Genomic DNA, 276903 nt, shown 5'->3' with positions numbered 1-276903 from the left:
TGGCTAGAACCAAACAGACAGCACGTAAATCTACCGGTGGCAAAGCGCCTAGGAAACAGCTTGCCACTAAGGCTGCACGTAAGAGCGCGCCAGCAACAGGCGGTGTGAAGAAACCTCATCGTTACAGGCCTGGTACTGTAGCACTGCGAGAAATCCGCCGTTATCAGAAGTCTACTGAGCTTTTGATTCGCAAGCTGCCCTTCCAGCGCCTTGTGCGTGAGATCGCTCAGGATTTCAAGACCGATCTCCGCTTCCAAAGCTCCGCTGTAATGGCTCTGCAGGAGGCCAGTGAGGCTTATCTGGTTGGTCTGTTCGAGGACACCAACCTGTGCGCCATTCATGCTAAGCGAGTGACGATCATGCCCAAGGATATCCAGCTGGCTCGCCGCATTCGTGGAGAGCGCGCTTAGGACCGTTGGAAACTTAGTCTAAAAAGCCAAAGGCTCTTTTAAGAGCCACTTAAATCCTGATTGGAGCAATATTTTCCGTCTATGTGTAGCGGGTTATACTTTTCTTTCTTTTTTTCTCCCTTCCTGCTGCTGTCAGTGTTTGGTATAATTGTAGACTATTTATCGGCGTCACTGATGGGGATAAGGCGTGAATTGTTTTAATTAAAAAAAAAAAAAATGTTTTACGCCCTCTACCATGGAACGCCAAAAGGGTCACAATTATCAATTCGCCTTTAACTGGGCGTGTCTATATGTAATGTATTTATAACGTTTATAATAGTATTTTTCCACAAAACTGCGTATATTACGGATTTGTCATGCCAATAAAAGGCGTGTTTTATGGCCTTATGCCAATAAAGCGCCGCATTTCCCGCCATATTCACATAATGGCATATTTGACTAGCCAACAAAAAGCTGTATTTTACGTCACTATACTGGCTCCAAAACGTGACCCTCTATAGCACAGGTGTCAAACTCCCGTCCTGGAGGGCCGCAGTGTCTGCTGGTTTTCGGGTTGTTCCCGGCACCTGTGGTTGATTTAAGTTTTTAATTGGCTAAAGAATCCACACACCTTGTTCCCAAGGCCTTAATTGACAGCTGATTGAAAGGCAACCACAAAAACCCGCAGACACTGCGGCCCCCTAGGAATTCAGTTTGACACCCCTGCTCTATAGTATCATGAACTGCGCCCAGCTTATTTAACAGACCAGTTAAGTCCTACAGCTCTTATCTGTTGCTAAATGATCGTGCTTATAAATTGGCTCCAAATTTGTCATGTGCTTTCACCACTTTATCTAATTTAATACCGCATTACCTAAACAATGTAAAAGCTAGGTTAGTTGCAATAACACGTCTATAGGGTTTTTTCCATTATTGTTAGTTTGAAGCTATAAGATAACTGTACTTCTATGTTGTTTGGTTCCCTGCAGGTGTTGTTATGTTGTATGCGATCATCAGTAGACGTGCAAAATTAACTGGCGGCAAATAGAAGACAGTTAGCTATCTTTATTTATTTCGGCCTATTTATTAATTTAACAACAGAACAACAGGTGCTTGCGCTGGGAACCAGCCTCATCTAGTGAAAAATAGTATAATATCTCTTAGTGTCTTTTTCTGTCTTCAAAAGACTTGAGTTATTGCAGGCTAGGTGAGAATTTCAGAGCTTGACGCCTCTATCTATTTGGAAGATAAATTAGCCGGCCTATATTTGTACTATGGCGCATAGGAAGGTGTAAATGATTGGATTGTCTGGTTGGATATTTATGAAACTAAGCCAATAATCTGACAGGCCAGCATCCTGATATTTCATTTTGTACAATAAAAAAACATTAGCAAAATATTGATTTTGTGGAAAGATTGCGTTTTGGGAGGGGTTGGTTGAGTCCAGAGAATAGCCATTCAAACAAACCTTTTTTTGAAGTAGGCCTAAATTACAAGTAGGCATAACTTTTCAAGATATGGTTGATACGAAGGCTACTGGCCCACACAATATTACACAATACATATTTCTCTATAGGCTGCATTTAATTGATTAATTCATAATGGGAGGCTATTTGTTTCGTTTTTGCACATGTGTAGGGCTTATAACAATATCGGAGTGTAGGATTCATGAAAATATGAATCTACTTAAAGCCATATTTCTCACAAGGCTAGCAAATGAAAAGCTGAGACATTAATATCAAGCTTTTGTTGATGAAAAATAACATTTTAACAGTCTCGTATGAAGTGTCTTTTAATAATCTTCACAAAAATTAAATATTGTATCAAGTGGAATGAACAACATAATGATTCCATAGAATGTGTATATATATATATATATGTGTATATAATGCGTGTGTGTGTGTGTGTGTGTGTGTGTGTGTGTGTGTGTGTGTGTGTTTGTGTGTATGTATATAGGCTTCAGTGATATTTTGTCTGGAGTGCAATTTGGGATGCTACACGCAAACAATCAGAATAAGCCCCCATACCATTGGCTGTGGCAATTAGAACCATTTTTCAACCAATGAGCTTGAATTATTGTAAAGCTGTGCAATGTTTTGGTACAGTGACGGCCTGTCAACTCTATATTTTGAAATCAGAATTTAAGGACTATAAACACAGGCAGAGGGTGAGTCAACATGTCAGTGAGCCTTTTTCAACAATAGGAAGGGATTAAAATGGTCCTATAACAATGTGTTAACAAGAAAATCTTACCTATTGTACCTTTGAGGACTAATATTGGCGGCCTGTAGCCTAGTGGTTAAGGGACATGACTGGGACTGGCCGGGCGGTGATGGGATGCTCAGCTCGTGCGTCGTTTGACTGTCTTGTTTGCTTTACTCCGGAAGCTGCAGGCACTGGCGGGAAGCACATAAACACGTTTGTACTATGATGTTGATATGATTAATGGTGTTATTCACATTTAAAATGAATTGTACTCTATTTTATGGATCACGGTTAATAAAGCTCTTTAAAAATCCAAGCAATTGTGGTTTCATGTTAACACCCGCACCTCGTACTAAAAAAAGTAACACCACACCAGTTGACCGTCAATTAAAGTCGCTGTATTACTCGCTTCTTTGTATCCATCGACGTGCTGGTAACATGATTTGAAATGATACGCAGGGGTGTATGAAGTCGTGGCGCTCACATACACCAAACATAAACGCTTGTAGAAAACCACCTTTTTGGATTAATTTGTGTAGCCTATTGCTTTGGCGGCACAGGCATGACGAACAAATGTTCACGTTTTTACATGTTTAACATGGTTTAAAGCAAATTATTACTGAGAGAGTGTGTAATAGACTTTGCTTAGAATGTAGCTAACAGCAAAGTAGCCTACGTTAAGAATTAATAAAAATTAAGAAGTGGAAGAATTTATCACAAGCGGATTAAAAGAAAGTGTTTCCTCCTTTGTTCAAATTGAGTAAGACCGTTCGTTTTGCATACCCGCCGTATTGAACCAATACATTTTCTAAATAGCACGGTGGACAAACAGCTTCCAATGAGAACTGGTCTGACGTCATTGGTAAAAGGGCCATGCAAATTTGCATAGATCCCTGGGCAAACACTTTAATTACGGGACGGGATCACGTTCTCGTCACATGAACGTGCGAAATGCCTGAGCAAGCAAAAGCCGCGCCCAAGAAGGGCTCAAAGAAAGCCGCCTCCAAGACTACTGCGAAGGGAGGAAAGAAGCGTAGAAAGCCCAGGAAGGAGAGCTATGCTATCTACGTGTACAAGGTGTTGAAGCAAGTGCATCCTGATACCGGCATTTCATCCAAGGCTATGGGCATCATGAACTCCTTTGTGAACGACATTTTTGAGCGCATTGCTGGTGAGTCTTCCCGTTTGGCTCATTACAACAAGCGTTCTACCATCAGCTCGAGGGAGATCCAGACTGCAGTGCGCCTTCTGCTGCCAGGAGAGCTGGCCAAACATGCAGTGTCTGAGGGCACCAAGGCCGTCACCAAGTACACCAGCTCCAAATAATCTTATTCAACAAATCAAACCAAAGGCTCTTTTGAGAGCCACCCACATTTTCTATTGAAAGAGCCACGAACTCATTTCCTAGTTGAACTAATGCGCGTCCAAATGAAAGTCAGTTGAAGTTATGCTTAAGGTTTTAGAGGTTGCCAGCCAGCTTTTCGGCGCATTGATGCCACCAATTGGAAAAAAATGCATTGTCACCTCAGACCAGTAATACTATAACTCCCATCAGGAGACACCCGAAAAAACACAAGCACGCACCAAAAGAACATGGAACACAATTTGCTGCTCTAAAAGATGGTTTGTGAGCGCGCGCTCTCCACGAATGCGGTGAGCCAATTGGATATCATTGAACATGAGTCACTCGCTTGGCGTGAATGGCGCACATATTAGTGTTCTTGAACAGAACAACCTTGCTGGCCTCCTGCAGAGCCATAACAGCTGAGCTTTGGAAGCGAAGATGAGCGATTTCTCGATCTATACTTCTGATTGCGGCGGATTTCTCGCAAAGCTGCAGTAACAGGCCTGTAACGGTTAGATTTTTTTACGTCGCTGGCACACTGTTACGTGCTGCTTCCTGGGAGCTTTGCCCCCTGGTAGCTCATCCCAGATTGATGATTGGGTAGGCTTTTGTGGATCCTCATTGGCTCTGAACCTGCCTTCATTCTCCCTGCCTATTGGATCGTTTCTTTAGCCGCCAGAAATTTAAACTTTATCATCAGCCTTTCACAATTTCACGCGTGACAAGAGTGGTTACGAACCATTTAATTTAGAGACCAGTAAGCTTATTTGAACACATCGTGCCAGTATAATCTACACACTCACCTAGCTGGAGTGGTGCCTGAGTGGAACCATCTAAAATTTAACTTCATGCTCATAGATGACTTTCTTTGGGCTCTTGTTCACCTTAGGTCCTCGGCAACTTTTTCGCTACACCTTTTTAGCCGCAGCGGGCTTCTCGAACTTAGGGGCTACTTTCTTGGCTGCTTCTTGTTGCGCTTAAACGAGCCTTAGTCTGAACCATCGGTCAAAAAGTCTCCACACGAGACGGCATCCTTCTACCCACTAAACTTTCCACACATCACATCTGACCAATAATCATGCACATGCGCAGTAAACAATTCGACACTTCAAGAAACCAAACTAAATAGCATGCAAAGCTAAAACAGTGACCATTTAGATACTAAATGATTACTTAGTACTGATTATTATTATATTACATGAGATAATGGCTGACTCTTTTATCCAAAGTAACTTACAGTTCATTAGACTAAGCAGGAGGCAATCCTCCCCTGGAGCAATGCGGGGTTAAGGGCCTTTCTCAAGGGCCCAACAGCTGTACGGAACGTATTGTGGCTACTCCGGGGATCAAATCACCGACCTTGCAGGTCCCAGAATGATTATTTTGTGTTAATCAGTGTTTTAAAAAAATAAATAAATAATTTTAAAATGTAAAGAAATGTAAAAACGAATAAAACTACCTTGCAGGTCCCAGTCATGTCCTTTAACCACTATGGTAGGCCGCCGGTGTATCATGTATGAATACAAAATAATCAATAGAAAAATGGAAACATTCATAATCAAAATATTATTATACAAACTACAACAGTAATCAGATTAATTTGGCTCCTACAGTCTGGGTTAAAACAGTCTAACTCAGTTGTTGGGTAAAATCAACCCAGCATGTGTTCAAAAACTATGAACTATAGTTCAACCCAGCCATTTTTAGAGTGTAGTGTCTTGTCCTAGTTTAGTTTTATTAATTTGTATCTACTCTAATTTAAGAATCTGGGAATCATACGTTATGATTTCTGTTTATTAGAAGATGTTTTGTTCAAGCGGCTTGTTTGGTATTCAGTTAAATCCCCAATACAAGGCTTGGCGTGCTGGAGGCGGGCTTTAGGTAGAACCGCCTCTTCGCTGATCCTGGCTTCAATCAGGTCGTCTTTGTGCAGATATATGTGTACGCATGCTGTTCTGGGTGCTAGTATCGTATTTTCTGTGTTATTGGTTAGAAGAATGTCTGGTCGCGGTAAAGGTGGAAAAGGTCTTGGGAAAGGAGGTGCTAAGCGCCATCGCAAAGTTCTCCGTGATAACATCCAGGGCATTACTAAGCCGGCGATTCGTCGTTTGGCTCGCCGTGGAGGCGTAAAGCGTATATCCGGTCTCATCTACGAAGAGACTCGTGGAGTCCTGAAGGTGTTTTTGGAGAATGTGATCCGCGATGCCGTCACCTACACTGAGCACGCCAAGCGAAAGACCGTCACCGCTATGGATGTAGTTTATGCTCTGAAACGTCAGGGTCGCACTCTGTACGGCTTCGGTGGGTAAACCATTTTTACCATAACTCCGTTCTGGAACAACCCAAAGGCTCTTTTTAGAGCCGCCCACATTTTCTATGAAAAGCAGCCATTTCTTGTTTCTGACGTTCGTTTATGGCAGGGGTCGGCAACTCTGGTCTTGAAGAGCCGCAGGGTGTGCTGTCTTGTCGTTACTCAGCACTTAATTGATCGATTAAAGCCGTGGATTACACAGTTAACTCGCCTCACCTGGTTTCTTGGGTATGAATCAGTTGCTGGTATTAAGGCGAAAACAAAAACCAGCACACCCTGCGGCTCTCCAGGACCAGGGTTGCCGTCCCATGGTTTATGGATTTATAACTGGTCATGTTCGCGTTTTAAAGGCAGTGCGCTCTACTAACATTGCTTTATGGAAAGGGCAGTACGCACGTGTAGGTAATCCCTTTGCGATTGTATGTATGTTAAACCGGTCTACACAAGCAAAGTTGTAGGTTTGAAATTCTGAGATGGAGGATTACATTGACAATTTTATGTTTTACAATTGCTGATAAAACCCTATTCACTTGCATTCATGTTCTCCGGAAGCACAGCGCTAATAAATGATTTTTTTTGTTTAAATGCATAATCCACTCTTTCCAATTGGTGACGTCAATGTTCGCTGGCTTACCATAAAGTGAAGCATAACTTGAGGACTGACTTTCATTTAGATACTCTTCTTACGACTGGTCAAACTCGTCCGTATGTGCATCTTTAATAGTGTGGATGGCTTTTAAGAGGCTTTGCTTTGCTGCATCACAGCTGGTGTACTTTGTGACGGTCTTTGTACCCTCAGACACTGCGTGTTTGTCCAGTTCTCCTGGCAGCAAAAGGCCCACTAGTCTGGATCTCCCTTGAGCTGATGGTAGAACGCTTGTTGTAATGAGCTAAACCGGAAGACATACCAGCAATACGCTCGAAAATGTCGTTAATAAACGAGTTCATGATACCCATGGCTTTGGAAGAGATACCTTGCACACGGACGCAGCGTAGCACTCCTTCCTGTTTGAACCCTTCTTGGGCGCGGTCTTAGCTCGTTCACGCATTTTGCACGCTCATATTAGAAGAACGCGATCCTGTCTCGTAATTCATGTGTATGGCCAGGGATCTATGCAAATTCGTATTCCCTTTTTACCGATAACGTCAGGTCAATTCTCATTGTAAACTGTTTGTTCACGATATTATTTACACTACGCCTATTGGTTTAATCCGGCGGGTATGCAAAAATAACCCTCTTCTTTCTTTTGAACAATGGATACGCTCGTATTTTTTTTTGTTGTCAGAAATTCTCATTTGACATTTGTATCAATTCTTAACTTAGGCTACTTTTATGTTTTTGGTTTAGGTGTATCGTTAGCGCCATGGCTTCATACTATTTCGTATTATTTAAAATCATGTTACCAATACATAGATGAATACAAAGGAGCGAGTAATACAGTGAACCGGTGTAATTCGATTACTTCCGCGAAGAAACTTAGTACTGATTTAAATTGAAATAACGTTGATTCATATCAACATATTACATCCTAGTACATTTACTATGTAATTTGATAACAATGCATTTTATTTACACATTCAAGTGCTGATGATCAGCATATTAACAAAGACTTGCATAAGTTTAATTAATATTTTTAAATATGCTTGTAGTCTACTTGTTTCTACCATTTAATATTCAAGTTATTGCATTCATGTATAACATCTCCATACACCAACGTATATTGGCTCTACCCTGCCTTCCCACCCACAATAAAGAAACCCAAGCCCAAAGATCACCTCTTGATTCAATCGAAGATCAATCAATCAATCAATTTTTATTTGTATAGCGCTTTTAACAACGGGCTCTGTCACAAAGCAGTTATGCAGAGAACCGGCCCCCAAGAGTATGCATAGGGTAACAGTGGCAAGGAAAACCTCCCTGGCTAACAGGAAGAACCCTTTAGTACAACTGTAGGCTATGGCAGAATAGGTAAGGGAAACAGAGGCAGGGGTTAACTCAATCACCTGCCTGCAGGAATTTGCACATCCAGACAAAATAGCATTGCAGCAATCTAATCTTGAGGTAACAAGAAGCTTGTCTACATCATGTAAGGGCAGTATTTTCTGAATTTAAAAATATTCTGCAAGTGATGAAAAAAGCAACCTGTGAGGCGTTTTTAATGTGTATCAAATGCAAAAGTAACACCAAGATCTTTGATGACAGCACTTGAAGTGATGGAAATTCCATCAATGTTAGGCACACAGTCAGACAATTTGCATCTTATGGACTTGGGTCCCACTACCATTATCTCAGTCTTATCAAAGTTTAGAAAAAGGAAGTTGTGGGTCATTCATTCCTCTATGTTTATAAGACAAGTCTCCATATTTCACAGCTAGACAGCTTCTTCAGGTTTGACTGATAGATACAACTGGGTGCCCTTTTTGCAAATGACTTGTTCCAGGGGAAGCATATATAGAGAGAAGAGCAAGAGCCCAAGCACAGATCCTTGTGGGATTCCATATCTAACCCGAAATAGATATTGGTCTGATAGGTTATTATATATAAACTGATATCGGTCTGATAGGTATGATCTAAACCAAGAGAGAGCCTGTCCACGGAGGCCTACAAGATTTTCAAGTCTCTCCAACAGGATCAGGTGATCAACTGTGAAAGAAATTCATGAAGTCATTGCTACTAAATGATATTCAAACACAGGGATCAGCATGATTCTTATTAGTTCTTAGTATTAAGCAGGTGCTGAGGATTGTTTTTATCGTTGTTTATTAAGCTAGAGAAATATGTTGGCATGAAGCTTGCTTGAGAGCACGAGTATGGTCATTGTACCAAGGTGCTAATTTCTTACGGGAGACATTCCTCTTCTTAAGAGGTACGATAGTATCCTGGGTTCTGTACTGTATGTAATTTATGTTGTCGGTCAGCTGATCAATTGAGTTAATGCTAACTGTGTATGCATTTTGGCTGGATCCAAGAAAACCCCACAGTGCACAAATTAGCCTGGGAGCTCATTAATAAAATCATTTGCAGTCCTGGAGGAAAGCTTACGGCTAAAGTAAAAAGTAGGATCTGGTGATACATGACAGACTTGTGAAAGTTAGAAAGTAATTCAATAATGGTCTGACAACACAAGCTCTTTAGTAGAGGTGGGTGGAACGATATCAAAGTATCTATACTGCCAATACTGTGAGTTTTTGGTATTGATCTCATGAAATATTGATACCTATGTTCACAAAAATCTATATCTTTTTTGTCTTTGCTAACCTGAAGCTGGGCTGAGCCAGTGCACTGCTTTCACTAAGTTAAATGTTTATTTCTCAAACTCGCGAGTACACTAGTTGTATGCAGGGTCATCCATTTTGACGCTGCCTGCACAAATGTATCTTCATTCTTTGTACAGGCATTCCTGCGCATCGTTTACGCAGCGTGAATGCTCATGAACTACCTGCGATTGCTCCTGATTGATTCCTCACCTCACAGAACATTGCGGGAGCAGGAGACTGAAATGTGAATTGGCTGAAAAGAAGCATTCCATAGTAATACAAATCTGTTTAATATTTCAACTTCTATTAAAAATCACACCACCTACTGTCTGAGCCAATGTCGCCCCTGTTATATGTTGATCAAAGCCAATATGTTGACATTGAAACATAAGAATAATGCTGATCTGAGAGGGTCGCCTTCACTATACATGTGAATATGTAAATACCCTACAATTACTACCCCAAGCAAAGATCAGATTTGCCTGGGGACCTCCTGCATGTGCTTATGACCCGCCCACCAAATAATGCTAAAAAGGAAAGAAAAATAAAGCAGTTGCCGTGCTGCCTTTACAATAGCTACCAATATGTAAGCAACATTATAAAACCGACACATTAAAGAAACTAGGAAACTCATACAAAACGTGGGTGGCTCTTAAACGATGCACTTGCTTCAAGACCTTGTACACGTAGATAGCGTTGCTCTCCTTCCTGGACTTTCTATGCTTCTTTCCATCTTTCTTCGAACCCTTCTTGGGCGCAGACTTCACGGTCATTTTTTCCAGAGACGGAGAAACAAATAGTCCTGCAGCACTTGTGTGTCTGCATTACAAAAGGTATGTACGCAAATATTCAGGCCCTTCTTTGCGAGCGACAGACCGATTCTCATTGGAGGCCGCTAGTAGACAAAATTTTGTAGTAGACTCTATGGGCTGATTTTCCCGGAGAACACCCAAAAGCCTGAACCCACACCCTTTTTAAGACTGCGTCTCCTAATTCCTTACATTTCTTAAATTTCTTGAATTCTAAATGTTAAGTATACAAATTTATCGCCTTTCTGTTTTACATATCAGTTCGCCTACAGCAGTTAAATCTCAGCAAACTCCCAGCCAGCCTCCAAATCCAGCAATAATCTACCATTAATTTAACACAAAAAGACACACAACACAGTTAAACACACAAATATCTCAAAATACACAATCTACAGACAGGCCTAATCCCCTTCCCCACTAAACCATTTCCACTACCAGTTCACCAGGAAAAAAACCTGCAAAAAATACCTTCACTTTTCTCCCTCCCTTCAGGATGAGCTAGCCCCTGGTCCAGACTCTGGTAAAGGGTCTGCAACATCTTCCTCATCAACATCTTCTGCAACATCTTCCTCCTCCCAGGCAGTCAGGAGGGGAGGCCTATGGGTGTACATGGTCAGGGGGTGAGTAGGCGCCACAATTACCTGGACACAGTATTCACAAAAATAGACCAGATATGCCAGAATATAGCAAACGATAACACCAGGTTCACTAGACACACAAACAAAAAAATCTATCATGACATATAATTATACAATCACAACACCCAATACTCACAGCATAAAGCAAACGGACACTAGTCTTCTCAATTATTTCCCAGATCCCCTTGAACGTCGTCCTGCTCCAGGAATGTGGTATTCCGTTCCGGGAGTTGGATGGCGCTCTGAGGGGGGAATGGGGATTTGGGAGCCTCTCTCTGGTCTGGATCCAAAATTACCAGAGCTGATGGAGTAGGCATGTTGATAAAACAAATCCTTTGTTAAAATAACAGCACACTGAGACTGGAGAGTGGGCGAATCCTTGTTACCAAGCTCGAGGTTGGGGGTTATGAATGTGTATGGCCCCACCATTGTGGCCGAGAGAGTCTCCCTTTTCACTCAACTTTCACCATTGTCATGCTGCACAATGCCCGGCGTCGTGGGGGGAGATTTGAACTGTGCTTTAAGAGATGAGGGAGTGGGAGTGTTCCAGCACTCTGCTGCGGTCCCTCATAGAGGATTTCTCCCTCTGCAAACCTATATGAACGAATGAACACCAGCTATCTCCAAGACCCCCAGGTGCGTCTCTCCTTCTCGAGAAGATACCTGGAGTGGGTGAGTCTGAAACATCTCTTTGACTCCCCGGTGGAGTGGTGGGAGATGGTGAAGGAGCGAGTGCGGGGCTACTTCCGGGCAGTTGGGCGGAGGAAGGCGAGAGAAAGGAGGGCAGTGTTTGAACACCACAATGCTGCCCTCCAAAGACTAAGCCTCCTCCAGTCCCGAGGCCTGGATGTTAGCAGCGAAATCGCACAAGCTCGGCAGAGCCTCACCACCCTCTACCGGGAAGAGCGGAAGAAACAGACCTTCTCCTCCAAACTCCAGGGCCTGGAGGAAGATGAGAAGTGCACACAGTTCTTCTTCCGCAGGGCACGGACCAAGACAAATAACATCTTGTCTCTCTTTAACAGCAGGGGTGTGGTGGTGTCTGAAGAGGCAGAGGTCCGGGAGGTGGCCAGGGAGTTCTACGAGGGCCTTTACAGTGAGAGGCCCTCAGACAGGGCTCTCATGGACACCTTCCTGGGCTGCCTGGACAGACGCCTGGGAGATGAGCAGATGGAAGCGGCGTTGAGCACTGAGGAGCTCACCAGGGCCGTGCACTCCCTGAATACACACAAAGCTCCGGGCCCTGACGGAATCCCAGCTGAGTTTTACCAGGCTCACTGGGATCTCCTGAAGGAGGACGTGGCGGAAGTGTTCAGGGCTGCGTACAGGGAGGGGCGGTTAGGTGCCTCACTGAGACAGAGCTCAGTAGCTCTTGTCCCAAAGAAGGGGGACCTGAAGGACATCTGCAACTGGGGGCCGATCAACCTCCTCTCAGTCGATTATAAGATCACGGCGAAGGTGCTGATGGGGAGGTTCCAAGGCCTGATAACATCGGTGATCGGACCGGACCAGACCTGCAGCGTGCAGGGGAGGTCCATAAATGACAACCTGCTCCTCGCGAGGGATCTAATCATCCACTCTGGGGAGCGGAGGTCCCCCTTGTGCCTTCTCAGCCTCGATCAAGAGAAGGCATTTGACCGGGTGAGTCATGTGTGCTTGGAGAGAGTGCTAGAGAAAATGAACATTCCTGGCCCCCTCCTGCGCTGGACAAAAATCTGTCTGACAGACATAACGGGCAGAGTGGTTGTCAATCTCAGCCAGTTTTTGGAAAACTGTAAAATCACTTAAATCTGGATCCACCTCTACTCTCCCACCTCAAATTAGCTATGAGAATGATGTAATTTCAGACAAATCAATAATGTGCGACGCATTTAACCAACATTTTGTAGCTTCTGGCCTTCTATTCGATAGGCTATCAGCCAATACGGTCTCGCCGGGACACGTCCATGACCCGTCATTGGCCGAAAACCTCTCGGTCCCCCCCCCTCCTGCTAATAGATTCTCTTTTAGACCGGTTAGTGACTATGAAGTTTTCATGGCACTCTCCCATCTGAATATTAAAAAGTCTAAGGGTGAGGATGACATAGCCCCTTATCTTTTGCGTCTCAGTGCTCACCTGGTTGCCTCCCCGCTTGCTCACATTTTTAATCTAACTTTTATCTCCGGTGAAATCCCAACGGTCTGGAAGTCCGCGCAGGTCGTGCCCCTGCTTAAAGGGGGTGACACCAGTGACCTAAACAATTATCGTCCCATCTCTAGACTGTGCTGCCTAGCTAAGGTTTTAGAAACCCTGGCAATTGAACAGCTGCAGGCTTTTTTAGACGCATACAATATCCTACACTCACACCAATCAGGATTCAGACCCGGTCATAGCACTGTTACTGCCACTTCCCTCGTCATTAATGATATTGTGAATGGTCTTGATAATCGCCAACATTGTGCTGCCCTCTTTGTCGACCTGTCTAAGGCCTTCGACACTGTTGATCATGGTATTTTGTTAAGTATGTTAGCTTCCATTGGTCTGGATGACCTTTCTCTTAGTTGGTTCTCTAACTACTTGTCTGGGAGAAAGCAGTCAGTTGTTGCTGGCAATCTTAGATCCAGCTCTTTATCTGTTGTTAAGGGTGTCCCACAAGGGTCCATTACTGGTCCAATTTTATTCACTCTTTATATAAATAATATTCTTTTCCCTTCTGTACACACTAATGTCCATTATTATGCGGACGATACAATAATTTATTGCTTTGGTCCCACCCCAGCTCAGGCAGCTGCAAGCCTGCAGTCAGCCTTCGACACATTCCAACGATCTCTGCATGATCTCAAATTAGTCTTAAACTCAAACAAAACTAAATGGATGTTTTTCTCTCGATCGTCAATTGTTAACAATAGCCTTTCTCTCCACTCTCTGCAGGGAGAACTAATTGATTGTGTCGACTCATTTAAATATCTGGGTATTTGGCTGGATACCAAGCTCTCTTTTCGCACACATATTGAACATCTTATAAAGAAGCTGAGGGTTAAAATTGGCTTTCTTTACAGGAATAAATCCTGTTTTTCTCTTCAAACCAGGAAATCCATTGTTCAGTCCCAAATTATGTCTGTTTTTGATTATGGTGATATTGTTTATATGCATGCTTCTCCAGCCATTTTGAAGCTGCTTGATGCTGTGTATCATAGTGCTCTGCGCTTTGTAACGGGTGATGGTTTTCTTACTCACCGATGTGTTTTGTACGAAAAATTGGGTTGGTCGTCCCTAACTGCACGAAGAGAGCTACATTCGCTTCTATTCATCTATAAAGCTCTAATTGGTAAACTCCCATCATATTTATCCTCGCTCCTCATTCACAACTCTATGAGTTGCCGAACACGCTCGCAGTCACACATCAGATTGCTCATTCCGCGCGTGAGGACAGAATATGGAAAGTCTGCTTTTTCTCACTATGCTCCGGATAAGTGGAATAGGCTCCAGGACACTCTAAAATTGGATCGTTTTGTTTCTCTAGACTCTTTTAGAGTGCTCCTCGTGGGTACCATGATTGAGAACTGCTCGTGTTTTACCTGATTTTTAGTGTCTTATCACTTATTATCTGTTTGTTTATAACTTATTTTTTGTCTGCTCTTATCTTGTCTGTTGCAACCTGTATCTTTTATATACGTTTTTTGTAAACAGGGCACCCTTGAAAATGAGAGCTTGCTCTCAAGGGACTTCCCTGTATAAATAAAGGTCAAATAAAATCGACAGCCCTCTGCCCCGTTCGATGTCAGGTCTGGCGTCAGGCAGGGGTGCCCTCTAGCATCTCTCAGGTACGTCATCTACCTGGAACCGTTCCTCCAGGCCATCAGGGCCAATCCAGGGGTGGTGGGCTATCCACTCCCTGGAGTGGGGGGGGAACGGCTAAAGGTGATGGCGTACATGGACGACATTGCTATCGTTGCCACAGATAGTCGTTCTATCGCTTGTGCCACCAAGGTGTTGGACGACTTCTGTGTGGCCACTGGCACCCTGGTCAACAGGGACAAGAGTGAACTGTTTCTGTCTCCACATTGGAGTGAGGAGCTGACCGTTTCCTTTCCTGTGCGTAGGAATACCATCAAGCTCCTGGGGGTGACCTTCCAGGCTGACGGAAGAGGGAGAACCAGCTGGGAGGGAGCCCTCCGCCACGTCCAAAATAAAATCAGGAGCTGGAGTGCACGGCCCTTGACCATGGTGGGTAAGATCCTCGTCCTGAAGGCAATTGTCCTACCCATTCTGCTCTATGTGGGGAGGGTGTTTCCCCCAGACAAAGCCACCGGGAAGCTAATTACCCGGATGGCTTTCCGCTTTGTCTGGGGGAGCACTATGGAAAAGCTTAAACGCGTCACCCTCCTCAAGGAGGAGCGGAATGAGGGGCGGGGGGTCCCAGACATTGTTAACATAATCATGGTGCAGGGTCTGGCCACCCTTGTCCAGAATGCAGGGAAGGTGGGTAAGGCCTCTGGTACCTTTGCCAGGTACTATGCCACCCCCTTCCTCAGAGCAATGGGCTTGGGTGTGCTGGACCTCACCATACCCTACAGCTGGGACCCCCCCTACGTCTACCGAGCCCTGAAGGACTTTGCCTACAGGACGGATCTGCCCAGGGCTGGCCTAACCTCATGGAGCTATAAAATGATTGTGGCTCATTTAAGATCTGGCCAAATTGTAACGCTCCCGAGGGGGGGGCCAGACCTGGACCCGCAAGTCATCTGGGCAAATGTGACACATAAGTGTCTTACAAACAAACAAAAAGACATTGCCTGGATGACAGCCCATAGGTGTCTCCCCACCAGAACATTTATGTATCGCCGGCACTTAGCCCTGACTGAACGCTGCCCCCACGGATGCACTGACTCAGAACACATCCACCACCTGTTCTGGGAGTGCTCCGTGGCCAGGCGGGTCTGGGGCCTTGTTTGTTCCTCTGTCTCCCTGAGCAGGTTCCTGCCGAGGTCCTCCCTGATGGCTGAGGGCATCCTCTACGGTCCGCCGGGGGGATTCAAGACCACCAAGCTCCAGCATCAGTGGAGGATCATAAATACCGTGAAGCAGGTCCTGTGGGAGAAGAGGAACATCAAGGTCTACCAGAAAACATCCGTAGACCTGGTCACTCTGACTCTCACTCTCACTTTAAAATTGTTAAAAGAAATTTAAAAACCAATAAAACTACCTTGGGGAATGAGTGCAACTCAGGGCCAATAGGGGTTCGTAAAAATCTTATCGAATCAGCTCCTCTATGATATGGTTTAATTCCATGTGCAGACACTCATTCTGAATACTAGAAGCAGAGTAAAGAGCTATGGCTAGAACCAAACAGACAGCACGTAAATCTACCGGTGGCAAAGCGCCCAGGAAACAGCTCGCCACTAAGGCTGCACGTAAGAGCGCGCCAGCCACAGGCAGCGTGAAGAAGCATCATCGTTACAGGCCTGGTACTGTAGCAGTCTGAGAAATCCGCCGCTATCAGAAATCTACTGAACTTTTGATTCGCAAGCTGCCCTTCCAGCGCCTTGTGCGAGAGATCGCTCAGGATTTCAAGACCGATCTCCGCTTCCAAAGCTTTGCTGTGACGGCTCTGCAGGAGGCCAGTGAGGCATATCTGGTTGGTCTGTTCGAGGACACCAACCTGTGCGCCATTCACGCCAAGCGAGTGACGATCATGCCCAAGGATATCCAGCTGGCCCGCCGCATTCGCGGAGAGCGCGCTTAGGACCGTTGGAAACTTAGTCTAAAAAGCCAAAGGCTCTTTTAAGAGCCACTTAAATCCTGTTTGGAGCAATATTTTCCGTCTATGTGTAGCGGGTTATACTTTTCTTTCTTTTTTTCCCCCTTCCTGCTGCTGTCAGTGTTTGGTATAATTGTAGACTATTTATCGGCGTCACTGATGGGGATAAGGCGTGAATTGTTTTAATTTAAAAAAAAAAATGTTTTACGCCCTCTACCATGGAACGCCAAAAGGGTCACAATTATCAATTCGCCTTTAACTGGGCGTGTCTATATGTAATGTATTTATAACGTTTATAATAGTATTTTTCCACAAAACTGCGTATATTACGGATTTGTCATGCCAATAAAAGGCGTGTTTTATGGCCTTATGCCAATAAAGCGCCGCATTTCCCGCCATATTCACATAATGGCATATTTGACTAGCCAACAAAAAGCTGTATTTTACGTCACTATACTGGCTCCAAAACGTGACCCTCTATAGCACAGGTGTCAAACTCCCGTCCTGGAGGGCCGCAGTGTCTGCTGGTTTTCGGGTTGTTCCCGGCACTTGTGGTTGATTTAAGTTTTTAATTGGCTAAAGAATCCACACACCTTGTTCCCAAGGCCTTAATTGACAGCTGATTGAAAGGCAATCACAAAAACCCGCAGACATTGCGGCCCCCTGGGAATTCAGTTTGACACCCCTGCTCTATAGCCCAGCTTATTTAACAGACCTGTTAAGTCCTACTCTTATCTGTTGCTAAATGATCGTGCTTATAAATTGGCTCCAAATTTGTCATGTGCTTTCACCACTTTATCTAATTTAATACCGCATTACCTAAACAATGTAAAAGCTAGGTTAGTTGCAATTAGCACGTCTATAGGGTTTTTTCTATTATTGTTAGTTTGAAGCTATAAGATAACTGTACTTCTATGTTGTTTGGTTCCCTGCAGGTGTTGTTATGTTGTATGCGATCATCAGTAGACGTGCAAAATTAACTGGCGGCAAATAGAAGACAGTTAGCTATCTTTATTTATTTCGGCCTATTTATTAATTTAACAACAGAACAACAGGTGCTTGCGCTGGGAACCAGCCTCATCTAGTGAAAAATAGTATAATATCTCTTAGTGTCTTTTTCTGTCTTCAAAAGACTTGAGTTATTGCAGGCTAGGTGAGAATTTCAGAGCTTGACGCCTCTATCTATTTGGAAGATAAATTAGCCGGCCTATATTTGTACTATGGCGCATAGGAAGGTGTAAATGATTGGATTGTCTGGTTGGATATTTATGAAACTAAGCCAATAATCTGACAGGCCAGCATCCTGATATTTCATTTTGTACAATAAAAAAACATTAGCAAAATATTGATTTTGTGGAAAGATTGCGTTTTGGGAGGGGTTGGTTGAGTCCAGAGAATAGCCATTCAAACAAACCTTTTTTTGAAGTAGGCCTAAATTACAAGTAGGCATAACTTTTCAAGATATGGTTGATACGAAGGCTACTGGCCCACACAATATTATACAATACATATTTCTCTATAGGCTGCATTTAATTGATTAATTCATAATGGGAGGCGATTTGTTTCGTTTTTGCACATGTGTAGGGCTTATAACAATATCGGAGTGTAGGATTCATGAAAATATGAATCTACTTAAAGCCATATTTCTCACAAGGCTAGCAAATGAAAAGCTGAGACATTAATATCAAGCTTTTGTTGATGAAAAATAACATTTTAACAGTCTCGTATGAAGTGTCTTTTAATAATCTTCACAAAAATTAAATATTGTATCAAGTGGAATGAACAACATAATGATTCCATAGAATGTGTATATATATATATATATATGTATATAATGCGTGTGTGTGTGTGTGTGTGCGTGTGCATGTGTGTGTGTGTGTGTGTTTGTGTGTATGTATATAGGCTTCAGTGATATTTTGTCTGGAGTGCAATTTGGGATGCTACACGCAAACAATCAGAATAAGCCCCCATACCATTGGCTGTGGCAATTAGAACCATTTTTCAACCAATGAGCTTGAATTATTGTAAAGCTGTGCAATGTTTTGGTACAGTGACGGCCTGTCAACTCTATATTTTGAAATCAGAATTTAAGGACTATAAACACAGGCAGAGGGTGAGTCAACATGTGAGTGAGCCTTTTTCAACAATAGGAAGGGATTACAATGGTCCTATAACAATGTGTTAACAAGAAAATCTTTCCTATTGTACCTTTAAGGACTAATATTGGCAGCCTGTAGCGTAGTGGTTTAGGTCAGATAGTGTGAGAGGGAGAGAGAGAGCGATAGACAGATAGTGTGAGAGGGAGAGAGAGAGAGCGATAGACAGATAGTGTGAGAGGGAGAGAAAGAGAGCGATAGACAGAGTGTGAGGGAGAGAAAGAGAGCGATAGACAGATAGTGTGAGAGGGAGAGAAAGAGAGCGATAGACAGATAGTTTGAGAGGGAGAGAGAGAGCGATAGACAGATAGTGTGAGAGGGAGAGAGAGAGAGCGATCGACAGATAGTGTGAGAGGGAGAGAGAGAGTGATAGTGTGAGAGGACTGGCCGGGCGGTGATGGGATGCTCAGCTCGTGCGTCGTTTGACTGTCTTGTTTGCTTTACTCCGGAAGCTGCAGGCACTGGCGGGAAGCACATAAACACGTTTGTACTATGATGTTGATATGATTAATGGTGTTATTCACATTTAAAATGAATTGTACTCTTTTTTATGGATCACGGTTAATAAAGCTCTTTAAAAATCCAAGCAATTGTGGTTTCATGTTTTAACACCCGCACCTCGTACTAAAAAAAGTAACACCACACCAGTTCACCGTCAATTAAAGTCGCTGTATTACTCGCTTCTTTGTATCCATCGACGTGCTGGTAACATGATTTGAAATGATACGCAGGGGTGTATGAAGTCGTGGCGCTCACATACACCAAACATAAACGCTTGTAGAAAACCACCTTTTTGGATTAATTTGTGTAGCCTATTGCTTTGGCGACACAGGCATGACGACCAAATGTTCACGTTTTTACATGTTTAACATGGTTTAAAACAAATTATTACTGAGAGAGTGTGTAATAGACTTTGCTTAGAATGTAGCTAACAGCAAAGTAGCCTACGTTAAGAATGAATAAAAATTAAGAAGTGGAAGAATTTATCACAAGCGGATTAAAACCAAGTGTTTCCTTTGTTCAAATTGAGTAAGACCGTTCGTTTTGCATACCCGCCGTATTGAACCAATACATTTTGTAAATAGCATGGTGGACAAACAGCTTCCAATGAGAACTGGTCTGACGTCATTGGTAAAAGGGCCATGCAAATTTGCATAGATCCCTGGGCAAACACTTTAATTACGGGACGGGATCACGTTCTCGTCACATGAACGTGCGAAATGCCTGAGCAAGCAAAAGCCGCGCCCAAGAAGGGCTCAAAGAAAGCCGCCTCTAAGACAACTGCGAAGGGAGGAAAGAAGCGTAGAAAGCCCAGGAAGGAGAGCTATGCTATCTACGTGTACAAGGTGTTGAAGCAAGTGCATCCTGATACCGGCATTTCATCCAAGGCCATGGGCATCATGAACTCCTTTGTGAACGACATTTTTGAGCGTATTGCTGGTGAGTCTTCACGTTTGGCTCACTACAACAAGCGTTCTACCATCAGCTCGAGGGAGATCCAGACTGCAGTGCGCCTTCTGCTGCCAGGAGAGCTGGCCAAACATGCAGTGTCTGAGGGCACCAAGGCCGTCACCAAGTACACCAGCTCCAAATAATCTTATTCAACAAATCAAACCAAAGGCTCTTTTGAGAGCCACCCACATTTTCTATTGAAAGAGCCACGAACTCATTTCCTAGTTGAACTAATGCGCGTCCAAATGAAAGTCAGTTGAAGTTATGCTTAAGGTTTTAGAGGTTGCCAGCCAGCTTTTTGGAGCATTGATGCCACCAATTGGAAAAAAATGCATTGTCACCTCAGACCAGTAATACTAACTCCCATCAGGAGACACCCGAAAAAACACAAGCACGCACCAAAAGAACATGGAACACAATTTGCTGCTCTAAAAGATGGTTTTTGAGCGCGCGCTCTCCACGAATGCGGTGAGCCAATTGGATATCATTGAACATGAGTCACTCGCTTGGCGTGAATGGCGCACATATTAGTGTTCTTGAACAGAACAACCTTGCTGGCCTCCTGCAGAGCCATAACAGCTGAGCTTTGGAAGCGAAGATGAGCGATTTCTCGATCTATACTTCTGATTGCGGCGGATTTCTCGCAAAGCTGCAGTAACAGGCCTGTAACGGTTAGATTTTTTTACGTCGCTGGCACACTGTTACGTGCTGCTTCCTGGGAGCTTTGCCCCCTGGTAGCTCATCCCAGATTGATGATTGGGTAGGCTTTTGTGGATCCTCATTGGCTCTGAACCTGCCTTCATTCTCCCTGCCTATTGGATCGTTTCTTTAGCCGCCAGAAATTTAAACTTTATCATCAGCCTTTCACAATTTCACGCGTGACAAGAGTGGTTACGAACCATTTAATTTAGAGACCAGTAAGCTTATTTGAACACATCGTGCCAGTATAATCTACACACTCACCTAGCTGGAGTGGTGCCTGAGTGGAACCATCTAAAATTTAACTTCATGCTCATAGATGACTTTCTTTGGGCTCTTGTTCACCTTAGGTCCTCGGCAACTTTTTCGCAACACCTTTTTAGCCGCAGCGGGCTTCTCGAACTTAGGGGCTACTTTCTTGGCTGCTTCTTGTTGCGCTTAAACGAGCCTTAGTCTGAACCATCGGTCAAAAAGTCTCCACACGAGACGGCATCCTTCTACCCACTAAACTTTCCACACATCACATCTGACCAATAATCATGCACATGCGCAGTAAACAATTCGACACTTCAAGAAACCAAACTAAATAGCATGCAAAGCTAAAACAGTGACCATTTAGATACTAAATGATTACTTAGTACTGATTATTATTATATTACATGAGATAATGGCTGACTCTTTTATCCAAAGTAACTTACAGTTCATTAGACTAAGCAGGAGGCAATCCTCCCCTGAAGCAATGCGGGGTTAAGGGCCTTTCTCAAGGGCCCAACAGCTGTACGGAACGTATTGTGGCTACTCCGGGGATCAAATCACCGACCTTGCAGGTCCCAGAATGATTATTTTGTGTTAATCAGTGTTTTAAAAAAATAAATAAATAATTTTAAAATGTAAAGAAATGTAAAAACGAATAAAACTACCTTGCAGGTCCCAGTCATGTCCTTTAACCACTATGGTAGGCCGCCGGTGTATCATGTATGAATACAAAATAATCAATAGAAAAATGGAAACATTCATAATCAAAATATTATTATACAAACTACAACAGTAATCAGATTAATTTGGCTCCTACAGTCTGGGTTAAAACAGTCTAACTCAGTTGTTGGGTAAAATCAACCCAGCATGTGTTCAAAAACTATGAACTATAGTTCAACCCAGCCATTTTTAGAGTGTAGTGTCTTGTCCTAGTTTAGTTTTATTAATTTGTATCTACTCTAATTTAAGAATCTGGGAATCATACGTTATGATTTCTGTTTATTAGAAGATGTTTTGTTCAAGCGGCTTGTTTGGTATTCAGTTAAATCCCCAATACAAGGCTTGGCGTGCTGGAGGCGGGCTTTAGGTAGAACCGCCTCTTCGCTGATCCTGACTTCAATCAGGTCGTCTTTGTGCAGATATATGTGTACGCATGCTGTTCTGGGTGCTAGTATCGTATTTTCTGTGTTATTGGTTAGAAGAATGTCTGGTCGCGGTAAAGGTGGAAAAGGTCTTGGGAAAGGAGGTGCTAAGCGCCATCGCAAAGTTCTCCGTGATAACATCCAGGGCATTACTAAGCCAGCGATTCGTCGTTTGGCTCGCCGTGGAGGCGTAAAGCGTATATCCGGTCTCATCTACGAAGAGACTCGTGGAGTCCTGAAGGTGTTTTTGGAGAATGTGATCCGCGATGCCGTCACCTACACTGAGCACGCCAAGCGAAAGACCGTCACCGCTATGGATGTAGTTTATGCTCTGAAACGTCAGGGTCGCACTCTGTACGGCTTCGGTGGGTAAACCATTTTTACCATAACTCCGTTCTGGAACAACCCAAAGGCTCTTTTTAGAGCCGCCCACATTTTCTATGAAAAGCAGCCATTTCTTGTTTCTGACGTTCGTTTATGGATTTATAACTGGTCATGTTCGCGTTTTGAAGGCAGTGCGCTCTAGTAACATTGCTTTATGGAAAGGGCACTACGCACGTGTAGGTAATCCCTTTGCGATTGTATGTATGTTAAACCGGTCTACACAAGCAAAGTTGTAGGTTTGAAATTCTGAGATGGAGGATTACATTGACAATTTTATGTTTTACAATTGCTGATAAAACCCTATTCACTTGCATTCATGTTCTCCGGAAGCACAGCGCTAATAAATGATTTTTTTTGTTTAAATGCATAATCCACTCTTTCCAATTGGTGACGTCAATGTTCGCTGGCTGCTAATTACCATAAAGTGAAGCATAATTTGAGGACTGACTTTCATTTAGATACTCTTCTTACGACTGGTCAAACTCGTCCGTATGTGCATCTTTAATAGTGTGGATGGTTTTTAAGAGGCTTTGCTTTGCTGCATCACAGCTGGTGTACTTTGTGACGGTCTTTGTACCCTCAGACACTGCGTGTTTGTCCAGTTCTCCTGGCAGCAAAAGGCCCACTAGTCTGGATCTCCCTTGAGCGGATGGTAGAACGCTTGTTGTAATGAGCTAAACCGGAAGACATACCAGCAATACGCTCGAAAATGTCGTTAATAAACGAGTTCATGATACCCATGGCTTTGGAAGAGATACCTTGCACACGGACGCAGCGTAGCACTCCTTCCTGTTTGAACCCTTCTTGGGCGCGGTCTTAGCTCGCTCACGCATTTTGCACGCTCATATTAGAAGAACGCGATCCTGTCTCGTAATTCGTGTGTATGGCCAGGGATCTATGCAAATTCGTATTCCCTTTTTACCGATAACGTCAGGTCAATTCTCATTGTAAACTGTTTGTTCACGATATTATTTACACTACGCCTATTGGTTTAATCCGGCGGGTATGCAAAAATAACCCTCTTCTTTCTTTTGAACAATGGATACGCTCGTATTTTTTTTTTTTGTCAGAAATTCTCATTTGACATTTGTATCAATTCTTAACTTAGGCTACTTTTATGTTTGGTTTAGGTGTATCGTTAGCGCCATGGCTTCATACTATTTCGTATTATTTAAAATCATGCTACCAATACATAGATGAATACAAAGGAGCGAGTAATACAGTGAACCGGTGTAATTCGATTACTTCCGCGAAGAAACTTAGTACTGATTTAAATTGAAATAACATTGATTCATATCAACATATTACATTTACTATGTAATTTGATAACAATGCATTTTATTTACACATTCAAGTGCTGATGATCAGCATATTAACAAAGACTTGCATAAGTTTAATTAATATTTTTAAATATGCTTGTAGTCTACTTGTTTCTTCCATTTAATATTCAAGTTATTGCATTCATGTATAACATCTCCATACACCAACGTATATTGGCTCTACCCTGCCTTCCCACCCACAATAAAGAAACCCAAGCCCAAAGAACACCTCTTGATTCAATCGAAAATCAATCAATCAATTTTTATTTGTATAGCGCTTTTAACAACGGGCTCTGTCACAAAGCAGTTATGCAGAGAACCGGCCCCCAAGAGTATGCATAGGGTAACAGTGGCAAGGAAAACCTCCCTGGCTAACAGGAAGAAACCTTTAGTACAACTGTAGGCTACGGCAGAATAGGTAAGGGAAACAGAGGCAGGGGTTAACTCAATCACCTGCCTGCAGGAATTTGCACATCCAGACAAAATAGCATTGCAGCAATCTAATCTTGAGGTAACAAGAAGCTTGTCTACATCATGTAAGGGCAGTATTTTCTGAATTTAAAAATATTCTGCAAGTGATGAAAAAAGCAACCTGTGAGGCGTTTTTAATGTGTATCAAATGCAAAAGTAACACCAAGATCTTTGATGACAGCACTTGAAGTGATTGAAATTCCATCAATGTTAGGCACACAGTCAGACAATTTGCATCTTATGGACTTGGGTCCCACTACCATTATCTCAGTCTTATCAAAGTTTAGAAAAAGGAAGTTGTGGGTCATTAATTCCTCTATGTTTATAAGACAAGTCTCCATATTTCACAGCTAGACAGCTTCTTCAGGTTTGACTGATAGATACAACTGGGTGCCCTTTTTGCAAATGACTTGTTCCAGGGGAAGCATATATAGAGAGAAGAGCAAGAGCCCAAGCACAGATCCTTGTGGGACTCCGTATCTAACCCGAAATAGATATTGGTCTGATAGGTTATTATATATAAACTGATATCGGTCTGATAGGTATGATCTAAACCAAGAGAGAGCCTGTCCACGGAGGCCTACAAGATTTTCAAGTCTCTCCAACAGGATCAGGTGATCAACTGTGAAAGAAATTCATAAAGTCATTGCTACTAAATGATATTCAAACACAGGGATCAGCATGATTCTTATTAGTTCTTAGTATTAAGCAGGTGCTGAGGATTGTTTCTATAGTTGTTTATTAAGCTAGAGAAATATGTTGGCATGAAGCTTGCTTGAGAGCACGAGTATGGTCATTGTACCAAGGTGCTAATTTCTTACGGGAGACATTCCTCTTCTTAAGAGGTGCGATAGTATCCTGGGTTCTGCACTGTATGTAATTTATGTTGTCGGTCAGCTGATCAATTGAGTTAATGCTAACTGTGTATGCATTTTGGCTGGATCCAAGAAAACCCCACAGTGCACAAATTAGCCTGGGAGCTCATTAATAAAATCATTTGCAGTCCTGGAGGAAAGCTTACGGCTAAAGTAAAAAGTAGGATCTGGTGATACATGACAGACTTGTGAAAGTTAGAAAGTAATTCAATAATGGTCTGACAACACAAGCTCTTTAGTAGAGGTGGGTGGAACGATATCAAAGTATCTATACTGCCAATACTGTGAGTTTTTGGTATTGATCTCATGAAATATTGATACCTATGTTCACAAAAATCTATATCTTTTTTGTCTTTGCTAACCTGAAGCTGGGCTGAGCCAGTGCACTGCTTTCACTAAGTTAAATGTTTATTTCTCAAACTCGCAAGTACACTAGTTGTATGCAGGGTCATCCATTTTGACGCTGCCTGCACAAATGTATCTTCATTCTTTGTACAGGCATTCCTGCGCATCGTTTACGCAGCGTGAATGCTCATGAACTACCTGCGATTGCTCCTGATTGATTCCTCACCTCACAGAACATTGCGGGAGCAGGAGACTGAAATGTGAATTGGCTGAAAAGAAGCATTCCATAGTAATACAAATCTGTTTAATATTTCAACTTCTATTAAAAATCACACCACCTACTGCCTGAGCCAATGTCGCCCCTGTTATATGTTGATCAAAGCCAATATGTTGACATTGAAACATAAGAATAATGCTGATCTGAGAGGGTCGCCTTCACTATACATGTGAATATGTAAATACCCTACAATTACTACCCCAAGCAAAGATCAGATTTGCTTGGGGACCTCCTGCATGTGCTTATGACCCGCCCACCAAATAATGCTAAAAAGGAAAGAAAAATAAAGCAGTTGCCGTGCTGCTTTTACAATAGCTACCAATATGTAAGCAACATTATAAAACCGACACATTAAAGAAACTAGGAAACTCATACAAAACGTGGGTGGCTCTTAAACGATGCACTTGCTTCAAGACCTTGTACACGTAGATAGCGTTGCTCTCCTTCCTGGACTTTCTATGCTTCTTTCCATCTTTCTTCGAACCCTTCTTGGGCGCAGACTTCACGGTCATTTTTTCCAGAGACGGAGAAACAAATAGTCCTGCAGCACTTGTGTGTCTGCATTACAAAAGGTATGTACGCAAATATTCAGGCCCTTCTTTGCGAGCGACAGACCGATTCTCATTGGAGGCCGCTAGTAGACAAAATTTTGTAGTAGACTCTATGGGCTGATTTTCCCGGAGAAGACCAAAAAGCCTGTTCCCCTTCAGAAAACCCACACCCCGTCTTCTTTTTAAGACTGCGTCTCCTAATTCCTTACATTTCTTAAATTTCTTGAATTCTAAATGTTAAGTATACAACATTTATCGCCTTTCTATTTTACATATCAGTTCGCCTACAGCAGTTAAATCCCAGCCAGCCTCCAAATCCAGCAATATACCATTAACTTAACACAAAAAGACACACAACACAGTTAAACACACAAATATCTCAAAATACACAATCTACAGACAGGCCTAATCCCCTTCCCCGCTAAACTATTTCCACTACCAATTCACCATGGAAAAAACCTGCAAAAAATACCTTCACTTTTCTCCCTCCCTTCAGGATGAGCCAGCCCCTGGTCCAGACTCTGGTAAAGGGTCTGCAACATCTTCCTCCTCAACATCTTCTGCAACATCTTCCTCCTCCCAGGCAGTCAGGAGGGGAGGCCTATGGGTGTACATGGTCAGGGGGTGAGTAGGCGCCACAATTACCTGGACACAGTATTCACAAAAATAGACCAGATATGCCAGAATATAGCAAACGATAACACCAGGTTCACTAGACACACAAACAAAAAAATCTATCATGACATATAATTATACAATCACAACACCCAATACTCACAGCATAAAGCAAACAGACACTAGTCTTCTCAATTATTTCCCAGATCCCCTTGAACGTCGTCCTGCTCCAGGAATGTGGTATTCCGTTCCGGGAGTTGGACGGCGCTCTGAGGGGGGAATGGAGATTTGGGAGCCTCTCTCTGGTCTGGATCTAAAATTACCAGAGCTGATGGAGTCGGCATGTTGATAAAAAAAATCCTTTGTTGAAATAACAGCACACTGAGACTGTGGAGAGTGGGCGAATCCTTGTTACCAAGCTCGAGGTTGGGGGTTATAAATGTGTATGGCCCCACCATTGTGGCCGAGAGAGTCTCCCTTTTCACTCAACTTTCACCATTGTCATGCTGCACAATGCCCGGCGTCGTGGGGGGAGATTTGAACTGTGCTTTAAGAGATGAGGGAGTGGGAGTGTTCCAGCACTCTGCTGCGGTCCCTCATAGAGGATTTCTCCCTCTGCAAACCTATATGAACGAATGAACACCAGCTATCTCCAAGACCCCCAGGTGTGTCTCTCCTTCTCGAGAAGATACCTGGAGAGGGTGAGTCTGAAACATCTCTTTGACTCCCCGGTGGAGTGGTGGGAGATGGTGAAGGAGCGAGTGCGGGGCTACTTCCGGGCAGTCGGGCGGAGGAAGGCAAGGGAAAGGAGGGCAGTTGTAGAACGCCTCAATGCTGCCCTCCAAAGACTAAGCCTCCTCCAGTCCCGAGGCCTGGATGTTAGCAGAGAAATCGCACAAGCTCGGCAGAGCCTCACCACCCTCTACCGGGAAGAGCAGAAGAAACAGACCTTCCGCTCCAAACTCCAGGGCCTCCAGGAGGATGAGAAGTGCACGCGGTTCTTCTTCCGCAGGGCACGAACCAAGACGAATAACATCTTGTCTCTCTATAACAGCAGAGGTGTGGTGGTGTCTGAAGAGGCGGAGGTCCGGGAGGTGGTCAGGGAGTTCTTTGAGGGCCTTTACAGCGAGAGGCCCTCAGATGGGGCTCTCATGGACACCTTCCTGGGCTGCCTGGACAGACGCCTGGATGTGAGCAGATGGAACTGGAATTGAGCATCGAGGAGCAGGGCTGTGCACTCCCTCAATTAACACAAAGCTCCAGGTCCTGATGGTCCATGAGCGGCGTTTTACCAGGCTTACTGGGATTTCCTAAAGGAGGACATAGCGGAAGTGTTCTGGGCTGCATACGGGGAGGAGCGGTTAGGCGCCTCAGTGAGACAGAGCTCAGTAGCTCTTGTCCCAAACAAGGGGGACCTGAAGGACCTCCGCAACTGGCGGCCGATCAACCTCCTCTCAGTCGACTATAGGATCATGGCGAAGGCGCTGATGAGGAGGTTCCAAGGCCTGATAACATCGGTGATCGGACCGGACCAGACCTGCAATGTGCAGGGTAGGTCCATAAATGACAACCTGCTCCTCGTGAGGGATTTAATTATCCACTTTGGGGAGCGGAGGTCCCCCTTGTGCCTTCTCAGCCTCGACCAGGAGAAGGCATTTGACCGGGTGAGTCACGTGTGCTTGGAGAGAGTGCTGGAGAAAATGAACATTCCTGGTCTCCTGCACTAGACAAAAATTTGTCTGACAGGAATAATGGGCAGAGTGGTTGTCAACCAGCAGCCCACTGCCCCATTTGCAGTCAGGTCTGGTGTCAGGCAGGGGTGCCCTCTAGCATCTCTTCTGTACATTGTAAGCCAGTCATAAGTAACATTTGGTGTCATGCACTGGTCAGCTTGCTGACTTCCCCCTCCCGGAGCATACATTGTTAGCCCCCACCTTTTGGCACAAATGCCTGTGGGGGAGAGCTAGAGAAGGGTTCTTAGAGGTGCCTTCTTGGGCCCTGGGGGCCCCCCTTTTCTCACATTCCTTACAGGTTAGAGCACAGGAAAACTGGAGATGGCATAAAGATGTTTCATGATAATCCCAGGTCAGAATATAGTAATATTTGGTGTTATTCTGATTGGTTCAGTGCAACTGGTGTAATGGTCTAGTTTTTGTAACAGTCTACCTTTGATATCATAACCATTCAGGAGCCAAGGGGAAACTGGGCAAAATCTGTCTCTGTAGAAGCCATGTGTTTTAGCCCTCTGACCACTGCCTGGTGGGGCTAGCTGTAAATTACAGATGGGTGACTCACTTTTAGGGTCAAGAACTAAGGCCTGGATTTCGGAGATAAAGAGAAGAAACCAAGTAATCTGGGGTTGTGTCTTTTTTCCTTTAATTCACCCAAATCAGGTTTATCCAAAAGGTATATTACCATGAGAGGCACAAATACATATTTACAGCATAATGCAGTTATAATGAAAACTCCCAACTACAGCATTCATAGATATGATGGAGCAGCCTGTAGCATAGTGGTTAAGGTCAGGAAGGGCTGCCATTTGTGAGGGGCCTGAGAGACCTGTTGGGGAGTTTCAGGCAAAGATAAGAGAAAAGATGTATGAGTGGTCCAAGGGCAGTTGGGTCATGGGAAAAGAATCCTCCAGGACATTGGTGACCCCCCTGTGACCCCATACCTGGTCACTTCCAAGAGGGAAGGCTCCGGACAATGCCACAGTGCCCTCATTTGGGCACTGCTGCCATTACACCGGTGACTGCTCTCCTAGATTAAATATTCAAAACTGCTATTAAGATAGTAAATAGACCCGGTAAAACCTTGAAAACATTGTCCATGTGATCCATGTATCATTCCATTAAGTCTTATGTAATGGTAACAGGAATTGCATGTAAAATGGATAATCAGGAGGGAAGTTTCATGATAACTGCAACATAATAAAACATAAGGGTAATCTGTTTGGTATGGATGTGATCTGGTAAAATCAAGGAATCGGATGAGATACATTTCATACCAAATGGAGTTTAATAAACCATAGTTTCAGTAACTCAAGGGAAAACCTACATGTCCTCTCCTGGTAATCATCTCATTTTCCCTACTTAACAACCCCCAAGGGTGGGGGTCTAAATTCCAGATTTGACCACCCCTCCAGGTTGATTTATGGCACTGCCGCCTGGTTCCAAATGTATGATTTGGCATAAAAGCAAGGGAGACAGACCAATCTGGGAAGATCGTATTTGACTTCCCACACAGCAGATTGTATGTGTATGTAAGTATCAGGAAGGTCGTATTCGACCTCCCACACAACATGTCTTGTGTATGTATGTATGTATGTGTGTATGTGTAGCAGCGGAAGACCGTATTCGACTTTCCACACAACATATTCTATACTCTGTGTTTGTGTGTAGTCCAAGCAGGCTAGGTATGATTATTTACTCTATCTCTATTCTTAATTTGTGTATTTTGTAATTGATTGTGATATTCTAAAGCTAATAACCTACCTGTCTGCGAATAAACTATTTTGTTTGTAACTTGCGTGATCTCCATGACTCTAATTCATCTAGTACCTTTTCAGCCTAAATTACAACTGAATACTTAGGGGGAAATGGTGGCTAGAGATCGACCGATCGGCGGTACACCTGTGGTAGTTCTAAGCTGTGAGGCCATCAATTTCTGTCCATTAAAGGGTCGGGTAACGCACGGCTCTTGTGATTTGGTGCGAAGGGAACCCATGGGCGTTACGGCGCTGGTTCCTGCCAAATTAGCTCTAAGGAGCCCAGACAATGCTACCCCGACCTGGGCTCGCAACTATCATGGCAGGTATTGTGTTGACTGGACCCTCAGCCTCTGAGTTCTCCACCAAACTGAGATTTCAGCAGTAATGCTAATCCCGGGAGCATATATTGAGTAATGGTGGCGCAGGTACGAGTCGAGTGTAATCACTCCCGAGGTCCGGGTAAGTTACAAACCCAAATTTCTCAATTATATTTTAAATGGAGTCAGATAAACGATTAAAACTATAGTAACCACTAAGCGTACAATACGGCCCCGTTTGAGAACGGAGAATATTAAGAATTGTACTGATCCGTTTCTGGCCAGCTGTAAGCGGGATATGGGGCAGGTCAATCCATATTAGACCCATGGCAACGGACCCAGTATATTCTTAAACATAATTGTGCTCTGTTCTTGTACGGAGGATAATAATTAACCCGACTAATGTTCTCCCAGCAACGCCAGAAGGACAAGCACGCAAAACCCCCTTCGGCCCCCGCTAAATTCCGTCATTGGGTTAGCGTGGGGTTTTACAACATCATCTACCTGGAACCATTCCTCCAGGCCATCAGGGCCAACACAGGCGTGGCGGGCTACTCACTGCCAGGGGCTGAGGGGGAGCGGCTAAAGGTGATGCTGTACATGGATGACATTACCATCTTCGCCACAGATAGTCATTCCATATGGAGTGAGCCGCTAACCGTTTCCTTCCCTGGGCCTCATTTATCAAACGTGAGCGAAACAAAATTCACCGTAAATACATTGGAAATTCATTTCCACAAATAATGTCAGATTTATCATAGTTTTTGGATGTCAGTTTTTTCATAGGAGCCACTACGTGGTCTCAGCTGTTCGTGTTGTGTGCGGAAAAGAAAGTGCACGGTTGCAAAGCCTGCTTTGTGCATTTATTATTCATCCATCCATCCATCCATCACCACCCGCTTATCCGGAGTCGGGTCGCGGGAGCAGTAGGCAAAGCCGGGTATTCCAGGCGTCCCTCTCCCCAGCAACGCATTCTAGCTCCTCCTGGGGGATCCCGAGGCGTTCCCTGGCCAGGAGAGATATATAATCTCTCCAGCGGGCTCTGGGTCTCCCTCGGGGTCTCCGCCCAGTTGGACGAGCCCGGAAAACCTCCAAAGGGAGGCGCCCGGGAGGCATCCTGATCAGATGCCCGAACCACCTCAATTGGCTCCTTTCGACGCGAAGGAGCAGCGGCTCTACTCCGAGCTCCTTCCGGATGTCCGAGCTCCTCACCCTATCTCTAAGGCTGAGCCCGGCCACCCTACGGAGGAAGCTCATTTCGGCCGCCTGTATACGCGATCTCGTTCTTTCGGTCACTACCCAAAGCTTGTGACCATAGGTGAGGGTTGGGATGTAGATCGACCAGTAAATCGAGAGCTTCGCCTTCCGGCTCAGCTCCCTCTTCACCACAACGGTCCGGTGCAACGCCCGCATTACAGCTGATGCTGCACCGATCCGCCTGTCGATCTCACACTCCCTTCTACCCTCACTCGTGAACAAGACCCCGAGATACTTGAACTCCTTCACTTGGGGCAAAGACTCGTTCCCAACCCGGAGGGAGCAATCCACCGTTTTCCGGCAAAGAACCATGGCCTCGGACTTGGAGGTGCTGACTCTCATCCCGGCCGCTTCACACTCGGCTGCAAACCGCTCCAGTGCGTGCTGAAGGTCACGGTCCGATGAAGCCAGCAGAACCACATCATCCGCAAAAAGCAGAGATGCGATTCTGAGGTCACCAAACCGGACACTCTCCTCACCTCGGCTGCGCCTTGAGATCCTGTCCATGAATACCACAAACAGGACTGGTGACAAGGGGCAACCTTGGCGGAGTCCAACACCCACCGGAAACGTGCTTGACTTTGTGCCGAGAATGCGGACACAGCTCTCACTTTGGTTATACAGGGACCTGATGGCTCGTAACAACGGCCCCGGTACCCCATACTCCCGCAGTACACCCCACAGGGTTCCCCGGGGGACACGGTCGAAAGCCTTCTCCAAGTCCACAAAGCACATGTGGACTGGATGGGCAAACTCCCATGACCCCGCCAGCAACCCTGCCAAGGTAAAGAGCTGGTCCACCGTTCCACGGCCAGGACGGAAGCCACATTGCTCCTCCTGAATCCGAGGTTCGACCGTCGGTCGGAGCCTCCTTTCCAGTACCCTAGAGTAAGCTTTCCCAGGGAGGCTGAGGAGTGTGATACCCCGGTAATTGGAGCACACCCTCCGGTCCCCCTTCTCTACAGGTACTGTCCCGACCTCCACGCGACACTGAAGAGGCGTGTCAGCCAAGACAGCCCAACAATGTCCAGAGCCTTCAGCATCTCAGGGCGAATCTCATCTACACCCGGCGACTTGCCACTGAGGAGCTTTTTGACTACCTCAGCAACTTCCGCCAGGGATATAGGTGCAGCTTCAGGCTCTGCCTCTTCCACAGAGGACGTGTTGATCGGGTTCAGGAGCTCCTCGAAGTGCTCTTTCCACCGCCCGACAATATCCCCAATCCGGGTCAGCAGTTCTCCTCCCCTGCTGAAAACAGCCTGAGACAAGCCCTGCTTTCCCTTTCTGAGTCGTCGGATGGTTTGCCAGAACTTCCACGAGGCCAACCGAAAGTCCTTCTCCATAGCCTCCCCGAACTCCTCCCATACCCTTATTATTCAATTTATTTCTATTTTATTTTGAAAAATTATTTTACGAAGCCAATTGAATGTTATAATTATTCATATCATATGAAAACGCAACAGGATTCAACATGAAAATGGATGATGTTTCAATCCGGTAATACTGATTAATTAATGCTTAAGTGGGGTTTAATATAAATTCCATAAAACACGTAATTAGGCGTAGCCTGCTTAGGGCGTCATTTATATGTCTGGCCTCTCTTTACATTACTTTAGCCTATTAAAAGATTTTGGGCATGGTGTAGCCTACTTCGGAAAAAGCGCATATACCGAGCCGATTAGTAGGTTCACAGAAGAAACAACAAACAATAACGGTGAGTTCACGTTCAAACATCATGGTATAGAAGTGGCATGGCATGTGAGTGCTTCATTTGTTAGTGAATTTAGTTTTTTGCCTCGCGTTTAATTTCCGAGGTTGATGTAAACTGTTTTTCCCAAATGGAAGGTGGTAATTCGGTCATTCCGATATTATGTAAAGGCAGCATTAGACCCTCTTTACATATGTTTAAATGTATTGCTTTAATAGAAGATTAAAGCATGGCTTACTTCCAGAAAATGGTCAGGTGCTTTCCATCCTCAGCTTCTTGTGGACTGGCACAGGATAGTGAAAATATATCCTGCTTGATAATCCCAGGCAGTAACATCTCTCCTATAATTGTATAACTTTGCATTACTTTACACTACATTACATTACATTACTGCCATTTGGCAGACGCTCTTATCCAGAGCGACATACAGTTGATTGGACTAAGCAGGAGACAATCCTCCCCTGGAGCAATGCAGGTTAAGGGCCTTGCTCAAGGGCTGTGCGGATCTTATTGTGGCTACACCAGGATTAGAACCACCAACCTTGCGTGTCCCAGCCATTTACCACTATGCTACAGGCCACCCCTTTGCCTCCAGTTTTATGTCAAACCATTTTTGTTTTACCTGTTACACATTTTACACTGTTTTTATTCCAGTCCTATGTGGCGCATACATAGTTTATGTAGCCTTTATAAACAAAAGTAGGCTGATTATTAATATTTAGACGTTAGTTTGGATGAAAAGAAGCAAGCCTGCACACTGATATGCTCCTTACACACCTTTATTTTAGACAACGTTTCAATCTCAGTGGATCTTTGTCAGTTTGGGCACATCACTTTATGTTTCTCCACCAGGACAATCAGCTTAATTTCCTTGTGCATCTTTGAACAGAACGGACAATAACGGTTAGTTCAAGTTCAAGTTCAAGTTTATTATAAGAAAACATCATGGCATAGAAGTTAAGTCCGAAATAAGTTTTCATATATATTTTCATGTCACATATCACAAAAGACAAGTTACAATGTAGCTGTAGCACACACAGTCATATAATGATTTGTAAAAAAATCTGATCATGTGTAGCAAGTTTTTTCATCTTTAAATGACCTGGAATTGATTTCCGTGGTCCTTATAAGGTATTTTTTGGGCGTCAGTTTATGCTAATTATACATTTTGTGCGCACACTTTTTGTTTACGATTGATTGGCATTTATCAACATACACACATGGAGATGAAAAAATGTGTCTACTCCTGTTTCATGAAACCTGCGCAAATCTTTAGCTCGTTCGTACATTCACGTGTACATTTTCACACAGTTTTCCGAAAATATTGATAAATGAGGCCCCCAGTGCATAGGAATACCATCAAGCTCCTGGGGGTGACCTTCCAGGCTGATGGAGAATGAGGAGCCCTTTGCAACGTCCAAAACAAAACCGGGAGCTGGAGTGCGTGGCCCTTGACCATAGCAGGTAAGATTCTCGTCCTAAAGGCAATTGTCCTACCCATTCTGCCTTATGTGGGGAGGGTGTAACCCCCGGACAAAGCCACCGGTAAGCTAATTAATTGGTTGACTTTCCGCTTTGTCTGGGGAAGCAATATGGAGAAGCTGAAATGGGTCACCCTCCTCCTACATCTATGATCCCTGGTATACGAACCCTACACCGTAGTATGAAAAACATCCCCATACCATGATTTTTGCGCCACCATGCTTCACTGTCTTCACAGTGTACTGTGGCTTGAATTTAGTACCCGGGGGTCGTCTGACGTATTGTCAACAACCACTAGACCCGAAAAGAGCTATTTTATTCTCATCAGTCGACAGGATGTTACACCATTTCTCTTTGGGCCAATCAATGTGTTCCTGGGCAAATTTTAACCGATTCTGCACACGCCATTTGTTCCACAATGGTGCTTTATGGGGGCTTCTTGCTCATAGCTTAGCTTTGATCAAATGTCTTCTGACTGCGACAGCACTTACAGGTATTTGTAGATCATCTTCGATCTTTCTGGAGCTGATGAATGGCTGAATCTTTGCCATTCTGACTATTCTTTAATCCGTTTTAACAGTAGTTGCTTGTTTTCTTCCGCATGTTTCGGGTTTTTGTTGCCATTTTAAAGCATTTGAGATCATTTTAACTGAGCATCCTATAATTTGCTACACTTCTTTATACGTGTTCCCCTCTCCAATCAACTTTTTAATCAAATGACGTTGTTCCTCTGAACAATGTTTGGAACGGCCCATTTTACTTAGCAACTCAGAAGGAAATATATTTTATAACAATGTGTGAAACATTTGTGTCCCTTCTTCCTTAATAAAGGGCAATTAATGACACCAGTTTTTTCACAGAATGAATGAATTCTCTAATTAAACTCCACACTGCTATTATTTTGAAAATGCCCCTTTCAATGAATGAATCAGTTACTCAGAACAAGCAGCATGCATGTCATGACAGTTGGGTCAGTTGTTTTTCTATTACACTTCTACATCTACAAGTAAATTATTTGCCATGCAGAAATATCACTTGTACTATACAATTCTTTTGAACAAAACTGTAAGTGTAAATTTACCCATTGTTACAGTTGAAGCAATATGGACTGCTGTTTTAGCTTTTTCATGTCCTGTAAGCTTATTGAAAAGATTCTCTCACAAGGGAGATGGGCTTTTCATGTCCTGTGTTTTGGCAGGGCTCTATGATATTTAAATGTTTTTTTTATTTGAATAAAGACTGCTTGGGTACCTTTGAACATTTGTAATATTCTTTGAATATAAGATTCAAAAGCAAATGCAGAATGTACCAGAGTGGTGCCAATTTCGCACACTTGTAACAAGATGTAGGCACAAGTGGATGTTCATTGTTAAATTAAATTCCTCATCATAAAGACTCTCAAAGCCAGATAGGGGGCCTCATTTATCAATATTTTCAGAAATCCATGTGCAAATGTATGTGTTATCGGAAACAAACTAACATCTTGCACCAGACCACCAAATTACCCCGGGCCTTCCCCCCCCAGTCCTTGGCTTTCTGTTGCTCTACAAGCTGTCCGAACCAAACTGCGGATAGCGGAGAGAAAATGGAAAAGGGTCCTGTCTCCCCAGTGATATAGCTTCCTTCCATTCCCTCCTGTCATCTTTCTATTCCTCTGTCTCTCCAGCTAAATCTTCCTTCTTTCACTCTAAAATTAATGCAGCCGTCTCTAATCCTTGTAAACTGTTTTCAACCTTCTCCTCTCTATCTTCTCTATTGCTTTGCAATAAATTAATTCCATCATACAGAATTCCAGGTATTCCTCAATGAACTTGTTTTTGATCATCAAATCAAATCTTATTAAAATTTTTCCTTTCTTACTTTTTGAATAAAAATCATTTTTGTATTGCTACCCTTCTAAGGCACAACATTGGTCCAAAATGACCCGTATTCATTTCCTATGATATTTCATGCATGCAAGAACTATTTGAATATAATAATGCCATGCATGAAATTACATCATAGGTCAATAGAGGTCATTTTTGACCCATGTTGTACCTTTGCTTGGTTTGCAAAGACTTGATTTTCACACCTTGGTGGTGCTGGTACAAGGGGATAAACTCTTACAGATCCACAACCTTTCGGTACATGTTTGCCATTGTGTAAGCAATATCCACACCCAAACAAATCATTAAACTGTGTCATCTTTTCAAATATGGGGTTATAAGAATGCGCTTGGTTGACAATATTTTAGACTCCTGTTATGTCCCCCTGCATGTGGCTGGCTCCTTCTGGTTCAGCCAGTTGATGAATTAACTGATTTATGTTCAGCTGCCCCCAAAAGAATAAAAGGTAGAAGTTTCTGCAGTTGAAAGGAGACTTTTGAAATGTCACACTATTCACTAATCCATAACTAGTCAATGTTCATATAGTGCGCTATATAGTTGACTAAATAAACTGTGAATTCAGACAGCAGACGTCGTCTTGTGCAATCGAACAGCGTCATCACGGAGGCTACGCACTGCTGCATATAGCCACAAAACCATTCACAAATATATGACATTGCCGGTTCTTGAAACATTACTCCAGAGATATTAAACCCATTTGTTATCTTGCAATGCTTAGTCAAGATGCAGCTCACTTAACCCTTCGACATTCAATTTGCAATTAACATTATTATTTTTACAAAAAAAAAATTTCAACATGAAACTACATGGCATTGGCTTATTTTATGTGTGGGACTTGTAAAAGAACACATTTTCACTGCGTAAACATGTACAACAGATCCCTCCTACACATTTATATCCGAAAATTGAACAGACCATGCTCATTCATTAGAAATAACAACCAGTGCCACTTACTGGGCGAACAGGGTTATGAATTATTGAATAATGAATACAGTAGCTCCTTGACTGTGCCATCATCTCTCACAACTTAGAATGAGAATGAAAACAGGTTTGTACATAATGAAATTATGGAAAATGCTGGTCACAAAGCATTGTGGCCACCTTTCTCTTGACCATGGTTGTTCACAAGATGTCATGGTGCATTGTGGAATATTTCTCAAATATTTTACTCAAATTGTGAGTAAAATTTGATTTTTGAATTCGGACACTAGAACAAGATGGCTGACGGCCAATCAAATGTACTAGTTAGTGAATAGTGAGCCATTTCTGTGTTTTTGAGACTGGTGTATTTTATAGTTTCAGCCAAGTGTTTTGTACCATATGTTGTTTGCAGTTTTTCCTTTTTTGACTTTGACTTTGGATTAGTAGTCATTTGTTTTAGGTTGGTTTTGTGGTAATTTGTTTTCGGTTGGTTTAGTGGTCATTGTGCTTTCATGGTCCATGGGAGAGGGTGAGCCGTAACACTCCTCAATGGTCAAAGAAAGGCTTTAGACTTCATTTTTTAACTCCTTCACTTGGGGCAATGGCTCATTCCCAACCCGGAGGTAGCAATACACCGTTTTCCAGCAGAGAACCATGGCCTCGGATTTGGAGGTGCTGACTCTCATCCCAGCCGCTTCACACACAGCTGCAAACCGCTCCAGTGCGTGCTGAAGGTCACGGTCCGATGAAGCCAGCAGAACCGCGTCGTCCGCAAAAACCAGAGACGCACCAAACCGGACACTCTCCTCACCTCGGCTGCGCCTTGAGATCCTGTCCATGAATATCACAAACAGGACCGGTGACAAGGGGCAACCTTGGCGGAGTCCCACACCCACTGGAAACGTGCTTGACTTTGTGCTGAGGATGCGGACACAGCTCTCACTTTGGTTATACAGGGACCGGATGGCTCGTAACAACAGCCCCGGTACCCCATACTCCCGCAGTAACCCCCACAGGGTTCCCCAGGGGACATGGTCGAAAGCCTTCTCAAAGTCCACAAAGCACATGTGGACTGGATGGGCAAACTCCCATGACCCCGCCAGCAACCCCACCAAGGTAAAGAGCTGATCCACTGTTCCACGACCAGGACGGAAGCCACATTGCTCCTCCTGAATCCGAGGTTCGACTGTTGGTCAGAGCCTCCTTTCCAGCACCCTAGAGTAAACTTTTCCAGGGAGGCTGAGGAGTATGATTCCCCGATAATTGGAACACACCCTCCGGTCCCCCTTCTTGAAAATGGGGACCACCACCCCGGTCTGCCAGTTGGCAAGTACTGTCCCCAACCTCCACGCGACACTGAAGAGGTGTGTCAGCCAAGACAGCCCAACAATGTCCAGAGCCTTCAGCATCTCAGGGCGAATCTCATCCACACCCGGCGACTTGCCACTGAGGAACTTTTTGACTACTTCAGCAACTTCAGCCAGGGATATTGGTGCAGATTCCCCCGAGTCTTCGGGCTCTGCCTCTTCCACAGAGGACGTCTTGTTTGGATTCAGGAGCTCCTCAAAGTTCTCTTTCCACCGCCCGACAACATCCCCAGTCCGGGTCAGCAGTTCTCCTCCCCTGCTGAAAACAGCCTGAGACAAGCCCTGCTTTCTCTTTCTGAGTCGTCAGATGGTTTGCCAGAACTTCCTCGAGGCCAACAGAAAGTCCTTCTCCATAGCCTCCCCGAACTCCTTCCATACCCGGGTTTATGCTTCAGCGACTGCCGAAGCCACAGCCCTTCTGGCCACCCAGTACCTGTCTGCTGCTTCAGGGGACCCCCAGGCCAGCCAAGCCCGAAAGGCCTCTTTCTTCAGTTTGATGGCATCTCTCACTGCTGGGGTCCACCAGTGGGTTCTTGGGTTGGCGCCTCTGCAATGGAGGCTTTGAACATGGCCCACAGCCTCCCACAGATGCGTGAGAAGTTCCTCCGGAGGTGGGAGTTGAAGACCTCGCGGACAGGGGCCTCCGCCAGACGTTCCCAGTTCACCCTCACTACACGTTTGGGTTTACCGGGTCTGTCTGGCAGCCTCCCCGGCCACTTGATCCAACTCATACAACAACAAAGTCAATCATCGATCTTTGGCCTAAGGTGCTCTGGTACCAAGTACACTTATGAGCTACCCTATGCTCGAACATGGTGTTCATTATGGACAATCCATGACCAGCACAGAAGTCCAATAACAAGACACCACTCGGGTTAAGATCAGGCAGGCCATTCCTCCCAGTCACCCCCTTCCAGATTTCTCTGTCGTTGCCCACATGAGCATTGAAGTTGCCCAGCAGAACTATGGAGTCTCCGGGCGGCACCCTTTCCAGGATGCCGCCCAGTGACTCCAAGAAGGCCGGATACTCTGAACTGCCGTTTGGTGCATAAGCACAAACGACAGTCAGAGCTTCCCCCCAGCGACATGTAGTCGCAAAGAGGCAACCCTCTCCCCTGGGTGAAACTCCAACACAGTGGCACTAAGCCGGTGGCTTGTGAGTATCCCCACACCCGCCCGGCACCTCTCACCCTGAGCAACTCCAGAAAAGAACAGAGTCCAGCCCCTCTCCAGGAGTTTGGTTCCGGAACCAGTGCTGTACGTAGAGGTGAGCCCAACTATATCTAGTTGGTACCGCTCCGCCTCCCACACTAGCTCCAGTTCCTTCCCCACCAGAGAGGTGACGTTCCACTTCCCCAGAACCAGTCTGCGATGCTTAGGATAAGCGCGCCTGGATCCCCACCTTTGCCGGGGATCCGGGCAAAGATATAGCATCCTCCATTGAACAATTTTTTCTATATTACGAAGATGTAAGAATTTGACCAATCCATCAGTATTTAAAGATATGTAAGAGTTAGGTCCCTACTAGCTAGCTAGTACTAACATGTCTATTTATTTCTCTGTTGAGGAAGAGACATCAATTCAAAGACATCCTTTATCTCTGATAGGCATGTCTCTAGTTTTGAAAGTTGAGAGGTGTTGTGGCTTAGGAGGGACTCCTAAAATGGATTAATTGTGAGGTACAATTACAACTACTTTTTAAATATATTTTTTATCATTCATATTTTGCTAAAGACCTTGCATTTTTTTGTTGAACAGAATCTGCATCCAAAGGAATCTAGCTTTTCTTGTTATTATTGAGTAAGAAGACTGATTTAAGTTTGTAACCTGTAGGGGTTGTGGTTACTTCTTTTCACATGGAGATTCAACAAAACATTCAATTTAGAGAGAGATGCTGAGAGATATTTCTGATGACACTTAAATATGCTAAATTTCTTTTAAGATACCAACCATTTGATACCATTTTTACAAATGTGCAATTGTTTTTCACAATTCAACAAGATTACCCTCTTAATGTCACATTTCAATACATGATCTAAAGTAACATCCCTCGGGCATTGCATTGACATTAACTTCTAGATGACAAATATTCTATTTTTGTAATGTACTGTGGAAACCGGTTATGTTTTACATTTGTAAACAGAGACCAGTGGTCTCTGCTGCTCTGGGGCCCGTGGTTTAGGAGGGCCCATGTTTCTCCGTGTCTTATATCAGTATGTCCATACTTTTACTATATACTTTTATATTTTAACCACTCACCGGAAAATTACACACAGACTACATTTGTTTCAACAGTCGTGTCAGTTTATATATTCTTAAATAAGCAAACTAGTCTCGGTCATGGTTATTACACTTTTTTACACAATAGTCTGTCATCATGCTAAATTTAGACCATGTGTCTGTTATACAAAAAGAGGTTATATCGTATAATCTATTCAATTAAATAACTTCTGGCAGGCTAATTAATTTGGTATTGGTATTATTTTCTGATATGCAAAGAGTGCTGAAATATATCTGTTGTTTTCCAAGGCAAAGTGTTGATAGCTAGTCTAATGTGTAAAATATTGAGCGCCATTTAGCCACCTGGTGTGAAAATGCCATCCGTAAATGTACTTCACTGTACATTGGATTCAAATTTGCCAAGCTGCCAATTCTCTCCCAGCAGTTGCCGTGAATTGTTTTTTTTCAATTGCTGGTTTTCTGCTGTAAACTCAGTGTTCCACCAATGTTAAATCAGGGGGCTGTTTTTAAAAACCTTATGATATAGAAAGTATAATATCACTTAACAAAGAGTGAGTGACCAAATAGGTGTGTGGACATTTCATTGGTAAGGGCAGTGTTTCTAATCCTGGTGTAGCCACAATAAGATCTGCACAGCTGCTGTGCCCTTGAGCAAGGCCCTTATCTCTCCCTTATCCCTGCTTAGTCAACTGTACGTCGCTCTGGATAAGAGCGTCTGCCAAATGCCAATAATGTAATGCAATGTACTCAACTGCAGGAGGAGGTACGTCCATAATAAGAATAAGACTAATGTGTACCTGCATAAAATATAAATATACTGTTCTTTAAAAAAAAAAAAAAAAAAATGGAGAATACAAGTTGAATGATAAAACAAAAGCAAATAAATTAACAGATTTTTAATACATTAATTAATATTGTATTGTTAAAAAAAAAAAGATTCAATGAATTAGGCATAAAAACACAGTGAACAATACATTCAGTGAATTTATTGTGTTGTGCTTTTCCTCTGATACTGACACATGAGTGCCATATAGGCCTAAGCTTTAGTTATGTAAACATCCCATTTAACGTTAGTTGATTTGTTGACTTGTTGACTTGATTTGATTCTTTGACCATCTACCTTGGTCCATGGTTCTCTCTTGATTTATACAAATATTCTAAAGTGCCATAATCAATGTAGCCTGTCTCAATAATCTAAGTAACTCATGAGCCAAATTAAATCCAAAGTATTGTCCGTCTAATGGTGCTGTGTGTGTGTGTGCGTGTGCGTGTGCGTGTGCGTGTGCGTGTGCGTGTGCGTGTGCGTGTGCGTGTGCGTATGCGTATGTGCGTGCGTGCGTGCGTGCGTGCGTGCGTGTGTGCGTGTGCGTGTGCGCGTGTGTGTGTGTGTGTGCATAGGTTATATGTGTTTGCTTGCCTGCGTGCGCGTGCCTGAGTCTTAGGGTGAGGAAGGGCCCATAAAAACATCTTGCACCGGGGCCAATCCTACCTTTCTGAGACCACCAGTTGAAATCAGTGAATTACGAAATGCTGAAAGTAGTCATTATTGTGTCAAAATGAAGACTGCAAAGACAAAGGCCTGTATATATGTGTCAACAAGTTTGATGACATTTTCTCACATATCACTTCCCTGTGTTATTTGAATTTGATTGCTGAACTCACCAGATCATGGCTTTGAGAGAAAAGGAGACATTCTTGCTTTTGATCGTCAGAATGAGCAAATGGTAAATTAACTTGTATTCTTTTTGAATTGGTTACAGCACAAAATTATTGAATTTTAATTCATGCTTTCTATAACCTTGGTTGGAGTATAAAGATGGAAAGACATCCAACAGTTCCAACTCTTGTTCACACAAACTTTTAGTATGATTATACTTTTCTTTTTTTTCCCACAAAGGCATTACATTTCTTATGATATGGCTGCAAGGGAGGGTTCAACACACTGTTACAAAAACAAATCATCAAAGGGGGAGACGAGGCGTCAGACAATACATTCAGCTACTGCTTGGGCATTTTATACGCGGAAGAGCGAACCCAGTAACATCGCAATATATTTTTAGTTGGTTTAATACGGGTTTCAGAACCATATTGGCTGGTTTAGCAAACATTGACATGCAACTTTGACGTGCAAAGTTGACATGCAACTCAGCATCCACGTGCGCTGTGCTTTACAGTGAAAAATGGAAGTCCTGCTTTAAAGCCGTACTTGGGTATGTACGTCTTTTAATCTTTTCTGTTTCCACACGGGGCTTCTGCCATTTATTAACGAACAATTTAAAAGTGCGTGACATGTATGATCGTTTTAAAAGGCTAATTGAATGCGATAAGCACATTTAACGACTACTTATCCATGGCAAGTTGCGATATTTTGGACAAGATGGAAAAAATACGGCAATTTTGCTCATGACACAGAAGTTAATTTCTTGGCAGAAGGGCCTTTTATTGCCATTCCTCTTGTTTTTCTGCTTGTAAAATGACTGCACATTGTGTTATTTTACCGATATCGGCGAGGAGAAAACACAAGCGAGTTGAGTTTTCAGGAGCTGAGAGACGCTATGGCCGGCTGGTTGAGTCTGCACGGTCCGCATTTTGTATTTAAGTCCAGCCCCCTGACGCGTATGGAGCAGAAACGAAACAGTGTTGTTCATTCTAAGTGTGAAAAGAGAGAATCTACGAAAAGAGAAATGGCAGAAGATGCGCCAGCTCCCGCCGCAGCCGCTCCGGCTAAGACCACCAAGAAGAAAACGGCAATCAAGCCCAAGAGTACAGGGCCTAGCCTTAAAGATTTGATCCTGAAGGAAGTGTCTGCCTCCAAGGAGAGAAGCGGAGTGTCCCTGCCTGCGTTGAAGAAAGGGCTGGTCGCCGGTGGCTACAACCTAGATAAAAATAACTATCGGGTAAAGGTGGCAGTTAAGGCTATGGTGGCAAATGGGACCCTGCTTCAGATTAAGGGAAAAGGTGCTTCTGGTTCTTTTAAGGTCAACAAGAAGACCGTTGAAGAGAAGAAGCCAGCCACGAAGAAGCCGGCCACGAAAGCAGCCCTTAAAGTTAAGACTGTTGCGACTAAAAAGGTGGTAGCAAAGAAGCCTGCGGCGAAAAAGTCACCGAAGAAGTCCGCTCCACCTAAGCTGAAGAAGAGCCCGAAGAAGAGCCCAAAGAAGGCCAAGAAGACGACTATTGCGAAGAAGCCGGTCGCTGCGAAGAAGTCGGCCAAGAAAAGCGAGAAGCCAGTGGCAAAGAAGGTAACCAAAAGCCCTAAGAAAACGAAGGCAATCAATTCAAAAGTTGCCAAACCCAGGAGCGTCAAGAAAGCTGCTCCCAAGAAGAAGTGAACACATGTACTGTTGCATTATTTCACAAGTATAAAAGGCTCTTTTAAGAGCCATCCAGACTTTCTTGAAAGCGCGAGGTCTCCATTTGTCTCGGCTAGGTTTTACATTTGACTTGGTCATAAGCTAAAGGTCCTTGGTGACAAGGTGGTTAACCCGCTGTGTGAATTGATCATAGCCTTGTATATGACCATGAAGTTACATTTCAGTTTGTTCAATTAACAGGCCGTCTAGCGAGTTAAATATATAGCCTATATTGGTACCATGTGTTCAAACAAGCGGACTGGTCTCTAAATTCAACGGAGATGAGTTGCCATTTATAGTAAATGCCCAACCACGACTCCGTTTAGCAGTTTATTACTTTATTTGTATTCTGTTAAACCTTGACAGTCGTATCCGAAATACAGTATGGCTCGTTTAACAACTTAAAACGTTTTAAAACGACTTCTTGGGCAACGCAATTCGGGTAGCTTAGCATTCAAAAGGTTCATGTGCTGGACTACTGCTTTAGTGCCTTTGGGCCAATCGTCAATAACAGCATAAACTCCGTGAGAAGCGGGTTTATTGGGTGTGGCCTTTTCTTTTGTGCCAGGTTTCAATGAAGTCGTCTTAGCTTGGCGAGATTTTTGGGAGTTGGGTTGAAACATTTGTTATGTAATATGTTGTATGCCTGCTTGAATCACAGCCTCTGAACCGCTGCCTCTGTACTATAGGCTCAGAACTTTAAAGGCAAGACAACCAATTCTTGGAAAAATAAGCCGAATACGATCCCTACCTTGCAAAAGCTGTGGCAGAAACAAAATGGATGACAGAAACCAGTGTCAACCATGCTCCAGACGTCAAATATCCTCAAAACACCACGTCCAATCTCAAGACTAATGCAGTCTGCAGGCTTAACTGACATTCATATCATATTATTTTTAACTCACATTACAGTAATCCGGTCACAATAACGATAACTGTGATTTATTCTGTGTTTCTATTGCAAATAATATATATTTTAAATCCAAAGCGGAGACCTTGAGCTTGTGATAGTAAAATAATTATCATCGATTGTTTCATATGAAGGAAAGTAAAGCACTGATAATGTTTGATGCCGCAGGACACTTGGTCTGACAAGACTAAACATTTTTCTTTTAATATGGATGATGGATACATTGTACATACATACTAGTAATACATGGCCGTATGTTCATCGTATATCTTGATTTGCGTGTGATTTTTTGTCTTGTAGTTTTCCAGTATTTCAGGTTTATGAAGAAAAATAAATTTTCAACTTTGTAGAAAGTACTGAGGAGGTTTTGATTCAATTCAGTTGGTCTGTGCTGCAAGCAAAGTCGAAAAACTGTCTTCCAATTTGATTGGACGAAATCTCATCAACGCTGAAGCCAATAGGTGAACAGAGTCTTGCTATAAGGAAGACGCTGACCAGAAACTGGCATTATTCTTAAATCTGACAAGACGTTGAAAATGAGTGGCAGGGGCAAGACTGGTGGTAAAACGAGGGCAAAGGCTAAAACTCGCTCATCGAGGGCTGGGCTCCAGTTCCCGGTTGGTCGCGTTCACCGACTGCTCCGTAAAGGCAACTATGCCGAACGTGTTGGTGCCGGTGCTCCAGTTTATCTGGCTGCTGTGCTCGAATATCTGACCGCTGAGATCCTGGAGTTGGCTGGTAACGCTGCCCGAGATAACAAGAAAACCCGCATCATTCCCAGACATCTGCAGCTGGCAGTACGGAACGACGAAGAGTTGAATAAGCTCCTTGGAGGCGTCACAATTGCTCAGGGAGGAGTTCTGCCCAACATCCAAGCTGTGCTGCTCCCCAAAAAGACCGAAAAGGCAGTGAAGAAGTAATTCATGCATCCCCACGAGGACGATTCACCCAAAGGCTCTTTTCAGAGCCACCCACACCCGTACGAAGCGCGAAAAGCTGCCATTTGAACCGATTTAACTTGTCTTCAGTGTCTTTGTTTTGTTTCGCTTTAACGTGGAATTGGGCTTTTACCGTGCTTGAAACTATTTTCCATCTACTCTTACTGCTGAAGTACACTTGGATTCACACACAGCTCTAGGTAATAAAGTTTGGGTAATAGTACTACAGTCGTGCTCCAGTTTCTAGGTTGCTGAGTATTAGGGGGAGAGGTGGTGGAAATTGCGTTAAAAGCCGAAATCCCGGCACAAAGATTAGTTGGGCAATACGCCTACACGTAATCATAGTCTCAGAGGTGATTACAATTTGTTACAACTGTAACGAGATTCCTAAATTATACAAACGAATCGAATTATTCAAAATGGATGATAAATAACTATCATATACCAGACACGGCAAAATAAGCAGGTAACTTACTAAATAACCCGGCACGACACAACATACTTAAACATCAGGTACGGTCAATGATACCGTTCAGTCACAAAATAAGCCACGTTTTAAATTTAAATTAAGTCCAAAACAAAACGAAGTTCTTCCGTTCTTCGGGCATTAACGTGTCCCCAGTAATGAGTGATGTCTTTCTTGTTATCTGAATATGACACACCTAAAGGCGGGATATGTGTCTCCGTCTTTAAACAATATCAAATGTATACGCATTATATCACCGCCACATCTTACTCTTTGTACTTCATTTAGACTGTATCCTAGTCACGCGTGAAATTGTGAAAGGCATTATTTATCAGGCTATTATTATTATAATTCAAGGCGGTAAGGAGAAAAGTTTAAATTTTTGGCGGCAGAGGAAGCTGAAGAAACGATCCAATAGGCTCGGGGAATGAAGGCAGGGTCAGGGCCAATGAGGATCCGTAAAAGCCTATCCAATCAGCTCCGAGATGGTATGCTTTAAAGGCGCATGTCGGGACAGAACGGAATTCCGAAAAACAGCCCTCGAGTGAGAAGCAATGGCTAGAACCAAGCAGACAGCACGTAAATCTACCGGTGGGAAAGCTCCTAGGAAGCAGCTCGCCACTAAGGCTGCACGTAAGAGCGCGCCAGCCACAGGTGGCGTGAAGAAACCTCATCGTTACAGGCCAGGAACTGTAGCTTTGCGAGAAATCCGTCGCTATCAGAAGTCTACTGAACTTTTGATTCGCAAGCTGCCCTTCCAGCGCCTTGTACGAGAGATCGCTCAGGATTTCAAGACCGATCTCCGCTTCCAAAGCTCCGCTGTTATGGCTTTGCAGGAGGCAAGTGAGGCATATCTGGTTGGTCTGTTCGAGGACACCAACCTGTGTGCCATTCACGCCAAGCGAGTGACAATCATGCCTAAGGATATCCAGCTGGCCCGCCGCATTCGCGGAGAGCGCGCTTAAGATGGTTTGAACATATAATCCGAACAACAAGGGCTCTTTTAAGAGCCACCTCAGTACTTGTTAGAGCAGCAAATGTCTCCATGTTCTTTTGGTGTCTGTGTGACCATAGGTTATGGAATCATTAGCCTGAACCGGAAGTCTTGTTCCTGGACTCAAGCAGATCCTGCGTGTTCTACATTTTCTTTTCGACGTCAATCGATAAACCGAATGCAGCTGCACAAACTAATGTTGAACCAATAAACAAAATATAATTTGAGATCACGAACATGAACCAGATAGATGGGGAGCACATATTCCACTGATGGGTCTGCTGTTACTGTAACGATTGAATGATGGTCACAGAAATTTAATGCGGGATCGAGCAGAGCAAATGATCAAATAAGTTGGGCAAGTTAAGTTACGTTGAGGTTAAACTAGCTGCTAAAATAATCCAAAGCGTACAAATGCATCAATATTCAGCGAGGAGGGAGATGCATCTCGGCTTTAACCAGAAGAGGGATGCGGCTGGAGCAGCCTGTGACCTCAGGTGGGGAAAGGGTCAGAAGGCCCAAGGAAGATTACAATTGTGTCAAAAATAAATAATTCGCCTTTCTTTATCGTTTTTAACGTCGCATGTATAATTTCACATTTGGCATATTCACTGATTAATCAAGAATTCATTTGACGAAAGCCCCTGACATCTTCGCAAGTCTTCTGACGGAGGGCTCATCCAGTCAGAACTGTCGCAGCCGGATCGGATTTATATACAAATGTAGTTGCCTACAGTGCAACGCTGTGGATTACAAATCAAAATGTATATGTATAGATTTGCATATGCATTTAGGCCATGTTCACATGCCTTGTATTTTTTTCCCCAAGGTAGTAATATGAAAATGTATTGGAAATCAGGAACTAACGTACATCTGAAATGATGTAGATGACATTACCGCACCAGGTTCAAACAATCCACTACAATTTATCATGGGGCAAAGAAAATACAATATAAACTCAGCAATTTGGTTAACGTAAAAACAGGTTAAATTAAGCATCTCGGCCAAAATATAATTGAGTAATGCAACGAATTTTCACAATTAAATAGAGAAATGCCATTCAGTTCCATTTCAACTTTTCAGAAAAGCAGCGTTTAATTTTAGTTGGATACTCACGAGCTTTACTAGGGGAACGCAGTCGTAAGAGCTTTTGCCTCTTTACTAGTGTGGTTGGCTCTTAAAAGAGCCTTTGGGTAAAGCATCATTTCGCTAGTTTACTTGGAGCTGGTGTACTTGGTGACGGCCTTGGTGCCCTCAGAAACTGCGTGTTTAGCCAGCTCTCCAGGCAGGAGAAGGCGCACTGCAGTCTGGATCTCCCTTGAGCTGATGGTAGAACGCTTATTGTAGTGAGCCAAGCGGGAAGACTCGCCAGCGATACGTTCAAAGATGTCGCTCACAAACGAGTTCATGATGCCCATGGCCTTGGATGAAATGCCGGTGTCAGGATGCACTTGCTTCAAGACCTTGTACACGTAGATCGCATAGCTCTCCTTCCTGGACTTTCTGCGCTTCTTCCCTCCTTTCCCAGTGGTCTTCGCGACGGCCTTCTTCGAACCCTTCTTGGGCGCAGACTTCGCAGGCTCAGGCATGTTTACAGAGACGGAAACACGAATAATACCGCACTACGCGCGCGTCTGCGTTATAAAAGGTCTGTATGCAAATATCCAGGCACTTCTTTGCGAGCGACGCTAGACTGAATCTCATTGGAGGCCGCTACTAGACCAAACGTTGTAGTTGACTCTATTGGCTGATCTTCACGAAGAAGAAGTTCTTAAGGTCCCGTCATTTTTGCAACTTGCCTGTGCCGTCCAAACAATATTAATTAAATGATTCCAAAAAAAGTTGTTCGACAAACGTTAAAGGTATGTTTAGTATACAACATATTTCGCATCTGATCGAATTCTTACAGTCTTTGCGGATTATGTCGACAAAGTGCGATTATTGCAGCGACTTCTATTGACCTTGGTGTATCTCGGCTACTTCCCTAATAAGCACAGCGAGATAAATAAAGACCTTGCGGCAGGTTACCGTGACAAACGCCCTCAGGTTCAACAGAACATGTCACCATTAAAGGCTAATGGCGACATCGCCCTTATTTGATGGGAATTCTCCATTAATGAATTGGAAACGCGTTCATCTTTGGGAGAGTTTTGGTTGGTAAACTATAAAGCATAGATTGGGGAGTTTCGATTTTTTCATTTTATTTTAGTTTTTGACTTCTGCCCTTGGCAAGCCGGCCACCAAGTCAGATTCATTTTGGGCAACACATTTCTTGAGGAATTGGGCAGGGGTTTATCATCTGGCCTAATCTGCATACTTACAAATCCTGCTCTTCTGTGAAATCAAGCATTCTTATTCAATAATAACCAGAAAACTAGATTCCTTTGAATGCAGATTCAGTTCAACAAAGCAATGCACGGCCTTTTGCAAAATATTAATGATAACAAAATATATTTAAAAGCTGTGACCTCACAATGTAAATATTTACATTATGACCTCATAATGTATGAGCTCATCAATAAATTACAATACATTACATTACATTACATTATTGGCATTTGGCAGACGCTCTTATCCAGAGCGACGTACAACAAAGTGCATACCCATAACCAGGGATAAGTTCGCTGAAAGACCCTAGAGGTAAGTACAATTTCAACTGCTACCTGTACAACAAAGATAAGGACAAGGGCCATTTTTTTTTTTTTTTTTTTTTTTTTACTTTTTTTGAACAATAAATACATTTTCATTGGTAGGCTGACTACACAAAGTCTTATGTCCCTCATAAACATTTTAGAAAAAAGTTTTAAGATTCTGTTGTTACTTACACTCTCCGAGCAATTTATTAGGAATTTATTAGACTTATTTTTTAGACTTCTACTGCTGGAGCCTATCCACTTAGAGTTATGATGCATTGTGTGTTCAGAGATGCTCTTCTGCCTACCATTGTTGTAATGTGTGGTTATTTGCGTTACTGTCACCTTCCTGTCAGCTTTGACCCGTCTGGCCATTCTCCTCTGATGTCTCTCATTAACAAGTCGTTTCTGTCTGCAGAACTGCTGCTCACTGGAATTTCTTTTCTTTTTTGCACCATTCTTCGCAAACTCTTGAGACTAGTGTGCAGGAAAATTTCTCAGTTTACAGAGAAATGACATTGCCATCATTTAAACCGAAATATATCAAGCATGGTAGAGATTTAGGGGAAATCATTTTATGGTTTAGGGAAGAACTGGTAACCCGATAAAGCAAGGCCCAACACACATATGGCTAAAGGTCAAAAGGGGAATAGCCATGTGTGATGATATGTGTGCGGCCTACACTCTCCTTACTGAATCCCCTTATAATGATGAATTTTTCATTCACACCCTCCACACAGAAATCAGCCATTTCCAGGCCCAGGGATATGTGCTGTTGTGTGGAGATTTTAACGGACAGGAACAGAGCCAGACTGCATTAACAGCAATGGCAATAGGCATATATTCAGACAAACCCCACTAAATGTAATACCAACTGCAACACAGAGAAGCTATGAATGAAAATGGTAGGGAGTTCATCTCTGTTGACCCTTAGGCCTGTACATGCTTAATGGCAGGATTAGACTCTTTAGGAAGGTTCCACTTACTACTTAGCTCTTGAGACTAGTGTAGTCCACTATGCCATCACTGCTTAATGGCAGGATCAGAGGTGACTCTTTGGGAAGGTTCACTTATGCCATCACTGACATGGACCCCTCATTCATCAATGCATTCACTGTCAGACCACAAACCCCATTTTCTGACCACTTTCAAATCAATGTGCACCCAAAAAGAATTGGACATCCCAGGAACCCTGAGACACAGCTCTCTAAACTGTATAATCTCAATCAAACACACAGATGGGCTGCAGGCAGCAAGGAAGACTTCACTAAAGCAATCAGTTCCACAGAAATGACGTGTTAGCAGTTTTATTTTAACATTATTTTGATTTTCAATCAATCAGCAATGAAAGTTAACCTAAAAAAAAAAAAAAAAAGAATGAATCAGGAGCTAAAACATGAAGAAAAATAATTTGATTGAAACAAAAACTTTTAGGTTTCGTGTTTTTCTATGTATTGTAGTCTGTCTATGTCGTTAGCCTTTCCGTGTTTTTGTTATCTCTGTGCACACCGTAGCCACCCTGTCAGTGTGTTCACTCCATTCATTCGTTTCACCTGTTTCACTTCCCGTTTGTTTCCCACACCTGATTGCCATTCCCTCTTGTTACCTGTGTTATTTAAACACCTTTGTTTGTTCAGTTCCTTGCCAGATTGTTATGTGTTTATTCCATACTTTCCAGCGTTATCTAACAGACTTCTGTTATGACCTGTTTATCGCCTGTTCCGTGTTATGTTTATCCCGTCTGTCTGATTCTGAACCGCTTGTTTATCAACCTGTTTCTGTTTTTCGACTTTGTCTTCTGGATCCTGATTCTGTATGATTGACCTGTTTGTTTTCGACCCTTCATCTGTGACCACAAATACGTTTTTGATTTTCGCTATTGTACCTGTTTGCTGGAAAGTTGACCCATTGCCTGGACGACGAACTGCCTTATCCCTGCTGATTCTGTTTGCTGGCTATTGACCTCCGCCTGTCTGACCTGCCTTTATTTAAATAAAGACGAGAACTACTCCTGGTCTTCGCAACTGGGTCCTGGTGTTCTACAACCCTGATAAGGAGATCAGCAGTTTCTGAGATACTGAAACCACCCTGTCTGCCACCAACAATCATTCCATGGTCAAAGTCACTTAGAGCCACATGTGCAGATTGAACACAGGGACAAGTGTGATGAGAACCCTAGAGAACAGTATGGTTCCGAGTCCTAGCGTGACCATACAGATACAATTGGAATCCTTGAAGAATACATCAACTTAAAAACTAGCATACCACGGTTGGCAGCGAGAATACCCTGAGTAAAACAATACAATATCTAATACTATATATATATATAAGTGCCATTATATTCTATGACATGCACAAGGCTAATCATGAGATAGGGAGGGAAAGGTGCAGCCTGAAGAGATGAGTCTTCAGTAAATTACAAATTACAAATTAGTATCTAAATTAACACATTTATTTTAACTAAAGAAAATTAAGCAGTGGGGAAAAAAAGGAGAAACAAAATTTCACAAATCATTCCAATTAAGGACACCATTCAAGAACAAACAAAACAAAACAAACAAAATCAATGCAGAAGCCAAAGAATCAGAAAGTGGATTAAAATTTCCCAAATGGGCATAAATGTAAAGAAAAAGGATGCATTCTGCTCAGGTTTCAAGCAGGTGCTGAGGACCATATGTCCCTCTTGGGGGGGACTAGATGATCAGTTCTTTCCAGTGGTCCACCCCCCATTTTCTCTCGCCAGGGCCTTGTTGATGTGTAAGTCCAACATCACACTGTCTTGGAGGAGTTTTTGGATCCTCCTCTGGAGAGTGATCAGGTCTATTGTTGTTTTCTGGTAGACCTTGACGTTCCTCGTCTCCCCCAGGACCTGCTTCACGGTGTTGATGATCCTCCACTGACGCTGGAGCTGGGTGGTCTTGCATCCCCCCAGTGGACCGTAGAGGATGCCCTCAGCCATCAGGGAGGACCTTGGCAGGAACCTGTTTAGGGACAGAGGAACAAACAAGGCCCCAGACCCACCTGGCCATGGAGCACTCCCAGAACAGATGGTGGATGTGTTCTGAGTCAGTGCATCCATGGGGGCAGTGTTCAGTCAGGGCCGGCAATACATAAATGTCCTAGTGGGGAGACACCCATGGGCTGTCATCTAGGCAATGTCTTTTTGTTTGTTGGTAAGACACTTGTGTGTCACATTTGCCCAGATGACTTGCTGGTCCCAGTCCCAGTCTGCCAGCCCCCCCTTTCGGGAGCATAACAATTTGGCCAGATCTTAAATGAGCCATGATCATTTTGTCACTCCTCAAGGTTAGGCCAGCCCTGGGCAGACCCGTCCTTCAGGGCTCGGTAGACATAGGGGGGGTCCAGCTATAGGGGGTGGTGAGGTCCAGCACACCCAAGCCCATTGCTCTGAGGAAGGGGGTGGCATAGTACCAGGGGCCTTACCCACCTTCCCTACATTCTGGACAAGGGTGGCCAGACCCTGCACCATAATGATGGTTACAATGTCTGGGACCCCCCACCCCCCATTCCACTCCTCCTTGAGGAAGGTGACACATTTTAACTTCTCCATGTTACTCCCCCAGACAAAGCGGAAAGCCACTTAGGTAATTAGCTTCCCGGTGGCTTTGTCTGGAGGAAACACCCTCCCCTCATAGAGAAGAATGGGTAGGGACAATGGAATGGGAATGGAACAATTGCCTTCAGGACGAGAATCTTACCCGCCATGGTCAAGGGCCGCGCACTCCAGCTCCGGGTTTTGTTTTGGACGTGGCTTCCTCCCAGCTGGTTCTCCCTCCTCCATCAGCCTGGAAGTTCACCCTTGATGGTATTCCTACGCACAGGGAAGGAAGCGGTCAGCTCCTCCCTGAACACTTCCACCACGTCCTCCTTCATGAGATCCCAGTGAGCCTGGTAGAACTCGGCTGGGATTCCATCATGCCCCGGAGCTTCATGCAGCAATAGTATATTAATGTATTAACTAGAAAAAATTCCAGGGAAATTTTAAGTGTGCTGCTGCTGGTGCCCATCCCTCACACAAACACAGATGTAACCCACAATTTGGTCCTCACAAAAATGGAGAACCTCATCTATACACTGTGTGTGTGTGTGTGTGTGTGTGTGTGTGTGTGTGTGTGTGTGTGTGTGTGTGTGTGTGTGTGTGTGTATTTGCCCTCATGATAAGTTCATAGGCCACACACACACACACACACAGATCTAAAACAAAATTTGGTCCTCACAAAAATAGACATCCTCATCTATACACATGTTCTGGGCAGTTGCTAGGGTGTTCTGGGCGGTTGCTAAGGTGTTCTGGGCGGTTGCTAGGGTGTTCTGGGTGGTTGCTAGGGTGGTCTGGGCAGTATAAGGGTACAATTCCCAAGGTGGCGTTGTCTGGCTAAGTATGGGTTGCTCAACCACACCCACCCTCCTGTTACAGTTTGCACAACCATTAAGACATGGACATAGAAATAAAACAGTTAAAAACCTCGGTATTTTCATATAATGTGGACAGGATGGAGTCAGTCAGTTAGCTAGTTATTTAGTTAATTATTCTTATTAATTACTTAGTTAGACGTGTTAGGCAGAGGCAGAACATACATACAGTTCAACAGCATCATAAACTACAGATAACAAACAACCGAATCAACACCTCTCTAAAATAATAAAAACTTTATAGAATATTACACTGCATTAGTTTTGGTAAATATAAATTACAGTGACAGTTCACTAATCAGCTGAGCTTAGTTAGCCAGTCAGCTAGCTAGCTAGTTAGTTAGTTAGTCAGTCAGCTAACTAGTTAGCCAGTCAGCTAGCTAGTTAGTTAGTCAGTCAGTCAGCTTACTTGTTAGTTAGTCAGTTAGTAACAGTCACTTAGTTAATCAGTTAGTCAGACCGTCAGTTAGTTAGTTAAGCTAGCTAGCGCCGAAGCTAACGCTAACTAGCGCGACGAAGCTAACGCAAGCTAGCGCCGAAGCTAACGCAAGCTAGCGCCGAAGCTAACGCAAGCTAGCACCGAAGCTAACGTCAAACAAATCGCTGTATCTTGAAAACTATAACTCAAAATTTTTTTAAAATCATTTTGAGTGAACCGAGACTTCAGTGGCGAGATCGATCTATGAGGTGTGTCGGTAGGATTTAGAATGCAGGAGTTGTGGCAGTTTAAAAATCGCCATATTTTATTTATTTTACTCTGCAGTTTACCACTCAGATAACATGGGAAGCTAGCCAAGGCTAGCGCTAGCTTCGGCTACTTCCGGTTCTATTCCGGTCACAGGCTGTGAATGCTGCGGTTAAAACGAGTGATCCTACATGTATTGGGCTTATTTGTGTCAGTTTTAGACTTCATATTTATGTTGTGGTCGAAGCTAGGGCTAGCCTCGGCTAGCCTCGCCTGAACATACAAGCATGTCGCAGCCTGCTATGTGTCAGGGCCGTTGCTAAGGCAACCAGCACGCGCGTGTGTCTCTGGTGATTCGTAACCAGAGAGAGAGAGAGAGAGAGAGGGAGGGGGGGGGTTGAGTGAGCTGAGTGTGCTGGTTGCCAAGCAACCAGGGGCTCGTGCAGGTTCTGTGTGAGTGAGAGTCTCTGTCTGTTAGAGATGTAGGAACTAACTTTTTTTTCTGACATGCTCGAGTAGCGGCAGTTTGTGTGTACAATTTTGTGTAAATGTTTAACTGCTGGTGCCAAACAAATCCATCCATCCATCCATCCATTATCTGAACCCGCTTATCCTGATCAGGGTCGCAGGGGGGCTGGAGCCTATCCCAGCATACATTGGGCGAAAGGCAGGAATACACCCTGGACAGGTCGCCAGTCCATCGCAGGGCACACGCACCATTCGCTCACACACTCATGCCTACGGGCAATTTAGACTCTCCAATCGGCCTAACCGGCATGTCTTTGGACTGTGGGAGGAAACCGGAGTACCCGGAGGAAACCCACGCAGACACAGGGAGAACATGCAAACTCCGCACAGAGAGGCCCCGGCCGACAGGGATTCGAACCCAGGACCTCCTTGCTGTGAGGCGGCAGTGCTACCCACTGCACCATCCGTGCCGCCCTCGAACAAATCCATGTATCTTCAAAAGTATAAGTCAGATGTAATTTATTTTTGTATTTTGAGCGACCCAAGACTTCAATGGCGATTCCGATCTATGAGATGTGTCTGTAGGATTTAAAATGCAGGAGCGGTGACAGTTTATAAATCACCATATTGTGCCTACTTTACGCGGCAGTTGACGCTTCAAATAACATTGGAGTCAATGAGAGCTGGATCCGGTACTCTGCACTTTTGGGCGATTTATTAAAAAACCGTGAGTCCTATCTCAATGGAAGTAACGTTGAATGAGAGAGGACAAGTTTCTCTACATTTTGATGTATAAATTGTTGTCGTAGAGTAGAAGCTGTGGGAGTAAGATGAGAATGTCTTGAATATTTTTGATAAAATTTAGAAGGGCTGAATGCTAGAGTGGGTGATGTCACCGCACTCTAAAGCCATGCAATACACACCCATTATAAAATCTGAAAATCTCAAAAATTTCATAAAACATAAACTGTGATTTTGTAAAAACCGTAGAAGATATCAAAAAGTGTCCTTAGACCAACACAGTTCAAAGTCTTGTGACCCGTTTAAACCTTTAATCACGTTTTTTTTTTTTTACGAATTCTCATTCATTCCTATGGGCAAAAATCGGTCGGTTTTTCGCATTTCGTAAGAAAACGAGATGTCGCAGAATTGAGAAAAGTCTTTCCCATCGATTCCCATCTATTCCGGTCGTTTTGATATATATCTTGCCTGGGATTTCTCAAAGCTGTGGGAGGAGTAGCATGCCGAACTTTTGAAGGAAGAAAATTAAATAAATAAAATTATGAAGTATGGCTGAGAATATTAAGGTGTGTGCTTTTGCACTACAAAGCTCTGCTTTGTATTGCAATGCACAGCACACAATTATACACAAGTCACAAAAAAATATGCTGTACATGTAGTACTGTACTTATACACTTGAACACAACCGGGGATTTAAACTGCGACGGATGTATGAGTAAGAGGGTCAAAGTTCAAGGCGCAATCTTATGACTAGTAGTAGTAGTATGTCACAATTTTATGCATCCCGCATGCAATACTACATACTTTGTAGGACAGCTGCAGTACGTAGTAATGGTAAAAAGAAAAAGTATGCGATCTTATCTCTTGGACTGTAGGCGTTTTACTGGATAACACTGTGGCGAGAACATTGCCTCTGCATTTTATTAGATCACAAAAGAATTTGCAATCAGTGAAAAGATTGACTACGTAATTAGTTAGTTAGTTTCCAATATGAAATGTGCCTTTAAGGTTAAAATGCTGCAACAATCAGATGATGTGTATGATAGTGAAGATGAGTTAGACCTTGATGATGAAGATTTATGGGAGGATCTGGAGGATGAGGATGGCAGCGCAGATATCACAAGGAGTACCTTGTCATGCTTTTGTCATTCTCTGCAACTGGTAGTAGGAGATGGCTTAAAGGACACTAAGTGTCTTTCCGGTACGATTGCCAAAGCTTCAAAGCTGTCGTCTTTGTTACATTGCAGCACTTCATTTGAAGATAAGTTTGAAGTCACTTTTGGCTATGGACACTCTATCCCAGCAGCAAATGACACCCGCTGGAACTCCACTTTTAGGCAATTGAAAGCCATCACAGCATTGGGATATGGACTCAGCTGGGGGGATATGGACTCAGCTGGGTGGATATGGACTCAACTGGGTGGATATGGACTCAGCTGGGTGGATATGGACTCAGCTGGGTGGATATGGACTCAGCTGGGTGGATATGGACTCAGCTGGGGGGATACAGACTCAGCTGGGGGGATATGGACTCAGCTGGGGGGATATGGACTCGGCTGGGTGGATATGGACTCAGCTGGGTGGATATGGACTCAGCTGGGTGGATATGGACTCGGCTGGGGGGATATGGACTCGGCTGGGTGGATATGGACTCAGCTGGGGGGATATGGACTCAGCTGGGTGGATATGGACTCAGCTGGGGGGATATGGACTCAGCTGGGTGGATATGGACTCAGCTGGGGGGATATGGACTCAGCTGGGTGGATATGGACTCAGCTGGGTGGATATGGACTCAGCTGGGGGGATATGGACTCAGCTGGGTGGATATGGACTCAGCTGGGTGGATATGGACTCAGCTGGGGGGATATGGACTCAGCTGGGGGGATATGGACTCAGCTGGGTGGATATGGACTCAGCTGGGGGGATATGGACTCAGCTGGGTGGATATGGATGTTCAGTGAAAATGTCATGTCCCCCTCAGGTCAGAGATGAACTCAAGAGGTCACACAAAGGTCAGTACACACACACACACACACACACACACACACACACACACACACACACACACACAATACTTACCACTGCCTGAAACCACACATATCATCACTCACACAAAATACCATTGAAACTGCACATATCGCTACGCACACACACACACACACACAATGCTTTCACTGCCTGATGGCTCTGTGTACAGACAATGGTAGTTTAGGAACAGTTATAATGAATGAAAAATTGTATATAAAAAAAAAGTATAATTTAAGTCTTCTTTGTTTATTCTTTTCAGACACCTTGATTACAGAAGCAAGGGCCATAGGAACAGGATCCCCTCCATAGTGCACAACAATCTCAAGAGCAGTCACCTCCACTCAAGTGTCCGAGACTCTTGGCATACCAAGGTACCAATGGCATAGAACAAGACACAGTGGTCACAGAGACTCAAGCATAGCATCACAAGTACAGAAGTATTTTCAGACCATTAAAGACTTCCCTGATGAAGACACACTCAGTTTCTGGGCTAGGACTGAAGAGAAGTTCCCCAGCCTACATTCCCTGGCACTTAAAGTCTTGTCTGTGCCTGCATCCTCAGCTCCTATTGAGTGTGTATTCAGCAGAGGGCGCCTTATCTTGAGGCCTCACCGTTCCCGATTGGGGACAAAAATGTTGCCATATCTAATGTTTCTGAAGTGCAACCATGCACTACTGTCTAAGTAGTCTAAGGTGTATATAAAATGGTATATAAAGTGGTTTTACTACAGAGTAGAGCAACAGACTGTCTGTTGCTAAAACGTGTTGTAAACATGGACTGAAAAAAACCGTGTTTGTAATTGCTTTGTAGTTGAACAAAGACTGAACTTGGCTGTTCTTACATTTACATTAAATATTAGTTTTTCACAAACGTATTCTCTTCTCTTCTGATTATTAATTTTTTCATTGTTTAAGTGAAAGCATGAACTGAATCTAATTACACAACATTTTAACAAATAACCTGATTTTTAGTTGCATTGTATTGTTGCTGCACAGGCCAAATTAATGTGAAATCTTTGCTTGCCTTTAAACAGAGGGAATCTTCCCTTTTTTTTTAAGTTGGTTTTTTCAGAAAGTTATATTATCAGCCATCCTGATATACTGAGAGGTATTTTTAAAAAGACTATGCATGAGGATCAATTAAATAATGAAATAATCTTCTGACTGTGTAAGTGCTTTGTACAAAGGCTTCATTCTGAGTAGAAAATGTATAACTGCCATTATGAATAATATAGCTTTTGTAAAGGATATACAAACTATTCTATTCTCGGTCTTGGAAAATACTTGTTCCGGTCTTGGTCTTGAACTTGGTCTCGTCTAGGAAGAGTCTTGGTCTTGTCTTGGTCTCGATTGAGGTGGTCTTGACTACAACACTGCCTTAGGGACCATGGTTCAGACTGAAGGCATCGGTGCCTCTGGCTCGTTTAAGCTCAACTTGTAAAGACTTGTAAAGAAGCCCATCAGGAAAGTAGCCCCAAAGGTTGAGAAGCACACTGCGGCTAAAAAGGCGTAGCAAAAAAGTTGCCAAAGAATATATACCTATGGTGAAGAAGAAAGTCATAGGCTTTTATATGAGCAGAAAGTTAAATGTCAGATGGTTCAATAAACATACTGTAAAATTTCTGTATAATAAATAAACTTTGTTTTATAAAACTTTTTGAAATGTTTTGAAAAATTCACTTTGATAATCAGAGTTTTGTGTCTACAGTTTTGAAAAAAATAACCTCAAGGTTCTGAAATTAGTGTCAAAGTGAATTTATATATCGATGAATTGTCCATGGTTGTCTTGGGCTACCGGTCTGGACATTATCTGGCACATTTTGACAATGAAGGAAATCAAGGTTTACAATGGTTATTAACCATAATGTTATTTCCAGAAATGCTGCTTTCCGACAAAAAACTTCTGAATTAAGGATAAAAACAATATAGGCTACGCCAGAGGCTAATAAGTAAAATATTCCGTTGATAACGATGGATATTTAGAAGTAATGCGTGGCCGAATATTCATTCATCTTGATTTGTGTGTGATTTTTTCTTGTAGTTTTCCAGTATTTTAGGTTTATCAAGCCTGCAAATTAAATGTTAAACTTCGCAGAAAGTACTGCGGAGGTTCTGATTCAATTCAGTTGGTCTGTGCTGCATGTAACGTCGAATAAAATGTCTGCCGAATTCATTGGACGAAATCTCATCAATGGTGCAGCCAATAGGTGGACAGAATGTTGCTATAAGGAAGACGCTCGCCAGTAGCTAGTCCTATTCTGTTCTGACTAGGCGTTGAAAATGAGTGGTCGAGGGAAGACTGGTGGAAAAGTGAGAGCAAAGGCTAAAACTCGCTCTTCGAGGGCTGGGCTCCAGTTCCCGGTTGGTCGCGTTCACCGGCTGCTGCGTAAAGGCAACTATGCCGAACGTGTTGGTGCCGGTGCTCCAGTTTATCTGGCTGCTGTGCCCGAATATCTTGCCGCTGAAATCCTGGAGTTGACTGGTAACGCTGCCCGCGATAACAAGAACCCGCATCATTCCCAGACATCTACAGCTGGCAGTACGGAACGACGAAGAGTTGAATAAGCTCCTTGGAGGCGTCACTATCGCTCAAGGCGGAGTTCTGCCCAACATCCAAGCTGTGCTGCTCCCCAAGAAGACCGAAAAGGCCGTGAAGGGGAAGTAATTCGTGCATCACTCCCACGATGACTGTTCATCCAAAGGCTCTTTTCAGAGCCACCCTTCACTTTTTATAAGGCGCAAAAAGTTGCCGTTTAGAAAATTAAACTCCGTTTTTGTACTTTTTATTTTGCCGCACTTTAACGTAATGCACTAATGATTCACAATCACAACATGGCCTACTTTTGCGTGGTTATGTTTTGTCCGAAACAATGGAATTCTCCTTTCCTGAATTCTTCCGTTATTCGTGAATGAACGTGTTCCCCGGAAAGATTTTAACCAATGCAATCGTTTGATGTCATCCATGTGATCTAAATTTTACACGCCCACCAAGGGATATGGCGATGATATGCGTCAACGTCTATATCAAATGTATATACGCATATCATTTAAACACCAAAAAATCTGAAGAGCCACTTGGGAGCCGAAAGAGCCGGCTCTTTTTAGGTAGCCGAGCCAAAAGAACCGGCTCTCTAAAGAGAGCCGGAATTCCCATCACGAGATGATAAAGTTAATTTTTGGCGGCTGAAGAAACGACCCAATAGGCACGGAGAATGAAGGCAAGTTCAGGGGCAATGAGGATCCGCAAAAGCCTATCCAATCATCAATCTGGGATGGTATGTAAGGGATGTGACAGGATTCCGAAAACCAGCACTGGCGTAAGAGGCAATGGTTAGAACCAAGCAAACAGCACGTAGCAGTGTTCCAGCGATGTAAAGAAACCTAACCGTTACAGGCCTGTTACTGCAGCTTTGCGAGATATCTTCCGCTATCAGTAGTCTCCTGAACAAATCAGTTTAAGACAATAAGCATAAACTTAAGGGCCAAAGAATTTTACAAGCACATTAAACTGAAAACACAAAAGAAACTTAAGCAGAAAGAGTTTGTGTCTCTTTTAATAGAAAACGTGGATGGCTCTTAAAAGAGCCTTTGGTTTGATTTATTGAATCAGATTACTTGGAGCCGGTGTACTTTGTGACGGCCTCGGTGCCTTGGCCAGCTCTCCTGGCAGCAGAAGACGCACTGCTGTCTGAATCTCCCTTGAGCTGATGGTAGAATGCTTGTTGTAGTGAGCCAGACAGGAAGACTCACCAGCGATGCGCTCAAATGTCGTTCACAAAGGAGTTCATGATGCCCATGGCCTTGGATGAAATGCCAGTGTCAGGATGCACTTGCTTCTAGTGTTCAACCCCTTCTTGTGGTTTTATTGTTTTTTTTTTCAATTTCTTTACATTTTAAAATTATTTTTATTTTTTAAAACACACTCAATAACACAAACAAATCATTTAAACAGACCCTAAACTAATGAAACAAAGACATCAAAAAGAATGAAAACAAACTTTAGGAAAAAGTGATTTCAAAATGATTACAAAATAAGAAATACTTTACATAAATTAGCTAAATCAATAATCCAAAGAAACAAAGGTGGATTTAAAAGACAGAAATAGTAAAGAAAGAAGAAAGTCAATTTCACTCGGGTTTTGCTGTCCCGAGAGGCTTCTGTGTTCCTGTCCTTGGGGAGTGGACTATATGATTAATTCCTTCCAATGGTCCACCCCCCACTTCTCTCTAGCCAGGTTCTTACTGCTGTGCATGTCCACCAGAATGCCGTCCTGGAGGAGGTTTTGGATACTCCTCCGGAGAGTGACCAGGTCTACCGATGTTTTCTGGTAGACCTTGATGTTCCTCGTCTCCCACAGGACCTGGTTCACGGTATTTATGATCCTCCACTGATGCTGGAGCTCGGTGGTCTTGCATCCCCCCGGCGGACCGTAGAGGATGCCCTCAGCCATCAGGGAGGACCTCGGCAGGAACCTGCTCAGGGAGACAGAGGAACAAACAAGGCCCCAGACCCGCCTGGCCACGGAGCACTCCCAGAACAGATGGTGAATGTGTTCTGAGTCAGTGCATCCGTGGGGGCAGCATTCAGTCAGGGCTAAGTGCCGGCGGTACATAAATGTCCTCGTGGGGAGACACCTATGGGCCGTCATCCAGGCAATGTCTTTTTGTTTGTTGGTAAGGCACTTGTGTGTCATATTTGCCCAGATGACTTGCAAGTCCAGGTCTGGCCCCCCCCTCGGGAGCGTTACAATTTGGCCAGATCTTAGATGAGCCATAATCATTTTGTAGCTCCACGAGGTTAGGCCAGCCCTGGGCAGACCCGTCCTGTAGGCAAAGTCCTTCAGGGCTCGGTAGACGTAGGGGGGGTCCCAGCTGTAGGGTATGGTGAGGTCCAGCACACCCAAGCCCATTGCCCTGAGGAAGGGGGTGGCATAGTACCTGGCAAAGGTACCAGGGGCGACAATGGCTCAGGTGGTAAGGTCGTTTAGCAGTCGGAGGGTTGCCGGTTCAAATCCCACCCTGGGTGTGTCGAAGTGTTCTTGAGCAAGACACCTAACCCCCAAACGCTCCTGACATGCTGGTCGGTACCTTGCATGGCAGCCAATCGCCACTGGTGTGTGAGTGTGTGTATGAATGAGTGAATGAGATGGATCAATTGTACAGCGCTTTGGGGATAAAAGGTGCTATATAAATGCCAACCATTTACCATTTACCAGAGGCCTTACCCACCTTCCCTGCGTTCTGGACAAGGGTGGCCAGACCCTGCACCATCATGATGGTTACGATGTCTGGGACCCCCCGCCCCCCATTCCACACCTTGAGGAGGGTGACGCGTTTCAGCTTTTCCATGGTACTCCCCCAGACAAAGCGGAAAGCCATCCGGGTGATTAGCTTCCCAGTGGCTTTGTCTGGGGAAAACACCCTCCCCACATAGAGCAGAATGGGTAGGACAATTGCCTTCAGGACGAGGATTTTACCCGCCATGGTCAAGGGCCGTGCACTCCAGCTCCTCTGCGCTTGTGAGCCGTCTGAATGCATGTGGCTTTGTAAGTGACTCTGGGTGAGTGTCAGAGTGGGAAGGGGATGTGGTTTAACAGCGGCCTGCGGGCAAACAGCCATGTTCTGCTCGATACTACGAGCGACTCCGCGTTGCAGCTGCTCCAGAGGGCATATTTCAGATTAAGATTGCCGTTCCCCAACCCCCCTGGACTGAGCTGAAAAATATTAGAGTATGTTTTTATTTATTTCATTTTTCCTTTTTTCTCCCAATTTGGTAGCCAATTTGTACCCCATCTAATCCAATTAGAGCTAGTGTTAGATACACCGGCCACACCCCGTCCCTCAGCGGCCCGAAGGAGAGCGACACGCCTTCTTCAAGCAGTCTCGTCTCATGCTCCTGACCGTGATTCCGAGGCGCCCGGGGTGCTGTTGTGTGGCGATCAGCTGACTCTGCCAAGCCCCTCCCTCTGGAGCAGCGAGCCAATTATGCTGCTCCACGAGAGCCAGCCAGACTTGGCATTTGTTTTTTGTTTTGTTTTTTTGAAAGTGAGTAAAACGGCTAAAATAAAAGGAACAGAACAGCCTTGGACCCTGGCCTCCTGCATGAGACAATCACCCCAAACACAACAGCAAATCTGCTGGGAGCCAGAGCTGCCTTTTCAGCATGAGCCTGCTTTCCAAATGCCTACTCTGACCGATTAACAACACGCAGGCGCGGGATTACCCTGACACAACCGTCCCCAGGGTGCTGCTGAGGGCACGTTGTTCAAATGTCCCACGCGTGGACCAGGGATGGGCTGCCCTGCTTACCCTCGATCAGCCAGATGCACCATGACCAATTAACCTGCTAATTACACCATAATAAAATGATACAAGACAAGAATATTCAACAGCAGCCGTTTACATCAGGCTGTAAATGACAGATCATGTAAATGATTGGGCTAATTCATTCATTAAGGGCAGAAGTTGGTCTGAGATCCAGAAACCAATGTGGCCCGCCTCACCCATCCCTGTGGGGGAGAAACCCCAGCAGTACCACCTGTGAGCTGCTGATTCCCACAAACACGCCCCCCTCCCTCCCTGAACTCTGAGCTGCTGATTCCCACAAACACCCCCCCCACCCTCCCTGAACTCTGTGAGCTGCTGATTCCCAGGTAAACGTTAGCTCTTTGTGTCATATCCTAAATGTATCAATATAGGTGCCCATCGGATAACAGATTAACCGTCTTCAACTGGGCTATGGATCAAATAAACATTCAATATCAACAGTTTTCTTGGCAAATTGCCGATCGGAGCTGACAATCGCACAAATGAGAACAAGTCACAGGTTTCTTACCTGCTTTAATCGACTCGATGCTCCTCGACTTTCACGGACGCTATCGACCTTAAACTTGAAGCCGTTTTATTTGCGTTCTTACCAACTTCAGAAAAGTCGCCGTCAGACAGTGTACAAGGAGGCCAGGCTGTTTTCCCCGGTAAATGCTAGCTAATAACGTTAGATACCGGCCACCTAACACGAGCAGGAGCTGGTGCCGTGTGGTAGGCTTCCGAATTAATGGATAAATCCAGATTTACTTCTTTCTAAGAGCAACAGAAATGTAAAAGACAGCTTGGAAGCTAGTTGGCGCAGTGAATTACCTTTGATGTACGCCCTAGACCTATTTATTTAGCAGTCTCTGTCGTTCTTATCTCTCTGGAATGACTTGTTGTAACTAAACTGGGTGGTGAGACTGAGGAAAGCGTTGCCATTATAACTCCGCCCCGCTCTGTGCTCTGAGCTCCCAGTCTGTTGCGTTCGCCAATCACGACCCACATCGCGATATCTCCCCCCGGATCCGCGAGCCAATGTAACCCACTGACACCGTTTCACAGGGCACTCCCCCAAAACCACCCCCTGAAAAAATGAAATATGGGGGTGATTGGGAGCATTCTCAAAACTCACAGATGGAGACAGTGTTTAAACCAGTGCAGGTCATATAGTCTCAGATTGAGACAGTGTTTAAACCAGTGCCGGTCATATAGTCTCAGATTGAGACAGTGTTTAAACCAGTGCTGGTCATATAGTCTGAGATTGAGACAGTGTTTAAACCAGTGCCGGTCATATAGTCTCAGATTGAGACAGTGTTTAAACCAGTGCTGGTCATATAGTCTCAGATTGAGACAGTGTTTAAACCAGTGCCGGTCATATAGTCTCAGATTGAGACAGTGTTTAAACCAGTGCTGGTCATATAGTCTCAGATTGAGACAGTGTTTAAACCAGTGGCGGTCATGTAGTCTCAGATTTAGACAGTGTTTAAACCAGTGGCGGTCATATAGTCTCACATTTAGACAGCGTTTAAACCAGTGGCGGTCATATAGTCTCAAATTGAGACAGTGTTTAAACCAGTGCTGGTCATATAGTCTGAGATTGAGACAGTGTTTAAACCAGTGCTGGTCATATAGTCTCAGATTGAGACAGTGTTTAAACCAGTGGCGGTCATATAGTCTCAGATTGAGACAGTGTTTAAACCAGTGCTGGTCATATAGTCTCAGATTGAGACAGCGTTTAAACCAGTGGCGGTCATATAGTCTCAGATTGAGACAGCGTTTAAACCAGTGGCGGTCATATAGTCTCAGATTGAGACAATGTTTAAACCAGTGCAGGTCATATAGTCTCAGATTGAGACAGTGTTTAAACCAGTGCAGGTCATATAGTCTCAGATTGAGACAGTGTTTAAACCAGTGCAGGTCATATAGTCTCAGATTGAGACAGTGTTTAAACCAGTGCAGGTCATATAGTCTCAGATTGAGACAGCGTTTAAACCAGTGCAGGTCATATAGTCTCAGATTGAGACAATGTTTAAACCAGTGCAGGTCATATAGTCTCAGATTGAGACAGTGTTTAAACAAGTGCAGGTCATATAGGCGGTGCAGCAGGTGCAGTTGCACCCTTTGTTAGCCTGATCTTCCTTAACTGGTCCAAGGTTGGTGTGTGTGTGTGTGTGTGTGTGTGTATGAGTATGTGTGAGTGTGTGCATTTGGGTTTGTGTGTGTGAGTGTATGCGTGAGTTTGTGTGTACATGTGTGTGCTTGCGTGTATGTGCGTTTGTGTGTGTCTGTATGTGTGTGTGTGCGTGTGTGTGTGTGTGTGTGTGTGTGTGTGTGTGTGTTCTAGGGTTGTCAGCAGCACCTGTTCCATGGGTCCTGACTGACAGGGGCCCCTTACATATATTCAGATGGTGGGGCCCAATCTGGGATCTACTCGTGGGCTCAATCTGGGATCTATTAACAGGGCCAAATCTGGGATCTACTCATGGGCCCAGTCTGGGATCTACTCATGAGTGTAGATTGTTGGGCAAAAATGGCAATTTTATCCGTTTAAAATGAAATCTATGAAACAATAAAGTGTGCATATCGTGAAGGGGTCTGAATACTTTCTGAAGCCACTGTCTGGGAATATGCTGCTGTCCTGCTGACTAAAAATGTACTAAAACGTGTTGTGTCCTTGTCACAGGCTCTTCACAAGCTTTCCTTCAGGAGTTTGGGCATTGGACCTGATCGGATAGAGTACAGCAGGGTGATGATGACTTACTAACGTACAGGGCAAGAGGAGGGCGAAGGCAAATTCAACGCAAAAAAAGATAAAGTTCTGCAATGTGGGCAATAAAAACTATGGGTCACAGGATTTTATGGATGGTGCTAAATTTGAGTGGATTAAATAAGGTATAATCATTGACCCATATCTCTCTCTGTCTGGGTATTGTGCCAAAACAGGGCTGGGTGTGTGTATAGGGGCTGGGTGTGTGTGGAACAGGGCTGGGTGTGTGTATAGGCGCTGGGTGTGTGTGTAACAGGGCTGGGTGTGTGTGTAACAGGGCTGGGTGTGTGTATAGGAGGGGCAGGGACAGTATGTGCTGAACCAAAGGTTAAATTTTATTCATACGAAACCTGTCATAGTTCCAGCAAACAGTACAGTACTGTGTCCAGTTCTGGGCGTTACACTGCTATGAAAAAATGTATTTGCCCCCTTCCTGATCAAAAACTTTCCATCATTTGACCACTGGTGGGCACTGCAATAAGCAAAAATATAATGATCTTCGGACCATTATATTCTCTGTGTTACTGTGTACAAACAGCACTGTGTCATTCTCTGTGTTACTGTGTACAAACAGCACTGTGTCATTATTCTCTGTGTTACTGTGTAGAAATAGCACGGTGTCATTATTCTGTGTTACTGTGTAGAAACAGCACTGTCATTCTCTGTGTTACTGTGTACAAACAGCACTGTCATTATTCTCTGTGTTACTGTGTACAAACAGCACTGTGTTATTATTCTCTGTGTTACTGTGTACAAACAGCACTGTCATTATTCTCTGTGTTAATGTGTACAAACAGCAGTCATTATTCTCTGTGTTACTGTGTACAAACAGCACTGTCATTATTCTCTGTGTTACTGTGTACAAACAGCACTGTGTCATTCTCTGTTACTGTGTACAAACAGCACTGTGTCATTATTCTCTGTGTTAGTGTACAAACAGCAGTGTGTACACACAGATGCAGTCAATTAAAATGAGCATGGGATTCTGCTGGTCCTGTCGTTATAGACTTAAAAAAAAAAATCCTGCAGTTACCTGCAATGGTTGACCACAACACCAGGTGGCACAAGGAGCCACAGTCATCCATGAAAGTTTGTTTAACCCTACTATTGTGTTAGGGTCAAATCACACCCGTTTTCAGGTTAAGATGTGCAATAAATACTGTCTAGTTTTTTGTATTGGAAGAAGGCTTTGTGATATCATGTCATGTTGTATAAACACAATGAAACCAATGGTCACCATCTCATAAAATTCTGAAGGTCTCTAAAAAAATGTGTTACATCTGTAGTGTTACAAATTTGACCTGGCAGAGAATATTGACCGTCAACCTAGTAAGTGACAATCACCTGCTGCAAGTTTTGCTTAAAAGTGTTAATCAATGTAATCAATGTCTACCTGGACGATCTCCTGGTACGTCTACCTGGACGATCTCCTGGTACGTCTACCTGGACGATCTCCTGGTACGTCTACCTGGACGATCTCCTGGTACGTCTACCTGGACGATCTCCTGGTCCGTCTACCTGGACGATCTCCTGGTCCGTCTACCTGGACAATGTCCTGGTATGTGTAGCACTAAGTATTTACAGATAGATAGGACCAGAGTCTAGGTTTGGATGAGCAGTTTATAAGTGGAAATCAGGAATAACAGACCACAGCCTAAGGGATAAGTTTGAACTTCCGGCTAATTAACATAGAACAGTTAGTAGTAGACATAGTCACCTTCCTAAAAATAATGGCCAAAAAGTGACTTAGGCCATTATTTTAGGAAGGTGACGATACGCAAAAATTGGTACCAAATCACATATTTCATGCACACACACAGATCAGATTTTTGCATGCAAATCGCTTGAAACCATCCAACATAAAACCAAAGTTTATGTTATGAGCATTTCTCCCTATTTCACCTCACTTGAGTTTGATTTAAACCTGTTAGGTTCAAGAGGAAATCTTAGATTTCTTTACATTGTTATTCGCTTCTCATTTCTCTCTGAGCTGACTCAAGACTCTAGTCCCAGCTTTATCTCAGTTAGGCCTGTTTTAGACTTTAGTTCTACTTTCTCATTTGTTTACTTAATCAGTACATAAGCTAAGTTAAGAATGTACAGAAACACAACCCCTTTTTTTGCATTACCAATTTGGCACAAAATAAATTGGAAAATAAAATACACACTCAAAATTCCATATATATATATATATATATATATATATATATATATGTTCAATAAACTCAATTTTCAAACCGAGTGTAATTGTTACGCCCCTGAATAAGGGGAGAAATAATCACGAGAGTGATAAGTGGCGTTTCCTTCAGTAATGTTTTACTGTAATCACAGACAACATATATACATTCAATTACAAAATAACATTTACATTTCAATTCAGATGCGGTAGCATACAATACATATTCTTTCTTAATCACAACAAAAATATATTTCTTAGAGACATAACTCATCCAATTTCACTATCACTGGTGAACAATCTGTAATTTTAACTCAAGCTAGGAATGTTTTCTGTTCCTTTGTTCTCTTAACCAAAACTAAACATTTCCTTTTCCAAATGAAAACGCATTTCACTGTTAAACTCGATTACAAATAACGTTACATTGCTACCGTGCACATACGCGTTCACAAAATAACATATACACGCGGTCCAGCTACGGTAGAAACTTTTCTAACAACGCGGTAATTTACTCACATAAAAAAGGTCACTTTAACGATACCGTTGTTATAGCAGCACGCTCTAGTCGCTGCTTGGCTAGATGGGTTACTGCAGTTTTTTTTACAAAAAGTCAAAGCTTGCTCGACTGGCATAAAAACGGAAACATTCGGAAACGTTACCTAAAACCCTGTATTTTCCATGAACTGAACAGTCTGTGAAATAAGTCAACCTAGCCAGCATGTGTAGGCAATTTAACATTACAACGATATAAACCTAGCTAATTTCAGTGGGCATCTTGTTTAGCTAACTAGCTAAATTAGGTAGCGAAGCTAGACACTCGTTACCATACTTTGCCAAACTCTCCTTTACTTAATCAGAATTCGTATATAAACACTCAAAAACATTCTCAACACGTTAGAATAATTGTCATGACACAGTTAACAGTGAAATATCATCAACACACCTGAATAAGGGGAGAAATAATCACGAGTGATAAGAGTGCCGTTTCCTTCAGTAATGTTTTACTGTAATGAAGAAAATACCGCGAATCCCCCCTAGTATATAGGTGGAGGCTAGAGTAATCCGGTCTCAAACTAATGGATCAAGACCACATTGTCGATCACTGATAATACTGTTACATCTTAACTTTTTAACCATGAAAAATGAAATAAACAATGGATTAAATAGACTTTTTAGTGTTTTAACCCTTTGTAAACATACCATGAGTTTTTACTGTGTTTAACCCATTTTAAAACACATCTTATGAATTGTTTCCCATGACCATATGATCTTTTCTTAAACCTCATGACAACATTCTAATCTTAGTACAGACCATGACATTACAATCTTTTCACACTTGTCAGACCATAAGCATATCATCATTTTAACCTGTCACATAATCAGTCCCTTTTCTAAATCCAATCTAAGTCCGATTAAATTCCACTGCGGTTTGAAACAAAACACGGAAGGTTACGTCCTACCACGATCCAGGTGCATGAGTCAATGTCCTTATCTTTGGAGTGTAGTTCGGTCTTGCAGAAACAGACGTCTATCCAACGCAATTCCGCCCGCCATCTTGTTTTTCCAGCTTCGGTGTGCAAACACCAAGCGATCCTCACCACTGGCCAAACCTGGCCTGTTGTACAACAGTCAAATATACATACAAACATTTTAGTCTTACATATTTCGTAACAGAACTGAAGTACTCGAGGAAGACTAGCAACTAAATACAGGTAAATCGTTAAATTAATCGAAACCGCACTTTAAAATAGCGGCGCCATTCACGTCACTTTACTAACAAGGCCGGTTAAGTTAGCAAAATAAAGATAGCATGCTAATTTACGCGGGGAGAAATAGTTTCAATTCACCAAATCCTTGTTCAAACTCAAATAAAAATAACATAAACCAGCAAGGTAGATAGAAGGTGAACACAAAATTCTGCAAAATTGGGAAAATAAGTGTATATATTCTACTTGCTTCTTTTTCTCACTCACTGCAACATGCCTGCTGCTCATCTTTCTAGAAAATGGTGCTATTCATGGGTACCATGTGACGTCACTGTGTTTTACCGCCGCCATCTTTGTGTCCGGTCTCAGCTGCGCGCCACAACCAAAACGACCAGAGAAGACGAAGGAAGATCCACGATAAAGTTGATAAAATATGCCCGGGATATGTTGTGCTGTTGGCTGTGACAACAGTCGTCAGAGAAACCCCGGACTACAATTCTATTCGATCCCAAAGCAGTTAGATCGGCGAAATAAATGGTTGGCTTCAATCAGAAGGGACCACTGGCAGCCAACGTCTAACTCCAGATTGTGCAGTCAACACTTTGTCTCCGGTAAGTTTAGCTACGTTTGCCCTCAACTTAGCTAATTATTATTTTAATCTTTTAGCTCCCTTTGCCAGGAAAACGCTTACAAAAAATTTAAACATGGTTAACTTCAGTTGCCATATTATTAACGTTTGCAATGTCATGTCACTCTCACATTTACAACTAATCGGGACCTACATTATTTACACCGTACCCATGTTAGGGTCCTGTGGTTAATGAATCATCCTCACCAAAGTTGTAAAAATACAATTGAATGCTTGTACCTACCTGTCCACGGCCCTATGTGGAAAAAAGTAATGGTTAGATTTATTACACTAATATTTGTTAAAAACGAAACTGTTATTAAACCCAATAGTTGTAAACCTACCCTTACTTACCTCTGCACTTAATTAAATAGACTGTACTTACCTGCAGTATATATGTGAATATGAGAGAAAAAGATGAAAGGGAAATTACCTTGCTCAGGTTGGTCAATATCTTGATAGTAGGCACACATTTAATATTCTACCATTTTTGCCACTCTGTCTGCTTAGGAAGAAAAAATGACAACCCCATGAGCCCTGATTATGTACCAAGCCTGTTTGCACACACATCAGCTGGACAGCGACAGAAAAACATCTATGCCAGCAGTAGGTTTGAGCATACCCAGCAGATGAAACGCAAAAGGACTGAGACTTTGGCCCTGAGCAGCGATGACACTGAGCATGAGTCTGTGGCCCCAACTAGCACCAGCGATGACTCCGAGCATGACAACACTATGGAAGTACAGGCAGAATGCATGAAGGATGAGCACAATTACTCCCAAGCCATTCATAGCCCAGGCATCCTGAGACCATGCTCGAATGCAGCCTGCCAAGCTACAGTTGTGGCATTGACAAATGAGTGTGCACGACTTAGAGCAGAGGTTCATCATCTAAAGGAAAAAGTTGATGAGCTGTCTTTGAATGAAGAGACCTTTAAAGGAAATGATGACATGGTACAGGAACTCACAGGCCTTCCAAGCTATGCTAAATTAATGGTTCTCTTTACTTTCCTGTCAGGATTTCTGAAAGCTAGTCCAAGACTGACACCCTTTCATAGCTTTGTGTTAACCCTGATGAGATTGAAGCTTAATTTACCTTTATTTTTTTTGGTATATTTTTTTCATATGTCTAAGACAAGTGTTGTCAGAATATTTAATAATACATTAGATGTCATGCATGTTAGACTGTCATCACTTATATTTTGGCCATCAAAAGAACAAATTCAGATCAGTCTGCCCCTGTGTTTCATGGATAACTTTAGCAACTGCACTTCTATCATTGACTGTTTTGAAATATTCATAGAGAAGCCAAAGAACTTGAGAGCTCGTGCACAGACATACTCTCAGTACAAGCATCACAACACTGTAAAATATTTGATTTCAATAACACCACAAGGTGTTATATCCTTTGTGTCAAACGGCTGGGGTGGACGAACAAGCGACAAGCACATCACAGAAAACTGTGGATATCTTGAGAAATTATCACCAGGAGATGTCATTCTTGCAGATAGAGGCTTCACTGTCAAAGATACGGTAGACCTGTATTGTGCACAGTTGAAAATACCATCATTCACCAAAGGCAAGCAGCAACTGCATCCACTGGAACGAGAGGCAACAAAGGGACTTGCTGCCGTCAGGATCTATGTGGAAAGAGTCATCGGCCTGGTCAGGAACAAATACACCATCCTCCAGACAACTATCCCGCTGTCTCTCTGCCAAGCAGCCGCTCAAGGACAACCGACCTCCCTTGACAAGATGGTAACAGTTTGCTGTGCTCTCTGTAATATTTGCCCATCTGTGGTCCCCACAGAATAGACACAGTAGTTGCTTAGGAACAGTTATGAAAATGACAGACAAAATGTGTTTTGGTTTTTAGTTTGTGTTTTATGAACAAGTGAACATCTAAATGTGTCATATTAAGAAATGTGCATTTGAGCCTGCACTTGATACATGTAACTGTGATCTAGCTTTAGGCTCATCACATCTTCCTCAGAGACAGTCAGGCAGAACCGTGAGTCTTTGACACATTCACGTAGAGTGCAGCCTTTTGCACTGAAAGGACACTTAATTTCTAACACGCCACGCTCATGGCAAGCACAGGTCACCACACCATCGGGTGATGCACCAATCCATGGCAGCTCTGGGTTAATAAGCAGCCCTGATGCTGCAACGTTGAGGTCTGCATGGAGATCTTGCATCGCCATCAGGTACGACTCTCTGGCAGTGTCCTCGTTTTCTAGACCCCATCTGATGAAAACACAAAGGCCATGTTATTTTGAACATTTTGGAGAACTCCAGACTACATACTGTAATTAGAATGTTAACCAGTTATCAATTGTATTCATTCATGATGAAGTAGTGAACAAAAAGGCATTTTTTTTCCTGCTTCCTGAACTTTTATATTACCTGGACGCTTCAGTCGAAAACTGAGAGGAGCGAGGATAGCAAACTCTCTTAATCAGAGATGGTGATTTCTCTGTCCTGGCTGCCTCATGGAACGATGATGCAGTAACTCTTCCTGCTCTCTGATCAAACCACACTCTAGACTTTCTCTGTTCCCTGGTCTTCTCTTCAACTAACAAACACTCAAAAAAGAATTTTAACTATCAAAAGAGCTGTAATTCTCACAAATGAAGCAATTCTTAATGAACTCTGTGATGTTTATATATTGGAATTGTGACATTCTTGGCACTTGTTTTAACAAGACATTTGTTTTAACGAGAGCCATTCTCATTTATTACCTGCTCTGGTGTGAGATGCAGCTTCTCAAAGATCTTAGCACCCTCCTCCAGCAGTGCAGGCAAATCCATTTCAAGCCTGGTGCTTGCATACAGAGTGATCAGAGGTGTTGGCAGATCCAACTGTACAGTCTTGGGCATGTATCTGAGGGAATGGCCTTCGATGACTGACAGGATCGCACTTTTCTTGGGCTTTGCCTCTTGGTTTTCGCTTTGGTGGAGCTGTTCACAGAAGAACTTGAACTCATCAACATGGTCTCATGTGCTGCAAATGGTCTTGATTTGTTGCTTTTGTGTTCAGAGCCTGGGAAAGATTGACCTGTTAAGTGAAAAATGCAGCACTTTATTATAATTATAGTTAGTGGTCAGCCAGTTAGTCACAAGATAAAAAATATTTTTCCACATTTTGTTGACAAGTTACTTGGTTAAATAATGGGAGCGATGTCATTATTTTAAACAAACTCAAGGAGGCGCAATTACGTAGTAGACTAGGCTATGCCTAGTTTCAGACCCGCGGCTGGTTGTCCTGCATTTCTGATCAGAGCGACTGAGAACTGTGTAAAGTCTAACGTTAATAGCCACATGTAAATGAAACGCACGAAGCCGAAGCAATCACTATCACTCTAGACTTAACCACCACCAAAATAACACGGTTGATGATTGTTGTTGAATTACTTGGGTTAATTGGTGACTCTTCAATAAAATGGCACTTTTATTACTTTCTTAAGGCGATATTAACCTAGGTTACATATGTCTACCTGGACGATGTCCTGGTGTGTCTACCTGGACGATATCTCTCAGTCCCACGAGGAACATGTTCACCACCTCCGTCAGGTCCTACACTGGCTCCTGGAGAATAGATTATTGGTGAATAATAATAATAATAATAATAATAATAATATACCTTTTATTGAACCCCGTGGGGTAATTTGGCCTCTGCATTTGACCCATCCTAGTTATTAGGAGCAGTGGGCAGCCACAGTCACAGGCTGCCTCGCCAGGCCCCAACAAACGCTCCCTTGTGAGGGTGGATGCCTCTGTCAGAGCGGATGGCAGGACCCCCCCGTGTGCCTGGCGGTGGCTGAGAGGAGCTGCAGCATCGGGGGGGGGGGGGGAGCTGCCCGCCGTCAGGCCGCCGTTTGAGAGGTGGAGCCACTGAAATACTGCTGACTGAAATATTTACTCAAAACTGAGTATGTTACCTGAGGTGTAATCTCTGATGTCATTTATACCACACGTGTCAAACTCCAGTCCTGGAGGGCCGCAGTGTCTGCAGGTTTAACTGCAGTCTTGGAGGGCCGCAGTGTGCTGGTTTTGGGCTTGTTCTCGGCACCTGTGGTTCATTCAAGTTAAAGTTCATAATTCAGTTTGACACGCCTCATTTTGATGAACTACGGAGCAACTTGAAATATGACTAAATGTACTGAAATAAAAGTATATCGTTTTCCCATTTTTATATATACAGTACTTTTTAACAGAATAAAGATCATCTGTGTTTATTACTATTGTCTTTTTTCTTCATTGAAATTCTCATTACTGACTTGCTGACTATTTCATCTTCTATTATATGTAAGCTGAAAAGTTTGTTTTTTTAATCATGAAAAAATTACCATTTTGTCTGAAATAAATAATTTATTGTTTTTGTTTTGTTAAGATTTAAGTTTTATCTTAGATTTTGCTGCATACGGCTTCAGGCTGCTTTCATTGACTCATTGGCTCAGATGGTCAGAGCAGTTGTTTCATTGGCTCAGGAGGTCAGAGCAGTTGTCTCATTGGCTCAGGTGGTCAGAGCAGTTGTCTCATTGGCTCAGGTGGTCAGAGCAGTTGTCTCATTGGCTCAGGTGGTCAGAGCAGTTGTCTCATTGGCTCAGGTGGTCAGAGCAGTTGTCTCATTGGCTCAGGTGGTCAGAGCAGTTGTTTCATTGGCTCTGGTGGTCAGAGCAGTTGTCTCATTGTCTCAGTTGTCTGACAGTTGGAGGCTTGCCGCTTCGATCCCATCCTGGGTGTGTCAAATTGTCCCTGAGCAGGACACCTAACCTTCAAATTGCTCCTGACGAGCTGGTTGGTGCCTAGCATGGCAGCCAATCGTCATGTGTATGACGGGGTGAATGAGAAGCATCAGTTGTACAGCGCTTTGGATATAGGTGCTATGTAAATGCCAAATGTTTACCGTTAACTACCCCAACTTGAAGAGCTGCGGAGTGAAGCGTTTTACTGTGAGAAGCTCTCAAACCCACTTCCAGCCGCTGATCACAAGCCCAGCTGCAGGGCAGGAAGCTGCTTCTCATGTGTCATATCAGCTTTATTCATCTACATTTTTCCACTAGAGCCAATCAGATGACATTTTAGAACAGTTTGTTTTTTCCTGTGCTTGGCACAGGGGTGTGAGTGTGAGTATGGGGTGCCAGTCGTTCAGAAGGGGCACACATTGTAACCCTGCTCAATGTTCTCACAGGTAGCATCACCAAGAGTTAAAAAATAATATTAAATGCAGCACAATTCTGAAATGTCCTTGGTCACTCATGGCTCTGGATTCCGGCCTTCCTGTCTCTAAAGGCATGACCGTGATCCTGACTGTTGTGGACCGTTTCTCCAAGTCCGTCCACCTCATGGCCCTTCCCACGCTTCCGTCATCCAAGGAAAGGGAGCTCCTGTTCCTGCATGTTTCTGCCTCCATGGCCTCCCTCTGGAAGCCATGTTGTTGGGTCTGGGTTTAGTAAAATGTTTTCGGACCCCAAAGCAGAGACAGTGATAACGAACGAGAGGATACAACTAAAATGTATTCAAAAAGGAAACAAATAACAAAAACGCTGGCGTGTGGGGAAGGCAGCGGGCGGACCGGACTGTCGGCACCACGAACCGGGATAGCCACAACGAGGGAACCAGCGTCAGAGTCCAGAGGGTTCGAACAGTCGGTGAGGCACACGGGCTAACTGCGCACGGGTGAAAACGGAGAGACACGGGTAAGTAAAAACGTATTTGGTGAGAGAAAACATGTACTGGTATCTTCGAAACAACAGGAAAACGTGAGAGACAAACCAACGAGAGGAAACAAGCAGTTGTGATATTGACTAGCCGTAATACTGACTTGTCGTCGGAAATAATTCGGCAACGGAGTGGGGTGAAGCCAGGCTTTAATGGAGCAGGGTAATTGGATGATTGCTGCCAGGTGTGCCTCGTAGAAGAACCAACAGTCCAGCCACACCCACTGCCACACACCCACACTGCCAGGGGGGAAACAGAAAACACAAGCAACCAACACCAAAACCCAAACCATAACAGTAACCCCCCCTCAACGGCGCCCTACCCGGCTTATCCGGGAATCGTCCATAAAAGTCACGGATGAGCCTCGGGTCCAAGATCATGGAGCGGGAGACCCATTGACGTTCCTCCGGACCATACCCCTCCCAGTCTACTAGAAACTGGAACCCCCGGCCCCGGCGGCGGACATCCAGGAGCCGCCGGTCAGTGTAGGCTGGGTGGTTGTCGATGAGTCGGGGGGGCGGTGGGGGGTCGGCCGGAGGGCAGAGAGGACTGGTGGCGACAGGTAATGAGTAATGAGACATGAAAGGCAGGGTGGACATGAAGACCTGGAGGCAGCTTTAGTCTAACAACATTGGGGTTGATGATTTTAGTAATTTCAAATGGTCCAATGTACCTAGGGGCAAGTTTCCTGGACTCTACCTGTAGGGGTAGGTCCCGAGAGGAGAGCCAAACCTTCTGCCCCGGCCGATAGTCGGGCGCCGGGACACGATGTCGGTCAGCTAATTGCTGGTTACGGGCCGTGGTGCGAGCTAGGGCTGCCCTGACCTCCCTCCAGACTCGGTGGGCCCGCCGAAGGTGCTCCTGGACTGAGGGAACCGCAACACCAGACTCCTGTGTAGGGAACAGAGGTGGCTGAAATCCATTAGCAGACCTAAAAGGTGACATGCCTGTGGCAGAGCTGACCAGGGAGTTATGGGAGTACTCGATCCAGGGAACATAGGTAGACCAGGAAGCAGGATGGCGGGCTCTGACGCAGCGAAGGGCCAACTCCAGGTCTTGGTTAGCCCGCTCCGTCTGTCCGTTGGTTTGGGGGTGAAATCCCGATGAGAGGCTAGCGTTCGCCCCCAATGCCCGGCAAAACGCCGTCCATACACGGGACGAGAACTGGGGTCCACGGTCGGACACGATATCCTGGGGGATGCCGTGGAGTCGGAAGACATGTTGCACCAGTAGGTTGGCTGTCTCGAAGGCTGAGGGGAGTTTTGGTAAAGGGACAGATTTGGAGAAGCGATCCACAATGGTTAGGATGACAGTGTTACCTTCCGAGGGGGGTAGGCCAGTGACAAAGTTCACCGCGACGTGAGACCAGGGGTGTTGAGGAACCGGCAGGGGGCGTAATAGGCCGGCCGGAGGGCGGTGAGAGGCCTTGCTGCGGGCACAGACGGAGCAGGCTGCGACAAACTCCCTCGTGTCGGCGGACATGGTGGGCCACCAGAAGCGTTGTTGTATCAGGGCCGGGTGCGGTGGAAACCGGGATGGCAGGCCACCTTGGACGTGCGGCCCCACTGGAGCACCGGGGACCGGGTCGCTTCGGGGACGAACAATCTTCCCTGGGGACACTCCTCTGGTGGCGGTTGGTCTTGCTGAGCCTCCTGGACCACCCGTTCAACTTCCCACCTGGCCGCCCCGATCACACAGGCAGCAGGAAGGATAGTCCCTGCAGCCTCCTCCTTTTCCAGAGGAGCAAACTGGCATGAAAGGGCGTCAGGTTTGGTGTTGCGGGACCCTGGCCGATAGGTGAGCGTGAAGTTGAATCGGCCCAGAAACAGCGCCCACTGAGCCTGGCGAGAGTTAAGCCTGTGGGCAGAGCGGAGATAAGACAAATTTTTATGGTCAGTCCACACAATAAAAGGCCGAGAAGAGCCCTCCAGCCGGTGTCTCCACTCCTGTAATGCCAGCACCACGGCCAGCAGCTCTCTATTACCAACGTCATAATTTCTCTCGGCCGGGGACAGCCGGCAGGAGAAGAGGGCACAGGGATGGAGATTCTGGCTGTCTGAAGCACGTTGGGAGAGAACCGCCCCAACTCCAGTGTCCGAGGCGTCCACCTCCACCACAAACTGGAGAACCGGGTCCGGGTGAGAGAGAATGGGGGCAGAGGAGAACAGGCGCTTCAACCGTTCAAATGCTGCCACAGCAGCAGGAGACGAGACAAAGGGAACCTTAGGGGAGGTTAACTGGGTGAGTGAGGCTGCTACGAAGCTGTAGTTGCGAATAAACCGCCGGTAAAAATTAGCAAACCCTAAAAACCGTTGGAGCTGCTTGCGGGTAGCGGGAACGGGCCACTCCAACACAGCTTGGACTTTCTTAGGATCCGTCATGAGCCGCCCCTTCTCGATGACAAACCCCAAGAAGTTCACTGAGGAGGCATGAAACGCGCATTTCTCGGCTTTAACATATAGCCTGTTCTCAAGCAGTCTCTGGAGGACCAGGCGGACATGTTGGACGTGCTCCTCGATGTTGCGCGAAAAAATTAGGATATCGTCTAAGTATACAAAAACGAACCGGTTGAGCATATCTCGGAGCACGTCATTAATTAGAGCCTGGAAAAAGGGCGGGGCGTTGGTGAGCCCGAATGGCATGACGAGGTATTCGAACTGACCCAAGGGTGTGTTAAATGCCGTCTTCCACTCGTCCCCCTCCCTAATGCGAACCAGGTAGTATGCGTTGCGAAGGTCTAGTTTTGTGAAGATGGCCGATTGGTGCTCGAAACCGAAAGCCGAGTCTAAGAGGGGGAGCGGATATTTATTTTTTACCGTGATTTCGTTTAAGCCTCGGTAGTATATGCAGGGACGCAGACTCTTGTCCTTTTTGGACACAAAAAAAAACCCGGCTGCAAGAGGGGAAGAGGAGGGGCGAATCAAACCAGCAGCAACGGACTCATTAATGTACTGGGTCATGCTCTCCTTTTCGGGTTTGGAGAGGTGATACAAACGGCTACTGGGAAGTGGAGCCCCGGGGACTAAGTCAATGGCGCAGTCGTATGGTCTGTGAGGCGGGAGTGACAGTGCACGGTCTTTACTAAAAACCAGGTGAAGGTCGTGGTATTCGGATGGAACGGCGGACAGGTCGACGGGCGTAGAGGTAACAGGCGAGGTGACTAAGCTAATGGGGTTAGCTGAGTGCAGGCAGTGAGAGTGGCAATACACGCTCCAATTGGAGATGGTGAAGTTAGACCAGTTAATGTGGGGGTTATGTAACTTAAGCCAGGGAAGCCCGAGAACGGAAGGAGACGGAATAACAAACAGTGATATTATTTCATGGTGGTTACCGGAGAGTTGTAAGGAGAGGGGGCTGGTGCAGTGAGTAACGTGGGCCAGCAGTTTACCGTTAAGTGTAAACACGTCTTTCAGTTCAGTGAGAGCCTCTAGTGTTAAACCTAGTTGAGAGGAGAGAACAGAGTCAATAAAATTGTCATCGGTGCCAGAGTCAATCAGAACTTGCAGAGGAAAAGAGTTCAGTTGCCATTTCAGCATACCTTTCTGTGTAAGTCTGGTGGGGGGACCCGTGGAGGAAGTGGTATGGCTCATCAGCGCCCTCCCAGCCGCTGATGAGCCTGATCTTTTGGCAGCGTGGGACAAGCCGCCAGGAAATGTCCCGCCTGCCCACAGTAGACGCACAAACCCTGGCGAACTCGGCGTTGTTGCTCCGACGGGGTGAGCCGCATGCGACCCAGCTGCATGGGCTCTCCAGGGCTGTCGGACGAAGAGGGATCCAGTACTGTACAGTACTGTCTTGTTGAGAAGTCTCCAGTAAGTGTCTGACAGTCGGTTCTCTCGATGCATTCCTCTTATGGTGCCATGTTGTTGGTGTCTTTGGCCAAAAAGTTGACCATAGCACTCTCTTCCAGTCATCATTCCAATCCAGTCTCTGCAATTGTTAAACGATGATCTTTAAACATTTAAACCATGATCTTTAAATTGTTAAACCATGATCTTTAAACTGTTAAACCATGATCTTTAAACTGTTAAACCATGATCTTTAAACTGTTAAACCATGATCTTTAAACTGTTAAGCCATGATCTTTAAGCGTTTAATCCATGATCTTTAAGCGTTTAATCCATGATCTTTAAACATTTAATCCATGATCCTAGGGTTCTTTATGGCCGCCCACCATCTTCCCCCCGTCTGTGGGGACAACATGCACTTGCATCCTGTTCCTGGCAAATCTGTAATAAAACCGTTTATCATTTTTACTGTATATCATTATCATTTATTTTAATTTTTTGTGCCCATTACTTGTGACGGTCAGTTGCCATTTATCTATGTTGAATTTCACAGCTCTTAGGAAGCGATGGATTGACACTACCATAGGGCTTCAGACGGTACGAAAACTTTTAGGAAATGATCCGCTTTCTTCTTCTGTGTCTGACCGTGCAGTGAGTCATGGGGGCGGGGCCTCCTGCTGGTGGGAGGAGTCCTGGCTGACTGCAGTGACGCAGAGTTGGTATATATGGAGAAAATGTAAATGGCGGGTGCTGATTTGTCATTACGTGTGTTTGTGGTGCTGGTGCCATGTTCTAATAAGGCAGTGGTGAAGGTGATTGGTGGAGGAGAGAGTGTGCTGTCTCTAGGGGGCAGGGTCCATATGCACAGAGCTCAGTCTCACTCAGAGCTCAGAGGTGCAGGTGTGAGCACTCTGCTCTGTGGAAGGGTACGCTTGTCTGCGCTGAAGATGGAGAGATGTCTGCTGTTCCTCTCTCTCCCCTCCCTCCTCCTGCTCTCCACAGCCAGTGAGTACCAGCTTCATCCTCCTCTCCTGCTTCTCCACACCCAGTCAGGGTCAGAGACTGGGGGCCAGGGCCAAGGGGCCACTCTCTCTCGCTCCCTCTCTCCTTCTCTCTCCCCCTCTCCCTGTCTCTCTCTCAGGCAGGGAGGATGTGAGGCTGGTGAATGGTAGCAGCCCCTGTGCTGGGAGAGTGGAGGTTTACCATCGGGGAGAGTGGGGGACAGTGTGTGATCGTGGTTGGTGGGACATGAGGGATGCTGGGGTGGTGTGCAGACAGCTGGGCTGTGGATATGCTGTAGATGCACCAGGAGAGGCTCACTTTGGACCAGGGTCTGAGAGAATATGGATGGGTTTAATGTCCTGCAGTGGATCAGAATCCTCACTGAAGCAGTGTGGGTCACGAGGATGGGGTGTACATAACTGATCATGGAATGGATGCTGGAGTGATCTGCTCAGGTAGGAATCAGTGTTATTCAGTTCTTACCAATGTTCTTAACCCAACTCAGCCCTAGAGGATATAATGCTTTTTATGAATGCACAGTCCTAATAATACATAGACATGCTGCTCATGTTTGTTCAGAATGGTAACAGAATGCAGGGCTGGTAAGTGTGTGCATTGTTACACTTACTGAACCAATGAGATCAGCCAAAATGTCAGTGGAGATGTGTCTGTAGATGTTAAACCTAATGAGATCAGCCATAATTGTCAGTGGAGATGTGTCTGTAGATGTTAAACCTAATGGGATCAGCCAGAAAGTCAGTGGAGATGTGTCTGTAGATGTTAAACCTAATGAGATCAGCCATAATGTCAGTGGAGATGTGTCTGCAGATGTTAAACCTAATGAGATCAGCCATAATGTCAGTGGAGATCTGTGTGGGAGATGTTAAGTGTACTGAGGCTGCTCAGTTCATCTGTGGCTCCTGCTCTAGATCACTGGCCCCTCCGGGTGGTGGGGGGGGGGCAGGCGGGTGCTCTGGGAGGCTGGAGGTGTTCCATGGGGGCTCCTGGCGGTCGGTGTGTGGAGACTCCTGGGACATGATGGATGCCCGTGTGGTGTGCAGACAGCTGGGCTGTGTGTTAGCACAGGGGGCTCATGGTAATGCTACTTTTGGGACGGGGAATGGCGCCCTCTGGCTGACTGAGGTGAACTGCAGGGGCACTGAGCTGCACCTGTGGGACTGCCCACACTCTGTGCACAGCAGCTGCCGATCGCAGAACCAGGCTGGGGTCACCTGCACAGGTGAGCCTGCACCTCCACATCGCACCTGGTCCAGTGGCAGCTCCACATCGCACCTGGTCCAGTGGCAGCTTCTGTGAAGATGAATCACTGTGGCCTTGACAGAAACACACATCCACACGCCTAGGAGCGACTTCAAGATCCACCCCGCATCACACCTCTACGATTACTTTACTTCCACAATCACTCAGAATGCAAGCAGAAATAATGCCTTGGAGCTACATTTAACTTCTTCAGAAGCCCTTTATCAGGGGAGCTTACAGACGTGTTTGCGTACATGAAGGCAGAGAGAACACCATCGGGGTCACAACCCATACCAGTGCGCAGGAACAGTCTTTAGTGCTAACGACCACTGGTTATTCCTGTATTAGAATAGAAACCTAGAGGATTACATTCAGTCTGGTGTGGCTGTCTGAAGTCTCTGAATACTCACATCAAGCGAGCAGTTTGCTAAAATGAAATAGGCTGTTTTTTGTACAGTAAAAAAATATCTACACCGATGAGCCAACGCATTATGACCACATAAGGACCTGAGCGACCGTGACAAGGGCCAAGTTGTCAAGGCCAGATGACTGGGTTGGAGCATCTCTGAAACGGCAAAGCTTTTAGTCCGATCCAGGGCAGCTACACCTTGCACCTTACTGACTGCAAGGATCTGCTGCTAACGTCTTGGTGACAGATACCACAGCCCACCTTCAGAGGGCTCATAATGTTTTGGCTCATCGGTACAGTCTTGTACAGAAAGCACAACTTCAGCTAACATATGCATCTACCTTAACGCTAAACTTGCATCTGTTTTCTGTTATTGCACTGGGTATCTTGGGCAATGACTAATGGCAGATCGGGGCTTTGCTTTGAGGGGCAGCGAGGCTGCATCAGTAAAGTAAATGACAGGGAGTGCTCAGCTGGTGGAAGCACAGCTAGGCGGTCCTTGTGTGTCCTGGCGTGCCCATTGTAGGTGCCTGCTGATGCCCAGCACCTCGTCTTCCTCCTTTACAGCTGTGACCGCGCCCATGCCCACACCGCCCATGCCCACACCGCCCGTGTCCAAGAGTCCCATGTCCAAGAGTCCCGTGTCCGAGAGTCACGGGTCCAAGAGGGACTCCTTAGACGCTCCTTCCGTCTATCCTATCCCAGCAGTGATGGGGGCGCTGTCCTTCCTGCTGCTGGTGCTGCTGGGGGTTCTGCTGCTCCAGAACAGAGATCTGAGGAGAGGTAGGGGCTGGACGGACCCTGGGCGAGGCGGCTTAATTATCCCACCATGGGGACATTCATTTGTCTCAAAGACGCAACACAGAACAAAACTGAACACATCAACATACAGTACAGACAGGGGAAATGTATGACTGAGTTGTGCTTCATAACTCAGCTTTCAGTCGTGCACCAGACAGCCAGTCGCTCCCCAGTCTGGCTGGATAAGCTGTGCATGATGTGACCTCAGATGAGCGGTCCTACAGGGCCCTGGTTGATCCCACAGAGCTCCCTGAGAGGACACCCTGACTCTGTGCTTCTCTGTCTCTGTTCACACAGCCCTGTCTCAGTGGGACCACGCCCTTCTCCTCGAGCCCATCTACGAGGAGATCAAGTACAACCTGGAGAGCGGGGAAATGGACAGCGCCCCCCCGGTGGGGTGAGTGACCCTCACCTGTGCTCAGGCTTAAACACACTGTGGAACATGTGTGGTGTCATCCTGTCCTGTTCACAGGGAGGAGCCTATCTGAGGACCCGCCCTCCGGGTATGAAGACGTGGGGGACGGCAAGGGACACTCCCTCTCAGGTAGGAGGTGGTACTGCAGCTGTGTAGGAGGTGCTGCTGTGGTCCAGGTAAAGTAGTGGAGGTCTGTGTAGGAGGTGCTGCTGTGGTCCAGGTAAAGTAGTGGAGGTCTGTGTAGGAGGTGCTGCTGTGGTCCAGGTAAAGTAGTGGAGGTCTGTGTAGGAGGTGCTGCTGTGGTCCAGGTAAAGTAGTGGAGGTCTGTGTAGGAGGTGCTGTGGTTCAGGTAAAGTAGTGGAGGTCTATGTAGGAGGTGCTGCTGTGTGATTTTGGGAGGGGTGGAACTGCTGAGTGCTGCTCGGCGCTTCATTGGGTTACGTAGCAAAAGGGGTTACGTGGCAAAGGTTATGGGCCATTCTGACATGTGTGATAATTAGGGTGATTTGAGACAACTTGCCCCACTCTGACGTGTGTGATAACTAGGGTGATTTGGGCCAACTTGCCCCACTCTGCCATGTGTGATCATTAGGGCGATTTGAGACTACTTGCCCCACTCTGATGTGTGTGATCATTAGCGAGATTTGAGACAACTTGCCCCACTCTGACGTGTGTGATTATTAATTGTCCTGCTGTGTGAGGGTCCTGAGATTACAACACAAGTCCCCTTAACTCACCACAAGTCCCCACAAATCTCCTTGCTTTCAGGGGACCTGGTGATGGAGGAAGCCGCAGAGAGCTACGATGATGTCATCACTGCTGTGGATGCGCACCCAGACAGTGTGGCAGGTGAGTGTTTTCATTGGCCAGGGCGATCATTCACCACTTTCTCCTCCTGAATACATCTGTTTGCATTCAGTGTTCTGTATCATCCTAATGAGTGGCTTGTGTTAAGCCCGTGGAAATCTCTCAATCAAGGTTTTCATATTAATTAATGAGAACAGGCCTTTCAGCCCGGCAATGATTGCCTTTTCCTACCACTAAAGTGTACCTAATGCTTTGTCTACCTACAAACTAGTCTGTTTTGATTTGATCACATGAAACAGTTCTTGAGTGTGGTGTAATCCAGCCATGGACTTGGAAATAACTTTTAAAGTTGTTCCCTCATGATTAATGTCACCACTACAACCAGCGAAGCCCATATGACCATTATAAGGGCTCTACAGTGTTCCCAGTTTAACCAGCTCGGCTGCTGCTTCTGTCTGTTTAAGGGGAGCTGGCCGAGGGAGACGCACCAGAGTACTATGATGATGTCATCACCACCCAGCAGAGCCCGGAGGCTTTTTCAGGTTGAGTTTCTCTGGTTGCAGATGAATGTCGGAGCGAAACACAACCTGTCACCAAACTCATCGTCTTCTGCTCAGGGGGGTTGTGTGTCTGACTGCGGCCGTGTGATTTTCATTATTAATGTTACGTTTACATTCCGCGTTTTGATGCTAAGTTCATTATTCCATTTCCTCCAGCTGCCAGTGGGATGGACTATGATGATGTGGGGGAGGAGCCACCTGAAAGAGCATTCTGAGATTTTGTGGCAGGAAGTGCCCGCCCAGCAGTTTGGATCGCACAGCATACAGCACAGTGTTTGCTAAAGGAAGCTAAAGGAAAATGTTTTAATATAAATCCACATCCTCGTAGATCAGCCATTCATCAATGAGTAATTCACCTGAAATGATTGACAGCAGGTTCCTTAGCTTGCTCATGAATCCGGACATTGAAAGTGTTGGTACTTTTACACATTGGATATAGCAGCTTGCCAGATGATCATGTGATTAAATATGGGACAATGGATTGCATTTTTAGGTATGTAAGAATTAAAACAATTATCTTTAGCCTGTGTAGGCCTTTGCTTTAAATGTGTGTGTATTTCCATCAAACCCTTTCAGTTGTGGCTGCTGTGTGCATCATGTGTGGGTCAGAGCTGTCCGTGTTGGCTCTCTGATCGACACATGGATGTGTTATCAGCCAGACAGCAGTGATCCAGCATCCCAACTCTCCTTGCTCCTCTGCAAGATCACATTTTTAAAGATGATTTTATTGTACATAGCTGGTGAGTTCCTTGCACTGGCTGCCTTGTTACTATTCAAAACTATTTCATACTACTGTCATTATTATTATTTCACACTACGTTAGAACAGAACTTCTTTTCCCAATGATACAAATATTTTCAATAACAGAAATATATATTTTTACTACCTTTTTATAAATTGTTTTAGATATTTAGATTCTATATTTCTTGAAGACTTACACAGCTTTTCATGAAAATGTAATACTGTTCTCCTAAAATGCTCAATGTATTTCTTTGCCTTAAGCAATACCAGTCTTTTTGACAGCTGCACCTCAATATATTTTCAAATAAAGGCTTATAGAACGATTGATCTTTTTCTCCTGTGTATTTATTATAGCTCACTATATGACACTTACATTCAAAATATCAAATTCTGACCCTCAATATCTCACGCGTTTCAAAACCAATCTCAATGCCACCTGGGGCATTAGGACTCTTCTTGTCCTGGAGCTCTACCATCCTGAAGGTTTTCCATGAGATATGTTTTAAATTGGAGACACAGTTACACCCAATCTTTGGTCAATTGACAAAAAACTATCAGTGCTTACAGCCACACTTTTAACATGATCTGATCAAGTTGCCATGGCGACCCTGCCCTGCTGGACTGCTTGGCCGCCTTCAGCCCTGCTTGCAGGTTTAATTAACTTAATTAACTGTCTTTATATTTCAGAGTTAGGCATTGTATGTAAAGAAGGAATGAGCTAACTAGATGAGATTTCAAATTGAAATGATCTGTATGTTTGAAATATAAGTCCCAAGTTCATTTTCCTGGCAGCTTGATGTAAAATAAGAGAAGTTACCCTGCTACTCATTTCCACAGTGGATTCTGTTCAGGGGGAATGAAGCTGCAAACACTCGGCAGCACTAAATGTTCTCCAGCAATCTGCAGTGAACATAGACATGCCATCATATATCATGTACAATCTTCACAAGATAACCATTCCATTTTTTTCCAGAATCTAAGCGCCATTGCTAAACCTGAGGTGGTGGTTTGACTGCGTCTGTTGTCATGGATACTCACTTCTGATTGACAGCCAGTGGTGGTCATATAGTCTCAGATTGAGACAGTGTTTAAACCAGTGGCGGTCATATAGTCTCAGATTGAGACAGTGTTTAAACCAGTGCTGGTCATATCGTCTCAGATTGAGACAGCGTATAAACCAGTGCTGGTAATATAGTCTCAGATTGAGACAGTGTTTAAACCAGTGCCGGTCATGTAGTCTCAGATTGAGACAGTGTTTAAACCAGTGCAGGTCATATAGTCTCAGATTGAGACAGTGTTTAAACCAGTTCTGGTCATATAGTCTCAGATTGAGACAGTGTTTAAACCAGTGGAGGTCATATAGTCTCAGATTGAGACAGTGTTTAAACTAGTGCTGGTCATATAATCTCAGATTGAGACAGTGTTTAAACCAGTGCCGGTCATATAGTCTCAGATTGAGACAGTGTTTAAACCAGTGCTGGTCATATAGTCTCAGATTGAGACAGTGTTTAAACCAGTGCCGGTCATGTAGTCTCAGATTGAGACAGTGTTTAAACCAGTGCTGGTCATATAGTCTCAGATTGAGACAGTGTTTAAACCAGTGCAGGTCATATAGTCTCAGATTGAGACAGTGTTTAAACCAGTTCTGGTCATATAGTCTCAGATTGAGACAGTGTTTAAACCAGTGGAGGTCATATAGTCTCAGATTGAGACAGTGTTTAAACTAGTGCTGGTCATATAATCTCAGATTGAGACAGTGTTTAAACCAGTGCCGGTCATATAGTCTCAGATTGAGACAGTGTTTAAACCAGTGCTGGTCATATAGTCTCAGATTGAGACAGTGTTTAAACCAGTGCCGGTCATGTAGTCTCAGATTGAGACAGTGTTTAAACCAGTGCTGGTCATATAGTCTGAGATTGAGACAGTGTTTAAACCAGTGCTGGTCATATAGTCTCAGATTGAGACAGTGTTTAAACCAGTGCTGGTCATATAGTCTCAGATTGAGACAGTGTTTAAACCAGTGCTGGTCATATAGTCTCAGATTGAGACAGTGTTTAAACCAGTGCTGGTCATATAGTCTCAGATTGAGACAGTGTTTAAACCAGTGCTGGTCATATAGTCTCAGATTGAGACAGAATTTAAACCAGTGCTGGTCATATAGTCTCAGATTGAGACAGTGTTTAAACCAGTGCTGGTCATATAGTCTCAGATTGAGACAGAATTTAAACCAGTGCTGGTCATATAGTCTCAGATTGAGACAGTGTTTAAACCAGTGCCGGTCATGTAGTCTCAGATTGAGACAGTGTTTAAACCAGTGCAGGTCATATAGTCTCAGATTGAGACAGTGTTTAAACCAGTGCCGGTCATGTAGTCTCAGATTGAGACAGTGTTTAAACCAGTGGCGGTCATATAGTCTCAGATTGAGACAGTGTTTAAACCAGTGCTGGTCATATCGTCTCAGATTGAGACAGCGTATAAACCAGTGCTGGTAATATAGTCTCAGATTGAGACAGTGTTTAAACCAGTGCCAGTCATGTAGTCTCAGATTGAGACAGTGTTTAAACCAGTGCAGGTCATATAGTCTCAGATTGAGACAGTGTTTAAACCAGTGCTGGTCATATAGTCTCAGATTGAGACAGTGTTTAAACCAGTGCCGATCATGTAGTCTCAGATTGAGACAGTGTTTAAACCAGTGCAGGTCATATAGTCTCAGATTGAGACAGTGTTTAAACCAGTGCCGGTCATGTAGTCTCAGATTGAGACAGTGTTTAAACCAGTGGCGGTCATATAGTCTCAGATTGAGACAGTGTTTAAACCAGTGCTGGTCATATCGTCTCAGATTGAGACAGCGTATAAACCAGTGCTGGTAATATAGTCTCAGATTGAGACAGTGTTTAAACCAGTGCCGGTCATGTAGTCTCAGATTGAGACAGTGTTTAAACCAGTGCAGGTCATATAGTCTCAGATTGAGACAGTGTTTAAACCAGTGCTGGTCATATAGTCTCAGATTGAGACAGTGTTTAAACCAGTGCTGGTCATATAGTCTCAGATTGAGACAGAATTTAAACCAGTGCTGGTCATATAGTCTCAGATTGAGACAGAATTTAAACCAGTGCAGGTCATATAGTCTCAGATTGAGACAGTGTTTAAACCAGTGCAGGTCATATAGTCTCAGATTGAGACAGTGTTTAAACCAGTGCTGGTCATATAGTCTCAGATTGAGACAGTGTTTAAACCAGTGCAGGTCATATAGTCTCAGATTGAGACAGTGTTTAAACCAGTGCTGGTCATATAGTCTCAGATTGAGACAGTGTTTAAACCAGTGCAGGTCATATAGTCTCAGATTGAGACAGAATTTAAACCAGTGCAGGTCATGTAGTCTCAGATTGAGACAGAATTTAAACCAGTGCAGGTCATGTAGTCTCAGATTGAGACAGTGTTTAAACCAGTGCAGGTCATATAGGCGGTGCAGCAGGTGCAGTGGCACCGGGGTCCCTGGTTCAGGAGGGCCCATGTCTCTACGTGCCTCATATCAGCACATCCCTTCATTTTACAGGCCTATTTTAACCACTCACCGGAAAATAACACGACTACGTATGCCTTAACAGTGCTGTGTGTTTATATATAACAGTGCTGTGTGTTTATATTGTTGGTAACACAAAGTTTTACCAAATAATTAAAGTGACCGTTTTCTCAGGAAGCAGCAAATCCGATGTTTGTGTCTTGAGTCAGGAAAGTATTTATTGCAGGAAGCCAGCATGAAGGATTCACACAAAACTATCCATCGAACCATTGGAGTTCGGGGACTTTATACAAGTACATTTCCATGTATTCAAATTTGGGTGCTAAATACAGTGTGACCTCTGATTGGTCATTCGTTATACAGGGTTGCCCTATAGGCTGCAATTTCTACCACTGTGTTTTATTGGTTGTCTGTAAAACAATGGAAGCTTCCTGCGGACATTAACATGCAAATGTGAAGTTTTTGTAATACACAAATCTGTCTGTCTCCCAACAATATATAACAGGACTACGTATGCCTTAACAGTGCTGTGTGTTTATATATAACAGGACTACGGATGCCTTAACAGTGCTGTGTGTTTATTTATAACAGGACTACGTATGCCTTAACAGTGCTGTGTGTTTCTTGTGGTAACCCGCTGGTAGAGAGAGAGAAATGCCAAAAATTTAGGAACAACGAAAAAAGAGCCGGAATCCCCGCGGTTGCGTTGGTCCGTCTTGGTCGTTGGCAGGGCCGTCCACTCCTCGAGTTTCCCCAGCCTTGGAAGTCCTCCTTCTCCACCTAGCCAGTCAGTTCGTCTGCAGTTGGAGAGGGACAGGTTAGCTGGGGTATTTTTAGAATGACACGCTCACATGAATCCAGACTTTTGTGTCTTCCGCGAAGTCTCTTCCGCAAATCCGCCACGGCTCTCTTGAGTTGGGGGTGTGCGTTTCAATAGCCGTAGCATTCACTAGCTCCGCGTCTCTCCTCCTCTATCCTGAGCCCCGTTCTGTTCTTGACCACTTCCTTTTGTAGGGCGGCGCTCCTTCCCTTGAACTCGGCTTAGCTGCGCCTGTTTAATGGAGAAGTTTATTAGCGGCGTGTGGTCACATTCATTACATTACATTATTGGCATTTGGCAGACGCTCTTATCCAGAGCGACGTACAACAAAGTGCATACCCATAACCAGGGATAAGTGCGCTGAAAGACCCTAGAGGGAAGTACAATTTCAACTGCTACCTATACAACAAAGATAAGGACGAGGGCCAATATTTTTTTTTTTTTTTTTTTTTTTTGGAACAAAGAAACAAACAAGCAGAGCAAAAGTGACCAAAGTTAATTATCCAAACACTGCTTACCTAGCCAACTAAAAATACCGATACACAAAGCAAGTCACAGAGACAACAATTAAGGTTCACAGGGAGGTAGGGAGGGATGGGGAGAGGTGCTGCTTGAAGAGGTGTGTCTTCAGCTTGCGCTTGAAGGTGGGACTGAGCCCTGGGGAACTCCTGTGGTGTCGATACCGAACCAGCCCAGGCAACCTGGAAGGAGCGACCAGAGAGGTAGAACTCAATCCAGTCCAGGGCTGTGCCACAGATGCCTGTTGCTCACAGGGCAGACAGGAGGATGGAGTGATCCACAGTGTCGAAGGCAGCAGAGAGATCTAGAAGAATGAGGACAGAGGAGAGGGAGGCTGCTCGTGCGGCATGGAGTGACTCACTGACGGAGAGGAGCGCGGTCTCTGTCGAGTGGCCCGATCTGAAGCCAGACTGATGGGGGTCTAGCAGGTTGTTGTTAGAAAAGAAAGAAGAAAGTTGAGTAGAAGCGGCTCGTTCTATAGTTTTAGAAAGGAAAGGAAGAAGAGATACCGGGCGGTAGTTCTGGATGATGGAGGGATCCAGAGCAGGCTTTTTTAGCAGCAGAGTGATGTGGGCCCTCTTGAAGGATGCTGGAAAACAGCCGGAAGACAGGAAGGAGTTGACAAGGGAGGTGACAAATGGGAGAATGTCTGGTGTGATAGTCTGGAGAAGAGAAGAGGGGATAGGGTCAAGGGCACAGGTTGTAGGGCGGTGGCAGAGCAGGAGTTGAGAAACATCAGAGTCTGTAAGGGGGGAGAAAGTGGAAAAGGAAGGGATGGGCCTAGAGGGGGGGAAGGGCACAGTGAGGGGGGCGGTGGTTGTAAAGGATCTGTGGATGACTGTGACCTTCTCATCGAAGAAATCAGCAAAGTCATCAGCAGCGAAGGAGGACTGAGGAGGAGGAGGCAGTGCGTTGAGGAGAGAGGAGAAAATAGAGAAAAGTTTCCGGGGGTTAGAACCGGAGTTCTGAATTTGTGTTTGATAGTATTTTGCTTTGGCGGCAGTGACAGCGGAAGAGAATGCCGCCAGGAGAGACTGGTAAGTCGTGAGGTCTGAAGCCTCCCTGGATTTCCCCCACTTCCTCTCCGCTGCGCGGAGGCTGGCCCTGGAGGTACGGAGGGTGTCAGATATCCAAGGACTGGGAGGGGATGTGCGAGGTGGCTTTGAGACAGGGGGACAGAGAGAGTCAAAGGCGGAGGAGAGAGATGAAAGGAGGGTGGCAGATGCAGAGTTAGTGGGGAGTTTGAAGAAGGATTCGAGAGGGGGGAGTGAGGCGGTGACGGTGCTGGCAAAGGAAGAGGGTGAGAGGGAGTGGAGGTTACGGCGGGCTGAGGAAGTGTGGGTAGGAGGAGGGGGAGGAGGATGGGGAGGAAGAGGGAGGGAGAATGAGATGAAGTGGTGATCAGATGTATGCAGAGGGGTAACCGTGAAATCGGAGCATAAGCAGTTCCTCACAAAGACAAGGTCTAGGACATTGCCCGCCTTGTGGGTTGGAGGAGAGTGTTGCAGGGAGAGGCCGAAGGAGTGGATTAGCGGTAGGAAGGCAGCAGCCTGGGAGGCTTCTAGGTGGATGTTGAAGTCTCCAAGGAGAATCAGTGGGGTGCCATCCTCAGGGAAGGAGCTGAGAAGGGTGTCTAGCTCATCAAGGAAGTTTCCCAGGGGCCCTGGAGGACGGTAGATAACTGCAATCAAAAGGTTAGTAGGGTAGGATACTGCAGCAGAATGGAATTATGTGGATATGGACAGGTCAGAGAGGGGGAGAACAGAGAAATTCCATGAGGGGGAAATGAAAAGACCAGTACCACTGCCACGGCCGGAAGGCCGGGGAGTGTGCGAGAAGGAGAAGGAGGATGAGAGGGCAGCGGGAGTGTCGGTGTTGTCAGGTGTGATCCAGGTCTCTGTGAGGGCAAGGAATTGTAGGTACTGGAGGGAGGCATATGCAGGGATGAAGTCAGCTTTCCGAGTGGCAGACTGGCAGTTCCATAGTCCCCCTGTGACAGCAAAGTCCTCACAGGGGGTCAGCGGGGGGTAGCTGAGGTTGGAGGGGTTCCGACGCCGTGGAGGCCCACGTCTTCGAGGGAGAGAGCAGACTGGGATGGGGTGAAACAGAACATCACAAACTGGGACGGAGCGACGCTCTGACACGCCTATTTAAATCGCCTACAATTGCTCACAAGCAATATCAAATCAAAGCTAATCTACTGATAAATTCCACAGCTATTTAAGCTATTTAAGACAAATGTTCAATCACTCTACAGGTATGCAACCAGTAGAAGTGATTAACAGGTAATAGACAAACAAACTGGCTCAAGCCCTAACCCTTGCTGTTCAAATGAGCAATTTAAAAATCAACGTTACCGCGTCTAGAGGAAAGTCCACAGCGATACTAAACACCTGGTCAGAATGATGCATTGCACACGCGCCTCACCCTGGGTGGAGCTGGCCTGGGTGCTGATCCCCCCCTCCAAGGTGCCGCTCTGTTAAGTAAGAGATCGGGAAATAGACATGGTTAATAACCTTCCCCAGCTCCCGGCACCGGCGTACTGGCCGTTTCACTCCCGTGGTGTCCCAATCCCCGATTGGGCCACCACATTCTATATAACAGGACTACGTATGCCTTAACAGTGCTGTGTGTTTATATATAACAGGACTACGTATGCCTTAACAGTGCTGTGTGTTTATATATAACAGTGCTGTGTGTTTATATTACATTGCATAACATTATTGGCATTTGGAAAACGCTCTTATCCAGAGCGACATACAGTTGATTAGACTAAGCAGGAGACAATCCTCCCCTGGAGCAATGCAGCGTTAAAGGCCTTGCTCAAGGGCCCAACGGCTGTGCCGATCTTATTGTGGCTACACCAGGATTAGAACCACCAACCTTTTGTGTCCCAGTCATTTAACTTAACCACTACACTACAGGCCGCCCCCTATATATAACAGTGGTTATTTAGGTCCAGTACATCAATAATAAAGAAGAATGAGCACCTGCAATAAATATAAATATATTGTAAATTTTTTCAATAGTTAGTTTGTGTGTGTTTCTGTGTGTGAGTGCATGTGTGTGCGTGTTTGCGTGTACGTGCGTGTGTGAGTGTGTGTGTCTGTGTGCGTATGTGTGTGCATGTGGGTTTGTGTGTGTGCGTTTGTATGTGCGTGTGTACATGCGTGTGTAAGTGTATGTGTGTATGTATGTGTGTACGCTCTGCTCCCGAGTTCGCCCTTTTGTAGGATGTTGATCTCCCCTCCAACTCGGTGCAGCTGTGCCTGGTTGATTAGAGAGGTTAGTGACGTGCATTCCGCACGCGTTCCGGTGGTGTTAACCTTGGTGCTGATTCTTTCCTGCGCGGCTCTCTCCAAGGTGCCGGTCCCTTAAATACGTATGCGGGAAATATTCCCCGTGAATTACTTTCCCCAGCTCCTGGCGCCGTCTCACAGCCCGCTCTCCTTCAGTGGTGTACTGATCCTCGATCGGGCCACCACAGTGTATGTGTGTCTGTATGTACGTGAGTGTGTGTGTGTGTGTGTGTGTGTGTTATAGGGTTGTCAGCAGCACCTGTTCCAAGGGTGCTGACTGACAGGGGCCCTTGCATATATTCTACTCATGGGGCCCAATCTGGTAACTACTCAAGGGCTGAATCTGGGATCTACAAATGGGTCCCAATCTGGGATCAACTCTTGGGCCCAGTCTGGGATCTACTCTTGGGCCCAGTCTGGGATCTACTCATGGGCCCAGTCTGGGATCTACTCATGTTGCTCAATCTGTCATCGACTCATGGGCCCAGTCTGGGATCTACTCATGGGGGGCCAAAATCCCTTGGATGGCCCCTAAGGGTCGTTCAGAATGGAACACAGCAGGTTGGATCTGATGAGATAGAGTACAGTGTCTGCGGGTTTAACTCCAGTCCTGGAGGGCCGCAGTGTCTGCAGGTTTAACTCCAGTCCTGGAGGGCCGTAGTGTCTGCAGGTTTAACTCCAGTCCTGGAGGGCCGCAGCGTCTGCAGGTTTAACTCCAATCCTGGAGGGCCGCAGTGTCTGCAGGTTTAGCTCCAGTCCTGGAGGGCCGCAGCGTCTGCAGGTTTAACTCCAGTCCTGGAGGGCCGCAGTGTCTGCAGGTTTAACTCCAGTCCTGGAGGGCCGCAGTGTCTGCAGGTTTAGCTCCAGTCCTGGAGGGCCACAGTGTTCTGGTTTTGGGCTTGTTCTCAGCACCTGTGGTTCATTCAAGTTAAAGTTCATAATTCAGTTTGACACCCCTCATTTTGATGAACTTTGGAGCAACTTGAAACATGACTAAATGTACTGAAATAAAAGTATATCGTTTTCCAATTTTTATATAGACAGAACTTTTTAACATAATAAAAATCATCTGTGTTTATTACTATTGTCTTTTTTCTTCATTGAAATTCTCATTACTGACTTGCTGACTATTTCTGTCATGATGGAGGTAATGACCCTTGGTGACGACCAGAGGGCTGGGTCTCATTGGACCTCATTTGCACCAGAGGATTTCTCCTCTTAAAGGGTATTTAAGACTAGTGCGGACAGTCCTTCAACGCTTTTGTGTTCAACCGTTCGCCCTTGCACAAAGCCGGTAATGCGCAAGGTAGACTCTGCTAAATTACGAGTCGGGTACTGTGCTGGTGTGTGATTCTCAACTCGTTGTGAGATTAAAAGGTAAGAAAGGCGTTCAGCTGCTAGTGTTTCATTCACTGACGCCTTCCTCGAGAGTCTTGGTTTTCTTTTTTCTTTCGGGCTTGTGTGAGCCGGTGGTAGAGGGACGTTGTCCCCAGTAATGTATTTTGGTTTGCATTTTTTGTCCTGAGCTGCGCCTCAAGGTTTTTATTTTCGTGCCTAGTCTTTCCCACTAGGTTGTACTTTATTTTCATCCTCTGCGACCGTCAGTGCAGTTATTACCACTTATTTTGGTTGAGTGGTTCGCCCTGTTTTCAAAGGGCTGTTTTATTTTCTGTTAGCCGTTTTTGGGCTTCATTTCTGTTTGTGAAAAAAAAAAAGACTTGTTCCTGTTATTTTCTTTTCCTCCCCCTGTTCTGGGAGAAGTTCTGATTTCATGGCTGTGTATCCCTATTAGTGGCGAACACGTACAATTTCATCTTCTATTATATTTAAGCTGAAAAGTAGTTTTTTTTTTAATCATGGAAAAATTACAATTTTGTCTGAAATAAACAAAAAGTGAATGTTTTTGTAATTGAAGATTTTAGTTTTATATTAGATGTAAAGATTTTGCTGCATACGGCTTCAGACTGCTTTCATTGGCTCATTGGCTCAGGTGGTCAGAGCAGTTGTCTGGCAGTCGGAGGGTTTCCTCCTGACGAGCTGGTTGGTGCCTTGCATGGCAGCCAATCGTCATGTGTATGACTGGGTGAATGAGAAGCATCAGTTGTACAGCGCTTTGGATATAGGCGCTATGTTCATGCCAAATGTTTACCATTTAACTACCTCAACTAGAAGAGCTGCAGAGTGAAGCGTTTTACTGTGAGAAGCTTCATTATTCATCTACATTTTTCCACTAGAGCTAATCACATAACATTTTATAACAGTTTGTTTTTTCCTGTGCTTGGCACAGGGGTGTGAGTGTGAGTATGGGGTGCCAGTCGTTCAAAAGGGGCACACATTGTAACCCTGCTCAATGTTCTCACATGTAGCATCACCAAGTGTCAAAAAAGAGAATAAATGCAGCACAATTCTCAAATGTCCTTGGTCACTCGTGGCTCGGGATTCCGGCCTTCCTGTCTCTAAAGGCATGACCGTGATCCTGACCGTTATGGACCGTTTCTCCAAGTCCTCCACCTCATGGCCCTTCCCACGCTTCCGTCATCCAGGGAAAGGGAGCTCCTGTTCCTGCATGTTTCTGCCTCCACTGCCTCCCTCTGGAAGCCATGTCCCACAGGGGACCTCGCTTTTCCTGCCCGGCATTCTGTGCCCTGATGGGAGCCAAGGCCCGATCATCCTCCGGCTTTCATCCCCAAACCAATGGTCAGACCGAACAGATGAATCAGGGGTTGGATAAAAGCCTCCATTGTCTCATTGAGAAGTCTCCAGTAGGTATCTGACAGTCGGTTCTCTCTATGCATTCCTCTTATGGCGCCATGTTGATGGTGTGTTTGGCCAAGAAGGTGACCATCTCTTGCACTCTCTTCCAGTCATCATTCCAATCCAATCTCTACAACTGTTATACCATGATCTTTAAACATTTAAACCATGATCTTTACACTCTTAAACCATGATCTTTATTAAGCTGTTAAACCATGATCTTTAAGCGTTTAAGCCATGATCTTTAAACTGTTAAACCATGATCTTTAAACTGTTAAACCATGATCTTTAAGCTGTTAAACCATGATCTTTACACTCTTAAACCATGATCTTTAAACTGTTAAACCATGATCTTTAAGCTGTTAAACCATGATCTTTACACTCTTAAACCATGATCTTTAAGCTGTTAAACCATGATCTTTAAACTGTTAAACCATGATCTTTAAGCGTTTAATCCATGATCTATAAGCGTTTAATCCATGATCTTTAAGCGTTTAAACCATGATCTTTAAGCGTTTAATCCATGATCTTTAAACGGTTAAACCATGATCTTTAAGCGTTTAAACCATGATCTTTAAGCGTTTAAACCATGATCTTTAAGCGTTTAAACCATGATCTTTAAGCGTTTAATCCATGATCTTTAAACGTTTAATCCATGATCTTTAAACGTTTAATCCATGATCTTTAAACGTTTAATCCATGATCTTTAAACGTTTAATCCATGATCTTTAAACTGTTAAACCATGATCTTTAAACTGTTAAACCATGATCTTTAAGCTGTTAAACCATGATCTTTAAGCGTTTAATCCATGATCTTTAAACGTTTAATCCATGATCTTTAAACGTTTAATCCATGATCTTTAAACGTTTAATCCATGATCTTTAAGCGTTTAATCCATGATCTTTAAACTGTTAAACCATGATCTTTAAACTGTTAAACCATGATCTTTAAACTGTTAAACCATGATCTTTAAACTGTTAAGCCATGATCTTTAAGCGTTTAATCCATGATCTTTAAGCGTTTAATCCATGATCTTTAAGCGTTTAATCCATGATCTTTAAGCGTTTAATCCATGATCTTTAAGCGTTTAATCCATGATCTTTAAGCGTTTAATCCATGATCTTTAAGTGTTTAATCCATGATCTTTAAGCGTTTAATCCATGATCCTAGGGTTCTTTATGGCCGCCCACCATCTTCCCCCCCCGTCTGTGGGGACAACATGCACTTGCATCCTGTTCCTGGCAAATCTGTAATAAAACCGTTTATCATATTTATTGTTATTGTTTTATTGTATTGTTCATCATTATCATTAATCATTTATTTTTATATTTTTGTGCCCATTACCAGACTTGTGAAGGTCAGTTGCCATCTATCGATATTGAATTTCACAGCTCTTAGGAAGCGATGGATTGACACTACCATAGGGCTTCAGACGGTACGAAAACTTTTTGGAAACGATCCGCTTTCTTCTTCCGTGTCTGACCGTGCAGTGAGTCAGGGGGGCGGGGCCTCCTGCTGGTGGGAGGAGTCCTGGCTGACTGCAGTGACGCAGAGTTGGTATATATGGAGAAAATGTAAATGGCGGGTGCTGATTTGTCATTACGTGTGTTTGTGGTGCTGGTGCCGTGTTCTAATAAGGCAGCGGTGAAGGTGATTGGTGGAGGAGAGAGTGTGCTGTCTCTGGGGGGCAGGGTCCATATGCACAGAGCTCAGTCTCACTCAGAGCTCAGAGGTGCAGGTGTGAGCACTCTGCTCTGTGGAAGGGTACGCTTGTCTGCGCTGAAGATGGAGAGATGTCTGCTGTTCCTCTCTCTCTCCTCCCTCCTCCTGCTCTCCACAGCCAGTGAGTACCAGCTTCATCCTCCTCTCCTGCTTCTCCACACCCAGTCAGGGTCAGAGACTGGGGGCCAGGGCCAAGGGGTCAGAGGGTCTACTGGTCAAAGGGCTCTCCAGTAAGAGCAGGGTTACAGGCAGCCTCTAAACACCACAGATTACTGGAGGGACATTTCTCTGCATGCTTCATTAAGATTTCATAAACTAATGTTATTATGATATTTTGATTATTTATAAATATTATGTTATAAATATATATTCAAAACTGTTTCTGTATTTTATTCACTGGTTGTAAATGTATAAATTAAAAAAATCGAGCCAGGAGAAAGCAATTTGTTTGGTATTGGTATTGTGTTCTTGTTTTAGTGTACATATATAAAGTCAAAATGGTGTTTCTATAATTTTTCAGGTCTACATAAGTTGGCATCTGAAGTCTAGGGCCAGCTTGCTCTCTGAAAAATACAACCTGCAGTTTAGTGTAAGAATTGTCATAAGATGGTATTATTTTTTTAATTTGTGTAGTTGCAAGATGCTGTTTAGTTTTTTAAGTTTGTGAAAGTCTGAAGCCTCTGGCATGTTTGAATTGAACGGAAATGTGACGCACTCTCTTCACAGCGATACATTTGATTACACATTAATTATATTTATTCATGAATACACTTTATTTAATTTTATACACTTATTGAAATGTACTCATCTCCTGCGTACAGCGACTCATAAAAAAAGGTATTTGGCACATTAGTGGTAACATCTGTGGAAACCTGAACTTCAAAAGCACTGAAGCAACGTTCACCCAAAGTCAGACTTCCTGTCTAATCTCAGAAAATGACAGACTCTTATTAATATTTAACATGGGAGTTGTGTGTCTTTAGAGGAACTGTCCTTCCCCATCTGCTGGGGATCATGGCTGTATGCAGAAGATGCCTCTTCTGTGGAAATCATTTTCACTTTTCCAGTCTTTATGTCATTAGGGCGTCCTCCACTTTACTGCCATTTGCAATAATTGCAGTAGTAATACTGGAGTGATGGTAGACTAATATATTGATTGAGGTCCATTGATTTAAGTTTTTGTCAACTACCCAACCCCCAACAAGTCAAACACATCCCACCATTTCACATGCCATTGATCAAATTATTATTATTTATTATTCAAGAGCAGACCTGCTCCTTATTTATAAGAGTACAGAATAGTAATAAGAGAGAGAGAAAGAGACAGAGTGGGAGAGAGAGGGGGAGTGAGGGAGAGAGTGAGGGAAGAGTGAGGGGGTGAGAAAGAGGGAGAGAGAGAGGAGGGAGAGAGAGAGAGAGAGAGAGAGAGAGAGAGAGAGCGTGTTTTTATCTTGGTTATGTTTATCAATTAGGGTATGTACCACAACCTTTAAAGATTGGGGTTATGAGTCCTTGGGCCTCATTTATCAAATGTGAGCCAAACGCAATTCACTGTAAATCCATCGGAAATGCATTTCCACAAATCATTTATCTAAGTTTTCAGATGTCAGTTTTTTCATAGGAGCAGAACAAACTTCATGAGTCTCAGCTGTTGATATTGGGCGCTGAAATGAAAGAGCGCCGTTCTAAAGTGTGTTTTAAAATGGTTCTAAAGTGTGTTTTGTTATTTTATTATTCCAGTCATTAATATTTAATTACAAAATAAAAATTTCAGACAGATCCTGGAGCACTTGTTAAGATAGACGTGATCATGATCACCAGTACCTTCCAAGATATTGAAATAACAAAAGCAAATGCACTATATTGACAAGTTTATAGAGTTTAAAGCAAAAAACTGGTTTAAGCAGGTGGTTTTAATGTTCGGTGATCGGTGTATGTTTTTGGTGAGGGTTGTGTGTGTGTGTGAGAGGGTGTGTGTGTGTCCCTATCTCTCCGGCATAGCGTGAGGGTTGTGTGTGTGTGTGTGTGTGTATGTGTGTGAGAGGGTGTGTGTGTGTCCCTATCTCTCCGGCATGGCGTGAGGGTTGTGTGTGTGTGTGAGCGTGTGTGTGTGTGTGTGTGTGTGAGCGCGTGTGTGTGTGTGAGCGTGTGTGTGTGTGCGTGTGTGTGTGTGTGTGTGCCCGAGCCATCGGTGACGGTGGAGGAGGTTCACAAGTTGGCCACAAATATTTTACATACGTCTCTCGTATGAACAAAGAGATGTACAGATCTCTCCGCTAGCTACCCCATCCACATAAATTATAATCTCAGGCGTGCCTCCCTTTATTTCTAATTCGGCGCCAGAGCGAGAGCTTCGGCGTTTCGGGAAGTTTGCAAGCTCAATTAAAGCTGTTCCTCTTGGATGTGGAGACCCGAAACTTAAACATGTTCAGTCTCTTAGGAAGCAGGTGTTCATGTTTCTAGATTCTCCTCCACAAGAGTTCTTTCATGTCAAACATGAGGAAGGATCCTGTATGATATATGCCAGTTCCGGCAGTATTAAGTGTTTCGAGTGTGGAGACGTGGGTCATAAGCGCTTCGCTTGCCCGCGTAGGCAACAGGCTCAGGGAGACGACGCAGCTGGAGCCCAGGCTGCAGGGCCTGGGGAAGGGGAAGAGGGAGAGTCCAGCGGACAGGCGCGTTTGTTTCTGCTTTAATGAATGAACGACAATCGGGGGATGCAGAGGTTGTACCGGAGGAGACGGAGGCAGCTGAGAAGTCAGTTTGGGGTGAACGGTGTACCTGATACTGTGGAGAATGGGGTTGAGGCAATGCCCAGCTCGAGTGAGCCAAGTCAGGTAATTCGGGAGGGGGAGCTGTCTGAAGCGCTGGTGGCTGAGAAACGCAGGATTAGTGTACAGGAAGACATTGAATGTGAGTCAGAATCGGATATGTCTGTAGCATCTGATTCTTTATCTCAGGGCGGATGTATACTCTCTCGAGGAAATCAACAAATTTTCAGACGAGTCATATGGGAAACAAATTAATGTGAAAGATTTTTTCCCGGATCATGAAAAATTTATTAGAACGGTCTCAGCACTGCAGAAAATTGTGGGGTTAGATCTCCTAAGCGATCAAAAGTGCTTAAGAAAACACATAACGGCAATAAGGAAGGCGACTGAATTTGGAAGTATTGGGAAAAAAATGGAAATGATCACGCACTACAGGGTGTTTTCTCTCCTCTGTCTGTTTTCATTGACTGCTTCGCTGTCTTTTTTACTTAACCTCCATATGCAGGTTTTAAAGATTGGGTCATTAAACATCAACGGTGGGAGTGACAGTCAGAAGATGGCTTTAGTTTCGGAAATTAAACAAAAGAAGTTAAATGTTGTTTTCCTTCAGCATAGCGATGAAGCTAATGAGGTGGACTGGGGCCTGTGGTGGGGGGGTCAGTGTATCCTCAGCCATGGAACGAACTTCAGTGCTGGTGTGGCAATTCTGTTTCCCCCAAATTTAAACATTCATATTTTATCCACTGTGGAGGTGGTGAAAGGGAGGGTGGTTTTAGTTAATGCAGAAATTGAGGGGAAAATGTTTTCATTTTTGAATGTGTATGCCCCTAATCCGGGATCTGAAAGGTTAGAGGTTCTCAGGGAGGTAAGAGGGGCTCTGTTACAGTGCAGCCATGGTGGGGGCATAGTAGCAGGAGGGGACTGGAACTGTACTGTAGATTTCACAGTAGATGGGACAGGTGAAGAGCCTCACCTACAGTCATCCACATATCTGTCGAGTCTGCTTACTGAACTGGAGCTGGAAGATGTATGGAGAAACAAGCACCAAGTGGTGAGGCAGTCCCCCCTTACAGACTCTGATGTTTCTCAACTCCTGCTCTCCCACCGCCCTACAACCTGTGCCCTTGACCCTATCCCCTCTTCTTTTCTCCAGACTATCACACCTGACATTCTCCCATTTGTCACCTCCCTTGTCAACTCCTCCCTGTCTTCTGGCTGTTTTCCAGCATCCTCCAAGAGGGCTCACATCACTCCGCTGCTAAAAAAGCCTACTCTGGATCCCTCCATCATCCAGAACTACCGCCCGGTATCTCTTCTTCCTTTTCTTTCTAAAACCATAGAACAAGCCACTTCTAGTCAACTTTCTTCTTTCTTTTCTAACAACAACTGCTAGACCCCCATCAGTCTGGCTTCAGATCGGGCCACTCGACAGAGACCGCGCTCCTCTCCGTCAGTGAATCTCTCCATGCCGCAAGAGCAGCCTCCCTCTCCTCTGTCCTCATTCTTCTAGATCTCTCTGCTGCCTTCGACAATGTGGATCACTCCATCCTCCTGTCCACCCTGTCAGCAACGGGCATCTGTGGCACAGCCCTGGACTGGATTGAGTCCTACCTCTCTGGTCGCTCCTTCCAGGTTGCCTGGGCTGGTAAAGTATCGACACCTTGGCCCCTTGCCACAGGAGTTCCCCAGGGCTCAGTCCTAGGCCCGCTTCTTTTTTTTCTTTACACTCGTTCCCTTGGCCCTGTGATCACTGCACATGGGCTATCCTACCACTGCTATGCGGACGATACCCAACTCTTCATCTCGTTCCCACCATCTGATACACAGGTTTCAGCCCGTATCTCTGCTTGCCTGAGTGACATCCAGAGCTGGATGGACAACCACCATCTAAAGCTCAGCCCAGGTAAGACTGAAATGATATTCATCCCTGCTAATACCTCTCCCCATCTGGATCTCTCCATTTCCCTCGGGGATACCACACTCACGCCATCACCCAGTGCAAGGAACCTTGGCGTGGTGATGGACAGCAGACTGTCCCTTTCCGAGAACATTGCGGCGGTGACCCGGTCATGCAGGTTCTTCCTATACAACATACGGAGAATCCGCCCCTTTCTCACCCCCTACTCGACCCAGCTCCTGGTCCAAGCGATGGTTCTGTCCCCCCTGGACTACTGCAATTCCCTCTTGGCTGGCCTCCCAGCGTCCGCCATCAGACCCCTCCAACTTATCCAGAATGCAGCAGCTCATCTGGTCAACATCACCCCCTTACTTACTTCCCTCCACTGGCTGCCTGTCATGGCTCGCATCAAATTCAAAACATTGGTGCTAGCCTTCCAAGCAGTTAAGGGGTCTTCCACAGCTTACCTACAAAAAATCATCAGACCCTCCACCCCTGCCAGACCTCTTACCTGCTATTAATGTAATGTAATGTAACATGGGTTAGAATGGTAAATAATACAATTATTGCAGCCAGACTGGACAGAATATATGTGACAGCAACTCATATGGCTGGGTTACTGGGAAGCTTTATCTACCCAGTGGGGTTTACAGATCACCATCTGGTGACAGCGAATTTGCGCCTCTCTGATTCTCCAAGGGCAAAATCTTATTGGCATTTTCACAACAATCTATTGCAGAATAGTGTTTTTCGCGAGAAATTTCTATGTTTTTGGGAACTGTGGAGGAGGAAAAAAGGCGACTTAAAAAAATTAAGTCAATAGTGGGAGGTTGGGAAGGCTCAAATACGAGTCTTTAGACAGCAATATACTTCTCACTCCTCAGCAAGCATAAGGGGGGCTTATCCAGATGCTGGGAAGGCAGATGAATGCCATTGAGAGGAGTTTGCATGGCCAGGACAATCAGAACAGTGAGGAGTTGAAAGATAAAAGAAAATAACTGAGTTCTTTGCTGCAGGAGAGAGTCAAGGGAGCCATGGTGAGGGCTCGTTTCATGACTCTCAAAGAAATGGATGCACCAAGCTCTTTCTTTTTTAACCTGGAGTGATCGGTGGCACAAATAAAACAGATGGTGTGTCTCCGCCTCCCTGGTGGGAGGGTGACTACAGACCCAGTGGAGATGAGGAGACACGCGGTGGAGTTTACACTGAGCTCTACGGGGCACAGGAGTGTGACCCAGACTGCACCACAGAACTGCTGCAGGGGCTGCCGCAGCTGGGCCTGAGGAACGAGACGCCCTTGACTGTGAGCTCAGCCTGGAGGAGCTCAGCCTGGAGGAGCTCACAACAGCCGTGAAACAGCTCTCACTAGGCCGGGGGCCTGGGATAGATGGGCTGACCTCACCAGCAGTTCTGGGGATGTCTTGGTGATGATTTTTTTGAGGTCTTGAGGGAGTGTTTTCAAGGGGACTCATTACCAGTTTCCTGGCAATGCGCAACGCTCTCTCTCCTTCCAAAGAAGGGGGACTTGGCACTTCTGAAGAATTGGAGACCCGTCGCTCTTCTCTGCACAGACTACAAGATTCTTTCAAAAGTATTGTCAAACAGACTAGGGAACTATTTAGGACTACTTATTCACAGCGGCCAGTCGTACTGTGTGCCTGACCGCACAATCATGGATAATTATTTTGTTATATATGTCGTAACTACCAGCAGTTGCTATAGTGCACCGTGTTTTTTTTATTTTTTTATTATTAATTTGGGACTTCAGATCTGATCTGTTGATGTTATATGTCTGTCTCTATGTGCTGTGCCTGTTTTTATGTAACACCACCAACAATGATTTTCTACCGAAAACTAATTTCCCCACGGGGACAATAAAGTACCTCCATCCATCCATCCATCCATTATCTGAACCCGCTTATCCTGAACAGGGTCGCAGGGGGCTGGAGCCTATCCCAGCATACATTGGGCGAAAGGCAGGAATACACCCTGGACAGGTCGCCAGTCCATCGCAGGGCACACACACCATTCACTCACACACTCATACCTACGGGCAATTTAGACTCTCCAATCAGCCTAACGTGCATGTCTTTGGACTGTGGGAGGAAACCGGAGTACCCGGAGGAAACCCACGCAGACACGGGGAGAACATGCAAACTCCGCACAGAGAGGCCCCGGCCGACGGGGATTCGAACCCAGGACCTCCTTGCTGTGAGGCGGCAGTGCTACCCACTGCACCATCCGTGCCCAATAAAGTACCTACTACTACTAATTTATTTTAAATGCGTGATGTATTAGATGTGTGCAACATCTATGGACTAAACACGGGCATCCTATCTCTTGATCAGGAGAAAGCCTTTGATCGAGTGGATCATGTTTTCTTATTTTCAACGTTAAGAGCTTCTGGTTTTGGGGAGGTTTTTTTTATCATGGCTGGGGTTATTGTATGAAGGGGCAACGTGCATGATCAAGGTTGGGGGTGGGTTGAGTCGCCCAGTCCCTGTTCAAAGAGGGATCAGGCAAGGTCGCCCTATCTCTGGTCAGCTCTACAGCCTGGCGATTGAGCCATTGCTCTGCCGGCTGCGAGACAAACTTGCAGGGATCACCCTACCAGGAGCCATTCAGAGCCCCAGCCTGACAGTGTCTGCCTACACAGACATGTCATGGTTTTTATTAGAGGGCAGGGGGATGTTCAGGTTTTAACAGATTGTCTTGGTTTATATGAAAAGGCTTCAGCTAAAGTAAATTGGGGGAAATGTGAGGCATTGCAGGTGGGGCAGTGGCAGCAGGGTGGAGCACCCAGTCTCAGGTGGGGAAGAAATGGGATGAAGGTTCTGGGGGTTTATTTGGGAACAGAGGGTTTCCAGAAGCAAAACTGGGAGGGTGTAGTGGAGAAGGTGTGCGCCAGGTTGTCTTGGAAATGGTTGCTGCCTCAGCTGTCCTATAGGGGAAGAGTTCTGGTTGCCAATAATTTGGTGGCCTCGACCTTATGGCACAAACTAATAGTTTTGCAACCACCCAGGGGTCTGATCCAAGAGGTGCAGAAGCTCTTCTGGTCCGGACAACACTGGATCAGAGCAGCTGCTCTGTACTTACCCCTGCATGAGGGGGGACAAGGCCTTATGGACATCGTCTCGAGAGTAAAAGCATTCCGAGTGCGAACTGGTCAGCGGTTTCTGTACCATAGTGGATTAAGCTGGCTGGAACCTGCGTGAGTGTTGCTGAGGAAGACTGGGCGATTGGGCTACGACAAACAGCTCTTCTTGATTCAGCCTGAGGAGGCTGACCTGACTGGGCTCACTCCTTTCTACCAGTCAGTAATACAGGCTCGGAAAGTTTTTAAAGCTACCCGCGCACCTGCTGGAAAGCCGGGGATGTGCCTATTTGAGGAGCCACTGTTCTATCACAGATTCCTACTCAGTAAAACCTCAGCCAGCCTACGTTCCAGCTTGCGGGAGGCAGAGTGTACGAAGTTGGGACACCTAATAAGGTCTGCGCAAGCTTCAGTGGAAGTGCTCGGAAAGATGGCCAGCATCAGGTCCTCAAGGGTGCTGCAGAGGATAATAGAAGAGGTCTGTGCATCCCTGCCAAAACCCCTCAGAGCGTTTGTGGAAAACAATACCCAAACTGACCAATGGGATGATGAATGTGAGTATGTTTTCCCTGCTCTGACTGTCACTGCCAACACGGGGGAATGGCAGGAGGGGCAGGGGCAACTGCTGTCTTTTAGGACCCCGGAACTGGGGGAGTTTCAGGCAGTAGGAAAGAAGGCAGCATACTATGCTTGTGTGAAAGTATCTCAATTACTCTCACTGGCAGGGATGAAGGCGTAGAAGTGGGCCAAATTTTTTGGTCCAAACTTTTCCCCAAATGGCTGCTGGAGGTCCCTGTATAAGCCTCCCATTGAGAAACGGACAGCTGACCTCCAGTGGAGGATCATTCATGGGGCTATAGCCATGAACAGACATCTGGTGCACCTGGATCCTAGTGTTGGGGAGGGCTGTCCTTTTTGTCCCTAACCCACCTGTTTTTACAGTGCTCGCGATTAGCACAGGTCATTGGCTTACTGAAGAGTTTTTATCAGGGTTGGGGGGAGGAGTTTTCATGTTTGGGCCAAGATTCACAGCACAGAAGAAGCGTGTACAAACGCTCATTAATTTTTTGTCAGGGGTAGCTAAACTAGCAATATGTAAAAAACTCGGAAGAATCAAATCAGAGGGATGGGGTCAGTAGACCCTGCGAAAATGTTCAGTGGGCTGCTTGCAGCCAGGCTCAGAGTAGAGCATGCATACTACAGGCTTGTAGGAAACCTAGAAGGGTTCAGGAAAATGTGGAGGTTTGGGAGTGTCCTGTGTACTGTTGATGGAAATGGAGAGTTGTGTCTTGCTCTGTGAACCTTTTTCCTTTTCTGTTTTCTCAGTCTCCGTTGCAGTTATGTTTTGTATTTTGTGCGTTTTGTAAGTTTCCTTTTTTCGTTTTCTGTTGGCTTTTAATAGCCTGTGATGTTAAGCTTCAATTTGTTAGTGTCACAATAAAGGTGGCTTAAAACTCAAAAACTCTCTCTCTCCCCCCGCCCCCTCTCTCTCTCCCTCTCTTCCTCTCTCTCTCCCCCCTCTCTTCCTCTCTGTCTCTCTCCCCCCCCTCTCTCTCTGTCTCTCTCTCTCAGGCAGGGAGGAGGATGTGAGGCTGGTGAATGGTAGCAGCCCCTGTGCTGGGAGAGTGGAGGTTGACCGTGATGGAGAGTGGGGGACAGTGTGTCATGATGGCTGGGACATGAGTGGTGCTGGTGTGGTGTGCAGACAGCTGGGCTGTGGAGATGCTGTAGACGCACTAGGAGAGGCTCACTTTGGACCAGGTTCTGGGAGAATATGGATGGCTTATGTGTTCTGCAGTGGATCAGAATCCTCACTGATGCAGTGTAGGTCACGAGGATGGGCTGAACATAATTGTAATCATGGAGAGGATGCTGGAGTGATCTGCTCAGGTAGGACGCAGTGTTATTCAGCTCTTACCAATGTTCTCAACATTGCAGTGTACATGTGATTGGCTCATCTCACACTGCTGTACTCCATGTATAATAGCTGTGCAGGCCTGTGTTCAGAAAGCTGTGCTGAATGTTGTCTCTGGAATAAGGTTCCGGTCATTGCTGATGATTCTCTTTATTCTCTGTACAACTGCAGAGGTCAGGCTGGTGGGCGGGACTGACCTGTGCTCTGGGAGAGTAGAGGTGCATCATGGGAGCTCCTGGGGCACGGTGTGTGATGCTGACTTTGACCAGCGGGACGCAGAGGTTGTGTGCAGGGAGCTGGGCTGTGGGGCTCCTAAAGAGCTGCGTGGGGCAGCTACATTTGGCCAGGGCGAGGGCCAGGTGTGGGCAGAGGAGATTCACTGTAGAGGCAACGAATCTCAAATTAACTTCTGCTCCACAAAACCCTCACAGAATCAACCCTGCTCCCATGGAAACGATGTGGGCCTGGTGTGTTCTGGTAAGAGTCCTCTTTTTTATTATTATTGACCTTTATTTATACAGGGTAGGTTGACTGAGAACACATGCTCTTTTGCAGCAACAGCCTGTTAATGCCCCCCAAGTAGCCTAACCTGCATGTCTTTGTATGGGGCGAGGAAACCAGTGTACCTGGAGGAGACCCACACAGATTCAAAAGTTTAATTGGAGAGAGGGGGGGGGTCATTGTTTAGTTATTTTAATATCTTGGTATGTACTGGTGTTCACGATGACATCTATCTTAACAGAGGCCCCAGGACCTGTTGAATTTTTCATATTTAACAAGAAATAAAGATGACACAGACTGCCATATTTAAAGACGCACAACATCTAATTCTACATCAGTTTAGACAAAATGCAAAACAAGCTTAATAAGCTTGATAATATGAAAAAAGAGAGGGAGAGAGGGGGGAAAGAGACAGAGAGAGGGAGAGAGAGAGTGCATGTTTTTATCTTGGTTATGTTTATCAATTAGGGTTTGTAGGTGTCAATTTATCTCCACCTTTAAAGATTGGCGTTATGAGTCCTTGGGCCTCATCAGACGTGAGCCAAACGAAATTCACCGTGAATCCATCAGAAATGCATTTCCACAAATCATTTATCAAAGTTTTCAGATGTCAGTTTTTTCGTAGGAGCCGAACAAACTTCAGATCCTGGAGCACTTGTAAAGATAGACGTGATCATGATCACCAGTACCTACCAAGATACAGTGGGAGCAATAATTTTTTGATCCCTTGCTGATTTTGTAGGTTTGCCCACTTACAAAGAATGGAACTGTGTAGAATGTTAATCATATGTACATTTTAACATTGAGAGACAGAATATACTGATATCACAAAATAATCCACAATAACAACATTATATAAATTTTATAAATTTAATATCATATTTTCACCTGAAATAAGTATTTGATCCATAGAACAATAGGACTTAATACTTGGTGGAGAAACCTTTGTTGGCAAGCACAGACGTCAGACGTTTGTTGTAGTTTTTCCACCAGGTTTGCACAGATCTTGGGAGGGATTTTGGTCCACTCCTCTTTGCAGATCCTCTCCAAATCTTTAAGGTTCTGACGCTGTCGCTTGGCAACTCGAAGCTTCAGCTCCCTCCACAGATTTTCGATGGGATTTAGGTCTGGAGACTGGCTAGGCCACTCCAGGACCTTAATATGCTTCTTTTTGAGCCACTCCTTTGTTGCCTTGGCCGTATGTTTTGGATCATTGTCATGTTGGAAGTCCCATCCACGACCCATTTTCAGTGCTCTCACTGAGGGAAGGAGGTTGTCGCCCAAAATTTCCTGGTACATGGCCCCATTCATCCTCCCCTTGATACGGTGAAGTCGTCCTGTCCGCTTAGCTGAGAAACCCCCAAAGCATAAGGTTTCCACCTTCACAGTGGGGATGGTGTTCTTGGGGTTGTACTCAGCATTTATCTTCCTCCAAACACGGCGAGTCGAGTTGCTGCCAAATAGCTCTATTTTGGTCTCATCTGACCACATCACCTTCTCCCAAGCCTCCTCTGCATCATCCAGGTGTTCTTTGGCAAACTTCAGACAGGCCTGTACATGTGCCTTCTTCAGCAGAGGAACCTTGCGCGCGCAGCAGGATTTTAATCCTTCACGGTGTAGTGTGTTACTGATGGTTCTCTTCGTGACTGTGGTCCCAACTGCCTTCAGGTCATTAATAAGCTCCTCCTGTGTAGTACTGGGCTGATCCCTGACCTTTCTCATGATCATTGATATCCCACGAGGCGAGATCTTGCAGGGAGCCCCAGACCGAGGGAGATTGGCGGTGACTTTGTGTTTCTTCCATTTTCTAATAATTGCTCCAACAGTTGTTAACTTCTCACCAAGCTGCTGACTTATTTTCTTACAGCCCATCCCAGTCTTGTCCAGGTCTACAATTTTGTCCCTGATGTCCCTAGACAGCTCCTTTCTCTTGGCCATGGTGGAAAAGTTGGAATCTGATTGATTGTGTGGACAGGTGTCATTTATACAGCAACATAACGATGTAACGAGTTGACACAGGTGTTTTGGGTAATGAATTGAGATTAGGAGTGCTTCTTAATGGAAAACTAACTGGTCTGTGGGAGCCAGAATTATTGCTGATTGGGAGGGGATCAAAGACTTATTTCATGCAAAAATACGATAATAAATTTATAAAATTAATATGATGTTGTTATTGTGGATTATTTTGTGATATTCTGTCTCTCAATGTTAAAATGTACCTATGATTACAATTCTACACAGTTCCATTCTTTGTAAGTGGGCAAACCTACAAAATCAGCAAGGGATCAAATAATTATTGCTCCCACTGTATTTAAATAACAAAAACAAATGCACTATTAAGTGTTTATAGACAAGTTTATGCAGTTTAAAGCATTTTTAATTGTGAAAAAACTGGTTTAAGTAGGTGGTCTTAATGTTCTGTGATCGGTATATGTTTTTGGCTTGTTGTACTTCCATTAACAGAAATTCAATCTCCGCTTCAGAGAAGCTTTTTTTCTTTTTCAGCTATCTCTTTAAAAAGGCGAAATTCCATAAATGGTGTTTTAGGGGTGTCAATTTATGCTAATCACAAATTTTGTGCACGTGCCTTTGATTTACGATTACTTGGTATTTATCCGGTGGCCCGGATGGTGCAGTGGGTAGCACTGCCGCCTCACAGCAGGGAGGGCCTGGGTTCGAATCCCCGTCAGCCGGGGCCTCTCTCTTTGCATGTTCTCTCCGTGTTCGTGTGGGTTTCCTCTGGGTACTCCGGTTTACTCCCACAGTCCAAAGACATGCAGGTTAGGCTGATTGGAGAGTCTAAATTGCCCATAGGTTTGAATGTGTGAGGCTGTGAGTGAATGGTATGTGTGCCCTGCGATGGACTGGCGACCTGTCCAGGGTGTATTCCTGCATTTCGCCCAATGTATGCTGGGCTAGGCTCCTGCGACCCTGCTCAGGATAAGCGGGTTAAGATAATGGATTGCACTTGTAAATCGCTTTGGATTAAAAGCGTCTGCCAAATGACAAAAATGTAAATGTAAAAGAATGGTATTTATCGACACACACGTGGATACAAACAAAAGCTGTGTCAAGGCGTGTTTCATGGTCTCTCTCTCTCTCTCTCTCTCTCTCTCTCTCTCTCTCAGGCAGGGAGGATGTGAGGCTGGTGAACGGAAGCAGCCCCTGTGCTGGGAGAGTGGAGGTTTACCATCGGGGAGAGTGGGGGACAGTGTGTGATAACTGGTGGGACATGAGTGATGCTGGGGTGGTGTGCAGACAGCTGGGCTGTGGAGATGCTGCAGCTGCACAAGGACAGGGTCACTTTGGACCAGGGTCTGGGGGAATATGGATGGATTATGTGCACTGCAGTGGATCAGAATCCTCACTGAAGCAGTGTGAGTCATCAGGATGGGGTAAACATCACTGTAATCATGGAATGGATGCTGGAGTGACCTGCTCAGGTAGGACTCAGTGTTATTCAGCTCTTACCAATGTTCTTAACCCAACTCAGCCCTCTGTATTTACATGAAGATATATTGCTTTTATGAATGTACACTCATAATAATACATATAAGACATGCTGCTCATGTTTGTTCAGGATGGTAACTGAATGCTGGGCTGGTAAGTGTGTGCATTGTTACACTTATTGAACCAATCCAGAATTTACAGTTACAGAATCTCATATTTATGTTTCTCATGGTCTTTTTCCATAACTATTAGAATGTTTTTTTAAGGTGATTGGCTCATCTCACATTGCAGCATACATGTGATTGGTTCATCTCACATTGCAGTATACATGTGATTGGCTCATCTCACACTGCTGTATCCATGTGATTGGCTCATCTCACACTGCCGTATACATGTGATTGGCTCATCTCACATTGCAGTATACATGTGATTGGCTCATCTCACACTGCTGAACTCCATGTACAATAGCTGTGCAGGCCTGTGTTCAGACAGCTGTGCTGAATGTTGTCTCTGGAAGAAGGTGCCATTCATGGCTGATGATTCTCTCTTTATTCTCTGTTCAACTGCAGAGGTCAGGCTGGTGGGCGGGACTGACCTGTGCTCTGGGAGAGTAGAGGTGCATTATGGGAGCGCCTGGGGCACGGTGTGTGATGCTGACTTTGACCAGTGGGACGCAGAGGTTGTGTGCAGGGAGCTGGACTGTGGGGCTCCTAAAGAGCTGCGTGGGGCAGCTGCATTCGGCCAGGGCGAGGGCCAGGTGTGGGCAGAGGAGATTCAGTGTAGAGGCAACGAATCTCAGATTTACTTCTGCCCCACAAAACCCTCACAGAATCAACCCTGCTCCCATGGAAGCGATGTGGGCCTGGTGTGTTCTGGTAAGAGTGCTCTCTGCAGTGCATTGTGATAGTTTCAGAGATCATTTTATTATTATTGACCTTTATTTATACAGGTTAGATGACTGAGAACACATGCTCTTTTGCAGCAACAGCCTGTTAATGCCCCCGAAGTAGCCTAACCTGCATGTCTTTGTATGGGGGGAGAAACCCAGATACCCAGAGGAAACCCACACAGACACAAGGAGAACATGGAAACTTATGGAAGAGGCTAACAGTGGGGTTAGCATCTGACCAACATATGAAATAAACTTCCCACAGATTGTATACACTCATATTTAATGAAATCTTTATCTTGATCTCTTAGAGTCTTTATGAGTTCAATCTGTGGGACATTTATTTCAAACGGTGGTCCATAAGTTCCATAAGTTTCCTTCAGTATCTCAGTGCTGGGCAGATGCTAACCCCACTGTTAGCCTCTTCCATAAGTGTCCTTTAGTATCTCAGTGCTGGGCAGATGCTAACCCCACTGTTAGCCTCTTCCATAAGTGTCCTTTAGTATCTCAGTGCTGGGCAGATGCTAACCCCACTGTGCTGTGTGTAGGGTACACAGAGTCCAGGCTGGCTGGCGGCCCTGACATCTGCTCTGGTCGAGTGGAGCTGAAGTACCAGGAGTACCAGGATACCTGGTGGGCAGTGTGTGATGCATGCTGGGATAGCAGGGCCTCCAATGTCCTCTGCTGGCAGCTGGGGTGTGGGACTGCAGTGGCAGTGCCAGGACAGAGCTGGTTTGGAAATGGGAGTGGGCCAATCAGCCACGATGTGTTTGATTGCCGTGGGAACGAGACACGGCTCTCACAGTGTGCGGTTTCCTCTTGGAGCCGAGCTGCGTGCTCACGTGAACAAGAGGCTGGAGTCATCTGCAATGGTGAGTCATGTTCTCTGTGCTGTGTGCATGTGCACTGCCCACTGCATACTGCCCACTGCATACTGCCTACTGCATACACAATTTACCACACATTTACACCATACCCAGTTCACACTGCTTCTCTGTGTTCTCTCTCAGTGCTCTGTCCTCTCTCTCAGCGTTCAGTGCTCTCTCTCAGTGCTCTCTCAGTGTTCAGTGCTCTCACATTCTCTCTCTGGCAAACTGGAAAGAAAAAAACTGTAAATAATTGTAAATAAAATGTTTTAAGTTGAATGCCCTTTGATTAAACAAATCCTGCAGAGGTGCAGTCTGAAATCCTGTGCACATTGGTGTGAGTAACACACAGAGGTGCAGTCTGAAATCCTGTGCACATTAGTGTAACACACAGAGGTGCAGTCTGTAATCCTGTGCACATTAGTGTGAGTAACACACAGAGGTACAGTCTGTAATCCTGTGCACATTAGTGTGAGTAACACACTTGGGATCCTCAGGCTCTGTTCTCTCCACTCTGGACGGGACGGTTCGGCTGGCTGGAGAGAGTGAGTGTGGGGGCCCAGTGGAGGTGTACTACCAGGAGACCTGGAGCAGAGTGGGGGGGTCCTGGAGCTCCAGGGAGGCATCGGTGGCCTGCAGGCAGTTGGGCTGCGGCTCTGCGGTGCAGGTCTACAGCTCCTCTCCGTCTGGGACGGGGGCCAGTGACGTGTGTCTGACGGGGTTTGAGTGCTCCGGGAGAGAGTCTCACCTGGTCAACTGCAGCACTCCACACAATCTCACCTGCAGCTCCAGTGAACGGGTGTCCATCGTCTGCTCCAGTGAGTACAGCTTGCTGATGAAGTGTCTCTGCAGTTTAGAGTTTTCATCAGATAGGTTCAAACAAGCCTGCATTTCAATGAAATATCTCCCTCCCCCTCTCTCAGACCGCCGGTCCCTCAGGCTGGTAGGGGGAGGGGGGCGCTGTGCGGGGCGGGTGGAGGTGCTCCACGGCGGTTCTTGGGGGACGGTTTGTGATGACTCCTGGGACCTGGAGGATGCTCAGGTGGTGTGCAGGCAGCTCCAGTGTGGGACGGCCCTCAGTGCCCCGCTACCCTCCTTCTTTGGGCCAGGAAATGGACCCGTCTGGCTGGATGAGGTGGGCTGTGTGGGGAACGAGACGTCCCTGTGGGACTGTCCCACAGCCGGATGGGGACAGACTGACTGCGGACACAAGGAGGACGTGGGGGTCGTGTGTTCAGGTGTGTAACTCACCAGAGACTCTCAATACTTTGCTTTTACACTGACACTAGATGTGTGTGAATACATGAAACCTGGTGAGAGGAAATTCAGGGGTTTCAACAAAGTCTTAGTAAAGTGATGAGACCCATCGCAGGAGGGCAGTGACGAATGGAACACACAGCTTTTCATCCTGACGTATTCCTGCATTTGACTCTTTTAAGTTTGTATCCTGTCATTTATGCCAAGCTATTTCAAAGTCGCGTTTTATCCCTGATTTATTTCCAATATTGTCACTAGAATTCAAGGAGATGAGACTGAGTGAAGGCTGTTCTGGGAATTTGGAGGTTTTCTACAATGGCACCTGGGGCAATGTGTGCTGGAATGGGATGGAGGAAGACACAGCTACTCTCATATGTCAGGAGCTGAACTGTGGGAACACGAGTAAAGTGTCTAAAACAGGACCGAGAGTGGAATCTGCTCCAAACTGGCTGGATCATGTCCAATGTCGCCCACATGACTCCACTCTGTGGCAGTGCCCATCAGACTCTTGGGGTGAAAATAAGTGCGATAAAACAGTGGCTGTGCTCAACTGTACAGGTAAACCCTCTCTCCACTGAAGATAGTATTACTCCCAGTGGGAACAGGAGAATAAACCTTAATCCTGCAAACACAGTATTACTCCCAGTGGGAACAGGAGAATTAAACTCTCAAGCAGAACTGGCTCATTTTCAGATGTAGATAATGAAGAGGATATGATTTTATGAATCACATTGTTTTAGCTTAAATTGGTGTATATGTAAGGCAGATTATTAGTCTCTAACATTTGTTTTTGCATCACCCCATGGATGGATTTGGAAGCTGTTTGTTTATGATGTGGCATGGGCCTGTCTCTGTCTTTTTTAAATTTATAGTTGATTTATATTAAATTATTTTCCCCACATCAAAGCGGAAGAGGATGAGAATGTGCCATGGAGCAAGTTGTCATGTTCCTCAGCGAAAAATCAGAGATCTTGCACAAGTAAGTTTTTATCGGCTGAATCCCATGATCTGTCAACATACGATGAGGTATCAGCAGGTCAGCATGCAACTGAGTATCCTTCGTCCCAAATCTACTCCTGTGGGAACTGTCATGAATGCATGATGGTCATTGACTGTGTTGACGGTATTTCATTTAAAATAATGTAATTGTCATTTAGGAGAACAGTCTTCTTCAATGAAGGAGGGGAGATTTGTGTTCGATCACAAATGAAATATCAAAGTAAACTGAATAATTTGCTGATTTGAATGTATAAAATTGCACAATGAACATAATGCATGTGAAAATCTGAATGAATTCACTTCGGTGTAATGAGATCAGCCATAATGTCAGTGGGGATGTGTCTGTAGATGTTAAACCTAATGAGATCAGCCATAATGTCAGTGGGGATGTGTCTATAGATGTTAAACCTAATGAGATCAGCCATAATGTCAGTGGAGATGTGTCTGTACATGTTAAACCTAATGAGATCAGCCATCATGTCAGTGGAGATGTGTGTAGATGTTGTTCAGCGTATTGAGGCTGCTCAGTTCATCTGTGGCTCCTGCTCTAGATCACTGGCCCCTCCGGGTGGTGGGGGGGGCAGGCGGGTGCTCTGGGAGGCTGGAGGTGTTCCATGGGGGCTCCTGGCGGTCGGTGTGTGGAGACTCCTGGGACATGATGGATGCCCGTGTGGTGTGCAGACAGCTGGGCTGTGTGTTAGCACAGGGGGCTCATGGTAATGCTACTTTTGGGACGGGGAATGGCGCCCTCTGGCTGACTGAGGTGAACTGCAGGGGCACTGAGCTGCACCTGTGGGACTGCCCACACTCTGTGCACAGCAGCTGCCGATCGCAGAACCAGGCTGGGGTCACCTGCACAGGTGAGCCTGCACCTCCACATCGCACCTGGTCCAGTGGCAGCTTCTGTGAAGATGAATCACTGTGGCCCTGACAGAAACACACATCCACACGCCTAGGAGCGGCTTAAAGATCCACCCGCATCACACCTCTACGATTACTTTACTTCCACAATCACTCAGAATGCAAGCAGAAATAATGCCTTGGAGCTACATTTAACTTCTTCAGAAGCCCTTTATCAGGGGAGCTTACAGACGTGTTTGCGTACATAAAGGCAGAGAGAACACCATCGGGTTCACAACCCGTACCAGTGAGCAGGAACAGTGGAGTGAATAAATAATAAATCTGCTAATTTTCATTTGGCAGGTCTGTCATCTCGCTCCTGGCCCACTGCAGGTACAGACTCCTTTGGACGGTGTAGCAGATTTTGGGAGGGTGGAGCTCAGAGCCCTGTCCCAGGACTTATTTATCCAGTAAAAGATGGACCTAGTATCTCACAAACTAATTTCAGCTATTAAGATATTTTCCATTCATTTTTTGTGTTGCAATTCCACAACAGAAAGGTGATCGTTAGGTGCTAACTACCACTCCATATCTAAGTGTTCACTCCCAATGGTTATTCCTCTGTATTAGGACAGAAACCTAGAGGATTACATTCTGTCTGGTGTGGCTGTCTAAAGTCTCTGAATACTCGCATGAAGCTAGCAGTTTGCTAAAATGAAATAGGCAGTTTTTTGTACAGTAAGAAAATATCTACACCGATGAGCCAACGCATTATGACCACATAAGGGCCTGAGCGGCCGTGATAAGGGCCAAGTTGTCAAGGCCAGATGACTGGGTTGGAACATTTCTGAAACAGCAAAGCTTTTAGTCTGATCCAGGGCAGCTACACCTTGCAACTTACTGACTACAAGGATCTGGCCTCTTGGCTGGCCTCCCAGCGTCCGCCATCAGACCCCTCCAACTCATCCAGAATGCAGCAGCTCATCTGGTCTTCAACCTTCCCAAATACTCACACCTCACCCCCCTGCTTACTTCCCTCCACTGGCTGCCTGTCATGGCTCGCATCAAATTCAAAACATTGGTGCTAGCCTTCCAAGCAGTTAAGGGGTCTTCCCCAGCTTATCTACAAAAAATCATCAGACCCTACACCCCTGCCAGACCTCTTCGTTCAGCCTCCACAGGCCGCTTGGCACTCTTGGCCTCTCCGCACCTCCCCCTCTCCGAACCTCCACCTCACGCTCACGACTACTGTCTGTTCTGGCTCCACGGTGGTGGAACGAACTCCCGGTTGAGGTCAGAACTGTAGAATCTCTCCCCACTTTCAAGCGCAAGCTGAAGACACACCTCTTCAAGCAGCACCTCTCCCCATCCCTCCCTACCTCCCTGTGAACCTTAACTGTTGCCTCTGTGACTTGCTTTGTGTATCGGTATTTTTAGTTGGCTAGGTAAGCAGTGTTTGGATAGTTAACTTTGGTCACTTTTGCTCTGTTGTTTGTTTCTTTGTTCAAAAAAAAAAAAAAAAAAAAAATTGCCCCTCGTCCTTATCTTTGTTGTATAGGTAGCAGTTGACATTGTACTTCCCTGTAGGGTCTTTCAGCGAACTTATCCCTGGTTATGGGTATGCACTTTGTTTTACGTCGCTCTGGATAAGAGCGTCTGCCAAATGCCAATAATGTAATGTAATGTAATCTGCTGCTAACCTCTTGGTGACAGATACCACAGCCCACCTTCAGAGGGCTCATAATGTTTTGGCACATCGGTACAGTCTTGTATAGAAAGCACAGCTTCAGCTAACATATGTATCTACATTAATGATAAACTTACTCTTGCATCCGTTTTATGTTATTGCACTGGGTATCTTGGGGACTGACTCATGGCAGATCGGGGCTTTGCTTTGAGGGGCAGCGAGGCTGCATCAGTAAAGTAAATGACAGGGAGTGCTCAGCTGGTGGAAGCACAGCTAGGCGGTCCTTGTGTGTCCTGGCGTGCCCATTGTAGGTGCCTGCTGATGCCCAGCACCTCGTCTTCCTCCTCTACAGCTGTGACCGCACCCATGCCGCCCACGCTGCCCGTGTCCAAGAGTAACGTGTCCAAGAGTAACGTGTCCAAGCCTCCCCTGGCCTCTCCTTCCAACCGGTCTATCCCAGCAGTGGCCTTCCTGGTGATGGGGGCGCTGATCTTCCTGCTGCTGGTGCTGCTGGGGGTTCTGCTGCTCCAGAACAGAGATCTGAGGAGAGGTAGGGGCCGGAGGGACACTGGGCGAGCCGGCTTAATTATCCCACCATGGGGAAATTAATTTGTCTGAAATACGCAACAGAACAAAACTGAACACATCAACATACAGTACACACAGGGGAAATGTAGGACTGAGTTGTGCTTCATAACTCAGCTTTCAGTCGCTCACCAGACAGCCAGTCGCTCCCCAGTCTGGCTGGATAAGCTGTGCATGATGTGACCTCAGATGAGCGGTCCTACAGGGCCCTGGTTGATCCCACAGAGCTCCCTGAGAGGACACCCTGACTCTGTGCTTCTCTGTCTCTGTTCACACAGCCCTGTCTCAGTGGGACCACGCCCGTCTCCTCGAGCCCATCTACGAGGAGATCAAGTACAACCTGGACAGTGGGGGAACGGACAGCGCCCCCCGGTGGGGTGAGTGACCCTCACCTGTCCTCAGGCTTAAACACACTGTGGAACGTGCGTGGTGTGGGCGGGGCCAAGACTCACCCTGTCCTGTTCACAGGGAGGAGCCAATCTGAGGACCCGCCCTCCGGGTATGAAGACGTGGGGGATGGCAAGGGACACGCCCTCTCAGGTAGGAGGTGGTACTGCAGCTGTGTAGGAGGTGCTGCTGTGGTCCAGGTAAAGTAGTGGAGGTCTGTGTAGGAGGTGCTGTGGTCCAGGTAAAGTAGTGGAGGTCTGTGTAGGAGGTGCTGCTGTGTGATTTTGGGAGGGGTGGAACTCCTGAGTGCTGTGATCATGAGGGCGATTTGAGACAACTTGCTCCACTCTGCCGTGTGTGATCATTAGGGAGATTTGAGACAACTTGCCCCACTCTGCCATGTGTGATCATTAGGGCGATTTGAGACAACTTGCCCCACTCTGTCATGAGAAATAACTAGGGTAATTTGAGACAACTTGCCCCACCCTGATGTGTGTGATCATTAGGGAGATTTGAGACAACTTGCCCCACTCTGCCATGTGTGATCATTAGGGAGATTTGAGACAACTTGCCCCACTCTGTCTTGAGAAAGAACTAGGGTGATTTGAGACAACTTGCCTCACTCTGACGTGTGTGATAATTAATTGTCAAGTAAAAAGTCCCCACAAGTCCCCGCAGGTCCCCGCAGGTCCCCGCAGGTCCCCACAAGTCTCCGCAAGTCTCCACAAGTCTCCACAAGTCTCCTTGCTTTCAGGGGACCTGGTGATGGAGGATGCCGCAGAGAGCTACGATGATGTCATCACTGCTGTGGAAGCGCACCAAGACAGTGTGGCAGGTGAGTGTTTTCATTGGCCGGGGCGATCATTCACCACTTTCATTCAGTGTTCTGTATCGTCCTAATGAGTGGCTTGTGTTAAGCCCGTGGAAATCTCTCAATCAAGTTTTTCCAATTAACGAGAACAGGCCTTTCAGCCCGGCAATGATCGCCTTCTCCTCCCACTAAAGTGCACCTAATGCTTTGTTTACCTACAAACTAGTCTGTTTTGATTTGATCACATGAAACAGTTCTTGAGTGTGGTGTAATCCAGCCATGGACTTGGAAATAACTTTTAAAGTTGTTCCCCCAATGATGAATGTCACCACTACAACCAGCGAAGCCCATATGACCATTATAAGGGCTCTACAGTGTTCCCAGTTTAACCAGCTCGGCTGCTGCTTCTGTCTGTTTAAGGGGAGCTGGCCGAGGGAGACGCACCAGAGTACTATGATGATGTCATCACCACCCAGCAGAGCCCGGAGGCTTTTTCAGGTTGAGTTTCTCTGGTTGCAGATGAATGTCGGAGCGAAACACAACCTGTCACCAAACTCATCGTCTTCTGCTCAGGGGGGTTGTGTGTCTGACTGCGGCCGTGTGATTTTCATTATTAATGTTACGTTTACATTCCGCGTTTTGATGCTAAGTTCATTATTCCATTTCCTCCAGCTGCCAGTGAGATGGACTATGATGATGTGGGGGAGGAGCCACCTGAAACAGCGGTCTGAGATTTTGTGGGAGGAAGTGCCCGCCCAGCAGTTTGGATCGCACAGCATACAGCATACATACGGCTAATGGAAAATGTTTTAATATAAAACCACATCCTCGTAGATCAGCCATTCATCAATGAGTAATTCCTTAGCTTGCTCATGAATCAGGACATTGAAAGTGTCAGCAGCTTGCCAGATGATCATGTGATTAAATGAGACAATGGATTGTATTTTTAGGTATGTAAGAATGAAAACAATTATCTTTAGCCTGTGTAGGCCTTTGCTTTAGATGTGTGTGTGTTGCTTTTATTTCATACTACGTTAGAACAGAACTTCTTTTCCCAATGATAAAAATATTTTCAATAACAGAAATATATATTTTTACTACCTTTTCATAAAATAGTTTTAGTTTCTAGATTTCTTGAAGACTTAAACAGCTTTTGATTGACAGCATTTCATGAAAATTAAATATTGTTTTTCCTAAAATGCTCAATGTATTTCTTTGCCTTAAGCAATATCAGTCTTTTAACAGCAGCACCTCAATATATTTTCAAATAAAGGCTTCTAGAACGATTGATCTTTTTCTCCTGTGTATTTATTATAGCTCACTATATGACACTTACATTCAAAATAGCAAATTCTGACCCTCAATATCTCACGCGTTTCAAAACCAATCTCAATGCCACCTGGGGCATGAGGACTCTTCTTGTCCTGGAGCTCTGCCATCCTGAAGGTTTTCCATGAGATATGTCTTAAATTGGAGACAGTTACACCCAATCTTTGGTCAATTAACAAAAAACTATCAGTGCTTACAGCCACACTTTTAACATGATCTGATCAAGTTGCCATGGCGACTCTGCCCTGCTGGACTGCTTGGCCGCCTCCAGCCCTGCTTGCAGGTTTAATTTACTTAATTAACTTAACTCTGTCTTTATAGGCATTGTATGTAAAGAAGGAATGCGCTAACTAGATGAGATTTCATATTGAAATGATCTGTATGTTTGAAATCTAATTCCCAAGTTCATTTTCCTGGCAGCTTGATCTAAAATAAGAGAAGTTACCCTGCTCCTAATTTCCACTGTGTCGTCACAGTGGATTCTGTTCAGGGGGAATGAAGCTGCAAACACTAGGCAGCACTAAATGTTCTCCAGCAATCTGCAGTGAACATAGACATGCCACCATATATCATGTACAATCTTCACAAGATAACCATTCACTCTTTTTCCAGAATGTAAGCAGCATTGCTAACCCTGAGGTGGTGGTTTGACTGCGTCTGTTGTCATGGATACTCACTTTTGATTGACAGCTGTGATCAGTGTTAACAGCTTCCATGATGAGCAGAATTATGAATACAACAGGCTATAATACATATGTTTGGGTTCTTTTCCATTCATTAAAATTGTGATTTTGACTGTACTGGGATTTTGTGACCTTTTTAATAACCAAAATAAATGTATTTGAAACAGCAGGGATAGCAGTGCAGAGGTTGGACATCACAATTCAACATCTTATAAATACACTGGATTCATGCGACAACGCAGTTTAATATGTGTATTAACAGTAGACTACTTTCTCCAAGCACCTGTTGGCTCCCACCGCTAATTACGCACTTCCTCTGCGCTTGTGAGCCGTCTGAATGCATGTGGCTTTGTAAGTGACTCTGGGTGAGTGTCGGAGTGGGAAGGGGATGTGGTTTAACAGCGCCCTGCGGGTAAACAGCCATGTTCTGCTCGATATAACGAGCGAACGAGCGTTGCAGCTGCTCCAGAGGGCATATTTCAGATTACGATTGCCGTTCCCCAAACCCCCTTGGCCTGAGCTGAAAAATATTAGTGTATGTTTTTATTTATTTCATTTTTTCTCCCAATTTGGTAGCCAATTTGTACCCCATCTAATCCAATTAGAGCTAGTGTTAGATACACCGGCCACACCCCGTCCCTCAGCGGCCCGAAGGAGAGCGACACGCCTTCTTCAAGCCGTCTCATCTCAGGCTCATGACCATGATTCCGAGGCACCCGGGGTGTTGTTGTGTGGCGATCAGCTGACTCTGCCAAGCCCCTCCTTCTTGAGCAGCGAGCCAATTATGCCGCTCCACGAGAGCCGGCCAGACTTGGCATTTGTTTTTTGTTTTGTTTTTTTGAAAGTGAGTAAAACGGCTAAAATAAAAGGAACAGAACAGCCTTGGACCCTGGCCTCCTGCATGAGACAATCACCCCAAACAACAGCAAATCTGCTGGGAGCCAGAGCTGCCTTTTCAGCATGAGCCTGCTTCCCAAATGCCTTCCCTGACCGATTAACAAACACGGAGGCGTGGGATTACCCTGACACAACCGTCCCCAGGGTGCTGCTGAGGGCACGTTGTTCAAATGTCCCACGCGTGGACCAGGGATGGGCTGCCCTGCTTACCCTCGATCAGCCAGATGCACCATGACCAATTAACCTGCTAATTACACCCTAATACAGCACCATGACCAATTAACCTGCTAATTACACCCTAATACAATGATACAAGACAAGACTATTTAACAGCAGCCGTTTACATCAGGGACTGCGGCTGTAAATGACAGATCATGTAAATGATTGGGCTAATTCATTCATTAAGGGCAGAAGTTGGTCTGAGATCCAGAAACCAATGTGGCCCGCCTCACCCATCCCTGTGGGGGAGAAACCCCAGCAGTACCACCTGTGAGCTGCTGATTCCCACAAACACGTATTGTGCGTGCGTGCGTGCGTGCGTGCGTGCGTGCTTGCGTGCGTGCGTGCGTGCGTGCGTCTGATCCCTAAAATCACAGGATTTTATGGATGGTGCTAAATTTGAGTGGATTAAATAAGGTATAATCATTGACCCAGATCTCTCTGTGTCTGGGTATTGTGCCAAAACAGGGCTGGTTGTGTGTAACAGGGGCTGGGTGTGTGTGTGTATAGGGGCTGGGTGTGTGTGTGTAGGGGCTGGGTGTGTGTGTGTAGGGGCTGGGTGTGTGTGTGTGTGTAACAGGGCTGGGTGTGTGTGTGTGTAGGCGCTGGGTGTGTGTGTGTGTATAGGGGCTGGGCGTGTGTGTAACAGGGCTGGGTGTGTGTGTGTGTAACAGGGCTGGGTGTGTGTGTGTGTAACAGGGCTGGGTGTGTGTGTGTGTATAGGGGCTGGGTGTGTGTGTAACAGGGCTGGGTGTGTGTGTGTAACAGGGCTGGGTGTGTGTGTGTGTAACAGGGCTGGGTGTGTGTGTGTGTAACAGGGCTGGGTGTGTGTGTGTAACAGGGCTGGGTGTGTGTGTGTGTAACAGGGCTGGGTGTGTGTGTGTATAGGGGCTGGGTGTGTGTGTGTAACAGGGCTGGGTGTGTGTGTGTGTAACAGGGCTGGGTGTGTGTGTGTAACAGGGCTGGGTGTGTGTGTGTGTAACAGGGCTGGGTGTGTGTGTGTAACAGGGCTGGGTGTGTGTGTGTGTAACAAGGCTGGGTGTGTGTGTGTGTGTGTGTAACAGGGCTGGGTGTGTGTGTGTAACAGGGCTGGGTGTGTGTAACAGGGCTGGGTGTGTGTGTGTAACAGGGCTGGGTGTGCGTGTGTAACAGGGCTGGGTGTGCGTGTGTAACAGGGCTGGGTGTGTGTGTATAGGGGCTGGGTGTGTGTGTGTGTATAGGGGCTGGGTGTGTGTGTGTGTATAGGGGCTGGGTGTGTGTGTAACAGGGCTGGGTGTGTGTGTGTGTAACAGGGCTGGGTGTGTGTGTGTGTAACAGGGCTGGGTGTGTGTGTGTGTAACAGGGCTGGGTGTGTGTGTGTAACAGGGCTGGGTGTGTGTGTGTAACAGGGCTGGGTGTGTGTGTGTAACAGGGCTGGGTGTGTGTGTGTGTAACAGGGCTGGGTGTGTGTGTGTGTAACAGGGCTGGGTGTGTGTGTGTGTATAGGGGCTGGGTGTGTGTGTGTGTAACAGGGCTGGGTGTGTGTGTGTAACAGGGCTGGGTGTGTGTGTATAGGGGCTGGTTGTGTGCGTAACAAGGCTGGGTGTGCGTAACAGGGCTGGGTGTGTGTGTATAGGGGCCGGGTGTGTGTGTATAGGGGCCGGGTGTGTGTGTAGAGGGGCCGGGTGTGTGTGTATAGGGGCCGGGTGTGTGTGTGTATAGGGGCCGGGTGTGTGTGTGTATAGGGGCCGGGTGTGTGTGTGTGTATAGGGGCTGGGTGTGTGTGTGTGTATAGGGGCTGGGTGGGTGTGTGTGTGTGTATAGGGGCTGGGTGTGTGTGTGTATAGGGGCTGGGTGTGTGTGTGTATAGGGGCTGGGTGTGTGTATAGGGGCTGGGTGTGTGTGTGTGTGTGTGTATATAGGGGCTGGTTGTGTGTATAGGAGGGGCAGGGACATTATGTGCTGAACCAAACGTTAAATTTCATTCATACGAAACCTGTCACAGTTCCAGCATACAGAACAGTACTGTGTCCAGTTCTGGGTGGTACACTGCTATGAAAAAATGTATTTGCCCCCTTCCTGATCAAAAACTTTCCATCATTTGACCACTGGTGGGCACTGCAATAAGCAAAAATATGATATGAAAAATATTATATTCTCGGTGTTCCTTATTCTCTGTGTTACTGTGTACAAACAGCACCGTCTGTGTGGACACAGTGCTGTTTGTACACAGTAACACAGAATAATGACACGGTGCTGTTTGTACACAGTAACACAGAATAATGACACGGTGCCGTTTGTACACAGTAACACAGAATAATGACACTGCTGTTTGTACACAGTAACACAGAATGACAGTCATTATTCTGTGTTACTGTGTACAAACAGCACTGTGTCATTATTCTGTGTTACTGTGTACAAACAGCACTGTGTCATTATTCTCTGCGTTACTGTGTACAAACAGCACTGTGTCCACACAGATGCAGTCAATTAAAACGAGCATGGGATTCTGCTGGTCCTGTTGCTATATACTAAAAAAATAAAAGTCCTGCAGTTACCTGCAATGGTTGACCACAACACCAGGTGGCACAAGGAGCCACAGTCATCCATGGTCAGCCATTATTAACGTTTGTTTAACCCTACTATTGTGTTAGGGTCAAATCTCACCCGTTTTCAGGTTAAGATGTGAAATAAATACTGTCTTGTTTTTTGTATTGGAACAAGGCTCTGTGATATCATGTCATGTTGTATAAACACAACAAAACCAATGATCACCATCTCGTAAAATTCTGAAGGTCTCTAAAAAAATGTGTTACATCTGTAGTGTTACAAATTTGACCTGGCAGAGAATATTGACCGTCAACCTGGTAAGTGACAGTCACCTGCTGCAAGTTTTGCTTAAAAGTTTTAATCAATGTAATCAATGTCTACCGGGACGGTCTCCTGGTACGTCTACCTGGACGGTCTCCTGGTACGTCTACCTGGACGGTCTCCTGGTACGTCTACCTGGACGGTCTCCTGGTACGTCTACCTGGACGGTCTCCTGGTACGTCTACCTGGACGGTCTCCTGGTACGTCTACCTGGACGGTCTCCTGGTACGTCTACCTGGACGGTCTCCTGGTACGTCTACCTGGACGGTCTCCTGGTACGTCTACCTGGACGGCCTCCTGGTACGTCTACCTGGACGGCCTCCTGGTACGTCTACCTGGACGGTCTCCTGGTACGTCTACCTGGACGGTCTCCTGGTACGTCTACCTGGACGGTCTCCTGGTACGTCTACTTGGACAATGTCTTGGTATGTGTAGCACTAAGTATTTACAGATAGATAGGACCAGAGTCTAGGTTCGGATGAGCAGTTTATAAGTAGAAATCAGGAATAACAGACCACAGTCTAAGGGATAAGTTTGAACTTCCGGCTAATTTATATATAACAGTTAGTAGTAGACGTACCGTCACCTTCCTAAAATAATGGCCCAAGTCATTTTTTCAGTTTTTTCAAAAAACACAAAAAACTTCACTCAATTACAAAATAACATTTACATTTCAATTCATATGCAGTTGCATACAATACATATTCTTTCTTAATCACAACTAAAATATATTTCTTAGAGACATAACTCATCCAATTTCACTATCACTGGTAAACGATCTGTAATTTTAACTCAAGCTAGGAATGTTTTCTGTTCCTTTGTTCTCTTAACCAAAACTAAACATTTTCTTTTCCAAAAGAAAACGCATTTCAAGGTTAAACTCCATTACAAATAACGTTACATTGCTACCGTGCACATTGTAACGGTCAAGAAATGTGGTATGTCTCTTTAAGAGTTGACGTTTGGGCTGCGTGTGTGCGTAAGCAACGTCACTGCCCCGCGTTTGGCGCGTAAGTAAAAGTTGTTGACAGTTCGCCTACCTACAAAGAGGACAGCTATTACACATTCTATATTTTCTCTTTTATTGTTATGTTGTTATGTTTTCTAACGGTGATGTTTGACGTGTGGACACTAGTCGTATATGTAAATGTAGAATAGAAGCCGTGAGACCTGGCTCGTATGGTCGATGTGGGGAATATAGGAAATAAATACATTGTGAATACCCAGTATTTGGCTCCCCCACTCTGCTTGAGCTCCGCCATTACGGTACCAGAGAGAAGAAGCACCACAACTCTGAACGGCAGGAGGGGGTTGAGTTGACTCATCAGTAGCCCTGTGAGGATGTGGGAATGAGTGGGGGACTGACGTGCAGTTAGGGCAGGTGCGAGATGTGAAACCAGGCAGGGAGCATTTGAAGCAGTAGGGCCCGCCAGTAGGCCTATTTCTGGCCCGCACATGAGGCTGTAGTGGGCTGCTTGGGCCAAGAACAGAATGAAGTTCGTGAGCGCGTAGTAGCAGAGTCATGACTGAAGGGAGAGGAGTGCCATAAAGTGCGACTCTATATTTTTCCAGAGCATGCTTACATATGAGCTCAATCTGCTCTTGCCCTGGAGGTGGGCTTTTCAGTTTTTTGAACTCACTTAACATGTGAGCAACAAATGTAGGGAGGGGCTCCTCGGAGGCCTGATAGCAATCCAGGATGCCTCTCATTACACGTTCCTGGCTGTCTGAAGGTAGGAATACCACTTCGAAAAACTCACAGAATTCTGTCCAAGTGACGACATGTGTGCTGAGCACTCTGAACCACTTCCTTGGCTCCTTAGCTAGAAAGCGCGGCAGCTCACTGAGGATCTGGACCTCCGTCAGGCCTAAGGAGGTTCTGTAAGTATTGACAGATTGCAGCCATTCGTCTGGTTTTACTGACCCATCATTAGCGAACACTGGTGGCTCCAGTTTTGCTTGGTGCAGGGCTGCTGCCAGGACGCGAGATGTATTGTTCAGTTCGAGTGAGTTGGACTGAAAGAGAGAGGCTGCGTTTACAGCATGACTGCTACCAGAAGCTGCTACCTTAGAGGATATGGGTCTTTGGCCGGAGATAGTAGGAGACCATGGGGTTGATGTAGCCACTGGGACTGGGCCTGCAGGCTGGGCAGCTGGAGTGGCATGTTCTACCCTATTGGCTTGGCCCCAGCGATTCAGAATAGTTTTTTGTAGGCTAAGGGACTCGAGCAGACACTACAGAACTATCTCGACTTCAGCTTCTAGGTTCTGCACTTTTAGATTAAGGTCTACGGTTGTGCGTCTCCGTGCTCCCGACATAGGGAGAGATGAAAAGTCAACATCAACGTCGAGGTCAGTCTCAGTTTGCATATCAGGATGAGTTGCCATACTGTGTGGGGGGCGGATGCAGGTTATCAAATATTGTTATATATACCATAAAATATAAAATATAAGATTGACTTCTTGTTCTAACCGATATTAATAATGGGAACCTGGGTCCATACAACTTCCCCAACATACAGACTTGCACAGTAAAATGGCATTATACTCGTTAAAAGAAAATTACTGGCGAGTAATTACTGGCAATTAAGGAGAGGTGAGGGATTATTGCAAACCGATGATAGAAACGTCTACCCATGAATCCGATAGCCAACCACGTGACCCCTAACGGTTTGCAGGCTGCCCCATTTGCCAGTTGAATGGGTGGGTCTGACCAGGTGTGGGTTTTAGGTTTACTTTTTAGGGTGTTTTTATGAACAAGCTCGGCCCGCACAGCTGAAAGGGAGGCGCCAGTGTCAAGTGTTGCATCTAATGCTACAGCGTTGAGGTTCACTTTGACTTTAAAAGGGGTGCTCCATGATGACTGTGAAGTCTTGTCTTCCACATGACCCAGCTCGAGCTCACGTGAGAGAGGCGTAGTTATGACCTGGAGGGAGGATTGCCTCTGCGGAACATCCTCCCTCCCGTGGCGTTTCCCTGTTGCCTATTGAAAGGTCTGACCCCTTCCATTTCGTTCCCATCCCCAGCTCTCGCCTCATCCTGGCCGGAACCATCCTCTGCTACCAATGTAAGCATGCTCTGGAAAAATATAGAGTCGCACTTTATGGCACTCCTCTCCCTTCAGTCATGACTCTGCTACTACGCGCTCACGAACTTCATTCTGTTCTTGGCCCAAGCAGCCCACTACAGCCTCATGTGCGGGCCAGAAATAGGCCTACTGGCGGGCCCTACTGCTTCAAATGCTCCCTGCCTGGTTTCACATCTCGCACCTGCCCTAACTGCACGTCAGTCCCCCACTCATTCCCACATCCTCACAGGGCTACTGATGAGTCAACTCAACCCCCTCCTGCCGTTCAGAGTTCCGGCCAGGATGAGGCGAGAGCTGGGGATGGGAACGAAATGGAAGGGGTCAGACCTTTCAATAGGCAACAGGGAAACGCCCACTTGTGGTGCTTCTTCTCTCTGGTACCGTAATGGCGGAGCTCAAGCAGAGTGGGGGAGCCAAATACTGGGTATTCACAATGTATTTATTTCCTATATTCCCCACATCGACCATACAAGCCAGGTCTCACGGCTTCTATTCTACATTTACATATACGACTAGTGTCCACACGTCAAACATCACCGTTAGAAAACATAACAACATAACAATAAAAGAGAAAATATAGAATGTGTAATAGCTGTCCTCTTTGTAGGTAGGCGAACTGTCAACAACTTTTACTTACGCGCCAAACGCGGGGCAGTGACGTTGCTTACGCACACACGCAGCCCAAACGTCAACTCTTAAAGAGACATACCACATTTCTTGACCGTTACAACATACGCCTTCACAAAATAACATACACGCGGTCCAGCTACGGGTAGAAACTTTTCTAACAAAGCGGGAGTTTTACTCACATAAAAAAGGTCACTTTAACGTTACCGTTGTTATACCAGCACGCTCTAGTCATTGCTTGGCTAGAAACATTCGGAAACGTTACCTATAACCCAGTATTTTCCATGTACTGGGTCTGTGAAATAAGTCAACCTAGCCAGCATGTGTAGGCAATTTAACATTACAACGATATAAGAAATAATCACGAGAGTGATAAGAGTGGTGTTTCCTTCAGTAATGTTTTACTGTAATGAAGAAAATACCGCGAATCCCCCAATACAGGGGTCGGCAACCCTGGTCCTGGAGAGCCGCAGGGTGTGCTGGCTTTCGTTTCCACCTTAAAATAAGCAACCGATTCAGACCCAAGAAACCAGGTGAGGCGAGTTAACTGTGCAACGGCTTTCATTGATCAATTAATGCCAAGTAACAATGAAAGCCAGCACACCCTGCGGCTCTCCAGGACCAGGGTTGCCGACCCCTGCCCTAGTATATAGGTGGAGGCTTGAGTAATCCGGTCTCAAACTAACGGATCAAGACCACATTGTCGATCACTGATAATACGGTTACTTCTTAACTTTTTAACCATGAAAAATGAAATAAACAATGGATTAAAGAGACTTTTTAGTCTTTTAACCCCTTGTAAACATACCATGAGTTTACCGTTTTTAACCCATTTAAAAACACATCTTATGAATTGTTTCCCATGACCATATGATCTTTTCTTAAACCTCATAACAACATTCTAATCTTAGTACAGACCATGACATTACAGTCTTTTCACACTTGTCAGACCATAAGTATATCATAATTTTAACCTGTCACATAATCAGTCCCTTTGTTGAATCCTTTACAAGTCCGATTAAATTCCACTGCGGTTTGCAACAAAATACGGAAGGTTCCGTCCTACCACGATCCAGGTGCATGAGTCAATGTCCTTATCTTTGGAGTGTAGTTCGGTCTTGCAGAAAAATACGTCTATCCAACGCAATTCCGCCTATGGGTGACTTGCCATCTTGTTTTTCCAGCTTCGGTGTGCAAACACCAAGCGATCCTCACCACTGGCCAAACCTGGCCTGTTGTACAACAGTCAAATATACATACAAACATACAAGTACAACAGGTTAATTGTTAAATTAATCGAAACCACACTTTAAAATAGCGGCGCCATTCACGTCACTTTACTAACAAGGCCGGTTAAGTTAGCAAAATAAAGATAGCATGCTAATTTACGCGGGGAGAAATAGTTTTAATTCACCAAATCCTTGTTCAAACTCAAATAAAAATAACATAAACCAGCAAGATAGATAGAAGATGAATACAAAATTCAGCAAAATTGGTAAAGCGTATATATTCTACTTGCTTCATTTTCTCACTCGCTGCAACTTGCCTCCTGCTCGTCTTATCAGCTACTAATCTTTCTAGAAAACGGTGCTATAGTTACGCTGATTGGCTATTACCGCTGCACTTTTTAAAGGAACAGTACACTAAGTAAAATGGCACTTTTATTACTTGCTTAAGGTGATATTAACCTAGGTTACATTTGTCTACCTGGACGATGTCCTGGTGTGTCTACCTGGACAATATATCTCAGTCCCACGAGGAACATGTTCACCACGTCCATCAGGTCCTACACTGGCTCCTGGAGAACAGATTATTGGTGAAGGCAGAGAAAAGTGAATTTCACCGGTCAAGCGTCCAGTTCTTAGGTCTGCTGATCCCCGAAGGGGAGCCGGAGGTGAAAGTGGTATGGAGTGGCTGGAACCTGATTGCCATAAACGGCTGAAGCCAGCTTTTATTGAAGATTTATAAGAAGCTACAGCTCTGTGACCGTACCCCTCCCCTCACTTACCTCCCGCAAGAGTCCCTTCCTCTGGAGCTCTACGGCCAGTTCTGCATCCGTGCCTCAAAGACCAATTCACTGCTGCTGTCCACCTCGCCAGGCCCCAACAAACGCTCCCTTGTGAGGGTGGATGCCTCTGTCAGAGCGGATGGCAGGACCCCCCCGTGTGCCTGGCGGTGGCTGAGAGGAGCTGCAGCATCGGGGGGGGGGGGGAGCTGCCCGCCGTCAGGGCGCCATTTGAGAGGTGGAGCCACTGAAATACTGCTGACTGAAATATTTACTCAAAACTGACTATGTTACCTGAGGTGTAGTCTCTGATGTCATTTATACCACAAGTGTCAAACTCCAGTCCTGGAGGGCCTCAGTGTCTGCAGGTTTAACTCCAGTCCTGGAGGACCGCAGTGTCTATGGGTTTAACTCCAGTCCTGGAGGGCCGCAGTGTCTGCGGGTTTAACTCCAGTCCTGGAGGGCCACAGTGTCTGCGGGTTCAACTCCAGTCCTGGAGGGCCGCAGTGTCTGCGGGTTTAACTCCAGTCCTGGAGGGCCGCAGTGTCTGCGGATTTAACTCCAGTCCTGGAGGGCCGCAGTGTCTGCAGGTTTGACTCCAGTCCTGGAGGGCCACAGTGTGCTGGTTTTGGGCTTGTTCTCGGCACCTGTGGTTTATTCAAGTTAAAGTTCATAATTCAGTTTGACACGCCTCATTTTGATGAACTACGAAGAAACTTGAAACATGACTAAATGTACTGAAATAAAAGTATATTGTTTTCCCATTTTTATATATACAGTACTTTTTAACAGAATAAAGATCATCTGTGTTCATTATTATAGTCTTTTTTCTTCATTTAAATTCTCATTACTGCTTTGCTGACTATTTCATCTTCTATTATATGTAAGCTGAAATGTTTGTTTTTTTTAATCATGAAAAAAATAATTTTGTCTGAAATAAATAATAATTTATTGTTTTTGTTTTGTTAAGATTTTAGTTTTATCTTAGATGTCAAGATTTTGCTGCATACGGCTTCAGACTGCTTTCATTGACTCATTGGCTCAGGAGGTCAGAGCAGTTGTTTCATTGGCTCAGGAGGTCAGAGCAGTTGTTTCATTGGCTCAGGTGGTCAGAGCAGTTGTCTCATTGGCTCAGGTGGTCAGAGCAGTTGTCTGACAGTTGGAGGCTTGCCGCTTCGATCCCATCCTGGGTGTGTCAAATTGTCCCTGAGCAGGACACCTAACCCTCAAATTGCTCCTGACGAGCTGGTTGGTGCCTAGCATGGCAGCCAATCATCATGTGTATGACGGGGTGAATGAGAAGCATCAGTTGTACAGCGCTTTGGATAAATGCCAAATGTTTACCGTTAACTACCCCAACTTGAAGAGCTGTGGAGTGAAGCGTTTTACTGTGAGAAGCTCTCAAACCCACTTCCAGCCCCTGATCACAAGCCCAGCTGCAGGGCAGGAAGCTGCTTCTCATGTGTCATATCAGCATTATTCATCTACATTCTTCCACTAGAGCTAATCACATGACATTTTAGAACAGTTTGTTTTTTCCTGTGCTTGGCACAGGGGTGTGAGTGTGAGTATGGGGTGCCAGTCTTTCAAAAGGGGCACACATTGTAACCCTGCTCAATGTTCTCACATGTAGCATCACCAAGTGTCAAAAAAGAGAATAAATGCAGCACAATTCTCAAATGTCCTTGGTCACTCGTGGCTCGGGATTCCGGCCTTCCTGTCTCTAAAGGCATGACCGTGATCCTGACCGTTGTGGACCGTTTCTCTAAGTCCTCCACCTCATGGCCCTTCCCACGCTTCCGTCATCCAGGGAAAGGGAGCTCCTGTTCCTGCATGTTTCTGCCTCCACGGCCTCCCTCTGGAAGCCATGTCCCACAGGGGACCTCGCTTTTCCTGCCCGGCATTCTGTGCCCTGATGGGAGCCAAGGCCCGGTCATCCTCCGGCTTTCATCCCCAAACCAACGGTCAGACCGAACAGATGAATCAGGGTTTGAATAAAAGCCTCCATTGTCTCGTTGAGAAGTCTCCAGTAGGTATCTGACAGTCGGTTCTCTCTATGCATTCCTCTTATGGCGCCATGTTGATGGTGTGTTTGGCCAAAAAGTTGACCATAGCACTCTCTTCCAGTCATCATTCCAAACCAATCTCTGCAACTGTTAAACCATGATCTTTAAACTGTTAAACCATGATCTTTAAGCTGTTAAACCATGATCTTTAAGAGTTTAAACCATGATCTTTAAGTGTTTAAGCCATGATCTTTAAGTTCTTTATGACCGCCCACCACCTTCCCCCCGTCTGTGGGGACAACATGCACTTGCATCCTGTTCCTGGCAAATCTGTAATAAAACCGTTTATTATTTTTATTGTTATTGTTTTATTGTATTGTCATTGTCATTGTCATTAATCATTTATTTTTATATTTTTGCCCATTACCAGACTTGTGAAGGTCAGTTGCCATCTATCGATATTGAATTTCACAGCTCTTATGAAGTGATGGATTGACACTACCATAGGGCTTCCGACGGTACGAAAACTTTTAGGAAATGATCCGCTTTCTTCTTCCGTGTCTGACCGTGCAGTGAGTCAGGGGGGCGGGGCCTCCTGCTGGTGGGAGGAGTCCTGGCTGACTGCAGTGACGCAGAGTTGGTATATATGGAGAAAATGTAAATGGCGGGTGCTGATTTGTCATTACGTGTGTTTGTGGTGCTGGTGCCGTGTTCTAATAAGGCAGTGGTGAATGTGATTGGTGGAGGAGAGAGTGTGCTGTCTCTGGGGGGCAGGGTCCATATGCACAGAGCTCAGTCTCACTCAGAGCTCAGAGGTGCAGGTGTGAGCACTCTGCTCTGTGGAAGGGTACGCTTGTCTGCGCTGAAGATGGAGAGATGTCTGCTGTTCCTCTCTCTCTCCTCCCTCCTCCTGCTCTCCACAGCCAGTGAGTACCAGCCTCATCCTCCTCTCCTGCTTCTCCACACCCAGTCAGGGTCAGAGACTGGGGGCCAGGGCCAAGGGGTCAGAGGGTCTACTGGTCAAAGGGCTCTCCAGTAAGAGCAGGGTTACAGGCAGCCTCTAAACACCACAGATTACTGGAGGGACATTTCTCTGCATGCTTCATTAAGATTTCATAAACTAATGTTATTATGATATTTTGATTATTTGTAAATATTATGTTATAAATATATATGAGAAAATGTTTCTGTATTTTATTCACTGGTTGTAATTGTATAGATGGAAAAAATTGAGCCAGGAGAAAGCAATTTGTTAGGTATTGGTATTGTGTTCGTGTTTTAGTGTACGTATATGAAGTCAAAATGATGTTTCTATAATTTTTCTGGTCTACATAAGTTGGCATCTGATTTTCCCTTTAAGTCTAGGGCCAGCTTGCTCTCTGAAAAATACAACCTGCAGTTTAGTGTAAGAATTGTCATAAGAAGGTATTATGTTTCTTACTTTATGTAGTTGCAAGGTGCTGTTTAGTGTTTTAAGTTTGTGAAAGTTTGAAGCCTCTGGCATGTTTCAACTGAACGGAAATGTGACGCACTCTCTTCACAACTCTACATTTCCTTACACATTAATTATATTTATTAATGAAAACACTTTATTTAATTTCATACACTTATTGAAATGTACTCATCTCCTGCGTACAGCAAAAGTCAAAGATTATTTGGTACATCAGTGGTAACACCTGTGGAAACGTTAACTTCAAAAGCACTGAGGCAACGTTCACCCAAAGTCAGACTTCCTGTCTAATCTCATAAAATGACAGACTCATATTAAAATTTAATATGGGAGTTGTGTGTCTCTAGAGGAACTGTCCTTCCCCATCTGCTGGGGATCACAGCTGTGTGCAGAAGATGCCTCTTCTGTGGAAATCATTTTCACTTTTCCAGTCTTTACCCTGCTACATGTCATTAGGGTGTCTTCCACTTTACTGCCATTTGCAATAATTGCAGTAGTAATACTCCCCCTCTCTCTTTCTCACTCCCCCCCTCTCTCTCTCTCCCCCTCTCCCTCTCTCTCTCTCCCTCTCTTCCCCCTCCCCCTTCCCTCTCTCCCTCTCTCTCTCCCCATCTCTCTCTGTCTTTCTCTCTCTCTCAGGCAGGGAGGAGGATGTGAGGCTGGTGAATGGTGGCAGCCCCTGTGCTGGGAGAGTGGAGGTTTACCATCAGGGAGAGTGGGGGACAGTGTGTGATAATTACTGGGACATGAGAGATGCTGGGGTGGTGTGCAGACAGCTGGGCTGTGGAGATGCTGTAGATGCACTAAAACGTGCTCACTTTGGACCAGGGTCTGGGAGAATATTGATGGCTTATGTGGACTGCAGAGGATCAGAATCCTTACTGAAGCATTGTGGGTCACGAGGATGGGGTAAACATGGCTGTAATCATGGAATGGATGCTGGAGTGAACTGCTCAGGTAGGACTCAGCAGTGTTATTCAGCTCTTACCAATGTTCTTAACCCAACTCAGCCCTCTGTATTTACATGAGGATATAATGCTTTTTATGAATGCACAGTCATAATAATACATATAAGACATGCTGCTCATGTTTGTTCGGAATGGTAACTGAATGCTGGGCTGGTAAGTGTGTGCATTGTTACACTTACTGAACCAATCCAGAATTTACAGTTACAGAATCTCATTTTTATGTTTCTCATGGTCTTTTCCCATAACTATTAGAATGTTTTTTTAAGTCTGTCATCTCACATTGCAGTATACATGTGATTGGCTCCTCTCACATTGCAGTATACATGTGATTGGCTCATCTCACATTGCAGAATACATGTGATTGGCTCATCTCACACTGCTGTACACGACACTGTCTGTACATCTCAGACAGCTGTGCTGAATGTTGTCTCTGGGATAAGGTGCGGGTCATTGCTGATGATTCTCTCTTTGTTCCTTATTTAGCTCCAGCTCCTCAAATTATCAGGCTGGTGGGCGGGACTGACCTGTGCTCTGGGAGAGTAGAGGTGCATCATGGTAGCTCCTGGGGCACAGTGTGTGATGCTGACTTTGACCAGCGGGACGCAGAGGTTGTGTGCAGGTAGCTGGGCTGTGGGGCTCCTAAAGAACTGCGTGGGGCAGCTGCATTCGGCCAGGGCGAGGGCCAGATGTGGGCAGAGGAGATTCAGTGTAGAGGCAAAGAATCTCAGATTTACTTCTGCCCCACAAAACCCTCACAGAATCAACCCTGCTCCCATGGAAACGATGTGGGCCTGGTGTGTTCTGGTAGGAGTCCTCTCTGCAGTGCATTGTGATAGTTTCAACGATCATTTTATTATTATTGACCTTTATTTATACAGGGTAGGTTGACTGAGAACACATGCTCTTTTGCAGCAACGCCCTGTTAATGCCCCCCAAGTAGTCTAACCTGCATGTCTTTGTATGGGGGGAGGAACCCAGATACCCAGAGGAAACCCACACACACACGAGGAGAACATGGATACTTATGGAAGAGGCTAACAGTGGGGTTAGCATCTGACAAACGTAAGAAATAAACTTCCCACAGATTGTATACTCCTATATTTAATGAAATCTTTATCTTGATCTCTTAGAGTCTTTATGAGTTCAATCTGTGGGACATTTATTTCAAACGTTGGTCAGATGCTAACCCCACTGTTAGCCTCTTCCATAAGTTTTCTTTTGTATCTCAGTGCTGGTCAGATGCTAACCCCACTGTTAGCCTCTTCCATAAGTTTCCTTTAGTATCTCAGTGCTGGTCAGATGCTAACCCCACTGTTAGCCTCTTCCATAAGTTTCCTTTAGTATCTCAAGGCTGGTCAGATGCTAACCCCACTGTTAGCCTCTTCCATAAGTTTTCTTCAATATCTCAGTGCTGGGCAAATGCTTACCCCACTGTTAGCCTCTTCCATAAGTGTCCTTTAGTATCTTAGTGCTGGGCAAATGCTAACCCCACTGTTAGCCTCTTCCATAAGTTTCCTTTAGTATCTCAGCACTGGGCAAATGCTTACCCCACTGTTAGCCTCTTCCATAAGTGTCCTTTAGTATCTTAGTGCTGGGCAGATGCTAACCCCACTGTTAGCCTCTTCCATAAGTTTCCTTTAGTATCTCAGTGCTGGGCAGATGCTAACCCCACTGTTAGCCTCTTCCACAAGTGTCCTTTAGTGTTTAAGTGCTGGGCAGATGCTAACCCCACTGTTAGCCTCTTCCATAAGTTTCTTTTAGTATCTCAGTGCTGGGCAGATGCTAACCCCACTGTTTGCCTCTTCCATAAGTTTCCTTTAGTATCTCAGTGCTGGGCAGACGCTAACCCCACTGTTAGCCTCTTCCATAAGTTTCCTTTAGTATCTCAGTGCTGGGCAGATGCTAACCCCACTGTTAGCCTCTTCCATAAGTTTCCTTTAGTATCTCAGTGCTGGTCAGATGCTAACCCCACTGTTAGCCTCTTCCATAAGTTTCCTTTAGTATCTCAGTGCTGGGCAGATGCTAACCCCACTGTTAGCCTCTTCCATAAGTTTCCTTTAGTATCTCAGTGCTGGGCAGATGCTAACCCCACTGTTAGCCTCTTCCATAAGTTTCCTTTAGTATCTCAGTGCTGGTCAGATGCTAACCCCACTGTTAGTCTCTTCCATATGTTTCCTTTAGTATCTCAGTGCTGGACAGATGCTAACCCCACTGTGCTGTGTGTAGGGTACACAGAGTCCAGGCTGGCTGGTGGCCAAGATATCTGCTCTGGTCGAGTGGAGCTGAAGTACCGGGAGTACCGGGAGTACCAGGAGTACCAGGGTACCTGGGGGGCAGTGTGTGATGCATGCTGGGATAGCAGGGCCTCCAATGTCCTCTGCCGGCAGCTGGGGTGTGGGACTGCAGTGGCAGTGCCAGGACAGAGCTGGTTTAAAAATGGGAGTGGGCCAATCAGCCACGATGTGTTTGATTGCCGTGGGAACGAGACACGGCTCTCACAGTGTGCGGTTTCCTCTTGGAGCCGAGCTGCATGCTCACGTGAACAAGAGGCTGGAGTCATCTGCAGTGGTGAGTCATGGTCTCTGTGCTGTGTGCATGTGCACTGCCCACTGCCCACTGCATACTGCATACTGCATACTGCCCACTGCATATTGCATACACAATTTACCACACATTTACACCATACCCAGTTCACACTTGGGATCCTCAGGCTCTGTTCTCTCCACTCTGGACGGGACGGTTCGGCTGGCTGGAGAGAGTGAGTGTGGGGGCCCAGTGGAGGTGTACTACCAGGAGACCTGGAGGAGAGTGGGGGGGTCCTGGAGCTCCAGGGAGGCATCGGTGGCCTGCAGGCAGTTGGGCTGCGGCTCTGCGGTGCAGGTCTACAGCACCTCTCCGTCTGGGACGGGAGCCAGTGACGTGTGTCTGACGGGGTTTGAGTGCTCCGGGAGAGAGTCTCACCTGGTCAACTGCAGCACTCCACACAATCTCACCTGCAGCTCCAGGGAACGGGTGTCCATCGTCTGCTCCAGTGAGTACAGCTTGCTGATCAACTGTCTCTGCAGTTTAGAGTTTTCATCAGATAGGTTCACACAAGCCTGCATTTCAATGAAATGTCTCCCTCCCTCTCCAACCCCCTCTCTCAGACCGCCGGTCCCTCAGGCTGGTAGGGGGAGGGGGGCGCTGTGCGGGGCGGGTGGAGGTGCTCCACGACAGTTCTTGGGGGACGGTTTGTGATGACTCCTGGGACCTGGAGGATGCTCAGGTGGTGTGCAGGCAGCTCCAGTGTGGGACGGCCCTCAGTGCCCCGCTACCCTCCTTCTTTGGGCCAGGAAATGGACCCGTCTGGCTGGATGAGGTGGGCTGTGTGGGGAACGAGACGTCCCTGTGGGACTGTCCCACAGCCGGATGGGGACAGACTGACTGCGGACACAAGGAGGACGTGGGGGTCGTGTGTTCAGGTGTGTAACTCACCAGAGACTCTCAATACTTTGCTTTTACACTGACACTAGATGTGTGTGAATACATGAAACCTGGTTGGAGAGGAAATTCAGGGGTTTCAACAAAGTCTTAGTAAAGTGATGAGACCCATCGCAGGAGGGCAGTGACGAATGGAACACACAGCTTTTCATCCTGACGTATTCCTGCATTTGACTCTTTTAAGTTTGTATCCTCTGTCATTTATGCCAAGCTATTTCAAAGTCGCGTTTTATCCCTGATTTATTTCCAATATTGTCACTAGAATTCAAGGAGATGAGACTGAGTGAAGGCTGTTCTGGGAATTTGGAGGTTTTCTACAATGGCACCTGGGGCAATGTGTGCTGGAATGGGATGGAGGAAGACACAGCTACTCTCATATGTCAGGAGCTGAACTGTGGGAACACGAGTAAAGTGTCTAAAACAGGACCTAGAGAGGAATCTGCTCCAAACTGGCTGGATCATGTCCAATGTCGCCCACATGACTCCACTCTGTGGCAGTGCCCATCAGACTCTTGGGGTGAAAATAAGTGTGATAAAACAGTGGCTGTGCTCAGCTGTACAGGTAAACCCTCTCTCCACTGAAGATAGTATTACTCCCAGTGGGAACAGGAGAATAAACCTTTATCCTGCAAACACAGTATTACTCCCAGTGGGAACAAGAGAATGAACCTTAATCCTGCAAACACAGTATTACTGTGATATGATTGTATTCATCACATCTTTTTATCTTAAACTGGTGTACATATACGGTAGATTATTAGGCTGTAACATTTGGTTTTGCATAACCCCATGGATGAAATTGGATCTGAAGCTTTCAGGGGGCTGTTTGTTTATGATGTGGCATGGGCCTGTCTCTGTCTTTTTTAAATTTATAGTTGATTTATATTAAATTATTTTCCCCACATCAAAACGGAAGAGGATGAGAATGTCCCACGGAGCAAGTTGTCATGTTCCTCAGCGAAAAATCAGAGACCTTGCACAAGTAAGTTTTTACAGACTGAATCCCATGATCTGTCAACATACGATGAGGTATCAGCAGGTCAGCATGCAACTGAGTATCCTGAGTCCCAAATCTACTCCTGTGGGAACTGTCATGCATGCATGATGGTCATTGACTGTGTTGACGGTATTTCATTAAAAATAATGTCATTGTCATTTAGGAGAACAGTCTTCTTCAATGAAGGAGGGGAGATTTGTATTCGTATCACAAATGAAACATCAAAGTAAACTGAATAATTTGCTAATTTTACTGTATAAAATTGCAGAAAGAACATAAAGCATGTGAAAATCTGAATTAATTGACATCGGTGCAATGGCATCAGCCACAAAGTCAGTGAAGATGTGTGTGTAGGAGGTGTTAACCTAATGAGATCAGCCATCATGTCAGTGGATATGTGTCTGTAGATAATAAACCTAATGAGATCAGCCATAATGTCAGTGGAGATGTGTCTGAAGATGTTAAACCTAATGAGATCAGCCATAATGTCAGTGGAGATGTGTCTGAAGATGTTAAACCTAATGGGATCAGCCATAATGTCAGTGAAGATGTGTCTGTAGATGTTAAACCTAATGAGATCAGCCATAATGTCAGTGGAGATGTGTCTGTACATGTTAAACCTAATGGGATCAGCCATAATGTCAGTGGATATGTGTCTGTAGATGTTAAACCAAATAAGATCACCATAATGTCAGTGGAGATGTGTCTGTAGGTGTTAAACCTAATGTGATCAGCCACAATGTCAGTGGAGATGTGTCTGTAGGTGTTAAACCTAATGTGATCAGCCACAATGTCAGTGGAGATATGTCTGTAGATGTTAAACCTAATGAGATCAGCCATAATGTCAGTGGAGATGTGTCTGTAGATGTTAAACCTAATGGGATCAGCCATAATGTCAGTGGAGATGTGTCTGTAGATGTTAAACCAAATGAGATCAGCCATAATGTCAGTGGAGATGTGTCTGTACATGTTAAACCTAATGAGATCAGCCATAATGTCATTGGAGATGTGTCTGTACATGTTAAACCTAACGGGATCAGCTATAATATCAGTGGATATGTGTCTGTAGATGTTAAGCCAAATAAGATCACCATAATGTCAGTGGAGATGTGTCTGTAGATGTTAAACCTAATGAGATCAACCATAATGTCAGTGGAGATGTGTCTGTAGGTGTTAAACCTAATGTGATCAGCCACAATGTCAGTGGAGATGTGTCTGTAGGTGTTAAACCTAATGTGATCAGCCACAATGTCAGTGGAGATGTGTCTGTAGATGTTAAACCTAATGAGATCAGCCATAATTTCAGAGATGTGTCTGTAGATGTTTAACCTAATGAGATCAACCATAATGTCAGTGGAGATGTGTCTGTAGGTGTTAAACCTAATGTGATCAGCCACAATGTCAGTGGAGATGTGTCTGTAGGTGTTAAACCTAATGTGATCAGCCACAATGTCAGTGGAGATAGGTCTGTAGATGTTAAACCTAATGAGATCAGCCATAATGTCAGTGGAGATGTGTCTGTAGATGTTAAACCTAATGGGATCAGCCATAATGTCAGTGGAGATGTGTCTGTAGATGTTAAACCAAATGAGATCAGCCATAATGTCAGTGGAGATGTGTCTGTACATGTTAAACCTAATGAGATCAGCCATAATGTCATTGGAGATGTGTCTGTACATGTTAAACCTAACGGGATCAGCTATAATATCAGTGGATATGTGTCTGTAGATGTTAAGCCAAATAAGATCACCATAATGCCAGTGGAGATGTGTCTGTAGATGTTAAACCTAATGAGATCAACCATAATGTCAGTGGAGATGTGTCTGTAGGTGTTAAACCTAATGTGATCAGCCACAATGTCAGTGGAGATGTGTCTGTAGGTGTTAAACCTAATGTGATCAGCCACAATGTCAGTGGAGATGTGTCTGTAGATGTTAAACCTAATGAGATCAGCCATAATTTCAGAGATGTGTCTGTAGATGTTAAACCTAATGAGATCAGCCAAAATGTCACTGGAGATGTGTCTGTAGATGTTAAACCTAATGAGATCAGCCATAATATCAGCGAAGATGTGTCTGTAAATGGTAAATCTAATGAGATCAGCCACAATGTCAGTGGAGATGTGTCTGTATATGTTAAACCGAATGAGATCAGCCATAATGTCAGTGGAGATGTGTCTGTAGATGTTAAGTGTATTGAGATCAGCCATAATGTGAGTGGAGATGTGTCTGTAGATGTTAAACCTAATGAGATCAGCCATAATGTCAGTGGAGATGTGTATGTAGATGTTAAACCTTATGAGATCAGCCATAATGTCAGTGGAGATGTGTCCGTACATGTTTATCCAAATGGAATCAGCCATAATGTCAGGGAGATGTGTCTGTACATGTTAAACCTAATGAGATCAGCCATAATGTCAGTGGAGATGTGTCTGTAGGTGTTAAACCTAATGAGATCAGCCATCATGTCAGTGGAGATGTGTGTAGGAGATGTTCAGCGTATTGAGGCTGCTCAGTTCATCTGTGGCTCCTGCTCTAGATCACTGGCCCCTCCGGGTGGTGGGGGGGGCAGGCGGGTGCTCTGGGAGGCTGGAGGTGTTCCATGGGGGCTCCTGGCGGTCGGTGTGTGGAGACTCCTGGGACATGATGGATGCCCGTGTGATGTGCAGACAGCTGGGCTGTGTGTTAGCACAGGGGGCTCCTGGTAATGCTACTTTTGGGACGGGGAATGGCACCGTCTGGCTGACTGAGGTGAACTGCAGGGGCACTGAGCTGCACCTGTGGGACTGCCCACACTCTCTGCACAGCAGCTGCCGATCCCAGAACCAGGCTGGGGTCACCTGCACAGGTGAGCCTGCACCTCCACATCGCACCTGGTCCAGTGGCAGCTTCTGTGAAGATGAATCACTGTGGCCCTGGCAGAAACACACATTCACACGCCTAGGAGAGGCTTAAAGATCCACCCCGCATCACACCTCTACGATTACTTTACTTCCACAATCAATAACTTCTTCAGAAGTCCTTTATCAGGGGAGCTTACACACGTGTTTGTGTCCATAAAGGCAAAGAGAACACCATCAGGGTCACAACCCAAACCAGTGGGCAGGAACAGTCTTCAGCGCTAACTACCGTTCCATGTCTGAGTGTTCACTCTCAATGGTTATTCCTCTGTATTAGGACAGAAACCTAGAGGATTACATTTTGTCTGGTGTGGCTGTCTGAAGTCTCTGAATACTCACATCAAGCTAGCTGTTTGCTAAAATGAAATTGGCTGTTTTTTGTACAGTAAAAAAATATCTACACCGATGAGCCAACGCATTATGACCACATAAGGACCTGAGCGACCGTGACAAGGGCCAAGTTGTCAAGGCCAGATGACTGGGTTGGAGCATCTCTGAAATGGCAAAGCTTTTAGTCCGATCCAGGGCAGCTACACCTTGCACCTTACTGACTACAAGGATCTGCTGCTAACGTCTTGGTGACAGATACCACAGCCCACCTTCAGAGGGCTCAGGTGGTCATAATGCTTTGGCTTATCGGTACAGTCTTGTCCAGAAAGCACAACTTCAGCTAACATATGCATCTACCTTAACGCTAAACTTAGTCTTGCATCTGTTTTATATTATTGCACTGGGTATCTTGGGGAATGACTAATGGCAGATCGGGGCTTTGCTTTGAGGGGCAGCGAGGCTGCATCAGTAAAGTAAATGACAGGGAGTGCTCAGCTGGTGGAAGCACAGCTAGGCGGTCCTTGTGTGTCCTGGCGTGCCCATTGTAGGTGCCTGCTGATGCCCAGCACCTTGTCTTCCTCCTTTACAGCTGTGACCGCACCCATGCCACCCTTGCCCAAACCTCACGTGTCCAAGAGTCACGTGTCCAAGAGTAACGTGTCCAAGAGTCCCGTGTCCAAGAGTCCCGTGTCCAAGCCTCCCCTGGCCTCTCCTTCCGGCCTGTCTAGCCCAGCAGTGGCCTTCCTGGTGATGGGGGCGCTGTCCTTCCTGCTGCTGGTGCTGCTGGGGGTTCTGCTGCTCCAGAACAGAGATCTGAGGAGAGGTAGAGGCCGGACGGACCCTGGGCGAGCCGGCTTAATTATCCCACCATGGGGACATTCATTTGTCTCAAAGACGCAACACAGAACAAAACTGAACACATCAACATACAGTACACACAGGGGAAATGTAGGACTGAGTTGTGCTTCATAACTCAGCTTTCAGTCGCTCACCAGACAGCCAGTCGCTCCCCAGTCTGGCCGGATAAGCTGTGCATGATGTGACCTCAGATGAGCGGTCCTACAGGGCCCTGGTTGATCCCACAGAGCTCCCTGAGAGGACTCCCTGACTCTGTGCTTCTCTGTCTCTGTTCACACAGCCCTGTCTCAGTGGGACCACGCTCGTCTCCTCGAGCCCATCTACGAGGAGATCGACTACAACCTGGAGAGCGGAGGAACGGACAGCGCCCCCCGGTGGGGTGAGTGACCCTTACCTGTCCTCAGGCTTAAACGCACTGTGGAACGTGCGTGGTGTGGGCGGGGCCAGGACTCACCCTGTCCTGTTCACAGGGAGGAGCCTATCTGAGGACCCACCCTCCGGGTATGAAGACGTGGGGGATGGCAAGGGACACTCCCTCTCAGGTAGGAGGTGGTACTGCAGCTGTGTAGGAGGTGCTGCTGTGGTCCAGGGAAAGTAGAGGAGGTCTGTGCAGGAGGTGCTGCTGTGTGATATTGGGAGGGGTGGAACTCCTGAGTGCTGCTCGGAGCTTCACTGGGTTACGTAGCAAAGGTTATGGGCCACTCTTACGTGTGTGATAATTTGGGAGATTTGAGACAACTTTCCCCACTCTCACATGAGTGATAACTAGGGTGATTTGGGCCAACTTGCCAAACTCTGACGTGTGTGATAATTAGGGTGATTTGAGACAACTTGCCTCACTCTGATGTGTGTTATAACTCAGGTGATTTGTGACAACTTGCCCCCCTCTGTGATAATTAACTGTCCTGCTGTTTGAAGGTCCTGAGATTACAACACAAGTCCCCTTAACTCACCACAAGTCCCCACAAGTCTCCACAAGTCACCACAAGTCCCCACAAGTCTCCACAAGTCCCCACAAGTCTCCACAAGTCCCCACATGTCTCCTTGCTTTCAGGGGACCTGGTGATGGAGGACACCGCAGAGAGCATGCTTTGTTTACCTACAAACTAGTCTGTTTTGATTTGATCAAATAAAACAGTTCTTGAGTGTGGTGTAATCCAGCCATGGACTTGGAAATAACTTTTAAAGTTGTTCCCCCAATGATTAATGTCACCACTACAACCAGCGAAGCCCATATGACCATTATAAGGGCTCTACAGTGTTCCCAGTTTAACCAGCTCGGCTGCTGCTTCTGTCTGTTTAAGGGGAGCTGGCCGAGGGAGACGCACCAGAGTACTATGATGATGTCATCACCACCCAGCAGAGCCCGGAGGCTTTTTCAGGTTGAGTTTCTCTGGTTGCAGATGAATGTCGGAGCGAAACACAACCTGTCACCAAACTCACCGTCTTCTGCTCAGGGGGTTTGTGTGTCTGACTGCAGCCGTGTGATTTTCATTATTAATGTGACGTTTACATTCCGCGTTTTGATGCTAAGTTCATTATTCCATTTCCTCCAGCTGCCAGTGGGATGGACTATGATGATGTGGGGGAGGAGCCACCTGAAAGAGCATTCTAAGATTTTGTGGGAGGAAGTTCCCGCCCAGCAGTTTGGATCGCACAGCATACAGCATCACACAGTTAAAAGAAAATGTTTTAATATAAAACCAGATCAGCCATTCATCAATGAGTAATTCACCTGAAATGATTGACAGCAGGCTCCTTAGCTTGCTCATGAATCAGGACATTGAAAGTGTTGGTACTTTTACACATTGGCAGATGATCATGTGATTAAATATGGGGCAATGGATTGCATTTTTAGGTATGTAAGAATGAAAACAATTATCTTTAGCCTGTGTAGGCCTTTGCTTTAGATGTGTGTATATTTCCATCAAACCCTTTCAGTTGTGGCTGCTGTGTGCATCATGCATGGATCAGAGCAGCCCCTGTTTGCTCTCTGATCGACACATGGATGTGTTATCAGCCAGACAGCAGTGATCCAGCATCCCAACTCTCCTTGCTCCTCTGCAAGATCACATTTTTAAACTCTCCTTGCTCCTCTGCAAGATCACATTTTTAAACTCTCCTTGCTCCTCTGCAAGATCACATTTTTAAAGATGATTTTATTGTATATAGCTGGTGAGTTCCTTGCACTGGCTGCCTTCTTACTATTCAAAACTATTTCATACTACTGTCATTACTATTATTTCATACTACGCAATGATAAAAATATTTTCAATAACAGAAAAATATATTTTTACTACCTTTTTATAAAATAGTTTTAGATATTTAGATTCTATATTTCTTGAAGACTTATACAGCTTTTGATTGACAGCATTTCATGAAAATTAAATATTGTTTTACTAAAATGCTCAATGTATTTCTTTGCCTTTAAGCAATACTGGTCTTTTAACAGCAGCACCTCAATATGATATGTTCAAATAAAGGCTTATAGAACGATTGATCTTTCACTCACTATATGACACTTACATTCAAAATAGCAAATTCTGACCCTCAATATGTCAGGCGTTTCAAAACCATTCTCAATGCCACCTGGGGCATTAGGACTTTTCTTGTCCTGGAGCTCTACCATCCTGAAGGTTTTCCATGAGATATGTCTTAAATTGGAGACACAGTTACACCCAATCTTTGGTCAATTGACAAAAAACTATCAGTGCTTACAGCCACACTTTTAACATGATCCGATCAAGTTGCCATGGCGACCCTGTCCTGCTGGACTGCTTGGCCGCCTCCAGCCCTGCTTGCAGGTTTAATTTACTTAATTAACTTAATTAACTCTGACTTTATATTTCAGAGTTAGGCATTGTATGTAAAGAAGGAATGAGCTAACTAGATGAGATTTCATATTGAAATGATCTGTATATTTGAAATCTAATTCCCAAGTTCATTTTCCTGCCCGCTTGATGTAAAATAAGAGAAGTTACCCTGCTACTCATTTCCACAGTTGATTCTGTTCAGGGGGAATGAAGCTGCAAACACTAGGCAGCACTAAATGTTGTCCAGCAATCTGCAGTGAACACAGACATGCCACCATATATCATGTACAATCTTCACAAGATAACCATTCACTTTTTTTCCAGAATCTAAGCGCCATTGCTAAACCTGAGGTGGTGGTTTGACTGCGTCTGTTATCATGGATACTCACTTCTGATTGACAGCCCGCAGGTCAGACACACTGCTGATTGGCAAGAATGTAAATGACCATGACGCTGTTCAAACATCTGGTTTTATATAATACCCCATATTCCTGCTGTGATCAGTGTTAACAGCTTCCATGTTGAGCAGAATTATGAATACAATAGGCTATAATATATATGTTTTGGTTCTTTTCCATTCATTAAAATTGTGATTTTGACTGTACTGGGATTTTGTGACCTTTTTTTTATCACCAAAATAAATGTATTTGAAACAGCAGGGATAGCAGTGCAGAGGTTGGACATCACAATTCAACATCTTATAAATACACTGGATTCATGCGAAAACGCAGTTTAATATGTGTATTAACAGTAGACTACTTTTTCCACTTCCTCTGCGCTTGTGAGCCGTCTGAATGCATGTGGCTTTTTAAGTGACTCTGGGTGAGTGTCGGAGTGGGAAGGGGATGTGGTTTAACAGCACCCTGCGGGCAAACAGCCAAGTTCTGCTCGTAATATTACGAGCAAACTCTGCGTTGCAGCTGCTCCAGAGGGCATATTTCAGATTAAGATTGCCGTTCCCCAACCCCCCTGGACTGAGCAGAAAAATAAATTAAAACATACACTAATATTTATTTCATTTTTCCTTTTTTCTCCCAATTTGGTAGCCAATTTGTACCCCATCTAATCCAAATAGAGCTAGTGTTAGATACACCGGCCACACCCCGTCCCTCAGCGGCCCGAAGGAGAGCGACACTCCTTCTTCAAGCCGTCTCGTCTCAGGCTCATGACCATGATTCCGAGGCGCCCGGGGTGCTGTTGTGTGGCGATCAGCTGACTCTGCCAAGCCCCTCCCTCTGGAGCAGCGAGCCAATTATGCTGCTCCACGAGAGCCAGCCAGACTTGGCATTTGTTTTTTGTTTTGTTTTTTTGAAAGTGAGTAAAACAGCTAAAATAAAAGGAACAGAACAGCCTTGGACCCTGGCCTCCTGCATGAGACAATCACCCCAAACACAACAGCAAATCTGCTGGGAGCCAGAGCTGCCTTTTCAGCATGAGCCTGCTTTCCAAATGCCTTCTCTGACCGATTAACAACACGCAGGCGCGGGATTACCCTGACACAACCGTCCCCAGGGTACTGCTGAGGGCACGTTGTTCAAATGTCCCACGCGTGGACCAGGGATGGGCTGCCCTGCTTACCCTCGATCAGCCAGATGCACCATGACCAATTAACCTGCTAATTACACCATAATAAAATGATACAAGACAAGAATATTCAACAGCAGCCGTTTACATCAGGGACTGCAGCTGTAAATGACAGGTCATGTAAATGATTGGGCTAATTCATTCATTAAGGGCAGAAGTTGGTCTGAGATCCAGAAACCAATGTGGCCCGCCTCACCCATCCCTGTGGGGGAGAAACCCCAGCAGTACCACCTGTGAGCTGCTGATTCCCACAAACACGCCCCCCTCCCTCCCTGAACTCTGAGCTGCTGATTCCCACAAACACCCCCCCCCCCCCCCCCCCGCCGAACTCTGAGCTGCTGATTCCCACAATATATATAACACTGCTGTGTGTATATGTAACAGTGCTCTGTGTTTATATATAACAGTGCTGTGTGTTTATATATAACAGTGCTGTGTGTGTATATATAACACTGCTGTGTGTTTATACATAACAGTGCGGTGTTTATATATAACAGTGCTAAGCTAAGAAAGTAAATGATTTTCATATATTAATTCATATTATATATATTTTTTATACAAGAGTAGCATAGGCCTAAGCTTTAGTTATGTAAACCTCCAAACTATCGTTAGTTGATTTGTTGACTCGTTGATTTGATTCTGTGACCATCCATGTTGGTCCATGGTTCTGACTTGATTAATACAAATGTTCTAAAGTATCGCAAACCATGTAGCCTGTGTCCCATGAACAAAAGTTACTCATGAGCCAAATAAAATCCAAAGTATTATCTGTAAAATATCTGTCAAATGTTGCTGTGTGTGCGTGCGCTTGTGTGTGTGTGCGCGTGTGCGTGTGTGTGTGTGTGTGTGTGTGTGCGTGCCTGCGCGTGTGCGTGTGTGTGTGTGTGCGCATGCGTAGGTTATATGCGTTTGCGAGCGTGTGCCTGCGCGTGTCTTGGTTGGCAGTTTTTGTCAGAGGAAGGGCCCATGAACAAATCTCCCACCAGGGCCCATCCTAAATATCTGCTGCCACTGGTTTAAACTGACAGCTACAAGGCAGTGTTCACTTGATCAGTTGCAGTGTGAAAAATTGCAGTAGAAGATTTGTGCTGGGAGTTAAACAAGGACTTGCACATTTAACCCTTTGTTAGCCTGATCTTCCTGAACTGGTCCAAGAGTTGATGTGTGGGTGTGTGTGTGTGTGCGTGTGCATGTATATGTGTGTGTGTGTGTGTGAGTATGTGTGAGTGTGTGTGTGTGTGTGTGTATGTGTCTGCATTTGGGTTTGTGTGTGTGTTTGTGTGTGTGAGTGTATGCGTTTGAGTTTGTGTGTACATGTGTGTGCTTGCGTGTATGTGCGTTTGTGAGTGTGTGTGTCTGTATGTACGTGTGTGTGTGTGTGTGTGTTATAGGGTTGTCAGCAGCACCTGTTCCAAGGGACCTGACTGACAGGGGCCCTTACATATATTCAGGTGGTGGGGCCCAATCTGGGATCTACTCATGGGGCCCAATGTGGGATCTACTCATGGGCCCAATCTGGGATCTACTCATGGGGCCCAATCTGGGATCTACGGATGAGGCCCAATCTGGGATCTACTCATGGGCCCAATCTGGGATCTACTCATGGGGCCCAATCTGCGATCTACGGATGAGGCCCAATCTGGGATCTACTCATGGGGCCCAATCTGCGATCTACGGATGAGGCCCAATCTGGGATCTATTAACGGGGCCAAATCTGTGATCTACTCATGGGCCCAGTCTGGGATCTACTCATGAGTGTAGATTGTTGGGCAAAAATGGCAATTTTATCCATTTAAAATTAAATCTATGAAACAAAGTGTGCATATCGTGAAGGGGTCTGATACTTTCTGAAGCCACTGTCTGGGAATATGCTGCTGTCCTGTTGACTAAAAATGTATTAAAACATGTTGTGTCCTTGTCACAAGCTCTTCACAAGCTTTCCTTCAGGGGTTTGGGCGTTTGATCTGATGGAATAGAGTACAGCAGGGTGATAATGACTGCCCAATGTACAGGGCAAGAGGAGGGCGAAGGCAAATTCTATGCAAAAAAAGATAAAGTTCTGCAATGTGAGCAATAAAAACTATGGGTCACAGGATTATTTTATGGATGGTGCTAAATTTGAGTGCATTAAATGAGGTATAATCATTGACCCAGATCTCTCTGTGTCTGGGTATTGTGCCAAAACAGGGCTGGTTGTGTGTAACAGGGCTGGGTGTGTGTGTGTATAGGGGCTGGGTGTGTGTGTATAGGGCTGGGTGTGTGTATAGGGGCTGGGTGTGTGTGTATAGGGGCTGGGTGTGTGTAACAGGGCTGGGTGTGTGTGTAGGGGCTGGGTGTGTGTGTATAGGGGCTGGGTGTGTGTATAGGGCTGGGTGTGTGTGTATAGGGCTGGGTGTGTGTGTATAGGGCTGGGTGTGTGTATAGGGGCTGGGTGTGTGTGTATAGGGGCTGGGTGTGTGTAACAGGGCTGGGTGTGTGTATAGGGGCTGGGTGTGTGTGTATAGGGGCTGGGTGTGTGTATAGGGGCTGGGTGTGTGTGTATAGGGGCTGGGTGTGTGTGTATAGGGCTGGGTGTGTGTATAGGGGCTGGGTGTGTGTGTATAGGGGCTGGGTGTGTGTAACAGGGCTGGGTGTGTGTATAGGGGCTGGGTGTGTGTGTATAGGGGCTGGGTGTGTGTAACAGGGCTGGTTGTGTGTGTATAGGGGCTGGGTGTGTGTGTATAGGGGCTGGGTGTGTGTATAGGTGCTTGGTGTGTGTGTATAGGAGCTGGGTGTGTGTATAGGGCTGGGTGTGTGTGTATAGGGGCTGTGTGTGTGTGTGTGTATAGGGGCTGGGTGTGTGTATAGGGGGGGCGGGGACCTCATGTGCTGAATCAAAGCTTAGATTTCATTCATACGAAACATGTCACAGTTCCAGCATACTTTCTGTCATTTGACCACTGGTGGGCACTGCAATAAGCAAAAATATGATGATCTTCAGACCATCATATACTCTGTGTTCCTTATTGTCTGTGTTACTGTGTACAAACAGCACTGTGTCATTATTCTCTGTGTTACTGTGTACAAACAGCACTGTGTCATTATTCTGTGTGTTACTGTGTACAAACAGCACTGTCATTATTCTCTGTGTTACTGTACAAAATCAGGGTCAAATCTCACCCGTTTTCAGGTTAAGATGTGTAATAAATACCGTCTAGTTTTTTGTATTGGAACAAGGCTTCATGATATCATGTCATGTTGTATAAACACAACGAAAACAATGGTCACCGTCTCATAAAATGTTTTATATCTGTGGTGTTACAAACATGACCTGGCAGAGAATATTGACCGTCAACCTGACCGCAATATTGATAAGTGACAATCACTTTGTGACAATCATCTGCTGCAAGTTTTGCTTAAAAGTTTTAATCAATGTAATTTTTTGTCATCGTTCACATCTCCTGGTACGTCTACCCGGACGATCTCCTGGTACGTCTCCCTGGACGATCTCCTGGTACGTCTACCTGGACGATCTCCTGGTACGTCTACCTGGACGATCTCCTGGTACGTCTACCTGGACGATCTCCTGGTACGTCTACCTGGACGATCTCCAGGTACGTCTACTCTGGACGATCTCCTGGTATGTCTACTTAGGCCTGGTATGTGTAGCACTTTAAGTATTTACAGATAGATAGGACCAGAGTCTAGGTTCGGATGAGCAGTTTATAACTAGAAATCAGGAATAACAGACCACAGCCAAAGGGATAAGTTTGAACTTCCGGCTAATTTATATAGAACAGTTAGGAGTAGACATACGCAAAAATTGGGACCAAATCCGATATTTCCTGCATACACACAGATTTTTGCATGTAAATCGCTTGAAACCATCCAACATAAAACCAAAGTTTATGTTATGAGCATTTCTCCCTATTTCGCCTCACTTGAGTTCTACTTTCTCATTTGTTTACTTAACCAGTACATAAGCTAAGTTTAGAATGTACAGATCCCCTTTTTTTGCATTACGAATCCGGCACAAAATGAATGGGAAAATAAAATACACAAACTCAAAATTCCATATATATATATATATATATATATAGGTTCAATAAACTCAATTTTCAAACCGTGTGTAATTAGTCCCTTTGTTGAATCCTTTACAAGTCCGATTAAATTCCACTGCGGTTTGAAAAAAAATACGGAAGGTTCCGTCCTACGACGATCCAGGTGCATGAATCAATGTCCTTATCTTCGGAGTGTAGTTCGGTCTTGCAGAAACAGACAGACGTCTATCCAACGCAATTCCTCCTAAGGGTGGCCCGCCATCTTGTTTTTCCAGCTTCGGTGTGCAAACACCAAGCGATCCTCAGCACTGGCCAAACCTGGCCTGTTGTACAACAGTCAAATATACATACAAACATTTTAATTTTACATATTTCGTAACAGAACTGAAGTACTTGAGGAAGACTAAGTAAAATGGCACTTTTATTACTGGTGATATTAACCTAGGTTACATATGTCTACCTGGACGATGTCCTGGTGTGTCTACCTGGACAATATCTCTCAGTCCCACGAGGAACATGTTCACCACGTCCGTCAGGTCCTACACTGGCTCCTGGAGAACAGATTATTGGTGAAGGCAGAGAAAAGTGAATTTCACCGGTCAAGCGTCCAGTTCTTAGGTCTGCTGATCCCCGAAGGGGAGCCGGAGGTGAAAGTGGTATGGAGTGGCTGGAACCTGATTGCCATAAACGGCTGAAGCCAGCTTTTATTGAAGATTTATAAGAAGCTACAGCTCTGTGACCGTACCCCTCCCCTCACTTACCTCCCGCAAGAGTCCCTTCCTCTGGAGCTCTACGGCCAGTTCTGCATCCGTGCCTCAAAGACCGATTCACTGCTGCTGTCCACCTCGCCAGGCCCCAACAAACGCTCCCTTGTGAGGGTGGATGCCTCTGTCAGAGCGGATGGCAGGACCCTCCCGTGTGCCTGGCGGTGGCTGAGAGGAGCTGCAGCATCGGGGGGGGGGGGGAGCTGCCCGCCGTCAGGGCGCCATTTGAGAGGTGGAGCCACTGAAATACTGCTGACTGAAATATTTACTCAAAACTGACTATGTTACCTGAGGTGTAGTCTCTGATGTCATTTATACCACAAGTGTCAAACTCCAGTCCTGGAGGGCCGCAGTGTCTGCAGGTTTAACTCCAGTCCTGGAGGGCCGCAGTGTCTGCGGGTTTAACTCCAGTCCTGGAGGGCCGCAGTGTCTGCGGGTTTAACTCCAGTCCTGGAGGGCCGCAGTGTCTGCAGGTTTAACTCCAGTCCTGGAGGGCCGCAGTGTCTGCGGGTTTAACTCCAGTCCTGGAGGGCCGCAGTGTCTGCAGGTTTAACTCCAGTCCTGGAGGGCCGCAGTGCCTGCAGGTTTAAATCCAGCCCTGGAGGGCCCCAGTGTCTGCAGGTTTTAACTCCAGTCCTGGAGGGTCACAGTGTTCTGGTTTTGGGCTTGTTCTCGGCACCTGTGGTTTATTCAAGTTAAAGCTCATAATTCAGTTTGACACGCCTCATTTTGATGAACTACGGAGCAACTTCAAAAACATGACTAAATGTAATGAAATAAAAGTATATCGTTTTCCCATTTTTATATATACAGAACATAATAAAGATCATCTGTGTTTATTACTATTGTCTTTTTTCTTAATTGAAATTCTCATTACTGACTTGCTGACTATGTCATCTTCGATTATATGTAAGCTGAAATCTTTTTTTAAATCGTGAAAAAATGACCATTTTGTCTGAAATAAACAATAAGTTAATGTTTTTGTAATTGAAGACTTTAGTTTTATATTAGATGTCAAGAATTTGCTGCATAGGGCTTCAGACTGCTTTCATTGGCTCATTGGCTCAGGTGGTCAGAGCAGTTGTCTCATTGGCTCAGGTGGTCAGAGCAGTTGTCTCATTGGCTCAGGTGGTCAGAGCAGTTGTCTCATTGGCTCAGGTGGTAAGCGCAGTTGTCTCATTGGCTCAGGTGGTCAGAGCAGTTGTCTCATTGGCTCAGGTGGTCAGAGCAGTTGTCTCATTGGCTCAGGTGGTAAGCGCAGTTGTCTCATTGGCTCAGGTGGTAAGCGCAGTTGTCTCATTGGCTCAGGTGGTAAGAGCAGTTGTCTGGCAGTCGGAGGGTTGCCGCTTCGATCCCGCCCTGGTTGTGTCGAAGTGTCCCTGAGCTAGATACCTAACACCAAAATGTTCCTGACGAGCTGGTTGGTGCCTTGCATGGCAGCCAATCATCATGCCTATGACTGGGTGAATGAGAAGCATCAGTTGTACAGCGCTTTGGATATAGGCGCTATGTAAATGCCAAATGTTTACCGTTTAACTACCTCAACTAGAAGAGCTGTGGAGTGAAGCGTTTTACTGTGAGAAGCTCTCAAACCCACTTCCAGCCCCTGATCACAAGCCTGCAGGGCAGGAAGCTGCTTCTCATGTGTCATATCAGCTTTATTCATCTACATCTTTCCACTAGAGCTAATCAGATGACATTTTATAGCGGTTTGTTTTTTCCTGTGCTTGGCACAGGGGTGTGAGTCTGAGTATGGGGTGCCAGTCGTTCAAAAGGGGCACACATTGTAACCCTGCTCAATGTTCTCACATGGAGCATCACCAAGTGTTTAAAAAGAGAATAAATGCAGCACAATTCTCAAATGTCCTTGGTCACTCATGGCTCTGGATTCCGGCCTTCCTGTCTCTAAAGGCATGACCGTGATCCTGACCGTTGTGGACCGTTTCTCCAAGTCCTCCACCTCATGGCCCTTCCCACGCTTCCATCATCCAGGGAAAGGGAGCTCCTGTTCCTGCATGTTTCTGCCTCCACGGCCTCCCTCTGGAAGCCATGTCCCACAGGGGACCTCGCTTTTCCTGCCCAGCATTCTGTGCCCTTATGGGAGCCAAGGCCCGTTCATCCTCCGGCTTTCATCCCCAAACCAACGGTCAGACCGAACAGATGAATCAGGGGTTGGATAAAAGCCTCCATTGTCTCATTGAGAAGTCTCCAGTAGGTATCTGACAGTCGGTTCTCTCTATGCATTCCTCTTATGGCGCCATGTTGATGGTGTGTTTGGCCAAGAAGGTGACCATCTCTTGCACTCTCTTCCAGTCATCATTCCAATCCAATCTCTACAACTGTTATACCATGATCTTTAAACATTTAAACCATGATCTTTAAACTGTTAAACCATGATCTTTAAACTGTTAAACCATGATCTTTAAGCGTTTAAACCATGATCTTTAAGTGTTTAAGCCATGATCTTTAAGCGTTTAAGCCATGATCTTTAAACATTTAAACCATGATCTTTAAACTGTTAAACCATGATCTTTAAACTGTTAAACCATGATCTTTAAACTGTTAAACCATGATCTTTAAGCGTTTAAACCATGATCTTTAAGCGTTTAAACCATGATCTTTAAACTGTTAAACCATGATCTTTAAGCGTTTAAACCATGATCTTTAAACTGTTAAACCATGATCTTTAAGCGTTTAAACCATGATCTTTAAGCGTTTAAACCATGATCTTTAAACTGTTAAACCATGATCTTTAAGCGTTTAACCAGCGAAAACTTTTAGGAAATGATCCGCTTTCTTCTTCCGTGTCTGACCGTGCAGTGAGTCACGGGGGCGGGGCCTCCTGCTGGTGGGAGGAGTCCTGGCTGACTGCAGTGACGCAGAGTTGGTATATATGGAGAAAATGTAAATGGCGGGTGCTGATTTGTCATTACGTGTGTTTGTGGTGCTGGTGCCGTGTTCTAATAAGGCAGTGGTGAAGGTGATTGGTGGAGGAGAGAGTGTGCTGTCTCTGGGGGGCAGGGTCCATATGCACAGAGCTCAGTCTCACTCAGAGCTCAGAGGTGCAGGTGTGAGCACTCTGCTCTGTGGAAGGGTACGCTTGTCTGCGCTGAAGATGGAGAGATGTCTGCTGTTCCTCTCTCTCTCCTCCCTCCTCCTGCTCTCCACAGCCAGTGAGTACCAGCCTCATCCTCCTCTCCTGCTTCTCCACACCCAGTCAGGGTCAGAGACTGGGGGCCAGGGCCAAGGGGTCAGAGGGTCTACTGGTCAAAGGGCTCTCCAGTAAGAGCAGGGTTACAGGCAGCCTCTAAACACCACAGATTACTGGAGGGACATTTCTCTGCATGCTTCATTAAGATTTAATTAAACTAATGTTATTATGATATTTTGATTATTTATAAATATTATGTTATAAATATATATTAGAAAATGCTTCTGTATTTTATTCACTGATTGTAAAGCAATTTGTTTGGTATTGGTATTGTGTTCGTGTTTTAGTGTACGTATATAAAGTCAAAATGGTGTTTCTATAATTTTTCAGGTCTACATAAGTTGGCATCTGATTTTCCCTTAAAGTCTAGGGCCAGCTTGCTCTCTGAAAAATACAACCTGCAGTTTAGTGTAAGAATTGTCATAAGATGGTATTATTTTTCTTACTGTGTGTAGTTGCAAGCTGCTGTTTAGTGTTTTAAGTTTGTGAAAGTCTGAAGCCTCTGGCATGTTTGAACTGAACGGAAATGTGACGCACTCTCTTCACAGCGATACATTTGATTACACATTTATTACATTTATTAATGAATACACTTTATTTAATTTTATACAGTTATTGAAATGTACTCATCTCCTGCATACAGCGACTAATAAAAAAAAGTCAAAGATTATTTGGCACATCAGTGGTAACACCTGCGGAAACGTTAACTTCAAAAGCACTGAGGCAACGTTCACCCAAAGTCAGACTTCCTGTCTAATCTCATAAAATGACAGACTCGTATTAATATTTAACATTTGTGTGACACAGTTGTGTGTCTTTAGAGGAACTGTCCTTCCCCATCTGCTGGGGATCACGACTGTATGCAGAAGATGCCTCTTCTGTGGAAATCCTTTTCACTTCACTTTTTCACTTTTGCTCATTAGGATGTCTTCCACTTTACTGCCATTTGCAATAATTGCAGTAGTAATACTGTAGTAATGGCAGACTAATATATTGATTGAGGTCCATTGATTTAAGTTTTTGTCAACTACCCAACCCCCAACAAGTCAAACACATCCCACTATTTCACATGCCATTGACCTTACTGCCATTGACTTTACTGCCATTGACTTTTGTGCCATTTGCAATAATTGCAGTAATAATACTGTAGTAATGGTAGACTAAACTTCGATTGAAGTTTTTGTCAACAACCCAACCACCAACAAGTTATTATTATTTATTATTCAAGGGCAGACCTGCTCCTTATTTATAAGTGTACAGAATAATAATAAGAGAGAGAGAAAGAGACACAGGGGGAGAGAGAAGGGGAGTGAGGGAGAGAGAGAGAGAGAGAGAGAGAGTGGGAGAGAGAGAGGGGGGAGAGAGGGAGAGAAGGGGGAGTGAGGGGGAGAGAGAGATAGAGAGAGAGGGAGGGGTGAGGGGGAGAGAGGGGAGAGAGGGAGAGATGGAGGAGTGAGGGAGAGAGAGACAGAGAGAGAGAGGGAGGAGTGAGGGGGAGAGAGGGAGAGAGGGAGGAGTGACAGGGAGAGAGAGAGGGAGAGAAGGGGGGAGTGAGGGTGAGAGAGGGGAGAGAGAGAGGGAGAGAGAGTGGGGGGAGTAAGGGAGAAAGAGGGGGGTGAGAGAGAGAGAGTGCTTGTTTTTATCTTGGTTATGTTTATCAATTAGGGTGTGTAGGTGTGAATTTATCTCCACCTTTAAAGATTGGGGTTATGAGTCCTTGGGCCTCATTTATCAAATGTGAATCCATCAGAAATGCATTTCCATAAATAATTCATCAAACTTTTCAGATGTCAGTTTTTTCATTGGGCACTGAAATGAAAGTGCGGTTCTAAAGCATTTTACATTTTGGTCATTTGGCAGGCGCAATTAATCCAAAGCGACTTACAAGTGCATATGTTCTTCCATAAGTTAAAGCAACACATCCATAACTAGTAAAATACACATGAAATGCTCTTCTAAACATACATTTTACAAAAACATATGTATGTCAGGGTTGGGCGGTAGTACCGGTTGTGGCCACCAGGGGTTTATTATTTTCACCTGGTCCTCATTAGTGCCAGGGGAGCCTACCTCCTGCGGGTATTTAAAGCACTCGCTGGCAATCGGTCGGCGCTTTGGTGTTAACTGTTCGCTCTTGCACCAAGCTGGTAAGCACGTGGTAGACTGTGTATTTGAGTCAGGTATCGTGCTGGTTCGGTTTTCTGTCATGTTCTTAAGAAAAGGTAAGGAAGGTGTTCAGTTTGCTCGTGCTGTATGCACTGCTGACGCCTTCCTAAAGGTTCTTTGTTTTGTTTTGATTTTATTTCTAGCTCGTGTGAGCTTGTGAGTGAGGGACGTTGTATTTGTATTTTGGTTTGTTTTTTCCTGAGCTGCATCTCAAGGATCTTTATTTTCTTGCCTAGTGTTTTTACTAGGGTGCAGTGCTCGCCTTTTAGCACTCATTTTGGTTGGGTTGTTCGCCCTGGTTTTTAAGGATTGCTTTATTTTTCTATTGCTGTTTTGGGCTGTTTCTCTTATTTGGTCGGAGTTGTCTCCAAGTTATTTTCTGTTTCCTTTACCTCCCGGGATTTTGTGGCAAACAGGTTCGCGTGTTCTCTTATAAGGGATTACCCTTAGTTGCTCCTGGCTCTCCGCCAGTCCCCGACACTACTATATATATTTTTTGGGTTAGACAAGAGGGGTAGGGATATGGGAAAGCAGGGGGGTGGGGGTAAATCAGGAGGGAGGACTAAGGTACAGTTTGAAGAGGTGTGTTTTTAGTCTACGTCGAAATAGGGGGAGGGATTCTGCTGTCCTGACAGTGGTAGGCAAGTCATTCCACCACTGAGGAACCAGAATGGAAAACAGGCGTGAACGTGCAGCTCGACCGCCAGCTGGGGAGTAGGGAGTGATCAAGGATTGTATGTAAGGTGGGGCAGTGCCCTTAGCAGCCTGAAATGCCATCACTAGGGCCTTGAAGTGGATGCGTGCGGCAAAAGGAAGCCAGTGGAGGCCAATGAGGAGCGGGGTGACATGAGCCGACCTGGGCTGACTGGTGATCAGGCAGGCTGCAGCATTCTGGACCAGCTGGAGGGGCTTGATGGCACAAGCTGGGAGACTGGCTAAGAGGGAGTTGCAGTAATCCAGGCGGGAAATGACGAGCGCCTGGACTAGGAGCTGGGTGGCTTTCTCCGTCAGGAGATGACGGATACGGCGTATATTATACAGAAAGAACCTGCAGGTTCTGGCAGTGGAGGATACATGTGGAGCCAGGGTGAAGCTGTTATCAAGAGTCACTCCAAGATTCTTTGCTGTACGGGAGGAGGAAACTACAAAGTCCTCAACAGTCAGTGAGAGGTCGATTGTCGGAGCGTGTTTTGTTGTTTTATTATTCCAGTCATTAATATTTTATTTCAAAATAAAAATTCTACAGATCCTGGAGCACTTGTTAAGATAGACATAATCATGAAAACCAATACAGACCAAGATATTTAAATTAAAAAAACTATCTCTTTAAAAAGCTGAAATTCCATGTATGGTGATTTATGATTAGTCACAAATTTTGTGCATGCGCCTTCGATTACTTGGTATTTATCGACATACACACGTGGAAACAAACAAAAGCTGTGTCAAGGCATCTTTCAATACACTTCATGAAACTTGTTCGTTTGTTTGCGATCAACAAACGAACGGGGGGTGGCTTGTAGTGTAGTGGTTAAGGTACATGACTGGGAGCCACAACATCAGTGGTTTGAATCCTGGTTGAGCCACAATAAATGATTTGCACAGCCGTTGGGCCCTTAACCCCACATTGCTCCCCGGGCGCTGCACTGTGGCTGCCCACTGCTCCTAAGAACTAGGATGGGTCAAATGCAGAGGCCAAATTACCCCACGGGGTTCAATAAAAGGTATATTATTATTACATATATATTTGCACACGGATTTCCGAAACTCTCTCTCCCTCTCTCTCTGTCTCTGTCTCTCTCTCTCTCTCCCCCCACTCTCTCTCTCAGGCAGGGAGGAGGATGTGAGGCTGGTGAATGGTGGCAGCCCCTGTGCTGGGAGAGTGGAGGTTTACCATGATGGAGAGTGGGGGACAGTGTGTGATGATGACTGGGACATGAGTGATGCTGGGGTGGTGTGCAGACAGCTGGGCTGTGGAGATGCTGTAGATGCACTAGGACAGGCTCACTTTGGACCAGGTTCTGGGAGAATATGGATGGCTGATGTGTCCTGCAGTGGATCAGAATCCTCACTGAAGCATTGTGGGTCACCAGGATGGGGCAAACATCACTGTAATCATGGAGAGGACGCTGGAGTGATCTGCTCAGGTAGGACTCAGTGTTATTCAGCTCTTACCAATGTTCTTAACCCAACTCAGCCCTCTGTATTTACATGAAGATATATTGCTTTTTATGAATGCACAGTCATAATAATACAGAGACATGCTGCTCATGTTTGTTCAGAATGGTACCTGAATGCTGTGCTGGTAAGTGTGTGCATTGTTACACTTACTGAACCAATCCAGAATTTACACAGTTACAGAATCTCTTATTTATGTTTCTCATGGTCTTTTTCCATAACTATTAGAATGTTTTTTAAGTCTGTCTGTAATTTACAGGTGATTGGCTCATCTCACATTGCAGTATACATGTGATTGGCTCATCTCACATTGCAGTATACATGTGATTGGCTCATCTCACATTGCAGTATACATGTGATTGGCTCATCTCACATTGCAGTATACATGAGATTGGCTCATCTCACACTGCTGTACTCCATGTATAATCGCTGTGCTGAATGTTGTCTCTGGAATAAGGTGCCGCTCATTCTGATGATTCTCTCTTTATTCTCTGTTTCACTGCAGCCCATCGAAAGGTCAGGCTGATGGGCGGGACTGACCTGTGCTCTGGGAGAGTAGAGGTGCATCATGGTAGCTCCTGGGGCACAGTGTGTGATGCTGACTTTGACCAGCGGGACGCAGAGGTTGTGTGCAGGTAGCTGGGCTGTGGGGCTCCTAAAGAACTGCGTGGGGCAGCTGCATTCGGCCAGGGCGAGGGCCAGGTGTGGGCAGAGGAGATTCAGTGTAGAGGCAACGAATCTCAGATTTACTTCTGCCCCACTGCACCCTCACAGAATCAACCCTGCTCCCATGGAAACGATGTGGGCCTGGTGTGTTCTGGTAAGAGGCCTCTCTGCAGTGCATTGTGATAGTTTCAACGATCATTTTATTATTATTGACCTTTATTTATACAGGGTAGGTTGACTGAGAACACATGCTCTTTTGCAGCAACGCCCTGTTAATGCCCCCCAAGTAGCCTAACCTGCATGTCTTTGTGTGGGGGGAGGAACCCAGATACCCAGAGGAAACCCACACAGACACGAGGAGAACATGGGCACTTATGGAAGAGGCTAACAGTGGGGTTAGCATCTGACAAACATATGAAATACTTCCCACAGATTGTATACACTTTTATTTAATGAAATCTTTATCTTGATCTCTTAGAGTCTTTATGAGTTCAATCTATGGGACATTTATTTCAAACATTGGTCTGATGCTAACCCCGTAAGTTTCCTTTAGTATCTTAGTGCTGGGCAGATGCTAACCCCACTGTGCTGTGTGTAGGGTACACAGAGTCCAGGCTGGCTGGCGGCCATGACATCTGCTCTGGTCGAGTGGAGCTGAAGTACCAGGATACCTGGTGGACAGTGTGTGATGCATGCTGGGATAGCAGGGCCTCCAATGTCCTCTGTCGGCAGCTGGGGTGTGGGACTGCAGTGGCAGTGCCAGGACAGACCTGGTTTGGAAATGGGAGTGGGCCAATCAGCCACGATGTGTTTGATTGCCGTGGTAACGAGACACGGCTCTCACAGTGTGCGGTTTCCTCTTGGAGCCGAGCTGCGTGCTCACGTGAACAAGAGGCTGGAGTCATCTGCAATGGTGAGTCATGTTCTCTGTGCTGTGTGCATGTGCACTGCCCACTGCCCACTGCATACTGCATACTGCATACTGCCCACTGCATATTGCATACACAATTTACCACACATTTACACCAGACCCAGTTCACACTGTTTCTCTCTCAGTGCTCAGTGCTCTCTCTCTGTGCTCTCTCTCAGTGCTCTCACTCAGTGCTCTCTCTCAGTGATCTCTCAGTGCTCAGTGCTCTCTCTCAGTGCTCTCTCTCAGTGATCTCTCAGTGCTCTTTCTCGATACTCTCTCTCAGTGCTCTCTTGCTATGCTCAGTGCTCCCTCTCTGTGCTCTCTCTCAGAACTCTCTGTGCTCAGTGCTCTCTCTGTGCTCTCTCTCAGTGCTCGGTGCTCTCCCTCAGAGATAATTGTGATGTAATCCTGTGCACATTAATGTGAGTAACACACAGAGGTGCAGTCTGTAATCCTGTGCACATTAATGTAAAACAAAGAGGTGCAGTCTGTAATCCTGTGCACATTAGTGTAACACACAGAGGTGCAGTCTGTAATCCTGTGCACATTAATGTAACACACAGAGGTGCAGTCTGTAACCCTGTGCACATTAGTGTGAGTAACACAAAGAGGTGCAGTCTGTAATTCTGTGCACATTAGTGTGAGAAACACACAGAGGTGCAGTCTGTAATCCTGTGCACATTAGTGTGAGTAACACAAAGAGGTGCAGTCTGTAATTCTGTGCACATTAGTGTGAGAAACACACAGAGGTGCAGTCTGTAATCCTGTGCACATTAATGTAACAGACAGAGGTGCAGTCTGTAACCCTGTGCACATTAGTGTGAGTAACACACAGAGGTGCAGTCTGTAATCCTGTGCACATTAGTGTAACACACAGAGGTGCAGTCTGTAATCCTGTGCACATTAGTGTAACACACAGAGGTGCAGTCTGTAATCCTGTGCACATTAGTGTGAGTAACACACAGAGGTGCAGTCTGTAATCTACTGTCTGTTCTGGCTCCACGGTGGTGGAACGAACTCCCCGTTGAGGTCAGAACTGTAGAATCTCTCCCCACCTTCAAGCGCAAGCTGAAGACACACCTCTTCAAGCAGCACCTCTCCCCATCCCTCCCTACCTCCCTGTGAACCTTAATTGTTGTCTCTGTGACTTGCTTTGTGTATCGGTATTTTTAGTTGGCTAGGTAAGCAGTGTTTGGATAGTTAACTTTGGTCACTTTTGCTCTGTTTGTTTGTTTGTTTGTTTGTTAAAAAAAAAAAAAAAATGGCCCTTGTCCTTATCTTTGTTGTACAGGTAGCAGTTGAAATTGTACTTCCCTCTAGGGTCTTTCAGCGAACTTATCCCTGGTTATGGGTATGCACTTTGTTGTACGTCGCTCTGGATAAGAGCGTCTGCCAAATGCCAATAATGTAATAGATTTAATCTATCTAGAGGAATTAGACAAGGTTGTGACAATAATGTAATGTAATGTAATCTTGTGCACATTAGTGTGAGTAACACACAGAGGTGCAGTCTGTAACCCTGTGCACATTAATGTAACACACAGAGGTGCAGTCTGTTGTCCTGTGCACATTAGTGTAACACACAGAGGTGCAGTCTGTAATCCTGTGCACATTAGTGTGAGTAACACACAGAGGTGCAGTCTGTAATCCTGTGCACATTAGTGTGAGTAACACACAGAGGTGCAGTCTGTAATCCTGTGCACATTAGTGTAACACACAGAGGTGCAGTCTGTAATCCTGTGCACATTAGTGTGAGTAACACACAGAGGTGCAGTCTGTAATCCTGTGCACATTAGTGTAACACACAGAGGTGCAGTCTGTAACCCTGTGTACATTAGCGTGAGTAACACACAGAGGTGCAGTCTGTAATCCTGTGCACATTAGCGTAACACACAGAGGTGCAGTCTGTAATCCTGTGCACATTAGCGTAACACACAGAGGTGCAGTCTGTAATCCTGTGCACATTAGCGTAACACACAGAGGTGCAGTCTGTAACCCTGTGCACATTTGTGTGAGTAACACACTTGGGATCCTCAGGCTCTGTTCTCTCCACTCTGGACGGGACGGTTCGGCTGGCTGGAGAGAGTGAGTGTGGGGGCCCAGTGGAGGTGTACTACCAGGAGACCTGGAGCAGAGTGGGGGGGTCCTGGAGCTCCAGGGAGGCGTCGGTGGCCTGCAGGCAGTTGGGCTGCGGCTCTGCGGTGCAGGTCTACAGCTCCTCTCCGTCTGGGACGGGGGCCAGTGACGTGTGTCTGACGGGGTTTGAGTGCTCCGGGAGAGAGTCTCACCTGGGGAACTGCAGCACTCCACACAATCTCACCTGCAGCTCCAGGGAACGGGTGTCCATCGTCTGCTCCAGTGAGTACAGCTTGCTGATCAACTGTCTCTGCAGTTTAGAGTTTTCATCAGATAGGTTCAAACAAGCAAGCCTGCATTTCAATGAAATGTCTCCCTCCCTCTCCAACCCCCTCTCTCAGACCGCCGGTCCCTCAGGCTGGTAGGGGGAGGGGGGCGCTGTGCGGGGCGGGTGGAGGTGCTCCACGGCGGTTCTTGGGGGACGGTTTGCGATGACTCCTGGGACCTGGAGGATGCTCAGGTGGTGTGCAGGCAGCTCCAGTGTGGGACGGCCCTCAGTGCCCCCCTACCCTCCTTCTTTGGGCCAGGAAATGGACGCGTCTGGCTGGATGAGGTGGGCTGTGTGGGGAACGAGACGTCCCTGTGGGACTGTCCCACAGCCGGATGGGGACAGACTGACTGCGGACACAAGGAGGACGTGGGGGTCGTGTGTTCAGGTGTGTAACTCACCAGAGACTCTAAATACTTTGCTCTTACACTGATACTAGATGTGTGTGAATTCATGAATCCTGGTTGGAGAGGAAATTCAGGGGTTTCGACAAAATCTTAGTCAAGTGATGAGAGCCATTGCAGGAGGGCAGTGATGAATGGAACACACAGCTTTTCATCCTGACGTATTCCTGCATTTGACTCTTAAGTTTGTATCCTCTGTCATTTATGCCAAGCTATTTCAAGTCATGTTTTTATTAAACCATTTCATCCCTAATTTATTTCTAATATTGTCATTGTAGAATTCAAGGAGATGAGACTGAGTGAAGGCTGTTCTGGGAATTTGGAGGTTTTCTATAATGGCACCTGGGGCAATGTGTGCTGGAATGGGATGGAGGAAGACACAGCTACTCTCATATGTCAGGAGCTGAACTGTGGGAACACGAGTAAAGTGTATAAAACAGGACCTAGAGAGGAATCTGCTCCAAACTGGCTGGATCATGTCCAATGTCGCCCACATGACTCCACTCTGTGGCAGTGCCCATCAGACTCTTGGGGTGAAAATAAGTGCGATAAAACAGTGGCTGTGCTCAGCTGTACAGGTAAACCCTCTCTCCACTGAAGACAGTATTTTTTTTAATTTATAGTTGATTTATATTAAATTATTTTGCCCACATCAAAGCGGAAGAGGATGAGAATGTCCCACGGAGCAAGTTGTCATGTTCCTCAGCGAAAAATCAGAGACCTTGCACAAGTAAGTTTTTATCGGCTGAATCCCATGATCTGTCAACATGCGATGAGGTATCAGCAGGCCAGCATGCAACTAAGTATCATTAGTCCCAAATCTCCTCCTGTGGGAACTGTCATGCATGCATGATGGTCATTGACTGTGTTGATGGTATTTCATGAAAAATAATGTAATTGTCATTGAGGAGAACGTTCTTCTACAATGAAGGAGGGGGGATTTGTATTTGATCAAAAATGAAATATCAAAGTAAACTGAATCATTTGCTAATTTGAATGTATAAAATTGCACAATGAACATAATGCATGTGAAAATCTGAATGAATTCACTTCAGTGTAATGAGATCAGCCATAATGTCAGTGGAGATGTGTCTGTAGATGTGAAACCGAATGAGATCAGCCATAATGTCAGTGGAGATGTGTCTGAAGATGTTAAACCTAATGAGATCAGCCATAATGTCAGTGGAGATGTGTCTGTAGATGTGAAACCGAATGAGATCAGCCATAATGTCAGTTGAGATGTGTCTGAAGATGATAAACCTCATGAGATCAGCCATAATGTCAGTGGAGATGTGTGTCTGTACATGTTAAACCTAATGAGATCAGCCATAATGTCAGTGGAGATGTGTGTAGGAGATGTTAAACCTAATGAGATCAGCCATAATGTCAGTGGAGATGTGTCTGTAGATGTTAAACCTAATGAGATCAGCCATAATGTCCATGGAGATGTGTCAGTGATGTTAAACCTAATGAGATCAGCCATAATGTCAGTGGAGATGTGTCTGTAGATGTTAAACCTAATGAGATCAGCCATAATGTCAGTGGAGATGTGTGTAGGAGATGTTAAACCTAATGAGATCAGCCATAATGTCAGTGGAGATGTGTCTGTAGATGTTAAACCTAATGAGATCAGCCATAATGTCCATGGAGATGTGTCAGTGATGTTAAACCTAATGAGATCAGCCATAATGTCAGTGGAGATGTGTGTAGGAGATGTTAAACCTAATGAGATCAGCCATAATGTCAGTGGAGATGTGTCTGTAGATGTTAAACCTAATGGGATCAGCCATAATGTCCATGGAGATGTGTCAGTGATGTTAAACCTAATGAGATCAGTCATAATGTCAGTGGAGATGTGTGTAGGTGATGTTAAACCTAATGAGATCAGCCATAATGTCAGTGGAGATGTGTCTCTAGATGGTAAACCTAATGAGATCAGCCATAATGTCTGTGGAGATGTGTCTGTAGATGTTAAACCTAATGAGATCAGCCATAATGTCAGTGGAGATGTGTGTAGGTGATGTTAAACCTAATGAGATCAGCCATAATGTCAGTGGAGATGTGTCTAGATGTTAAACCTAATGAGATCAGCCATAATGTCAGTGGAGATGTGTGTCGGTGATGTTAAACCTAATGAGATCAGCCGTAATGTCAGTGGAGATGTGTCTGTGGATGTTAAGCCTAATGAGATCAGTCATAATGTCAGTGGAGATGTGTCTGTAGATGTTAAACCTAATGAGATCAGCCATAATGTCAGTGGAGATGTGTGTAGGTGATGTTAAACCTAATGAGATCAGCCGTAATGTCAGTGGAGATGTGTCTGTAGAAGTTAAACCTAATGAGATCAGCCATAATTTCAGTGGAGATGTGTGTAGGAGATGTTAAACCTAATGAGATCAGCCATAATGTCAGTGGAGATGTGTCTGTAGATGTTAAACCTAATGAGATCAGCCATAATGTCTGTGGAGATGTGTCTGTAGATGTTAAACCGAATGAGATCAGCCATAATGTCAGTGGAGATGTGTCTGTAGATCTTAAACCTAATGAGGTCAGCCATAATGTCAGTGGAGATGTGTCTGTGGATGGTAAACCTAATGAGATCAGTCATAATGTCAGTGACGATGTGTGTAGGTGATGTTAAACCTAATGAGATCAGCCATAATGTCAGTGGAGATGTGTCTGTGGATGTTAAACCTAATGAGATCAGTCATAATGTCAGTGGAGATGTGTGTAGGTGATGTTAAACCTAATGAGATCAGCCATAATGTCAGTGGAGATGTGTCTGTAGATGTTAAACCTAATGAGATCAGCCATAATGTCAGTGGAGATGCGTCGGTAGATGTTAAACCTAATGAGGTCAGCCATAATGTCAGTGGAGATGTGTCTGTGGATGTTAAACCTAATGAGATCAGTCATAATGTCAGTGGAGATGTGTGTAGGTGATGTTAAACCTAATGAGATCAGCCATAATGTCAGTGGAGATGTGTCTGTAGATGTTAAACCTAATGAGATCAGCCATAATGTCTGTGGAGATGTGTCTGTAGATGTTAAACCGAATGAGATCAGCCATAATGTCAGTGGAGATGTGTCTGTAGATCTTAAACCTAATGAGGTCAGCCATAATGTCAGTGGAGATGTGTCTGTGGATGGTAAACCTAATGAGATCAGTCATAATGTCAGTGACGATGTGTGTAGGTGATGTTAAACCTAATGAGATCAGCCATAATGTCAGTGGAGATGTGTCTGTGGATGTTAAACCTAATGAGATCAGTCATAATGTCAGTGGAGATGTGTGTAGGTGATGTTAAACCTAATGAGATCAGCCATAATGTCAGTGGAGATGTGTCTGTAGATGTTAAACCTAATGAGATCAGCCATAATGTCAGTGGAGATGCGTCGGTAGATGTTAAACCTAATGAGGTCAGCCATAATGTCCGTGGAGATGTGTGCAGAGATGTTAAACCTGATGAGATCAGCCATAATGTCAGTGGAGATGTGTCTGTAGATGTTAAACCTAACGAGATCAGTCATAATGTCAGTGGAGATGTGTGTAGGTGATGTTAAACCTCATGAGATCCGTCATAATGTCAGTGGAGATGTGTGTAGGCGATGTTAAACCTAATGAGATCAGCTATAATGTCAGTGGAGATGTGTCTGTAGATGTTAAACCAAATGAGATCAGCCATAATGTCAGTGGAGATGTGTCTGTAGATGTTAAACCTAATGAGATCAGCCATAATGTCAGTGGAGATGTGTCTGTACATGTTAAACCATAGAGATGTCAGTGGAGATGTGTGTAGGAGATGTTAAGCATATTGAGGCTGCTCAGTTCATCTGTGGCTCCTGCTCTAGATCACTGGCCCCTCCGGGTGGTGGGGGGGGCAGGCGGGTGCTCTGGGAGGCTGGAGGTGTTCCATGGGGGCTCCTGGCGGTCGGTGTGTGGAGACTCCTGGGACATGATGGATGCCCGTGTGGTGTGCAGACAGCTGGGCTGTGTGTTAGCACAGGGGGCTCCTGGTAATGCTACTTTTGGGATTGGGAATGGCACCCTCTGGCTGACTGAGGTGAACTGCAGGGGCACTGAGCTGCACCTGTGGGACTGCCCACACTCTGTGCACAGCAGCTGCCGATCGCAGAACCAGGCTGGGGTCACCTGCACAGGTGAGCCTGCACCTCCACATCGCACCTGGTCCAGTGGCAGCTTCTGTGAAGATGAATCACTGTGGCCCTGACAGAAACACACATCCACACGCCTAGGAGCGGCTTAAAGATCCACCCCGCATCACACCTCTACGATTACTTTACTTCCACAATCACTCAGAATGCAAGCAGAAATAATGCCTTGGAGCTACATTTAACTTCTTCACAAGCCCTTTATCAGGGGAGCTTACAGACGTGTCTGCGTACATGAAGGCAGAGAGAACACCATCAGGGTCACAACCCAAACCAGTGGGCAGGAACAGTCTTTAGTGCTAACTACCACTCCATATCTGAGTGTTCACTCTCAATGGTTATTCCTCTGTATTAGGACAGAAACCTAGAGGATTACATTCTGTCTGGTGTGGCTGCCTGAAGTCTCTTAATACTCACATCAAGCTAGCAGTTTGCTAAAATGAAATTGGCAGTTTTTTGTACAGTCAAAAAAAAACATCTACACCGATGAGCCAACGCATTTTGACCACCTAAGGACCTGAGCGACCGTGACAAGGGCCAAGTTGTCAAGGCCAGATAACTGGGTTGGAGCATCTCTGAAACGGAAAAGCTTTTAGTCCAGGGCAGCTACACCTTGCACCTTACTGACTGCAAGGATCTGCTGCTAACATCTTGGTGACAGACACCACAGCCCACCTTCAGAGGGCTCATAATGTTTTGGCTCATCGGTACAGTCTTGTACAGAAAGCACAACTTCAGCAAACATTTGTATCTACGTTAACGCTAAACTTAGTCTTGCATCTGTTTTATATTATTGCACTGGGTATCTTGGGGAATGACTAATGGCAGATCGGGGCTTTGCTTTGAGGGGCAGCGAGGCTGCACCAGTAAAGTAAATGACAGGGAGTGCTCAGCTGGTGGAAGCACAGCTAGGCGGTTCTTGTGTGTCCTGGCGTGCCCATTGTAGGTGCCTGCTGATGCCCAGCACCTCGTCTTCCTCCTTTACAGCTGTGACCACGCCCACGCCACCCACGCCCATGCCGCCCATGTCCAAGAGTCCTGTGTCCACACGTCCCGTGTCCAAGCGTCATGTGTTCAAGTGATTTGAGACAACTTGCCCACTCTGATGTGTGTGATAATTAGCGAGATTTGAGACAACGTGCCCCACTCTGATGTGAGTGATAATTAGGGTGATTTGAGACAACTTGCCCCACTCTGACGTGTGTGCTCATTAGGGCGATTTGAGACAACTTGTCCCATTCTGATGTGAGTGGTACCTAGGGTGATTTGAGACAACTTGCCCCACTCTGACGTGTGTGATAATTAGGGAGATGTGGAACAAGTTGACCCACTCTGATGTGTGTGATCATTAGGGCGATTTGAGACAACTTGCCCCACTCTGACGTGTGTGATAATTATTCTGCTGTGTGAGGGTCCTGAGATTACACCACAAGTCTCCACAAGTCCCCACAAGTCTCCACAAGTCTCCACAAGCCTCCACAAGTCTCCACAAGCCTCCACAAGTCTCCTTGCTTTCAGGGGACCTGGTGATGGAGGACGCCGCAGAGAGCTACGATGATGTCATCACTGCTGTGGATGCGCACCCAGACAGTGTGGCAGGTGAGTGTTTTCATTGGCCGGGGCGATCATTCACCACTTTCTCCTCCTGAATACATCTGTTTGCATTCAGTGTTCTGTATCGTCCTAATGAGTGGCTTGTGTTAACCCTGTGGAAATCTCTCAATCAAGTTTTTCACATTAATTAACGAGAACAGGCCTTTCAGCCTGGCAATGATCGCCTTTTCCTCCCACTAAAGTGCACCTTATGCTTTGTTTCCCTGCAAACTAGTCTGTTTTGATTTGATCACATAAAACAGGTCTTGAGTGTGGTGTAGTCCAGCCATGGACTTGGAAATAACTTTTAAAGTTGTTCCCCCAATGCTTAATGTCACCACTACAACCTGCAAAGCCCATATGACCATTATAAGGGCTGGATAGTGTTCCCAGTTTAACCAGCTCGGCTGCTGCTTCTGTCTGTTTAAGGGGAGCTGGCCGACGGAGACGCACCAGAGTACTATGATGATGTCATCACCACCCAGCAGAGCCCGGAGGCTTTTTCAGGTTGAGTTTCTCTGGTTGCAGATGAATGTCAGAGCGAAACACAAACTGTCACCAAACTCATCGTCTTCTGCTCAGGGGGGTTGTGTGTCTGACTGCAGCCGTGTGATTTTCATTATTAATGTTCCGTTTACATTCCGCGTTTTGATGCTAAGTTCATTATTCCATTTCCTCCAGCTGCCAGTGGGATGGACTATGATGATGTGGGGGAGGAGCCACCTGAAAGAGCATTCTGAGATTTTGTGGGAGGAAGTGCCCGCCCAGCAGTTTGGATCGCACAGCATACAGCATACACACAGCTAAAGGAAAATGTTTTAATATAAAACCACATCCTCGTAGATCAGCCATTCATCAATGAGTAATTCCTTAGCTTGCTCATGAATCAGGACATTGAAAGTTGATACTTTTACACATTGGATATAGCAGCTTGCCAGATGATCATGTGATTAAATATGGGACAATGGATTGCATTTTTTGGTATGTAAGAATGAAAACAATTATCTTTAGCCTGTGTAGGCCTTTGCTTTAGACGTGTGTGTATTTCCATCAAACCCTTTCAGTTGTGGCTGCTATGTGCATCATATGTGGGTTAGAGCTGTCCGTGTTGGCTCTCTGATCGACACATGGCTGCCTTGTATTCAAACCTATTGCATACTCCTGTCATTACTGCTATTGCACACTACTGTCATTACTACTATTTTGTTCGAACAGAACTTTTTCCTGGGTGAATTTACAAATCTTTTCCCAATGATACACATATTTTCAATAACAGAAATACCGTAAATCCTCAAATTGTGGCCGGGTCTTTTATTTAAAAAAGCAAAAGCACAGGCGTTTATTTGGGGCAGGCTTGTATTCGAGGCAGGCCTTTATTTCTTATTTGGCTTCTGTTGTAGAATTTTATTCTTAGAAATAAAGTAAAAGGCTACGCTTAAAGTGGGCCAACAGTGTTCAACACTTCCTGTAACCATTGAGAAACGCAACTTGAGTAGCTAAACCATTAATGAAAGCCAAAACAGATGCGTCTTCATAAAATACCAACTTGCCAGACACACCTTCATGAACAATAACAAATTAGCGTAGATAACAGCAAGTTAAGGATGTTTTTTTCCTAAAATGCGTTTTATTGTGAGACATGCGTTTCGTTTGGAGCACCATACCAAATAGCAAATTCTGACCCTCAATATCTCACGCGTTTCAAAACCAATCTCAATGCCACCTAGGGCATTAGGACTCTTCTTGTCCTGGAGCTCTGCCATCCTGAAGGTTTTCCATGAGATATGTCTTAAATTGGAGACACAGTTACACCCAATCTTTGGTCAATTGAAAAAAACGAACAGTGCTTACAGCCACACTTTTAACATGATCCAATCAAGTTGCCATGGCGACCCTGCCCTGCTGGACTGCTTGGCCGCAGCCCTGCTTGCAGGTTTAATTAACTTAATTAGCCTAGAGCATATAGAAACACGACAAAACCAATGATCACCACTTTATTAAATTCTGAAGGTCTCGAAAAAAATCTACGGGTCAAATTTGACAGGGGAGAGAATATTGACTGTCGACAAGACGAACACGACAACTGTAACTTTCGCTTTAAGGGAATTAATGTATTGAAACGCCGCGCTTGTTGGGGAACCGGGAGGCACGCTATAGTGCGAGCACAGCGGGTAAGGATTAAAACGAATAACAAAATGTGAAACTAGTTTTACTGACCTTTTACTTATCCTAGTGCTGTGGCCAGCCACTGTTTATGAGTGAGGTTTTAACTGCTATCCGTTCTTCTCCTTCTTCTTCTACTACTGCTACTACTACTACTACGGCGGGCTGAAACAATTATTTATAAGGTGCATACCGCCACCTACTGTACCGCAGTATGTAGTATGGTATATTGCTCAGGACGACTTTATAGCATTATCACTCACTAAACTTTATGGTATAATCTCATCTCCTTCAGATATTCCACAACCGTTTTCTGTGTGTCCTGTACCCCGCCTCCTGTTGTTCCCAGAATACCCACAGGATTCCATTCTCTTCCTGCCTTACCTATATTTTGCGCTAGTCTTATCCTCTCTTCCCTATACTTTCGACATTGCATGAGTACACGTTCCGCATTCTCTGTTCTTTTACATTCCGAGCATTCATCTGATATACTTTTTCCTGTTAAATACAGTGTTTTATTTAATCGTTTGTGGCTGAACCTTAGTCTAGTTATAACTGCTTCCTCCCTTCTGCTTCCTCTAAACACACCCTGTGCATTGATGGTTTTCTGCACGCTATAATATTTATTTCCGCTGTTGTCCCTGTCCCATCTATCCTGCCATTTATTCATTGTTTCTCTCTTGAGCATCGCCTTAATTTCTCCTTTGCCAAAAGGTATGTCTATGACATCTCTCATCCTGGTTGCTTTTTTGGCGATTTTATCTGCTCCTTCGTTCCCTTTTATGCCTACACTTTGCTGGATTTCCAGCATTATATCTTCCCAAGTGGATTTCATATTTTGTATACTGAGGAGCACTGCTACTGAATCAACACAGCATACCACTCTGTCTGGTCTCACGTCCTCCACCCACTGTAGGCCTATGATGACCGCCATCATTTCTGCTGACTGACATCTGATCTGGTATTCTTTTCCCTATACTAACATTCATTGAGGGTATATATATTCCAATGCCTACTTCATCCTTTTTATCTTTGGACCCGTCTGTATACATATCTAAGTAATTATAGTATATATATATATATATATATATATATCTGCTTCTTATATAATATATACAATCTTATATAACGGCCATACATCCTTCCCCACTCTCTTCCCAGTCTCTTTTTATTTCCATGGTGTTTAGCTCTCTATCTCTCCCTTTCTCTATCTCTCCCTCTCACACTATCTGTCTATCGCTCTCTATCTCTCCCTTTCTCTATCTCTGCCTCTCACACTATCTGTCTATCGCTCTCTCTCTCTCCCTCAAACACTATCTGTCTATCGCTCTCTCTCTCTCTCCCTCTCACACTATCTGTCTATCGCTCTCTCTCTCTCCCTCTCACACTATCTGTCTATCGCTCTCTTTCTCTCTCCCTCTCACACTATCTGTCTATCGCTCTCTCTCTCTCCCTCTCACACTATCTGTCTATCGCTCTCTTTCTCTCCCTCTCACACTATCTGTCTATCGCTCTCTCTCTCTCCCTCTCACACTATCTGTCTATCGCTCTCTTTCTCTCCCTCTCACACTATCTGTCTATCGCTCTCTCTCTCTCCCTCTCACACTCTCTGTCTATCTCTCTCTCTCTCCCTCTCACACTATCTGTCTATTGCTCTCTCTCTCCCTCTCACACTATCTGTCTATCGCTCTCTCTCTCTCCCTCTCACACTATCTGTCTATCGCTCTCTCTCTCTCCCTCACACACTATCTGTCTATCGCTCTCTCTCTCTCCCTCTCACACTATCTGTCTATCGCTCTCTCTCTCTCCCTCTCACACTATCTGTCTATCGCTCTCTCTCTCTCACTCTCACACTCAAAAGAATAGCCCTCGCTCAGTCATCAAAACTGCTCTTCATAATATTATGTCCACATACAGCATCACATGAACTCATTTCTTTCTCACAGAAAAGCACATTACAATGATTTAGCTGATGCTTTTTTTATCCAAAGCCACTTACAGTTGATGAGACTAAGCAGGGGCCAATCTCCCCTGTAGTAGAGTCAATCTAAGCTAAAAAAGGGCCCAACCCAGGAGAAATTGCAATAGTAATGTGATATAGTTTGTATTGGTCCTAATACCCACATCATATATTAAAAGTTTACCTTCATGGATTTAGTGGAACAGTTTGTGCCACACTGCTCATATGGGTATAAATTGTTCCCGATAGACATAGTTAAAATATAAATATATCAAAAGTATAAAAGTGTGTCCCCTAGAGGTTAAGTTGTAAAACTGCAACATTTGAAACATTCTAACAAAACGGCTGTCTCCCACTGTCTTTTCGAACAATTTCAAGAATTTTCCAAGTAAAGACCCGTAGTAGTTTTTCCCTTATTATAAAAATGTTTAGTGATAGAAAACTTTCATCGGCTAATTAAAAGAAAAAAGTATAACACACTTGATTTGGAGGGGTTTGTTTCATCACTAGGTAATGAGTACATTACAAGTGTGCTAAGATTTTCTTGATCAGAAGCTTGTTTAGAAAGGATAACAAAATTTTACTTCAATAAAATCAATGCTTGGGTTTCAGAGTGATATTTGCTTCAAAAGATTGTTCCAGGGGAAAATGGCTACAGTGGTGTGAAAAAGTGTTTGCCCCCTTCCTGATTTCTTTTTTTTTGCATGTTTGTCACACTTAAATGTTTCAAATCATCAAACAAATTTAAATATTAGTCAAAGACAACACAAGTAAACACAAAATGCAGTTTTTAAATGAAGGTTTTTATTATTAAGGGAGAAAAAAAATCCAAACCTACATGGCCCTGTGTGAAAAAGTGATTGCCCCCTAAACCTAATAACTGGTTGGGCCACCCTTAGCAGCAACAACTGCAATCAAGCGTTTGCGATAACTTGCAATGAGTGTTACAGCGCTGTGGAGGAATTTTGGCCCACTCATCTTTGCAGAATTGTTGTAATTCAGCCACATTGGAGGGTTTTCAAGCATGAACCGCCTTTTTAAGGTCATGCCACAGCATCTCAATAGGATTCAGGTCAGGACTTTGACTAGGCAACTCCAAAGTCTTCATTTTGTTTTTCTTCAGCCATTCAGAGGTGGACTTGCTGGTGTGTTTTGGATCATTGTCCTGCTGCAGAACCCAAGTTCGTTTCAGCTTGAGGTCACGAACAGATGGCCAGACATTCTCCTTCAGGAATTCATGGTTCCATTTATCACAGCAAGTCTTCCAGGTCCTGAAGCAGCAAAACAGCCCCAGACCATCACACTACCACCACCATATTTTACCGTTGGTATGATGTTCTTTTTCTGAAATGCGGTGTTACTTTTAGGCCAGATGTAATTTAATAGAAAATAGGCTAGGCGGAGCTCATGAGACTCTTTAGGGTCGCGTTTCGGTGCCAGTAAACCGGCGTAAATACAAACTCCAAAAAACTCCGTAAAATGAGGCGCTTTCTTGACATGAGGAAGCAGTTGGGGGGCGGGGGAACGCCGTATTGAACACCTAAATGTATAGACACGTTCAGTTAAATGCGAATTGTGACCCTCTCGGCGTTCCACAGCAGAGTAAAAATTCCAAGCCTTATCCCCACCAGTGATGCTGATAAATTGTCTACAATTATGCATGAAACACAGATGGCATCTACGAAAAAAAATACGGACGGAAAACATTACTTTAAAATAAGGTTAAGTGGCTCTTAAAAGAGCCGGGTGGCTTTTTTGATTCCTTGCAAACAACCTCAAGCACGCTCTCCACGAATGCGGCGAGCCAGCTGGATATCCTTGGGCATGATAGTCACTCGCTTAGCGTGAATGGCGCACAGATTAGTGTCCTCGAACAGACCAACCAGATAAGCCTCACTGGCCTCCTGCAGAGCCATCACAGCGGAGCTTTGGAAGCGCAGATCGGTCTTGAAATCCTAAGCGATCTCTCGCACAAGGCGCTGGAAGGGCAGCTTGCGAATCAAAAGCTCAGTAGATTTCTGATAGCGGCGGATTTCTCGCAAAGCTACAGTGCCAGGCCTGTAACGATGAGGTTTCTTCACACCGCCTGTGGCTGGCGCGCTCTTACGTGCAGCCTTAGTGGCGAGCTGCTTCCTGGGCGCTTTGCCACCGGTAGACTTACGTGCTGTCTGCTTTGTTCTAGCCATTGCTTCTAATTCTAATTCTGATTTTCAGAATTACTGTCATCCCCCGCCGACACACGCCTTTAAACTATATCATAGAGGAGCTGATTGGATAAGATTTTACAGACCCCTATTGGCCCTGAGCTTGCCTTCATTCCCCAAGGCTATTGGATCGTTTCTTCAGCTTCCTCTGCCGCCAAAAGTGAACTTTTCTTTCACCGCCTTTGACTATGTAGTTCTACATTGCGTACGTTCGCGGGAAACATTGCTAAAGCGAGCCAAACAAAACCGCCAGTAACAATAAATGCAATTATTCGCCGTATTAGTGTTACTGGCTATGTATCCACTTTCACGAATCAGCTTACTCTTAAATTGACGTCCTATATTGGGAAAGAAATCCCATATTTTATTCTTCATGGTTGTGGTTAGTGATTTATTTCGAACATGCATAGCTTAAGGGGAGCGATCACCTTCAAAGTATTTAAGCATCAAAAGCGCAATTGAATTAACTGCAATTGCGATAAATTCGCATGCGAAGTACGGAAACTTCACGGTCATTAATAAAAATTGTCGTGTAATTGAGTACAAATGGCAGCTTTGTGCATTTTAGACAGATGTTGGGTGGCTCTGAAAAGAGCCTTTGAGTTAAGTTTTTGTGGGGACGATGCAGAAATCACTTTGTCTTCGCTGCCTTTTCGGTCTTCTTGGGGAGCAGCACGGCCTGGATGTTCGGCAGGACTCCTCCCTGAGCGATGGTGACGCCTCCAAGGAGCTTGTTCAACTCTTCGTCGTTCCGTACTGCCAGCTGCAGATGTCTGGGAATGATGCGGGTTTTCTTGTTGTCTCGGGCAGCGTTACCAGCCAACTCCAGGATCTCAGCGGTCAGATATTCAAGCACAGCGGCCAGATAGACTGGAGCACCGGCACCAACACGCTGGGCATAATTTCCTTTACGCAGCAGTCGGTGAACACGACCAACCGGGAACTGGAGTCCAGCCCTCGAGGAGCGGGTTTTGGCCTTTGCCCTCGTTTTCCCACCAGTCTTGCCTCTACCACTCATTTTTAATGTCGAATCAAAGTTAAAAATAACGCTAGTTATACGCCAGCGTCTTTCTTATAGCAACACTCTGCTCATCCATTGGCTGCAGCGTTGACGCGAGTCCGTCCAATCAAATCAGAATACATTTTTTCGACGTAGCTCCCGTCCTAGAATAACTGAATTGAATGGAAGCCTCCGTTGTTGGCCTACTTTCTGAAAACCTGAACATGTAAAACTAAGGCTCTATTAATGTTAAAGACCTGAACATGTGAAACTAAGGCTCTATTAATATTAAAGACCTGAAAACTGCAAGAAACAACCATTTTGGAGGGCAGGGGCTCAAGCACAAAAAAGGGGCACTCACCCCTCCGACACCGCCATCCATAATCACATACTATGTTCATAACATGGGACATCATCTGCAGGCTCTTGATCAAGTGAGAATATATCTCTCCAAATCAGAATAATCTTTTGCTGTACTTTCATCTGCCTACTTCTTCTAGCTGGCCTGATCCTTGAAAGGAGGGAGCGGCTACTCTGGGCTGCCTGCTGTAGCTCCCTTCTTTTTCTTAAGCCCTTCCTTTCTAGGCATGGTCTGCAACTAGCAGAGCAGATTATTAAAATTAATCAATGACATGCTTATCCCAAACACAAATTCAAAACCCAGACCTGGACCAAAATGTCAGCATAGAGTTGTTCTGACCTATGACCTGTTTTACCTTTCATTATAAGTCATGATAAGCTTCTCGATCAGCAGGCCTACTCTGACATGCTTAATACATAAGCCCCCTGAATTTTGGGTTTCAAAATTCCTTCTGTATTCATGTTCTGTATCATTTTGTGAGACTGCATATATTTTATAAATTACACATACTGAGAGGAAAATAAACCACAGTTTTATATTCAAACAAACACACACATGGGCTAGGCAGAATTTCTTTCCACAAAAAAAATATTTCTGTCTGTTTTGGAACACGTTTGTTTTAAAATATCACTGGAGTATCACTGGAGTTACCACTACAGGAAATGTTCATGTTCAAGCTGTACTATTTTTGTCTATCTTTTATATGGATTCATATGAATATTTAATGAACTTTAAAATACTAATTGTCAAAGGTAAAACAAGTAAAAACAATTGATGAATACAATTTATTTTGAACAGACATTACAATATTTTTGTTTTTACACAAATCTGAAATTAATGAAGACTGAACAATAACATTTTATAAACAAACACAAAACATACTATATGAAGTATCAAAGAGCCCTTTTTGTAAAGACAAAAAGTCACCCAAAGTAACACCAGTCATATAAGTAACACCTTTGGTGGCAAAGTTACCATGAAAAATATTTTACAAACAAATGATTTTGTAACAACAACTATTCTGGATCCGGGAGTACCCCTGTATGCTGTTTTTAGTTTCAACCCCAATTGCCATCAAATAGTTTTAACAATCTGCTATTTTTTCTTAATTAGGTGCTTTTCATTTTAAGATTATTTCAACAACATTACGCCAGACATAGTTTTCCAATGTTATAAATCATAAAAATGACCGCGTTCATATTGTGCTTATTATTGCATCATCTTGTAATCAAGACTTCCAAGCTCTGCAGGAAATCCCCAAATACCTGGCGAGTGCTGGAGGCGGGCTTTAGCGAGCTGCCTTTTGACGCAGGCTTCAATCAGGTCGTCTTGGCGCAGATACATCCATGTTTAGCTGGCGGCCTTTCTTTGTAAAGGCAGAACTCGATTATTTGAAGCATGTCTGGGCGCGGTAAAGGTGGAAAAGGTCTGGGGAAAGGAGGCGCCAAGCGTCATCGCAAAGTTCTCCGTGATAACATTCAGGGGATTACGAAGCCAGCGATTCGTCGTTTAGCTCGCCGTGGAGGAGTAAAGCGTATATCCGGTCTCATTTACGAAGAGACTCGTGGAGTCCTGAAGGTGTTTTTGGAGAATGTGATCCGCGATGCCGTCACCTACACTGAGCACGCCAAGAGAAAGACCGTCACCGCTATGGATGTTGTTTATGCTCTGAAGCGTCAGGGTCGCACTCTGTATGGCTTCGGTGGGTGAACGTTAACGCTCATTAAATACTTTCTGAAACTACCCAAAGGTTCTTCTCGGAGCCACCCACTCCTACGATTAAAAAGTCGAATTTCCTCATTCTGTTTCCCTGTTAATGTAATTTTACAACGCCATGTGCTTATTGCTTTGTCTAACATTTTTCTTGTCGCAGAGAAATCCTCGTAGGGAATCTCCGTTAAATGCTTTCGGCTGTAAACCGTAAGGAAACGCGCCAATAGTCGCTTGCTATTTTGTCAATTTATCTACTGAGATTTTAACCCTATTGCTGTATATAATCGCTCTTCTGTATACACTCGCGTATTGGTAATGCATGAGGCGGTGATAACCTGAGCAAGCACATTTCACCGTTAAAATATGATTCTGGTTCTTCTGGGATAATTGAGTAGTGGTACATGTATTTGAAAAATGTTCATGTTTTTATGTGAGCATAGTTCTAAGCATTTTTTTGTTCGAAGGGACTTTGCTTCGTGAGTATGGAACTGCAATTTTACGATTTTATTAAATGTAAGAAGTGGATGAATTTAAAACGCAGAATAAAATGAAAATTGGTGGTGGGGGTTGTTCCTTTGTTTTATTTTTTTTATTTTTTTATTTTTTTTTGCAGTCCCGCCATATTCAACCAATAGATTTTGAAAATAGGAAATCGTCAAAAAACAGCATGCAATCGGTCTGACGTCACCGGTCATTGGCTGTTGTACCTAACAACCATGTAGCAACTGACTAGTAATACTCCAGCGTCTTATATTCTAATATAAAGTATATATGCTTCATGTTCTTCCATTAAACCAATTCCCTGTCATAGTGCAATAGCACCACACCTCACCTCTCTTGATAGCTGTAATGAGTACCCAGCAACCACCTAGTAACACCATAATAAAAACCACCTAGTAACACCCTATTAAAAACATAGTAACAACTTGATAACACCCAGGTAACCCCCTAACAAACCTTAGCAACCACCAAGTAATGCCTTGGCAAACTTGGCCCAAGCAACCACCTCATGGCAACCTCACAACCAACTAGTTTACAATATAGATCCTTTAGACTGAGATACTAAAGAGAAACTAAATAAAGTAAAATATTATTGCCAATTGATTTTGATTTTATTTACAGTTATTGTTATGGGTGCCAATAATTTGGACAGAAATTGCTATCAAATAAAAGGTGAGATTACTTAATAAAAAACATTGAAACATGAGAGTAATGCAAATGTATTGAAATGAAAGTACAGTGCATCCGGAAAGTATTCACAGCGCTTCACTTTTCCCACATTTTATGTTACAGCCTTATTCAAAAATGGAATAAATTCATTTTTCCCCTCAAAGTTCTACATACAACACCCCATAATGACAACATGAAAGAAGTTTTTTTTTTATTTTTGCAAATTTATTAAAAATAAAAAACTTAGAAATCACATGTACATAAGTATTCACAGCCTTTGTTCAATACTTTGTTGATGCACCTTTGGCAGCAATTACAGCCTCAAGTCTTTTTGAATATGATGCCACAAGCTTGGCACACCTATCCTTGGGCAGTTTCGCCCATTCCTCTTTGCAGCACCTCTCAAGCTCCATCAGGTTGGATGGGGAGTGTCGGTGCACAGCCATTTTCAGATCTCTCCAGAGAATCGGATTCAAGTCTGGGCTCTGGCTGGGCCACTCAAGGACATTCACAGAGTTGTCCTGAAGCCACTCCTTTGATATCTTGGCTGTGTGCTTAGGGTCATTGTCCTGCTGAAAGATGAACCGTCACCCCAGTCTGAGGTCAAGAGCGCTCTGGAGCAGGTTTTTATCCAGGATGTCTCTGTACATTGCTGCATTCATCTTTCCCTCAATCCTGACTGGTCTCCCAGTTCCTGCCGCTGAAAAACATCCCCACAGCATGATGCTTCCACCATGCTTCACTGTAGGGATGGTATTGGCCAGGTGATGAGCGGTGCCTGGTTTCCTCCAAAGATGACACCTGGCATTCACGTCAAAGAGTTCAATCTTTGTCTCATCAGACTCATGGTTCAGGTGCCTTTTGGCAAACTTCAGGCGGGCTGCCATGTGCCTTTTACTAAGGAGTGGCTTCCGTCTGGCCACTCTACCATACAGGCCTGATTGGTGGATTGCTGCAGAGATGGTTGTCCTTCTGGAAGGTTCTCCTCTCTCCACAACGCTGGAGCTCTGACAGTGACCATTGGGTTCTTGGTCACCTCCCTGACCAAGGCCCTTCTCCCCCGATTGTTCAGTTTAGACGGGCGGCCAGCTCTAGGAAGAGTCCTGATGGTTCTGAACTTCTTCCATTTATGGATGATGGAGGCCACTGTGCCCATTGGGACCTTCAAAGCAGCAGAAATTTTTCTATACCCTTCCCCAGATTTGTGCCTCGAGACAATCCTGTCTCGGAGGTCTACAGACAATTCCTTTGACTTCATGCTTGGTTTGTGCTCCGACATGCACTGTCAACTGTGGGATCTTATATAGACAGGTGTGTGCCTTTCCAAATCATGTCCAGTCAACTGAATTTACCACAGGTGGACTCCAATTAAGCTGTAGAAACATCTAATGGTTGATCAGTGGAAACAGGATGCACCTCAGCTCAATTTTGAGCTTCGTGGGAAAGGCTGTGAATACTTATGTACATGTGATTTCTTAGTTTTTTATTTTTAATAAATTTGCACAAATTAAAAAAAAACTTCTTTCATGTTGTCATTATGGGGTTTTGTGTGTAGAATCTTGAGGAAAAAAATGAATTTATTCAATTTTGGAATAAGGCTGTAACATAACAAAATGTGGGAAAAGTGAAGCGCTGTGAATACTTTCCGGATGCACTGTATATCGTTTTTCCATATGTTTGAACATCGATTATTATCTGTGTTTATTATATGCAGCCTTCTTTCTTCCTTTTTATTAATAATTCTGCAGCTCACTACATGTGGAACAAAAAAAAAAATGGCCCTTGTCCTTATCTTTGTTGTACAGGTAGCAGTTAAAATTGTACTTCCCTCTAGGGTCTTTCAGCGAACTTATCCCTGGTTATGAGTATGCACTTTGTTGTACGTCGCTCTGGATAAGAGCGTCTGCCAAATGCCAATAATGTAATGTAATGTAATGGAACAGGCTTATATGTGTGTTCAGCAGTGGTGGGGACATTAAGAAAATTATTAAACATTTCTCTGTCTGGCAGGTACACTGCCTGCTGACTCTCACAATTCTACCAGCCACTCATTGGGCCTCATTTATCAAACGTGAGCTAAACAAAATTGACTGTGAATCCTTTGGAAATTTACACAAATTAAGTGTGAGTTAAAGTTTTTGGGTGTTAAATGTGTTAGTATGATCTGAAAGGTTTTCATGAGTGCTGCCAGCTGTTTGTATTGTGTGCAGAATGAAAGGTCTTCAGGAGTGGTTCCAGCTGTTGGTGTTCTGTGCAGAATGAAAGGTCACGTTTGTGCTTTTATTATTCCATTCATTCATATCTTATTTTGATTTTGAGTGGCAACATTATTTTACTAAGCCAATTTAATTTTATAATTATGCATATCATCTTAAAAACGCAACTGAATTCAACATTAAAATGGGTGATGTTAGTTTGGGTTATCATGATTAAACCTTGTGTTCTGTAAATTTTTCGGACACACTGGTTCTGTTCGCTGTGTCAAATTGACCCGAGACATTATTGTGATTTTAAACTTCTACAGAAATAAAAATGTATAACAAATGCTGTTTTTGTCTCATTCCCAAACTATATAGATAAAATATATGGTACTTCTGCTAGATCACATTTAACAATTATTGTGCCATTCGCTTTTGTGAAATAGTTATAGTTACAGAAGAAATCCACAATAATCAAGACATGGGTGGCATGAATCATCTTTATTAATCTTGAATTGGAGTTGAATATAAATCATATCAAACACATAAATGTTTGCTATAAATAGGGCATAAAAGTCATAGCATCTTTTTTTTTTTTCTTGCTTTTATGGGGTATGAAAAAATTCCATTCCATAGCTTAATGTAAAACTGCATGTTGACCTATTTTGAAAAGTTGCACAAATGTTATGATTGCTCCTAATTCTATCACAAACACATATGGTAAGACTATTGTGAATTATGCATATAACTTCACAGGCTGTGTTACAATACAGTCCATCCCTCAAATTTTATTGAAAAATGTTTTTGCCTCCAATGAAAATGTGGGTGGCTCTTAAAAGGGAGCTTACTCTTTTGGGTAAAACATAATTTTACTAGTTTACTTGGAACTGATGTACTTTGTGATGGCCTTGGTACCCTCAGACACTGCGTGTTTGGCCAGCTCTCCTGGCAGCAGAAGACGCACTGCAGTCTGGATCTCCCTTGAGCTGATGGTAGAATGCTTGTTGTAGTGAGCCAAACGGGAAGACTCACCAGCAATACGCTCAAAAATGTCGTTCACAAACGAGTTCATGATGCCCATGGCTTTAGATGAAATGTCAGTGTCAGGATGCACTTGTTTCAACACCTTGTACACGTAGATAGCGTAACTCTCCTTCCTGGACTTTCTGCGCTTCTTAATGGAAAAATATAGAATTTTCTAATGGGCAAACAATTACAGAAGTTATGTCTCCTAACAAAACAAAAAAGGCATTTTGCTTGAGTTTCTCTTCCTCCTGTATTAACCCCATTCCCTCAGCTGGTCAAACAGGACACTAGGCCTGCAGGTTTTGAGACGATTGGAGTGGGGTGTCTCTTTCTATTCTCTCTTTTTTGCTCTTTGTCTCTCTCTCTCTCTCTCTCTGTGAAGGTCTGTTGGGAAGCTGAAGTACCAATAGGCTACAGCAGCAGAAGATGTTATGTTCCTGTGTTCTGTGTGTTAGTGTGTTAGTGTATCATTGTTTAGTATAATTTATTCTTGTAATTTATTATTTTTCATATTTCATGTCTGGTTCTGTTTATTTTCATTAGTCTTTGCACTCGTCTTCCCCTGTGATGTCTGAGTCTGAATGTTTTCTAGCCCAGTCACTCCCTTGTCTGAGTGCCCCACTATTCGGGTGTTTACGGTAGTTCCGGGGTTCAGTCTTCCTTCCAATCTTACATTCCTTACTTCCTGCTTTCTCTCCATTTCATGTTTGTACATAGCACTAATATACTAATCCCAACTAACATAGAATTTGTACAGTACTAATTATACTAACACACTAATATGTTTGTCAAACTAACAAACTAACATTCACTAGTTTTGGGTATTTGTAATTTAAATCACTTAACTAACTTACTAACGCATCTCCAGTTTCAATTCTGTTCTGTAACTCCGCCTCCCTATTCTATCAATGATGACTTGCTTAGTTTCAGCGAAGTATTCGCACCTGTCTCTCTCTATCTCTGCATCACCTGATTCTCTGCAATTGTCTACTCTCTAGTCCGGTGCCGTTTGTATTACATGTGTGTCATTGTGAATCCAGTCCGCATTTTCGTTTCCCCCTCGTTATTGTCCTATTACCATTTCATCTGTCTCACCTGATGTTTATTTGTTAGACCACCCTCACTCCCATGCCCCGCCTAGTTTGTCTCATTCCCCTGTGTATTTATACCTGTCCTTTTCAGTTGCACACTGCTAGTTCGTCTTATCCTGTTCTGTTCCCGAGCCCTTGTTTCCGGCGCCCAGTTCTAGCCTCTGTTTCCCTTGCCCTTGCCCTTGCCCTTGCCCTTGCCCTTGCCCTTGCCCTTGCCCTTGCCCTTGCCCTTGCCCTTGCCCTTGCCCTTGCCCTTGCCCTTGCCCTTGCCCTTCTGGTTATCTGGTTTTCTGTTGCTCTTGGTTTTCTGGTTTTGACCCCTGCCTGCTTCCCCGGACTCTTCTTCGTTTGTTGGATTTTGTACTTCTGCATTTTTGAAGGACCTCCTGGTTTTGACCCTGGCATGTTTTTCGACTCTGCTCTGTCTGCCCCTGCTGTAATTAAATCGTCATTTTTCTGCACCCCCGTCTGCTTCTGGTTCCCCTGTTCCCCCCAGCATAACAGAAGACCAATAAGTCAAATAAGCTAATAAATACCTAATAAAGTGCTCAGTGAGTGTAGTAAGATTTCAGCATCCTCCTTTGAAAGATTTTTGCTATATTACGGAGATGGAAGAATTTGACCGATCCATCAGCATTTAAAGATATAAATACTGCTGTTCGCTGGTTGAACTATTGTCATGTCTGTTGTCAGCATTGCAATGAAAATGGATTCATTGTGATTTACAATTACAACTATTTTTAAAATATATATTTTTATCATTTTGCTAAAGATCTTGCATTTTTTGTTGAGCAGAATCTGCATTCAAAGGAATCTAGCTTTTCCTGTTATTGAATAAGAATTCTTGCTTTCACAGAAAACTGATTTAAGTTCGTAACCTGTAGAGGTTGTGGTCATTTCTTTTCATTTTGAGATTCAACAAAACATGCAATTTAGAGAGGGATGCTGAGAGATGTTTCTGAGGACACTTACATATGCTACATTTAAAAAAAGATACCAACTGGCTTTGCCCAGTGATTGTTTTTTTTACAATTCAGCCCTCTTAATGCCACATTTCAATACATAATCTCAAGTAATATCCTTATAAATAAATAATTCATAATTAACTTCTAGATCACAAATATTCTATTTTTGTAATGTACTGTGGCAACTGTGTTTTGCATTTGTAAACAGAGACCTACAGTTGAAATCAGTAAATTTGTGCCCTTTTTGACATCTGTGTTTTCACCTCTTCTTCCCCTCTGTGACCACCGTAGTCTGTTTTCAGTTTAATTCCCCCTGTGTCTCCGCCTTCCATTCCTTTATATGTACTTACTTCATGTCTCTTGTCATTCATTTTACCTGCTTCTCGTTTCCTCTTGTTACCTGTTTTATATATACACCTGTCTGTTTTGTTTGTTCAGGGCTAGTTTGTCTTTCTGTGCCCTGCCCTGGTTCTAGCCTCCTTTTCACCGTGCCTTTGCCCCTGTTTACTTCTCTCTGGTTTGCTCTGTTTTGGAATTTTTCCTGGTTTTGATCTCTGCCTGGTTTTTTGACTCTGTGTTTTGTATTTTGTTATTGTATCTTCACCTGCTTGGACTGTCCACCTGGATTTTTACCATTGCCTGTTTTTGGATCTGCCCTCTCTGATTGCCTTTTTCGAGTTATCCCTGAGTCTCCTATTGCCTGATCCCTGACAGAATGACTAAATGCTGAAAGTGGTCATTATGGTGTGAAAATGAAGACTGCAAAACAAAAGTCTGCATTCAGTCAACATGGGTCCTTAACAAGTATGACAACATTTCTTCACATATCACTTTGGTGTCATTTTAAGCAATTGCTGAACTCGCCAGATCATGGCTTTGAGAGAAAAGGAGACATTCTTGCTTTTAATTGTCAGAATGAGCAAATGGTAAACATTCTTTTTGAATTGGTTAGAGCACAAAATGATGGAACTATAACCTTGGTTGGAGGATAATGACGGAAAGACATCCAACAGTTCCAACTCTTGTTCAAACTAACTTTTAATATAATTATGATTTCTGCAAGAAGATCGTTTTATTTTCTTTATTATTTTGATTCGATTGCTTCCGTTTTTACGGTGTAATATCCATATTTTTTCCACAAAGGCATTAGATTTCTTATATTATGGATGCAAGGGAGGGTTCCACACACTGATATAAAAACTAATCATCAGCTACTGCATGGGCATGGCCAGAACAAGGTCAGTTTGTACGTGGAAGAGCGGACCCTCGCAGTATACATCGCAGTATTTAAAAAAAGAAGAAGATTGGTTTAACAATGGTTTCAGAACCATATTGTCTGATTTGGCAAACATTGACATGCAACTTTTATGAAAACTCAGCACCCACGTGTGCTGTGCTTTGCAGTCAAAAATTTAAGTCCTGTTTTTAAGCCTTACTTGGGTATGTATGGCTTTTAATATTTTCTGTTTCCACACGAGGCTTCTGCCATTTATTAACGAACAATTTAAAAGTGCGTGACATGTATGATCGTTTTAAAAGGCTAATAGAATGCGAGAAGCACATTTACCGACTACTTATCCATGGCAAGTGGCGATGTTTTAAACAGGATGGAGAAATTGCGGCAATTTTCCTCACGGTGCAGAAGTTAATTTGTTGTCAGAAGGGCCTTTGATTGGCATTCCTCTTGTTTTCTTGCTTGTAAAATGAATGCACATTGTATTATTTTGCCGATATCGGCGAGGAGAAAACACAAGCGAGTTGAATTTTCAGGAGCTAACACGCTATGCCGGGCTGATTGAGTCTACACGGTCCGCATTTTGTATTTAAGTCCAGCCCCCCTGACGCATAGGGCGCAGAAACGAGACAGTGTTGTTTATTCTACGTGTGAAAAGAGAGAATCTACGAAAAGAGAAATGGCAGAAAGTGCGCCAGCTCCCGCTCCTGCTCCAGTCGCTCCGGCTAAGACCACCAAGAAGAAGACGGCAATCAAGCCCAAGAGTACAGGACCTAGCCTTAAAGATTTGATCCTGAAGGAAGTGTCTGCCTCCAAGGAGAGGAGTGGGGTGTCCCTGGCTACGTTGAAGAAAGGACTGGTCGCCGGTGGCTACAACCTGGATAAAAATAACTCTCGGGTAAATTTGGCAGTTAAGGCTATGGTGGCTAGTGGGACCCTGGTTCAGACTAAGGGAAAAGGTGCTTCTGGTTCTTTTAAGGTCAACAAGAAGACCGTTGAAAAGAAGAAGCCGGCCACGAAAGCAGTCCTTAAAGCTAAGAAGTCTGTTCCGGCTAAAAAGGTGGTAGCAAAGAAACCTGTGGCGAAAAAGTCACCGAAGAAGTCCGCTCCACCTAAGGTGAAGAGCCCAAAGAAGGCTAAGACTGTTGCGAAGAAGTCGGCCAAGAGTCCAAAGAGTGTTCAGAAGCCAGCGGCAAAGGTAACCAAAAGCCCTAAGAAAACGAAGGCAATCAATTCAAAAGTTGCCAAACCCAGGAGCGTCAAGAAAGCTGCTCCCAAGAAGAAGTGAACACGTGTACTGTTGCATTATTTCACAAGTATAAAAGGCTCTTTTAAGAGCCATCCAGACTTTCTTGAAAGCGCGAGGTCTCCATTTGTCTCGGCTAGGTTTTACATTTCAGTTGGTTCACTTAAGGCCGTCTAGCGAGTTGAATACAGTATGTAGCTCATTGGTACCATGTGTTCAAACAAGCTTATTGGTCTCCAAATTCAACGGTTTGTAATAAATGATGTATATGTGAATGAATACCAATATTCAAGCTGAAAGTATTTTAGGACGAAACCCCATCAACGTTTTGACCTGATTCCTTCAAAGGAGATGCGTTGGCATTTATAGTCCGCAATAGTAATATAACTTTTGTCATGTGTTGGACTACTGCATTAGTACCCAATCGTCAATATCAATAACTCCGTGAGAAGCGGGCTCATTGGGTGTGGCCTTTTCTTTTGTGCCAGGTTTCAATCAAGTCGACTTAGCTTAGCGAGATTTTTGGGGATTGGGTTGAAACATTTTTAATATAATATGTTGCATGCCTGCTTGAATCTGAGCCTCTGATTAGCAGAAACCTCTCAAACTCTCAGTTCCGCCAATTGATATGAAACTGAACTGTGCGTGTGTGTCGCAGACAGTTACGAGGATGCGTAGCTTATATTATATAGCTACTATTGAGATCATACGAGTAAAATCTCAAATTCTAACGAATACGTCGCTGCATCTGTACTATAGGTTCACAACTTTAAAGGAAATACAAATAATTATTGGAAAAATAAGCCGAATACGATCCCTACCGAGCAAAAGCTGTGGCAGAAACAAAATGGATGACAGAAACCAGTGTCAACCATGCTCCAGACGTCAAATACCCTCAAAACACCACGTCCAATCTTAAGACTAATGCAGTCTGCAGGCCTACCTGACATTCATAGCGTATTATTTTTAACTCGCATTACAGTAATCCGGTCACAATAACGATAGCTGTGATTTATTCTGTGTTTCTATTGCAAATAATATATTTTTTAAATCCAAAGGGGAAACCTTGAGCATGTGATAGTGAAATAATTATCGTCCATTGTTTCATAAGAAGGAAAGTAAAGTACTGAAAATGTTTGATGTCGCAGGACACTTGGTCTGACAAGACTAAACATTTTTCTTTTAATATGGATGATGGATACATTGTACATACATACAAGTAATACGTGGCCGTATGTTCATCGTATATCTTGATTTGCGTGTGATTATTTATTGTAGTTTTTGTGCATTTAAACATAACGGCCTGCAAATTCAATTTTCAACTTTTTAGAAAGTACTGCGGAGGCAAGCAACGTCGAAAAACTTTCTTCTAATTTGATTGGACAAAATCTCATCAACGCTGTAGCCAATAGATGAACAGATTGTTGCTATAAAAAAGACGCTGGCGCGTAACCAGCGTTATTCTTAAGTCTGACTAGATATCGAAAATGAGTGGCAGGGGTAAGACTGGTGGAAAAGCGAGGGCGAAGGCTAAAACTCGCTCATCAAGGGCTGGGCTCCAGTTCCCGGTTGGTCGCGTTCACCGGCTGCTGCGTAAAGGCAATTATGCCCAGCGTGTTGGTGCCGGTGCTCCAGTTTACCTGGCCGCTGTGCTCGAATATCTGACCGCTGAGATCCTGGAGTTGGCTGGTAACGCTGCCCGAGACAACAAGAAAACCCGCATCATTCCTAGACATCTGCAGCTGGCAGTACGGAACGACGAAGAGTTGAACAAGCTCCTTGGAGGCGTCACTATCGCTCAAGGCGGAGTACTGCCCAACATCCAAGCTGTGCTGCTCCCCAAGAAGATCGAAAAGACGGTGAAGGCGAAGTAATTAGTGCATCACTCCCACGAGGACCGTTCATCCAAAGGCTCTTTTCAGAGCCTCCCACACCCGTAGAAAGCGCGAAAAGCTGCCATTTGAACCGATTGAACGCCATTTTCCATCGGTTGGCCATTTACTTCTACTGCTAAACACAGACCGCTCTAGCTAATAGTTTAGGAAATGGTAGTACAGCCTAGCTCCAGTTTGTAGGTTGCTGAATATTAGGGGAAGAGAGGTGGTAGAAATCCAGGCACAAAGATTAGTTGGGCAATAAACCTACACAATGATGGTCTCGGGTGATTACAATTTCTTACTACTAACGGGATTCCTAAATTCAAAATTGATCACAGTTCTTTCTCCTATGCCAGACAGACTGCAAAATAAGCAGCTAACTTCTTAAATTCCAAAACAAAACGAAGTTCTTCCGTTCTTCGGAATTAACGTCCCCAGCAATGATTGATGCCTGAATTTGACACCCCAAACCCTAAAGGCAGGATATGCATTATATCACCGCCACATCTTACTCTTTGTCCGTTTGTATCTGGCCATCCTAGTCGCGCGTGATATTGTGAAAGGCTGATGATTTATTAGGCTATCATCATTATTATTATTATTATTATTATTATTATTATTCAAGGCGGCAAGGAGAAAAGTTAAAATTGTGGGCGGCAGAGGAAGCTGAAGAAACGATCCAATAGTCTCGGGGAATGAAGGCAGGGTCAGGGCCAATGAGGATCCGTAAAAGCCTATCCAATCAGCTCCGGGATGGTGTGCTTTAAAGGCGCATGTCGGGACGGAACGGAATTCAGAAAGTCAGTACTCGAGTAAGAAGCGATGGCTAGAACCAAACAGACCGCACGTAAATCTACCGGTGGCAAAGCTCCTAGGAAGCAGCTCGCCACTAAGGCTGCACGTAAGAGTGCGCCTGCAACAGGCGGCGTGAAGAAACCTCATCGTTACAGGCCTGGTACTGTAGCTTTGCGAGAAATTCGCCGTTATCAGAAGTCTACTGAACTTTTGATTCGCAAGCTGCCCTTCCAGCGCCTTGTGCGAGAGATTGCTCAGGACTTCAAGACCGATCTCCGCTTCCAAAGCTCCGCTGTAATGGCTCTGCAGGAGGCCAGCGAGGCTTATCTGGTTGGTCTGTTCGAGGACACTAATCTGTGCGCCATTCACGCTAAGCGAGTGACGATCATGCCCAAGGATATCCAGCTGGCTCGCCGCATTCGTGGAGAGCGCGCTTAAGATGGTTTGAACACATAATCCAAACGACAAAGGCTCTTTTAAGAGCCACCTCAGTACTTGTTAAAGCAGCAAATGTCTCCATGTTCTTTTGGTCTGTGTGTTATCATAGGTTATGGAATCATTAGTCTGAACCGGAAGTCTTGTTCCTGGATTCAGGCTAGTGGATCATTCGTGTTCTGCTATATTTTATTTTCGACGTCAACCGATAAACCGAATGCAGCTGCACAATCTAATGTTGAACCAATAAACAAAATGTAATTTGAGATCACGAACATGAACCAGATAGATAGGGAGCACATATTCCACTGATGGGTCTGCTGTTACTGTAACGATTGAATTAATGGTAACAGAAATGTAATGCGGGATCGATCACAGGAAATGAAATGCGTTGGGCAAGTTAAAGTCCCATTAAAAATGGGAGTTTTTTTTTTTATATGTATACACTCTGGGCATTTCGAGGCTCATTGGCTTCTGCTGCTGTAGCCTCTGTAACCATTTGTCTTTTCTCCATGTGAATAAAATAAGGCACTGCTGATTCTTTAATGTATCGTATAGTAGACTTCCATTGCCAATTTTGTATCGGGCTCGTCCAGGCCTGGTAATATGCAATTCAAATCTAAACAAATTCTGATTCAATTGTAATATCCAGTGACTGAAAATTAAATTGTCTTCATTCCCATTTGTAAAACTATATTGCCACCTACTGGACTTTGATGTAATAGCATTTTCCATGTAGTGAATTCAAAGATATTTCTCGACTTGAGACTTGAATTGCACTCTCACATAGACTTCAGATTTAACTTGAATTTTCATGAGGAAAACTGTAGACGAATTGAATAAGTAAGTGGCCAAAGAGGAAATAAGAGCAATGCACATAACCATACTCATAACCACATAACACAGGCAGAGACCCACATAAGCACAAAACTTACATTGTAAATAAATTGTTATATTTCTGAAAATCATCTTTTACTAAATGAAATGCAATGAATGTTTTAATTGTAAGACTAAGAAACATTTATAAAACTACACTGATCTACTTCTCGTCAATGGACCTTCAACATTATGTGATGTGTCCATTTACATTACAAGCATTTAGCCAACGTTCTTGTCCAGAGCGATGTACGACAAAGTGCAGATTAAACACTGGGACAAGTGTGAAGAAGACCTTAGAAGACAGTATGGTCCTTGTGTGACCATACAGATACAATTGGAATCTTGAGGAATACATCAACTTACAAACTATAATACCCAATACTATAATAATTGTACAACAATACAATATATGTGAATGTCTGGGGACATTGAATACCAGACGGGCTGCAGCATTCTGGATCAGTTGTAGGGGTCTGATGGCGGATGCTGGAAGGCCTGCCAGCAGATAATTGCAGTAGTCCAGGCGGGACAGGACCATTGCTTGTATGAGGAGCTGAGTGGAGTAGGTGGTGAGGAAGGGTCGGATTCTCCGGATGTTGTGCAGGAAGAACCTGCATGCCCGGGTCACCGTAGCGATGTTCTCAGAGAAGGACAGCCTGTTTACCAGCACCACTCCAAGCTTACTCGCGAGGTATCCCCCTTGTGAAATGGAAAAATCAGAGAAGGGAGAGGTTGGAGCAGGGATAAAGATTAGCTCTGGGTTGAGCTTTAGAAGGTGGTTGCCCATCCAGCTGTGGATGTCTCTCAGGCAGGCGGAGATACAGGCAGAGACCTGTGTGACGGATGGGGGGAAGGAGCAAAAGAGTTGGATGTCATCAGCATAACAATTTTATAATAATTATCTTTTTTTTTTAAAGATATTTTTTAGGCCTTTTTCAGCTTTATTGGACAGTATACAGTATAGAGAGACAGGAAGAATGGGAGCGAGAGAGAGGGGAAGACATGCGACAAATGTCAGACAGTCGGATTCGAACCGCCGACGTCGCGGCTCGCAATGAGCATGCGGTCAGTGCTCTACAGGCTGCGCCACCGAGACATCCATAATTATCATCATTAACATTTTTTTGCGAACAAAGTCTACATTTGAAGCAATTCCTGCTATGAGAAATATTTTTTGCTTTCACAGAAGAACAATTTGTACGCTATTTGTAAGCGTATTAGGTCATATGTTTAACCCAGGCAACTGTTGCCCAAAACTAATTTGACTTACTCGCTGGCTTGCCAAGTGCAGAAGTAAAAAATAATATTATTATTTATTACTATTTATTTAACTTTCATTAAAGTTTACACACGGAGCTTCTATCATCAATTAACAAAAAAGTGCATGACAAATTTGGTCACTTTAAAAGGATAATCCAGTGCGAGAAGCATATTAAAGGAGTACTTATCCGTGGCAAGTGGCAATGGTCAACAGTTGGCATTTATATAGCCGACACAGCCCGGGCGGGGGATATATATAAACTTTATTTCGTACAATTAAAATAAAAAACTAAAACAAAAATAAAGAACAAAATAACAATGATAATAAGTCCGAAATGGAATAGGAAGAAGCAAAGCTTATCCAGTCCTATCCCAATCTTAACACAATAATTACAATTGTAGAAAAAAACAAAAAAAACAAACCAGTTTTTAGGTTTGTAAATTCATCTATTTCAGTCCTGTGGTGTAATCAAACAAAAACGTTTACCATTAGCAAGTGGCACATTCTCCTGTATGTTACCAGGAAGCTGTTTATTTTTTGCTTTATACATTATTTGTGCGGTCTTGAGTTCTACCAGATCTCTGAACTTTAAGGCATGCACTTTTAAAAACAGTATATTGGTGTGATCACGATATCCTACATTGTTAACTATCCGTATGGCTCTTTATTGTAGTATGCATATTGATTGTGTATTGGTTTTGTAGGTGTTGCCCCATACTTCTACACAGTAATTCAGATATGGCAAAACAAGTGAACAATACAAATTATACAATGCTCTCTCATTCAAAATGTGTCTTGCTTTTCCCATCACTCCAATGCTCCGTGCCACTTTTGCTTTCACATATTTCATATGGGGTTTCCAGCAGATTTTGTGGTCTAGAATCACACCCAGAAATGTATTTTCATACACTCGTTCTATATTTATATTATTGATCATCACTTTTACTTGTGTGTTTATTTTACGGTGTCCAAACAACATAAGTTTGGTTTTGTTCAGATTTAATGATAATTTATTCAAGTCAAACCAAGTTTTTAGTTTACTCATTTCTACTGTGACCACCTCCAAAAGCTGCTGCAGATTTTCCCCAGAACAGAAAATATTGGTGTCATCCGCAAATAATACAAATTTTAAGATTCTTGACACCTTACATATATCATTTATGTATAATATAAATAATTTGGGACCCAATACTGACCCCTGTGGCACTCCACAAATAATTTCTAAACATGTTGATTTCTTGTCGCCGATCTGTACAAATTGATGTCTATTACCTATGTAGCTTTTCATCCAGTTGAGTACAACCCCTCTGATACCATACTTTTCCAGTTTATTGATTAATAATTGATGATCTATTGTATCAAATGCTTTTTTTAAATCTATAAATACTCCTACTGCATACTTCTTGTTATCTATAGAACTGGTCATTTCTTCAGTTAACTCAATTAATGCCATCGATGTGGTTCTGTTCGATCTGAATCCATACTGACAATCAGCTAACAACTTATGCTTCTCAATGAAATTATCCAACCTGCTAGCAAAGAGTTTTTCCAATATTTTAGAGAACTGAGTGAGTAAAGACACCCTAGCCTGTAATTAGTGAATTGATTTCTGTCTCCATCTTTGTATAGTGGAGTAACTTTAGCAGTTTTCATTTTACCTGGAAACACACCTGTTTTGAAAGACAAATTACAAATATAAGTGAAGGGTTTTGCAATGGCTTCCATTACTTTCTTGATTACAGCCATATCAGTGTTATTCCAGTCTGTAGACCTTTTATTCTTACATTTGCTAACAGTGTCAATAATCTCCTTTTCAGTCACAGCTTTCAAAAACATTGAGCTTGGATTGCTATCTAAGAAATCCTCAACCTTTCCCCCTCCCTCTTCTGGCTTGTTGAACCCAGTAGCCACATCATTCCGATTGCTTACAGTCTTATCATTATCCATAAAATATTGAGGGTAACTTATATTTGTTGATTTATTCCTAATAATATTATTTAATACATTCCACATGCCCTTAATATTATTTTTATTACTATCTAATATTGTATTATAATAATCCTGCTTAGATATAGTTCTAGATTTTATGAATTCTCTATATAAGGTATTCTTTTTTTTGCATGCATTTTGTAGTCCCTTTGTCATCCATGGCCTGTCTATATATTTTTGCTTCTGTTATATTCTTTTAAAGGACAGTGTTTATCATATAATGATTTAAACATTATCAGGAATGTTTCATAAGCTTTATCAGTATCATTTTCTTCATACACATTTTTCCAGTTTTGTGTTAGTAATTCATTTCTAAAATTATTTATAGATTCTTCTGTTCTTGCTCTCCTATATCTAGTCATGTTATCATCACTATATTTCACACCATCACAATCATACATTACAAAAACTGGCAAATGATCACTGATGTCATTCAATAGTAACCCGCTCATTATGCTATTGTCCATAATGTTTGTGAATATGTTGTCTATTAGAGTGGCGCAGTGAGATGTTATTCTGCTTGGTTTGGTGATTACTGGAACTAAACTTAAACTGAACATTACATCGATAAATTCATTGGTCAGTTTGTGTTTGTTGGGGTTTAAGAGATCTAAATTAAAATCTCCACACACAAACATAATCTTCTGATTTTTAGATCAAACATTCTTTCCATACTATTCTTAAATATTTCAATGTTAGAACCAGGTGATCTGTATACACAACTTACAATTACATTTTTTGTTTTTTTTCCAAGCAGATTTCTACAGTAATACACACCATCACATCGTCAATGGTAGTTGTCAAGTTTTCCACTACTTTATAATTTAATCTCCTCCTTTTTTGTTCTCCCTATTTATCGAACCGGCAATCCTCAGACTGCCAGATGACTGCTCTTACTGCCTGAGCCAAAATTGGTAGGAAGACCATTTCTGCTTCCAAAAAAAGTGCAGTGGAGTGGAGTGTCCTTGGTTGCCTTGAAGAAAGCATTGGTCGTCAGCGGTTACGACATTGAGGAAAAAAAACTTGTGGATAAAGGTGGCAGTTAGGAGCCTGGTGGCTAAAGGACCATAGTTCAGACTGAGGGCATCGGTGCCTCTGGCTCGTTTAAGCTCAACAAGAAGCCCGCCAAGAAAGTAGCCCCTAAAGAAACACGCTGCGGCTAAAAAGGTGTAGCGAAAAAGTTGCCGAAGAAGCCCGCTTTACCTAAGGCATAGCTGCCAACTCTCACGCTTTCGGCGTGAGACACACGCATTTGCATGTGCGTGTGAAAAAAGCGTGAGAGTTGGCAGCTATGCCTAAGGTGAAAAAGAGCCCAAAGAAAGTCATAGGCTTTTATATGAGCATAAAGTTACATTTCAGATGGTTCAATGAATATACTGTAAATTTTCCGCTTTTTACCTTATCCTTTATTTTGTGAGGCATCACACCAGCTAGTTGAATATATAGTCAATAATGTGTTCAAATAAGCATACTGGTCTCTAAACTAAATGGTTCGTAATCAATGGTTAGAGATGAATGAATAGTCATGCTCAATGTTACTAAGTATTTTAGGACAAAACCTTTTCGAAGACCATAATGTTATTTCCAGTAATGCAGCTAATATGCCGTTGATAATGATGGATATTTAGTAATGCGTGGCCGTCCGTTCATTTTATATCTTGATTTGCGTGTGATTTTTTCTTTTTCCAGTATTTCAGGTTTATCAAGAAAATTAAATGTGCAACTTTGTAGAAAGTACTGCGGAGGTTTTGATTTAATTCAGTTATGTGCTGCAAGCAACGTCGAAAAACTGTCTTCCAATTTGATTGGACAAAATCTCATCAACGTTGCAGCCAATAGATGAACAGAGTGTCGCTATAAAAAAGACGCTGGCGCGTAACCAGCGTTATTCTTAAGCGTGACTAGACATTAAAAATGAGTGGCAGGGGCAAGACTGGTGGAAAAGCGAGGGCAAAGGCTAAAACCCGCTCATCGAGGGCTGGGCTCCAGTTCCCGGTTGGTCGCGTTCACCGACTGCTGCGTAAAGGCAATTATGCCCAGCGTGTTGGTGCCGGTGCCCCAGTTTATTTGGCCGCTGTGCTCGAATATCTGACCGCTGAGATCCTGGAGTTGGCTGGTAACGCTGCCCGAGACAACAAGAAAACCCGCATCATTCCCAGACATCTGCAGCTGGCAGTACGTAACGACGAAGAGTTGAACAAGCTCCTTGGAGGCGTCACCATCGCTCAAGGCGGAGTACTGCCCAACATCCAAGCTGTGCTGCTCCCCAAGAAGACCGAAAAGGCAGTGAAGAAGTAATTAATTCATCCCCCACGAGGACTGTTCATCCAAAGGCTCTTTTCAGAGCCACCCTACACTTTTTTGTAAGACGCGAAAAGTTGCCACTTTGAAAATTACTTTTGTTAGTTTGTTTTGTGCCTTTCTTTTGCTGCGCTTTAACGTATTGCAACGATCCACAATCACAAAATGGCCTACGCTCTCGGGTGTCATGTTTTGTACGAAGCAATGGAATTCGCCTTCCCTTATTGGTGAATTTCCTGTTCCCAGGAAAGCTTTAAACCAATGCAATCGACTGTCATCCGTGTGATCTATTTGACACGCCTAACTAAATGCGGGATATGTCTACGTCTATATCAAATTATGATATATATATATATATATATATATATATATATATATATCGAAGTTGTATCCATTTTGGATTGGTTACCTATACAAAATTATCAATCGGTCCCACGTTATACCGCATTTAAACTGTTTCTGTCTTTTTACTCTAGTCACGCGTGACATTGTGAAAGGCTGATAAAGTTTAAATTTTTGGCGGCTGAAGAAACGATCCAATAGGCAAGGAGAATGAAGGCAGGTTCAGGGCCAATGAAGATCCACAAAAGCCTATCCAATCATCAATCTGGGATGGTCTACCAGGGTGCAAAGCTCCCCGGAAGCAGCACGTAACATCGACGTAGAAAAATCTAACCGTTACAGTCCTGTTACTGCAGCTTTGCGAGAAATCCGCCGCAACCAGAAGAATAGATCGAGAAATCGCTCATCTTCGCTTCCAAAGCTCAGCGGTTATGGCTCTGCAGGAGGTCAGCAAGGTTGTTCTGTTCAAGAACACTAATATGTACGCCATTCACGCCAAGCGAGTGACTCATGTTCAATGTTCAATGATATCCAATTGGCTGAGGTCTGAGGTGACAATGCATTTTTTTCCAATTGGTGGCATCAATGCTCCAAAAAGCTGGCTGCAAATCTCTAAAACCTTAAGCATAACTTCAACTGACTTTCATTTGGACGCGCATTAGTTCAACTAGGAAATTAGTTCATGGCTCTTTTAATAGAAAATGTGGGTGGCTCTTAAAAGAGCCTTTGGTTTGATTTGTTGAATCAGATTACTTGGAGCTAGTGTACTTGGTGACGGCCTTGGTGCCCTCAGACACTGCATGTTTGGCCAGCTCTCCTGGCAGCAGAAGGCGCACTGCAGTCTGGATCTCCCTCGAGCTGATGGTAGAACGCTTGTTGTAGTGAGCCAACCGGGAAGACTCACCAGCAATGCGCTCAAAAATATCGTTGACAAAGGAGTTCATGATGCCCATGGCCTTGGATGAAATGCCGGTATCAGGATGCACTTGCTTCAACACCTTGTACACGTAGATAGCATAGCTCTCCTTCCTGGGCTTTCTGCGTTTCTTTCCTCCCTTCGCAGTAGTCTTGGAGACGGCTTTCTTTGAGCCCTTCTTGGGCGCTTTCACTTGCTCAGGCATTTCGCACGTTCATGTGACGAGTACGTGATCCCGTCCCGTAATTAAAGTGTTTGCCCAGGGATCTATGCAAATTTGCATGGCCCTTTTACCAATGACGTCAGACCAGTTCTCATTGGAAGCTGTTTGTCCACCATGCTATTTACAAAATGTATTGGTTGAATACGGCGGGTATGCAAAACGAACGGTTTTACTCATTTTGAACAAAGGAAACACTTTCTTTTAATCCGCTTGTGATAAATTCTTCCACTTCTTAATTTTTATTAATTCTTAACGTAGGCAACTTTGCTGTTAGCTACATTCTAAGCAAAGTCTATTACACACTCTCTCAGTAATAATTTGCTTTAAACCATGTTAAACAGGTAAAAACGTGAACATTTGTTCGTCATGCCTGTGCCGCCAAAGCAATAGGCTACACAAATAAATCCAAAAAGGTGGTTTTCTACAAACGTTTATGTTTACGTGGCGACTTCATACACCTCTGCGTATCATTTTAAATCATGTTACCATCACGTCGATGCATACAAAGAAGCGAGTAATACAGCGACTTTAATTGACGGTGAACTGGTGTAGTTCGGTTACTTTTTAAGTATGAGGTGCGGGTGTAAGTCTCGCAAGTGTCTCTTGGTGAGTTTCATTGCTGCAGTCAAACGAATAGGCTACATTAAACCAAAATTACTTGGATTTTTAAAGAGCTTTATTAATCGTGATCCATAAAATACAGTACAATTCATTTTAAATGTTTGATCATATCAACGTCATAGTACATTTACAACGTAATTTGACAATGCATCTTATTTACACATCCAAGTGCTGATCACCATATTCACAAAGACCTGTATAGGCTTAATTTATTTTTACATAGCGTGTCGCCAACTTGTTTCTTTCATTCAATTTTCAAGTTATTGTATTCATGTAGGGAGTTTGCATGTTCTCCCAGTGTTTGTGTGGGTTTCCTCCGGGTGCTCCGGTTTCCTCCCACAGTCTGAAGCTGGGGTCACTAACAGGCGGACCGCGGTCCGAGTCCGGACCCAGACGCCATCCCATACGGACCCGGACCAATAGTCAACAAATTATTAAAAGATTTTTATTTTATTATATTTTAAGCGGCACAGCTTTCGCGATTTCAGTTTACGGCACTGGATTAGTTGACCAAACCAATCGCGTGCGAGTCAACCCACCCACGTGATGCTACTCAGCCAATCAAATCTGTGCATTCAAAGCGATCAACATTGTGAGTGACTCTGAATGCAGATAGAAGAAAAAGGCGAGGCGAGTGACAGGCGAGAAGATTAACGATACAAGTAACGATACAGGGAGAGAAGACGGACAGGCAAGTGAGTGGGAGTCAGGAGATGTAGGCGCTTTCTAAGACGAGAAAAGTAGACAGCGAAAACAGCTTTCAAGACGGAATGGACCGACGCATACATGTTCATTCTTCCCGTCGGGAGCACAAAACCAGTGTGTCTCATATGTTCAGAGACCGTGGCACTTATTAAAAGTGGCAATGTGAAACGCCACTATGAGACAAAGCACAAAGCTTTTGAACAATCATACCCACCCCATTCTGAACTGAGGTCCCAGAAAATTAGCAGTCTCAGAGCCCAATACGATCAATCCACCAGGATCTTAACACATTCATTCATTGCCCAACAACGTGCTCATGAATGTTCCCTCAAAGTTGCTTGGATTTTAGGTCAACACAAAAAGCCCTTTACAGACGTAGGTGTTGTCAAGGAGTGCATGCATGCAGTAGCTGAAACATTACTTGAGGGTAAACAAAAAGAAGAGCTTTGTGATAAAATAAAGCAAATACCCATGTCAGCATCATCAGCCACAAAGAAAAATGAAATATTAGCCCAGGATGTGCTAGCCCAGCTGGATGAAGCCATTCATAAGACACCATGCGTAGGATTGGCTGTAGATGAGTCCACTGATGTGTCTGACAATGCTCAGCTGTTAGTTTATGCAAGGTTCCTCAACAAAGACAAGAATGAGTTCTGTGAAGACCTGTTAGGTGTAACTTCCCTTCAGACCAGTACAAGAGGAGAGGACATCTACCTGGCCATTAAGGAGATGTTAACAAAGCGAGGAATAGATCCAAACCAGGTGGTTTCAATAACCACAGATGGAGCCCCTGCCATGATAGGCAGAGAGAAAGGAGCTGTGGCAAGAATGAAAAAGGACAATCCTGAGCTAATCTCTTACCATTGCATCATTCATCAATCTGTCCTATGCTCCACCCTGTCAGATGAGCATGCTGAGGTGAGGAACACAATAATGAAAATGATCAATTTTCTCAGGGTATCCTTTTCTTGTCAGCATCGCATGCTCAGGGAATTACTCAGAGAAGTTAATGCAAATGCTGATGATCTTTTGCTTCACAACAATGTGAGATGGCTCAGCAAAGGCAGGTTGTTGGAGCGATTTTGGTCCATCAGAAGGGAATTAATGGCTTTCTTGGCAGAGCTGACAAGTCAGAAAGCAACACACTTTTCTCTCTTTTTAAATGATGAGAAAAAGATGGGAAATGTGGCCTTTTTGGATGATATCACTTCACACCTGAATGAACTAAATTTGAAGCTACAGGGCAAGGGTAATTCAATTTGTAAACTGATGACAGCTGTCCGCTCCTTTCAGAGGAAACCTGAGGTGTTCAAAGAAGACCTGCAGGGAGACTTTGCACACTTCCCAGCAGTGCAGGAACAGGTTCAGGGACAGAGAGATGTCTTTTTTTGTTGACTTTGTTGATAAGCTGATTGAAAACTTCAGGAAACGTTTTGACAGCTTCAGCTTTGGAGAGCAGCTCACCATGTTCATTCAGAACCCATTTCTCATCACCGATGTCAGAGGGTTCTCAAAGGAAGTCACACAGCACTTCAAGTGGGCAAATGCTGGGCCTCTCCAGATGCAACTGGTTAATCTCCAAGCAGATGTGGCCCTGAAAAAGCAGTTTGGAAGAACTGACCCTGCCACTTTCTGGCTCCAAATGGTCTCTGAGACAGCTTTCCCAGGTCTGAGGAAAGTAGCCCTGTACATCTTGACCATGTTTGGCTCCACATACAGCTGTGAGGCAGCTTTCTCCACCATGAACATAATTAAAACGAAATATTGTTCCAGGCTCACCAATGAGCACCTGCACAGGTGTATGAGAATGGCCCTGACACCATTTGAGCCCAGATTTTAAATCCTGGCAGGACAAGCTAGAGCTCAATTCTCTCACTGAACAACAGAAAGTGGGGAAGTGGAATATAAGAGGGAAAGAAAGAGAAACTGTAAAATTGTTAAGATGTTTTGAGATCTATCCGTTGTAAAATTGGTTGACACTGTTAAGTCGAGATGTGAAAGTTAAAGAAAAAGGGAAACTCAAGCTGCTGCTACACTTTATTTTATTTTTTCTGAAATTAAATTGTGAATCTTTGTTTTAAGATTCACAATTTAGCTATTTTATTTATTCTCTTTCATTTTTAAATGTAGCCCTTCTTTAACTTGATGATGGAAGAAGATTGTACACAGGCTATATCTAAAGTAGCGTATTATGTTTCAATGTTAACAATAAATGTTGTTGAAATGTTTTTTAACTTGTATTTTCCTTCATTTAACAGTCCATTGTTGATTACAGGCGTTGTCATAACGCAAGTTAGACATTATGATGTTCCGGACCTTTGCTTGGAGATTTTCCCTAACTGGACCTCTTTGAAATTTAGTCGGATACCCCTGGTCTAAAGGCATGCAGGTTAGGCTGATTGAAAGTCTAAATTGCCTGTAAGTATGAGTGTGATTGAATGGTGTGTGTGCCCTGCGATGGACTGGCGACCTGTCCAGGGTGTATTCCTATCCCAGTGTAGCCACAATAAGATCCGCACAGCTGTTGGGCCCTTGAGCAAGGCCTTTAACCCTGCATTGCTCCAGGGGAGGATTGTCGCCTGCTTAGTCTAATCAACTGTACGTCACTCTGGATAAGAGCATCTGCCAAATGCCAATAATGTAATGTAATGTAAGGAATCCCCAACCCAAGGAGCAATCCTGATTCTACATAAGAGCAGAATTGCTTGGGGAGCTCCTGCATGTGCATGACCCACCCACCAAATGGTGAAATAAATGGAAAAATTTTAAAAGCAGTCACCAGTTACCGTGCTGCCTATACAGCAGCTACCGCTATGTATATAAGAAAACAACGTTATGAAAACGACACGGAAATTCTGCTTTTCGTAAAAAACATGGGTGGCTCTTAAAAGAGCCTTTGGGTAAAGCATCACTGCGCTAGATTACTTGGAGCTGGTGTACTTCGTGACAGCTTTGGTGCCCTCTGACACTGCGTGTTTGGCCAGCTCTCCTGGCAGCAGAAGGCGCACTGCAGTCTGGATCTCCCTTGAAGTAATGGTAGAACGCTTGTTGTAGTGAGCCAAACGGGAAGACTCGCCAGCAATACGCTCAAATATGTCGTTCACAAACGAGTTCATGATGCCCATAGCCTTGGATGAAATGCCGGTATCAGGATGCACTTGCTTCAAGACCTTGTACACGTAGATAGCGTAGCTCTCCTTCCTGGACTTTCTACGCTTCTTCCCTCCTTTCCCAGCGGTCTTAGTGACGGCTTTCTTCGACCCCTTCTTGGGCGCAGCTTTTGCGGGCTCAGGCATTTTTCTAGAGACGAGGAAACACGAATAATCCCGCGCTACCCTTGCGTCTGCTTTATAAAAGGTCTGTATGCAAATATTGAGGCACTTCTTTGCGAATGACGCTAGACTGAATCTCATTGGAGGCCGCTAATAGACCAAATTGTGTAGTCCACTATTGGCTGATCATCGCTGAAGACCCGTTCCTCTTCGGAACAAAGGAACCTACCCCCACGTCTCCTAATTCCGTATATTTATTTAATTTAATGAATTCTAAATGCACTTTTTTTGCTATTATCTGAGCAGAATTCTAAACCTATTACATTTTCACTGAGTAATGATGTGCTTGCTCACATAAAAACATGTTGCCCGTGTCGTCCAAACAGCATAAATTAAAGGATTCCAAGAGTGGTTCTACAAACGTTAAATGTAAGTTTAGTACACAACATATATCGTCCTTTTATTTAACATATTTGGCATCTGCTCGAATTCTTATAGCCTTGCGGATTATGTCAAAGACAAAAGTGCGATTATTGCTGCGACTTCCATTGACGGCACTTAGCTGTAGCTCGGCTATTTCCCTTATAAGCACACCGAGATAAGTGTGAAGATCTTGTAGCAGGTTAGGTTACCGCGAGAAACACTTTCAGGTTCAAAATAATGCTAACCCTTCTGTTGTGTGAGGGTCAAATCTGGCCCGTTTCCAAGTAATAAATACATGTGTAATAAATGCCATCTACCTATCTGTATTGGAACACAGCTTCATGATGTCCTCAAAAACAGCTATATCGAAACACAACAAAACCAATTCTGAAGGTCTCGAAAAAAATATGGTGTTCCGTGTCAAATTTGACTGTTAATATTATGGAATGTAACATTTATTCAATCTCTCCTATCTATCTATGTATCTATCTATAACGGAGATAATTGTCCCTTACGGGACTTTTAAATTATATACGTATATACGGGCGTTTTAAAAGACAAACGCGACAACGGTAACTTTCGCTTTAAGGCCATTCATGTATTGAAACGCCGCGCTTGTTCGGGAACGGGGAGGCACGCTATAGCGTGAAGAAGAAGAAGAAAAGTATCCCATTTTCTGAACACAAGCTTAAAAATGACAGCCAAAATCAAATGCTCACGAATTTGTTTGACTACAGTCATAGTCCTGGGGCCTCATTTATAAACGTTGCGTAGGCACAAAAGAATGCGTACGCCACTTTCTAAGCAAACTTTGGCATTTATAAAAAACGAACTTGACGGGAAAATGTGCGGTTCTCCACGGAAACTCTGACCCATGCGTACGCACATTAACTGGAGAAATGAGAAACTGTGCCTTTAATGCTCGTGACGTAAGCCCAGGAAAACTGGAAGTGAAACAGGATGTAAAAAGGTATAAAGATTTGCCGGGAGTTGTGGCTGGGTATGGCTGCTATAAGGACGTGCTTCGTCCCTGTTATACTTATTAAAGTGTTGTATTGTTGAATCTCGCTATACGGGTTCTCTCCCTTCCTAAGTGCAACACAACATTTGGCGACGAGAGAAGTCGAAAATGATACACAACAGATACCACTGTGTAAAATAAATCGAAATTGATTGTTGTTGATTGTACTCTTAAAGGGTTCTGATTTTCTGCATGTTTACACTAGGACTCGGAACTATACTGTCCTCTCAGGTCCTCTGCACTTCTTGGGTCTCATTCATGAAACGTGAGCTGAACGAATTTGTGTGTAAAATGCGAGTAGAGGGAAATTTACGGGTTTTTGGCATTCATCAATATTTTAGTAGCTCCGATCTTTTCGTAGCTACTAACAAAATCTACACCTGCTGCTGACCACGCGTAGTGCTTGTGTAAATTCAAGAATGCACATAAATAATGCTTGTCACTATTGGAAATTTACGTTTTTAATCATATTGCGCTCTGTTATGTAAACAATACGCAGATGCCTTTGAAACACATGATATGAACATGACAATTAAAAATATAATACATTTAGTTAAATTAGTTGGCAATTAGCAGGTTTAAGATCCAGATTAGGTTCATGATTGTGAATTATCTATGAAAATCAACTCAATAGATTACACATTCTTTGTGATGCATTTGCTTACATAAACCGGGAAAACTTTCATTCCGTTAATGTGCAACTGATCTGTGAGGCACACGCTGCTACTCAGGCCGTTGTGGAGCGCACAAACGGGGTCTTGAAGGCAAGATGGATCTGCCTGGACAATAAAGGTGGTACCCTTCTTTATGCACCCGGGAAGGTGTGCAAAATAATATTAGCCTGCTGTGTCCTGCACAATGTGGCCATTAAACAGGGCCTTCCCCTGCCTGAAGTCCCCAATGCAGAGGAACGACTGCCTCCGGAACCAGCTCTTGGGCCTCGAAATGCGGCTGCTATACAGACACGCCAGCGACTTGTAGAGCAATTTTAAGGTAAGTGTTGCTAAGACTGAATAAGCTGTGCACATTTTAGGCCGACAAGCTTTGCAAAAAGTTAGTTTCATTTGTATTTTGTTTTATATTTATATACAACATCCTGTTTCAGTAGGCTACCTCAGTTCATTTTCAGGTCATGCTCTTTAAAATGTATACAAATAGGCTATATTTAATTATCAGAGTAAAAGAGAGTAGCTTGATTATCTTGTAGTAAATAAGTGTTTTCCCAGGATAAACACAGACATCACACAATACTGACAACATAACACTTTATTGTTGAGGACACAAAAGTGCCTTGCAGATTTCCTTCAAGCTGGTGTTAATTTCTTGGAGGGACGTGTTGATTTGGTTGACTGCTGTAAGTAGACTTTCTTGATTCCTCAGGACCTCATCCGTAAGGACAGCCGGATCACCTCTTCGGCGTCGGTACCTGGGTGCAGCAGGAGCAGCAGCGGCGGCAGCAGGTGGTGGAGCCACATCATGGGAGGAGCACTCGCCAGCTAGAAATATGACACAACGTTTGTTTTTTTTCGTTTTATGTGTGGCTCTTTTTTCATTTGAAAGAAACATTAAATAAATCTTATTTGAAAAATGTTTGATTTACTACATTGGCTGTAGACTGACTTATTTTTACATTACATTACGTTACATTACGTGGCATTTAGCAGACGCTCTTATCCAGAGCGACGTACAACAAAGTGCAAATCAAACACAAGAACACATGTAAAAGTGGACCTGGGAGGACAGTACAGTTCCGAGTCCTAGTGTAAACATACAGAAATTCAGAACCCTTGAAGAGTTGTTTGGAGCTGTACAGTATAAAACAGAGCTTTAGGCTATTAAGATTCAAATAATTTGAAGACGATGCATACAAAACTGCAGTGGGCTATACGTTATCCGTATCCTTTCTTGAAATGAATGTTAAATAGCTCTACATTCCGACACTGATATCCATTACGCACCATATCGCACAATATAACATTACTGGTTTCCCGTTTCCACTTCATTCAATCCGAAGAGAAACCCCCACAAATGTTCTGTTTGTTTGGTGGGACTGTACGACCTAGGTTAAACTACACTAACCACTAAGCTATCAGTGATGGTTTTCAGAATGTATTATGATACAACAATTATCACCTTACCATCTGGGTTTGATGTTGTCTCCAGTGGAGGCATGTCGGTGTCTCCGTCAGGTATAATTCCTAACAGAGAGGTCTCCCCAATAATGCCAGCGATGCGCTCGTCAGCAGGTGATATTTGTGCCTGTGAGCCTCCTCCTCCTGTGGCTGATGCATGTTTTTTTTGTGCGCTTATGCGTTTCTTTGCCTCCAGTTTCATGTCAACCATTTACGTTTCACCTCGGATATGGTTCTATTGTCAACAGAGGCAACATTAACAGCATCTGTCACCTCCTTCCAGGCCTTCGCTTTGCCTGTCCCTGTCACAACACCACTACTGATAGAACAAAATGAAATATTTTTTACCCAATAAAATATATTTCACCCAAGATGATTTCGATCTCCACTTCGGAAAAGGATTTATATATATATTTTTTCTCTCTTTCCTTGTTTGCGCCATGATGACTGACAGGTCGACTGGATGCGTCTACACCTCCTTATATGGCAATCATTGTCTATTCATGGGCGGGGATTTATGCTAATTGCTGATTACCGGGAGCGCGCTTTCACTTTACGATGGATTGGCATTCATGATCATACACATGTGTTTACGATCAGATCTGGGTTTCCCACGGCGTTCATGAATCCGGAGTAGGTTTTTAGTAGCGTGGACGTTTATGTGCAAATCTGCACATAGACTTACTAACGTTTCATGAATGAGACCCCTTGTGTTTAATTTGCACTTTGTTGTACGTCGCTCTGGATAAGAGCGTCTGCTAAATGCCATGTAATGTCATGTAATGTAATGAAATATTACCTCTCACGTATCATATATGAAGTTAATTTGCAAAAACGGATAAAAGCCTCTCTTACAACGAATAAACAAACAGCTGCTTGATTGATGCTCCCTGGAGTGCCCAAAAAATATGATTTAGGATGATAAATATAAACGGAGATGTTGTTGTAAAATAATCCCTCAAATATGTAGACGAATTGTTAAACAATACTTCATGTTATTAAATGTATTCTCATAAATAATATGGTAAACAGTCGGACAAATTGCGCTGCACTGATGCCGTTTACAATGCGTCAGTCGAGTGCATAGTTTCATATATTGTTATCATATTCAAATATTATGTTTTATCATGTGTTTATTGTTATGGATTTTTGTTCGTTTTATCTCTTAATTTTGTAACTGTGTTTTCAATGGTGCTAGACAAATAACGTGTATTACTATTATTATTATTATTATTATCATCGTCATCATCACATTCGTTGTGGAGAACTGTTCGTCATTTACAATCAATCAGGATAATTCCCACACCTGTAGCTTTTCAGAGGCAATCAAATGGCTGAAATCCCTTTTCTTGGCCTTCTTTTCAGTGTTTGCCATTGTCGTCTTCGTGAAATGCATATTCATTAGGGGTGTTTCACTGCCTATTTATAGGCAACTGTGGGCGGGACATGAAGCTGGCAAAGTTGCGCCACATTTAGAGTTGATTGTGATTTCTAAAGGAAAACTGGCGTGGGACGTGCGTATGCATTGTTTTATAAATCAGAATATTGTTTTGCGTACGCACGTCCTAGGTTTCATGCTTACGCAACCGAACCGCAACCGAACGTGAATCCTAAGCACAGTTTTATAAATGAGGCCCCTGGTCTCCTTCGAAATGTAACCCTTTAGTCTGTTTTACTCTGAATATTTAAAAAACAAAGTTGCAGAAGCTCAAACACAGTGAAAGTGGAAGCTTTTTTTCCTCATTGAAATATTTTCTGTATTTGAGCGGATATAGATAATTGTGGCTGTGTCTGGTGCGCTTAGAAGCAAATGGAGCCAAATCCCATCACTGGACAAATCCCCTTTCAAATGGATGACAATATCACTAAGAATGAGCAGCCTACATAGTTTTTTCAAAGCTATGTTTTGGCAGTTTTCCAAAAAGGACATCTGGAGACTCCAAAAGGACACATGGAAAATAAATGATATTATGAGGTGTAAAACACCGTATTACTAATTATACAAACTTTTTATCTTGACAAAATAATATAAAATGGGGTCACATCACTGGAAATGCCCTCTATTGTGGAGTCAAAGGTGTTTTCACTGTCTTCCAAGGAAATATTCACTCAGAGATTCCAAGATTCCTTGGAAATCCCCCAAAGGAACTCCTCTATTTAGACATAGGCATTGCAAAATGTCTCAGCTTGCGTATTGAAAATGCTATGATTCCGTTACACAGGCAAAAAATAATGCTGTTATTTCATGCAAGTCTATAAACTATACACCACTGGAAACATTATATAATTTGCTAAAATGGTGTACAGGTCTAGCAGAAATGAGCAGAAATTATACTGTACAGATTGGGGGAATGCCTATACCTAGCAAGTGCATTATGGGGCGGCCTGTAGTGTAGTGGTTAAGGTAAATGACTGGGACACCAGAATGCATCCAGAATGCAGCAGCTCGTCTGGTCTTCAACCTTCCCAAATACTCGCACGTCACCCCCCTGCTTACTACCCTCCACTGGCTGCCTGTCATGGCTCGCATCAAATTCAAAACATTGGTGCTAGCCTTCCAAGCAGTTAAGGGGTCTTCCCCAGCTTATCTACAAAAAATCACCAGACCCTACACCCCTGCCAGACCTCTTCGTTCAGCCTCCACAAGCCGCTTGGCACCTCCCCCTCTCCGAACCTCCACCTCACGCTCACGACTACTGTCTGTTCTGGCTCCACGGTGGTGGAACGAACTCCCCGTTGAGGTCAGAACTGTAGAATCTCTCCCCACCTTCAAACGCAAGCTGAAGACACACCTCTTCAAGCAGCACCTCTCCCCATCCCTCCCTACCTCCCTGTGAACCTTAATTGTTGTCTCTGTGACTTGCTTTGTGTATCAGTATTTTTTAGTTGGCTAGGTAAGCAGTGTTTTGATAGTTAACTTTGGTCACTTTTGCTCTGTTTGTTTGTTTCTTGTTTAAAAAAAAATAAAAAAAATTGGCCCTCGTCCTTATCTTTGTTGTACAGGTAGCAGTTCAAATTGTACTTCCCTCTAGGGTCTTTCAGCGAACTTATCCCTGGTTATGGATATGCACTTTGTCGTACGTCGCTCTGGATAAGAGCGTCTGCCAAATGCCAATAATGTAATGTAATGTAACACGCAAGGTTGGTGGTTCTAATCCCGGGGTAGCCCCACAGCTGTTGGGCCCTTGAGCAAGGCCCTTAACCCTGCATTGCTCCAGGTTTCTCCTGCTTAGTCTAATCAACTGTACGTCGCTCTGGATAAGAGCGTCTGCCAAATGCCAATAATGTAATGTAATGTAATATAATATAATGTAATGGTTACTGGTCAAAGAACCTCATACGTGAGCTCACCATGTTCCAGGGACCCTTTACAAAACGTAGATAACAGCACTTCTAAGTACTTTTGTAGGAGTATGCAATGGAGAAAATGTCAACAATGATAATTCCTCCAGTGAAATTCTAAGTAAACAATGGACATTCTATCGACGTTTCTCCAAGTTAGCACGTTATTAGAATTAGAAACCATTATGTAGGGCGGCCTGTAGCATAGTGGTTAAGGTAAAGGACTGGGACATGCAAGGTCAGGGGTTCTAATCCCAATGTAGCCACAATAAGATCCGCACAGCTGCTGGGCCCTTGAGCAAGGCCCTTAACCAGGGGAGGATTGTCTCCTGCTTAGTCTAATCAACTGTATGTTGCTCTGGATAAGAGCGTCTGCCAAATGCCAATAATGTAATGTAAATGTATTTGTTTCGCTGGAGCCTTGCCGTGAAAAGAACACTGATTCGTGTAGTGGATTTCCAAAATCCCCACCCTTGTTTTGCCACCCACATTACAAAATAACAAACTGTTCTCGCCAAAGCAATGGCATTGCAAAATTGGTCATACAGATAGAACCGTGAGTTTTAACGCTTTCAAGCAGCCATAGTGATTGAGAGTTGCACCGTGAAAAAAGGCATGAATACAATAAAACCCACATCAGCCCAGCCCTGCTGAAACTGAAGGGGTTAAACTGGTTATTGGACAATCAAAAGATTTTTCATACATAAATTGGTCCAGTTTCTACTGTGATGTTAGTGTCTGTGACGTCATTGCCATCTGGGATGTTGTTATCAGTACCCTTATATTTGATAAATATAATTTGAGATTTCTCTGCCACTGTATATGCTGTGTTGAGCTGTGTATATAGTATGTGTTGCTTGATTGGTGCTGTGCTACATGGTGCTGTGTGCTTACTGGGGACTTAATCATGCGTATACTTTACTGTTCATGTGCTTTTATGTTCTTTTCTGCTTCTGCTTCCATCAGCCTGCCCGGGAGTTGCAGCTTAGCCCCAATAGCTAAATCTGGCAAATCTGACATCGTGTTTATACATTGCATTATTGTGTCCCTCTTTTCCAAGATTAAAATAAATAACCCTGTACACATATTGCATATGTGCCTTGAAATTGTGAGAATTGAATCACTTAAATGCTGTGTAAGAATCAGCTTTCCCTTAATAATGAGCACAGAAGCGCACTGCCTTGCTTTGGATAAGAGTGTCTGCCAAACGAGAACAGAAAGTCTTCCTGGCGTATTTCTTCCATTTTATTCAGACAAGGACAAGGCAGAGGGTGACAGGTAGCTGGGGGATCACAGCGAAGGAAGGAGTTTTTGTAAGATACAATATTTTCAAAATTCTGGGTTCTGAAGCTCTATTGCTTTCAATTACCAGTAGTGATTGTGACACTGCCCATCAGTTTGCCCAAACTGAAAAACCATAGATTTCTTAACCTTGCAGTTTCATTATATATTGTAAAACTGGAAGATAAGGTATGAATATTACATATTTGAACCTGTGTTGATAGCGCCCTCTACTGCTCCCAAGGTGTAACTGACAAGCAGCACTGCACACCCACTGCTGCACTTGATTTTTGGTACAGATAATAATTCTAAACACTATATACAATAGGCATACATACACACAACCATTTCATTGTAATATTAATTATGTTATTTGTAATTATTATGAATGATTAAATATGAGCTAAAAGATTCACAGATGAGTGTATTTGTCATTGTGATCATTCTGAAGCTGTGATGCAGTGGTCCCCACTCCTGGTCCTGGAGAGCCGCAGGGTGTGCTGGGGTCCTCACTCCTGGTCCTGGAGAGCCGCAGGGTGTGCTGGGGTCCTCACTCCTGGTCCTGGAGAGCCGCAGGGTGTGCTGGGGTCCTCACTCCTGGTCCTGGAGAGCCGCAGGGTGTGCTGGGGTCCTCACTCCTGGTCCTGGAGAGCCGCAGGGTGTGCTGGGGTCCTCACTCCTGGTCCTGGAGAGCCGCAGGGTGTGCTGGAGTCCTCACTCCTGGTCCTGGAGAGCCGCAGGGTGTGCTGGGGTCCTCACTCCTGGTCCTGGAGAGCCGCAGGGTGTGCTGGCTTTTGTTTCTTACTCAGCACTTAATTGATTAATTAAAGCAGTTAACTCACCTCACCCAGGTTTCTTAAGTCTGAATTGGTTGCTGACATTAAGGCTCTCCAGGGCCAGGAGTGAGGACCACTGCGGAGAGGTGTCCTGCATCTCGTGCTCCCCGGCACTAGGTAAAGCTGGCTCTGCACTGTGCATGCGAAACAGAGCCTGGGCTGACCCGGATGGGTGCGGGACCACGGTTCTGGTTGTGTGGCGGTCCCGGGCGGGCGGGTTCAGTTCTCTGAGGAGTCCGTCTCCTCGTTGGAGCCGTCGCTCTCCATCTCCATCCTCTTGCGGTGATAGAGGGACTTACGAGGCGAGGCCTTCCTGGGCGGGTCCTTCTGCCCCGGGGCGCTGCTGCTGCTGTGGGAGGCAGGGCTGACCGAGAGCTGGGCGACGCTGCAGAGAAACACACCGTCTCACACCACACTACCACTGTTCATAAAAAACACACAGTCTCACACCACACTACCACTGTTCATAATAATAAACACACAGTCTCACACCACACTACCACTGTTCATAAAAAACACACAGTTTCACACCACACTACCACTGTTCATAAAAAACACACAGTCTCACACCACACTACCACTGTTCATAATAATAAACACACAGTCTCACACCACACTACCACTGTTCATAATAATAATAAACACACAGTCTCACACCACACTACCACTGTTCATAATAAACACACAGTCTCACACCACACTACCACTGTTCATAATAATAAACACAGTCTCACACCACACTACCACTGTTCATAATAAACACACAGTCTCGCACCACACTACCACTGTTCATAATAATAAACACACAGTCTCACACCACACTACCACTGTTCATAATAATAAACACACAGTCTCACACCACACTACCACTGTTCATAATAATAAACACACAGTCTCACACCACACTACCACTGTTCATAAAAAACACACAGTCTCACACCACACTACCACTGTTCATAAAAAACACACAGTCTCACACCACACTACCCATCCATCCATCCATTATCTGAACCCGCTTATCCTGATCAGGGTCGCAGGGGGGCTGGAGCCTATCCCAGCATACATTGGGCGAAAGGCAGGAATACACCCTGGACAGGTCGCCAGGCTATCTCAGGGCACACACACCATTCACTCACACACTCATACCTACGGGCAATTTAGACTCTCCAATCAGCCTAACGTGCATGTCTTTGGACTGTGGGAGGAAACCGGAGTACCCGGAGGAAACCCACGCAGACACGGGGAGAACATGCAAACTCCGCACAGAGAGGCCCCGGCCGACGGGGATTCGAACCCAGGACCTCCTTGCTGTGAGGCGGCAGTGCTACCCACTGCACCATCCGTGCCGCCTCACCACACTACCACTGTTCATAATAATAAACACACAGTCTCACACCACACTACCACTGTTCATAATAATAAACACACAGTCTCACACCACACTACCACTGTTCATAATAATAAACACACAGTCTCACACCACACTACCACTGTTCATAATAATAAACACACAGTCTCACACCACACTACCACTGTTCATAATAATAATAAACACACAGTCTCACACCACACTACCACCGTTCATAATAATAAACACACAGTCTCACACCACACTACCACTGTTCATAATAAACACAGTCTCACACCACACTACCACTGTTCATAATAATAAACACACAGTCTCACACCACACTACCACTGTTCATAATAATAAACACAGTCTCACACCACACTACCGCTGTTCATAATAATAAACACACAGTCTCACACCACACGACCACTGTTCATAATAATAATAAACACAGTCTCACACCACACTACCACTGTTCATAATAATAAACACACAGTCTCACACCACACTACCACTGTTCATAATAATAAACACAGTCTCACACCACACTACCACTGTTCATAATAATAAACACAGTCTCACACCACACTACCACTGTTCATAATAAACACACAGTCTCACACCACACTACCACTGTTCATAATAAACACACAGTTTCACACCACACTACCACTGTTCATAATAATAATAAACACACAGTCTCACACCACACTACCACTGTTCATAATAATAAACACACAGTCTCACACCACACTACCACTGTTCATAATAATAAACACACAGTCTCACACCACACTACCACTGTTCATAATAAACACACAGTCTCACACCACACTACCACTGTTCATAATAATAAACACACAGTCTCACACCACACTACCACTGTTCATAATAATAAACACACAGTCTCACACCACACTACCACTGTTCATAATAATAAACACAGTCTCACACCACACTACCACTGTTCATAATAATAAACACACAGTCCCTGAGCAAGACACTTTGTATCAATTTGTATTCATGTATACTTCCAATTCCAGACCTTGATTCGGTAGACCAGACTTTTCAGTTTTCAGAGGTTCAGATCTCTGAGTTCTACTGTACAATAGAAAAGTGGAAATTCTCTTGGTCTGAGAAAAATACTGGTGTTAGCAGTAGGATCTTAAGGTGTTTTTCCTTTCTTTTTCTTTTTGCAAGAACTGGCCTTTCACTTACAGTTTCTCCAGCTCCTGGTCCATTGCAGGATCCACCAGTAGGTCTGCTTTATTTGGTAGGGAACCTGGTTGTGACAAAAAGAGATGTGAGGATCTTGCATTCCTCTCTCTGAACCGCATGGTGAAGGGGAAAGCTGGGGCAGTTCACCAAAAACTCTAGATTGTTTCGCTGAAATATGATGAATTTTCGAGATTCGGCGACTTTTCTAAACTCATTTCACCGTGATATAACGGACCTCTATGGATCTCTTTTTCTGGTTATGAATCCACCGAAAATTTACATTGGAAAAACAGAACAGCAACGTCCCTTTCCAACTACAATGCCACGGTCACTCCCGAATATCAACACAATCACATCAGTATTCTGGGGCAAAGTGTCCATAATCTTTTCATTCAAATACTTGACTACGCTTTACTGAGCTTGTCTTGTGTATTGGTAGCGATGAAATACTCTCAAAAGGTGCGAACCCCACCTTCTGGCCCTGGTTGGCTCTGTTGCACCAGGTAGCCTCAATAAAGCACATAAAAGTATCTGAATCCAAAACAATTACATATTTGACCCAGATCTGGTTACTAAGCCCCTGTGAAAATAATTTGGGGTGAACCTTGAATGTTTAGTGAATGTTCACATGATTATCTATCCTGTAATTGCAGCTTGAAGTGAATTGCTGACTTAGGCATACCTTGTAAATACCATGCATTGTTTGAGATGGGCCTCCCAGTCTGGTTTCTGTAAAGGCACTGTTTAAGATGGCTTTAAAAATGATAAAACTGTACCTTAGTCCTCCCTCCTGATCCCCCCCCCCCCCTTTCCGATATCCCTCTTGTCTAACCCCCCAAAAAAATCTGTTTAGAACAGCACTTCATGTGTATTTTACTAGTTATGGGTGTGATGCTTTAACTTATGGAAGAACCTATGCACTAGTAAGTCGCTTTGGATTAAAAGCGTTTGCCAAATGACTAAAATGTAAATGTAAATAAAATTTTTTTAAAAATGTAAAAAAGAAAAAAAAAGAAAAAAAGATGGCTAACCTTCATATTGCATCTGCATGTAGAAATGTCACTGTAGCAATACAGGAATTGGGAGAGTTCACGACAGCAGTATTGGAGGCATGGAAACTAAGAAGATGTGTGATTATGTGTCACCACTTTTCACACAGAAACTACATGGTTCAGCCAATCACAGAGCAGGTTGTTAATAAGAAACTGAAAAAAAGAGATTGATGGACATTTTCAAGTAAAACTTATGAGACACTTTTATCGCCAATGAGAACATTCAAGGAGTACATCTGGAAAAATATGTCAAATACCTAACTCTCTTATTACAGTAAAGTTATTATCATGGTAGCATAAAGTTAGCATCCCTTACAGAAAACATATAATATTGTATGTTTGTGGAAATTGTGGAGAAAATGCATATTATATTTTGTAATATATATCTTACAAATATATTAGTAAAAATATATTGCAATATGTGTCAATAGAAACAATAATTATATTAGCTTATATACTCTGAATAGTTGCAATATGACTTCTGTTCTTGATTAAAATAATTTTCTTAAATATACTGCAGAATACTGACTCTATTAGGATCACAACTTTAACTAATAATGTACTGCACCACTAATTGCATAGTCTATGCTAAATATCATTATATAATTATTACCAAAATCATTTCTAATTAATGTATATACATTCCATTCCATTCATGCATTCCAAGCCCCACAAAAAACTCTGCAACAGACATACACTACTGACATCAGTGTAATGCATTCACAACCAATTGCAGCAGTGACCGCCGCAGAAGGTTGTTAAAACTCCAGTTCTGTGCTGCTTTCAATCTCTCTCTGACAAGTCGACACAGGAAGGACATATCCCAAACAAACCCGTTTAAATGACAAGAGCAGACAATGGTGGAGATCAAACATTGATTTCCAGGATAGCGGAAAACCCGCCTGGGGAGTGATGAATAGAATGCGTTTAAAGAGTCAGAACTTATGGTCTGCAAACAGACAGACAAACCACTGAACCCGTGTTTAAAGCAGTGCCATGGAGGCTCCTGTGTACGTATGCAGGTTTGTATTTCAGCTTCAGATCTTGATTATCCACTCACAGAACACTTTATCAGGTAGGCCTGTACACCAGCTTGTTAATGCAAATGTTTAATCAGCCAATCATGTGGCAGCAACTAAAGGCCTAAAAGCATGCAGACATGGTCAAGAGGTTCAGCTGTTTAACAGACCAAATGTCAGAATGGGGACAAAATGTGATCGATTGTTGGTGCCAGACAGGGTGGTTTGAATATCTCAGAAACTGCTCATCTCCTAGGATTTTCAAGCACAATAGTCACTAGAGTTTGCAGAGAATAGTGCGGATAAAATAAAATAAAACACGCAGTTAATGAGAGGTCAGAGAATGGCCAGACTGATCGAAGCTGACAGCAAAGTGAGAGTAATGCAAATAACCACACATTACAACAGTGGCATGCAGAAGAGCATCTCTGAACACAAATAACCACACATTACAACAGTGGTATGCAGAAGAGCATCTCTGAACACAAATAACCACACATTACAACAGTGGTGTGCAGAAGAGCATCTCTGAACACAAAATGTGTCAAACCTCTAAGTGGATAGGCTACAGCAGCAGAAGACCAATAAATACTTAATAAAGTGCTCAGTGAGTGTCTATACACAGTATACGGCACCAAGAAATTAGACCATTGCACAGGTTGTTGGATTAAACTGATCTCTATCTTTTTTCGTATTTTTATTGAAAAATGCTAAGAAAGTGTATGTGATGCAACACGGTAAATGGTGTATCATATCGCAGATCTCATTTTTTAATTTGTGAAACTAGAAGATCAGAGCTACATTACAAAATGAGATATCAAGTGTGGTCAATCTGTATGTGTGTCTGACAGAAGTAGTTTTGTGAAATCAGCCTTTTGTTTTTTGAGTGGTTGTTACAGTTTCTCACCTAGAAGTAGCCTAGGTGTAAAAACAGGCAGATTTTTGTTACATTTCAAAGAAAATGTCACAAAATGAAAGCTGCAATTAAAGCAGTGAATATTGTGCAGGGGATAGCATGCATGAATTCATGAATAATGTGGGTATTACATGCCATTTGGGATCAAACCACCGACCTTGCGGGTCCCAGTCATGTACCTTAACCACTACGCTACAGGTCACCCACACAGTGTGAAAGTAGTGTGAAGTAGGGTAGCGTGAGTCCTCACCGATGTCCTGACTGAGGCCCTCGTGCTTGGCCAGAGCCATCAGGAAGCCGTAGAAGGACACGCGGGGAGGGCCCTGGAGGATCTCTCTCAGGGTGTGCGTTGAGGGGTGGCTGGTGGGAGCAGGCCAGATAAAACAATATTCAACCCCCTGTCTCATCACACGCCAGGCCTGTGTCTCACAACACAATCGCTAAAATTACTACCTCATTCACAAGCAACGACAATTTGCAACCGACGTGGCGGCCCGGATTTTCCTGTGACTTTTTGACAAACGACAGATTAGTAACAATGGCCGGGTCCCTGGGTGAGAATGAAATGCAGTACGATTTCAAAGCACATTCCTGGGAGATAATATTTCCCGTGGCTTCATTTGTCTCTGGCCTGCTGTCAGTCAAAACGCGGACACACAAAGAGAGGAACACGGGACAGATGCGAATCTCCGTTTTCACACGACAACAGTGGCGGCGTGTCAACGTACCAAAGCTTGTGGGACGGAACACAAATTCCATGAATTTATCTGGATTCACAGATGACAACAACAACACTGCTTGGGCTCGTGTCGTAAATCGTAAATCCCCGCCAGAAGGAACGTACAAAGATTTAGTGTAGCTTTGAGCTGGGTTCAGTTCTCCACTCCGCAAAAACTGAACCCTAGCTGGACCCGTGCCAGGCGAACAAACTATTTACAGTTTAAAGGAGCAATAGGTTTAATGCAGTCTATACGGCTTGGGGAGGGAAAAGGGAAAAGAAAAAAAAGGAGGAAAAAAAAGCCAGGTGAACTATGAGCCTCACAAAAGCCGAGCGAGAACTTCAAAGGAAGCGCAGGCCTGCAGAGTGGCAACGTCTCGTCCTGTCGTGAGCGACTCCCGGCAGAAGGGCACAGGTGTGTTTACCTTTCTCCATCTCCGCAAGCCCACTCACTATTATACACCTCCCCGAACGCATTCTCAGCAGCCTGGGAATGAAAGCAGGTGTTCCCATTGGTGCATTGAAGAGCAACCAAACAGAGCCTCACGTTTGGACAGCGGCAGGCTATTTAGGCGGTAATCCTTCACAGGCTAATCTCAAGCAAACACTGCGGGTTCCAGAATGTTACGCCGTTACGCGCATTTGGATTTTGTTGTCCGTTGTGATCGTAAGCGTAGACTTTCATTTGAATTGAATTCAGAGGTAGAATCGTTGATGGCCTACAAGGTATCCATGATACATGTAAATCCTTAATGGTGCTTAGTTCTGAAGCCTCTGCTCCAGAAGATAAAGTTTTCATGAATATTTTGAAAAGATGTTTTTTGCGGTTTTTTGTTATCAAAGCCAAAATGCTTACTTGTGCTTATATCTCTCACACAAGGCCTCTATGCAGGAGCAGAGGAGAGAGGAGGCGACGCCCTCCTCTGCCGCAGTGCCGTCGCAGGCCAGGTGGGGGAGCTGCTCCACAGAGGAGGATGTGGGGACGATCACGGTGTTGGGGCTCTTCCCCGACAGCAGGCCCTGGTAGAGCACAGCCACGCTCTCCACAAATTCTGCGGGGGAAGTTTTAGTTTAGTCACACGTGAAAGGAAACACAGCCTAAAACTGCCAAAATGTACTACTGCCTGAGCCACAACCCCCCTGACCCCCTCCCACTGCCTATATGTGTGTGTGTGTGTGTGTGTGTGTGTGTGTGAGGGTATATGCGTATGCATGCGGGTGTGCGTGGGTATTACATTACATTACATTATTGGCATTTGGCAGACGCTCTTATCCAGAGCGACGTACAACAAATGTGTATATGTGCATATGTGTGTGTGTGTGTGTGTGTGTATATGTGTATGCCTTTGTGTGTGTGTGGGTATATGTGTATGCATGTGTGTGAGGGTATATGTGTGTGCGTGTGTGCGTGTGTGCGTGGGTATGTGCATGTGTGTGTGTGTGTATGTGTATGTGTGTGTGTGGGGGTATATGTGCATGCATGTGTGTGCATGTGGGTGTATGTGTATTTATGTATGCGTGTGTTTGTGTGTTTTACAATTCCCAAGGTGCATGTTTTCTACATGGAGACCATCTCCGTACACACTTTACCTGAGAAAAGTACATCACGGTCAGGGTATTTCACCCTAACAACGCAGTGCATTGTGGGATTATTTACATTTGATCCACACAGCAGGATTACACAGGAACACAGTTCACAATTCTGGAAAAGAGTACATCCAAAAACTGTGTTCTCTCTCTAAGAAGTACAGCAGAGAACATACAAATGAAACAGAAAGCTACAGGCAGGGCACCCCTGGGGGAGAACGGCCATGAAACCACCTAACACTGAACCCCCCCACCCCCCCACCCACATGCTAACGTTTCCTGAGAGAAGGTACTTAACCTGGAGAGAAACCACACCCGCCCATCAATCAGCAGAGGGGTGTGAATGCGGAGCTGGAAGGCATGCAGGTGAAGTCGCTTTCCCACGGCTGAAACGGCCGTGCGCTGAGGACCGGAGTGCATTGAAGACGGGGACGTGAGAAGAGTGAAAACCGAGCAGGGCTTCCCGTGTGCTGGGTGCCCAAGGCTGCGGGGCCCCTCTTCTCTACAGCCCTGTGACCTGCCACTGGCCATGGAGAAGCGCCATTTCGCGGTTTCATTCTTTTGGTATCTACTGCATATCTGGTAGCAGCACAGTGGTTTGAGGCTCATTTGATACCTTGGACACCAACATTTTGGGAAATATACCTTTTTTCCAACTTACCCAGACTTAGACGAGGTGTTCAATTTCATTTTCATTTTTGTGCATTCACTGGCTTGGTTTACATGTTAGCATAATGTGTTAGCTTAGCATAAAGACTTGAAGCCTATAGGAGTCAGTAGCCTACCTCTAGACCTTACAGCAACTCTGAAGCAGTCTTATTTACACAAGGTATCATGTGTATTTGAAATACAGGTTTTTAAATGAGAGACGCTGTTTTTGGTTAGACGCTGGAACTATAACCACTGAACACGCATACACATGTATCCTTCCGTCTTCTGCTGGCACAGCTGCTAGGATGTCAAGTAAAACAGGCTCGCCACATGGCTGCACCACTCGGTGAATCCGCATGTCATTATAGGCCTCCTCATTCCACAAAGGGCGCTACTACATCTAGAAATAACAAGCATCAAAAACGTAACATGTCAAAGACAATGGGAAGGAGCACAATATCAATGATGTACAGAGAATGGGGAAAAAGGCAAGCCAGTTCAATGTTATTTTAATAATGTCCACCTTTACATACGCAAATTGCCACTTTGCTTATAATCAGGCTCAAACTATTGCTGGAATTAATGTGTCCTACTATATTGCATAAGACTATTATAGGCCAACCAAAGGCAAACAACAGTCACTAAACATTTGGTCAAAATATGAGAAAATACAGTTTTAAAGTTGCAGTAACTACAGTTGTAAGGCCAGTCAAAAAACTTTGGGTCCATTTTTATGTTATTGTCATTGTTAGTGTAATTGTTGTAATGGCCTTTGTAGGGCATAAGGAATTGAAGGGGCTTTTAGATTTAGATTGTTACAGTAGTACATGGTGTTATAGGCATGGGCTTAGATTCCTATATACGTGGTAGTGTCACATCACAACAACTTGACCCACATCAAAACGAGCCAATGTGACTCTTAAAAAATGTCCTCTAGGACCATGCGGAGAATGTGGCTGCCTGTCGAGTCTGTAGGCACGGTAACAACTCGCACAGCAAAAGTGACATGCCTAACAGAGCTTCCGTATGGCTACGTATGAAGCATGGCTATGTATGAAGCATGGCTACATATGAAGCACTGAACTACAATCAGCGGTAAGAAGGGGACCTGCGCGCCGTGTGGGCACCCGCTGCTCCTGCTTTTCTCCCAGCTGTGACATGTTTTCTGCTGGACAGCAAAACTGGTTTGATTTTCACACGGAGATCTTAACCTATATTATATCTACAGTGCGGCATAAGGCATTTTTAGATTTCCTGAGCAAGAAGCTAGAGTCCTAGGCCAGTAAAGACGTTGAAGAAAGGAGGGATGGGGTGTGGGCGGTGTATTAGCTAACACTAATAGGATTAGATAGGGTACAATGGGCTACCAAATTGGGAGAAAAAAGGGGAAATCATAAATAAATGTATATATATAATTTTATTTGAGATAATTCCAAACCACCATGAGGGATGAAACAATATGATAATTTTCTGGTGATTGTTTTGTGATCTGTCCAACTAAAGTTAGCTTGGTACCCTGCTTGTCACCATTAGTTTACTGAGATATGTCTTCTTAAAGTGTAGCTAGCTAATGTTAAGGTTATCCAAATTAGCTAACGTTAGCTAGCATCATCAGAATGAGAATAATTAATGTATGCTGTAACGTTAACGTTATCCGATATGCCCTGTTCGAGTAGTTTATCGTTGTTTGCTGTTGTCAGAAGTTAAGCTGAATATTGTAAAAATGCAGGAAATTGCATGTAGTGACCAATTTTTTTTCTCCTGCTTTAAATATCACTATCAATTCTGATATTTAATCTCCACCCTTGGGTACAGGATAGTGTAAATATTATAATTCCAAACTAATTGTGCATGGGTAAATGGGTGGTAATCAAACTTTATTGTGTTTGATTATTGGGTTTTATATTTGAAATAAATTAGCAAACACGTTTTCACTTCGTCATTATGGGTTATTTGGTATAGATTGATGGGCAAAAATGGCAATTTAAAAATAAATCTACAACACAATAAAGTGTGCAAGAAGTGAAGGAGTCTGAATATTTTCTGAAGCCAATATAGCCGAGACATTACTTTCTGTTGAGCAAAAACCACGTCTTTCCTTGGAATTTCATATTTGCATTCTCTCGGGTTCTAAGAGCACTGTCAAATCGGTTCTGATGCTGCACCGGCATCGCTGACTGGCTGGAGAGAATTACATGTGAATCCAGTCCTCTGTGTGGCCCCCGTAGAGGTTAGGACAGCGAAGTCTGGCTCCAAAGCTCCAAAGACTCGGGGCCTACGGAAGCCAGCGATGCTACAGGAGAGAGACTCAACGCGACGCACTAGTGCCTTTCCATAAACTCTGTCTGTATTTACATTAAACATCTGTGTTTGGGAACTCCGGCATGACGCTGCAAGATGTTTGGACAGGCGGGGAGACGGATTCATTATATTCTCACTTTTAAGCTGCCTCTAAGCTTAAGCTTCTGGCCTAGACCGGTAAATGTGCCTCTAGGCGTGGAGCAAACCGCAGAAGCACACACACTGTGGTCTTCATCTGCAAGTGGTGTCACTGCACAGTCTGCAGAGCTGCAGTGATGTCACTGCACAGTCTGCAGAGCTGCAGTGATGTCACTGCACACAGTGCAGAGCTGCAGTGATGTCACTGCACACAGTCTGTAGAGCTGCAGTGATGTCACTGCACACAGTGTAGAGCTGCAGTGATGTCACTGCACACAGTCTGCAGAGCTGCAGTGATGTCACTGCACACAGTGCAGAGCTGCAGTGATGTCACTGCACACAGTGCAGAGCTGCAGTGATGTCACTGCACACAGTGCAGAGCTGCAGTGATGTCACTGCACACAGTGCAGAGCTGCAGTGATGTCACTGCACACAGTGCAGAGCTGCAGTGAGGACATTAAGTCCACTGGATGAAATGTTACAGGCAGTCTACGTCTGTGATGTAGTAAGGCCATGTGACACACACCACCTTCTCCTATTGGCTTATCAGGACCTACCGACAGCTATATTTTGACTGTATGCAATCGGCTAATTATTAACTGATCCTTACACTTCTATGGCCAAATTGTTATTTTCAAGCATGGATGTCATTGGCTAATTGACTCCCCAAAGTTCATTTTCAGGTCCTATTGGATATAATGTATCTTTAAACTTGTATAAACATTGTCCTTCCATACTCGTAAAATGTAACCCTGAGGGTATGATGTGAAAGTTTGCTGGTTTTTATATCCAATCAAACTTGTACTCCATTATAATAAAATGTACTCTCAATTGAACACTTCATAGTATAGTTCAGTTAGTGTAGCTTAGTGAAGTGGCAGAGTAGAATACTAATCACATTAGTTCAAATAAGTACATGTGTGTGAAATTCAGCTCACTATCGCCATAATTATTAATGAATTATAATTTGCTTATAAGCCAAGAAGGAGCAGCACAAACGCAATTAACAGGCAACATGCTCGGCCGACCCAAAGGGCCCGACCTCATAACATGATGAGAGAGATCAGGGGCTAACCTCCATCACACGGAAAAGACCCTGATCAGGTAAAGACACAGCGTGTGCATGAAAAGCACATTTTCAGTGGAACATTTTCAGTGGAACAATCCCACCCATTTGACATCACTTGCAGATGAAGACCACAGTGTGTGTGCTTCTGCGGTTTGCTCCACGCCTAGAGGCACATTTACCGGTCTAGGCCAGAAGCTTAAGCTTAGAGGCAGCTTAAAAGTGAGAATATTATGAATCCGTCTCCCCGCCTGTCCAAACATCTTGCAGCGTCATGCCGGAGTTCCCAAACACAGATGTTTAATGTAAATACAGACAGAGTTTATGGAAAGGCACTAGTCTCTCTCCTGTAGCATCGCTGGCTTCCTGTAGGCCCCGGAAGGAAGCTCGGCAGATGCCCTCTCCCCTGTGTGACGGGCGTGGAGTCGTGCCAGGGGTTCCACTAATTGGCCCAAAGAGTCTGACGACAAACTTCCTCAGCGAAATTTATAAGCAGAGACCAGAGTTCTGGCTTTGCAGCTCATTGAGTAAAATGTGGAAATGCAATCCTATGGTGCAATGATACTGCATTTGATACAATGATATGTTCATCAACATGTATGGATTTTCAAATAATCGTTTAAACCTGTCTGCTGCATTCCAGACTACCCGAACTTGGCTTGCTTCTATCGTGCCGATCGGCCCTACCACATCACTTGGATGGGGTCTGTCTGCACCTCATCGCCGTGTTACAGAAGTCCCGCAGGGATCTGTACTGGGGCCTCTGCTGTTATCCATTTACACCCAATCTCTTGGATCACTCATTACTTCACATAGTTTCCCTTATCATTGCCACAATTCTCTCTCCCGAGGGAATGTCTGCCTGCCTGGCTCACGGGACATAACATGGATGGACAGGCATCACCTGAAACTCAACTTTGACAAGGTGGAACTGCTCTCTATCCCTCACAGGGCTTCACAGGGCTTCACAGGGCCTCACAGGGCCTAACAGGGCCTCACAGGGCCTCACAGGGCCTCACAGGGCTTCACAGGGCTTCACAGGGCTTCACAGGGCCTTACAGGGCCTCACAGGACCTTACAGGGCCTCACAGGGCCTCACAGGGCCTCACAGGGCTTCACAGGGCTTCACAGGGCCTTACAGGGCCTCACAGGGCCTCACAGGGCTTCACAGGGCCTCACAGGGCCTCACAGGGCCTCACAGGGCCTCACAGGGCCTCACAGGGCCTTACAGGGCCTCACAGGGCCTTACAGGGCCTTACAGGCCCACGAGAGCTCACCTAGACTATCGATGGTACTACTAATGTCTCTCTGCAAAGAAAACAGGGGTAGTCCTCTATGACCAGCTGGACTTGTAGGAGCCTGTCACAGCAAAATCATGGCCCTGTAGATTCCTCCTATGCAACAGGAAGAATTAGATGATACTATTTACTACTTATTATGAAAAAAATATATCTTTCATTCATTCCCTCATTTCATTCATAAACATTGCAGGGAGAGTTGACCAATACGGACCTCATACGCCATCCTCCTACTCTACCAGACCATGGTCATCTCCCATCTACACTACTGAAATTCCCACCTAGACTACTGAAACTCCCACCTAGACTACTGAAACTCCCACCTACACTACTGAAACTCCCACCTACACTACTGAAACTCCCACCTAGACTACTTAAACTGCCATCTCGACTACTGTACCTCCCATCCATACTACTGTAACTCCTATCTAGACTACTGTAACTCCCATCTTTACAACATCTCTTGTAATCATGCCTCAATTCTAGTTTATGACATGCAATAACTTTACTGACTTAGCCTAAGCTTACCAAGTGAAATAGACTTGATGTTCATGGCTATGGATAACTGATACTTTATGAGAATTGTACCTTATCTGACCTTTGTTTTGTAGTTTTTCCAATGACATTTAGTATGCACTTAGTATATATTGCTTTGGAAAGAAGTATCTGCCAGATAAATGTAATGTAAACAATGTAATCCAAATGTCCAATGTCCAGAAATATCCAGTTTAAACACAAAGAAGTGCACATAACTGAAATATCCAGTTTAAACACAAAGCACTGTGTTTTACTGAAATATCCAGTTTAAACACAAAGCACTGTGTTTTACTGAAATATCCAGAGTGTGTGGATTGTAAGTGATGTCTCCCAGACTCACCCTCAAAATAGAACTGGATCTGAAAGGCGTAGAGGAAGTCTGCAAAGGACATGGGACAGTCCATGGCATCGTCCATCAGCACGATCCTTTCAAACAAGACATCCAGACATTAGTAGACATCGCAGGCCCCTGCCTAAACAGAAGGCTCTCCCCGCCCCCCACAAACGGTAACATATGGGGTGCAATCGACTCGCCCCGTTCCATAAACTGCAAACACCTGCGAAAGTCAGCTGGCTTTAAAATATCTGGGGCAGCAGTGTGGGCAGAGGGCAACATTTAGCATGCGTGTCGATCAGCAGAATGGCTCTTTCACACAGAGCCCACATCCACCGCTCGCCCTGTTCACTCTGACCCACGCATCTCACACCACAATCCTGGAAGGCAACTATATCAATTTTTAATTCAACTGCACTGTATTGGTATAACACTTTTTACAGTGGACCGTTTAACAAAGACACTTTGCAGAGTAGCAGCAGAGCCAACACCAGACCTGAACCCTCAAAATAAAAGGTCAACAAACTAGGAGGCAGAAAAACCCTCAAACAGTGGTGAGAAAAAACTCAGGAGGAACTTGGGTGTAGAGGCTATGTGTGCCTGCAATTGCAGTGAGGTCTGTATGTATTTGGACAGTGGTGCGATTTCTGTTCTTTTGGCTCCGTGCTCCAGCATGCTGAATTTGAAATGAAAGAATGAGTCTGAGGTTAAACTGAGAGGGGTGGGGCGAGCTGAAGGGGCGAGCAGGGGCCAGAGCAGGGCCAGAGCAGGGCCAGAGTGGGGGCCAGAGTGGGGCCAGAGCGGGGCCAGAGTGGGGCCAGAGTGGGGCCAGAGTGGGGGCCAGAGCAGGGGCAGAGCGGGGCCAGAGCAGGGCCAGAGCAGGGGCAGAGCGGGGCCAGAGCAGGGCCAGAGCAGGGCCAGAGTGGGGCCAGAGTGGAGTGGGGGCCAGAGCAGGGGCCAGAGCAGGGGCAGAGCGGGGCCAGAGCAGGGCCAGAGCAGGGCCAGAGTGGGGCCAGAGTGGAGTGGGGGCCAGAGCAGGGGCCAGAGCAGGGGCCAGAGCAGGGCCAGAGCAGGGCCAGAGTGGGGCCAGAGGGGGGCCAGAGCAGGGCCAGAGCAGGGCCAGAGCAGGGGCCAGAGCAGGGCCAGAGCAGGGCCAGAGTGGGGCCAGAGGGGGGCCAGAGCAGGGCCAGAGTGGGGCCAGAGCGGGGCCAGAGTGGGGGCCAGAGCAGGGCCAGAGTGGGGCCAGAGTGGGGGCCAGAGCAGGGCCAGAGCAGGGCCAGAGCAGGGCCAGAGTGGGGCCAGAGTGGGGGCCAGAGCAGGGCCAGAGCAGGGCCAGAGCAGGGCCAGAGCAGGGCCAGAGTGGGGGCCAGAGTGGGGGCCAGAGTGGGGCCAGAGTGGGGCCAGAGCAGGGGGGCAGAGCAGGGCCAGAGTGGGGCCAGAGCGAGGCCAGAGCAGGGCCAGAGTGGAGTGGGGGCCAGAGCAGGGCCAGAGCAGGGCCAGAGTGGGGGCCAGAGCAGGGCCAGAGTGGGGGCCAGAGTGGAGTGGGGGCCAGAGTGGGGGGCAGAGCAGGGCCAGAGTGGGGCCAGAGTGGAGTGGGGGCCAGAGTGGGGGGCAGAGCAGGGCCAGAGCAGGGCCAGAGCAGGGCCAGAGTGGGGGCCAGAGTGGAGTGGGGGCCAGAGTGGGGGGCAGAGCAGGGCCAGAGTGGGGCCAGAGTGGAGTGGGGGCCAGAGTGGGGGCCAGAGTGGGGGCCAGAGCAGGGCCAGAGTGGGGCCAGAGTGGGGCCAGAGTGGAGTGGGGGCCAGAGCAGGGCCAGAGTGGGGCCAGAGCGAGGCCAGAGCAGGGCCAGAGTGGAGTGGGGGCCAGAGCAGGGCCAGAGTGGGGCCAGAGGGGGGCCAGAGCAGGGCCAGAGTGGAGTGGGGGCCAGAGCAGGGCCAGAGTGGGGCCAGAGTGGGGCCAGAGCAGGGCCAGAGTGGAGTGGGGGCCAGAGCAGGGCCAGAGTGGAGTGGGGGCCAGAGCAGGGCCAGAGTGGGGCCAGAGGGGGGCCAGAGCAGGGCCAGAGTGGAGTGGGGGCCAGAGCAGGGCCAGAGTGGGGGCCAGAGCAGGGCCAGAGCAGGGCCAGAGTGGGGGCCAGAGTGGGGGGCAGAGCAGGGCCAGAGTGGGGGCCAGAGTGGGGCCAGAGTGGGGGCCAGAGTGGGGCCAGAGTGGGGGCCAGAGTGGGGCCAGAGTGGGGGCCAGAGTGGAGTGGGGGCCAGAGCAGGGCCAGAGCAGGGCCAGAGCAGGGCCAGAGTGGGGGCCAGAGCAGGGCCAGAGTGGGGGGCAGAGCAGGGCCAGAGTGGGGGCCAGAGCAGGGCCAGAGTGGGGGGCAGAGCAGGGCCAGAGTGGGGGGCAGAGCAGGGCCAGAGTGGGGGCCAGAGCAGGGCCAGAGCAGGGCCAGAGCGGGGCCAGAGCGGGGGCCAGAGCCCTCCTCTGCATGATAGAGGCAAATCAAATACTACTGAGTTCCCTCTCAGTGCTGATTAGATAAACAATCAGGCTCTCAGGGGGTTACTGATGCACCCCACCCCTGCATTTAATCATGCGCTTTAATGCAGCAGTGAAAATATTATCTACTGCATTTTTATTGAATATCCATTGTAGTGTAGGTCTCAGCATAGTAGAATATACGGTTCTTGAGAACCCCACAGCAGACAAAGACAAATTGCCAGGTCTCAAGAGGACGTAAACAAAAGATCAGTCTTCATTGCTCTGGGCAGGTTACCTTGGCAACTGAATGCTTTGCAGCACACAACCAAAGTCCTGTCCCAATACAGCAGAAATAAAAATGATTTAGACCTTGTTCATTTAGGAGAGCAGACAAGGAAAATATTTATGGTGCGGTTCTATCGTATGAGAGATAAAGTGAAACTTGTGTTTAAAGATAATGCGCTCTATCTTGGACCCCAAACCCAAATGCAAGTGTCTTTGTTTATTTTTCCAAGTCTGTGCCTACACTGTTAACATGACTAATGACCTTGCATCTTTCTTTTTTGCCCTCAAACTAGCTGCTGTCAAACTAGCAAAAGTGGGTCTGGCCACGCTCTAAATGTTCGACTAGCGATACAACTATGAAAAAAAGAGTCCAATGACTGACTTTGTGTCTTTTGCTTGTGTGACTGCCCTGGTCCATGGCCACCAAAAGAGAAACACCTCTCTGCTATACACCCTGCTGCACACCCTGCTGCTATACACCCTGCTGCTATACACCCTGCTGCACACCCTGCTGCTATACACCCTGCGGCACACCCTGCTGCTATACACCCTGCTGCTGCACACCCTGCTGCTATAAGCCCTGCTGCTGTACACCCTGCTGCTATACACCCTGCTGCTATACACCCTGCTGCTATAAGCCCTGCTGCTGTACACCCTGCTGCTATACACCCTGTTGCTATAAGCCCTGCTGCTGTACGCCCTACTGCTGCCCTGCTGCTATACACCCTGCTGCTGTACACCCTGCTGCACACCCTGCTGCTATACACCCTGCTGCTGCTGCCCTGCTGCTATACACCCTGCTGCTGTACACCCTGCTGCTGCACACCCTGCTGCTGCCCTGCTGCTATACACCCTGCTGCTATACACCCTGCTGCTATACACCCTGCTGCTATACACCCTGCTGCAATACACCCTGCTGCTATACACCCTACTGCTGCACACCCTGCTGCTATACACCCTGCTGCTATACACCCTGCTGCAATACACCCTGCTGCTATACACCCTACTGCTGCACACCCTGCTGCTATACGCCCTGCTGCTGCCCTGCTGCTATACACCCTGCTGCTATACGCCCTGCTGCTATAAGCCCTGCTGCTGTACACCCTGCTGCTATACACCCTGTTGCTATAAGCCCTACTGCTGCACACCCTGCTGCTATACGCCCTGCTGCTATACGCCCTGCTGCTGCCCTGCTGCTGTACGCCCTGCTGCTATACGCCCTACTGCTGCACACCCTGCTGCTATACGCCCTGCTGCTGCTGCCCTGCTGCTATACACCCTGCTGCTGTACACCCTGCTGCACACCCTGCTGCTATACACCCTGCTGCTGCTGCCCTGCTGCTATACACCCTGCTGCTGCTGCCCTGCTGCTGTACACCCTGCTGCTGCACACCCTGCTGCTGCACACCCTGCTGCTGCACACCCTGCTGCTGTACGCCCTACTGCTGCCCTGCTGCTATACACCCTGCTGCTGCACACCCTGCTGCAATACACCCTGCTGCTATACACCCTGCTGCTGCTGCCCTGCTGCTATACACCCTGCTGCTATACACCCTGCTGCTGCTGCCCTGCTGCTATACACCCTGCTGCTATACACCCTGCTGCTGCACACCCTGCTGCTGCTGCCCTGCTGCTATACACCCTGCTGCTGCTGCCCTGCTGCACACCCTGCTGCTATACACTCTGCTGCTATACACTCTGCTGCAATACACCCTGCTGCACACCCTGCTGCTATACACTCTGCTGCTATACACCCTGCTGCTATACGCCCTGCTGCTGCCCTGCTGCTGTACACCCTGCTGCTATACACCCTGCTGCTGCCCTGCTGCTGTACACCCTGCTGCTATACACCCTGCTGCTGCCCTGCTGCTGTACGCCCTACTACTGCTATACACCCTGCTGCTATACACCCTGCTGCTGCCCTGCTGCTGTACACCCTGCTGCTGTACACCCTGCTGCTATACACCCTGCTGCTATACACCCTGCTGCTGCCCTGCTGCTGTACGCCCTACTGCTGCTATACACCCTGCTGCTATACACCCTGCTGCTGCCCTGCTGCTGTACGCCCTACTGCTGCACACCCTGCTGCTATACGCCCTGCTGCTGCCCTGCTGCTGTACGCCCTGCTGCTGTACGCCCTGCTGCTGTACACCCTGCTGCTGCACACCCTGCTGCACACCCTGCTGCTATACACCCTGCTGCTGTACACCCTGCTGCACACCCTGCTGCTATACACCCTGCTGCTATACACCCTGCTGCTGCTGCCCTGCTGCTATACACCCTGCTGCTGTACGCCCTGCTGCTATACACCCTGCTGCTGCACACCCTGCTGCTGCTGCCCTGCTGCTGCCCTGCTGCTATACACCCTGCTGCTGTACACCCTGCTGCTGCTGCCCTGCTGCTGCCCTGCTGCTATACACCCTGCTGCTGTACACCCTGCTGCTGCTGCCCTGCTGCACACCCTGCTGCTATACACTCTGCTGCTATACACTCTGCTGCTGCACACCCTGCTGCTATACACCCTGCTGCTGTACACCCTGCTGCTGCCCTGCTGCTATACACCCTGCTGCTATACACCCTGCTGCTATACACTCTGCTGCAATACACCCTGCTGCACACCCTGCTGCTATACACCCTGCTGCTGCCCTGCTGCTGTACGCCCTGCTGCTATACGCCCTGCTGCTGCCCTGCTGCTGTACGCCCTACTGCTGCACACCCTGCTGCTATACGCCCTGCTGCTGCCCTGCTGCTGTACACCCTGCTGCTATACACCCTGCTGCTGCCCTGCTGCTGTACACCCTGCTGCTATACACCCTGCTGCTGCCCTGCTGCTGTACGCCCTACTGCTGCTATACACCCTGCTGCTATACACCCTGCTGCTGCCCTGCTGCTGTACACCCTGCTGCTATACACCCTGCTGCTGCCCTGCTGCTGTACGCCCTACTGCTGCTATACACCCTGCTGCTATACACCCTGCTGCTGCCCTGCTGCTGTACGCCCTACTGCTGCACACCCTGCTGCTATACGCCCTGCTGCTGCCCTGCTGCTGTACGCCCTGCTGCTGTACGCCCTGCTGCTGCCCTGCTGCTGTACGCCCTGCTGCTATACACCCTGCTGCTGTAATGTAATGTAATTGAATGTAATAGACTAATGTAACATTATATTGTAATGTAATGCTTTGTACACTGACCTTGCTGCCTTCTGCACCGTCTCCACTGGGAAGTCCGGGCAGAGCAGCTGCAGGAGGGAGCTGTACTCCATCATGGCCAGCAGGTCTACAACACAAACACAAATACAAATCAGACATAATCAAAACCCTCCCATTTTCCACAAGGCTAAAAACATGGATTTGCTAAATTTCAAACATGGAGCAAAACGGGAATCTCAAACTGAAATCCTGGAGGGCTGCGGTGTCCTGTCTGCTGGTTTTTCCCTGTGTTTCCTGCACAAAAGTAAGGTTAATTTAAGTAATTGATTGGCTTATGTACACACCTTGTTTCCAAGGCCTAAATTGGCTGCTGACTGAAAGGAAATCCCACCAACAGCAGAGACTGCGGCGCTCCAGGACTACAGATTGACGCCCTGCTGTGAAGTGCGTATCACAATATGCAGGCTCACGATTCGGTGTAGGGGGTTGCCTCACTTGGGAGACAATTATGTGAATACTTAAGTTTAAGCTTTACCAAGGCCAAACAGTCCCACTCTTACCTGAAATGGGCTGAGATGGGGACCGTGGGTGACACCGCCCCGCTTACTGGAGTAAATGGAACTACCCCTAGTTTACATACACAGGCCTCGACACTAACACTTGCCCTGTTGCCCGCGGCAAGTAAACTCTGTGTTCAGGCAAGTGGAATGCCAAATGCAGTTGTCCGATCGAACTATGAATAATAAATGTAATCTCAAATGTAATGTTATCACTGCCTGCGTTGCTCTGCTTGCACAGAAACGGAGCCTGTCTGTTCCTTCCAGCTGAGCATACGCTGTCTATAATAACCAGGTTTTCTTGGCCTGCGATTAGTAAGCTCCCCAGTGCTCTCTTTATTCTTAATTATGTTCCTAACAGTTGATTTTAGTAAGCCCAAGGTTTGGCCGTTTAACCATTTAATTCTTGTTCATCAGTCTCATAATGGCTTTGACTTTCACTGGCACAACTTTGTTCCTCATGTTGATACACGACAATAATAGGATAAAGAGCAAAAACATAAGCAATGTGTGCTTTTGTTTTCTCTCCCCCGGAAGCATTTCACTGAAGTTTGGAGATATGTTACTGCTGGGTTATTATTGTTATATTGTAATTCTGTCTGAAGGGCACACAGAGGGAATGCTGTCTGACAAATGTCACCTTCCTGAAAAGGCTAGTAGTGCAGGTCAAGTCAATATGCTGAGTCACTATGCTGAGTCGATATTCCGGGTCGATATGCGGAGTCACTATGCTGGTGAGTCGATATGCTGAGTCACTATGCTGAGTCGATATGCTGAGTTGATATGCTGAGTCACTATGCTGAGTCGATATGCTGGTGAGTCGATATGCTGAGTCGATATGCTGAGTTGATATGCTGAGTCACTATGCTGAGTCGATATGCTGGTGAGTCGATATGCTGAGTTGATATGCTGAGTCACTATGCTGAGTCGATATGCTGGTGAGTCGATATGGTGAGTCGATATGCTGAGTCGATATGCTGAGTCGATATGCTGAGTCACTATGCTGAGTCGATATGCTGGTGAGTCGATATGCTGGTGAGTCGATATGGTGAGTCGATATGCTGAGTCGATATTCTGAGTCGATATGCTGAGTCACTATGCTGAGTCGATATGCTGACTTGATATGCTGACTCGATACGCTGAGTCGATATGCTGAGTCAGCATGCTCAGATGCTGAGTCGATATGCTGAGTCGATATGGTACTTCAGGTACTTCTTAGCAAAATGTTACCTGACCACCCTGCTTTTGCAGGTTTGCATGCATGACATAGTGTAGCCTCTGTAGGGTGTTTCTGATCTGTTGGACAAGTTTTGGGGATCTTTTCTTCATTATAGCGAGAATTTTTCATTCAACTGTAGAGGTCTTCCTTGGCCTACCATACATAGTCCTACTCCTCAGAGTGTGGAGACCACTCCTCAAAGTGTGGAGACTATTCCTCAGAGTGTGGAGACTATTCCTACTCCTCAGAGTGGAGACTATTCCTCAGAGTGCAGAGACTATTCCTCAGAGTGTGGAGACTATTCCTACTCCTCAGAGTGGCTTCAAAATGATCCTGTCATTAACCTCCACTTCAGGGGGACCTCAGAGTGTGGAGATTACTCCTCTGGGTGCAGAGACTATTCCCCAGAGTGTGGAGACTAGTCCTACTCCTCAGAGTGTGGAGACTACTCCTCAGAGTGGAGACTATTCCTCAGAGTGCAGAGACTATTCCCCAGAGTGTGGAGACTATTCCTCAGAGTGTGGAGACTATTCCTCAGAGTGCAGAGACTATTCCCCAGAGTGTAGAGACTAGTCCTACTCCTCAGAGTGTGGAGACTACTCCTCAGAGTGTGGAGACTACTCCTCAGAGTGGAGACTATTCCTCAGTGTGTGGAGACTATTGCTCAGAGTGTGGAGACCATTCCTCAGAGTGTGGAGACTATTCCTACTCCTCAGAGTGGCTTCAAAATGATCCTGTTATTAACCTCCACTTCAGGGGGACCTCAGAGTGTGGAGATTACTCCTCTGGGTGTGGAGACTACTACTATGAGTGGGTTCAAAATAATCCCCTCATTAAAGGCAAAAATCCTGCCTGGCCTGTCAAACACGGAGTCTCATTAGGTACTCCCATTTCTCATTAAAGACACTAAAACACCAATCTTCAGGAAAGGAGAAACTGTATCCACCTAGGAAACCACCAGAAATTATATGAAAAGAGTCTCTCTTGACTCCTGGTATCTGGCTCCCCTCATACACACTATAAAAAAAATGCAGAAGCACGAATTGCCCAAAGGCAGGAATAATTGTTCTAAGCTATGGTGCGTTCATTTTAATTTAAAGAGCAGTCAGTGTGCCTTCAGAAACAACCAATTTATTACCATTATTAACTGTAATCCTCTTTCCTCGAAATGGTGGTTTGAGAAGGCCCTCTGGATCTCAGAAAGTGGAAATTTTTGGTTTGGAAAAAGTTTGCTGATGGTGTTAATTATGATAAATGACAGTTGAAGGTAGTTTGTAGCCTAAACAATAATAAAATGGGAAATTTTAGCAGAACAAAAGTACACTTTTGCCAGGCTCATAACATTTGTATTCGAGTCATGAGGAGATTCAGAGTAAATGAGGAGATTTTGATTAAATGAGGAGATTTAGAGCTTGACAAGATAACTTGCTTGTCAATGTTGCTGTTTCACCAAGTACCACATGGCGTGGAAACCGCTGATTTTGGGTGCCGGGTGCTCTGCGCCCCTTTTGTATGGTGTGTGTCTGTGGGATGTTTGTTGAATAACAGATGGGTCGCGGAATCAGCTGGCGCTCCTTTTCAGCAAATCAGCTACGAAGAAATTAGTCACGCCTCCCAGCTGCATTCGAGGGGATGCTAATTAGAAACAGATCGTTTTCCCCTCTGCACTAACCCCCCTTACTTCTGCCAGATATCTGCGGATTTATCATTCCATTAACACAATAAGCAGGCTGTGCGATGATGAAACTGCACTTAACACCACAGTATCCGTATCCACAAGCTCTCCTCCATTTGCAATGTTTCAGGAAAGACACATTGCTTCTGTAATGCACACGACTCTTACACATGAGAGGTATACTTATGAGAAACCATTTTATTTTATTTTTTATTTTGAACAGTTTATGCACCCGTTCGTAGAGGTAAATATGACTCCAGGCCAAGAAAAATACAGTTGAAATACACACTTACTTACTGTACCACACAATGGACCAAATACAAGACAGCACCAACTGGCTGTTGCTACGTTGGAAACGTAGCCAAGGAAGCCTGGTTTGGCTTACCCCCACCTTACCCATTGCAGGGAAGCTAACCGTTTCTCACCAGTGCAAAATGTGAAGCTGGTGGCCAACAAAAGTCACCACTGAACCTCACCAGATTTTGAACTGAGATGCAGTCACCCATCTACACCCAACTACATCAGTTTACCATGATTCCTGTGGCACCTTAATGTACAATTATCCCCGATAACAATGATCCCAATAATATATCCCATAATGCAACGGATACATTATTGGGATCATTATTATTGGGGATAACTGTACATCGACCACTTGCATTTTAGGCCAATGGGGCCGCTTAGACCAATTAAACCAATAGAACGCCTCCCCTCTGAGGAAGCAGGATCTGTTTGTCCAGTGCTAACATGCCCTGCTTTTAATCGGGATGGGTTATTTCACTGCTGTTAAACTGAGTGTAAAAACACAAGAAGAAGGACTACAGTCTTTGAGTAAAACTGTGCTCGTCCATTCTCCAGAGCACACGCGCACGTTTCGAGGTTTCGTTGTGACCCAGCGCACACGTTTCGAGGTTTCGCCGACACCTTCGTCCTCAGTCAGGCTCGCGGCCAAAGGCGGCTCATTTGGGGTGCCATATGGGCGCGGGCCGCCTCACAGAGACGCTCTTAAACGGGACGGCTAATCTGAGGCTGAGCCCAGGCCATTCACGCCGAACGACGGTGTTAACAGGCCAGGATCACAGTGGAACAGCAGGGGTGTTAACAGGGCAGGATCACAGTGGAACAGCAGGGGTGTTAACAGGGCAGGATCACAGTGGAACAGCAGGGGTGTTAACAGGCCAGGATCACAGTGGAACAGCAGGGGTGTTAACAGGGCAGGATCACAGTGGAACAGCAGGGGTGTTAACCCTGGCACCCTGGCAAAAACCACCTCATCATCTACCCACCGTCTGATTGGCTGCGTAATCCCCCCAATTCCCTATTTCCACATATTCCCCAGATTGTCGCCGCAAAAGATAATTGAGTTCCCAGTTCACCCGTCTGGTGAATAATCCTTACATAAAATAAGTCAAAGTAATTACATAAATTGTACATAAATGCATAAAATAGTCATTAGTGTAAAAGGTGGGTTCTCCTCCTTGCACTGGTCACTGGTGCACCCAAATTAAAGGCAGGTTTGGTGATTAAATCATGGGCAGATGCAATCAGGCCAACAGGGAAATCAGGAGGGATGGACAGACGGCACACCGCAAAAATGAGAGGTCCACCCCATGTGAGTACTGGAGTCTGTGAGAGGTCCACCACACGTGAGTACTGGTGTCTGTGCGATTTTCGGAAATGTTCCTGGAATCCGAGACCAGAGGCTGAACAATTGGTTATAATAAAATACTCAGTGGTTTTAAACCTGAGTCAGGCACTTTAACCACATTATTTGAAATTCTGGAGTGCAGAGTTAAAGCCGACATTATGTCCCATACATTATGGAGATCACTACGCTATGCACGGCATACTATCGATGGCTGTGTGCAGAAACAATGCAAAAGGTGATAAGTGAAAGTGTGACAGTGACTGGTACCCGAGAAGATCTCAAACGATAACCAGGGAGCACAGAGCTAATACCCTGCAATTTCTGCCCTGTTTACTGTAAATGTGATCTTACAATACCTTGGTTTACAGCATTAAATCATAATTCCAGTAATCTTTTGTGAATTACCTGGGACTTATTGTACACCTACAGCCTTCAGCATGGGAGGGTTAGTGCAGTAGGTTTCACTGTGTTCACGGGAAGGTATTAACATGTAAATAGAGGCATATTTTGCAATCCCATCATGCCTTAAAGAACGTTATGAAAAGTAACTCCCCGTCCAGCACATGCACAGCTGGATCGCTCCCGTTCTGCGCTGAGAAAAGTAACTAACTTGGGAGCACTGTGGGGAACGGTGGAGGGGCGAGGGTGGGGAAGAGGGGGGGTGGGGGGCGAGGGTGGTGAGTCAGCAAAGATTATACACACCGTAAGACAAGAAAGGACTAGAAGACCTTCAGCAATGAAAGCACGTACAACCGGTGTGTTTCCTCTGAGCTGTCAGCTCTAAGTGAGCTCATAATTAACTGAAGCCAACAGCTAATTAGCGGCATGCGGTGCGCTGGCATGCCCCTGCACCTGAGCCCGCTGTTTCATTCATCTCTGGACCGAAGCCGTGTCTCTGAATAACCGCATCCATTATCCCACCTCTACGCTGTCAGATCGGGAAGGATACATACACTTTATTTCAGTTTGTGTTCATTTGTCCACATTTGGTCCCCGAATATTGGTGGGGGGGGACTATGTATGAGGTCTGTTCCTACACGGTACACCCAATCTGGATGTAAAGCTGCACTTTAACCACATAGTGATTGCTCTATTTCAACTGCTTGTTTGTCGCTGTCCAAATACCTATGGACTGCACCGTACTCGTGTAATGAAGACATTACACCAGGAAAGACAGTTGAAGTATGTTGGGTTACATATCTTTGGCTGGAAATATAAAAAAGGAAAGAAGTGCTTTCGTACCCAAAAAGCTCCTTCAAAAAAAAAAAAGCACAAACCTCCCTTTTGAAATGTACAGAATTCATTACCTTTATGTCAAGTGCCTTTCAGTTATATTAAAGGATGAAGAATGGTGGTTGGTCACACTTTCTAGGTTTTAATATGCAATGTTCATATAAAGAGGGCATTGAAGAAACAGGATGATAGTATTAAATATGTCCATTCCAAAATTAAGGCTTTTAGAAATATATTTAAATGACTGAATAATACAAAAATTATGAACATTTGTTTTGTTGTTGCCTAAAGACAACCAGCAAGTGTCACACTCAACCACCATGTTGCTCCTTTAAACAATTGTAATGTAATTCCTCCTCATTTACTCCTATTAATGGCTAATACGAGTAAATTCCTGCAGCTAGAACTTTCCAAAACCTATGTGAAATAAGGGTATAAATTGGGTACACTATGTCTCCGTGTTTTCAAATAAACATGAAGTTAACGGCAGAAAGAGCAAAGAGAATCACAGGGTGAAAATGGTCTCTCAGTGAAAGACTTCTCATTTCCCACAGAGGCCAAAGCTGCCTTTCTGCTGAAGAGCACTCCTGCACTAAAGACACGCTCGTAACCAGCGGCAAACAAAGCTCATTGTGGTGACTGGGTTGTGACGGCAGCTGTCATGAGAAATACTCCATCCATAACCAGGGACTGTACCGTGTTCACCGGAGATTTACCGATTTAATTTGCCACAGCGAACCCAAACAACCAAGAAGCTGACCCGGCTGAAGGTGAGCAGGTTTGTGGGCATACTTTGACTTTGATCCGAGAAGCTGACTCAACCGGAGATGAACAGGTTTGTGGGCACACTTTGACTTGATGAAACTGTTCCTATTGGGTAATCAAGACCAAATTAGTTTTTGTGTTTTATTCAGGAGAATAACAGAAACAAGACAAGAGCTTCACTTATTATGAATTGAATGGTCTACATGAAACTCATAATAAGCATGATTGCATTTGCGATGCAATACCCTCTGTCTTTCTAGATAAAATTATAATATATGGACAATCTGAAGATAATGCAATATATAAATAAATGACTGTCCATTGACATTTTTATCACTTAAACTGATTGCTGTATGCTGTTAAACTAAGTTCCTATTGTTGAACTGAGTCAGATTAATTGCTTCTCTGAGGAATATCCGATGGCCATCATAGATAAGACTTGAGATTTTAATTCCAATGGCACTACTACACTCCCAGACAGATTCTGATTGGTAGGACTGAAACGGCTCTAAAGTACAACCATCACAAAATTCTAAGCACATTCTAAGCCAAAATTTCCTGCTAAATGGTACAGGTTATCCAAGAATATAGCAATAAATCATTCAACAAAGCTATAAATCAAATTTGCAGCCATAATCACCTGCTGGCAAAACACCTTTCTTACAATTTGGCAAAGAAGTCAGCTGAAAAGAACACAGAAACACAACAGCAGTGTGCCTTGCCCTTAGTGAGTTGTGAATTTAAGCAAATGAGAGATTAATTGCCTTGTTTAGATGCTCAAGTTTAAGCTACACAGTTATGCTCGCAGTGGATTGCATTTGGTATAATTACCAAAACTTAAGGTTGGTCTTAACTTTATGAAGTTGTTTCAGTAAAAAATTCAATGCTCAGGTTCTTCATAATGATGAATTACAGTATGCCACATTATGTCTCTTTGAATGGTTTCAGCAATGGAGTTCTATGACTTGTGGTATATTGGCATTGGCTAGATAGAGATAAATTATCAAGGATAAATTCATTGGACCTAAACATTATTGGTTTTGGTCTTTTTGTAAGATATGGTGATACTAAAAAAATTTGAATGATTGGTGTAATCCTGTAATTGACAAATTCCAGGTTAGGTGTCTTGCTCAGGGACACTTTGACAAAGCCCGGGCGGGGGATGGAACCGGCAACCCTCCGACTGCCAGACGACTGCTCTTACTGCCTGAGCCATGTCTCACCATAAAGGGCCATAAACTAAATACATTTGTTGGGTGAACTATCCCTTTAATAAAATATTATTTGCAAGAAACAGTGTGCAGGAGTTCAAACTCTGTAAAAAATATGTTCAAAAAGTTTTAAAAAATCTAAATAATTCTGAACCCATTGCCAACTGTCTTCCACTCTAGGAGAAGTGACCAAAACTAAATGTAGACACTTGTGACATTTGTGAAGAGGAATGTAAATATTTAAACAGACAGGAACATGAACAAACCAATACCCAGCCTGCCTTACAACCACATATTTAAAACAACCCCAATAATCAAAAGATCAAAAAGAGAAACAAAAGACGCATTTAAGGCTGCAGCTTTGACAACATGTTTGCACATGTTCAATTTACGAGATGTATTAATGGCAAAAAATATCAACAATTTAGTTGAGCGCACACAGAAAATTTCCATCTAGATTGCCAGCAACCTTCCCTGTTTAGTCTTCAAGTTAAAAACCACCATTTTCTTTAAGATGCTTTAGGGAAAGTTCTATAAAACTTCAGAAAATACTTTCCTTTCAGAGTGGGAAATCCACATGGCATTTTTCCCCTCAAATACTGATACTATAACACCACACCATTCCAGGATGAAACTTTGCTCCCTTTTCAGCCCAACAAAAAATATTTTGAAAAAGCCTGCATAAAGTCTCCACAAACAAAATCTGATCAAAATATTTCTGGCCACTTTTAAGGCCTATGTTCGAGAAAGAACACTGATAATTCACACGTCAGAATCTGTGGTTAACCAGAACAGAAAACCACCTGAGATGAAAGACATTAGTTCTGAAAATGTCAAGTGAAAACTCATCCGTAAAAGCAGTGTGTGGAGCAGCCGTTCCTGGTTCATCGGATGCTATCAGCCGTGAATAAACCAGGACGAGCGCAGACTGAAGAAGCTGGGTGCAGATTCCCAGAGAGAGATGCACATTACTGTCTGTCATCACGATTACCTTCCTCCCGTCCACACACTGGAGTGCACAGCCTCTGTTTGACATGACACATTTTCTTCTCCTTTGTGCCTTACTGATGGTAAACGGTCTCCACTCAAACAGTGCATATATTATACTACGGCATCCGTTATAGGAAAACATCTGTTATGAACTCAGTACTCCAGCTGAGAAAAACAAAACAAGGTTTATTGTTGTTATTGTAAGTTTGCCCTCAATTTCAAACATAATATGCTGTTCCGTACCTTAAATACATCAGGCATCCACACAGAAAATCACTTTATTTAAGCCTTACCCGCTTCGTGCCTCCTATCCCAGGTGGGCTGTGAACTAGCAGTTTGGAAATCACATTGCTTTGGCCCACACTCTCATAAATACAGTGACAGTCTGCTCTTCAAGGATCAAATTTCCCAAATGTACCCTGCAAGTACAGCAATGTTCGCTTTGGGTACAAAAGCAAAAAATATATAAATCAATTATATATTGCTGACTAGGGGTCAAATTTAATGTACCTACATAACATCATTTTATGTACCTACATAAATATATAATTTTATGTTATTTTATGGAACAAGCCTTTTTAGGCATCCTTCATACATTTATTTCTGAGAGTGCATCCTTATAAGAAAGCACTCAATAGGTAATTACTGGCACCTGCTTAGTAGAGAACTGCAGAACACATCAGAAGCGCGACAAGGCAGTAAGAGCAGTTGTCTGGCAGTCGGAGGGTTGCCGGTTTGATCCCCCGCCCGGGCTGTGTCTAAGTGTCCCTGAGCAAGACACCTAACCCCAAAATGCTCCTGACGAGCTGGTCGGCGCCTTGCATGGCAGCCAATTGCCGTTGGTGTGCGAGTGTGCGAGTGTGCGAGTGTGCGAGTGTGTGTATGAATGGGTGAATGAGAAGCATCAATTGTACAGCGCTTTGGATAAAGGCGCTATATAAACGCCAACCATTTACCATTTGTGCGCACACACATCCACGCAAACTCACACTCTCACATACACAGAGACACGCTTGCACACACACTCACACACTCACACACGGTGGCGACCTCACCGCCGTTCTTGCCGATCTGCCTGAAGCTCCTCCAGAACACACGGATGAAGGAGGCGCGGTTGTGGCCGGTGGCTCGGATGTAGGAGACCTCCCTGAACAGGACATGGTTCCCCCTCCGTACACTGCTGAAGCTGCAGATACAAACCAACATGGCGTCACTCAAACCCTTCACAAACCAACATGGCGTCACTCAAACCCTTCACAAACCAACATGGCGTCACTCAAACCCTCCACAATCCAACATGGCGTCACTCAAACCCTCCACAATCCAACATGGCGTCACATGGTAGAACCCCTTGACCACATTACAGCAAGAACAGCTCATACTGCATTACAGCAGGAACAGCTCACAACTGCATTACAGCAAGAACAGCTCATAACTGCATTACAGCAGGAACAGCTCATAACTGCATTACAGCAGGAACAGCTTATACTGCATTACAGCAGGAACAGCTCATAACTGCATTACAGCAGGAACATCTCATAACTGCATTACAGCAGGAACAGCTCATAACTGCATTACAGCAGGAACAGCTCATAACTGCATTACAGCAGGAACAGCTCATACTGCTTTACAGCAGGAACAGCTCATAACTGCATTACAGCAGGAACAGCTCATACTGCTTTACAGCAGGAACAGCTCATAACTGCATTACAGCAGGAACAGCTCATTTAAGAGATTCAGAGGTCAGAGGTTTACACCTGAGGTTTAGCACATTGTAACTGACCCTCCGGGTCTTTCTGCTGCGGACTTGTGTTAATTACTGCGCACACTTTGGTTTACAGAGCCGTCTTACGAGCTTGTTTACGAAGCGAGAAAAGGTGCAACATCGACAAGTCACGGCGCAAATCACATTTGGAGCCCATTCCACCCCCCTCCGGTGCAGCGGCAGCGGCACATGAGACGGCTTATTTTCCCAAACGGCGAGCTGCCTGAACGCGCGAGCGCACTGAATTTCTGCGGATGCCTCTCCTCTTTAGAAAACGTACCGCGTCGACTCTCCACAATCAATACTGCATTCAGAAGAGGTTTCATGATTGTCCCTTTTCAAACCTTCCGAAAAACCGCCGGGGACAATTTTGCTGTAAATTGGCAGTTTGCACCCAGCAATGGAAGCGGCTTCTTAGCGGGTGGCCGCAGAAAGGCGCCCGTGATCGGTGCGTCTGCAATTCAGCAGCAAAGTGGCTGTTAACAGGCCCTGAAAAGTGTGCGCGGGGGAGGGGGGTTATTACGGGGGTCTGCCATTTCATACCTGGTGCTTATTCCTACTGGCGGAGGTCCTGTGGAAAAAAGCAGTGACTTGCGTCAGCGCTGACATTTTAACGGCACACGTTATTTGTGATGGCTGCTTATTTGCGATCTCTGGATGAACACGTTTGGCGAGGTTGCTCGTCTGTCCAAAATTTGCCATTTCATGACATTAGATAGAGGTGTGCACGTAATTGCTTTTGAAAACGTGTGTGTGCATGAATTCATATGTGTGTGCGTGTGTATGTGTGTGTGTATGTGCACATGTGTATGGTGCGTGTGCATGTGTGTGTGTGCAGGCATGTCATTGCGCATCTGTTTGTGTCCGCGTGTGTGCGTGTGTGTTTGTATCTGTGTTTGTGTTGGTGTGTGTGCGTGTGCATGTGTGTTTGTGTCCGTGAGTGTGCGTCAGTGTTTGTGTCGGTGTGTGTGCATGTGTGTGCGCATGTTCTTGCGACCTAATGTGTTAGAACGTTACACAGACTTTTGTGTTAGCAGGTCAACCGATAAACTGAGGGGAAACAATGAAGGATCCCCATGCATTTATGCTGCCTTTATACTGTGGCATACACCAGTGCTGGATGACTCTATCAGACCACAGACAGCACATCATTTTCACCAAGGACACACGAGCAGCCTACATAATCTGGAGCTCCTGACATTATAAAACATGTCAGGACAAATAACTGACTAATGACTGGCTAATTAAATAATGGGTTAGCCCTTGATGAGGTGTGTGAATCCCCCAGCGTTGGCCCTTGGCCTGCTTATACTGTATGGTCCTCCGACTATGCTGCTGCAGGTATGTGGTTGCAGGTGATTCCACACACTGTTGTGTTCAAGGTGATTCCGCACACCACTGTGTTCAGGGTGATTCCACACACCACAGTGGTCAAGGTGATTCCAAACACAGCTTTGTGTTCAAGGTGATTCCACACACCTTTGTGTTCAAGGTGATGCTACACACACCACTGTGTTCAGGGTGACTCCACACACACCTTTGTATTCAGGTGATTCCACACACCACTGTGTTCAGGGTGACTCCACACACACCTTTGTGTGTACGTGATTCCACACACACCTTTGTGTTCAGGGTGATTCCACACACACCTTTTTGTTCAGGGTGATTCCACACACACCTTTGTCTTCAAGGTGATTCCACACACCGCTGTGTTCAGGGTGATTCCGCACACCGCTGTGTTCAGGGTGACTCCACACACACCTTTGTGTTCAGGGTGATTCCACACACACCTTTGTGTTGAGGGTGATTCCACACACACCTTTGTGTTGAGGGTGATTCCACACACCGTTGTGTTCAGGGTGATTCCGCACACCGCTGTGTTCAGGGTGACTCCACACACACCTTTGTGTTCAGGGTGATTCCACACACACCTTTGTGTTGAGGGTGATTCCACACACCGCTGTGTTCAGGGTGATTCCGCACACCGCTGTGTTCAGGGTGACTCCACACACACCTTTGTGTTCAGGGTGATTCCACACACACCGATGTGTTCAAGGTGATGCTACACACACCACTGTGTTCAGGGTGATTCCGCACACCGCTGTGTTCAGGGTGACTCCACACACACCGCTGTGTTCAGGGTGACTCCACACACACCTTTGTGTTCAGGGTGACTCCACACACCACTGTGTTCAGGTGATTCCACACACCACTGTGTTCAGGGTGATTCCACACACCGCTGTGTTCAGAGTGATTCCACACACCGCTGTGTTCAGGTGCCGCATTTCATAATTTGCCATTTCATAACATTAGATAGAGGTGTGCATGTAATTGCTTTTGCAAACGTGTGTGTGCACGTCCAAAATGAACAGTCTGATTGCCCAGGAGTTATAGCGCATCTGTAAGCATTAGGCCGTACTGAGGGGCTAACTGACAAGTGATTTGGAAATAAAGAATGAGATATGGCCTACCAAGTTGAACAGAAATAACCCATGTGACCCATGATTACATCACATACAGCAGTTGTCTCATGTGTAACCTGCTGGGCAGATACTCTTGTCTGTAAGTATACATAGTAACTTGCTTTCTCTAAATCTATTTATCTGTTTGTGTATAATAGGGGAACAAGAATGTGTGAATACTATGCTCTTTAAAAATATAATACAAGCTTGTCAGGGATGTGATCATGGGAGACTTCAATTGCCCAAATATTAACTGGAATTTGGTAACCAGATGGGAAAAAACAATTTTTAGATGTTATAAATGAACTTTTTTTTTTTTACACAGTATGTCACTCAGCCTACTATCAATCAATTCTAGATCTAGTGTTAAGTAATGATCCTGACAGAATTTGCAGTCTAGAACAAGTGATCATTCCACAAAAGGTGTATGTATTTTGTCAAATTAAGAGAGGCTCCTCTAAGTCCAGGATTTTTTTAAAGATCAAATTTAAGTAATGTGGACTGTGAGCAAGTTATTGACTGCAGGACTGTGAATGAAAAGTTCAATTGGGTTAAGTGCTTTAAGAATAACAATGGAGAACTGCTGTATAAGAATAAAGATAGTGTTGATGCCTTAAATGGCTACTTTGTTCAGGGGATAAAGTACTAGATAAATTACATAAAATAAAGACAAATAAGGCAGCAGGCCCCGATGGCATATCCCCAAGGCTACTCAAAGAGTTAAGTGAGATCATTTTTAAACCACTGGCAAGTATTTTTAGACAGTCTTTATAAACTGGAGAAATTGTTTTAAAAAAAGTTAAGATACTCATTATATAAGAAAGGAGACTGTAACAATCTAGAAAACTACAGGCCTGTCAAGTCTAACTTGCATCACATGTAAAATACTGGAATCTATCATTAAGGACAAACTGAAATTATTTATTGAAAATAATAACATTCTAAGGGATAGCCAGCATGGTTTTTGTGAGGGTAGGTCATTGCCTGGCAAACCTTATGGCATTCTTTGATGACGCTACCAAGTGTTGTGATGAAAAGCATTTGAAAAGGTACCGCATTAAAAACTCATTTTCAAAGTGAGGACTGTAGGAATTGTAGGAGCCATTTCAGAGTGGGTTCGGAACTGGATACGGGAAAAGACACAAAGAGTAGTAGGAGGAGGGGCCTTATTATGAGCAGGGTATTGTGGGAAGTGGAGTCCCACAGGGATCGTTGCTGAGGCCACTGCTCTTCCTCATTTACATAAATTAATTTGACATTGGCATGGAAAGTAATTTAGTGAGTTAAATTTGCAGATTTGCAGATACAAAACTAGGTTTAGCTAACAGTTTGGAATCTACTAAAGTAATCCAGGACGACTTAAACAGAATCCAGAAGTGGGTGGACAAATGAAACTCGATATAACTAAATGGAAACTTCTACACATAGGAAATAAAAATATAAGGCAGGATTACTTCATGGGGAGTAAAAAATTGGATAGTGCTCAAGTTGAAAAAGACTTTCAGGTTCTAGTCAATAGGCCTCATTTATCAATATTTTCGGGAATCCATGCGTAAATGTATATGTGATGGGAAACAAACTAAAAATTTGCGTGGGATTCATGAAACAGGAGTTGACACAGCTTTTTTTCATATCCACGTGTGTTGATAAATACCAATCAATCATAAACAAAAAGCGCACAGACAAAATGTACAATTACCATAAACTGACGCCCCCTAAAATACCTTATAAGGACCACGAAAATCAATTCCAGGCCATTTAAAGAGATGGCAAGAGAAAAGATGAAAAAATTTCGTTTTAAAATACTGTTTAGCCTGCACATGATCTGATAATTTTTTAAAATCATTATATGACTGTGTGTGCTACAGCTACTTTGTAACTTCTCTTTGCGATATGTGACATGAAAATATATATGAAAACTTATTTAGAACTTGAACTCACCGTTATTGTCAATTGTTTATTCTGTTCAAAGAGGAATGAGGAAATTAAGCTGATTGTCCTGGTGGAGAAACATAAAGCGATGTGCCCAAACTGATGAAGATCCAATAGGATCAAAACGTCTACAATAAAGGTGTGTAAGGAGCACTGGAATAAAAACAGTGTAAAATGTGTAAGAGGTAAAACAAAAATGGTTTGACATAAAACTGGAGGCAAAGTTATAGAATTGTAGGAGAGATATTACTGTCTGGGATTATCAAGCAGGATATATTTTCACTATCCTGTGCCAGTCCACAAGAAGCTGAGGACGGAAAGCACCTGACCATGTTCTGGAAGTAAGCCATGCTTTAATCCTCTATTAAACAATACATTTAAATGTATGTAAAGAGAGTCTACTAATGCCTTCACGTCATATAAGAATGACTGAATTACCACCTTCCGATTGGGAAAAATACGTCAATCTCGGAAATTAAACGCAAGGCAAAAAACTAAACTCATTAACACATGCCATGCCACTTCCACACTTTGAACGTGAACTCACCGTTATTGTTCATTGTTTCTTCTGTGAGCCTTACCAATCGGCTTGGTATTTGAATATGCGTTTTTTCCAAAGTAAGCTACACCAAGCCCCAAATCTTCTAATAGGCTAAAGTAATGTAAAGAGAGGCCAGACATATAAACAACAGCCTAAGCAGGCTACGCCCTATTTATTGCAAACTATTAACGTGTTTTATAGAATTTATATTAAACCCCACTTAAGCATTAATTAATCAGGATTACCGGAATGAAACATCACCCATTTTCATGCTGAATCCTAATGCGTTTTTATATGATATGAATAATTTTAGCATTCAATTATTGAAAATAATTGGCTTATGAAAATAATTTTGTCACTCAAAATCAAAATAAAATATAAATCAATGGAATAATAAACGCACAAAGCATGCTTTACAACTGTGCGTTTTCATATAGAGATATAGAGGTGCTGAAAAAGGTTCAGAAAAGGGCAACCAGATTGATTCCATGTATAAAATATAAGGCTTAATGCTTAATCTCCTTAAGTTTAGTAAAAGGAGACTTTGATTGAGGCTTTTAAATTCATTAAAGGGATTAACAAAGTGAATTATAGGCGATTATTTGGGGTGAGGTCGGTTAGCAGAACGAAGGGTGATAAATCGAAATGGGCAAAGGATAAATTCTTTTTTTTTTTTTTTTTTCTACACAGCGAGTGGTCAATGTGTGGAATAGCTTGCCAGGGTTTTCAAGACCAGGCTTGATAAGGTACTAGATACTATTTAGCTTTTAGGCAAACTAAGCAGTCTGACACTTAGAGGTAGGAAAAGGCGAGCATTGCTGGGCTGAATGGCCTGTTCTCACCACCATCTTATGTTATGTTATGCATATTTTGCCAGTGACTGATAACTGGAGGAAATTTCGCCTCATCAGCCCAACTCATTTTTACATTGCGTCTGCTTTTCATGATAAAATATCAACAGCATCGTTGACTGGGACAGAACCAGTCTCCACCGCCCATCCCTAGCCCTCAGTGAACCCTGCAGAGCACCTCTGACACAGACACAGCTCCCAGCCAGGGCCGGGTAGAGAAAGCCCAGCAGACAGGCGAAACACAAAGCCCTTTTCCCTCCGGTATAGACTCACATTACACCTCACTAAAGACACAAAGCCCTTTCACTCCGGTATAGACTCACATCACATCTCACTAAAGACACAAAGCCCTTTCACTCCGGTATAGACTCACATCACACCTCACTAAAGACACAAGGCCCTTTTCCCTCCGGTACAGACTCACATCACACCTCACTAAAGACACAAAGCCCTTTCACTCCGGTATAGACTCACATCACACCTCACTAAAGACACAAAGCCCTTTCACTCCGGTATAGACTCACATCACACCTCACTAAAGACACAAGGCCCTTTTCCCTCCGGTACAGACTCACATCACACCTCACTAAAGACACAAAGCCCTTTTCCCTCCGGTATAGACTCACATTACACCTCACTAAAGACACAAAGCCCTTTCACTCCGGTATAGACTCACATCACACCTCACTAAAGACACAAAGCCCTTTCACTCCGGTATAGACTCACATCACACCTCACTAAAGACACAAAGCCCTTTTCCCTCCGGTATAGACTCACATTACACCTCACTAAAGACACAAAGCCCTTTCACTCCGGTATAGACTCACATCACACCTCACTAAAGACACAAAGCCCTTTTCCCTCCGGTATAGACTCACATTACACCTCACTAAAGACACAAAGCCCTTTCACTCCGGTATAGACTCACATCACACCTCACTAAAGACACAAAGCCCTTTCCCCTCCGGTACAGACTCACATCACACCCCACTAAAGACACAAAGCCCTTTCACTCCGGTATAGACTCACATCACACCCCACTAAAGACACAAAGCCCTTTCACTCCGGTATAGATACACATCACACCCCACTAAAGACACAAAGCCCTTTCCCTCCGGTATAGACTCCGCACTACACCCCACTAAAGACACAAAGCCCTTTCCCCTCCGGTATAGACTCCGCACTACACCCCACTAAAGACACAAAGCCCTTTCCCCTCCGGTATAGATACACATCACAACCCCCCTAAAGACACAAAGCCCTTTTCCCTCCGGTATAGACTCACATCACACCCCACTAAAGACACAAAGCCCTTTCCCTCCGGTATAGACTCCGCACTACACCCCACTAAAGACACAAAGCCCTTTCCCCTCCGGTATAGATACACATCACAACCCCCCTAAAGACACAAAGCCCTTTCCCTCCGGTATAGATACACATCACAACCCCCCTAAAGACACAAAGCCCTTTCCCTCCGGTATAGACTCACATCACACCCCACTAAAGACACAAAGCCCTTTCCCTCCGGTATAGACTCCGCACTACACCCCACTAAAGACACAAAGCCCTTTCCCCTCCGGTATAGATACACATCACAACCCCCCTAAAGACACAAAGCCCTTTCCCTCCGGTATAGATACACATCACAACCCCCCTAAAGACACAAAGCCCTTTCCCTCCGGTATAGACTCACATCACACCCCACTAAAGACACAAAGCCCTTTCCCTCCGGTATAGACTCCGCACTACACCCCACTAAAGACACAAAGCCCTTTCCCCTCCGGTATAGACTCCGCACTACACCCCACTAAAGACACAAAGCCCTTTCCCCTCCGGTATAGATACACATCACAACCCCCCTAAAGACACAAAGCCCTTTCCCTCCGGTATAGATACACATCACAACCCCCCTAAAGACACAAAGCCCTTTCCCTCCGGTATAGACTCACATTACACCCCACTAAAGACACAAAGCCCTTTCCCTCCGGTATAGACTCACATCACACCTCACTAAAGACACAAAGCCCTTTCACTCCGGTATAGACTCACATCACACCTCACTAAAGACACAAAGCCCTTTTCCCTCCGGTATAGACTCACATTACACCTCACTAAAGACACAAAGCCCTTTCACTCCGGTATAGACTCACATCACACCTCACTAAAGACACAAAGCCCTTTTCCCTCCGGTACAGACTCACATCACACCCCACTAAAGACACAAAGCCCTTTCCCTCCGGTATAGATACACATCACAACCCCCCTAAAGACACAAAGCCCTTTCCCTCCGGTATAGACTCACATCACACCCCACTAAAGACACAAAGCCCTTTCCCTCCGGTATAGACTCCGCACTACACCCCACTAAAGACACAAAGCCCTTTCCCCTCCGGTATAGATACACATCACAACCCCCCTAAAGACACAAAGCCCTTTCCCTCCGGTATAGATACACATCACAACCCCCCTAAAGACACAAAGCCCTTTCCCTCCGGTATAGACTCACATCACACCCCACTAAAGACACAAAGCCCTTTCCCTCCGGTATAGACTCCGCACTACACCCCACTAAAGACACAAAGCCCTTTCCCCTCCGGTATAGACTCCGCACTACACCCCACTAAAGACACAAAGCCCTTTCCCCTCCGGTATAGATACACATCACAACCCCCCTAAAGACACAAAGCCCTTTCCCTCCGGTATAGATACACATCACAACCCCCCTAAAGACACAAAGCCCTTTCCCTCCGGTATAGACTCACATTACACCCCACTAAAGACACAAAGCCCTTTCCCTCCGGTATAGACTCATGTAGGGACTACAACTTCCACATTCCCACAGGAGAATTCTGCGACGTCCACCACGAATGACGTCTAACTTGGTTCAGCCAATCCCGTAATGGCGGGAGCAATAAACGGTCCCGTATAAGAGCAAGACACGTTCTTGGGATCTCTCTTCTGCTTCTTCTGTTCTTCTGCTTCTTCTCTTCGACGCACCCCTTTTGGCCAGTCGCTTCAGCTCATCTGCTCCGAGACTCGGACAGAGGCTGAATGCTGCACAGCGCACTACCAGGCCTACGGACACACCCAGTTACCTCGCGGTAACTACGTGGCCTATAGTGAGTGGAAATTGTTGTACGCGGAACGCTACATCAGTTTACCCCAATAAAGCCCAACAACGAAACAGCAACGAACTTTTACACCTGGAAAAGGACCAGCGGATCAGACGACAACGCGCTGCTAAGACGGGAACACCCCAGCCTGCGCATCTCTCCCGGACACCATTCACAGCACCATCGCCGCTTCTACAAGGACAGCATGTCTTTTGGATCCAGCAATGCGTATGGACTCAGTAAGAAAACAAACATTCAGGCATAGCCAGTGTTTAGTTTAGTCTTAACTGTTTTTGTGAATCTGTGTTTCAATATTTACCATCCAACCATTGTAATGTGTTTGGTTAGCTACATATATATGTACGTGAATTGATTCGCCGTCTTTTGCGCATATATAGAGTAAAACTACGCAAGTAGTCCCTTCTCACAGCTAACTCTAACTCATTACCACACCCAGAACTCTAGCGACACGCGCGCTTGCGCGCGCCACACACACGCACACGCACATACCCAACTAAATTTCCTTACTAAATTCCCGTTCGTTTATCTGTTCTGTGTTGTATGTTTGTTTAATAAATATATTTTATTAAACCCCGGTGTCCGTTTTGGAATCGCATAGACATGAGAGCCGAGTTAAAGCAGTCTTTCGAAGAACTTCCAACCTTCAGGTTATCGGTATGTTTAATCATTAAAATTGGTTATTTTAATTATTAATTAAAATACTAAATTTGTGGTTAGATATTTCTGATAATAGTAATTTTATGAGACTGATTACTTTTTGCAGTTATACTGCTACACAACGTTTAACTGGCGCCCCGGTTTCGTAGAGAGTAAAATCCCTGCGTTATTTGGCGGCCCGTGCGAGGACCCTACATAATTTGGAGTCCCGTGCGAGGACCCCTACACTCACATCACACCTCACTAAAGACACAAAGCCCTTTCACTCCGGTATAGACTCACATCACACCTCACTAAAGACACAAAGCCCTTTTCCCTCCGGTATAGACTCACATTACACCTCACTAAAGACACAAAGCCCTTTCACTCCGGTATAGACTCACATCACACCTCACTAAAGACACAAAGCCCTTTTCCCTCCGGTACAGACTCACATCACACCCCACTAAAGACACAAAGCCCTTTCACTCCGGTATAGACTCACATCACACCCCCCTAAAGACACAAAGCCCTTTCCCTCCGGTATAGACTCACATCACACCCCACTAAAGACACAAAGCCCTTTCACTCCGGTATAGACTCACATCACACCTCACTAAAGACACAAAGCCCTTTCCCTCCGGTATAGACTCCGCACTACACCCCACTAAAGACACAAAGCCCTTTCCCCTCCGGTATAGATACACATCACAACCCCCCTAAAGACACAAAGCCCTTTTCCCTCCGGTATAGACTCACATCACACCCCACTAAAGACACAAAGCCCTTTCCCTCCGGTATAGACTCCGCACTACACCCCACTAAAGACACAAAGCCCTTTCCCCTCCGGTATAGATACACATCACAACCCCCCTAAAGACACAAAGCCCTTTTCCCTCCGGTATAGACTCACATCACACCTCACTAAAGACACAAAGCCCTTTTCCCTCCGGTATAGACTCACATCACACCTCACTAAAGACACAAAGCCCTTTCCCTCCGGTATAGACTCACATCACACCCCACTAAAGACACAAAGCCCTTTCCCTCCGGTATAGACTCACATCACACCCCACTAAAGACACAAAGCCCTTTCCCTCCGGTATAGACTCACATCACACCCCACTAAAGACACAAAGCCCTTTCCCTCCGGTATAGACTCAAATCACACCCCACTAAAGACGGTGAAACCCTCCCTACAGAAGCATGAGGGCACAAAGAGATTTTAACCACATGGGTGACCTTTTTAGTTCTGGCAGCTTTTTCAAACGTGAAGGGAGGAGGGCGAAAGCAGAGGAATAACTTCCAAAAACAATCTCCACCTGGCCTCGTGGAAATATCTGCATGTTCTGACCTTTTGACTCAATGGCCCAATGGCCTGTGTTATTGTGACTGCTAACAGTGAACAGGTGACCAGCACGTGTGGGACTGAGTGATTTTGCACAAGGCTTTAAAATTGCATGTGTGTTTATGTTACAATCAGACTGCTTACAGAAGAGCTTTTTATAAATGGCAGTAAATCAATGTTTCCATCTTATACGGGAGTATGACGTAAGGTTTGCCTTAGCTACCCTCCTCTAACCAATCACAAGACGCAGCTTGGGCACAATTCAGTTTGGGTACAATTTATAGCGATCTGACTGACCTGAATATTCAGATTGAAGAGAACATTTTAGAACTGTAAGTGTTAAACTAGAAATAAATCATAAAATATAATAAAATATGTACATTTCAGATAGAAACTTCTTTCTTTTCAGATGTCAAAGTCTTATGAAAACAGAATTTTGGCAAACCTAAAACACCTGTTCATTTTATCTGAAGAACTAGGCGATTTGAATGCTGGTCAAAGGAGAAAATACGAACTAGACTTTACAGATCTTTTCAACTGGACTATTTCATTTCTGCAGCACTTTAATAGGGTGGATTCATTTAAAGTTAAGCTGCATTAAAATCAATCAAGACTCAGGCTGTCCTGAGACTGTCCTCCCAAACCTCTAACAGGCCAACAGCTAAGCCTAAACAACTAATCTAATCAAAAACAGTGTTCCTAACCTACAACAGGCCAACAACTAAGCCTAAACAACTAATCCAATCAGAAACAGTGTTAGGGTTAGGGTTAGGCTAACCAACTAACAAGCTACCAATTAGCCCTAATAACTAATCCCATCAGAAACAATCTTTAGAATTTTTTTTTTGCAAATACTAAGAGCTGTATTCCTGGATTTAATATCAATCAATATTCCCTTCAGAAAGGGGTTGAATCTTCTGCAAAAACAGCATCTACATCCATATTTTCTGTGGGAAATCAAAGCTCTTTATTCAATTTATATTTGAATTGGTTGTCAGGGGGTCTGTAGTTCTGATTGCCATGAACATTGTGAAAATAGTCCACAAATGCAAGTTAACACTCCTAAGCACAGGGCCAGAGAGAAGCTCAAACAAAATGGCTGCTCTCCCAACACCTCAGAACCCACATTGCAATAGCATTCACTGCCGTCTTAAGATAGAGGATGTGCTTGCTATACATATCCTCCCCCTGAGAGCAATTCATTTCTGTCCCCTGTAGAGGATATGATCTCAAGAACCATATATTCCAATATGCTGAAACCTACAGAACAAGGGACAAACAATACAAACTATAATAATAATAATATGTTGACCATATTTGCACTGCAACATGTTTTTGTCATGCAAGACACTTAAAATAAACATCAAAACATAAACAAATTTTTTCTGCCATGTCTGTTCAGCGAGGCAGGTTAGCTGCAGGACAAGCATAGAGTATTCTGTGTTTTTTCAGCATGAATCTCCTGAGGGTTGGAAATTTAGTCCAATTAAGCCCAATCAAAAAAATGATTAATTGAAGGGAAAAAAAAACAAATGGATACACAGGCTCCTCAAGACGGAATCTGGCTGACCTTGTTGCATATACAATATATATAGTTACGGTTTTCATACATGGGGCTTAAATTCTTAAATAAGCTTGTGAGATATCGCCTTGGTATGAGGCATTTGTTTTGGCATGACGATGGTTAAAAGGGGATCATTTTCCGGCATCAGTGCATGTGAAGCAGAACAGAACAGGAGCATGAAAATGTGCCACTAAGAATCGTTCCATCTCTGTGGCCTTATCTACCAGAAACAATGAAGGAATTTCAGCCATATTAAGGTTCTGAGCACATTCTCTTTTACATGGCTGGGCTAGTGTGATGCTATTGCTGTACATCAGTCCTGGAGTGAACCTGTGTTTGCTGGTTTTCATTCCAAACATAACTGCAATCCAACATGAAGCAAGCTGTTATTTTTTTTCTTAATTAGGTGCCTTTCATGTTTATTGGGACTGCTTCCCTTGTAAACTGTGTAAAATTCACATGTTTATATTGTGCTTATTGGCGGCACGGATAGTGCAGTGGGTAGCACTGCCACCTCACAGCAAGGAGGTCCTGGGTTCGAATCCCCGTCGGCCGGGGCCTCTCTGTGTGGAGTTTGCACGTTCTCCCCGTGTTTGCGTGGGTTTCCTCCGGGTACTTCGGTTTCCTCCCACAGTACAAAGACATGCAGATTAGGCTGATTGGAGAGTCTAAATTGCCCGTAGGCATGAGTGTGTGAGTGAATGGTGCGTGTGCCCTGCGATGGACTGGCGACCTGTCCAAGGTGTATTCCTGCCTTTCGCCCAATGTATGCTGGGACAGGCTCCAGCCCCCCTGCAACCCTGTTCAGGATAAGCGGGTTAAGATAATGGATGGATGGATGGATGGATGGATGGATGGATGATGGATGTTTATATTGTGCTTATTGCCCTACAGTGGGGTGCCCTGGTTTAACTGACTGTTACAAGGAATCTGTATGTGATCGAAAACAAACCTGAACCTGGTAGATAAACATGAGACTTTTCTGCCAATTTTAAAGCAAGATTGCTTTCTATTTTCATTTTTTACTGTTTATAAATAAAAATAAAAATAATAAAAACAAGGAAAAGGGCCCTGTGCAAAAGATTGGGAACCCTTTTGGATTATTCATCTTGGAGTCCAAAACAAATCTGGAAGTGCAAGACAGCAGCGAGAATATTTTTTTGTTATTCAAATGAAAGATATTCCGCAGTTGAAACACACCGAAAGACATTTTACGTGCCACACCGTGCGCCTTTTAGTAGCAACCATAGCAACACAGCTAAGCATAGCTCACTAAGATTACAGTTCCACAAAAAACAAAGGCAGATATCAGAACCAGAAAAATCCAAAAAGGAGAACAAACAGAATATCACAGGGCACAGGTACAGGGAAGCTAGAACCGGGGTAGGGAACAGAATAACGGAAAGACAAACTAGCAACAAGAAACTGAAAAGGACAGGTATAAATACACAGGGGAATGAGACAACCTAGGTGGGTCATGGGAGTGAGCGCGGCCTAACAAATAGACATCAGGGGAGACACATGAAAGGGTAATCATACAATAACAAGGGAGAAATGAAGACGCGGGGCTGGATTCACATCTACATACATGTAATACAAACAGCTCCGGATTAGGGAGTAGACAATTGTACAGACTTAAGAAATGCAGTGATAGTAGAGAACAGGTTTCATGTCGCAGAATTAAGGCAGCCAATCAGAGATGGAACAGGGAGGTGGAGATACAGAGCAGTGCAGAAATAGGGAGAATGTTAGTTACGTGATTAAACTATAAATACCCAAAACTAGTGAATGTTAGTTTGTTAGTTAGACAAACAAATTAGTGTGTTAATATACTTAGTACAAATTCTATGTTATTCAGGATTAGTAGATTAGTGCTCTCTACAAACATGAATGGAGAGAAAGCGGGAAGCAAGTAAAGCGAGACGGAGAAGAAATTTTGGGAAACCAGAAAATTCCGAAAACACCCGAATAGTGAATTGCAGACAGGGTAGTGACTCGGGGCTCAGAACTACATAAAGACACAGACATCACAGGGGAAGACAATGTGCAATGAATAATGAATGTAAACAGAAACCAGACATGAATATGAAAAATAATAAAGTTACAGAAACACAGAACCTGACGGTAACGATATGCAAGTTTGGGTATCAGAATCGGTATCGGGAAGGAAAAAATGGTGTTGGAACCTCTCTAATTAATTTGATTAATAATCAAATACAACTAACAATCAAACTCCTGAATCTCATAGAGGTCTCAGAATGGATGAAAGTTGGTTTCATAGAATAGTTCAAATAAATCGACACAGGCAACAATATCCAAACCAATGCGCATATAACTTGTCCATAACATACACAAATAAAGCTAGCAAATGTGTCTTATTTGCTCCCTGCTGTGAAATCGAGCGATGATTACAAACTTGTGGGAAAGAGAGTACATGATGAGAATGTGCATGAAGTGATACAATGTGAATGCAATATGTGACGTAAAACAACACTAGATTCAGCATATGTAATGTGATAATCTTATCCAGTGTAGCGAAGCAGCGCAGCTGTCTGGCGAAGCACTGCTCTCTCATTGCAAGCAAAGATCTTCGCATGCAGCCCATCTTTCCATTTTACCGCAAGTCACACCCCATAACGACTTAGGATAGCCACACTCATTGCCATTGATTTCTAACTTGATGCCAGAATAGCGGTGTAGCCTAAAGTGCTTTCACACACCAAGTGCAAACTGCTGAATGCTGCCTAGAGTGTAGACATGGCAGTTCTCAATTTGAGTCAGGCGAGTATAATTCCAAGGCTACAAAAACAATCAATTTTTCAAAATACCTATTTCCACTGTCAAGAAATATTGTGCGAGTGGAAGGAAGAATGGATTCCACCACATATTAAGAAATTCTAGAGGCTAGTCCAGATATTGAAGTTGAAGTGAGGTTGGGTATTCCAGCAAGACAATGATCCAAAGCATACCTCGAAATCAACCATACATTTCCTCCAGGAAAGACAGATGAAGGTCTTGGAGTGGCCACAGTCCCCAGACTTGAATAGTATTGAAAATCTGTGGAGAGATCTCCGTACATGCAAGGAGGCCAAAGAATATTTATGAGCTAGAGGTGTTCTACCAGGAAAAATGGGGAGAAAATCCAAAAGCGGTAATTGAAAGACTCTAAGCTGGCTACAGGAAGCATTTACAAGCTGTTATGGTTGTCTGGGGAGGAATTACAAAGTATTAACTGACAGGGTTCCCAAATTTTCGTGCAGGGCCTTTTTACTTTTTTTATTATTTTGAAACTGTAAAAAATAAAAAAATAAAAAAATCTTGCTTTAAAATTTGAAGAAATGTGTCAAGTTTAACGTTAAGAGGTCAGGTTCGCTTCTGTTCACTTTTTGCACGCTACTGTATATTGCAAACAATGCATAAATTTTACAGAAAGAAATCATAAAAAGTGGTACATTTTTCACTGATTAAAGACAGAAGTGAAGCATTAGGCTCCTAATTGGTGAAAGTGCTGACACCTGGCCACCAAACCTAACCATTTGGAAGATAATGAAAAATTCAAAGGCAAAGCAAGTGATACTGTAACAAAGCAAACCTACATTATGATGATACATTTAAGGGACAATTTACAAATGAAATTAAACACGTGTTCAACTACCTAATTATGAGCCTATTAGTTAACCTCAGTCTTTTATTTGTTACCTATTCTTATTGTTTACAAGATGGTTCAATAACCACAATATGAATGTGATCATATTACTCTCCATGCCATTGCAAAGCTATTTCTGGCATAATGTGGTTTAAGGTAAATAATACATCTTGAGATGAAAAGCACCCAATCAAGAAAGATTAACAGCTTGTTAAAAGTAAGACGGCAATTGGGGTTGGAACAAGAACCAACATACACAGGGGAACTCCTGGACCGATTTTGGTAACCACTGCTGTAGGTCACCTTCCAATCCAACAAAAATAATGTTCGATGCAGGAAGCTGGAAGCACAGTAGCCTAATTAGTAGGGAATAATAAATGCAGTAAATGTTTACTTACTGCCACCTGGATCTCAACTGAAGCTAATCCTTTCCTTTCCTTCACATTTACTCCTGTAATTGTGTTCTGACTAGCAAACAGGACTCCCTAATGGCATGCTTAGGAAGTGCTTTTGAACACACTGGACAGAAGTACACAGACAATCTTCCCCCTCCATGTATCTCTGAGAAAATGATAGGCACGAGATTTAGAGCCAAATTCCACACACCCACTCCATGTTTTGTAGATGCTGTAAGTATATGGTACAATTCAGTGGCTGCACGTTAAAGCTGGTCCCCCTAGCACAATGAAACTCTAAACAACAGGTCATAACCCTATCAACTTTGCCCCCTTGTGGTTGAGTTGTTAACGTCTCAAATTATTGTTACGTTCATCTTTAGATAATACAAAAAACTGCAACATAATAAAACCGACTCTCCACTAGCGAGAACAGCAGGGTAGCCGCTTATCAGCCTCTTATTTGCAAAGCAGGGCAATAAAACTCCAGCCTCCACCTTGCCATGTTCATGATTTACAACCCTCACCTCGCCATAGACACAGACAATAAAAGGCGACAGACACAGACATAATATTCTAACAATCCTTGATACCATTTCTCTACATCACAAAAATGTTTCAATATAAGAATAAAAAACTTTTTTTTTCCTTCGATCACATTTAGTGCATGTCTGGCTGACATATTTCTGGTTTGGTAGCATGATACGTTTGTTTTGCGAATTATTCAATACGATATTTATGGAACCAAAATTTCCCACCTGATTATGAAGCTACTACTGTTTTCTGACTAACAGTGAAGTTTATTTTGTAAACCGTTTGTTCATCCGTTTCAAGTAAACAATACATTTGCCAGGACTATACTGAAGCAAATTTTGTCTTGAACTACTTCTAATTAAATGCATTGCTAGGTCATTTCAGGGCCAAACTAATGTAAAACATGCTACTTTTCTTGTACAGGGATTCCTACCCTTTCCAACAAGGTATAATGTGTCATATTCAGGTGACAGTTTAGGAAATACACTGCATTCGCATAGCAGAATGAATACAGACGTGCGTAATTACAGGATTTGGACTTGCTATAGATGCACGGGGCTAACGGAGCTCTGGTTAACTTTATTTTGAAATCAAATTCAATTTTTAATGTGATTCAGGTTGGTTATAAAGGATTAGGGTGACTAATCCTTTTTAGAAAGCCTTTCGGACACTTCGGGCATGCTTTATAAAAAACATAATCACATACGTGAATAAAACACACATGAAGATAAATTTTCTTTGCATCAAAAAAAAACTGTTTTAATTGAAAATTAAGCTTTTCTGATCATTCATATGTCTGGACAAAAAGATATAAGATGTTTTGTCTTTGGAGAGATTTGGGGAGATTTGAGGGCAAATTTGGGAAAACCCATGTGAAATTTTAATGCCAGTCGAATGTCGATATCTTCACCAAAACATCAAGTTTGTGCACAAATACAAAGTATTTATGGGCTGGTCCTTGACTTAGAAATTGAGATACAAAAATGAAACAAAACTAAAATAACATGAGGAGTTTTTCCATTTTTCTGCATTTCAGTGCATCATTTGTGTACACTGTAACTACATGCTCTGACATACATTTCTTTCATTTAAGTCTTCAATCACGTGTGTGCAGTAAATCATTTTTGAGATAATGACACTTATAGGACTAGTACAAAATAGGTGGAAATTTCCCCCTGGGGGGGCAAAGTGCAAAGGGTGAATCGGGTACAGCCCTATCCTGGATGCGTTTAGCGGTGGGGAGAGTCAGTAATTGAAGGCTGCTAATTTCCTCTTGCAGACATTGTAATTCAGGGTAGTGCTGTGGCCTTCTGGTTTTAAAGTTCACTGACTCTAGAAAGTCCCACCCTCCAGCCCGTCAACGGGCTGAACACTTTATTTGAAAACGTTAATCAGACCCGCAGACTGTTTGTGAATCCAGGGCAAAGGCTTGACTCTTGTCTCTTATTTCTCTAAAGGGCAAGGTGCTGTTATGCTTCCCAGTCATTTTAGTTTTTCTCTCACTGCAAAGTCTTGTGCACAGAATGTGAAGAGGCAGAATTATGACCGAGCTCATGGACGGAGATTATGGCAGCCACGGGGATATGTGCGCTTTCATTGGCTTATGGGTGTGTAATGCACGGCAAGTCACTTTTAGTGTAAGCTACGCAATCAGTGTGAGATATGGAACCAATTACTCAGGACAGGCAACACTTTGAGGGCATGGAAAATGATTTAGTCGATGATATCTGGTTGGTACTCAAGCTCAGCTTGTCCTGGAATCAAATAATGTGGGTGGGTGCAGGTCTCGACAAATAAGAAGGAAGAACAAACAAACAAAGAAAAACAACAACCGATGTTGAAAAGGTTTTGAGGCTACGACTCCACTTGGCTGAGAAATCCTGATTAATGGCTTTCAGAAATAACAAAAACATTTTAATTAAACATCGTAATCAATGCTCTTAACAAGTTCACCAGGACCTGTTGAGTTCAGCTAATCACATCTGAGCATGACGTATTATGGAAAAAGCTTACTTACTACTCCGCAAAGTATCGAACAATTCCAAACTGGACATACTCCTCCTTGTGATCCAATAGCTGGTTGATTGCATCCTCCAGGTAAAAGAGCACGTTCTTCTCAGCTGTTGGGGAGAAGTACACAGGTGAGATGAAAGACAGAATATTACCAGCACCTTCAGTCACCTTTGGAACCAATAAATGCCTCCATGGCTTATGCAGTCTCACATTCCCATGGACTTCAGTTCATAATTTTGGCAATCCACCAAATGTAAGTAACAGATCATAGAACAGAATTATATCTTTACTGGGGCAAAAAGCTGTCTGTTGACATTACTTAGTGCTTACAGCAATGTAATGGAAACTGGTTTTACAAAGACGGAAATCTTCAGTCTATAAACGAAAAAACAAACACAAATACACCTGTATCCCCTGGGGCCACACTTTCTCTGGCTTGGACTGAAAACTGACTTCTGCAGTGAGCTGAGGTAAAACACCGCAGAGAGACCAGGGTTTTTGCTGCATAGAGATCTCTGAAGCAGCCACCTCTATCTAAACTTGCCACCACCACAAAATTATTACTGGTGTCCAAAAACATAAATACAAGGGTTTGCACACTATTTAAAAAGTGAACATGAATTAAAACTCAATCCCAGTGTTTTTCTTTGACTCAATTGTGGCAGCCCGTCAATTTAACAGTTTCAGAATGGAGCTAAAATATTTTTTTTACTCATAAAAAACATAATAGATCGCTATGCGCTTTGCACCATCCCTTTCCATACGTTCACGAGCTGAGAGCGGGCTTTCAATACTGTAGTCTCTTTTGAACACTTGACTGCTGCATCTCGACTTCTACAAGCCAATGATATATTTTGAAGAGACATTATACTCTCAGTTAATTATCTATTCTCTGGCTTCATTGTCTTGAATGTCTAGCCTCTTAATTTTCATACCAAAGTGCACCAGATTGATGCATTTGACTGTAAAAAAATTAAAATAATAATAATAAGGGACGGGGTACGGGCGGTACATCTAATACGACTACCTCCAATTGAATCAGACGAGGTACAATTGGCTACCAAATTGGAAGAAAAAGGGAAAAATCTGGGAAAAAGATTAGATTACTGTAACTCATTACATATTTGCATATCCTCTGCTCATCTTCTTATAAGTAAAACATATGACCCCCAACACCCCAGTTTTAGCCTCTGTTTGCCACTGAACTTTAGAATTGATTTCAAGATTTTACTAAGGCTTGGCCCAGACTACATCACTGATCTTTTAATCCGTATGGGCTGAACTGCAGCCTCAGATCCTCAGGTAGAGCACTCCTTATGGGCCACAGCCTCAGATCCTCAGGTAGAGCACTCCTTATGGGCCACAGCCTCAGATCCTCAGGTACAGCACTCCTTATGGGCCACAGCCTCAGATCCTCAGGTAGAGCACTCCTTATGGGCCACAGCCTCAGATCCTCAGGTACAGCACTCCTTATGGGCTGAACTACAGCCTCAGATCCTCAGGTAGAGCACTCCTTATGGGCCACAGCCTCAGATCCTCAGGTAGAGCACTCCTTATGGGCTGAACTACAGCCTCAGATCCTCAGGTAGAGCACTCCTTATGGGCCACAGCCTCAGATCCTCAGGTAGAGCACTCCTTATGGGCCACAGCCTCAGATCCTCAGGTAGAGCACTCCTTATGGGCCACAGCCTCAGATCCTCAGGTAGAGCACTCCTTATGGGCCACAGCCTCAGATCCTCAGGTAGAGCACTCCTTATGGGCCACAGCCTCAGATCCTCAGGTACAGCACTCCTTATGGGCCACAGCCTCAGATCCTCAGGTAGAGCACTCCTTATGGGCCACAGCCTCAGATCCTCAGGTAGAGCACTCCTTATGGGCTGAACAGCCTCAGATCCTCAGGTAGAGCACTCCTTATGGGCTGAACTGCAGCCTCAGATCCTCAGGTAGAGCACTCCTTATGGGCCACAGCCTCAGATCCTCAGGTAGAGCACTCCTTATGGGCCACAGCCTCAGATCCTCAGGTAGAGCACTCCTTATGGGCCACAGCCTCAGATCCTCAGGTAGAGCACTCCTTATGGGCCACAGCCTCAGATCCTCAGGTAGAGCACTCCTTATGGGCCACAGCCTCAGATCCTCAGGTAGAGCACTCCTTATGGGCCACAGCCTCAGATCCTCAGGTAGAGCACTCCTTATGGGCCACAGCCTCAGATCCTCAGGTACAGCACTCCTTATGGGCTGAACAGCCTCAGATCCTCAGGTAGAGCACTCCTTATGGGCTGAACAGCCTCAGATCCTCAGGTAGAGCACTCCTTATGGGCTGAACAGCCTCAGATCCTCAGGTAGAGCACTCCTTATGGGCCACAGCCTCAGATCCTCAGGTAGAGCACTCCTTATGGGCTGAACTGCAGCCTCAGATCCTCAGCAAGAGCACTCCTTATGGGCCACAGCCTCAGATCCTCAGCAAGAGCACTCTTTAAGGGTGACTGGGCCATCTTTTGAATCACTTTTAAAGACTTATTTATCTGACATGCTTTTAACCAGTGACACACTGTATTCACCACGTATTATTATGTTTGATTTTGTTGTGAATCACTTTGTAACACTGTTTTGAAAAGTGCTATATAAAGTGTATGTGTATTATTACTGTTCACATCATTATATGTCACTCAGGGTTTTTTATTTTGTTTTTTTTAAGAGTTGCCAAGGTGGAGCCATCATCATCTGATCTTTACTGGCCGTTAACAAGTATAATTCACATTACTAAGATGTGAATTTGATCACATGATCACGATTATTGTTTCAATGGAGACAATCACAGTAACTACAGTACACAGTCTGCTTCACAGACATTTTTCAGCAGAGTGAAGAAATGACAATTTGCAACACGCCCTGGCAATGACAAACACGAAAGGAAAAGTTGATTTAACTTGTACTTTGGAAATGTGTTTACTTTAATGCTAGGAACAGATTACACTCCACTTTTATCACTGGTTTATCAGATATGAGGCAGATTTATCAGATAATATATGGCTGCTTTATCAGATATAAGGTTGCTTTATCAGATATAAGGCACCATAATATGATGTTCAATGTCTCTTTTCATGAAACAATTAAATCGACTGTACCCACCAAATTTAATTAAGCACATTTTCACATGCTTGTATAAACCCCAAAAATAAATCCTCGATGAGAATCTGGCTGTACTTTTAGTGAAAAAATACAATTTGAGGCTTGACAAAAGAACATTAAGATAGTCCATAAAGGCAAATGCTTTCTAAGTCTTTCATTGTCCAATAAACAAGCCGTTCCAGTCTAACCACCAAAATCAAAAGAGCTCTTTGATTATGGCATCTAAATACAGACCCAATCTCGAGTTTGCGGAGTAAAGTAGGAGAGCTAACAACACCTTTGACAAGATGAAAGGGAAACGTGAATGGTGCGTTTAGAGACAATTGTTCTGCACTTGTATGTGTTCTGCATCACTGAAAATGGTTACAGACTGGCAAAAAGGAGCTGTGGCACCTTTGTGAGTGAGGAATTAACAAAAAAGAGCAGCAGTTCACAGGGTGGGTACAGAAGTGCCAGTTTGACACTAATAAACACCCTAGGGCCAAAGGAAGATCCATAGTGAATAACAGGTGAAAGACAGCCACAACAACCAAACTGTTTAGAGCAATCTTTAAAAAAATAATAAAGCCCTTCAAAGAAGATTTTTCAAAAGGGTCAAAACATTATGTCATGTGGAAGCTTGAAAACCAATCACAGGCAGATACGCTTACAATGGGTAAGGATTGGGTTCGAGCAAAGCTACTGTTTCAATAAATCCTTCCGCACTTAGCTTAAGGGCAAAGTATTTGATACTCTCCAACTGTGCATTTGGCAGATTGTGCGAAAAGGCTGTCCATGCTAAATATACAACAGAGAGAATTTCCAGAAGCTTCTGTGCATTACACGACACAGTTGTTGGCCATTGCAGGCCGCCTGGTCTCGAATGCCCATTCCATCCCCAGCCTCATATGCTCTAATAACATGGATCCCGATTCCTCACATGGCAAAAATTATCTCTTCAGGAAAAGCCAGATTCTTGTTTGACAGCATTTTCAAATTTTTAGGAGATTGCTTCATTTTAAGATGGATTTTACCGCCCTTTCCGTTGGAGTTCCCCTGACAACTTCTGTGGTCTCTGCTTCCTTAAAAGAATTTGATATGAAATCTTTGGCAGACGATAAGCTGCCTGTAGGGGCTCTGCCTTTCATACGATTTCATGTTTTGAAAAGCAGCAAGAGAACTTAATCTACTCCCTTTGGGGCAGAGAGGGGGCAGGCAAACAAACCTGAGATCCCGGAGAATGAAAGCAAGGACACCGGCTTTGAAAGTGATACGTCACTTTCGGTAAGGGCCGGACCTACTGAGCAATATGTGTCATCTTTCCAGTGGAGTGTCATTGACCTATGTAAAAACCCAAAAATTTAGGGGGCTTAAAAATATGTACATTGCAATGTGTAAGGCCGAACCAGCATACTAGCAAACCAACCAAGAACCAACAACAAGACTGGCCTCAGACCAGAAAGGCTGCAAGTTAAATTCTGAAACAAAATACACATCTGCACCTGTATCAAGTTCCACCATACTGTAATTTGGTATGTTAAGAGTTCCACCATACAGTAATTCAGTATGTTAGAGTTCCATCATACAGTGATTCAGTATGTTAGAGTTCCATCATACAGTAATTTGGTATATTAAGAGTTCCACCATGCTGTAATTTGTTATGTTAGACTTTGTTAGGTATCAAGTATCAAGTTCCACCATACAGTAATTTGGTATGTTAAGAGTTCCACCATCAAGTTAAAGTAGAGTTCAACCCTACTGTAATATAATATTAATAATATATAACATAATATTAATATGATAAAGTACAGTTCAAATCATATCAATCAAATCAATTGTATTTTATAGTGCTTTATAGAGTAAAGCCTTTTTGCAGAAACAAAGGCTTTAGAGATTAACAGAAGGAAAACTGGGCAGAAACCAGATTTTAAGGGGGGGGGGGGGTAACTTATAAGTTTATATGAAACCTTAGCTACATCAATGCAAAGACTTCATGAATTATTTTCTTCCTGCTTGTAAAAATAAAAATCTCAGAACATTTCAAACATCTCCTGCACAACAATAATGTATGTATTTTTATCTCATCGCTGCCACCTCACCTGCAGGAGTTGCCTCCTGCACCTGTGGGGTGGTTGGCATAAATTGATAATCAGTTAAAGTGCAAAATAGTTTGATGCAAATCACATTCACTTTTTCTTAAAATATGTTTATTTTATGTGGTTGCACAAAAAGATAAATACAGCCTTTTTGTGACTCACCAAGCTTGTACCAAATTTAGGAGCAAATAAATATTAACAGAGGAGCTGTTAGCTGCATAGTTACAGTGCCCTCCATAATCTTCGGGACAAAGACCCAATCATTTATTTATTTGCCTCTTGAACTCCTTTGAGATTTGTCAGGAGAAACAATTACTATTTTGGTTTGAGGCTTATTTGATACCTTGGACCCTTGATGACTTAAAAGTCATTATCCAAATAAAATAAATGTGTTCCAATGTGTTATCAGCGTATGTTACAGCTGAATCTAGTCCCACCCCCCAATTCCCATAGAAATCCATTCAAATGCATAGAGTTTTTGTAGCGCTTGTAGGACAACCTGAAAGTAAGATATGCAGACTCTGATGATGTTGATAGGTCACAGACATCAGGAAGTCATGACATGCAAAAGATATGCAACAAAATAATAAACATATCTCCTTTCATTTACATTTACAACATTGCTGTGTCCCAAACATTCTGATGCCCTGAAATGGGGGGACTATGTATAAACACTGCTGTAATTTCTACATGGTGAAAATTCCCTTTCGCCTATTAAAATCTGACAATGTGCACTTTAACCCCTTCTTTTTTCTTTTTTTTTTTTTTTTATAAATCTCAAATTGTGGAGTAAAGAGGCAAATAAATAAATGATGGGTCTTTGTCCCAAACATTCTGGGGCACTGTATTTCTCTTCAGGCTATGTAATGATTAGCATATACTGCAAGGCTGCAGGGATCAACAAAACCACAAATCATGAACCAGAAAATAAAGGTTTGAACACTTGGCCTGTTTCTTGCTGGAATTAAGCTCTCAAATTGGTATCATGTAGGCTAATCACTGAAAACTACAAATACAGGATCAATTGTCATTTCTTGACTACAAAATAGCATCTCCACTCCTATTCTGTGAGTTCCAAAAAATATTGTAGCTTGCCTTATCATAGCTGTAGAAAATGCCATATTGTTTTACATCATCTTCCATCTTAAAGGTAAGCTGTAAGTGAACTCAAATTGCCTCCTTTGATATCACTTCATGGGAGTGGTGGTTAGGGGACAAAGCAAATTTTTCATTTTAAAATGGAAAACAGGGTATTGAAGAGCATCTGTAAAAAATCAGGTTGCATAAAATGTCACAGGCTATAGAATGCAAGTTATATGTATAGGGAGGGTACAGTAATGAACTGCTCCATTCAGGATTCTCAGAAATATATAGTTCTGGTTTCTCAGACTTAAGCCTAGTCCTAGACTAAATTCAGTTTTTATTGGGGATTCTAGTTGAGTTTAGTCCAGGATTATGCTTAATCTGTGTCTGTGAAACTGGCCCATAATCTCACAATCACAATGCCAACAGTTTTATGATTCTAACAATGATACTCAAACTATGATACTACAGCAAAATATAATACTGTAGCAGGGAAATTCCACAGTAATGTCAACCTGAGCATGAAAATAAACTTACTTACGTCCCAATTAAATGTATTATGTCTGAAACAATGGATTGAAATCTGATAAAAATTGCTACCAACAAAATTCGTACAAATTTATTATATATTAGTCCCATTACCATTGAAATCAATGCTATTTGACGCCAATCTTGAAAACTTTAAAAACCATTTCAGATGGTTTTCTCAATGTCAAAAATGATATTCAGAAAATGTGATTGAGAAGTAGATTGTCAAACAATGTGCATTTCAGAAGTGTCACATCCATAACGCTGGTATCTCCATAACAATTGAGACGAAGATATAAATATTTTAAAAATAGCTATTTTATGTTCAGCCAAGTTTCTGTTCCCCATCTGATGCTGTGAAAACTGAAAACACACTGGTCAAGCCTTCAACTTGCACCCAGCATCTAATTACTCCAATCCAGCCTTTTCCCTGAGAAGTGGTCGCTCAGTGTCAGAGGTGACAGTAAGTAGAAAGAAGTCAGAAAGTAGCTATGTCTTCTTCCTCCAACCATGAACTCAGCCAACTGATTTCACTGCAATAGTTCTCCATCCTAGCTGAATTATTCTGCTTATTAGTAAATCCAGGTGATTAGAACCAAATACTATGGAAGACTTCAACTTTCCAACAGTATAGGCACAGTAATATTTGGTAATCCAGTGGTTCCCCAACCCTGGTCCCAGAGAACTCCAGTGTATGCTGATGTATAAGTGTAAGGCATGTTAGCTGTAATGCCCAATGAGGGCTGATTTACCACATTGCGTCTGAAGGAGATATAGAATGAATACAATGTGTGAACAACTGGCACTGAAGCTACAAAGCTTGGCAACAAACCTGCATTGTGTTAAAATTGTGTCTCAGCACATATTTCTGGAATCTAAACCCACATCCTGGCCTGGCAAGTACACAACGGTAACAGTTTTCATGCAGATAGAGACATTGAATATGGTTTACACTTTTCAGCTAGATGCCTGAGTTATTGTTGTTGTCATCACAAATATGTTCTTATGTAGCCAATGTAAGTTCATAGAAATATATAGGCCTACTTAACTATAACCACTAACTTGCCTAACATTGGCAGAAATGGTTAAAAGCTACTGTAATATGACAGAAAATGTGTATTGGCTAATATCTATACATGTATGCATCACCTAAGCTAGCGCAAAAATATTATGTATGCTAGCTTGAAATATGTGAATACATCCACTTAAAGTGGTTATTTAGCTGCAACACGCTCTGACAAGCTCTACCTATGCAGCTCCAAGTCAAGGAAACAAGCTAGCTACGTTTAGTATTTATCAACTTGGTAGTTAGCTATCTCCCCTAGCATGTGCACAGGAATATATACACGGTTGCTGTAAGTGGAATCGTGTAACAGTTACACTGTATTTGCTGTAGCTAACGTATTATGTAGCTAGTTGCCTACATGCGAACTGCCGACATCACTTGTTGTACACTAACGTGTACAGGAAATAAATATTTCATCGTCTTGTATTCCTGCAAACCTGCCAGAAAGGAATAGAGGGGAAATGCAACGTTACCCAGGTATTCATCAACTGTTAACGTGAAGCGATCGGCGTTCATTTTAACTAATTTCATTTAACCAAGATAAATTATTAAATGGTTTTTTTGTGAATTAGCACGCAATTTACTTTAGAACTAACAAGCTAGCTAACACTAATACATTGGACTCTAGTCTGTTAGCTAATGCTAGCTACATCTTCAGCTGCAGGCATTTGGTTTCCATAACAGCAGCACCGTGGAAGTCGATGTATCAATTAAAGGAACTCCCCTTCAACAAATGCCTGACGAACGAGTTCCTGTCTGTGTTCCTAAACCGTTACATGTTTTTATATTTCTAGCAAGATAAATATTTAAAGGGTAAGCACCACATAATGACTCGCCCCACAGATATTAGACCAATCGTTGTTATTATAGAGGCTTTTCATAAAATGACACTGACATTGTTGTTACTCCGGCTAAGAAATTGATGAAATGATCGCTGCTGACGGAAGCACCCGAAGTCACTCCAGAAAATGACTTCGCTGGTGTGTGACATCACAGCGGGAACACGCAGATGT

The 276903-nt window shown here is 44.5% G+C and overlaps 19 protein-coding genes and 3 pseudogenes across 19 annotated transcripts in view; 17 read left to right on the top strand and 5 right to left on the bottom strand.

The window, feature by feature from the left end:
* LOC133111220 (histone H3) overlaps window positions 1-410 on the top strand; it is a 411-nt gene extending 1 nt beyond the window's left edge. The window contains exon 1 of the mRNA XM_061221411.1: window positions 1-410. This exon is cut by the window's left edge and continues 1 nt beyond it. Coding sequence (XP_061077395.1) covers window positions 1-410 — 410 coding nt within the window.
* A 3135-nt stretch (window positions 411-3545) lies between these two features.
* Window positions 3546-3920, top strand: LOC133111260 (histone H2B-like). Its single transcript, XM_061221447.1, has one exon. It carries the CDS (start codon window positions 3546-3548, stop codon window positions 3918-3920), a length of 375 nt encoding a protein of 124 aa, XP_061077431.1.
* A 2004-nt stretch (window positions 3921-5924) lies between these two features.
* On the top strand, window positions 5925-10987 carry LOC133111263 (histone H4-like). Its single transcript, XM_061221450.1, has 2 exons — window positions 5925-6240; window positions 10810-10987. Exons 1-2 carry the CDS (start codon window positions 5937-5939, stop codon window positions 10812-10814), a joined length of 309 nt encoding a protein of 102 aa, XP_061077434.1. The 5' UTR covers window positions 5925-5936; the 3' UTR covers window positions 10815-10987.
* Window positions 10988-15881: 4894 nt separating this feature from the next.
* On the top strand, window positions 15882-16813 carry LOC133111231 (histone H3-like; annotated as a pseudogene).
* Window positions 16814-20072: 3259 nt separating this feature from the next.
* LOC133111259 (histone H2B-like) lies at window positions 20073-20461 on the top strand. The gene has a single exon (XM_061221446.1). It carries the CDS (start codon window positions 20073-20075, stop codon window positions 20445-20447), a length of 375 nt encoding a protein of 124 aa, XP_061077430.1. The 3' UTR covers window positions 20448-20461.
* A 1986-nt stretch (window positions 20462-22447) lies between these two features.
* LOC133111262 (histone H4-like) lies at window positions 22448-30765 on the top strand. Its single transcript, XM_061221449.1, has 3 exons — window positions 22448-22765; window positions 27119-27246; window positions 28292-30765. Exons 1-2 carry the CDS (start codon window positions 22462-22464, stop codon window positions 27121-27123), a joined length of 309 nt encoding a protein of 102 aa, XP_061077433.1. The 5' UTR covers window positions 22448-22461; the 3' UTR covers window positions 27124-27246; window positions 28292-30765.
* Window positions 30766-43146: 12381 nt separating this feature from the next.
* Window positions 43147-48544, top strand: LOC133111233 (histone H3-like). The gene is made up of 2 exons (XM_061221422.1): window positions 43147-43156; window positions 48126-48544. Exons 1-2 carry the CDS (start codon window positions 43147-43149, stop codon window positions 48536-48538), a joined length of 423 nt encoding a protein of 140 aa, XP_061077406.1. The 3' UTR covers window positions 48539-48544.
* On the top strand, window positions 44576-45238 carry LOC133111214 (histone H1-like). Its single transcript, XM_061221403.1, has one exon. The coding sequence runs from the start codon at window positions 44591-44593 to the stop codon at window positions 45236-45238; it is 648 nt and encodes a 215-aa protein (XP_061077387.1). The 5' UTR covers window positions 44576-44590.
* Window positions 46706-47089, top strand: LOC133111240 (histone H2A-like). Its single transcript, XM_061221428.1, has one exon. The coding sequence runs from the start codon at window positions 46706-46708 to the stop codon at window positions 47087-47089; it is 384 nt and encodes a 127-aa protein (XP_061077412.1).
* A 1227-nt stretch (window positions 48545-49771) lies between the features above and the next one.
* LOC133111278 (histone H2B-like) lies at window positions 49772-50177 on the bottom strand. The gene has a single exon (XM_061221464.1). The coding sequence runs from the start codon at window positions 50154-50156 to the stop codon at window positions 49782-49784; it is 375 nt and encodes a 124-aa protein (XP_061077448.1). The 5' UTR covers window positions 50157-50177; the 3' UTR covers window positions 49772-49781.
* Window positions 50178-61836: 11659 nt separating this feature from the next.
* On the top strand, window positions 61837-62221 carry LOC133111239 (histone H2A-like; annotated as a pseudogene).
* A 22288-nt stretch (window positions 62222-84509) lies between these two features.
* On the top strand, window positions 84510-88838 carry LOC133111129 (scavenger receptor cysteine-rich type 1 protein M130-like). Its single transcript, XM_061221276.1, has 4 exons — window positions 84510-84894; window positions 87308-87388; window positions 87811-87888; window positions 88063-88838. Exons 1-4 carry the CDS (start codon window positions 84510-84512, stop codon window positions 88119-88121), a joined length of 603 nt encoding a protein of 200 aa, XP_061077260.1. The 3' UTR covers window positions 88122-88838.
* Window positions 88839-110854: 22016 nt separating this feature from the next.
* On the top strand, window positions 110855-124134 carry LOC133111207 (deleted in malignant brain tumors 1 protein-like). The gene is made up of 17 exons (XM_061221395.1): window positions 110855-110937; window positions 111134-111439; window positions 114592-114906; window positions 115483-115788; window positions 116351-116674; window positions 117166-117486; window positions 117592-117906; window positions 118184-118483; window positions 118833-118904; window positions 119476-119784; window positions 120128-120157; window positions 121804-122001; window positions 122315-122413; window positions 122505-122576; window positions 123178-123258; window positions 123655-123732; window positions 123907-124134. The coding sequence occupies exons 1-17, from the start codon at window positions 110865-110867 to the stop codon at window positions 123963-123965; spliced, it is 3258 nt and encodes a 1085-aa protein (XP_061077379.1). The 5' UTR covers window positions 110855-110864; the 3' UTR covers window positions 123966-124134.
* Window positions 124135-137754: 13620 nt separating this feature from the next.
* On the top strand, window positions 137755-176080 carry LOC133111128 (scavenger receptor cysteine-rich type 1 protein M130-like; annotated as a pseudogene).
* A 5694-nt stretch (window positions 176081-181774) lies between these two features.
* On the bottom strand, window positions 181775-182171 carry LOC133111236 (histone H2A-like). Its single transcript, XM_061221425.1, has one exon. It carries the CDS (start codon window positions 182169-182171, stop codon window positions 181785-181787), a length of 387 nt encoding a protein of 128 aa, XP_061077409.1. The 3' UTR covers window positions 181775-181784.
* Window positions 182172-183886: 1715 nt separating this feature from the next.
* Window positions 183887-184314, top strand: LOC133111267 (histone H4). Its single transcript, XM_061221453.1, has one exon. It carries the CDS (start codon window positions 183913-183915, stop codon window positions 184222-184224), a length of 312 nt encoding a protein of 103 aa, XP_061077437.1. The 5' UTR covers window positions 183887-183912; the 3' UTR covers window positions 184225-184314.
* Window positions 184315-192590: 8276 nt separating this feature from the next.
* LOC133111811 (histone H1-like) lies at window positions 192591-193199 on the top strand. Its single transcript, XM_061222405.1, has one exon. It carries the CDS (start codon window positions 192591-192593, stop codon window positions 193197-193199), a length of 609 nt encoding a protein of 202 aa, XP_061078389.1.
* A 1445-nt stretch (window positions 193200-194644) lies between these two features.
* LOC133111209 (uncharacterized) lies at window positions 194645-202692 on the top strand. The gene is given in 2 exon segments (XM_061221399.1): window positions 194645-195027; window positions 202277-202692. Coding segments are annotated over 2 exon segments (798 nt in total). The 3' UTR covers window position 202692.
* On the top strand, window positions 195857-196272 carry LOC133111227 (histone H3). The gene has a single exon (XM_061221418.1). The coding sequence runs from the start codon at window positions 195857-195859 to the stop codon at window positions 196265-196267; it is 411 nt and encodes a 136-aa protein (XP_061077402.1). The 3' UTR covers window positions 196268-196272.
* Window positions 202693-203780: 1088 nt separating the features above from the next.
* Window positions 203781-204157, bottom strand: LOC133112084 (histone H2B-like). The gene has a single exon (XM_061222771.1). The coding sequence runs from the start codon at window positions 204155-204157 to the stop codon at window positions 203786-203788; it is 372 nt and encodes a 123-aa protein (XP_061078755.1). The 3' UTR covers window positions 203781-203785.
* Window positions 204158-208420: 4263 nt separating this feature from the next.
* On the bottom strand, window positions 208421-208797 carry LOC133111410 (histone H2B). The gene has a single exon (XM_061221743.1). The coding sequence runs from the start codon at window positions 208795-208797 to the stop codon at window positions 208423-208425; it is 375 nt and encodes a 124-aa protein (XP_061077727.1). The 3' UTR covers window positions 208421-208422.
* Window positions 208798-216918: 8121 nt separating this feature from the next.
* Window positions 216919-276575, bottom strand: cstpp1 (centriolar satellite-associated tubulin polyglutamylase complex regulator 1). Its single transcript, XM_061222349.1, has 9 exons — window positions 276364-276575; window positions 268014-268116; window positions 248244-248374; window positions 237933-238017; window positions 232001-232086; window positions 224939-225134; window positions 223615-223724; window positions 220378-220441; window positions 216919-218193 (listed from the first exon to the last, which is right to left on the bottom strand). Exons 1-9 carry the CDS (start codon window positions 276419-276421, stop codon window positions 218028-218030), a joined length of 999 nt encoding a protein of 332 aa, XP_061078333.1. The 5' UTR covers window positions 276422-276575; the 3' UTR covers window positions 216919-218027.
* Window positions 276576-276903: the final 328 nt, after the last annotated feature.

This window comes from Conger conger, chromosome 15 (assembly GCF_963514075.1).
Source record: "Conger conger chromosome 15, fConCon1.1, whole genome shotgun sequence".
Lineage (NCBI taxonomy): Eukaryota > Metazoa > Chordata > Actinopteri > Anguilliformes > Congridae > Conger > Conger conger.
Note: the sequence above shows the minus strand (reverse complement) of the source record. Positions and strands in the feature narration are given on the sequence as shown.

Coding starts and splice junctions, on each gene's coding strand:
- LOC133111240 (XM_061221428.1), top strand. CDS start 46,706: ATGAGTGGCAGGGGCAAGACTGGTGGTAAAACGAGGGCAAAGGCTAAA.
- LOC133111410 (XM_061221743.1), bottom strand. CDS start 208,797: ATGCCTGAGCCCGCAAAAGCTGCGCCCAAGAAGGGGTCGAAGAAAGCC.
- LOC133111129 (XM_061221276.1), top strand. CDS start 84,510: ATGTCAGTGGAGATCTGTGTGGGAGATGTTAAGTGTACTGAGGCTGCT. Junction 84,895..87,307: donor GGCTGGGGTCACCTGCACAG/GTGAGCCTGCAC, acceptor CCTTGCTTTCAG/GGGACCTGGTGATGGAGGAA. Junction 87,389..87,810: donor GCACCCAGACAGTGTGGCAG/GTGAGTGTTTTC, acceptor TGTCTGTTTAAG/GGGAGCTGGCCGAGGGAGAC.
- cstpp1 (XM_061222349.1), bottom strand. CDS start 276,421: ATGAAATTAGTTAAAATGAACGCCGATCGCTTCACGTTAACAGTTGAT. Junction 268,117..276,363: donor AACAGTTGATGAATACCTGG/GTAACGTTGCAT, acceptor TCTCCCCAACAG/CTGAGAAGAACGTGCTCTTT. Junction 238,018..248,243: donor GCAGATCGGCAAGAACGGCG/GTGAGGTCGCCA, acceptor TTTGTGTTGTAG/ACCTGCTGGCCATGATGGAG.
- LOC133111267 (XM_061221453.1), top strand. CDS start 183,913: ATGTCTGGGCGCGGTAAAGGTGGAAAAGGTCTGGGGAAAGGAGGCGCC.
- LOC133111811 (XM_061222405.1), top strand. CDS start 192,591: ATGGCAGAAAGTGCGCCAGCTCCCGCTCCTGCTCCAGTCGCTCCGGCT.
- LOC133111227 (XM_061221418.1), top strand. CDS start 195,857: ATGGCTAGAACCAAACAGACCGCACGTAAATCTACCGGTGGCAAAGCT.
- LOC133111260 (XM_061221447.1), top strand. CDS start 3,546: ATGCCTGAGCAAGCAAAAGCCGCGCCCAAGAAGGGCTCAAAGAAAGCC.
- LOC133111262 (XM_061221449.1), top strand. CDS start 22,462: ATGTCTGGTCGCGGTAAAGGTGGAAAAGGTCTTGGGAAAGGAGGTGCT.
- LOC133112084 (XM_061222771.1), bottom strand. CDS start 204,157: ATGCCTGAGCAAGTGAAAGCGCCCAAGAAGGGCTCAAAGAAAGCCGTC.
- LOC133111207 (XM_061221395.1), top strand. CDS start 110,865: ATGCAGTGTAGGTCACGAGGATGGGCTGAACATAATTGTAATCATGGA. Junction 117,907..118,183: donor CGTGGGGGTCGTGTGTTCAG/GTGTGTAACTCA, acceptor TATTGTCACTAG/AATTCAAGGAGATGAGACTG. Junction 122,002..122,314: donor GAACAGAGATCTGAGGAGAG/GTAGGGGCCGGA, acceptor CTGTTCACACAG/CCCTGTCTCAGTGGGACCAC.
- LOC133111214 (XM_061221403.1), top strand. CDS start 44,591: ATGGCAGAAGATGCGCCAGCTCCCGCCGCAGCCGCTCCGGCTAAGACC.
- LOC133111236 (XM_061221425.1), bottom strand. CDS start 182,171: ATGAGTGGTAGAGGCAAGACTGGTGGGAAAACGAGGGCAAAGGCCAAA.
- LOC133111259 (XM_061221446.1), top strand. CDS start 20,073: ATGCCTGAGCAAGCAAAAGCCGCGCCCAAGAAGGGCTCAAAGAAAGCC.
- LOC133111263 (XM_061221450.1), top strand. CDS start 5,937: ATGTCTGGTCGCGGTAAAGGTGGAAAAGGTCTTGGGAAAGGAGGTGCT.
- LOC133111278 (XM_061221464.1), bottom strand. CDS start 50,156: ATGCCTGAGCCTGCGAAGTCTGCGCCCAAGAAGGGTTCGAAGAAGGCC.